The sequence below is a fragment of the Hippopotamus amphibius genome, chromosome 1 (assembly GCF_030028045.1).
Source record: "Hippopotamus amphibius kiboko isolate mHipAmp2 chromosome 1, mHipAmp2.hap2, whole genome shotgun sequence".
Classification (NCBI taxonomy): Eukaryota; Metazoa; Chordata; class Mammalia; order Artiodactyla; family Hippopotamidae; genus Hippopotamus; species Hippopotamus amphibius.
In genome coordinates, this window is record NC_080186.1 from 174,572,771 (window position 1) to 174,861,128 (window position 288,358).

The 288,358-nt window shown below is 40.7% G+C and overlaps 2 protein-coding genes and 1 pseudogene across 4 annotated transcripts; all 3 read left to right on the forward strand.

The window, feature by feature from the left end:
* Nucleotides 1-589, forward strand: part of LOC130832051 (elongation factor 1-alpha 1-like) — a 1,327-nt pseudogene extending 738 nt beyond the window's left edge.
* Nucleotides 590-39,513: 38,924 nt separating this feature from the next.
* Nucleotides 39,514-144,301, forward strand: ZNF608 (zinc finger protein 608). Of its 3 annotated transcripts, none has more exons than XM_057736394.1 (10): nucleotides 39,514-39,763; nucleotides 43,149-44,253; nucleotides 83,006-83,261; nucleotides 132,046-132,133; nucleotides 132,659-135,113; nucleotides 136,767-137,184; nucleotides 137,767-137,939; nucleotides 139,304-139,457; nucleotides 141,260-141,341; nucleotides 141,914-144,301. In XM_057736394.1, the coding sequence occupies exons 2-10, from the start codon at nucleotides 43,342-43,344 to the stop codon at nucleotides 141,918-141,920; spliced, it is 4,545 nt and encodes a 1,514-aa protein (XP_057592377.1). In that variant the 5' UTR covers nucleotides 39,514-39,763; nucleotides 43,149-43,341; the 3' UTR covers nucleotides 141,921-144,301. The 3 variants fall into 3 exon arrangements, with proteins under 3 accessions (XP_057592377.1, XP_057592372.1, XP_057592387.1); XM_057736389.1 differs by lacking the exon at nucleotides 39,514-39,763 and adding an exon at nucleotides 41,558-42,129; XM_057736404.1 differs by lacking the exons at nucleotides 39,514-39,763; nucleotides 141,914-144,301 and adding an exon at nucleotides 41,558-42,129 and having other exon boundaries at nucleotides 141,260-141,345.
* Nucleotides 144,302-169,710: 25,409 nt separating this feature from the next.
* Nucleotides 169,711-170,185, forward strand: LOC130830922 (FAU ubiquitin-like and ribosomal protein S30). The gene has a single exon (XM_057698210.1). It carries the CDS (start codon nucleotides 169,716-169,718, stop codon nucleotides 170,109-170,111), a length of 396 nt encoding a protein of 131 aa, XP_057554193.1. The 5' UTR covers nucleotides 169,711-169,715; the 3' UTR covers nucleotides 170,112-170,185.
* Nucleotides 170,186-288,358: the final 118,173 nt, after the last annotated feature.

Below are 288,358 nucleotides of genomic sequence, written 5' to 3' on the forward strand. Positions count from 1 at the left end.
TCTACAAACTTGGTAGTATTGACCCTGTCCCTGTGGGCTGAGTGGAGACTGGTGTTCTCAGCCCTAGCATGGCGGTCATCTTTGCTCCGGGCAACTGAAGTAAATTCTGTTGAAATGCACCATGAAGCTTTGAGTGAAGCTCTTCCTGGGGACAGTGTGAGCCTCAATGTGAAGAACGGGTCTGTCAAAGATGTACATCACGGCGATGTGGCTGGGAGCACAGCAAAAATTACCCACCAGTGGAAGCAGCTGGCTTCATGGCTTGGGTGATTTACCTGAACCATCCAGGTCAGAGCAGGGCTGGCTACACACCTGTGTTGAATTGTCACACAGCTCACATTGCTTGCAAGTTTGCAGAGCTGAAAGAGAAGTGTGATTGTTGTTCTGGGCCCAAATTCTTGACATCTGCTGCTGCTGCTGTAGTTGATGTGGTTCTTGACAAGCCCACTTGTGTTAGTATCTTCTCTGCCTGTCCTCCTCTGGGCCCTTTTGCTGTTTGTGAGATAAGAGACAACCGGTTGCCATGGGTGTCATCAAAGCAGTGAATAAGAAGGTGGCTGGAGCTGGCAAGGCCACCAAGTCTGCCTAGAAGACTCAGAGGACTAAATGCATATGAACCCTAATACCTGCCAGCCTGCTCTTAATCGTGGTCTCTACCAGCCAGTTAAGTTTAATAGTAATTAAAAGACTGCTTAGTGATAAGAATACATTGTAAAACCTTCAGGAGGAAAGGAGGAATGCCTTGTGAACCATTTCTGTGTGTGTGTGGCAGTTTTAATTTGTTCATTTTAAAAATCAGTACTTTTTAATGGAAACAACTTGACCAAAAATCTGTCATGGAATTTTGAGACCAATTAAAAGAAAGTTTAATGAGGGAAAAAAAAGTAGGGCGTGAAGAATAAGATGAAGAATGGAAACAGGGAAGAGAGGAATCAGCTGGTGCAGAGGCGGCCAGGGATGCCTCCCGACAGAGCTACGTTGTTAATGAAAGCACCATTTCAAACTCACGCCCATAAAGAGTAGAAGTAAAAAGAAGTTTATTTCCAAAGCTTTCTTGCATTGTAGATTTCCCACCTCCACTGGAAATCTAACATGGTCATAGTTTTTACAAATTTATCAGGGAGTATGTATTCTAATTCTATTATAATACATGAAATACACACTATTCCTACAGTGTTACACTTTGAGGGGTTTTTTTTCCCCTCTCTTCCATACTCCCCTCCCTACACAAAATTGAAAATAAACAAAATCATCAGTTAAAGACCTAACCTGAAGTCTTTTCTATTTTATTTTTAAAAACCCGATATGTATTGTAAATATACTCGACTAAAGGAGATATAGTTATTTCTAGTTCTGAAAGGAGAATTTGTGAAAATGCCAATTCAGACCTTTAGCTCAGCAACTAAAATGAAATGTGAAAGAGAAAGAAAAGATGAAATGTGGAGAACTTTGTGGTGGTTCTAGAAAGACTGTGAGAATCTCTAGAGATTGAGAGCTCAGATGGAGGAAAGATGGCTTAGGGTCCGGGCACACTAGCTTCCTATTTAGTAAAGCTTTATAACCTTCCAAGATATTACCCTGGAGTCACTCTTAAAATAAAATTCGAAGAAACGAGGTACCTCTCACACTCAAAGAGGTCAACTCAAAATGGAAGGCAGTATTATCTTAATCCTTTGGGAACTGTGGGTACCAGGTAGGAGGGAAGGCCCGTGGGTTTTTGACATGACATAGTGCAGCTGGGTCAACAGACTCCCAGTTGGCAGGGAGATGAGTGTGTTTGGACCAGGCAAAAAGGGTTAAACCAACCAGCACCATGAAACCAATGAAAGAATGCTACTTGAGCCTCTCTGAAGTTAAAGTTTCATATAAATTGTTTGGTCCTACAGAATAGTTTCTTTCTTTTCATTGCTTTAACCTAAGGGATGAAGAAAAATAAATTGATGTCAGATTTAAAACAAAGAAGAAAGAAAGAAAATCTTCTGGTAGCTCCACACAATATATTTAAAATGAAAATATTCGTTTGCGTGTGGGGAGGAGAGAAAGCCAATAAAACTTAGAGAAGCTTTCTTCTAATAGTACACATTGTTTAAAAGAAATTTTAGAACGGTTATTCCTCTTGTGATCTTCCCCAAAGCTACAAGGTGTACAAACTCTGCCCCTACTGCACTGCTTTCTAGCTGTCATGGTTTAAATAGTATCATACACACACCTTCCAAGTTTTGAAAAGCCCATTTGGTGTTTTATATAAAAGCAAGTTACCAGAAATGGGCAGAGAGCACACTACTAAATATAGCAACATAATTACTGTCATGTAAATTATCTCCTCTCTCTAGCCTTAGAACAATGAGATAAAAGGTTTATCTTGACAAAGTTTGAATAAGTAGAGGTGGAATTGATTCCGAATCTCCATAACTTCTCCATCCACAGGCAGTGGGAAGAGAGAAAGAGCTCCTTTAATTTCAGTATCAGCACGTCCTTCCTGTTCATTTGCATTTGGGGAGTTTTTCCACAGTGTATTCATTTGCTAGTGAGATAATGTGTCCCTGCATGATCAGATAAGAGAGGGATAGAATTACTAATGATGAGAGGAGGCCGCGCAAGGGCAAGAAAGCAAAGCAGCCCTTCCTTTTCTTGCTTAATCTGGAAGGATCTGAATTCCAACCATCTCCTTTTTTTTTTTCTCTCGTGGAGATGGTGGGGCCATTTTCCAAAGCTGGGTTAGGACATTGCAAATTGAGTTCTACAGATTCTTTTTTTTTTTAAAGTGCCATTCAAAGAAAGAATGTGATGTCATTGTGCTGACTGGCTGTTCTATTCCGGCTGTTTGTATGTACTTGTCAGGTAATAAATTGAGGACAATTTAAATCAACTGTCACTCAATAAGCATCAGCTGTTTTCCAGGTACTATGGGAATAACACAGAGGTCTTGTCCTTTAAAAAAGAATTCTAAATAGAAAGAAAGCTTTGATTCACAGAAACGTTTAAATTAACGATTAGAGTAATGGGGTATTACTAGTAGCAGAGCCATTAGAAGACCAAAGATAGAAGTATAGGATAAGTGGAAGGAATGGAGGTGATGTCCTCTCCTGTGTTGTCTTTAGGTAAGTGTAGGGTTTACCCAGAGTGCTCAGTGGACAACAGTTCAATATTCCCTAGGACAAGTCAAAGGTAGAAAGCCAGCAGTAGGTGTTGGAGTTGGGAAGCTGAACAGAGAGTTTTGAGTTCAGGAGTGTCTGGCCTGCAAACTAGACAATTATCCTGGCCCTTGATTTTCTTTAGTGCAAGCTTCCAAACATCTCCAGAATAGGAAAACTGTGTCCTTTTAGGAAAAATGTGAGAAAGCAACAGCATTTCAGTGATATAGATAATATAGAGACCAAGTTCAAACATTCTTACATAATGAAAGGGTGTAGCAACCCACAGTGAGAAAAGATGATTTTGCTTTGACTTACCTAGGAAACTTTTTAAAGGTAGCTTGGAAGCATGAAGCACTGGGTTGACCTGACTTCGGGGAGGCTTAGCTTCCTTTTGTCTATTGCCTGCTGCCGTTTGGGTTGAGTACTTCCCTGGGATAAAGGAGAGCTCTAGAGTGAGTAAAAAGGTGCCAAATTTGAAGTTACTCTGCTCTAGGTCACCCAGAAACACCACAACTCTGAGTTGGCTACCAATCCACTCTTGTTTCCCAGCTCATGGTGGTTAAGCTTGTTTGGTATTGAAATCCGCCAGGCTGAAGAATGATGTCCTGGGCCTTGTCACCCACAGAAAGCAAAAGGAACTAGGAAATAGTCACAGTCTCAGAAAGAAAATAGTGATTCTGGACTTCCTAGGTGGCACAGGCGTTAAGAATCCTCCTGCCAATGCAGGGGACACGGATTTGAGCCCTGCTCTGGGAAGATCCCACATGCCGTGGAGCAACTAAGCCTGTGCGCCACAACTATTGAGCCCGTGTGCCACAACTATTGAAGCCCATGCGCCTAGAGCCTGTGCTCCGCAACAAGAGAAGCCACCACAATGAGGAGCCTGTGCACCACAATGAAGAGTAGCCCCACCCCTCGCAGCAACTAGAGAAAGCCCATGTGCAGCAACAAAGACCCAATGCAGCCAATAAATTAATTAATTAATTTAAAAAAAAAGAAAATAGTGTTTCTTTAGTGGAATATTGCTCTCCACTAAAGAGTTGTTACAAAGGAAATGTAGTTCGTATAATGGGGAATTTTTTCCAGGGCTATTTGTCCAAAGGTGAGTATCACAGCAATAATCCTAAAAATGAGAATGCAGTTATGAAGGAAACCTTCACACTCTACACCCCCATATTTTAAATGTATTCATTTCCCAAAACTATCAGAACATATCCTAAATTAAGACTAGTGCACAAACCAAAGCAGCATTGTACCACCATTTTTCAGCCACAAACCCCCATCCCACTGATGGGATGAACTAGGGCAATAACAGAGGAGATAGAGAAGGGAATGGAGGGAAAACTGGCAAAGGTGGATTGGATGTGGGCAGGAGGGACAGTGATGGAAAACTATATATCAGAGCTAATCCCTAAATTTCTGGATGAAATGATGCTCTTTTTATTGAAATTGAAACTCTGCAGAACTACTAGGTTTGGAGGAGAAAGACCATTGTGGGGAACAACCAAAAAAGAGAAATCCTGAAAAACAGAGAAACAGGGGCAACAGATAAGACCCAGGACCAGAGGAGATAGTTAGGAACCAACTCAGCATAAGGGTTGAAGGATTAACTTTAGAAAGAGGAAAAAGGGACGCTCTTCCTCTAAACTAGGAAACATCTTGCTCTAAGCGAGGAAACTCCTTCCTTTAAACTAGGGAGCTAACATTTACTGATGGCTTTGCGTGTACCTAGCATGAGACTTTGGCACTTTCTCATATGTTCTGATGCTGTTAAAAGAGAGCGGGCTATGCTATGACAGTCTTTATTCTCCCTGTGTGTCTACAGGACAAGGACACTGGCTACAATTTAAAAAAAAAAAAATAGCAATCAGATGAAAAAGATGGATACCTTTGAGGGATACACTGGAGGAGGTGAAAGGAAAATGACTAGGAAAATAAAGGAATGCCAAGTAGTATTGAAAGCTGGATGTACCCAGGTCAAAGTCTTAATTCTTTTAGAGAAACTAAGTGCCATGTGGACGTAATCTAGCGTCTCTAATCCAGCAATTAGAATAGAGAAAAAAAATTGCTTTCTTCATTTTTAAAATTGTTATCTTCTTTAAAGCTAGGCTGAAAAGAATGGGGAAAATCAGAGTCGCTAGCATATTTCTGAGCCAGTGCTTGAAAGTATGGAGGGTTCTTAAATCCATACCCTTCCTTCCCAGGTCAATAGGTTAAACACAAGCCTGTGCTACATGGGTTCAGAGTCCCTTCAGTGTTCCCAAGGGTTTAATCCTACAAATTAGCAACACTGGGAGATAGGATTCTTGCCTAACTCCATGAGCTGTCTTCACAGGTGTTTTGTGAATCTCTGAGAGGTATGGTGCAAATGAATAAGAGGAATCTAGTCAAATTTCCTGAAAATGTTCCATTTTCTAGCAAAAATAATTACAGTAAACTCTTGTAACACCCAGTTGAGGAAACTTCCATGGTGGTCCAATGGTTAAGATGCTGCACTTCCAATGCAGGGGGCACGGGTTTGATATCTGATTGGGGAACTAAGATCCTGCTTGCCACGCAGCAGGAACCCAAAACAAACAGAACAACAACAACACAAAGAAACACCCAGTTGAACAAGTGAGCTCATTCAATTTAACAAATATCTACTAGGCCCCCCTAGGTGTGAAGCACAGTGCTGGGAACTGGGAGGGGGGCAGATACTGTGATGATGAAGATGGTGATGATGGTGGCGATGGCAATGGTGGTGATGATAGGGGCTGATGACGATGCTAAGGTTACTTGATGGGGGGGAGGGGCTTACCGCACACCAAATACTGTTCTAAGCTCCCTGCATGTATCCATCTCAGTAAGTGCTTATAACAGTCTTAAGAGGGTGGGTCTAATCCTTGCAGTATAGAAGTAGAAATCAAGTCATATTGGTCTCTCTATGCCCCCCCTGAGGCTCAGGGTAGTAAAAGTCACAGCTTGAGGAAAGGCCACTTGTCTTTCCCTTGCTTCTCCCACTCTCACTTTAAAAGTATCAACATTAGCGGGGAAGTTGAACTCAGAAGTTACCAGGGAAATAAAGTGGACTTTTACATCAAGTCTAGATGTTGAGAAAAGTGACCAATCCTTTATTATCATATCATATTAAATCATGTCAGATTATCTTGATTGCCATAAAGATATATTTAGAAGTGTGACAAACAGCCTTGAAAAAGATTGTCTTTTGAAGGTTGATTGTATTGGTTAATGGACAACTGTTGAAGCCAGCTGGAGGCAGCCATGTATACAAGACAATCTTTTTTTTTTTTAAATCTTAAAATGTGACAGAAGTATGAGTGTTTCTAATGAGAACATGGAAATGAATGTGTAAAAAAAAGCATGTTTGAAAACATTCTAATATAATTCATATTTTATCTGAGTCTCTTCTAATTTAAAAAGAGGAAATTATGTCTACTGGGAAATATCCGGAAACATTGTATATTTATGTCCTAAGATAGTTTTAGGGACTTCTCTATTATCAAAACATTTTTAAAAATCATTTTCATATTGGAACCGCTCCTTCATTAAAACATCCATCGATCATTCCATTTGGTTTCTTTTAACCCCATCAAACAGGTCACCTACCACTTGCAGCTTCAAAAGTATATACAAATTTGTTATACCATCTTTAGAGAAAAGCTTGTAGATTTTTTATGTGTTTATGCTTAGTTTATTAACATTATTTAAATAGTGACATAACCAGTGTTGATTTGCTGCCACTACCTTGGAAATGTTTAAACATTATTATAACTTAGCTCCACATTCCAGTTTTATCTCTAAAATTAATGCTTTTAGGCTCAATTTATGCCTGTCAACAAGTAGTGATCAGAGATGTGAGCTGGCTCATAATCCAGAGGTACTAGGTTACAATGTGTTACCATGGAAACTGTGTTTTATTGCATTTTCTCTTCTTGATTTAAGGCATTTGACAATCACAGCAACTGTTTGCCAGTCTTCCCACATCATAAAAAATTCAAAAACACAAACAACCAATAGGGAAAAAAAGAAAAATGGCAGGGGGAGCGGATGCTCTACTGTTCTTGGACCTCACTAGAAACATAAAAAAGAAATGACAGCCTTATATTTAACATAGACCTTTTGTGAATAGTTTATCTCTCAGAAAGTCCAGGAGTGTTGGAAAATTCAATCAGTGGTTAGTCATCGAACAGACCTGTCTGCCTGTGGTTCATTTTGTTTATTGCATCATATATCTTTTATGATCACTGGGACTTTAGCCTGAAACAGCATTTTCTTTAACAAGAGCCATGTTTCCGTTAACGTTGTTTATTGCATCTGAAACATTACTCTTTGAAATCATGGTACATTTTCTATCGAGCAAAGGTCTGCAACAGAATCTTGCATGAATGTGTTTATTCAGAATCTAGAGTTTAAAAAAAAAAAAAAGGAAAGAAAAAAAAGAAACTGGTCCAGTTCATGTAACATTAATCACTTTGCCAGTGTTCAGCTGAGGTCATTGCCACATTCCTAGCAGTATTAAGGAAAGTCAAGATTAATCACGTACATTAAACCTTAGAAGGGGAGCACGTGAAAGGGATCTCAAATTAGACATTTCTTAAAAGACAGAAAAGCGACTGTGGCAAAATTCGGCTCTGTGGCAGCTTGACTTTACAAAGTGCTTGTTTTCATTATGTGGGGTCAATACCGCCTCTGTGAATCTGTAGGCATCCTTCTTCCTATTTCTGGGAGTTTATAGGTCAAATTTAAGGTCTTTCTGAGCATTCAAAATGAAGATTCATTCACTAAACAATTTTTTAGTACTTGCTAACCACCAGGTACAGGCTAGGAACTGTCCACACAAAGATGAACCAGACATGGTCCTCCCTTTCCCCCTCCCTCCAAGAACCGCATGATCCACCCAGGGAGATGGGTACCAGATGTGCACAATCTGAGCAGAGTTTTGTGGGAGTACAGAGGAAGGAATGATTCATTGTGATGGGAAGTCAGAAAAGACTTTACTGACGTTAACTTTACAGGGGGAGAAAGGTGAGCAAAGCAGTCCATGCGGAGACCTAGTGAGTGTTCCCAGGCTAATCAGTAATTTGATGGGACTGGCGCAGAAGGCTTTTGTGGAACAGTTGAAGGCAGCAGTAGAAGATGAGATTGTACAGTAAGTTGGAGCCAGATTGCAAAATCTCTGAACACTTTTATCCTAAAAGCAATGAGAAGTCTTTGAAGAATTTTAAGTAGGACAATTTAAAGAATGAGATTAAGTTAGAAACTGAATACAATTTGGAGTGAGGGCAGGTTGATGGCAGGTTCATTGATAAGAAACTAGAATCACTGTCTTCAAAAAGGAGGAGAATTCAGTCATCCATGAAAGTGATAACAGCTTACATTTGGCCACAGAATGGAGAGAGACAAATACTATGCAACCAGATGTGACAGGAATAGTCACCTGAGTTCCTGAAGGGAGCCAAGGGTAGATGATGGAGAAAAAAGAATCCAAGATGGCGCCAAGGGATCTCGCTGCATTGAATATGCAGATAGTAATGCCATTAACCAAAACATCCAAGGTCATGGGAACATTAAAATGGTGATTTCTATTAAGATGTTGGACATACTACATGGCATTGATGAATGATGTTGGGACTGGATACACTGATTTGGGTACCATTAACTTATACCAGGTTAAGTCATAAGGGAAGATGAGACTGTCTAAGGGGAGAAGGTAGAAAAAGAAGGAAAGACAGTCTAAGGAAGAGTTTCTGGGGGAGAAAGTATTTCTCAGTTGTGTGATAGTTTTCACGCTGAGAAAAAAAATTAGAGGCTTGAGAAATTTTTATGTTTTTCTCTAAATAAATAGTAAACTTGGCACACAGAATAATGTCTAAGAGAAAATTTAAGAACAAATATTTGATTAAAAATATTTTACCACTGGATATATATATACATACATAGTGCAATCTGTATTTAAGATGCTAGTGGGCTCATTTTTAGAAAGAAATGTTTCATTATTTTGAACCATTGCAGCTTTAAATGTTTATAATATGCATATTTAAATATGTTCATATATTGTAATGTGACAAATTAGCATACTTCCCATGTCACCATCATACACTTCCATTAAAGATTTATTTTTAAAAATACGTTTTGTGTTCCCATAAAAAGGAAAAATTAAATCATAAAAATACACACAAAGTTAGTGTTTATAGTCTAACTACTACTCTCACAAAAAACCATTAGAGTCGGTGGCTGTCTTTCCCATGTTAAGTAAGGAGAGAAGGCCCAGGTAAGAGTTTAGTTTTTGCTCAGGGAGTTTTGTATTTCAAGGACTAAATTTTCCTAACAACATAGATACAACAAATGTGAAATACAAAAATGTTGCCTTCTAATAGAGGAGAGGGTTGAAACTGTATTCATCTATTCTTGGCCTCACCTTTATTAATATTGAAAATTTAAGAATTGGTTATCATCCAGTATTAAGAAATCACTGGAAAAATCAGTACTATATGTAGAACTCAGAGACACCATGCAGGGGAGGTTTATGCCTTCTAACTAGTTTTCTGTTCATTCATATAATTATTCATTCATTCAGTAAGAACTTGCTGAGCAGCCATTATGTCCCAGACTCTATGAGTGTATGTAGGATGCTAATATAGTCCTTGCATTCAAGGCAGAAAGGTGAGATAAATTCTCAGATTGCTGTTGTGATTGGCTGTGCAGGCTGGGCTCTGTTCAACTCCAGAGGGAGCCATCCTTTGTAGGCCATGGTGTAGCCTTGGAGCAACCCCAACCCTGGCTTAAGCCAGTGGGCACTGGTATTACCCTGGTTGCAGAGATTAGCTCGGAGATAGGCATGTCACCCAATCAGAGCCAATGAGAGGTGAAGAGATGTTTGCTGGAACGTCTAGTGAAAAGAAGTTCCCTCTTTCCTGAGAGCTCCCAAAAGGAGCTGTTTTCTGCTGGATGATGTGGTGTGAGATGTCAGGAATTGCTTCAGGTGTTTTGACCCTGGGAGCTATGAGCCTAAAGTTACTGAGTTCCATCCTGTGGAGCCTAAAGAAGGCAGTGATATGGTGGGCAGGAGAGGGGGACGGAGCCATGGGAGGGGTGGATCAAGCCTCTTACAAGGCCAGGACTAAGTCAGTTGCATAAGCCCATACATTTTCTTTTTTCTTTTTTGGGTTATTTTGTTTGGTTGGTTGGTTGTTTTGTTTTGTTTTGCGTAAGGTAGATTGAATGGGTTTTCTTGTCACAATTACAAGAATCTTGACATAGTCGCCAGTACTAATACTGCTTGCATACCATATAAGTTTTATGCCTATTCAGATTATCTACTGGCCATGTTCTTCCACATACGTATTCCAGCTTAGGGTAAGGTGGATCCCAGTGGAGTCAGAGAGCGGATGGGTAAAGTTCAACCACTCTGAGAGCTTGACCTCTAAGCTCAGAGGTGGAGCCAACTGCTTTCCAATCCAACAATTCTCATTCAACATGATATGGAGATGATGACAAAGAGAATGAATATTTAAAAAAAAAAAAAAGTATTGAACATTCAAAGCTAACCTCCCAAGCTGACTTGACACTATCTTCCTAGATTTGGAGGGGTTTTGTTTTTTATATCCTCAGTGACACATAGGAAAGTGCTTAGCATTTATGCAATGCTTAGCAAAGATTTGCTTTAAATTTTTTATGTTTTCATTGTGGTAAAATATATATAATTTACCATTTTAATCATTTTTAACTCTAACATTTAGTGGCAGTTACATACATTCACAATGTTGTGCAACCATCACCACTATCTGTTTTCAGAACTTTTTCATCATCACCCAAAGAAACTCTGTACTCATTAAACAATAACTCTCCTTCCTCCCTGCAGCCCCATAACCTCTATTCTACTTTGTTTCTATGAGTTTGCCATTTTAGGTACTTCGTATAAGTGGAATCATATAATATTTGTATGAATTTGTGCCTTATTTCAGTTAGCATGATATTTTCAAGGTTCATCCATGTTGTGCAATAAAGATTTGCTTTCAAATATATCCCTCTACCTTTCCCCCAAGATTAATTTCTCCTGTTCAAAACATAATATGTAAATATTGAGTTAATTTTTTAAAAACTTAGACCATACTCAGGAATTGACACATATTTTTGACCAAGAAGGAGCCAGGCAGTATACTAAGCATTGAACAGACATTACAGTATCCAGTGTCCACAATCCTAACAGTTGTGTTACTTTCAAAGACCCAGAGTTGCAATATCACATGGTATTGTAGCCAGGATAAGATCTCAGTTCACTCTGACCCAGAGACCATGCTTTTCCCATTTCTCCACATTGTAAAGTTCCATGGAGTTCAAATCAGAGAATGGTCTAACTATAAGCCTATTTCTAGTTTTTGAACAGCTTTAAGATTTCAGGGACGATGGATTTATCTTTCTAGTTAGGTTTTATTTGTGCTGATAGAAAAAACTAGTTCACACTAGCAGGGTTTACTGAAATCTTTGGCATGAGGTTACCCTCCAGAAACCTACTGAGGGGTAGATAGTGTCATCCAAGGATCAAGCCTTCTGTGTCCAAGCCAGAGTTCACTGCACATCCAGCACACACATACTCAGCTTGCCGTTTGTCTGAATGCCTGCTATGCTTTGCATGTGCTAACCCCTCAATACACTTGCACTGAACACATGGTAACGTTGGCTTCTCAGAGAGGATCTACGCTCCAGCAGACATGTGTACTGATGATTCCATAACCATTCTTCAACAAGCTATAGGTCCAGACAAAATTTTAGGACCAAAATGGAGTTAGCCTCTGCATCTTCTGCCTTATATGGTCCCTTCAAGTTTCCTCTTCTTAGTTTAACCCTATCAAAAATAAATAAATGCGCAAATGCCTGTGATTCTTCAGGATACACTTATCGTGATTATAGAGCTTGCCACTCTCCCTGCTCTGCTGTGCTACCATTCCAGCTACCCCAGAGGAACCCTGCCTAGCTACCCTAGAGCCAAAGGACCAGGGCCCACTCTTCAGTTCATATCTCACATGATTGTCTGGAGGAGTCTTTAAAAGGATGGAAAAAGGCTTCTGAAATAAGGTATTTCATTTTCTAGAGGCTGAAAAAAGTGGGTCAGAGGTTTTTTCCAAATCTAGGGCAAACCTATTTTTTGGCTAAGGACTTTATAAGACATTGCTCAATTTCACAGGCAAACTGCATTGCCACATATCCAGTTACTCTGAGCGAACTGTCTCCCTAAGTTTGGATCATCACTAAGTGTGCGATCGTGCATTCTTCACTCACGTATAGTCTAACCTTGCCGATGGCTCTCTTGGGACACCTTGGGGGAATTAGTGTACACACTGGCAAGCGAATACATAGTGCTGTTAGGAGTTGGAATCCCAGCTCCAACACTACTTCCTGGGAGGTTATGAGCAATTCTCTGAACCTTTCTCTAGCAATCAGTAATTTATTGCTGTGTAACAAAGCAGTCCAAAATTTAGTAGGCTAGAAACAGTACCTTTTTTTTGGGGGGGGTTATTATTATGTGGGTCAGCAATTTGGACTGGGTTCCACTGGGCAGTTCTTCCGGTCTCTATGGGATTACCCATTCAGCTAAGTCAGATGGTGGCTCAAATCGGGCTGCCCGGTCTAAGATGGTCTTATTTACATGTTCGTCTGGGGCCCTGCCTTTCTCTGCTCCATCACCATTCCAGCAGGCTAGCCTAAGCTTGTTCACTCAGTGGTCTCAGGGTTGTAACCACAGCCCAAAGAAAGCAAATCCATGTGCAACGCTTTCAAACCGCTGCTCGTATTTGTCATGTCCCATTGGCCAAAGAAAGACTCATGGCCAAGCCCAGATTCAAAGCGTGGAGAAATAAACTCTACCTCTTGTTGGGAGGAAAGGCAAAGTCACTTTGATAGAAAAGCATGAGTATGGGAATGGGAGAAATTATTGTGGCCATCTTGCAAACAAACTCCCTTTTTTCTCTACAAAATGGAGACAATAATATATGAAATATAACATTATTGTGAAAACTGAACTTATTCCCTCCTCTTTGTGAATTAGATCACTAGGGCATAGAAATGGAAAAAGTGTGGGATAAGGTAAATTCACATCTCATTATGGAGGGTTCTAAATGCTTGATTGATGTATTGGTTGATATTTATCTCAGCCAGCGATGGAGACTTACTGGTACATCATGCACAAGTTGAATGACATGATCTGAATTTGTTTTGGGAATGATCACTATTTAAAATTATCTGCTTCATTTGTTTGTTTTCTTGTTTATGATCTGTTTTCATCTATCCATGAGATTATAAGTACCATGAGACAGAATAAGGATTTTGTCCAGTTTTCTATTCTGTCCCCAGCATGAAGAGCTTTGTCTGGCTCAAGAAATGCTTGCTGTTTGATTAAATGTAGTCCAAGTCACTTCAAAATTCCTCCTATGACATGACTTCCAGACTTTTCACAGCACTTACCCATATCAAGATGCAGGATGTTCTCTAGTCCTCAATGTCCTCTGACACTGTATACAATCCCCCTTTTATATCCAGTGACAGAGAAGGAAGACGTATCTCTTGATCTGTTTACTTCACTTTTGTTAATGCAAGCTAAGATTGAGTTTCTTGGCTCATATGCAACTTTTAGGTAACTAAAATTCCTAAGGTGTTCTCCTACAAACTATTAGTCCAAGTCCTAGTATTCTCTCTTCCCAAAGTTGTCACTAAAAATAGTGTTGCCCGTGTTCAGTTTTATCTTCAGTTTCTGGCTCATCATTCTAATTTGTCACAATTGTTCTGAATCTACATTATGTTATCAAATACATCTGTTTGCCTTCTCAGTTTTGTACCAAATTCAAATTTGATAAGCACACTTCCTCTGTCTTCAGCAAAGTAGACAGTAAAATATCAGACAGGGAAGGCTTTATGGAGACCTGTCACTACTGTACGACTAGGCATCCTTCTCTAGGTTTAATCAGCCACACACCCACTCAACTCTCCTATTCTCCGGTTTTCATTTCTCTATCCTTTCCAAGCATGTCATTGGTGATTTGGCATATGTCTTGCTGAAATTAAGGTATCAAATGTTGATAGCATTCCCTTTTTATATTCCCTTCTATTTAACCATTCCCATTTTTTAAAATAAAAGGAAATTAGTTGGTCATGGCTTGTTTTTACCCTCTCGTTGACGGATCTACATGCAGCCTTACCTGCCACTGGATCCATTTTCTTTACCTTCCTTCTTAGAGGAAGTTTCTAGGGGAAAACTTCCCTAAATCACTTGATGTTCCATCCTTCTACTAGGACTTCTCCTACTATCTGCTTGTATCTTCTTGCAGACTTCAAGCATCCCCTCTCTCCTGTAATGTCAGTCTTCCTTCTTCATTGGATCATAGCCATTACCACTGCAGTATGGATTCTCAAAACCTGATTTTGTGTCAGAATCATCTGAAGGGCTTGTTAAAAACACGGATTGCCACATCTCACCCCCGGAATTTTTCATTCAACAGGTCTGACATTGGAGCTGATTATTTGCATTTCTAGCAAGTTCCCAGCTGCTGCTGCTGGTGTGGGGACCACATTTTGAGAACCTAGTATATCCCATCTCATTAAGCAAACCAAACCAAAACAAAACTTTCCCTTGATTTTATTAATACCTCCAAAAATGGTGCTCCTGTTCCCTCTTTCCTTTCATAGCCAAACTTCCTCAGAACCCTACTTTCTTAGTCTGCATGTTCTCACCTCCTGTTCACTCTGACACCACAGAAACATCTTTTATCAAATTTACCAATTGGTTTTCTTGTTGCCAAATTCAAAGGTCATTTCTCTGACCTACTCTTAATCTCTCTCCCCCACGTTCAGAATGCCTTTCTTAAAATGCTTTTCTTCTTCTCTTAGTTTCCAAGATACCGTGTTCTTTTATGCTTTGCCTCCGAATTCCCTGACTGCCTCTTCTTCTCTTTTGCTAGCTCATTCTACTCTATCCAAATTCTAAATGCTGGAGTGCTTCAGGGCTTGGTCCCAGACCTTCTTCTCTATCTCATTCTCTCCTTAGGTGATCTTACCTAATACCATGGTTTTAAATACCATGACTTCCACATTTATACCTACTAGCCAAGACCTCTCCCCCAAACGTTAGACATATATACAAGTAAAGATCCATCATCCACATTGGATGTCTCTCGATCATCTCAAAGTTAAATCTTTATCAGCTTAAACCTAGTCCTTTCCCAATTATCCCTGTGGTAGAAAGAGTTATGGCTCTCCCAAAGATATCCACATACTAATTCTTAGAACCTGAGCATATGTTACCTTACATGGAAAAAGGAATTTTGCAGTTGTAGTTAAGATTAAGGGCCTAGAAATGGGAAGATTATGCTGGATTATTTGCGTGGAGCCAGTAAAATTACAAGGGTCCTTAAAAGTGGAAGAAGAAGGCAGAAGAGAGGAGAAGTGACAATGGAAAAGAAAACTAGAGATATTGCAGTATGATTATCTATTCTCTCCACCCCTCAACCCCTTAAAACCATCACTTTGTTTTCTGTGTCTGTGAATTTACCTATTTTGGATATTTCATATATTTTATTTATTATTTTTTTGGCTGCATCAGGTCTTAGTTGTGGCACATAGAATCTTCTGTTGCAGCGTATGGACTCTTAATTGTGGCGCATGGGCTTCTCTCTAGTTGTGGCCCACAGGCTCCAGAGCGCGTGGGCTCTGTGGTTTGCAGCACATGGGCTCTCTAGTTGCAGCAATGCGGGCTTAGTTGCCCCATGGCATGTGGGATCTTAGTTCTCCAACCAGGGATCGAACCAGTGTCTCCTGCATTGCAAGGTGGATTCTTTACCACTGGGCCACCAGGGAAGTCCCTGGATATTTCATATAGATGGAGACATATATTATGTAACCTTTTATATCTAGCTTCTTTCATTTAGCATGTTTTCAAGGTTCATCCACGTTAAAGCATTTTAAGAAAGACGTTCTTAATGTGGTGGAGAGAGAAAATAAGAGTAGGTCAGAGAAATAAGCTTTGAATTTGGCAACAAGAAAACCAACTGGTAAATTTGATACAAGATGTTTCCGTGGTGTCAGAGTGAGCATATATCAGTACTTTGTTCTTTATTATAGCTGAATAATATTCCTGTGTGTGAGCATATGTGTGTGTATTTGTTTACCTGTTTATCTGTTGATGGACATTTGGGTTGTTTCCACATTTTGTCTATTGTTAATAGTGCTGCTATGAACATTGGCGCACATTTGTTTTCAATAGGTCACGAATCCCATTTTGGAATTTGGAATGTAGGCAGTGATTTCTAGAGCATTCGCCTTATTTAGTTCTTGCCTGTTTCTGATTTTCTCCATATTTCTCATGCCCCAGGATTTCTCAGTCATTAAGAGTAGCTTAATGATCATATCTACTTAATTATCATAGAATTTTTCATCAAGTTATTTATTCTATGGATTAATACAGTAGGTTCCAAATTTAATAGGGCTAGAGACAGAACTGGGAGTAGGCTGGAAGAGATTAAGGAGAAGAGTGGTAGGTGTAGTTAAAATGATGACTTTTTAAAAACATGCACATTACAAGATAATCAATTTACTCATCCAGTGATAAACTTTATGTTTCTCTCAGAAATGTTACTAGCTACCAATGCTTTCTGAATTAGGTACTTGGAATCCCTTGGTAGTATGTTCAGCGCCATCTCCAGTGTTAAAAAGTTTTAATCTGCAATTAGATATATATTAAGCCATTAAAATATCATTGCATTTTAATGATTTGAATCTATGAAAATATGTAAATTAGTAATGGCTTATTAAACTTTACAGTTTTGGATTATCGAACAAAAAAGATCTGTACATATAAAACGTTAGAGAGAAAAACGCCTTTTGTGTATTTTATTACATCATCCTTCAGCGAGGATGACAACAATGGAAGTGCTCATGCAATTCATAATTTTAAAAAATAAATGTACTCGCTGTTATGAATAGAAACTATTTGCATGAAAGCTTAGTATACACAGTTGTTTGGGTCTAAGCGTGTTATCTTGATCCCTGGCACTCTTTTTTGTGCTTTGGAAGGCTCTACTCAATTCAAAACATAAATTTGGAAAAGTCATCCTCCCTGGAACCCTCTGAGAGCCTGTAGTTATGGTGGTTACTTAAATATTATTTCCATAGCTACGCTGGCTTCTAGCCACAGCTGAAATGCATTATCAACAAGCTTGGTGTGAAAATGGGCAGGGAGGGGAAAAAAAGAGGAGACAGAGGACACTAATTTTCCTTCTTCGGAGTAGGAGGTATAATGTCTTTATAAAGTAATAATTAAAAGAAAAACAATTACTGGAGCCTTATCTGGACCATGCAGCTGTACTTCCTCCTTTTGCATTAGCAGTGTTTCTAAGGTTATGACAAACCATGAAAATTGCATCTTTAGAGGAGTTTTATTCCTTTTCCTATGATTTGATTGAAACAGACAGCTACATTTTGTGTATATATAATTAGGCAGTAAAATAGGCTTTGAAGGCAGGTTTCCATTTAGTATGTGAGTCACACGCACACAGCCTTTCATTCACCAGCCAAAGACTGATCTTTTTAATGCTTCAGCTCGCTCAACATGTTTTCTGAATGCTACATCTTGCACTGAGGGGGGAAAAAAGGGAAAGAAAAAAAAAATCAGCTTTTCGCCCATATTTCTTTCTTTTTTTCATCTTCTTTCTGAAGGGAAAACAATCTGAAAAGCCAATCAAGGAAGTCTTTGGTGATTTAACCTTATGACAAACTGATTTTTATCGTCCTTCTTCCAGATTGTCGTCGGGCACCAGTGAAGGCTGCGCCAGCTCCTGGCGTGTCTAATCCCTCTCATAAAAGGCCATTGTGGCAGTAAAACTGAGACCAATGGCTTTTTCATTCTCCACCTCTCAGCTCTCCAAAATAATGGCACTGGGTCTCCTCCTCGTGTTTTTCTTTTCAGATGCATAGTTTAGTTTCTCCCTTTAACAATGTTAAAAAAAGGCGGGGGGGGGGCGGGGGGAGGGAGGAATCCAATCCCATCTTCTTAGTGCCGGTCCTCATATGTAGCACAAAGTGGTTTTTTTTTTCCTGAGCTTGAATTAGGAAAAGCATTTGAGATACAGCCTATTTTTATGAAAGTGATTTTCCTCTGAGATTTTGAGTACAATGAGAACAACCCTGGGTGTATTTTTTTCTTGTAATAGAAATCAGGTCTATCATCTGTACATCTTCATGCCTTATCTGATCAAAAACCAGTTGCCTATTAATCTCCACCCTTTCATCTCACTGTGCCCCTTTTGCTATCTGCTGTCCTGTCCTGGCAAACCCAAAGATGGAGAGAAATAATATCAAGCTACTTGGCTGATTTAGGCAAGTGATAGTTTGCGTTTGTAGAATGCCTTTCATCTGAAGACCTCAAAGGGCTCCAAGAATATTATCGCATTGACAGGGCCCAGCTCCAACATAAAGGGCACGGAACGGCCATAGTCATGTAAATCTAAGATTCTAGAGTGATTAGTACCCTGGTAACCAAGAGAGATGAACTAGGTTCTCATTTTTGATGTGAATTCGGTGTCCATGCGGGAATTTCACTTTCCAATTCAGGCCCTACCCACAAGATAACCACTCAGTATTCAATTTACCTCCTGGGATGTCCCCCTGGGGAGTCTACTCCCCAAGATGAAGGGCTTTACATGACAGGCAGGTGTATATATTTCTTAAATTGGCCTAATCTAATAAAGCTGGACATGATTTATATGTGCAAAATGTTGCCATATTAAATAATTCAGAATGAAACTGCCTTTTCTAGTTGTGCTACAAATAGATGTCAATCTGCATTTTATGGTTTCTGTATCCCATAGGGACTTTGGCCAGACTGAAAGGGAATACATTCCTTGTGCTTGTTCTGAGGGAAGACACTGGGGACAGCTCACCTGACTGAGCCTGTGTGATTTTGGCCCAAACCAAATGAAATCTTTCAAAGTGGACTCTTTTTGCTTGTTCTGTTTTTGTAATTAGAAGGAGCGGCTTCCATTGAAGACTGTTGTAACTGTCAGGATTTCCATGTAAATCTGATACAGAGACTTCTTTTTTTCTTTTTTTTAATTGATTTTATTGAACTATAGTTGATTTACAATGCTGTGTTAATTTCTGCTGTATAGCAAAAATTATACAGTTATATATATATTTTCGTATTCTTTTCCATTATGGTTTATCACAGGATACCGAATATAGTTCCCTGTGCTATACAGTAGGACCTTGTTTATCCATTCTGTACATAATAGTTTGCATCTTCTAATCCCAAATTTCCAATCCATCCCTCCCCCATCACCCCTCCCCTTAGCAACCACAAGTTGATACAGAGGCTTCTTATTGTAAGAGATGTATGTGTACATGGTCAAGGCCCAGGTTGGAACAATCAGCTTCTCTTCCCAACAGTCTCCTCTTTTTGCTGACTTTCTCCTTCCTCTTCACATTTCTCCCTTCTTTCTACCTCACAATTTCTCTTCCCCCTCCCAATCTTATTCCCCCAAACTGTGGATATTTTTAAAGAATTTTTTTCCCATGAAAACCATTTCTTGAGCCAAATTTTTATTGCAGCTTATCTCAAAGTCATAAAGTTTTCATTCATCATTTCTGTATTAACCATAGAGACACATGGATCTATCTGGTTAGAGCTCCGTGTTTCCCTAGCTTTATGCTTCTGAACTTCAGCGTGATGGTTTGTATTTACATGATAAAGCAGAACAGGCATTATTTCCCAATTGGAGCCGTTTTGCTTATGACAGTGAAATGGCAACATTATGAAAATGATCCCGCCAATGTTGAGAGTTTCCTGGTAACTTCCAAATGCCAGTTCGTATTATCAGCTTAGCCTAATTTTATCGATGGCTATGATAAAACAAAGGAAAGTGATGTCCTTTGCCTTTATTTGTGAACTAGGGAGACTACAGCAGTCAGTTATTTCTTCAGTCTTAAACAGCTGATTGCAAACCCAGCTTTGTGTTACCCTGAAAGAGGCTGAAGCAAATGGCCAGAGATAGAGTGGAAGATGCCAAGTGAGCCCTCCTCCTGTGCATCCCTTGGTCTGATTTTTCTAGGACATGATTTTTCTGGGGCTGGCCCTATTTTAGATGTGCAATGCTTAGTTAATACTCCCTTTAAGGCAACCATATTTTTTGGTGCTTATTTTAAACCCAATTCACAGGAATATTCTACATTTAGGAAAGGAGATCTTCACTGATTTTTTAATGAAGGAGTGGGGGCAGTAAGAGTTAAATTTCCTCCTGCCCCCATCATGTCCCCTCATATTATCCTCTTCCGTTTTCTTCGTAGCATTTCTTACTATCTGAAATTATCATTTTTATTTACCTGTTTACTTATTATTTCTCAATTTCACTAGAATATGAGCTCCATGACAGCAGGGACTTTGGTATTTATAACAGATATACCTGGTGCCTATAACAGAGCTCAGTACACAATGAATGCTCAAGAACTATTTGTTGAAAGAATGAATGAATGAATGAATATTTGTTGATATATGTGGTTAGAAGGAGCTTGATATATGTGGTTAGAAGGAGCTATTTCTAGCTCCTTCTAACCACATATATCAACATTTGATAGATTTTTGACTATAATTCTATGAATATTTAACTAGTATAGAAATGACCTGATCATTTTGATTTTTGTTTGGTGTAAATATCAATCTGCTAGAATTAATTGCAAGCCAATGTCCAATGACTATCTACAACTACTTTATCATATGAAATGAAAAATCATACGCAAATGAGTGACATAGAACCAGTGTAAGATGCTAATGTGAAGTTATAATTTTGAAACAAAATTTAGACGTAGGTTTTGGGTAGTTTATTGTATTCAAATTCATTGATAGTTTGTGGAAGTCATACACTTCACCCCTACCAACCAGTCAATGAATCAAGGACTGGTGTTGCTAAATCTAGTCCTCTTACTGTTCCTGCCTTCTTTGGAGGTCATGGAGCACAGTGGCTGAGCATGTGCACTTTGGACTTGTGTAGGCCAACCTCCACTCTCCTACTATGTCTCCATTTCCTCCTCCCCAAAATGGGATAATGTTCCCATCTCCAATTTTGTGTGAATGAGTGAGATTTTAAGAAGAGAATTACGTGAAACCCCTAGCACCATGCCTGCCATAGAGCACTCAATAAAAGTTAGCTATACATGCTAAGAAATAGAAGTATCATTATTCTCTTCTTACTATTATTCCCAAGCCCCGTTTGGTTAGCTAGTCTTAATTTCTGGAATCTATTTCTTATGTCTACATTGTCTGCAGTTCAAGGTCTCCCTTCATTAGCCTTTAGAATTGGTTTGACCCACTTCTTTGTTTCATTGGAATGGATCATTCAACAAACCTGCCTTTATTCATAAAGTTCCAGGAACTTCATTTAGTCTCCTAACTCAGCAACACCAGCATTATCCATCTTGCCCGTCTGGGGAATCCAGATTTTTACTTAATTCATCCACTACTGTAAGCCAGTTTCTCACTTTGGACTTAAAAAAACGGTTTCAAAGATGGCTCTGAGTAACTAGAACGTTAGAATAATCTTGCTACCATCTCAAATGTGTGGTCTTGGGCAAAACACAGGCAAGCTGAGTTTTCATATTTTCAGCAACAAAATTAAGGGAGTCGGAGGAGAATATTCCATAAGGTCTTTTCCAGCTAAAAACATTTGATTCTAATTATGTAATATTTTCTTTACTTCCATACCTGTTCAGGTTAGATTTTCAAAGAATTTCTACCATAGTGAAACATTCAACCTCACTATTATTTTATCAATTAAATTAACTGATCTAGATTGCACATTTGCTATTATGTCTTTAATCTCAACATCTCCCATAGCTATCAGTTGACAATACCAGTTTCTAACACACTCATATGTATAGAACTGATTTGACTCCTCTATCAACTCATACTGGAAATGCAATTTCAGTGTATAATACTAGTAAATCTATTCTACCTGTTTGTATGATCCGTAGCAGTCAAGATGGAGTATCATCCAACTACAGGCTTATTTGATAGTTTTATTTGTCCACATATAAAATGAAAATGCATTGCATTTACAGAGGGCTTTATGTTTTCAAAGTACATTCATACACATTAACTCCTATGACCCTCACAAACTAATGAGGTAAGTAGAGCAAGCCTTATTGTCCCAGTTTATAACAGGAAAAACTAGGGCACAGCAGAAAATTTAAGTGGCTTGCCCTAGGCACCACAGTTGATTAGTGACATCTAGGACAAGAACTCAGGATTCTAACTCTGAATTCAGGGTTCCTTCCATGGTGCCTGCCCCCATTCGCAGGCAACTTGCTCATCCCCCCAAGTGCAAATCACCAAATCTTCTGCTGCTATAAGAGAGCTCTCCTACCCACAAACCACATTGCTTTATTTGGGCAGAATTAGTCAGGAATTATTTTGTAAACATAGAAAACACACACACAACCATATATATACACACATATATAATGTGAAAAGCTGATAGAGGCATTTCCAGTTTTCAGTTTTAGATGTGATGTGTTGCTACACATAATAAAAAGCTTGGCTATGCTTGGCTTTATTGCTCTATTACGTCCTCTGGTATGGATCTTAGTGTGGCAATCATCATTTAATCAGCTAAAAAAAATAAACTCTAGGATTCTTCTGAAGAATGGGTAGCATTGCTGCTTATGGGAAGCAGAGAAAAATGCTTACCATTTGAACTGTGAAGTTCGTCTGTTTACAACCCCGAATGAACCGTTAGGTTAGCTGTTTACTCCTGCTGACTTCCACTCACCTTCACAGTTTTATTACTGTAACACCAAGGGCATTGATATTAATCTCTTTCAACTTCAGAGAGCCTACCTGTTTTAAAATTTTGCCCCTTCTTCGCTCTTCCTTCACTCACCTCTTTCACACTAGTGAATCCATGTATCATAGTACTTGTCCTTCTATTTCTTTTGATTTGCAAATTTTGTAAAATCAGATTTCATTTGTATATTGTACAGTCAACTACATGTCTAGTCACAGCTTAAACCTTATAAAAGAAACATAAAAGAAATAGAAAGTACCATCTGTCCACTTGAAGTCTTGAAACAAGGTACATTTAAGAAGGAAAACATATATGACAACCTATGGAAAACTAGATTATGTAGTATACAATGCAAAGAAATAACGAAATCACAGAAGTAAAAAATTATTTGGACTAGAAACCATGGTGGGTTTAGACTTACTTTTTAACCTTGGAAGAACTGTGTGCTTTGGATTACAGAAACCAGTGAAAAGAATAGTGGATTACAGGTACAGTCATATGATGTTGGTTTTAGGAAGATAGCATGGAATCACAAAACAAAGAGAGGAGGGTGATTTTGGACTCGTATAGAGTTGGGTTCAGATTCAAGCTTGGTGTCTTTTTAGCTACAATAATAGGAGTTACTATTTGAATGCCTATTTTATACCAAGTATTAGGCTACACTCATTATTTCATTTAATCCTGAATGTAACTTTGCCTGAGTTAGGATGCCTGGCGCATAGTAAGAGCTCAATAGATGTGTATTAAATTATTTAATACTAGGGTATGACCTTTATTTTATTTACAAGGAAGCCAAAGCTCAAAGAAACTATATTACTTGCATAAGATCACACAGCTAACAAAGTTACTTTTCTGGGTTGTTTATGGGTTAAATGAAATACTCTCGTTAAAGGTTTAGTACAATGCCTAGCACACAGAGCGCTTAAATAAATATTAGAATAAAACATCTCACAGAAGTAAACTGATATGGGATGAATAAGGAACAATAAGGAGAGCAGTAGCACAACTATTTTTGAATTTTCAGCAGTTTAAGGCAATGTGCTCAGAGTTGATAGAACTTCAAATGACCCATGTAAAGCAAATATTTGATGAGATGTTTGCTTTCATACCCAGCCATGGCCACTGTTACTTATTTTTTTTCTGTTTCATAATTTGAAACCTAAGCATAAAAGAGATAACTAAATGACTTTTTCTGGAATTGCCTCCATTTTCCATATTTAATAGTGGTTTAAGAATATTTTCTATAGGGATATAAAATTTTACTTGATACTCCCAAATTGTATAATAACTTAACGACTCTTTGAAGTGTTGATATCAAACCATAAGCTTTTTGAAAACAACCTAAATATCCATTCAGTCTGTTCAGGCTTCTATAATAAAAAACCATAGACTGGGAGGCTTCTAAACAAGAGAAATTTATATTCCATGGTTCTGGAGACTAGTAGTCCAAGATCAAGGTGTCACCAGTGGTGAGAGCCCACTTCCTCAAAGAAGCACTTCCTCGATGATGGCCATCTTCTTAATGTAACCTCATGTGACAGGAGGGGTAAGCTGGCTCTTTGGGGTCTCTTTTGTAAGGGCACTAATCCCATTCATGAGGGCTTCCCCCTTCTGACCTAAGCATCTCCCGAAGATCCCATCTCCAAATACCATCACATTGGACATTAGGATTTCAACATATGAATTTGGGTGGGGAAGAACATAAATATTCAGTCCATGCAATTCATCAATTGGAGAATTGACATAATAAATGATAGTGTTTCCATCCTGAGGATATTATGCAGCCATGAAAAGAATGAGATCACTTATATATACCAATCTGAGATGTTTATCTTTTATTCTTAAGTGAAAAAGTAATTGTAGAAAAGTTGTAATAGTGCAATTCCAGGTTTAAAAAGGAAAAAACTCTGCATATCATGTATGTACTTGTAAATGCGGAGAAAGTTATGGAAAGGTGGACTTTCCAGGTGGCGCAGTGGTTAAGAATCCACCTGCCAATACAAAAGACATGGGTTTGATCCCTGATCCAGGAAGATTCCACATGCCACAGAGCAACTAAGCCCGTGCGCCACAACTAATGAGCCCATGTGCCACAACTACTGAAGCCCATGTGCCTAAAGCCTGTGCTCCACAACAAGAGAAGCCACCACACTGAGAAGCCCACACTGCCACGAAGAGTAGCCCCCTCTCCACAACTAGAGAAAGCCCGCACACAGCAATGAAGACCCAATGCAGCCAAAAATAAAATAAATAAATAATAAAGTAAATCTTTAAAACAAAAATTGGAGAGGAACCCTATGTAACACAGAGTCTACTGAGGAGGGGAAATATATGCTGGATTCGACTGTTGTCCTTTCCTTTTATGTAGCATTTGCTACTAGAATAAAACCTTGAATAAGGATCTCCGAAGTGGGAGTCCTTACAGGTGTGCACTGGAGGTGGCACCTCAGGTAGCTTACAAATGCCAAGAGGAACTCCCAACCCAGAAGGTAAGCCAGGAGTGTACTCTTCCTCCCCAGATGGTGAGATAGCACCAGATATTTGAAGGAAAACTTTTTGAAAAAAGGCTTTAAATTCAGGAAGCAGAAAACTTAAGTCTTGAGGGAAGAGTCTCAAATAATAGAATCATGTATTTAAACTAGGAAAAAAAATTATTGTGAAATAGTCAAAAGAATATTTGTGGAAGAATAGGCTGATGTGAAACAGAAATATTAAAATTTTCAGAAATAAAAATTATTATTAAAGAGAAGAGGCACAGATTAGGGGTGTGGGATTAACAGATACAAACTACTATGTATAAAATAGATAAGCAATAAGGATATACTGTGTAACACAGGGAATTATAGCCATTATCTTATAATAATCTATAGTAGAGTATAATCTACAAAAATACTGAATCACTACGCTGTACACCTGAAACGATGTATAATATTGAAAATCAACTATACTTCAATAAAATATAATTATTGAAATAAAAATCCTTGATAGGAGAAGTAGCAGAATGGATTTGCTATGATCCAATCAATGCACAGGAAAATTGAGCCCACTGTCTTTACCAGAATACAGGGCAGAAGGACAACGTGATGGGTAGAATTGTTTCCTCCAGATTCATATGTTGAAGTCCTAACCCCTAGTACTCAGAATGTGACAATGTTTGGAGATGTGGCCTTTAAAGAGGTAACTAAGGTAATATTAGGTTATATGGGTGGGCCCTAATGAAACCTGACTGGTGTCCTTATAACAAGAGGAAGTTTGGGCACACAAAAAGACATACCAGGGATGCACGCCCACAGAGAAAAGGCCATGTCTGGACACAGCAAGAAGGCAACCATCTGCAAGCCAAGGAGAGAGACCTTAATCTTGGATTTCTAATCTCCAGGATTGTGAGAAAATAAATTTCTGTAGTTTAAGTCATCCTGTCTATGGTATTTGGTTATGGCAGCCCTAGCAAGCTAATACAGACAAAAACATGGAATGTATGAGAAAATGGTTAAGAAACACAGAAGCTATACCCAGAAGTTTTAATAATTATTCACTCAGACTTCTAGATAGGTAGAAGACAGATAATGGAAGAAAATATAATCAAGAAAAATTCTCAGAAATGAAGTCAAATAAGAGTCTGCTAATTAAAAGAGTTTCAGGTTTGCTGAGCAAGATTCATTTTTAAAAGATCTGCATCTACACAGAGTTGTGAAATTTAACAAAGCAGAAAAAACGGGGATGCGAGGTTCTCTTCTTTTTTCTTTATTGTTATTATTTCTTTATTGAGGTACAGTTGTTTTACAATGTTGTGTTAGTTTCTACTGTGCAACGAAGTGGCGTTCTCTGTGCTATACAGCAGGTTCTTATTAGTTATCTATTTTATATATATGTGTATATATGTCAATCCCAATCTCCCAATTTATCCCCCCCCGCCCCGCTTTCCCCCCTTGGTGTCCATACATTTGTTCTCTACATCTGTGTCCCTATTTCTGCCTTGCAAATAGTTTATCAGTACCATTTTTCTGGATTCCACATATATGCGTTAATATACGATATTTGTGTTTCTCTTCCTGACTTCACTCTGTATGACAGTCTCTAGGTCCATCCATGTCTCTACAAATGTCCCAATTTCATTCCTTTATGTAACTAATCAGGGAGAGAAACCAAATAGTAATTTGAGCAGGGAAAATTTAATATAAATAATTATTAAGTGTAACAGGGGATTGTAGTAATGAGGGACTGGCTACTAAGAAGTTAAGAGAACTTTAAAAAATGTAAGTATAATATATAATATAATATCAGAAATAATACAATACAGTATAGCCACTATCCCTAGTACTGAAATAAAGCACCCAAGGAGAAGTTCTCTGCTCCCTCACATCCAGAGCTGAGATCCAGACCTTTTGGAGGCCACATAGTCTTGGCTCACTAGATGGCAGAGAAGTTTTTGTGGGGCTGTGCCAGCAGAACTTGCAGGAAATCTGCCCTCTAGAGTGTTGGAGAAAGCTGTACACAGGCAAGTATCTCACAAGGGACATTTAGCAATGGTACTGGCCACCAGGGTGCCAATGGAGGTTGCTGGTCGCCATATACTGCAGGAGCCGTGTTATGCTGCAGAAACTTGGTGCTGCAGGAGCCTAGTGAGTGAATACGCTAGAACCAGGATGCAAAACCCTTCCCTTCTGCAATATCTCTCTAGCGCCCTCACTAACAGAGTTTAACATTGTGCCAGCTGGCAAGGAAAACTATTTAAGGGCTCAGATCTACTTTTACCAAGTGGGCAAAAAGGGTAAATTCAGAGCTGAGTGGCTCAAAAAAGATAACTGTGATAATTATGAAATATATATCAAGATTTCACTTTATCATGTCTTGGCCCTCATATCAAGTTCTGTAAAGGATTATCCAGATGTTTTCAAAATGTGCATATTTTAGATGGTCATAGTCATATGTTGAAATATCAAACTCATTTTCCAATCATAACTTTTATGTGAATACCATTTTGTAGAGTACCAAAACATTAAATGTTGTTTCCAGAATTATTATTAAAAACACCATTAGGACTTCCTAGGTGGCGCAGTGGTTAAGAATCCGCCTGCCAATGCAGAGGTCACGGGTTCGATACCAGCTTCAGGAAGATCCCACATGCCACGGAGCAACTAAGCCCGTGTGCCAAAAAAAAAAAAAAAAAAACACCATTAGCATCAGTAAATAGGCACAAGGTTTTAGGGTGATGGGAATAGTCTGAAATTAGATGTGGTGATGGTTGCAAATTTCTGTAAATGTACTACAATTCATTGAATTTTACACTTAAAATGGGTAAATCTTATGGTATGTAAATTCTCTCAATAAAATCTTTTTTTTAAAGTCAGACACTAATTATATGCTAAACTTTTCAAATGGAAAAAAAGACAATATACATTTAAAGGTCTGAGAAGCGCTAGGTAACCTGTTTTTCCACTGCTAATTCATTTAATAGTTTTAAGACTTAACAGATATTATATGCATATCTAGTGCCTGCATTTTTTTCCTCTTTATAATATTTTTTTCCAGAGCTCCAATATTTCATCACTTTCATAAATCTTTTCTGATTCCTCTTGAGAATGATATACCACTTCCAATTATTTTTTCCATTAGAACATCTTTGAATGTTTGGGGAAATATTTTTAGAATACTTTGTATAATCATCTTTAGTATATAGTTTGATTCTATTGGCAGCAAAATGATTTTTATCATCCTAGAAACTTTCTCCTTTCTTACTCATTATTTATGTTATTGAATTTAAATAATTTTTCTGAGATGGCTACTGAGGTTGCAGATTATTTTTGATTTGGTTTCTAATTGAAACAGTCTCATCTTGGAAGTTTTGTTTGTGACCTGGTATTACCTATGGTTTTGACAACCTTGGTGCTAGGACTGGACATCCTGGGCCCTGTTTTCTGATACTGACCTATGCCTCAGCTAAGGCATGCAGGGAGTTCATTAATTAGTTTCTTATTTCTAGAGTGCAAAGGTTAATGGCTTTGTAGAATTAGGTTCATCCTTAAGTGACCATCCAACTTTAAAAATAAAGAAATTGAAAATAAAAAATGGGTCCTTTTCAAGAATGAACCAATAAAGTTCTTTTTTTGTATCAAGTCTAGGACAGTGTCTGGAATATAGTTGGTATTTGATAAATGATATTTAAGTAAAGGAATAAAATAACAATGTAAAATAAACTAGTGAGATTTTAATGAGGTCAGCTACATTTTATGTTGAGGCAAGGGCCTCAAATGTGAATCAGTGACAAACCTTCACTTTGGGTTTACAAATAGGTGTAAGTACAAAAGCCTTTTAGCTTAGCCACATGTGACCCAGTGGGATGTAAAGTTGGAATAGAAAGTTCCTTCTTATTTTTATTGTCTTAACCCTGTTAAGAAAGGGAGAGACTAATTTAGAACAATATGCTTATTAAAATTTTTATACTTTGACAAGATAAATCTGTTCTGATATCCTAAGTTTCTTTTCCTTTAACTCATCAGCTTCCCAGAAAGTTATAGGATATGCTGAATTATTAAGAGCTCTATGTGCTGAATAAAAAATTCTGATTATCTGGGTTTCTATTCATATTAGCTGTTTCACTTCTATTGCCTGCTAAGACTGTTCTGGGTTCCACTGAGGTCCTTACGCTCCTGCTGTGTGAGGAGCAGTCTCCTTGTTCAAGGAGCTCCCTAAGTCTCCACTTACTTCCTCCACTTTGGATTTTCTGTGCTGGAAATACTTGTTCATGACAGAATGCAGACACAACTGAATGGTCTCCTTCCCTGTCCCTTTTCTCAGCTCAGATCTGTGTTCATCAGTAAATTCTAAAATTTCAACCCGTCTCTCTCTACCAATTCCTTTCTCTCAAAATGGATGTTGAAGTCTGTTTCATATTAACAACAACAATAAAAGTTTCCTCCCAGACTCTCTATTTCAGTCCTGAACCCGTTGGTTTTTGCTACTATTTTGCTTATGTTGCTCTTTCTACGATAACTAAGTCTTTCTCCCAAGTAAAAACCAATGGAGACTTTTCAGTCTTACACTTAAACTGAATTTTTCTGATGCATTTTAAATTGCTGATCACTCTCTCCTTCACAGAGGTATCTCTTCCTTGTTGGTTTTTTGCTTTTCTTTTTATTCTCCTTGCTCACTCATTCATCATTCAAGTGGTTATATTTTCTGCCCCAAATTTAGATGTTGGTGTTCCCCAGGGAGACCATTTTTGACCCCATGTTCTGTTTGCTGACATTAACTTTTGCTTCAGTCAACATGTTTTCACTCATAAAGACCTATCTTTCAACAGGTTTTCATTCATAAAGACCTCTCCCTGTTCTGGTTAGTTTATTTAATTTGGCTGTAGAATATTCTTGTAGAAATTGTACTTTCTAAGTAGAGAGTTTCTAAATTCAGAGTGGTTTACTACAGGTTTATTATTATCATTTGTCCACTGAGTATACTCGTTGGCTTGAATATTGTCTCAATACACTTTGAGCTGCTCTTTAACCATTATGATCCCCTACATTTGGGGAGGAATCCTTTCTACTCTTCTCACATTTAGAAGTTTGATATAAGTTCATTAATTTAACAAACATTTTTTGAACATTATGATTTCTAAGAACTCTGCCAGGCATCACGGATGATATAATTCACTTGCTAATTCATATATATATATATATATATATATATATATAATATATAATAACTGCAAATTAATTTATAAGAGATTTAAGAGTTTTCCATAGGTCTATTAAAACTAGGCCATTTATTGCCTTGTGATAAACTCAAACTTGTCTTCACAGGGGATAAAGGCCATCCTCCAGTCCAGCGCGGCTGAGAGCACCCTTTTACATGTTATAAAAGGCTGCCTTTTCTTAGGCTGACACAGCACAGAGCCAGGGCACATAGCTTGATGAACAGAGCATGAGCTGGATATCAGCTACTATTGTTCCCTCGCCAAAACACCTCTGTGCAGGTTGATAATGGCCCTATCTACAATAAGACTTCAATCCACATCTGAGCACCATTCCTCCCCTTCAGGGTCCCTGTGATCTAGCTAAGCTGAACTGATACTGCTGTTCTCTTCTTTTTTGGCTCTATACCTATGTTTGCTGTGTTTCCTTTTCTTGGAATGACCTTCCCTCCAGCTCCATCCTACTGTGGGACAGCAATTTCACCTACTTCTTTCCTAGGGTCTGTACTGATTCTCTAGATAATGTTAGCTCTTCTTCTTTCCCAAAGTAATACTTTCGTACTTATTATCAAAATTAAATCCTCTCTGGAGTTTGGCAAGTATCTTACATCAACTATGAAATTTGAAGCATCTCTAGAGCAGAGATGATGTCTTAGTACTTTTTGCATCTTCTGTGAACTTGTATAACACAATAGAGGTTGAATGAGTATCTCAAATTTAATCACAAGAAATGAGTTAATATTTATAAAATGCTTAGCATAGTGCCTTTCATAGAGTTAGTGCTATACAGGTGTTTGTTAAGTAAAATGAACAGTTGACAGGACATGAGTTTGGATTTGAGAGGACTATTGTTATTATAATTAATGATAATTGCATCCATAATTTATTAATAGACTCAGAAATACTTTCCTCTTTTATCATTAGACTTTTAGTAATATGGAACCACCGATAGAAACATTGCTTTCTTTTTATATTCTATTCCTTTTTCTAATTACATATCATTTCTCTCACAGTGATAGTTAAATCTCATTATATTTAATGATTTATCCATTTTCTGCTATAACAGTTTTATCAGTGACTCCTTGTGTTATAATCTCATTATTTCACAAAATTATATCCTATTTGTTAAGAATAGTAACTGTTACCATGATTTCATCTTCTTCAATGCTCTTTTTAATCTCAATGTCATAGTCTTCTTTGTGAAAAGATTAAACATTTTTCTCTTCATTTAGCCTAATTCTGTTCAACGTTGCTTATATTATATAGTGTTTTTCACTGTATGTTACTATTTTATTTAAAGAATTTAATTCTGTGTCTGAACTGTTGGTTTCATTTCTACAGCTCTACTTCTTTGAATAAGACAGAAAACATGCACTGAAAAAATCTAAATTAGCAAATAATTTTTTCTTTCTCCCATTGTATACTATACCTGTAATGAAATATTGAATCTTCATTTCTTAATTTCTATTGAATATATTTCTATGTGGGATTGATTATTTTTCCTTCTTGATTGAAATATACTTTATACAGAAAGTTACAAAGTGTTCAAATAGTGCATGTTAAAAATATAAATAGAACATTACACATTTTTACCATATACAGCCCAGCAAGTGAATTTGACCTAAAACAAACAAAAACCTGAGTAAACAAATGGTAGGAAGCAACTATAATCTGCTGCTGTTTGTATACATAGCATTGTCATTTGAGATAATTTTACCCTATTAGGTTAATGCCAAAATTGTTCCAAAGCCAAAGAATAAATTGTATTTCTGAATAGCTCTTCCTTCTTGAAGACCTAGTAGCTTTTCTTCTTTCACTTTTAATATAGAAATTTCCAAATATATATGTGTTTATAACGATAATATTATGATCCCAATGTGTACATCACTAGTCTCAAAATGACCAATCTTAAATGATTTTTAACCTCACTCTGCTGCATAATAACAGGAAACTGATTTTCTTTTTTTTTAATCCTGAGTCTTAGGTGCCATGACTTCTGCTTTGCATAGTATTAATCTTGGGTGGAAAAATGACACAATGGCTTTTCTTTGATTGAAAAGCAGTTGAATTCATTATTCTTTCAGGAAGAGAAGTTGCCAGTCACCTGCTAATGTTTCTGTGCTCAAGAAAATGGGTGGAACTGTTGTCTGGAACCATGTTTTGGGGGTAGTCAAGTGCAGCGATTAAGAAACCAGACTTGGGCTAGGCTTCCTACATGAAATCTTGGCTCCTCTAAGATTTGGCTTCGATACTTGAAAACACTCCTTATCTTTTCTCTGTTTCAGTTTTCTCATCTGATGATGATATTTGGTGGGGCTGCTATGAAGATTGAATGAATCAATACATATGAAGAATTAAGAAGAATTTCTGGAACATGGTAGGTCATACATATATTTCCCATTATTATTCACTGTATTAAATTACAACCTCTTTTAAGTTTGAAAAAGTTGTGCCTCCTTAAGATATTTGTGAGTTTGGGGGGATAACAATGTAAAATATTAAATAATTAAAAAATTCATAGGTAAGATGCCTTAATTATGAAGCAAAATACATTGTCTCCTTTGATCCTAAAAATGATTTGATGTGATTATTTTTCAGTATTAAAATGTTTTAATTTCATGTTTTAAATTTTAAAAAATCTCAGAGAAAGAAATTGTAGTTGGGACAGATAATGTTTAAGATAAAAAAAATTAAAGCATGTGTTAGAACAGTTTGTGCATTTAACTTGTGTGGGAATTCCTCTAAAATTCAAGGAAACGCCATGAGAACCCCAACAAATGGAAAATATTAAAATATGCTTAGAAGAAATGTCCCTGGACGTTAAATTCTATTCTTAGCAGATCCCCAATATGATCATTATGTTTTAAACGTGTTTTAAAAAATACAAGATTCTTCCCTTGGATGATTTTAAGAATCTTGAGAAAAGACAGAAAGGAACAAAAGAAGAGAAAAGAAAGGTGATTAAAATATTTTTGGAAGAAGAGTGTCCACAAAGCAGGCTGGCATGCAGTGTACATTGAGCTGAAGAAACCTTAACATACTGGCCCAGGAATCAGCCAATCAGGAGGCTGAGAACTATATTTCCATAATGATGATTGGCTGGTGGACTGGAGGCTCAGCTGAGCTGAGGATGGGACAGAAATGCTCTGCTGAGAAAATAGCAAAACAACTTTCTGGCTTTCTCTTGTTTATTGCATATCCTCCAAATGATTGTAGTGATTCATCCTTTAGGAAAGCTTGTTTTGAAAACAAAAGAGGCACAGTTGTTCACAACAAAAGTGATACTCAGCAGCCAAGGAGCTGAGTATAATTGTACTCATATTTTTCTTTAAAATAAACTTAAGTCTCCTGATTTTTTTCTAACCAAGTATGTTAAGACTTCCTAGGTAATTCATAAGGGTTTGATTTAAATTATAAATTTGACAGGGGCTACAATTTCTGATAAGCATCATCCTTGCTTTATTAATCTGTCAGCTTTGTGAAATATGCACAGATACAATGTAGTTTGTAAAGTGTGGGAAGATCCTTAAATTCTAGCACCAAAAGCATATGAAATACTCTTGCAATGAAGGGAATTCTGCTACCCTCCAAAAAGAAGCTATATTAGAAAATCTTTTCCATGTATTCATATATGTATGAAAGCAAGAGATACATTTATCCACGTATTTAGTGTTACTCCTACAAATGTTTACACATACATAAAAATCCACTGTCATTAAGTCATAGAGATTTTTGAAAACAACCAAAAGAAGAGCAGAAAAAGGGAGGCAAGGAAGAAAGATGGAGTAGAACACAGCTGTATCCCTGCTGCCGTTTGGCCCTCTTCTGCTTGGTGGTTTGTATTTTGTTGTTGTTTTAGATTCAAAGAGAGCATTGACAACATTTTACCTCCACATTTTTAAACTTGGTTTTACAATCATTTTTTCCACAAACCATCTTTCTTGAAATGAGAATAATTCTATAATGCAGATTAAGCAGAAGTATTTTTCAGTCTCTCCCAGTGACCATTCCTTGGCTAGCTAACAGACCAGCCATTCAGAAGCAATTTTCTTCAGGCTGAAATTATGTGCTGACTGTAGCAGATCACTTCCCATAATAACCCTTCCCCCACCCAATGCTAAATACAATCTGTCTCCTACTCACTGTAATAACGTGCAAATGACTGTAATTTTGCAGACAAGAAACAGCCCAAAGTGAAACGTGTCTAAACAGAGGTCGATTTGAAAAATCAGGGCTATTACCTAAATCTGTAAAATACATATTGTAATAAAACCAGCAACAGCAATCTCCAATAAGTAGTTTTAAAAAAAATGTAACTTGTGTTTTGATCTTCTTTATGCACCCGGTCTCCACTGGCATAAAAGAAAAATCCTTTTCCAGAAATGGTTTCATTACATGCAATGTAAATTGCCTTCCTTTGCTAACTGATCTGCAGACCTTGCTTGGGCACCCGTTCAGATATAGTAGCGCACACCACACCAGAAGGGTTGGGCAAGCGGAGGTAAGATTTCAGATACTTAACACTGACCTACATCACAGTTCTCTCAATGTGAGCAGTATACAAATGTTTTCCTTTAGAAGAATGTGCTGCTTTACAGTATTTTGCTGGGTTCCCTAGGACTGTATGGCATAAAAGGGCCAAGATTTGCTGCCTTTCCTTTTGGATTCTTTTCAGGTTGAGGATTGGGAGAAGGAATGCGGAAATACCTACACATATAGGGAGAAACTCCTCCTTTAACTTTACATTTCTTTACTATTGAAATTCATTGTAGTCGTGGATCTCAGAGCATGGAAAATTTGCTTTTATCATTTCAATTTGTTTAAGCAAAACCGTGTTATAAAGCTTTTTGAAGATAGACATCCTTCTCTTCGATGTAGAGTCCCTTTGTTTTACTCTAAGGAGTTTAAATTGAAGGTGAACTGATAGGGCATAGAAATTAAGAAGTTAACACAGCTGTGTTATACAGTGTGTGTAAATGTCTATATTCACAAAATGTACATCAAAATGTCCACGAATCTCTCATGAGGAGTCTTCCATGGCAGGGTGAACACCGTCTATGTCTTTCTTCCCTAAGCACTTCCCCTCTCCCCCATGGGGATGAAATGAAATGTTTCTGTGCCACGTCCTCTCTCTCCATTAGACATCTGCTTCTTGGCATTTTATTTTAGCCCAGTGATATTTCAGGATATTGCAAAAACATCAAATGTTTGACCAAGAACACTGCTCATCTCTTTTTGGGGACAGCTGTCTAGAGGTGGATATTGTTAAAAATACAGAAATTTGAATTGGATTTAGGAAGCATGTGTGAAAAGACAGTTTTCTCTAAAAGACCTTTCCTAGGTAGGAAGTTAGGATGTTACCCCTAGGTAAAGTGAAGAATGTCTAGTGTTTGTGGGGTGTCTTAATAAATCACCAACTCCATATTCCCTAGAAACCAGGTCACTTGCCCACAGCCTTGAGGCAGGTCTGTTCATAACCAAGCCCAAACAGGTAAGACCCTTTCTCCACAATCTTCCTGGGCAGCCAGAAAGTTTCTCATTATGTCTAAATTAAGTTTATTTTCTCATAAGTCCATTCCCAGGTAGGGTTGTTTTTTTTGTTTGTTTTTTCTTGTTTTTCTTTTTTTTAATAACTTTGCTTTCCACTTTTCCCCCTTGGTCTTGAGTAACTCTCTAGTGTCAAGGTTGGCATAGATTTAGAAAAGTTAGACCCATGTATAGACTCCCTTCCAAATAAACAAAAATCTAAGAAATTATTTCTGATCCTTAATGATATACCACAAAACAGAGGAAATAGGCACCAAAGAAAGACCACTGTGTTTTCCTGTGTTACTGCTTGAAGCCCCCGGCCTCAGCATTGAGCTCTTTGCCCTTAAAAAGGAGGAAAAGTCTTGTGCCAGGGTCTTCTGATCACCTAGTAATGGAAGCAGGGGCAGAGCTGGTAGTGGTGGTTATTGGAGATGAAATAGCACTTTTTAACTGCTCCTTTTACACTATCCTTCAGCTCTTCCCACCTATTCTTTCCTTCTAGACTCTTTTCCAGACAGCTCCTCCCCTCTACCACATCTGAGTAGACAGGTACTAAAATGTAAAATTGCAAAGTATCCATGTTATACAACAGTGTACTGTTATTATCAAGTATATGCATGTGGATATCAGTACACAGACTAGTATGTTCCCTGTTATCTTGATAAGAGATGAAGATAAAATTTTCTTCTCTAAAATACAGTAGAACTTCCCAATTTTGTGAGGGGAATAGCTCTGATTTTCTAAGCCAGTAGTTAATTATCTTAGTTTCATTCATCAATTAGCTGATAGCCCTCTGGTGTCTCTTGATTGGCCCCTTTGTCAAACAAAACAAAACAAACACACACAAAGCCAGCAGAACAACTCTGGTTTATTCAAGTCTCTAGGCAGAACTCGGAGGGCAGGAGGTGGGGGTGGGGTACGAATGGAGTGTGGAGATGTTGGAATGGAAGAAAAATGCTTGAGTTTATCAAAAATGGTTTGGGTTAAATATGTGATTGAATTTGGCATAAGCCTTTATCTTTAACCAAGTGGGGTTTATTAAAAAAAGGTTTAAGAATTAGGATTAGGTATTGAAGTTGGCGTTAGATCAGATTGAGTATTAGGAAGCCTAAACTTTGGTTTTAGTTATACTAAATCTATGCTGCAGAAACTCTGATTTGCTTTTACCAAGGGAGTGTGTTGGAGGAGTGCTTCTACCCTTTTTGAACTTCATCAGGTCTTATTTTCTATGCCTTTTCAAGTCCAGTTGTTTTAAAAGCTAATTATTGATTTTTCCAAGCTGACATACAGGGTAGCCATGAGCTTCCAAAGGCTGAAATACTCCAGGGACACAGGAAGTGCCTGAGTGATCTGGTCCTTTGAGGAACCACTCTTCTAAAAGAAGAAAAGTTAAAAATCAATGTGTATGTTCTATTAGCAGTGGGACGCAAATTGTAAAATCTGTACATTCAAAAATACAAAACAAATATGAAAGTTAAAATAGAGGATTAAGTGGGTATCAGATTATCTAATTTGCCCTATTTGTTAATGTACAGCTTTGCTTTGAAAATAAATCTATTTAGGCAGATCTAAGGACTATTATAGATTGCATTCCTCTAGTTTATGTACCCCAGCAAAGGATGGAAACTGCTGTTTACTACTATTTTAGCATCAAATGGAGTTCATCTTGGGTAGTGAACTAATTTGCATTTTTAAAAAAATGAAATAAATACATTGAAAGCTCAAACACGAGTCAATAGACATTACTTAAAACGTGTGACATAAATATTTTTATTGACCTACAAAGTCACCACTGAATATTTACATCATAAGCAATCTTCTGCTAGCTCTAATTCACTTTATATGTCCACTTGACTCAGTTAAGACACATTCTTAAATTGCGATTGTCATGTGGAAATTACAAACCCGGGTAGTGCTGGATCTTTAAAACTTGGGATCGTGACGCTTGCAATTAAATTCAGTACACCCTTTGACTTTAAAATTTCCATATTACGGCTCCTAAAAGTGCTGGAAAAAAACAATGAAAAATTAAAGCTAAAAGTGCTTTAAAGGCTTAATATATATAAATACATTAGCTTAAGTATATTAGCTGTTACATACAATACTAAACTTGTTATTTCATATTAACCTCTCTTGTCCTGAGACCTGAGTCCCATTAACTTGGTTGTTGGGATTTGTCCTACAATACATTCTAAAATATTTTTGTGTTCTTGGTGGATTGCTCTGTGTTGCATTCAGAGGACTTTGACACCGGCTCTCCTCAAGAGAGGGTTAAATATTTGGGGGAAGGGGAACTCTGACAACCCCTCGGTTTAAAAATAGTACTGGCGCTGTTTACCGGGTTAATCTTCCTAGTATATTTATCTCCCACAAATCGATTTTTTTAAAAGAAGTGAGGCTGGCCCGAGGTGTTAATATGATTGGCTGGGACCTTATTTTTATTTATTTTTTTTATTTATTTTGGAGCTGCCTAGGACCAGGTGGAAAAGCTTTGCTACTAATTCCAGGGAAGAACCTTTCACATAGTGGTGGTTAAATGGTTGCTAGCGTTCACACTTCATTGCTTGTGGACCAGAAGCCTGGGAACAAAAGGGTTACTTGTTTCCCCACCACCGCCTTCACCCCCAAATCGATTTTTCTTATTTAATCAGCGAGTAAAATGAGACACAGGGAAAAAAAAAAATTGGAAGAAGGGCAAAGTGGTGGGGGAGGGTTGAAAGCCAGAAGCTGCAATACTTGGGAAAATCAGTCTTGGGAGTTCGCGCTGCCGAGTCCTTGCAACACGGAAGGGAAGCCAGCAAAACGCTCGCAGTCATTTCCACACAGCCAGCCTCCCTCTTCTCCTCGCTACGCGCTGGTGGCTCATTTGGCTTCCCTCTGCCACCGAGCGATCACATACATTATTTCCCCCAAGATAACACAATCAAACTTGTATTTACCGACATCCTCTCCTCGCAGCCTGTTTGAGATTTGTTTTAATAAATAGTGTTTTATGTGAATGATGTAGTAATTGAAACGGGCGCAGCTTTTTTTTTTTTCATCTTACTGCAGGAGGTTCCTCAACCCCAATCTGGTCGGAAAATAAAACGCTTTGTCTCCACAACCACCCCCCACCGCACCCCCACCCGCTCTCAGTGTGTGTTTTATACGTGTGTATATCTCAACCCCCTACAGTAGCCAAGAGAAAGCAGCTAGCCAATGAGAGAGCCCAGTTTCATAAAAGCTGCTCTCTGATTGGCCCGATGAGAAAGGGCAATGGGAACAAAGAAAAGTCCCTTTCAGGTATAGAGGCTGAGAGCTCCTTTTGCTCCACTCCCCCTGTGTGTGTGTTGTGTTTCAGTCCTGATTTCAGTGTTGCAGAACAAGCTTGTGTGTGTGCAGCAGGGGGATTTTTCTTTTCTTTTTTTTTTAATTTTAATTTTTGCTTTTATAAAAAATACACAGGACGGTCTGTGACATTTGATGGTCCATCTTCTTTAATAATAAATTTGTTGAAGAGATTATAATTTCCAAAATAAAGCGGCTGCAACCAAACACATTCAATGCAGTTAGAAGGAAAAGGTCAACTCGATCCAATACAGACCGTAAGTACGGTTGCGTGGTGTGTCTCTATATAGCACTTAGCGGGGACTTCATGCAGGGGAATGTGCGAGTTTTATGCATTGAAATGAGGAACTAGTTACAGGCTTTGGCTTTTGCATTGAGAACAACAGCCCAAGAAGGGTGAATTTTTATTCAGTGGAGGGTGAAGCATTTGTAACTTCTTCACACAAATTAAGCTTGACTGGGCACTCGGGGTAACTTAGAGTAAATTACCTTTGGGGCTCTAACCCAAGGAGAATAAAAGTGACACAGTTACAAATCCTGATCTGCAGTGTCCATTCTCTAGCGCACCTCACCCCTCCCTCTCCTATCCTAGCTGGGCAGGACCCTCTTACAAACCGAGCCAGGAAAATGGGGGCAAGGGCAGGACAAGCCTATTTCTGTTTCTTGTCACATCTAGTGCCCAATAGTTTAATATTAAACAAGGGAGCCGTCACCCATGAAATGGTTATAATTACCATTTTCCACCTCCTTTAAAAAGCAAGCAGCAAAAACACCATTGAGGGAAAAAAATGCCCCACCCAACCCAAATAAACCCACAAATAGTAACAATGGTGTGTTTATTACAGGACCTGGCTTGTGAGCTAGCATAATGTTTTTCTTTGTTTAAGACATGAGGGGGGGGGGCCCTAAAATCCAAGTAGCGTGGAGCTGCTCTCCCCCTTCGCCGAGTCGTCCCCATCCCTGGCCCCTTGGCAAAGACGACAAATTGGAGATAAGTTGAGGAAAGGTTTATAAGGTGTTTCTTTAAAACATCTGCTTTGCTCTTGTGCTCATTACATTTCACTCCCTTCGAACTTCCGAGAGCCTAGATCTGCGAGAAATGTTTCACATTCATAACTTGTAGCTGCTCCCACTGCAAGGGCGGGGGTGGGGGGAGGCGGCGGGGGGGAGCGTGTGTGCAGGGGGAGGGGAGAGACCTTCAGCTTTTTTTTAAAGACCAGATCAGTATTTTCTTGATACGCTTGTCACCATTTTTGTTCTCACGACAACCAATTGAGCCCTTGATCCTCACGTGATGTGAAAGGCTTGCACTGTAACAAAATCGCTCCTTTTAGATGGTTGGTTGTTGCTAACTCGCCCATCCCCCTCTCACAGCCCCGACATTTCCAGCAAAGCGACTCTCCACTTCCAATCCATCAACAATTCATTACTGCTTTTAGCTTCCAAACGCCAGCTAATTAAAAATACTAAGCCAAGCTCCGGGGCCATCTGACTAAACACAGGAGGGGGTGGGTGAGGGCGGAGGAGGAGAGAAAAATAAATAAAAAGGAGACGCACCGTTTGCTGCGACTATAAACGGGAAAAACTGTCCTGAAAAAGGTCGCCTTAAAAAAAAATCTTTTTTTGACTCTAATTATCGAATTACCACATGACTGATTGGCTTGAGCGACAGCGGATTTTTTTCCCCCTCGGGGACTATACTAGGAACTCGGTTCCTTTTTCTTAAAACAACATAAAACAGGAAAACATCACATCCTTTAGGTTTCGAAGACTGAACCAATTTTAAACGCCGTTATTCTCCCCACCCCGCCGCCCTCCGCCCCGAGCGAATGCTGTTATAACTGGTTTATCAGCTCACTGAATCATCTACTCCCCTCCCCCTCCACACCTTTCTTTTTCTCCTCTGGCTCCGCTTCTCTTCCCACCCTTTCCTCCACCGTCTCCTCCCTCTCCTCCTCCTCCTCTTCCTCCTCTTCCCTCCCTCCCTCCCCCTCCCTCCCCCACCCCCCTTCCCCCTCCTTTCCTCTTAAGTTAGTTCAAGAAATCAAATCTGTCAGGACGGGCGGAAAAATGCCACTTCCCGACTAACAGGCGGAATCCAGCCCAGATTTTCAGTCCTTTCTTCTTATTCTTTCTTCCCTTTCACTAATTTATCCCGATGTTAGCACATTCTGTCTTGTTACTAGCGGACGCCTGTAGGTTTGCTACATGGGATCATTACTTACTGATCACGGTGACTCTGAAGTCTGGAACTGAAGGCGGAATGAGAAGTTGGGAAAACTTTTTTCTCTAAGCTCTCTCTTTTTTAAAAACTATTATTCTCGATGCTTGTTAAGAGGAAAAAAACCCTTTGGTGCTTCTGTTGTGAATGTGAAACATTATCTTCCAGCTGTACAGTGACACATTTTTTTAAGGAGAAAAGGACTGATCCGTTTGCCAAAAGGGGGGTGGGGAGGTGGAATAATGTTATCGAGTGATTATTCTGGCTGAGATGTGTTATTTGGTTCCTTCCTTCTTGATCATTTGGTGTTTAAGTAAAATGAGGCACAGGCTTGTTTGCCGAGTGGAGTGGGAAAGGCATTTTGATTTGCTGGCCTAATTAAAAAATGATAAAGGATTAAAGGTAAGCAATGTCTGTGTGTGTGTGTGTATGTATATTTATTTTTTTTCCTTGACAATCAACTGTTAAAAAGGGGCTGATCCCTTTAAAAACCGTTTTAGCTGATCTTTGTCAAACACACACTCATTTGCGGTCATTGAGGCCACCTTGGCGCAGATCACTTAAAGTCTATGTCTTAATCAGTTTCCCGTACAGTCAGTAGCACCATATTTAACAGATCGAGCCAGTCTGTGACCTAGGAATACAGTAGAATTGTTTAGATGTAATTTTTTTTTCTCAAAAGGCAGATATTTAACCTTTTATTTAACACTGTCTTTTTAAAAATAGAAAAATGCTCTTAAAGACGTGTGTGTATCTTTCAAAAATAAAATTGTATAAACTATTGGGGAAGAGAGAATGAGGGGGTATGTGTATGGGGGGGTGGTGGTTATTCGTTGTTTTTTTCTGTTCCTTACTGGGAACAAAACCCAGATTGCCCAGACAATTTGTAAAAAGAAGTAATAAAATTAGAAATGAGGAAAATTTAGTAACATCATTCTGAAACTAGCCTCAGAGAACTTCCAGGGTCTGGTGTTTTAAATTGCAAGATCTAGGACATGTTTAAGGATGTTTAAAGCTTGTTCCTTCCTCTTGTCTGAGTGTTCAGGCTGTGTTTCTGGGGTTGTTGTCATGTGTATGTGCTAGAAAAAAAAAATCCTAAACTCTTTTTTTTTTCCTCCTTAAACCTTTCTGGAGTTGACTCAGAGCCTTAAGATATATTAATGCTTTTTAAAAAGTGGTTATCTTTGTGTTGTTGATAAAGGGCTTTTCTTTTTTAGCTACTGTAAGATGCTTACTGTCCTGGGTACGTTTTTCGGGTTTGGTTATTTTCCTTTAAACCTGATATTGGACTGTGGAGACAATACATGAGCCACCTTCCTCACCATCCTTCCCTGTACCCCTTACTGACTCCCCAGTATTAATCGTTTTTTTATTCTGGTAACACCCAGACAAGAAATATTCGACTTTTCCCCCCTTCACAGGAAAAGGTGGACCTGGACTGAAGGGTGTAAAACCCCTGGACCCATTCCTGGGGCAGGAAAAAGAAGAGGAAGATTAGAAGATTTTTTTTTTTTTTTTTTTTTTTAAGAGAAAGCCCAGCGGAGCTAAACGAATGTCCCCTCATCTCCAAAGGAAAGTTCATCGAATTTTTATTCTAGAGAGCTCATCTTCAGGATGTCAGTGAACATTTCTACGGCAGGAAAAGGTGTGGATCCAAATACGGTTGATACTTATGACAGTGGCGATGATTGGGAAATCGGGGTTGGAAATTTAATAATTGATTTGGACGCTGATTTGGAGAAGGACAGACAGAAATTTGAAATGAATAATTCCACCAACACCACTAGCAGCAGCAACTCTAAGGATTGTGGAGGTCTGGCCTCCAGTGGGGCCGGTGCTACCGCAGCCTTAGCTGATGGCCTAAAATTTGCTTCTGTTCAGCCCTCTGCTCCCCAGGGGAATTCACACAAAGAGACCAGCAAATCAAAAGTGAAAAGGAGTAAAACTTCTAAGGATGCTAATAAATCTCTGCCTTCTGCTGCCTTGTATGGGATTCCCGAGATCAGCGGCACTGGCAAGAGGCAGGAAGTCCAAGGGCGCCCTGGAGAGGCAACTGGCATGAATTCAGCGCTGGGTCAAAGTGTGAGCTGCGGCGGCGGCGGCGGCGGCAACCCGAACAGCAATAGTACCAGCACCGGCACCTCCGCTGCCACCGCGGGGGCGGCCTCCTGCGGGAAAAGCAAAGAGGAGAAGCCAGGTAAAAGCCAGAGCAGCCGAGGCGCCAAGCGGGATAAGGATGCGGGGAAATCCAGGAAGGACAAGCACGACCTGCTTCAGGGCCACCAGAATGGCAGTGGCAGCCAGGCCCCTTCCGGGGGGCACCTCTATGGCTTTGGGGCCAAGAGCAATGGAGGTGGCGCGAGCCCCTTCCACTGCGGGGGCACTGGGAGTGGCAGCGTCGCGGCTGCTGGGGAAGTTAGCAAAAGTGCCCCGGATTCAGGGCTCATGGGAAACTCTATGTTGGTAAAGAAGGAAGAGGAGGAGGAGGAGAGCCACAGGCGAATCAAGAAACTGAAAACTGAGAAGGTAGGATAAAGTCGCCTTCCTAGATCTCCTACTTTCCTCTTTGTGTGCATTTGTGTGGGGGTGGGGGTGGGGGGGTGTGCCTCTCTGTGCTTTATACTTCTTCGTGCTTTCTGGTTCTTTGTGAGATTTCTCTTCTGTGCATCCTTTCTGTGAACGTTTGATATGGGGCAGCTTACTTGGGTGCAGTGTTTAGCTTTTGCTTCTGCTGCTGCTGCTGCTGCTGCTTGTGTGTTTGGGTCCCCAGGTGGGAGGGTGTAAGTGTTCGAGGTACCTTTTGCCCTGCAGAAGGGCTCTTGGCCGGTAAGCCAGTCGCGGTGAGCTTTTAATAGAAAACCTGCTCCTGTACCCACTTACCTCTTGTCCTGGTTTCTCCCCTAAGGAGCACTGTCTTCTGTTTTAATTTACACATCCTAGTACTTCTGGTAACGTGTCCTTCGGTTCAGGGTTCACGTCCCCCCTCCCCCGCCCCCCAGGTATGTCGAGGTTCGAATTTACACTCTACCCTCCACCGATTTATTTTTTCATGATATTCTCCAAAACAGCCCTGTCAGAGGATATCGTCCTGTTATTGGTCCTGAATGAAACCTTGGTGTCCTAGGGTGCTTGGTTTCATAACTGTGTAGCAAGGATGGAATGGTTTTGGTGGCGGCCAGGACTCTTTCCTTGTTCCCTTGCCGAGTTCTTAGCTGGAGATTGAAGAGTGTTATCGCTTGGATTTCTAGCTTGACCAGGGAGCTGAAAGGTTGGTAAGAAAAGTGAAATAGACTTGGTGGATTGGTGTGCTGAAATGTGGAAAGGGAGCCAAAAGATACCCGAAATATGTGTTGCATTTGAGCAGTGGCGAGTGTTGATTTAGGTAATTTGGACCCTTCTTCCCATCTTTGTCATTGTCTGAAAGTCTAGTGAGACCCTGCCTTTGAAAAATCGCCCCCAGTGTCGTGGGGCTTAGTGCTGGGGGCCTAGGAGGTAATGGTCTGGCAGTGATTTGTGCATTAAGTGATGTCCCAGAGCTGAAGGCGCTCTGTCTGTGGAGCAGGTTGGGAGTGAGCTGGGGGAGTGAGTGCTGTCTCTATGAAATTAACCTTTAATTCTACAGATTGTGCCTTTGCAGAAGCAAAATGCATATCACGTGGTTTGTGGCATGGTTGTTTGGATACATGCTTGTTAAGTAATTCGATTTTTGCACTTTCTCACTTGCTCAGAATTGTGAAGTGTCTTTGGATGATTATTTCTGTGTACAATTACTCACTACTGTCTATTTAAACCTTTTTGTTTTCCTGTGTTCAAGATTTAAATGAGAGTACAGGAATAAAGTTTCGGTTTTATGACTTTAGAAGTTGATGAAGGTACGTTAAGGTGTAGATGATGCCAAAATCTCAAAAAGCCTGACTGCCCGCTTCTTCTATCCAAACCGCCTTGGTCAGACAGTGTTTTGCATTGATGAATTTAAATGCATTAAAAAAGAAATCCAGGCTTTGACTCTTAGGCTGAAATGTAGTTTCAAATAATTTCTGCTAAAAGGCGTTCTGAAGTCTTCTTATTAGTACAGTAGGGCATTTACTTTTGTTGCCAATAGTCTTCAAATTGCAGTTCTAATCTGCTCTAACTATCTAGATGAATTGCCCTAATCCGCTGCTCACAATGGCTGTGGTTAAGGAGTCAGAGCCATTTGATTGGATTCACTGCTGCCTGGAATGTGGGAGGTACTGCCCTTTTGCATTCCCCTTAGCCTTTTAATCTTCCAGCCAAATGTTCACATTCAACAATTTTGTTTAGCTGGCAATCGGAACATTTCAGTATCTCAAAGGCTGCTGTCATGGCAACTGAGATTAGAGCGTGGTGTCAGGGTTCTCCAGTTTTTGTGTTCTTTTCACTTGCCAGTCACAGAGGAAACGATGAGAAATGGAAGAATTAAATTATTCATATACATGCAACTCATCTTCAGTCAGAGCAGTATAAATGTGATAGTAGGAATTACCTAAATAAAGAGCACACAAGTCGTGATGGGCCTGGGGTTGGAGGACGGGAGCAAGCACAGCGCATGTGAATTCACAGCACTGCCAACCACAGCTTCTGGTGTGGGCACAGGGACCCTTCAGGGATGGCTCTGAGCGGCCTGAGTACTGCAGTGTTGGCCGTTCTCTGTCAGGCTCTGGGGCTGGCCCAGGACCTGGAAGCCTGTTCCTTCAGGCTCTCCTCCCCACTCCCACCCCACCCCAGAAGGACTTCTCTTAAGAATGCTTTCCTCCTTGGCACACAGAGATGGCACTGCCATGGACAGTGGCCACCCAGGGAAGTAACTTGAGTCCCACTAACTCTAGGTCGTGTGAAACTCGACTTCAATTTAGAAAATGCTTCCTAATAATGGGAGGAGACCTCTTGAGGAGGGAAAGATTTAATAGGACAGGCTTTACCTGACAAAATAATTCAACACTGAGGCATCCTTTGAGAAAGGTGTTCTGACATTTTTTGTACCAGGTTTTAATTTCAGCCTTGTTGGATTATTTGGATTTGTGAAGAGTAAGTGTCTCCAAAGTGAAGGTGATTAATTTTCAGCAATCGGATGTGGCTCGTGAGGGGGCCAAATGCGAAAACCAAAAGGGGGTGTGATGTGGTTTGTGTGCTGCCCCCTCCCCCATTGGATGGTTCACAGGAGAGTCATAAGACTTGCTGTCACTGGTTAATTTTCACAGCATGCTTCAATGTCTATTTTTGGTCTGTTTATTCTGTTTTTTCACTACACAAAGTCATGTAAAACATGATAAATTGGACCTTATGAAACCTAATTAAATCAATGAGAGTTCTCCTCCTTTATGTGGAAACCACAAGTATGTTGTAAAAGTCGCCACTCCCCTTAATATGTGAACAAAATCAAAACATGCCATAATTCTAAGATGTTTGAGCTGTATTTCTATAGCCCATTTTGTGGTTAAGCCACCGGTGACGTGTCTGAATAAGTAGATTTGACGGGTTGGCTTTTGGTTGTTAAAACCTGCTTCTCCACCTGCCCCCTCCTTTTCTTTGGAAGCATAATAGCCCGTATTGAGGCTCGTCTGCGTGTATCTTCCTTAACCGTCTTACAGTTTTGACTTATCAGACGCAGGCATTTGGCTGGGCTAAATAGTTCCATACAGTACATGGGTTTATTTGATCACTGAGAAATTAAAGAAATACGTAGAAGAATTCTTAAAAACAGCTGAGACTTCAAATACGCATGAAAAGCACAGGAGATCTTATAGTTGGGTCTTAGGGTTCTGACGATTCAGTACACATCCAGAAAAGAGTGATTTCAGTAGTATCATGCTGCTTTCATTAAGCTGGTCCTTAACAGCATAAATGTAGTGTCTACAAATGGACCTGTCTATAAAGGATATCATTCATTTTATTTTATTCTCTTGTAGAAGCCTTTTTACACTTCACTAGGGAATTCTGGCACATTTCCTAAGTGAGTGTGAGTAGTTGAAGAACATTTTCATTAATAAGTTTTGTGGATGATATGCTTCCCCCCAAATATAGTGCCCCCTACAAATTCTGCTTAGAGAGTGCAGTTTATCTACTGTGAAATAAAAGGGCAGAAAGGTCACTTGCTATAATTAAAGAACAAAGTCCATTGTTGTTGGACAGCAAACTGTTTTGAAAGCTACATAAGGGATTTAGCTGTTAAAAACGTTGGTAACTAAGGGTGGCTCCCAATCAGAATTGATTCAGCTCCTTTCCTTTCTATAGGCTTCCTCCGAGGGTGACCGGGCTTTTGAGGTGGGTGCAGAGGGGCTGCCCTTTCCCCAAGTGAGCTTTCTGTGAGAACCCATGGAAGCTTGGAGGATTCGTGTGACCAGGCACATCACTGGGTTCTGAGCACAGTACTTGTAATCCGCTGAGTTTGCTGGAGAAATTTTAAAAAAGTACTCAACAACTGATCAAGATTGTGCTAAAAGAGATAAATAATGTTTAGCAACTTTTAATAACTTTGCAAATAGTCTGTTAAAAAAAAAAGGAGAGGGATTGATTGTCCAAATGTCATGAGGTTAAGAATGCTCTTCAAGTGAAATTGCTTGACTGCAAGATGGTTTTAATTAGAGTGTTATAAAGACTTATTTTTCCTAAGCAGCATTTTATAGTTAGTAAATGAAATCTATGCCGAAAGTGCTAAGCAGAAATCTCCCTAACCACAGAGGTGTTCAATAACCAGATTCAAACAACATGGAAAGAACCATCTGTTCTTCGTTTTCAGCATGAAAAACAAGGATTGAATGGCTGAGATTTGCTCCAATTTTGACTGTCTGTGTGTGCGTGTTTTTTTTAATTTAAAAAAGTTCACCTGGTACTTCATAGAAACTCGAAATTGCAGTAATATGAGCAACACTGTGAAAACACGTGTTCTTACATTTATTTTAACCAGTTCCACTTTTATTTAAAAGATTTCCAGAAGCCCAGCCATTGAACACTTTATAATGGTTGTTCAGTTCCTGCAGGCAATCACAATGAGGGGTCAGTTCTTCAAAGATCTAACTATTTAGTCAGTATCTGAATTATTCTGTCAATTCCCCCCCCCCCCCCGCCCCGCCCCCGGAGGCAAGGGGGCCGGGCGGGCAAAGGCTCTCCCAGGCTAACTCTGGTCAGCGTTCATCAGTTAATCTAATTGTAGGTGGTAGCCTCCCGGACTGGTGTTTGCTCTATATAGACCGTGTTCTGGTTCAGAGCTGTTAGTCTGGGATCGTTGATCGTGAGGAAGCTACTCATTTAATGATGATAACTTTGGAGTCCTTGACTTTTAGATGCTGAGCTTCTGGATGCTGGTTTTAGTAAGAGCCCTGGGTAAAACATTACCCAGCCTTTGTTTGAGGTCTTTTATAGAAGCTAATGACTGGGCTTGTGCCTCCCTGAGATAAGTGACATTATCTCTGAGTGGGCTGACAGGAAACAGACATGCTAATGGTGAGGCTGCGGGGAGGACCTGCCAGGGTTCTGACAAGAGAGTGGAGAAGGGACCCCTGGTTGTGGTCATTAACACATAATGCATTCTTGCTCTTCCTAAGAGGCCCTTGATAATTGGAAAGCTATTTTAGCCACAAGCACTTAAATCATAAATCTACCACTCCTAGTTCCTTTGCATTCTTAAAAGTAGCAACGTAATGTGTTTTTTGTTAACAAGTGTGTGATCTGGTTTTTAAAAATGGTGGCAGTTCTAGGCGGTGTGGTAATGACGTTTGGGCGGGCTGCACATCCCACTGCTTTTATCACATGGGATCTCTCTTTGTCTTTCCCCCATGGCAAGGTCATCCCTCTACTTTAGTAAACGAAGAAGTGGGTCCAAAAAGTAAAAAGAAATCATTTTTATATTTGAAGGGGTCTCATGGGAGAGGGATAAAATCTATTTTTCTAAGTTGGGGAAAAAGATTTTGCTCAGTGATTTGAATGTGATGAAACCTGCCTTTTGAAGTGCATGTTTAAAAAGTCGTGGGTATAATTGAGTTTCAACGCAGTTTACACTCTCTGCTTCTTGAACAGAGATAATTGCCATGTTGAACACACTCTAGAGGTGTAGAAGAGGTGGAAGGATCATGTTATTCTATTCTTTAATATTAAGCACTGTAAGTTTTTCATAGTAATTACTGTAGCACAACATAGTTTTGATTGCTAGCACTCTGAACTTGCCGGTGATCTGAACATCAAGGGTTTTGCTTGAATACTAAACACTTTGTTCCTAAATTACTTGGATCTCATTCTTGTAGACGTGGAAGCCAGAACTAAGGAAATACTGGGCGATCCTCAGCAACAGCGGAGTGGAAATAACCCCTCTTCACTAGAACTGTTGTCAATAAATAATAATACCCTCGAAATCTGTACATTTAAGGTTATAGGGAAAGAGAACAGGTGAAGTTTCTGCCCCAGGAATGACTTCAGTCATCATTATAGGCTCATACAGGGATCAGACTGTTACCCTGTGACTGTATTTATTTCATAGGTGTGTATATAGAAATGTTATAATTGCATACAAAGCTGTTGGGTTGGGAGTGGATTGGGAGTGTTTAGTTAGTGTGGGCTTTATTGTTTTTAAAAAAGTCACCATTGATTTTCTGTTCTACTCTGCTGCAAAGTAATTGGCCCCTCCATATCCATCCAGTTCTCTCTCCCAGCTGAAGTTTCTTTAGTGACTTCTTGCTCTCTGTTGCAAGTTCTTTTTAATTTAAGCTAAAGGTTTTGGCAGTGAGGACGAAGCCTTTGCAACTGAATGAAAGGTTGTTAAATAATTCATAGTAGATTGACCATCAGCTGGGCTGTTTGTAATGTTTTGAGTACGTGAAGGATATTCAAGACACCTTGAATATCCTTGTTCCTAGAGCTGAGTTCTGCATATCTGCTAAATTTTTGTTAGAAATGCCTTTGAGAAAGTATTAAAGTAGATTACGGGTTTTGCCTGAAGCACTGAAGAGATTACAAAGCAAATACTTCTTATGTTTTGATAGGTCAGTGGCCCTTGAACCACATGAATCTCATCTGGTACTCAAGGCTCCCCCCCACCCCCCACCCCCCGCCCCGTGAAGCTAAATGAAAATTTTAAAATCTGTATTTGGGTTGTAATAGAGGACTCAAAGAGAAGGGTGCTTCAGTTCAAACAAATGGGTTGGAAGTGATGAATAAGTACTGCTGCTGGGTTTTCAAAGTTACTCTTCTTTCTCATCCCCACCTCCCATCCCAGTTTGATTATTATTCACTGTGACTATTCTAGCTCAACCACTTAGCTTTTTGCAACTCCTGGGAATCCTCATTCTGAGCTAGCACCTTAAGAAAAATGTGCCTACAGGGACATTTAGGCATATTCCAGTAATGCTATATGAAGGCAGCTTTTGCAGTTTAAAAATATATTGATTATATTTTGTATTGTACATAATGATTTTGGAAAGCAGATATTTAGGTTGTGGAATTGGCTTATTATGTTAACCAGAGAGCAGATGGCATGGTGCCACAGACGTATAATTTTACTTAAAGGGACTTTTAAGGTTTTGATGTGTTTTCTTTTCCTCTTATTTCCCTGATGGCTTCTTTTTATTGAAGGGTAACTTAAGGAGACCTGGTAGCAATTTTACTGCCTTCCCCTGACAGTTTGAAATAATAGCTTGGTCTTTGGTTGCACTGATCTTCTACCAGTCAACTTGATTCTGGTTTTTGTCATGTGGCAGTGAATTAAGGGGGAAAAAAAGTGTTTGTAGTATGTTTTAAGAAATGGACTCTTTTATATGCTTCAATTAGCAACAGACGACAAAGTTCCAATTGGTCACACTTTCAGGAACTCCTAGAAGTCACTGTTCATTCTTTTGATTAAAGAAAACTCCTGGTTTGGTTTTAGGAAAGCACATCTGGTCCTCTCACTGCTTATGATCCACCTTTTTGTCTTTCGCATTAGTCACTGCAGGTTCAAAGGTCCTGTCTAAGTTGTTCCTTGGTAGGTTAGCATGCTTTCCCCTTACTGGAGGGCTGTACTTTTTTTGGTCGCTACACGTACCGCGTGTTTGAAATCACTTGGCATAAAAGTACCATTTGTTTCTATGCCTGGATTTTACAGCTTTACCCATTCTTCACTTAGAACATCATCAGGATGAGCTGGAAAGCACTTCTTAACTTTTTTTTTTTTTTAACAAAGTGCACATAGCCAGACCAGATTACTTTTGGATTTCCTGTCACTTCTTTGGCTGATTTATGGATGGCTCATGTTAAAAGCAACAATAATGTTTGAATTGGAAGGGCTGAATCCTCGGGTTTTCATTCTTCATGGAGAACTGTTTATTTGTGTGTGGTTCACCACAGTACATGGATAATGCTATCAAATCTGTGCTTTATTATAGGCTTATGACTAGCACAGCAGCACTTCAGTTATGTGTTTCTGCGTTTGCCTTCTTTGCCAATTCTTTTGTGATGGAAATGAAATTAGAGCCGAATCTTTGCAGCCAAGGGGAAAATAGGCACAACAAGTAGAAACTGTCCCTTGAGCCAGTTCAGAAGTAAGCAGTGGTGATTTCAGAAACATTTTTCTCAAAGTAAGTGAAATCCATAGGAAAAAAAGGACTCCGATTTAACTTCTCCACGAAGATCAGTGGAAGATGAGCCACACACTTTGACAGATGGAGGCTGTTCCACCAACGAGGCTTTATCCCTTTATATTGTTTCACATCTGAAGTAACTGATTGAAGAGCGGTTCACATTCCCAAACCTTTCAGCTGCTTTGAAGGTGGAATGTGAGTTCAGTAATATTGTTGGCTTATGCTCCCCGAAGGGAACAACATGATTTGAAGACAGAGCAATTGAGCTTTTCCGCATCAAACTCCATTTGGCCAATTGTCTCCATTTACATTCCTTGCCCAAATCCTTCACCAGTCTTTCCCATGATGCCGCAGCAGATGCCAGACACTGAAGTAGAAAGCGAGCAGCTGTTTCCATTACTCCATGGCTGTATTATCCTCCACAATCTGCTTGCTTTTTCGCTCCCCTCCCCCACTGGAAAAAAAAGAAAGAAACCTTCTCTCCCTCTGACGTTTGCCCGCTTGGGTATATCAGCCTGCAGATTTTCTGTCTTATCAGGACCACGGATTTCTCAGGAAGGCGCGGTTTATTGTTTCGAGGGGGAACAGATGGAGGGCCCTGAGCCCCCGGGGGCGCGGCCGGGCAGCGCGCTCCCGATGGCGGGGATGCCGGGGGCCGTGGCGGGGGCGCGCCGCCGGGGCCGCGCCCTCCTTCCCTCCCAGGACCAGTTTATAGCCCTGAGCGCTGTAAATCTGTCAGCTCTTCACGACGCACTCACCTCTTTCTTCATTTGCTCCGGCTTCTAGTTTGACAACGTTCCCCTGAGGCGGAATTCTAATCTGCTTCCAATTAGTTGCAAAATGTGACTGAAATTTCCACATTATGACTGCTGTTTTACTTGCACGCACACATCTAGAAACAAATTAATGCTCTTGAATATTTATTTTTTGAGCCCTTGGATTTACTTGAAGAGGAAGAATTTCCAACTGTTGGGAATGACTTCCAGGATTTGCATTTTTTTTTTCCCTCGAAGCCTTCTCAGTATTTTTTTTTTTTTTAAGAAAAAGCACAATAACCCTGGTGGGGGTCCCTCCCCTTCAATCTCTTAATAAGCCTTTTCCATTTTTTTCAAGAGTTCTCAAAATGTACTGTGTATGTTCAAGTTACACAAGTCAATTTTGTAGTATTTCTAAAATAAACAAAACAAGGATGTTTGCCCAAGTTTAAGGGAGGGGTCCCCCATGTTTTAATAGAATACAAATACACACAGATTTGCTTCTAAGTATAGCTTAAGTGTATTTGGTCTAAACACAAAAGACTTGTTACACACTTTTCAATTCTTTCATTTGGTATTCAGAAAATAAACGAATCGAGCGATTAATTGGCTTAACAAATGCAAGGGGAGCATTAAAGATGTCACTGGGGGCAGTAACATTCTACAAGTTTGTGCCTAGATCCTGAGCACACCTTCTGGAAGCTGTTGGAACTTGTGGGTTGCAGCAGGCACAGTTGATGGCTTTCTGTGACCTTAGTACCCCTGATCATACATAATCCAGTGTTAGGAGAAAGTTTTGGACTCTGGGTTTTGGGGTGGTTCTGCTTCAATTACTCCAACTGTTTCTTCCTTTTTAGTGTTTTTGTTTGCTTTTAAACAAAGATACTGATCCATCTGATTATATGTAAATATTAGAGTGGTCCATCTGATTGTATGTAAATGTTAGGGTGGTTTACCTCTTGATTGCTGAGACCGTCAAATTTAGCTTCATTACTTGCCTGAAAGACTACTTTCTCATGTACTGCAAATTTTAGTACTAAGGCAGTGGGGTCTTGGGTTTAGTATTTGTAGAAAGGTGGTACTCTTAAAGAATGTAAACAGCCACATTTACTGGTGTATTTTATAGTAGTGTTCAGTCTTCAGCATCTTGGCAGATTGATATCAACTGTAATAATAGCCTTTAAAAAGGTGTGAAGAATTTTATTGATGGTAAAGTGGTTATGTTGATCACATTACTCTGTATTAGTTTCTAAATAACACCTTCCCATGTAAATAGATCATTTTTTTCCTAAGACATTGTCACATGTAATCATAAAAGCCCTATATTGATTGATTTATAATGTCCTTTTTTAATGTGCTGTTTTCAGTCTCTGTAACCAGGAAGTGGAGCATTCATTTCACTATGTTTAAAAATAAAATTTATTTAAAATTGTTTATTACATGTAGAGTATAAATTATTCAGATTATTTTATTGAAAAACTTTCAGCGATGCCGGAATTCCACAAAAGAAGTAGGAACGCTCTTTGTTTTGCTTCCTTTCTTCTTACTCTATGACTGGTAGTAGAAAAAATAGTGAGATTGAAATCCTTAAAAATTTCAAATGTGGGCCTTTCAGATTGTAGAGATCTCCTGGGTTTAAAAAAAAAAAAAGACAGAGAAAAGAGTGGCCCCATAGTGAAATGCTCACAATGGGCGCGATTGTGCTGGTCCCTCAAGTCCCGGGGTTCACTAATTACCCTTTAATGAGGTCGGTCTGCCCCAGCCTTTTCCCTACCTTGGGAGGAAAAGCACACAAGACAGTTGGAGTTCAAGTGGATCTTGCTGTATTTGCAACTTAACATAACTGCTTTGAAGGCCCCCAGGGTGCTTAATTGGGGCTGGGCATTTTTGTTTTGGGGGAGACTACACACAGCTCCCCATTGTGTGTGTAGAAGCCACCGTGCGTCTTGGAAACATTACATGCTTTTGTTGATGGTGCATAGTTTTATAAACTCCAAATGAGCTTATTGCCTTTTAACCATTGGGAGCACTAAATAATGGAAGAACCTAGAAGTCTCTGGGTTGAGTAGCCGCCAAGCAGTTAAAAAAAAAAAAAAAAAAAAAGAATGGTTTGATTGTAGAGCAAACCATTTGTTTACAGATTAAGTTTTATTCACTCGCCAAATCCTATGGACCAGGAGGTAGAAGAATGAGGCCTTCAGGTGCAGGAATTGAGTGCCCGATATTATGTTTTGTGATCATGCTTGGCTGTTTTTACCCTTGTTTTTCACGAAAGAAGAATGAATTGTTGAGTGGTGAGAACTGCTCAGCCAAATGCACTTTTTAAGCTGTAAAGAGAGAGGGGAGGAAGGAGGAGGCAGGTTGTCATTTCTTTGCTGCCTGGTCAGGAAGCTGAAAATGTAAAAGTTCTTCCAACAGAGAGGGGGCCACTGGGTGTCACTGAATTTTCCTGTTCAAGTGAGGGGGACCGGTGATGGTGGTGGTAGAGGTAGTGAGTAAAGAGTGGGAAGAAGGTGTGTGGGAAAGCGGGTGGCTGGTGGAGAGCCTTTGTTAAAATGGCCCCAGACAATGCATTCTCTTGAATAATTGGGACCCTTTACAGAAATTCTCCACTATTTCATTAGTTAGTGGGCATGGTACTGAATAGAGGAGAAACTCTCCAGCCAGGGCAGGGAAGTGGTATATAATTTGGGGGTGGGGGGGTGGGGGTGGGGTTCAGAGCTGTTGCCTGGCAGCCAGAATTCCAGGTTGTCTTTTCCTTCCTTCCTCCCTCCCTTCCTTGCATTTGCTCCCATTGTAGTTGTAGTCCTTCTAATGCATTTTTGAACAGTGGGTTTAAGGATATCACTAGATCCCTAGTAAAGTGCTGTTTTCAGAAAGTATCATTTTGAACACTCTGGAATACATTGTTTTTTATTTTTAGGTTAATCTTCTTGGGAGTGAAACCCTTTATCTCAAAGTGTTCTTTTGTGTATTAGCTGTCACCCTAATGATAACTCTGGTTACTTACAAGTATTGTTTCTGCAAGATGTCTTTGTATGCTGTTTGGCCGTGAAAAAGCCCATTCCTTCTGTAACATTAAAATTACTTGTTCCTTGATGCACATTTGATAAATTAAACTTTCAAATATGTTAAATTGGCTTAACATGATCTTGTTTTGTTTTTCTCCTTACTAACTTCTGGTACTTCTATTTTGGTATGATCCTTTTGAAATGGGTTGATTTTTGAGTCTAAATCATGGCTGATAGCTTCATGTTACAAATCTTTCTTTTGGCGGGTGGTGAGCAACAGGAGGCTTATAGGAATGGGGGGAGCAGAGAGGGTGTAAAGATTTAGGTGTAAATGCGTTCCGCCTTGTCAAACTAGTGACTTTAATGTGCTGTTGTTCGTTCTAGATGGTTTTCTATTAACATTTCCTATGTCAGTGAAGAAGGAGACTGGATTTTATTTCTGTGAGCATCCGGCATAATTTTTCAAACCTTTTTAAAAATTTTACTTTATTCAAGTATAGTTGACTTACAATGCTGTGTTAATTTCCACTGTACAGCAAAGTGACTTATACATATATATACACACATATATGTTTATACATAAACATATTTTTCATATTCTTTTTTCCTTTATGGTTTATCACAGGATGTTGATGCTATAAAACTTCAAACTTTTAAATCTCATAAAATTTAACACTATTGTAGTCACTAAAGTAGACTAAATTTGTGTAAATACATTTTTTAGAAATACATTTTTTAGAAATCATGTTTTTCCAAAGAGGTAAATTCCTAAATCTGCTTTCTTTGGGTGTAGTTTGACTGATATGTGCTCGTCCTAGGTTTACTTAGGAAACCAAAACAAAAGTGCAAACATAAAAAACATAGCTCCTGTTAATATTTATGACAGTTTAGAGGCTTTGCAAGATGAAAATCTCTTTGCAGTTTTAATCCCCGCTGGAAAGAACGTCCTCCCACCACCCGCCCTGCCCCACCCCGCCCCCAATAGTTAGTGCCTCCACAATGTGAATGCTTCTGAGGGTTTTAAAAAGCACCTAAAAATACCATGTATTTCAGTGAGTTTGGTCTGTGTTCACCCGTACATAGAGAATGGGGAAGCGGTGCTGAGCTTCCTGCTTTATTAACAAGAGTTCCCCTTATGTCTGGTTCCTGCTCTCTAACCTGTTCTGTATACTGTTTTAATTGCATGCTTCTTGTTGCCCATGTAAAATGTGAAAGGAAACCTGCTGACATTTTGAAGATGCTCTGGAAATGACTTTTATAAACCTGCTTACACCAAAGACAGGTACTTTCTATATTAGCTCACATTAAAGGCTTAAAATTTCCTTTGAGAGGCTAGCATATGAATCCGTAAGCCTGCTATAAATTCATGTACCTTATTTCCATGTAAAAACCAGTGTTTTCTACTTACCTGGAGTTAGTACAGCTGCAGAGTTACTGCCTGCAGATATTCCTGTCCAGTTTCAGGTTGGTGAAAGTTCTGTACCATCTACAGCTGTTTACCTGTGACTGGCTGATGACACAAAATCACTTGCCCGTCTTGGATTTTAGTGTAAAACTTAAGCACATTGAATTTTCCTTTTCTACAAGAATAGTGAAATCTAAAGAGATTTGTAGACTTTCGTACTTGAAAAAAACTAGAAAATGCCCAGTGTATTCAAATCCCATTTTTACTGGCTTTCAACAGATAGATACAGATCTCTTCAAATCATCTCTGAGTTTGGTGAGCAGCCTGTCAGCACACACGAATAGTCGTAGGAAGTTTAATGGTGGAGGAGAAATATACCTATTTATCTTTTGTCTGTAAAATAAATTCTGCAGGGTTTCTGAAGAATTTCATTTTGTCTTGTTTGTAACCCCCTCAAGGCTCTGAAGAATAATACTCACTATACAAATATTCTGTGCAATGAGGTCTAGTTGCCTCCATGTTATTTGAGCCTGCATGTGCGTGCAGAATTGGAGAGATTATTGAAGAGAGAGTGTTTTGCTGTGGTAGATGTGGTTTAAATCCTAGCACTGAGCATAGCATTTACTTTCTCAGCTTACCCACAAAGTCTGTGACTAATTTAGTGAATGTGAAGATTTTAGTCCAGATGGTTAGGTTTAATTGTAAAAACTGGAAAGATTTCAAAGTACCCTTTGGGGGAGTGCGGGAAACAACCACTAAACAACAAAAGAGAAGGAGAAGTCAGTCACTAAATATAGCATATTTGTATATTACACATTTATAAACACACACACCTATATGTCTTCCTATACAGTCAAGGAAAGTCTTAAAGAAGTTACTGTACCAGTCAGCAAGAACAGCTAGGATCAAGAAACATTTTTAATGTTTAATGATGTAGTATATTCTTCAGTTATTTCCTACTATGTGTGTATTTGGCCTTTCCTGGGCTCAAAATAGGTTTCCTCTCAAGTGTGTTAAGAAGATACTACTTTCCTGTCACCCTCTGTTCTTGGTTAAAGAGTGTTGGCAATTACCTCATCAAGCATTTGGGAAATACCATTCTTGCCCAGGCCTGGGCAGGTGCCCCCATGCTGTGGTGCTCTCTTGAGGCTCGGGCCGGCCCATTCTTCTGACACTGCAGCTGTGAAGCTCAGAGAGGGAGTAAGCTTGCAGAAAAGGGTGCTTAGGTGATGATTAGTGAGTGGAGGGACCAGCCTCCTTTTCAGCATCATTTATTCTAAACAGCTCTTGTGCTGGCATGAGTACAGTCATCTGAGCGGATGCTTTCAAAGCCGCTCAAGACCTCCTTCTGGCTGCTTCCTATGCGGATCAGAGCTTAAAGGATAGAAATTGTCCTCTTCTCTTGTTGTAGTTGGGACACTACTGACCTAAAATCTTAGGCCAGTAAATTAGCTTTGAAGTTGGTAAGCTGATAGGGCTCTAGAGTGGACTTGAGCTGTATTACCTGCAATTATAAGGAGAGACAGAGGGAAGGAGAGAAAGTCATCACCGGGCAGGAGGAGGTTAGACCATGGGGCTGTTGATAAGATCTGCTTGGTTCAAGTAGAATGGCTGGGCTTTGTGGAACAGTGATCTACAAGGCAAGCAAATGGAAATATGCCCAAACATACATACATACATACATACATATGTGTGTGTGTGTATATATATATATAAACAGATTTCATAACATTCAGAAAATGTAGAGATGAATTAATTTTGTATGTGTTACATTTACCATGTATCTGGTGCTTTAACATTTGATTATTGAGCCCTCAGCATTTAAAAATTGCACAAGGAACAAGCTTGAGGTTGTCTTTCACGGTAAAGAAGATAAGCAGAAGGCCAGCTGTGTGGGGCTAGTGATTTTCAGATTACGGAAAACTTGTGTAATATAGGCCAAGAGAAGGCGCTTCTTGGGGAGGAGTAAATGTAGATCTTAAAGGCTTTCTCGGGAGCACGGCAGAGGAAGATGCACAGACGGCCAGCCTCCCCAAAGCAGAGGTGGTCTTGGCTTTGCTCCCTTTGCCTACGTTCCTTTTAAAAATATCTTTCTTTTACCTTCTGGTATCTCCCCATCTGCTTAGAGCCTAATTTTTCTCCATTTATCAAGAGCTTTGCCCTACAGCCACCCATTGAATAAGTGATTAAGGTGATTTTAAGATGGTGCCACCACCTTACTGTGAGTAGACTTTTAAAGGCCCAAGAATGGAGCTCAGATGTGGGGACTTTCTGGTAGGAGGAGAGGCCAGGGAGCTTCCCTGGTGTCTTCCTCACACCTTTGGGCCAGTCATCTTTTCTGCCCCTAAAACTTACTTTTTTGTGAAGCTGATTTTGGAGAGAATCTCTTCTGTGGATGTTTTTTAACATTTGCAGCTGACAAGGTGTAAGTGATGAGGCTGAAGCAGAGTCTGACATGGCTCCCCCCCGCCCCCGTCCTGATTTCTTAGTGGATAGTGTAAGGGACTTTTGTAAGGAGTGAGGTTCAATTTGGGACCTGATAGGCAAATGAAATCCTGAGGATTGATACTGCCACTAAGTTATGGGGTGAGTCAGACTCGGTGTTAGTATAATTGTCATGAATTTCTATTTCCCAGATGGGTTAATATATATTTATATATGTGTACATTTATATAAATTGTGTTTTCTGTATACCTGATGAATTTGATTTGAGAAATACAAATAATAGAAATAATGTGCATAAATGAAAAAGATCTATGAGGGCAGCTGTACAAGGTCAGGGCTGCCAGAATTTTAAGGACACAGGTCAGAAAGATAATGGGTAATAAACTCACCAGTGTACCTGTCAACTCACCAGTTCCCCACAGGTTGTGCAAGCAGTGGTACCTCTAATTCCTCTGAGGCCTTGCAGTAGGAAAAGAAGAGGCTTTTCGGGCTGACAAAGCCCACGGTTGTGTATTTTTTCTTTTGGAAACCCTGGCACATCTTAGGACACAGTGGAGAAGAGATGCATTGGAAAAAATGGAGTAGGAGATTGCCTACTTGTTGAGAACCTCTTATCTTGACATTTCTTTAAGACCTCTGACATGAGGAATTGGGTGTACGAGATGAGTGTGAAGCAGGGTCTGATGTAGGTATGGGTTTTTTTTTTTTTTTTTTTTTTTTAAATAGGATTCTCAAGTACTATTTATTTATTTATTTATTGGCTGTGTTAGGCCTTCATTGCTTGGGGGCAGGCTTTCTCTAGTTGTGGCGAGCGGGGACTACTCTTCTTTCTGATGTGCAGGCTTCTCATTGCAGTGGCTTCTCTTGTGGAGCACAGGTTCTAGGCTCGCGGGCTTCAGTAGTTGTGGCATGCAGACTCAGTAGTGGCTCGTGGGCTCTAGAGCGCAGTCTCAGTAGTTGTGGCACATGGGCTTAGTTGCTCCACGACATGTGGGATCTTCCCGGCCCAGGATCAAACCCTTGTTCCCTGCATTGGCAGGTGGATTCTTAACCACTGCACCACCAGGGAAGTCTGGTAGGTATGGTTTTGAAGTCCAGTTACAGGGTAGAGAGCTGTGTCAAGTATGAACCTGAGATGGGAGAGAAAGAATTGAACTGACTTGTTCTCACTTTTTTTTCTGGACACACTTCCTAGTCCTTCTCTTGGTTGACTGCACATGCTGTTAAATCCACCCAGATAAGACACATGACTGTGGTCTGGTCAGACCACATGGTATTGGATTGAGAGTTAGGTGCAGGTCAGATCATGGAGGGCCTTGTAGACCATGGTGAAGAGTTTGGACATTAGTTTGAATATGGTAAGAAACCTTTATGCAGTTTTGAGCAAGGGAGTGACATGATTTGGTTTGTTTCTAAAAACTTACCCTTGACTGCTGTGTGGAGAAGTGACTATAGAGAGAAATAAGAAAACGAGTTAATAAGACTTTTTCATTCATCCCGGCGAGAGAGGATGGACTTTTTCATGGAGGTGGTGCGAAGTGTTCACATTGTGTAAGGTAATGAGGACAGGGCTTGGTTATGGAGTGATGAGAGGATGAGAATTAAGGATAACATCTAGGATTTTGGGGTGGGTGCAGTCTAGAGTTGGGATACTTTTGATATACCCCATGGCTGCCTAGGGATGAGGCCCAAACTGGATGGCCAGTGCTAGAGGCATTGATTGGAAGAAGTGGCAATACAGGTGGGCTTTAAAGTCACAGGACTGGAAGAGGTAACCTAGAAGATATAGTTGGAGAAGATGGGGGCCCGGGGCTGAGCCACGGAGCACTGGAGGAGCCAGCACTGCATTCATTGAGGAGGAAGATAACCAAGATGGCCTGGGTTTCTGGAAAGCAAGTGGAGAAATTCTAGCAAGCAGAGTTTAATCAAGATGCACGAACATGTGTTAAATCATGCCAAGAAGTCAAGTTAAGGTGAGATTCAGAATTGACTCCTGACTTTGGAAAGGGTGGCTGTTGGTGATTGATCTTAACACAAGTGGTCCTGCGTGAGGGGTGGGGAGGAGGGGATTAAAAGTCTGGAGTCCTTGGATTTTGTGAGAAAAAAACAGAAAATAGTGAGTATAGCTTTTATAAAGGGACCTCTGAGGTCAGGGAGTGTGTATCTTTGTCAGTTTTTAAAGTTGGACACCTGTTTATATGCTGATGGGACTGATACAGGGGAGGGAGAAGAAGTGATCATTCCAGAGAGAGGGAGGATAAGGTGCCCTGGAGTAGGCATGGGGTTGAAGTGTGGAAGATCTGGAACATAGGTGCATCTGTGGGCCTCTGGAGCTGGGGCAGGTCCTCCATTGCAATAGGACGAAAGTCAGAAAATAAGAACAGATGTTGGCGGGGAGTCGATGGTAGGTTTTGCGGTAGAAAAATGAGAGCAAGTTTTCATTTTTATCATGTGTGCAGGGTATTGTTGCTCTGTTAAGGAGTTCTTTTTGATGCAGATACTGCTGACACCCGTTAAATATTCGTATCTTCTTTCTCTGCCTCCTCTACAGTTTAGAGAGCTTTGACTGTTTCGTGTTCTGACAGTGGAAGTGTTAGAAAGGGGAGGTGTCCATGCAGGTCTCAGTTTATTCTTTCATTCATTCCTTTATTCATTCCTTCACACAGCACATATTTTTTGAACACAGATTGTCAGACAGAGTCTCTGCTCTCATGACACTTATATTCTAGTTTGCTTGGGACAAATAGAGGTATTTTGCTTGGTGTTAAGTGCTGTAAGGGAAAATGAAGCAGGAGGTGGTGGAGGGGTGTGGGAAAGGAAAGTTAATATTTGTGTTGGGTAGGAACCTGATAGCCAGTGAGGAGGAGCCATTTGATTCCCTGGGGAGAGAACTTTCTAGACCATGGAGACAGCCTGTGCGCGAGCCCTGGAGGAGGGAATGTGTATGGCGTATTCCAGGAGACACTAGGGTTGCTGGAGCTGAGTGGGGGGAGGGCGAGAGGGCAAGGAGGTCAAGTTCAAGTGGGATGGTCAGGCCAGGCTCCAGGGAGCCATGAAGAACCAAGTAAGACTGAGAGGTGGGAAGGGATTGGGGGTTTTGAGCAGGGGCAGGCTGGGCTGTGGCTTAGGCTGCAGAAGGATCTCCGCGTGTGGGGACCTACCCTAAGCTTAACTTCCGTCTCTATTCCTCGAGTCTTTAGATTTCATTCTAGTTTCAAGATGGTTAAGGGAGATGGAGGGGGTTATCTTGTGTGATTTTATCAACCAATTTCAGGTACAGGATTTTTATAAATGTAAAGTTTTTTTTTTTTGCCAGAGAGTGGACAAAATGGTACCTTCCTCAGAAGACGTTAAAAAGAGACTATTACTTTCCCCAGGAGTGAATGTTTACCCGATGTCTCTCACTGTGTGTATACGCGTACGCGTGCGCGCGCGCGCGCACACACACACCGTTGTATTAAATAGTTGATCACTACTAAAATTACAACGGAAGTTTAAAATGATGAAGCCATAGTATACATAGAGACTTAATTTTTTTTGTTTTGTGCACCCCATGGAGTTCTTGTGTACTCCCTGGAGGTTTAACACACCTGCTCTGGAGACTGATCTAGGGTCCTGAGAAACTAGTTGTTAAAATTTAGTAAAGTATTTATTAAAATACTTTTAATTTGACTTAAAATTTAAGAAGCAGTGCTAAATTGATAAGCTGTATGCAAATATTATATAATGGAAAGTAGGTTTTACTTCCCCCTTAGACCTACTCCCCAGAGTCAATTTGAACAGTTTTGTATGTCTTTCTTGAAATAGTCTCCATATGTTCAGGCATGTATATTTATATATCTTGTCTCCTTATACAGATCAGAGCGTAGTAAAGAAATAGATCTGCACCTTGTTCTTATGTGATAACTCTATGTCTTAGATATCATATGTTCCCTTTCTACCTGTGATTCCATAATTCAACTGCTAATAGCATTTAGATGTTTTCCAGTCTTTTTCAGTCACAGAAGGCTCTAGTGAATATCATTTTGAGTGCATTTCAAGATTGTCCCCCAACTTCATCAATTGTGTTCCCACCCACAAGGGAACATGAAATGTGTATTTCTACAATTTAATGCTGAGAATTCTAATTTTGTGGCTTTAATCTGTGATAATAAGATAGTGTTTTTAAAAATCTGTATGTTTCATGTTTACAAGCCACTGTATCTCCAACATATTGAGAGTTTATAACCTCTAATTTTCTAATGAGTTCTTGGTCGTTTCTTATTGATTTTAAAGTATTTGAGTGTTATATTAGTTAAATATACTTTTTTTCATGTTTTACAAATAGTTTTTCATGTGCTTACAGTTTTTGTTTCCCATCTCTTCATTTGTCTTTTGATTCTGTTTATGCTAGGTTTGTTTGTTTGTTTGTTTTTTCCTCTATGTAAATATTTTGAATTGTGTGGTTAGGTTTATAATTCATTTCCTTTTATAGCTTCTGGTCTTTGTACTGATGTAGAAAGATTTTTCTCCAAAATTATTAAAAAAATTTTTTTCTTGTACTGTTTTGATGGTAATTGGCACTCTATAGTTTTCAATTCGAAGGTGAGCATGATTTTCGTCTTACTGGCTTTTGGGGTTTATACTTCAGTGTAAAAAATATTTGATCCAATATCTAAAATCTTTGAGCCCTTGAATCAAAGGTATTGTTTCTTAATCAGAGCCGCACATCTGGGTCACCTGAAGAGTGCTTAATTTTTTTCCTTTCCCCAAATACCCGGTCCCAGGTCCCCTACCCATTTAGGGGGGCTTCTTTGGGTGCATTTAGAAAAAGCTTCAGATAGCACATTTGAAGATGTCTTTTTGGTAGGCAGGAAGGACTCATGATTTGTAGTTCCAGCCCTAGGAATATTTAGAGCTTGGTAAACACCCTAACCAGTGTTTCTTAGAATCCTAGAGCAAAGCCATGCCTGTACAATGAACTACTGAAGTAGTAAAGATGGCCACGGCTTTGCGTAACCATTTGGTTTAGTAGCATGTAGTTAATTGTGGGGGAGGCAGGAGTAAATTACCTCATATGTTTTGGGAGTGTATGAAGCATGCAGTTTGAGTATTACTGCAGTAGGGCTGATCTTTGGAGGTCATCTCTCCTGGTCAGCTGGGCTTCAGAAAATTGCCAGTTTGCTATCGTGCCCTCTTAGTCAGCAGAGCATAGCCAGTGACTCCTGCTGATGTTGGCCCCATTCAGCCTTCAAGTAGACTGTTCCCTGTGGCAGGCCCTTTACTCTGATTCCTGCCTGGGTCGTGATCCAGGGGAGAAGCTCAGGAACTGGGGATTGAGAGACTGGGTTCCACTTGATGCTTTGGGGCTGTCTTCTTTTATGATCTTGGGCATAGTTTCTTCTTGGACTACTGTGTCTTAGTTTCTTCTTGGACTGTGTTTTCTGAGTGTCCTTTTAGTTCCAAATAGAGTTGTCATCGTCCCCACTCCTAGTTCTTGCACTGGAGAAGCGTATTTGACTTGCACCTCTTCTGTTTCCCCGGCCAGCCTGAGACCTTGGAGGGCATGGATGCCATCTTACTTACTTTGATCTCCTCATCATCTAGTACTGTGCCTGATTCTAGTAAACGCTGGGTGACTGCTTGCTGAATTGGCTTCTTTCTGTAGGGTTGCAGAGAGAGGAGGGCCTCGAGCCAGGCTCTGTGGGGTTCATGTCTTCTATCTTTATTCCATGCAGAGATCATATGCAAAAACATTGCTGGGAATTATCTGGATTTTGGTATATCTTGCATTTATGTGGCATTTTTAATTCTCTAAAGTACCATCATCTATATATAATCAGTTATATCACACCTGCTTGCCTGGGTCTGCTAGAGCGTGTCTGTTGTATTTTAAAGAATGAAGATAAAGATGCTTTACCCAGAAGGGTTATGCTGTGTCAGAATAACAGATTGCAGTGGCATCCTGTTTGCTGGCAGAATTTTGTCTGATGATTTCTTTGTCATCTGCAAAACCCTCAGGGCTAAAATGGAAGGCTACTCCTAAAAAAAAGTCATTATTCAAGTGAGACAGAAGCGTCTATTATAACTTACAGCTTAGGTGTGACCTTGGGAAAATTGTTTAAACTGAGTTAACAAGCTAATTTTGGGGGAAAAAAAAATAAAAGCCAGTTCAGGAGTTTGGACTGTAATAAGATCTTTGGAACTCAGGGATGAATTTGGCCTCTTTATCTTTGGTGAAATTTGTCTAAGAACTTGGGGCACAGCCCATTCTGACAGCTTAAGTGTATAATCATTGATTATAATCATAAGTCATTCACAGTCGTAACTGTTATTAAATAGAACAGTGGTTTGATTTTCACCTTGAAGTTGCCTATTAAAACTTACCATGTTATTAAAATATATTTTTAAAGTGAATACACTTGCAAATATACGTCTTTCTCGTGAAAGACTTCTTCTTCTCTTCCAGTGTTGCTGTGTTAGGTGGCCAGGACACAGTTGTGATTCTTCCAGAGTTTCTACTAAGTTACTACTAGTTCTAGAGTTTCTGACAGGAAGGGAGCTTTGGCTGGAAAAGTGCTAGAGAAAAGAATCTCATAATCACAAGTGAAAAAAAAAGATGATGGAAACTGTAACATCTTTTGGAGTGAGCTTCCAATACAGCATCAACAAAGCCAGGGAATAGTTTTTTGCTAAGGGACCCCCCCCACCCAAGTAAGTTTCTCAGATACATTGTTTACTCAGGAGGCTATTTCCTTTCTAATATCAAAAATGCAATCGATAATTATTAGTCTTTGTACAACGCCTAGCATCTAGGTGCTCAAGGAATGTTTGTTGAATTCATTAACACCTTCAGTTATGTTTAAGTACTTCTAAAGCCATATCCTGTAGGTTTTTATGACAGCCTTGGAAGGTCATCAGAAAACATGGTACTGTTCTGGTTTTATAGGTGAAGAAACTAATGCCGTGCCTTTACTTGAGTAAGCATATATTGAGGATGCACTATACTGAAAAAGAAGCACGGGTCTTGCCCTTGACTTTACCCTAGGTCTCTGCTTCTTAGGTCTATCCTAGGTCGTGATTTTATTGAGCATTTATGGACTCTCTCTGTGGGAAAAAAAAAAGTGCACCTATGTGCAAACATAAACCTTTGCTTCTGTAATTACAGAGTTTCTCAGACTCCACAAAATCTTTGAACCTCAGGTAAAGAATCTTTGATTTAACAATTGCGTGTCAGCAAGCCCTTGAATTAAGTGACTGACTTAGGGGCCAAATAGTTTTGACTCCTGAGAAGTGACAGGAGCCCCATGCTTCTTTTTTCCCACCTAATGATTTTTCCTACCACTCCATGCTGATTTTGAAATGATAAGCAGCAAATGAAATATTAGGAAAACACTCTGTAAATATAGAGTGTTTTACAAATGAAAATGCAAACAGATCTCTCAGCGGCAGGGGAAACATGCCATGCATTTTGTAGTGTGGCTTACGTTCATGTATTAGGGAGCCTGCTAGAACCCCACTAAACCCGTAACTGCCAGCTATTTGGTTTAACCTGACCATTTACAAGAATATAGCAGGCCTCACTGGTGTGTATGTTAAAAGCAATATAAGTGAAATAAATGCTGTACCTGCGGCCTGTATTTTTGCAAATGCTTTCTATGTGTGGGTTGTGAGGGCTGTCTTAATTCTAACTGGGGTTTGTATCTGTCTTCCTGAGATAATTGGAAAGAAGGAATTTAAGTACTTTAAAGGAAGACACCACTCATTTTGATTTTTGTCTACATTGGAAAGAACCATGTTGATTTGAAGAAACTCATTAATGTGCACGGTAGTAGTAGTGGTTTCTCTTAGTTAATTAAATTTTGCTGGCTGATGGAAGCAGAAGAATAATGGGAGGTTTTACAAAATTTCTGATTGTTTGGGTAGAGACAAAGTCAATCGATACGTCTCCATGCATATTATTCATAATTTAAAAATAATCCACGTAAGTCCAGAATGACCCCATTTGTTTCATTCCAGTACTTAAAAAGGGGATATGAAGAAGGCTTGCCTGTCTTTCTTCACCAAATAGCAGTTTTGCAGACCCTTACAAGTTCCCATATGTTAGTGAAAAACATTTCCCAAGAAATTGGCAGCATTGCACTTTGTAGCTGTTGCCAGCTACTTCCTTGGGCCAATTCAACGGAGAGGAGAAGGGGGAAAAATGCCTTGTTTTAGTGGCTGAATTACTCTGACAAGCTTTCACATTGCCCCTCCTCTTATTAATATTCTTTTTGATGTGAGCTTGTAAAACAGAGGATTGGCTGTTAATCTCCAAGATCTCAAGGGCTTTTGGCAGTGGCCCATAATTGATGTGTTCACATGGCTGTTGTCTGACTACTAATGATTAGACAGCAGTGTTATCTACCAGCTACATCAGTGTTGCTTATAAATCACAGTTGATAAACTGCAGTTTCATTTCTTCAAAGCGTCCCGACAGTGTCTCCATACTTTGATAGAACTGCCAGAGGCATCTCACCATTCTGTGACAGCTTAGATTAGGTTTATTTTTCATTTCTGTTTGACAAAATATTAGACTTTCTAACTCATGAGAAAGAGAATGTGTTTGTTCCTCTAACCAGGCACTTGGAGGATGATAGGCAGAGAAAGATAACCTGCTGTCAATGGGAAGATGTACAGGTTGGGGGTCCCAGGTTGTGTTTCTGTCTTGGGTACTCACGCCTAGGTGAATGGAGTGGGACCATGCCGTTTGGAGCCATGGCACTCTGAAAGGTGGAGGGAAGAGGCCGCCTGGGAGGAAGTCCTCAGAAGGTGGGCCTGTGCTCAGATTGTGACATGGCTGGGGTCGGCCGTCTAGAACTGTGAGATTGCACTGTCACTGCAGTCATGGTATGTGCTGACCCCACACCTCGTGGTATGACTTCGCTCTGTATAAGGGCAGGAGAAAGCAAGAAGGTTTTATGAGAGAAAGAGGTAACAGCCACAGAAATCCTATCTGTTGTCCTCCTTCAGTGCCCATGTGGCTACACTTTGCTGGCCACCCCCTCCACGTCCCTTCTCTGCCCAGAATCCTGGGCTCTGCAAAGATGAAACCATGTTGCACGTTGCATACACACAAGGGGCTTAGATTGGGAAACTCTGCTGAGTCTTGGGCCTTTATTTTGCTATAAACTCCTGAGCTAACTTTGCTCATTGATGAACTTAAAAAAATAAAACTAATTTCTACCACGGTTTTGCATATCCTTGGGGGGCTGTGTTATTCCAGAGCCCCTTAAAGTCTTTTTGCTAACATTAGTTAATTACTGTTCACTTAAATTTTGAGATCAAATATCAGCTTTCAAAGCAATATTTATAATTATTTGTGATTTTAATAAAACTAGGTTTTTTTTTTAAGAACTTTTATTGAGATACAGTTAGCATACAATAAACTGCATATATTTAGAGTGTACAATTTGGTGTCCCAATCTCCCAGTTCATTCCCCCCCAACCCTCCCCGCTTTCCCCACTTGGTGTCTATATTTGTTCTCTACATCTGTGTCTCTATTAAGAAAACTAGTTTTTAAAAACTGGTTTTAAAAACCACATTGCTTTTAAGAGACATTTATATCAGTTTAAGATGTGTCAGAGGTTAAATATTTCATCAAAGTGTAGAATTTTTATTCAGAATAAAATTATGTGGCAAAGATCAGGAATAGAGTTTTTGTTAATGATTTGTTAGAGTTTAAAGAGTTCCCAGAGTTCTAAAATACAAGCCTGAAGAACACATTTAAAACCAAACCCTACCCCAAACAAATTCCCCCCACCACACCCCACTAAAACAAAAACAAAACGAAACAAAACAAAACAGAAGTCACATAAGATATCAAAGTGCTTTGGAGTTATTGTTAAAGATATTTAAAATTATTGGTTAAAACAACTGCTTGATAGGTGTGCTTTTTTAATATACTATTTGATTTTTTGTATGCTATTTGATATTTTATATACATAAAACTGTTTTCTCCAGTTTAGTTTCTTACTTGAATCCTCACTTTTGAAAAGTATTAGCATTGAAGAACAAAGGTACTTAATAAGCTGCTTATCTTAAAATGATTTGTGGTTGAAGGAAATGCCTTATTTATTTATTTATTTAATATTGGAGTACAAATTGTTAATTCACAATGTTGTGTTAGTTTCAGGTGTACAGCAAAGTGATTCAGTTATATATATATCCTTTTTCAGATTCTTTTCCCGTATAGGTTATTATAGAGTACTGAGTAGAGTTTTCTATGTTTTACAGTAGGTCCTTGTTGATTATCTATTTTCTGGAAATGCCCTTTAAGAAAAATTAAACAAAACAATTTAAGTTGTTTTGGTTATGAGTATTAGATTTTTTTTTTAATTAAAGAGTTTTTTATTTGTTTTGGTTTTTTGTTTGTTTGTTTTTTGTTTTTGGCCATGCTACATGGCGTACAGGATCTTAGTTCCCTGACCAGGGATCGAATCCATGCCCCCTGCGGTGGAAGCGTGGAGTCCTAACCACTGGACTGTCAGGGAATTCCTTACGATTATTAGATTTTAATGCACTGTGGGAAAAATTCATGATCAGCTTAAAGAAGATAGACTTTCAGTGATGTAAATGGATGCTTCATTTAGTTTTGATACATAAAGGAATAGTGTTAGAATTTCTAATGTAGCTATATAATATGAAAAAATCTATTAAGAGGTATTGAGTCTGTTTTTGAGCATGTAAAATATATATGCATATGTAAGAACTGGATGGTAATATTAAAAATAATTGGAATATTTTGAAAGATTTTTATACCATATTTAAATAATGTTTTTTAAAAGTAGTGTATATATATTATCTGTGAGTTTTTATGAAGCTTATTACCATTATGGCAAAAATAAGTATGCATTTTTTAATTTTAAAAAGATACCAGTTCTTCTTGACTGATGATTTAAATCATAATTCAAATCAACTAGATTTAAATTTAGCTTAGTCTAATGCTAACTCTTTGCAGGTGTTGAGCAACTGACTGAAATTTACTATACTATTAAGGGATAGCATACTAGAAATATACATTTTAATATAAATATGGAAAGCTCCATCACCCACAGGGTTTGTGTGTAGAATATGCCTTCCATCATTTGTTTTGTTTGGGGGCTACCTCATACAAGAATTTCTTATTCATTGGTTACATATCCACTGAAAAGTGTAGCTTCCTGTTTATTTTGGAACTGATCTCTTATGGTTCCTTGTGAACAAGATTTAGAGCAGGAGTTCTTTGATAGGTATGAGATTGAGTGAATTGCCACTAAAAATTAGTTTTAGTAACTTGTAGCCATCTAAAATCTATCCTGAAAGAAGACACGTAGTAAAATTAAATATTCTGAAATACAGATGCTAAGATAGTGTGACCCTGTCTCCATTCCTTTTCAACACCAGAGAGTAACTAAACTGGATTAGTCAGTGTGGTGCTATACATAGATAACCATACATTTTACATTTCTATTTGTGCTTTCTTTTGAGACCATTTTCAGTTTATCTTGACTCTCGAAGTTCCCCTGAATAGCTCAGGCAAATGTTCTTAATGCCACTTTCTCCATGACGATCATGACATTAGACCTAAGGTTCCTCCCAGGACTCCAGTTTCTGGAAGAGGAGAAATCATCGTTCCTCCCAGATAAAAATCCAATCACATACCTGATTCTAAGTAACTGTAGATGTTCGACTATAGATTTATCTCCAGATATTTTGAAATTTTTCATTTCATTTGAAAAACCATCCTCTGGTTTCCAGAGACCATAGGAGCATAGTTTTTAATGTGCTGGTTTAGTTATGTGACACACTGAATGAGTCCTGAAAACACTGCTTTTGAGGTTTTAGTGGAGACTATGTGCAGGGATGGCAGGGACCACTCACGTTGTCCTAGACTTACTACAGGATGGGGATGATAAGGGCTTCATTTGGGTGGTCTCATTTCATGTGTCCATTACATGAATACAAATTGGTAACATTAGATACTATGATCCCCCACTTTATAGGTAAGAAACTGAGGCTTAGCAGAGTTAAATGAAATTGTAAGATAATACAGCTAGGATGTAAATGATCTGAGAGTCAAACACAGAGACTTATTGTAACACGCGTGCTCTAATTCAGTTCACAAGCATTAGTGGGACACTTGGCAAGTCAGATGTTGACCTGTCCGTCGTGATACTCTGTGAGAAGTGGCTTCTGGAACTGACGATGCTAGATGTCCCATTTATGATTAGACTTCTGGATGAAAGAACCCAGGTTTCTGGGATCACTTGATTCATTTCTGGCTTGCAACCAAATGTGTTTGAGAACCATAATTTCATCTCATTCATTCACTTAAGTGGGAATTAAGATAAAATATCCTGGTTTTCAAGATTAAAAATGTGACCAAAAACACATTGCAGTTACAAAGGATGCTTAAGATTCCTCTTTTGGAATAGAGAGGTATAATTTAGCAACAATGTTGTTATTTCAGAAAACTTGACTTGTGTGTAAGCTCTGTGCAGGCAGGGATCTTGGCTGTCTTGGTTATCGTTATATTAGTGCCAAGCTGTCATAATAAAGAGCTGTTCAATAAATATTGAGTTTTTAAAGTCATGACTATTCAAGTTAGAATTGAAGTATATCTCCTGTGTCTCTTTTGTGGGTTATGACCCCTGATTTTTGATGGGAGAGCTAAGTGTTTTAGTACATTAAATTTTCTTTTTCTTTTTTCCTCATTGAGAAATTAATCTATGTGCTTTCTTCTTCTTATTCCTATACTTCTTCCTGCTTCTCTTTTTTCCCTTTCTTCCTGCTCTTTTCCAACACGCACCCCCCCCCCCCCCCCCATCTCATCCCTTTCCCCCTCCCTGGTAAGATCCATTAGAGTCCACCAGGGAACCTAAGTGAGCTATTGAAAGGACCAGCATTTCCCACTAACCTGGAGCAGGGGCCAGCAAACTTTTTCTGTAAAGGGCACATAGTACCTATTTTAACCTTGTGGACCCAGATGCAAAATCATGGATAGCAAGTAGGTCCTTACATGACAAGGGAGAGGAAACATTCTTTACAGATTTTTTTTTTTAAATTGATGTAAATTAAAAGCTAATGATAGTAATTGAGGACAATTTTTAATACAGGTCTGCTAATGCGAAGAATGGAGTTCTCTTTTTATGGGCGTGGTGATAACTATATTTCACTTCATATGGGTTCAGAGTTAGTGGTGTTATCATTAAATGGGTTGTAAAAAACATGATTAGCTTGTGGGCGGTACACAATATTGGCAGTGGGCCACATTTGGCACAGTGGCCTTTGTTTGCTGACCCTTGAATTAGACTGTGGACTAAAGACATCCCAAGCAGGGTAAACTGCTCCTGATATTCTTCCTTTGTAAAGGATCGTTTCCCAAAGACAGGAAAGCCAAGGTGTTCACATTGGGGGAACTGGGATCTGCAGACTGGGAGCAGGAACGTAGGGATGAGGGGATGTGTTTTTGAAGGTACCAGAGCAGGAAGATAGAAGGGAAGGCGAGCGAGTTTCTCTCTATTCAGGGGGATGTGCCTTGGGCATCATTCTGAGAAGGGCAGGATCCGGATCAGGTGGGGGCAGTCTGAAAAAGCATATTTAGGACGCCCAGCAGTTTTGTGAGACTGTATAGCCTCGTGAAGTGAAGGCCTCGTCATCCCCTTGTCTGCCAGTGACACAAGAAGGTGGTGGCAGGAGCTGGCATTTGGGGATGAGTCTTAGATCAAGTCATGTGATCTGCAGTCATGGTGGCTGCAGGCATGGTATTGAGTCATTTTTTCTTCACCTGGATTGAAAGAGAAGGTTCCAGAGAGGTACAGGGGCCACACTGTGGGACTGCCAGAGGCTGTTAGGGTGAAGTTAAGGGCTTGCCCTTACAAAGCTACAAGTCTTACTCTTTTGGTACATAGAGGCGGGGGGTGGGGGGGGTGGGGTGGGGTGGGTGGGCACTGCCTCCCCTTGACTGCTCTGTGGTGTTGGTTGGCCATCAGACTTCCCAGACCATGGTGACCTTGGAGCCTCTCTCCTTTGGTGTTGGTCAGTCAACTCTCTCCTGGTTTGCTGTGACCTCAACAGTCACACCTCCTCCTCTCTTTCTGCCCTACCAGTCTTGGGGCCTGCAGGGTTCTGACCCTTCTCTTCATACTTTTCACATTTTCCGTGAGCCATCTCGTCCACTCCGCTGGCTTCACCGCTTTCTCTCTGCCAGGGACTCCCCTCTAGTCCAGATAACTCTCTTGAGCTCCACACCATTGTGTCCATCCGCATCATAGACATCGCCCCAGCACCCTCCGCCCATCCTCCCCACCCCAGGGAACGATGCCCTCACCCACTGAAACGGGAACCTGGGACTGGTCCTCGAGGGTCCCCTCTTCCCCCACTTTGCCGTACAGCCTCTCCCCCCACCACGGCTGCCACTTCCTTTGTGGATGACTCTAGTGGCTTCCTAACTGCCCTCCTTCCTTCCTGCAGTTTCAACCCCCTCACGTCTGTTCTCCTGCCACTTCCTTTTTGCTACGTGAACTATCCATCCTCCTGTGCCCCTGCTTTAATATCCTCACTGCTCTTTTCTAACTTCGCAGTCACCCCCCAAATTCTTCTCCTGACCCAGGCTATTCATGGGCTGTCTTGTTTCTCCAGCCTTCATGTTCCATCTTCTTCCTGACCCCCATAAGCCCCTCAGCTGACTGTGCCGTCCAGCATGGCTCAGCTCTGCCCGTACCTCCCTTGCATTAAGACGGTGATGGCTGTTTTGAATCGGTGTTTGAAAGTTATGGAAGGGTGAGGGATAAGGCGTTGATGCTGAGCTTCTTAGATCTGAATTCATGTGAGCAGCATTTAGGTTTTGCAGGGAGGGAGTGGTACCCAGATAGTATGCTGGGTGGGATGTCCCAACTGTCCCCTTCTGTGGCTGGCCCACCCTGCTGTGGAACGTGGAGCTTTGACCCTTTCCAGAGTGCCATCTTAGTTCCCGTAAGGTGTGACTCAGGCACTTCCTTGTTATTGAACTTGTTATGACCAGTACGTATTGTGTTTATAATTTAAATATCTAAAATGTTCGTTGAAAATACTCCTTTTAGGTGGTTGCAGGTGAGATTCTCTACTATAAGGAAGTGCTGCTAGTTGAGAGAATTAGGTGATCCCCCCCCCGAACAGGCTTTCTTTCCTTCTTTTCTCCTCCTTTTTGCCATCTTTAAATCATGTCTGTGTCCAGAGACAGTTGAGGATGAGAGGCCTCCAACCTTTCCCTAATTTCAAGGAAACTGGGGTCACGCAAAGACAGGCAGAGCACTGATGGCCAGTATCTGTGTAGATACTCAGTAGTCAGGGTTTTTGAAATTGATTTGCTCGCTGATGTAGGTGCACCCCTGTGAAGCAAAATGCAGAGTTAAAAATCCAGAATTTTACCTCTGGGCTTCTTTTTCTTTAAAAGTTTCACACTTAGGATTGGGGACCAGATCTAACTGAAAGAAATGGGATTTGTGTGGAACTTTTCAGGAGTTTAGCTTTATACAAAGTAAAGAGACTCGTGAAAAGGATTAATCCAAGAAGAGAGACTTTTAAAAATATCTTTACCACTGCCTCCTTTGTTTGTGGCTTTTTTTTTTTTTTTTAAAGTGTCTTTGGAAATAGGCAGGATGTGAGGAAATTGGAGGACCCTTATGAACAAGATAGGAAAACACTGATCATTTCCTGCTATTTAAAGCACGGACAGCTTGGTGAGCAGTGAAAGATGTTACCGACACTTTTAAAACAGATGAAGAATCTGTCACTCAGCAATAGGACAGATTTTTTTTTTCTCTTCCAAAGAACACAAATGAGGCTAAGTATGTGACAAATGCTGTGGTCTGGTGGAAAGTGCCCGAGGCTGAGTCCCTGTGTCCCCCCCACCTCCACCAGAGTCAGCTTTCATGTGGAACTTGGCACAGCTTGAGGGAGGGCCTTCTAGGGGAGAATTTGGTTTGGCTTCAGAACAACCCAGGAACTTAAGACATTGCGTCTGGCGTAGTTTAATTATATTGTGTTTTTCCATACTCAGTACCTTCTCTTTTGCTTTGAAACATTGTCACAGCTAGAGAATGAAGTTAAAAATCATCACTGTTAAAATATTTTTTACACCTGTGGCTGGCCCAGGTATGCCTCTGCCTTGTGACCTGCACATACATGGAGTCACTTCTGGAGTGATCCACTAACAGTCTGTGACCTTCCCTTGACCATCCCCCCCCCCCCCCCCCCCCCCCCCCCCACCGGCAGCGCCGCAGAAACCCTGGGTTGGCATTCTGCGATTTCAGCATGGCTGGAGTCCTGGTTGGAAACGAAAGCATCCATCTTGGCCCCGCTAGCCTTGGGGCCAGAGCCCCGTTCAGCCCCAGGCTGAGCCCTACGTATTCAACGGAGAAGCTTTTAAAAACACTTGAGCAGCTACCTTTGGCTTTTTATTTGGTCTTTTTATACCTGGGAATGAGAAAATGAAAATAATGGTATGATTCCCAGTCATGGTACATAGCTGTTGCTTTTGGAGCCAGGTGGTTTAAAACAATAACAACAACAAAACAAAACCTGAGCTTTGGTTTCCACGAGGTTTTTAGTTGAGGTTTCTGAAGGGATTGTGGTTGCAGTATTTGCTTGGACGTGCCTGGAGGTACCGTTCTGAATTTGGTGCTGAGAAAAGTGGTCAGAGGCGTGGCTTCTGACATGCAGAAAAGGGTCAGAAGTTACCTGGGGAGGTAGGTTTCTTTCCGTCTTGTGTTCTTTTTATATTGAGAAGAGTTTCTTTGCTGTTTGATCCATGTGGGTTCAAATTTGAGCTCAGCCACTGACCCTAAGTGACTTTTTAAGTTTGAGCTTCTTATTCCTCATCTGTAAAGCATTTTCAGTTACAGCCTTGTGAAGGCTGAGTGAGAGAATGCACAGTGTAATCCTTCCAGTGTTATGTGTGTTAAACAGTAGCTATTGATGTTGTTGTTGGTTTTACAAGAAAGCCCTTGGACTTTGAAATCAGAGAGGTTTGGCCTTGGATTTCAGCTTTTTGGGTAAATTGCCCATCCTCTGAGATCTTCAGCTTCTGCTTCTATAACATAGGGATGTTATGAGTGTCAAAGGAGATAGAAAGCATATGGGGCCTGGTGCACAGTAGGCCCTTAGTAAGCGTTTGCTGTTGTTTGGCAGCAAGTTGTAGAGCATGCATTGCCCTGATCACAGTTCTAGAAGGAAAAGTCTCCACCACATGTAGGAAAGGTAGACTTAGGAACGACCAAAATACAGTTGTTCCAGTTGTGTCCGACAGGTGCGGAAATCCACCCTTGATGAATCATTTTGGGGAAAAGATCGGTGCCTAAGGAAACCCTTTTTTAAGCTTCCCTTGCTTTGCTAATGAAGCAGTGATGTCAGGCAGAAAGGGTAGTTAAAATGCAAAGTGATAGACTGCACCAGTGGTCACCTTTAAAGAGCTGTGATTTCCCCTACACGAAGTGCAGTCTCTGTCTAATGCTTTTTAAATTAAAGAGGTGACTGTGGGCAATCTCATAAAACAGCCAAATACCAGGATACGGAGCAAACGTGAGCATTAAGTAATCGTGCCCTGGCACGCGCGTGGAATGTAAAAATATTGACTCTGAGCAGAATAAAACACCATTCCCACTCTGGTTGTTGGTGACTCGAGAATCCCAGGATTGCGGGGTTCAGAGCACGATGAGCTTGGAGATTTGTGGCAACAGATGGAAGAAACCCAGGCAGGCTCCCTAGTGGGGGTTCAGACCTGCCCTGGGGTGTGGGAGGGAATCTTTCCTTGAGGCTTGTCTGTCTCCTGGCCGTGAACTTCCCCTCTGCCTGGCTGCGCCAGCCATCCCCGCAGGAGAGCCACCTGACTGTCCTTTTGTTGGGTCTGAGCGGAGCGGGAGTGCCTGCTGGAGCACCTGCCAGCCCTGCCCTGCCCACCTGTCCTCACGTGCTGTCAGTTTCCGGGTGCTGGAGACCGTGCCTGGCGCCACCGTCTGTGTGCGAGTGCTGCAGAGCTGCTGCCGCCCGCACCCCGGCTTTGGAGCCTTCCTTGCTCATCGGCACTCAGGAAGCTCTTGAAATAAGGTGAACAGAGAAAATATTGCCGGAATCTCCCCGCAGATCTTTTTCCCCCAGTCCTCTGATTACATACCCTAAGTGCTGCTATCTGTGTAAATAACCTTTCCTTCCCCACCTCCCCCTCCCCTCTCTGCTCCTCCACTCCCATGCTCTTAGGCTCTCTGGAGTGATAAATAGCCAGGCTACTGCTCAGCGTGCACCAACACCTGGGAATAATCATGCAAAAATAACAGTGAGAGACTGCTGCGCGTCTGTTCTTGACATTAACTTTCCTCAGTTTGACAGGCTGCCACCACCAGCTGTTAGACGTATGGGTCTTTTTTTTCTTTTTTCCACTGGAGATGGCTGCTTTCCTGCTTTCCTCTTTTGGGCTCTAGTCGGTTGCATCAGTGTCCCGTCAAGATAACAGAAAAGAGCTTTGACAAAGGAACCGTGGCTAAAACCGGCCAGTTCTCTCTCCTGCTCTTTTATTCCAGTTATTGGTATTATTCAACTAATAATTCCCCACCAGTTTCTAAATGGAATATCTGATGATTCCTGTTTTAGGGTACTGCCTTCCAGAAAGGTATTTATAAACTGTCTCTCTTGAATTGCCTTTGAACGTAGCAAATCCTAGCATTTGGCTTTAAAGAGCCAAACCACCTATTGCTTCCTTTTCAGTTCAGGGCTCAAGTATATTTGTAATAAGGTAATTATATTGACAATGGCAGTAGCTGTTATTCATTGAGGGGCTGCTCCATACCAGGCCCTGGGCTAACGCTGCTTGAATGATCTTAGGTGTAGTAGTCACCTTAGAAGCCAGGTGTTATTTCCATTTTACAGAGGAAGCCACTGAGTCCCAGAGATCAAGCAACTTGCCAAGGGTTCTGTTGCTAAAGGTTGAGATGGATTCCAGCTCCAGAGACTGATCCCTGCCCCACACTGTCTTCCCCATGCTGTGTTTTGCACTCCGGCCACCATGGACAGCCCCTTGGATGAGGTTCTGCAGCGACACTTGTAACTGTGTTGGATTCGTATGATTATTTGATGACTGCTGCAGTCTTGCCTACTCTTGTTTTGCTAGCAGCACAAGGCACACAGCAGGTGTGTTAGTAATGATTTATTGTGTGGACATGTGATTGAGTGGAGGCAGATAAGAGGAGACTTTGGGGGGAGCAGTGCACAAAAAAAGAGGCACAGCTAGAGATGAGTGGAAGGAGATCTTGTAGAAGTGCAGGACTCATCAGGGCCTGCTATAGAGCGGGGGTGGATTAAGCCGGTGGATGGCTGCCAGATGCCAGTGTATGAAAGGAGCAGTATTTCCTCAGGCTGAGCTTCTCAGGGTTAAGCTCTTTCTCTTATACTTTTAACACACTTTAACTGCACTTAACCATGCATTTGGAGAGGATTATAGATTTATGTTAAACATAGTAGGATATAAAAAGGAGCTTTGTCAGAGTGCATGCAGGGTTAGAGAACTGTAATATCAGACCAGAGACTTTTTTTTTTTCTTTTTCAAAGCCATTGTTTACTGAGCTAAGTGCTATGCCGAGCTTTCACTGGGCATGATGTATCATTGAGTCTTCACTGCGACCCTATGCAGCTAATTGTTATTCTTACTCCCACTTTTTAGATCCAGACCCTGAGACTTAGAGTAGCCAGGTGATTTGCTCAGGGCCCCCCACAAAAGCAAGTACCACCAGGGTCAGTATTTGAACCCAACACAACCCAAGGTTTATCACTACCCAAGTCCAAGTATATGTTGCTTCCTCCCCAGACTCCCTTACGGGAACTGTTGCTGCTCTTTGTCTTAAGGAGCCTCACTGGGTGAAGAAATTATGTTTCAGTGTATGATCAGTGACTGACCTGAGAAATCAGGGTGCAGTGGAGTTGACCTTTTGTATGAGGCAAAAATAACTATGGAAGATCTTTCAAAATCCTGCGTGACATATGGTGTCACATGACTGTGTTAGCCACCATGAGACACACAAGAGAACCAAAACCTTTTAGGGGGGAACTTCTCCCACTGCTCAGATTACTTCCCTTTCACCCCTCTTTTGTCTCTAGTGTATGTTGAACCCAGTCTAAAGGTCCTGCTTGGAGGAGGGTGCTCTTCTGTGCTCACCTGGGCCGCCACCAGAGATAGCTTATTGCCCTTGCACAGATGTGGGCCACGCTTTTCTCCGGCGTGAGTAAGCTGGGTTAGATGACCTTCTAGTGCGAACGTTCTGTGGTTGTCTCGGAAGAGCTGGAAATGCCAACTCAGCTGCTTGTGCCTGGGCAGGTCACTGCAGGCTGAGGGGAGCTCAGCCCTGTCAGTGGACGCCACGAGGAATGTGGGCCTGGCATAGCACGTGAGCCAATTATTATGTGACGAGAGGGTGGAAATTCAGACTTTTCCCTAATTTTCTGTGTTGGCCAAAAAATGAACGTGTGTTTCAAAGTCGCATACCTGCCAAATAAAACACCTCTGAGGGTGGCTGTAGTTCCCCACCCCCTTTCCAGGTGGTGGCCTCTGGAGAAGAGGGACCCGTAGCAGACCACATGGGTGGTCTTTGTTCTCCACTCCAAACCCTGAAATCTCAAGGGAGAGAAGTTCCCTCTTCTACTCTCCCTGATAATGATGATTGGTACCTGTGGGGACGGGATGTATTCCAAATAGTATGTGAGCGTGTGTGTGTCTCTGTGGCAAATATATTCACAAGCAGAGTTACGCTGAAATAGAAACTTGGTCTAGAAATTCTGTCGTGACAGGCTTCGTCATCGCTATTAGAAGGCCTAAGAATACATTTTCCAGCCGAGGAACTTGGGTCTCAGTGAGGGTTAAGTGACGCTCCCAAGTCACACGCTTACTTAGCGTGGGAGGTGGGGGCCAAAGTCCTGGTGTCAGCACGCCCTGTCCCTGTAACTTCTGTTGTACACGTTGCCCCAGGGTGTCCTGATCTTCAAAATTAGAGAGCTGGTACTCTCTGTGACTCCTCACCTCTTTTATTTTATTTCATTTTCTTGTTTATCTAACTGAAGCTATACTTGTTCTTTTGGAATTAATGTGTGCTGTCGATCAAGGAGGTAAAGAATGTTTTGAGAATATTGTTCCATTTTGTCTTTTCCGTTTATGTGTGCAGCACCAAATTACAGTCAGTTTACAACGAACTATGCAAATGAAGAGGGTGTTGGGAATCATGCAAAAAAAAATGTGCTGTAGCTGGTTTACAATTTTCCTTAGTCTTTTTTTTTTTTCTTTTTTAAATTCTAGAAAGTGATTTCAATCTCACTCAATCTTTTCGTTGTAATAAAGACTACAAGGTTGCATTGGCTCTCCCCGCCCCCCTTAAATTTTCTTCCTCAGAACCCGTTTCTTCATTTGTCAGCTCAGTTTTAAAATAGGAACTATCAGTGCGAACTTTGATCCACATTAAGCTGCATTTACACGAAAGCATAAATCACCAGATCTGGGGCTCGGGGCTGTTAAATGCTTTCCTTCCTTGGGCTCTGTGATCAAGAATGAAGAACAATAAAAAGCATGGAGCAAAAGGAGTTTTATGGCAGCTTTGAGAGCAGGAAATGAAGTTTCTTTAGCGAGCAGTTGGATGAAGGGCTGTTCTATTGCATCTTGGATCACTCAGGCATGTGAACGTCGGTGTATCATCTTAGTGAAATGCAAACTGTAGAAATAGTTCCTACAGTCATATGAACAAGGAGCCCACACAGATGACTGCTTCAGCTGTTTAACTAGGAGCACACTTCCTCATATGACTTCTCTTGAAATACACTCTTTTGGTGTGTTGGTGTTTTTTGTTTTTTTTTAAAGAACAAAGACTATATAATATTATGCCTGTAGCCAAACGCTGATTTCTTACAAATGTTAACCGATAATATATAAGCAGACTAAGACGGCATTTTATCAGAATAACCTTCTCTGTGTCCTTTTTACACATCTGATTTGTTAGCCCAACTGATAAAACATATAAGGTGTGCAGCCTGAGGACACAGGTGGTCTGGAATCCTGGTGGAGATGTGGTGTGCGTTTGGCTCTTTCACATTTGATAACCTGTCAGCAGGGCCACAGCTCTTCTGTAGCAGTCATAACAGTGGTTTAAATGGGCGGAAGGAATGAATGAGGCTGTTGATCATCTACCTACTCAGTATATGCATAGCCTTTGGTTTCATTATGGCCTGAATCCTAAACTTCTTGTGGTGAAGGACTCCTTTGCTGCTCTCCTCAGGATGGGGGTGCAAGGGAGCTATTGCACCACAAGATCTTGTTTTGCTGTCCTTTCTCTTTCCTGAATTAGAGAGGGCTGCTGAGTCTTGGTCCAACTCATCAGGGATTTTTACAAGGTGAACCACTAAAGGACTTGTACATTGGAGAAACTCAGATTCTTTGGAGCACGTGCATTTATGTCTTCGTTTGTATGAATTCTGCTAAACTTTGCAGTGGAACACTTAGTTAAAAGTTGATGTCTAATACATACTAATAATATCCAGTTTCTGTGTTTCAGTGTGTATAATCAAGTTTATGTATTTTATATATTTGGTAGAGTAAGTTAATCTGTTTTCATAGTGATTTAATTCATTATGGTTTATAAAATACTTTGAAAACAATTTTAGTCCGTCTCCTGTGCTTGAATGTCCAGTGATGCGTACATGGGTATTTATTAGAGTTTCTTCTTTGGAAAATATTGTAATGTTGAAAATACGATTTCATGACAAGTGGGAAATAGTCTTTATTTTGCAAAGCATATGTCATTCACGGCTCTTGAGGCTAAAGTTTGTCAATTGGTGAATTTAAAAGGACCTTCAAGGCCTGTCTGTAACCCAGGAAGCTAGAGCTCCAATGTTTACCCTGTGTGTCATGAAAAACAAAGTGCTTATTTCTATTCTGTTTTGTATTTTGGCACCATTAAAACACTCAAAGCGTATTATAATTGCAAATGGAATTTGGAATGGTGATGTATTCTGGAAGTGATGTAAACAGATTGCATTGAAAAGAGCTCCGAGCATGCAGCACCACTGCAGTAAGCCTGTCTGTCTTTCAGGTTGACCCCCTGTTTACAGTGCCAGCACCACCACCGCCGATTTCCAGCAGTCTCACGCCTCAGATTCTGCCCTCCTACTTTTCCCCATCTTCATCCAATATTGCAGCACCGGTTGAACAGCTTTTGGTTCGGACTCGTTCCGTGGGTGTCAATACGTGTGAAGTTGGAGTAGTGACAGAGCCAGAGTGTCTTGGGCCCTGTGAACCTGGGACCAGTGTGAATTTGGAAGGGATCGTGTGGCATGAAACAGAAGAAGGTAAATACAATTTATTTTATCTATTCCCCCATGCCCTCTTCCTCATGATGTGTGTATGTCTACCTGTGTGGGGAATTTGCTTTGTGGTACTCAGAGAGGAGAGAAAAGTGGTTTATGCTCTCTCGATTTTTGTTGAAATAAGAGCTACGTTTCTCTTTTTGTTCATGGCTGCTTTTACATTCAGGATCAATCTGGCGTCCCTCAAAGTGCTTCTCTGCTTTAAGTGCGTTAACTTGGAAGGACTGTGGGAAGCAGGTTGAAGGTTACCCTTTCTCCTAGGAGGTATCATAGAAATTAGAATGAGCGATAGATCTCAAGTTCATTTTGTTCTTGGTTTGCCAACAGATCTGTCTTGGTGTGGTTGTCGTTGTGTTGTTGGGGCTTATATTTACCTTCTGAATCGAGCCGGGTTCCTGCATTTAGCAAGGGCCGTTGCTGTGATGTGACTGGCTGGTTGGTGCTCAGAGCTAATGAATGCAAAGGCAGAGGCTTAAGCCCCAGCTGAGCCAGTCAGTTCTTTTCTATGGCTGGAAATACAGCACCTTCCTGGCCCCTGAATCTAGCAAGCCCTCTGGCAAGTGCTATCCATTAGTCACAAGAGAACCAAGGTGCAAGAGCAACGGGTCAGGGTGACTCTCTCAGTGCTACTGGAGATACACCTCCGGTGTATGTCATACTGACAGTGGATCCAGACCATGGTTGGCCACATCTCTTAGCACATAATCATCAAGTGTAGCTTGTTTCAGATGGCCAGTGTCCTTGACAGAGGTCCACAGAGGATTGCAAACTAAACATCAAGGAGACAGCTGTATTGCTCCCCTGGGGAGTGAGTAGAGCGTAACACGTGAGGAGGAAGCATGCCCCAGGGTACACCACGGGACCAAAGGAAAGTAAAGAACACTGGGGAAACTGTTTTCCTCTGAGCCACATTGGTCAAGGATGAGATGACCGTTGTCAATATCACGATCTTTGGGGAGAGGAGTCCACAGCAAGGCTAAGAGTAACAAGAAGCATCTGAAATACACAATCATTGTTTAGGCTCCTCTGTGTCAAGGGAAAAAAATCGAGGGCTGAAACTCAAAGCGGAGGAAGTAAAATATATGCCAGAGAGGTTGAGTGGATGGGAAAGGAGAATATATTGGGGGTCATTGTTGGGAAGAAGTAGTTGGGAGAAAATAGTCGAGAGGAGTGACAACTAGGGAATGAGAATAAAAAAGAAGACCGAAAATCAGGCGACAGGTGGAAGCATCATTTCAGAAGGCAGAAAGCAGCTCAAGCTGTTTTAAGAAAGAAAAACAAAACTCTTAAGGAAAATATTTGAATTCTACATATTACATTGAATATACTCTTCTTGTAGGATGGAGTTCATAATTAGATTAAAAAATTTTGTGGAGAGCATCGGTAAGGAAAAAGCAAGACTGAATGATGTAAGAAGAGCAGAGAAAGGGAGTGAAAGCAGTAGAGGCGGGGAGCTCTCTTATTTGCTCAACTAGAACTGAGTGACAGTTAAAATTTACTCTTGGTTTTAGAAATTTGGGGGGTTTTGGGGCTCCTCCCTCTTTGTACTTTTAACTGGAAAGCCATTTAAAACAGAACTATGCAACCACATTGGGAGGAATTGATGTCAGAGGAGCGGGAATGAAACCTGTCCCGTCTTGCTTGCCTATTCAAGCAAGACACTGTCCAGTGCAAGGGGTCCACGTGGGGAGCCGGTTTCTCTCCCATTGCCTCTGGGCTGTGCACAGTGCGTCTTCCCTCGGATCTTCCCTAGAGCAGAAGTGGTGGATAAGGGCTTCAGACTGGCACCTTGGAGAAAAAAGTGTAGGAAAGGCATCAAGACATTAATAAGGTAAATACGGTTAATAAATGGAGGTGCTGATTTTCAGGAACAAAAAGATTTAGGAAGAGTAAGGATTAATTCCCTTCAACTTGAAAATCAGATTTTCTTGTAACTCCTAAGGGTGGAGCACTGTCTTCCATTTCCTAGCTATGACTTGGTGCCCAACAGTTTAAGGCTTGTCATGATTTTATTTCTTCCAGTGTGTGATAGGAGAAGTGCCTGTGGAGTGACCTTCCTGCATGGTAGATGTTGTAAAATTAAAAATTAAAACTCCAGAAACTTTGTGGTTCTGAAACAGCTATAAGGCTTGGGTTATTTTTCACTTTGCTTAGGAATTTGCTGGGTTTTGACCTTTAACCTTGGCCTCTAATAAAATATGGGATTATGTAGGAAAAAAAAAAATCTGTGTTTAAAAACTATAGCAGTACATGAGTTGATCAGGAATTCTGATACACTGGGCATATGCTTAAAGGGTTTTCATCATCATCATTATTTAGGAGTGATATACATAAAGCCTCCCCATTTTCTTCCTGTGCTCTGAAAATCTGTCTCCTAAGTCCGACGTACCTGCTTGGATCCGCCGTGATGCTTGCATCCCCGTGGATAGCTTCATTCATACAGCAGACTGATAGCTTTAGAAGCTTTTCAGGCACAGTAGTGGAGCCCTCAGCAGCTCTAGCCTCCTTTGAATTATCTCACTTTTTCCAGGATTTGGAATGTGTAGATGTTTACTGTGGTGACAAGAGGAGATGGAGCTGTTAATAGAGTTATTCTTGCTGAATAAACTAAACTTCTGACCTCCATAGAATTTAAGAACTCACTTTAGTAGAGGCCTGGATCGTAAGATGTGTGTTTAATGTGTTACCATTTTCAAGAGCATTCCATTTGCTTTTTTTTTTGGTACAGTGTGTTTAAAGCTTTTGTACCGATTTAAAAATTAAACCCACTTGACCATTAATTTTTCTCTGTGGTGAAAAACAAAGAGAGAAACAGAACAAACAGATTTGGAGCCAGTTACTTGGCAGAGCTAAAAAAAAGATGGATTTGGGAGGAAGTAAAGGGAAAAAGTAAGCTGTGGCTGTTTCTAGTACCAGGTTTCACTAACAAAGAGCTTCAGGTCGAAGTTCTTGTAAAACTGTCAGTTGCCTTTGACTAATGTCCTGTAGATTGAGTTGAATAAAATCTCTTCCTTGGTATTTTCGTTTTGAAGATATTATATAACTGGTAGTGTTTTTCACAAACCCAGTTTAATGTGTGTTCACGCATGGGTGAAGTGTGTGTGTGTGTGTGTGTGTGTGTTTTAAGAGCCTAGAAATTTTAAAAGCTCCTATCTGCAGTCTTTGGGGGAATATTGAGTATTCTTGTGATTTCATTGCAAGGTGGTAGCAACAGCAAAACTGGAATATGAAATCCCCACTAGGCACCTAATTGTTTCTGATGCTTGGAATTCCTCATTTGAGGAGGGGTCTTTTCATTACAAACTTTCCCACTTGTGTTACTGCCAGTCCATGAAGTCCTAGTTGCCTAAGAACCAATCTGTACTCAGGAACAAAGTGTTAGGAGAGAAGTTCCCTCTGGAAATAATTAGTGGGTTTCCGATCATGCTTAATAGGAGAGAAAAGCTATTACCGCATTTGAATGTATAGTTATTGTACTCTGATCTTTCTTCTTTAAGGTGAATGCATTGGAGCAATGACGTATTGTACAAAATTACTCACAGATGTTAGAAAGAATTTGCTTAGCATTTCATTCCTCGCATTTGGGATACACATGCCAGTGTATAGTTATTTGTTTGAAAATTTGCTCTTTTGGGGAGGGAAATACAGAAAGAAAACATGGTGTATACAGCAATGTGTGTAAATACACGTGTTGAAGTTGGCTTTTTAAGCTTTCAAAAATGTATTTTCCTTTTGATTCTCATTGAATCCTATTTCTTCTTCTTCTTCTTTTGTATTGTTTTGCTTCTTTGTTTTTCCGCCCTCCCCGAGAACATACTTGTTTCGGTTGGGCCCATTGTTCATTGTTATGACTGTCATTTACCACAGTCTGCCATTCTCTCCTTAAGTAAAGGCACTGAAGAAAAGGAAGTGAGAGAGAGAAAATCGGTATCTGCCAGTGATGACCTTTTAAACACTGGTAGGTTGTAGATCAGTGGTTCTCGACTTTGTGCCTGTGAGTTACCTGGAGAGCTTTTAAACCGTGCTGATGCCCAGGCACCACTCCCAGGCATCTCCTCGGTCTGGGCTGGCCATTTGGTTTGGTGAGCTGCTGTTGGTTTTTTTTTCCCAATCTACTCAGGGGCTTCTCATGTGCCAGCAAGGATGAGAATCATTGTCATGGGAAAAAAGGAATGTCCTGGCCCTTTGCAAGCTGCTCAGCTTTTTCCCTTTACGGAGGTCACATGTATATTGCCTCATCTTCTCAGGTGGGACGGGGACAGAGACCCCTGCCCTGTTTACCTCACAGGGTAGATACTGTCTGTCAGGATGCTGTAGTGTGACCGGCGAGCATGGCTGTTTAATGACTTGTGCCGTTGAGGAAGAGGGTCCAGCTTTGGTCCTGAACATGAACTCCACAAAGGTTTTGAGGGGCTTAATGAACAGCTAGCTGGTGTACCACTCATCCTAATTTATTCATATGGTGGGGTGAACCTTAGTTGGTTTCTCCAGTAAGCAAGACACTGTGACTTCATTTCTATGTGGTTCGCCGAATTATTTTCGAAAGTAGTTCAGAAACCCAGAGGATTAAGGCAAGTTGTTAAAAGTAGCAAATAAGAGCTTGTAGTCAGAAAACATTGGGAGTTTTCAGAGGGGATGATGGGAATACAGATTATGACTTATGAGAAAACACCTAGTGTGGGAGGAAGAATGCTTGTCCTTCAGCTGATGTTCTGTGTTTTCTGAGGAAAGAAAAGTGATGTTGGGAATTAATGTTTTAATTAGGGAAGTAAATGATTCTCTTTTAAACCATCATAGATGTTCTTAAATTCTTCTGCTTTTTCTGCATCTTCAAAGTCATAAAGAGGATAGTGTTTAAATGTGCAGTAGAGGGGGTTTTAAGCTAATTCATTGGAAAGCAAATGATCCTCTGTAGTTGATGATGGATCTCATGTTGTTGTTCCTATTCTGCAGTATTTACTTACCAATCTGTTTGAAAAGAGAACATTTCTTTTAAAGTTTTCATTCAAGAGATTAAGTATTAATCCAAGGGTACTGTGTATTTTTAGTAATTGAGCACGGAGTTGGTGCAGTACTTTAATGATTGAAACGCTACTATCTGTTGAGATAGTTCCCAGTGATTTTATAAACTTAGCTTTGACTCAGAAGGGGAGTGAGATGCCCACTTTCACTTCTGCCTTTCGTTACCTGCCGTAGCAGTGATGATGACAGCTGTGCAGTGATGGGGAACTTGAAGATGGCTGGTGGGCACGCTCCTCATCAGTGCTGTGCTTGGTGGAGATAAACCAGCCCCCAGGAAGTGCGTTTGGCAGGTGAGCATAGTTGTTTAATCACTGTGCTAACAAGGAAAAGGGTCCAGCCTTGATCCTCAGCATACACTCTGCAGAGGTTTTGAGGGGCTGAAAGAACCACTAGGTACTTCTACCCTGCGTATTGGCCATGAGCTCCCCCCTCACCTTCCTCGGGGCCATCTTGCAGTGGTGGTGGCCGATGAAAGTGTGGATTGTTTCTTGAGATTCGTCACCATTGGTGGTAGAGCTGCTCAGAGGGGGCACCTTCCACAGTGTACAAGTGCCACTCATTTTCACCTGCAAAAGGCAACCCAACTAGAGAATCAGATCCATATATTGCTGGACCATACGTCGTCTTAACTACCTCTGATTATTCTGTGGATGATGGCGAAAATTGTTTTAATAAAATGGAATTGGTTCGATGATGTATATTATAAACAACTACAAAGCTCATATCACAATTTTTTAAAAAAGATTACTGAAACTAATATTACCAGCTTCATAGAAAAATACAGAAGGTAAAAAAAGGAGAAGAGGTCTTCATACAGTAGAAATAAAGGTGTCTTGTCTGAAGTAGAGAGTAAGGAAGGGGGAGCAGGGAAGCCTTGTCTGGGCCATTTTCCTGAGTTTTGCTTTCTGCTTTCTTGGACCTGTTTTTATGCTTTTCTGATGAGGTAATGTGGGCAAAATCTGGATATGGTGAGTGATTTTATGTTGCTTGAAAGCCGTAACATAGACAGTCACTTAACCTCTTGTCATTGTGAAAAATAAGCTGCTGTTAGGTAGGATTCAGCTGAATGTTTTTGGACCAAACGTTTGTTCTTTTGTGTTATTCGTATATGTATTTTGGTGGTGACATTAGGTGTTAAGTAACCAGGCGGTAAGTTTCAAACTCACTGTGTTAAAGACATCTTGTTTCCCCTTTTAGTTGGTTGATATTGTAGCTAAATATAGCCTTGTATGTGATTACAGAATGTAAAACATTTTAAACTAAACTCTTCTTAGGACTGGGGTATATATGTATAGTAAAAGATTTAAGAAGGTGTCTTATAGGATTTGTATGTGTGGTATTGTCCTGTGTGCTTGTGCATGTTTTCCCTGTCAAGGAGTTGGTAAGAAAATCTGAGTCTTAATATTATAGTGACTTGGAACTGAAGATGTTATTTTCTAATTACAGAATTCAGTCAGTCTCATAGGTTGCAAAGAATAGCTGTTGGCCCATCTGGGCACATGGATTAAAATATTCATTGACTTTTTTTTAATACAATTTTTTAAAGCAGTTTCATTGAGATATAATTCACATAACATACAATCTGTCCATTTAAAGTACACAACTTAGTGGGGTTTTTTTTAGTGTATTCAGTGTTGTGTAACCATCAGCACAATTAATTCTAGAACATTTTCATTACCCTCCAAGAAACCCTCTACCCATTAGCATTCACTACCACTACCCCAATCCCTCATTTCATTGACTTTTACATCTTTGTCCTTACCTGATTCTTTGTTGTTTTTACGTATAAATATGTATGTTTTATGGATAAGAGAAAGGTTTATGTGTTGAGCACTTAACTCTGTGCCAGGCAGCATTGCACTGGGCATACTTACCAGGTAATTTTCTTCAGTCCTCAGGACAAAATCCAAAGTGAGCTCACTCTCATATTTTAAAAGAGGAGACTGAGACAGGGATTCCCACACCTGGTGAGGGAATTTGAACCCACAGCCCTTGGACTTCTAAAGCCCTTGCTCTTCACACCTACTCCTGGGTATTCTGCGTTTCTGTCACTGCTCAAAAGTTCCTGTATCTCTCACAAAGTACTCTTTGGAGAGAGGGATTAAATTGGATGTAAACGCTGGAGTTTTTAAGGGTGGAATGATAGGAAATTCTTTATAGGTCTAGCACCTGATTTCGGCAGGAGTCATTGAATCACCTTCAGCTGGGCTGCAGTGTACAGACCATCCCTTTCAGCTCCACTCTGCTGTAAGCTTCCCCCGTGCACAGATGCCGTCTGTTTCGTTCCCTGTTGGATCCCCAGCGCCTGGCACGGAGCAAGAACACCATACATATTTGTTGAATGTTGAATAAATTTGTGGAACGAAGTGATATGGTCTTGATACCTGTTTAAGTTTGAATACTGTCGCTTTCTCCTCAGGAATATGTTACTTTTAAATTAAGTTTGGCCTACGCAGTCTGGAAAGGAGAGTTCCAGAAATCTACTTTGTCACTGATTTTTTAAAGCCATTATAGAATCCGACAATATTTTATTATATTTCAACTTCCAACCTTGCTATTGTTAGACTAAGCTCCACAAAAAAGGAGAAACAAAATATTTGGCGTGCTTCTACCCTTCAATCATTTATATCTTTAATATGGTTTTAATTTTTTGATTATAAAAGAAATACATGGCCATTTTAAGACACTTGGGGGGGGAGAAGAAAAAGTCATCTGATCTCACTGTTCACTTCAATTTGTTGATTTCGTTCTTAGTTTTTTTAATAAGCATTTAAAAAGTGTAATGCAGATCATTTGGTAGTACACTTTTGAATATCCTTTCTCTTTTAATCTTGACATTAAAAGATAAGCATTTTTGATGTTATTAGAACGCTTTCTGAGATGTATTTTTCATTGGTATAAAATATTACATGGAATGGATGCAAAAATTTTTTTAAAATTCCTCTCATGGTGGCTATTTACACTGCCTTCAACTCCTTAGATAACTGTCAACACTACATCTTTTTTTTAAATATTTTTTTTATTGCTTGATTGATTGATGGCTGCGTCGGGTCTTAGTTGCATTATGCGGGAGCTTTCGTAGTGGTGCGCCAGCTCTTCTGTTGTGGCACATGGGCTCCAGATCGCACGGGCTCTATAGTTGTGGCACACGGGCTTAGTTGCCCCTTGGCATGTGGGATCTTACTTCCCCAACCAGGGATCGATCCCATGTCCCCTGCACTGGAAGGCAGATTCTTAACCACTGGACCCCCAGGGAAGTCCCAGCACTACATCTTTATACATGAAATTTTTGTATTGTTTTATGGACTTGCGATTATTATGGTAGCATCAGTTTTCAAGAAGCAAAATTGCTGAGCCAAAGGACACAGACATTTTAATGCACTGGAAAAGATTAACCGCTTTCCCAAAATGCGGTACCGGTTCACACTGCCCGGTGGGGTGCCCTCCGTAGTTACCCTTCCCAGCTGTGGACTCAGTGACATTTTGATGACAAAAGACATGCGGTTGTAAGTCCAATGCATAGCTGTCAGTGCCTATGTCCAGGGTCCTGTCCTAGACAGAAAGGGAATGGGACTTTCCCCTTGTAGTAGCTATCAGAATGGTCCAGTCTGAGAAGGCAGGTGTGCAAGTGAAGTGATGTTTCCCCGGGAGAGCGTGCAGCTAGGGCTCTGCCTGGTGGAGGGCTTTGCTCTGAATGTAGGGAGCTTTACATTTCAGTCCTGCTTGTGTCTAGAATGACATCTTACAGCTTTTTTTCCCACCCCAGTGAAAGAAGTAAAAGAGACTTTTAGATCTGAGGAATTCAGACACCCAGGGGAGAAAATTAGTCTGTCAAGCATCCATTCTGAACTGGGAGGAATCTAAGTCACTCGTGTTTCTGTCTCTGCAAACATCTTGCTTTTGGGTTCTGCTTCTTCAGAATAAGGACGGACGAAGGACAGGATCTTTCTAGGAAAACCTCTGCGTGCCGCATGATTTGTTGATAATATATAGCTTGTCCCTTGCCGTCTCCTGGCAGTGTGCTGATTTCTCTGGCACACCCAAGCCCTGCCCTGTCCCCTACCTCCAGCATCCATTTCCTCCCGTGACCTCTTCCCTTGGCTGCCTCTGTGTGTAGAGGCAGCGGGAGGAAGAACTATCCAGGTAGTTTTTAAAAGTAATACCTACCAAAGCATTCCCTTGCGTACCCAGGCCTTCTGTTCTCAAATAAGTTTGGCTGATATTTCCCTGGCGAAAGCAAAATGAGCTGTAGGGAGAAGAAACAGCATAGGTTGCAAATAAGCCGTTCTCAGCAAAGTTGGGGGAATTAGGTTCATGGGCCCAATTGCAGAGTATCCGGCAGAGTCTGATGTAACAGTTGGGAGACCCAAGACGGGGGTGGATGAAAAGTGATGTGAGGTAGGCAAGACCCTTATTGCTCATTTGATAATTGCTTATAACTGAGTAGTAAACCGAGCAATTGTATACCCACCACACCCATATATACATTCATTTCTTAATGGTGCCCTCTGACTCAAATATATACTTGAGATATCTTCATCGTATTGTAGTCCTTGGGTGTTAGAAGTATGGCTGTTTCCTTTACATGACACAGGACACATTTGGCAGGCCTGAACAATTAAACGCTTTTGCCCAGGGAACTTTACATTGCTCAGCCAACACCATGTAATTAGCATCTCATTTATGTGGAAAACTCCTGTAATTAGCCCTATTATTCTTCTAGAGAAACTGGGGTCCAGACAATCTAAAGAAAGTGGCTGTGTGTCCTTTCTGGGTTTCTAGATTCTACCTAAAATGATCCGCCTTGCCTAGTTTTAAGTCTGTGTTTGTTGATGGATGTGTGGATGAATATAACCAATTATTTAAAAAATATGCTAGAAGGCAAATAAACATTTGCTTGTCAGTTCGAGGTTTTGACTGAAATGTGGGAACTCAGTTCGGCTTATAGAGGGAAATGTTTTTAAAAAATTTAATATTCACCAAATATTTTTACAGAAATACCCCAAATGTCATTTTTGACTCCATATTTCTTAACAAGGAAAGAAAAAGAAAAAAAGCCCAGCACTTCCCGTGCGTCAGAGGCGGTACCACATGTTCTTCTGGCTCAGTGGGCAGCCTGTTCCCGCCAGCCCTTCAGGGGCTCACGCGTACATCTGCACCGTTTGTATGTTGTCATGTTGATGTCTTCTTGACATCCACGTTGACAGACAACTTTTGAAGGAAGTCGAGTTGAAAGAGCTGACTACGGAGAACATTTAATGTGTCTTATTTCGCCTGAGTAGCAGCAGAGGCTGACTTGTTTAAAGAGAGCCAACGGAGATGGCTTTCTACCACTTTCTGCAGCTTTGGGAGAAGACCCAGTAGCTCTTCAGAGTATGAAAAGCCACCCAGTTCCAGCCAGTGCTCTCAGAGAGCTGCTTTTTACTAGCACCTCGAATACATACCTAGGCAATTTTTTCTAGTTCAAACAAACCTGTAGAGGGTGGATGCTGCAAGAGCGGAAGAACCATCATTGGAATCAGGGGCATTGGCTGGGCTCTCCCTGCTCCTGGAACCGGGGTGGCTGCAGTAAGCAAGCCTGTGAGTGGTGCTTTGAGCTCCAGAGGTCTTCGAATTGATGTCTTCGAATACTCAAGGGCAGCCAAGTTAAGAGGCCATAGATCGAAACTGTGACAGTCTTCTTTGCAAAAGCACTAGTGCCATGTTGTTATCTCTTCCTTAAGACCTCTGCTTGGTAGGGTGACTAAAAGGCATTATACATTCACAGGGAGTTCTAAAAAATGTTAGGTTCTAAGTTGGTAGTGGAACAGATGACCAGATTAGGGGGACGGGGATTTAATTTTCAAAGAAGCAGAATGCAGTGAGGTACTTAACATTATGTTGGCTGCACATTCATCTTCAGGGATTCAGAAGCAGACTGTTAACCTCAAACCTTCAGCCAGTTACTAGAGAATCTCTGAAGTGTATACCCTCTAGGACATCTCACTTTATATCTGGCTTTTCAGTTAAATGCCTTCTAAAAGTAAACATCATCAGTCGTACCAGCCGCCGTGCATTTTCTTGCAGTAGCACATTGCCAAGTAGGGCATTTCAACAAAGCATGACATATATTAAGTGTAACTGTTAAGGATTTGAGGCTGTGGTTTCCTCATTTCTCCAAGTGAGGAAAATGGAGTATGGGGAATTTGTGACAGGGGTGGAAATCGAGGCAGGGCCTAAAGGAGAGTCAAGTGCCACAGAGTTCCAGCAGCTTCCGTGATGGCGTGGGAGGAATCTAGCCTTGTGCACATATGCTCACCTCAGGGTTTCAGAAGGATGTGGGCTGGACCGTACTAGGCTCCTCCTCCGAGGAGTCATTCAGCTAACCCAAATTCTCTGGGGTCTGGGCTCTGACTCGTTGATAAGCCCTTTTTTCTTCACGTTTGGCTCCCACCCTGACCACTCGTGATCAGTGATATCAGGCTTTACACTACATTTCACCCAAGGGAGACGCAGATCTCTACCAAGGGGTAGCCACCCTTAACTTGGGTGCATGTACTCAGGGTAAACCTTTGTGTACTTTGGAAAGTAGAAAGAGAAGTCTGGGGTTTCAAAAGGAGTATTAGGGAATTGTCGGGAATCTCCAATGTGCGTTGTTCATTCACCCTGCAACTTCTGACAACTTCAGCTTGTTGTGGTTCGGTGTCTGGTGTCATCGCCCCGTGTGTTTCGTTCTGATTATGAATGAAAAGTGACAAGGGACAGCAGGAGGGCCAGGCCGGTTGGTACGCATAATGTGATTGATGAGCACACCCCAAGGAGGGTCGGCTTTCAAAGAAGGCAGCCAAAGCCCTCCTCCTACTGCACGTGAACTTCTTTCTGTTTCTTGGTTGCTTGAATGGTGGAAAGTATTTTGAGTGACAGTGCCTGAGTAAAGAAAGCATGTCGAGAGGCTATGCCCCTTTATAATCCCCCGTGATCACCAAACACAAGGAACATTTTATACGTCATAGAAAATATTGTGTTTTTTAAGATTTTCTGGAAGGGCACAATTGCATACATCAGGAAACGTGTAATATTTTTATTAAAAACTCTGTTTTATCCTCTTGGCTGCAGTGGTTCTGATACCTCTCCATTGAGCAGATTTTTAAAAATGTGTTTTTGCAGAACCCTCAAGAGTTCTGGGTGCTGCAGCTTGTGTCGGCTACCAGACAAATGGTTTTTGAGAAAAGACGTGTGGCTAAACCACGAGAAAAAAACAGATTAAAACAAAATGGTGTGATTGCTGTAACACTGGGGATGCTAGAATGTATTGGTCTTAAGAGTAAAGGGAGACTAGTTGAAAAGGAAAACTATGTGACTGTAACTAATATTGGTAACTCCCACTTACCACCGTCCCGATTTGTTATAAAAATGTATGTTATATAATGAACTAATGAAGTTCTTTGAGAGTGTTTCTGTTTCTCTCTCAGCTTTTCCTGAAATAGCTCTTGTTCCCTGTGAAAGCTAATGTATTTTACATAAGCTGAATAATATGATGTAGTTCAGAAATGCCTTTGGACTTGTGGGGAAGCTTGACAAGGTCCCAGGGAAAAGCAGAACCCTAGAAAATAGCACTAGACCAGGTATCAAGAGAACCCAGCTGTTGTCTTACTTTCTTCCTGTATGAAAATGGGGTGGGGCGGTTTGGAGTACATCATCTCTTGAAGATACCTGAAGTTTGGAGAGTAAAGGAACATGAATGTCTTAGAGTGTTCTTGCCAGGCTTATAGGGTCTGGAAACAGTTGGCCTTGATGGCATTTCCCTTAAGTCACCCTCTGGTTTAGTGCCAGGTTCTGTTGAATAGGTAGGCATGGCCTGAGTCTCCAGAAATGAATCTATTTCTGGAACTCCTTATTTACTCAAATTGTTTATTGAACTTTTAGCAGTTATGCAGGGAAAGTGGAGTCTGGTCTCAGTTGGCTGACATTTATTTTATGCTCTGATACACTCCAAGGAAGAATGAGCACGTTGAAGACATCTGATAAGATTCCTGAAGGGCAGAATCCTCACAGTTTCATTAGCAGGTTTCAAGCCCCTGGTCTTTTGCCTGCTTAAGGTCCTACGACTTCTAGTGCTGCTCTATCTACAGCTGGTTAAGCACTCCCTAAAATGCCAAGATGACCACTGTGATACAGAGAATTGATTGGATGCGTGAGAGTAAACACATACATGTAGTTTAATTTTTCACTTTTTTAAAAGAATTTTTGAAGTATAGTTGATTTACAATGTTGTGTTAGTTTCTGGTGTACAGCAAAGTGATTCAGTTTTATATATATACATAGATATATACATAAACATCTGTGTATATATACACATATGTATACATTTATACATATGTGTATATATATATACACATATTTATACATTCATTCTTTTTCATTATGGTTTATTACAGGATATTGAATATAGTTCCCTGTGCTATACAGTAGGACCTTGTTTATCGATTTTATATATAGTACTTTATATCTGCTAATCTCAAACTCCTAATTTATTCCTCCCCCACCCCCTTTCCCCTTTGGTAACCATAAGTTTGTTTTCTATGTCTGTGAGTCTGCTTCTGTTTTTTAAATAAGTTCCTTTGCGTCATATTTTAGATTCCACATATAAGTAATATCGTGTGATATTTGTCTTTCTGACTTACTTCACTTAGTATGGTAACTTCCAGGTCCACCCATGTTGCTGCACGTGGCATTATTTCATTCATTTTTATGGCTGAGTAATATTCCATTATATATATATATATATATATATATATATATATATATATATATATGTACCCTACATCTTCTTTATCCATTCCTCTGTTGTTGGACATTTGCTTCCATGTCTTGGCTCTTGTAAATGGTGCTGCTGTGAACACAGGGGTGCATGTATCTTTTTGAATTACAGTAAGTCCCCTGCATACAAACCTCCAAGTTGTGAACCTTGAAAGATGTGAATGTGCGTTCATGTGTCCAATCACGTAAGTTAGTTCATGTGCCTGGTGTCCATTGTCAGGTGAGTACATCCTCTGCAAGTGGTTGTGCTTTTGTGTACTTTACTGTGCAGTGCTGTATAGAGTACAGTAGTACAGTATCTTTATTTCAAGCTCAGGACGTCAGGAAGTAAGCATAAGAGCAGCAGTGATGTAGTTGGTACTGTTGTACTTTTCAACGTACTGTACTGTAAGATTAAAAATGTTTTTTTTTTACTTTTTGTGTTTGTTTTTTATGTATTATTTGTGTGGAAAGTATTATAAACCTGTTACAGTACAGTACTGTATAGCCGATTGTGTTAGTTTAGGCTAGGCTAACTTTGTTGGACTTACGAGCAAATTAGAATGGCGCTCATTCATATGTAGGGGACTTACTGTAGCATTTTCTCCAGATATATGCCCATGAGTGGGATTGCTGGATCATGTGGCAACTCTGTTTTTAGTTTTTTAAGTAACCTCCATACTGTTCTCCAGAGAGGCTGCTTACATTCCCACCAGCTGTATAGGAGGGTTCCCTTTTCTCCACACCCTCTCCAACATTTGTTATTTGTAGACTTTTGATAATGGCCATTCTGACGGGTGTGAGGTAATACCTCACTGTAGTTTTGATTTGCGTTTCTCTACTAATCAACAGTATTGAGCATCTTTTCATGTGCCTGTTAGCCATCTTTATGTCTTTGGAGAAATGTCTGTGTTGGTCTTCTGCCTATTTTTTGTTAGGGTTGTTTGTTTTTTTGTTACTGAGTTGTATGAGCTGTTTGTATATTTTGAAAATTAATCCCTTGTCGGTGGCATCGTTTGCCGAAAATGGGACAAATATTTTCTCCCGTTCTGTAGGTTGTCTTTTTGTTCTGTGTATGGATTCCTTTTCTATGCAAAGCTTATAAGTTTGATTTGGTCCCATTTGTTTATTTTTGCTTTTCTGTTTTTGCCTGGGGAGACTGACCTAAGAAAATCGTTTTAACTTTTAATCTGATTATACTTGTATATCGTTTTAAAAGCCACATAGTTCTCCGAGGTCCATAACAAACCCAGCAGTTTCTTGTTCCACCTTTCCCTCTCCCAGCTTCTCCTTGCCAGAGGCAACTAACTGCTTTCAACTCTTTTCCTTGGTATTTTTCTCTATATTTTGAAAGCAGATGTTTGTGTGGCTATTCCTTATTTTTCAGTTTTAGGGTTGTTTACATTAACTACTTGTTATAGAAGATGATCCAGCTCTCTTACTCCCCTCCCTTCCAACACAAAAGACAGTAAAATATCTTTTTCTGCCTCCCATCCTCCCAGTGCCGTTATGAGTTATCTATTGCTGTGTAACAGATTACTCTAAGACACAGTATGTTAAAACAATGAACATTTATTATCTCGTAGTTTCCATGGGCGAAGAATCTGGGAGCCGCTTCTGGCCCAAGTTGTCTCATGAGGTTGCAGTCAATCTGTGGGACTGGGGCCACAGTAAACTAAAGGCCGGACGCGGGCTGCAGGACCCACCTCTCATATCACTTACGCGGTTGTTGGCAGGTTTTAATTCCTCGCGGGCTGTTGAACAGACCTTAATTGCTTACAGTGCTCCGTGAGCCTCTCCAGAGGGCTGCCTGTAGCTTGGCAGCTAACTTCCCCAGCCAGACTCAGATGGGCTCAGGTCCTTGTATAACTTAAATGTTAGAAATGGCAACCCTTTGCTTCTGCCATTTATTCTAGTCATTCGAACTGAGGACGTCCAGCCCAAACTCAATCTGGGGGAGGGCATCACACAAGGAGGTGAATAGGAAAAAGCAGGGGCCTTTAGGAGCCTGCTTAGAGGCTGCCCTCCACAAGTGATTTCAGGTTAGGGCAATATCCAGTGTTAATGTTATCATGGCTGTGTATATGTTATTCACAGCACAGCCATGTACTGTGAGTACCTTTCTTTCCTCATCCGGCTTTCCTCCTGGAGGTAATAATTGTCTTATTGTTTGTTTGCTTCGTGTTCTATATGCCCATCACTAACTCAACCACAAACCATCATGCCAGAAGTATAAACTGTTCTCAATTTGTTGGAGTACATCAAGCATTTCTAGACATTTTCTCTTTTGGAGTAGTCTCTCTAGAATCTTCTGACCTGTTCCAGTCTGGACTGATAGCTCAGGCCTTATGCAGAGGTATGAAAATCAGAATTTTCTCTCGTATATCCTGAAGGTTCATTGCATTTGCTTCTTACATTGGGTACCTTATTTCCTGGGTCTGTGTACTCTTCTCTCGTTTTTTCCCTTCGTTTTGGAGAGGCACATTTCCCAGTAGCTTCCTAAGAAAGAGTTCATGGGAAGTAAAAGTTTTGAAATCTTGATGTTTAGACATGTTTTCCTCCTACCCTCTCACTTGACTGATATAGTGGCTCAGTGAAGAACTGGTTAAAATCAGTTTCTCTCAAGACTCTTAGAGACATGGCTCCATAGCTCTGAGCTGCCCAGTGTGGTCTTTGACCAGGCCAACACCATCCTGGTTTGAGATCTGTTTGATACCTGTTTGTTCCCCCATCTCCCAAGCCTTCCTCTTTTCCTTGTTCCTGGCATTCTGACATTTTTCAGCGACATCCTTCTTTAGTTTGTTGTACTGCGCTTGGCCCTGTCATTGGAAACTCAGGCCCTGTAGAGTTGGAAGGTTTGTAGATGTATTTCTTTGGAGAGGATGTCAAATGTTTCTCTGTTCTCTGTTTCTGGAGCTCCTTTTGTTTAGAAGTTGAACCTCCCATATCAATCTTCTACTTCTGTAATCTTTTCTCTCCTTTTTCACATCTCTGGCTTAATAGGTTTTTTATATGTTTTCTGATTTGGGGAGATTTTCTTAGCTTTATCTTTTAGTGTTTTCATTGAAAAAGAAGTCCGTTCCCATAAAATTTTCATTTCTAAAAGTTCTTTTTGTTCCTGGAATTGTTTCCTTAAAAGCCTCCTGTTCTAGTTTCATGAATGCAGTGTCTGCTCATTTGCCTGAAGTTACTGATGACTCTCACTCTCTCTTTCCTTCCCTTCTCCCGCTCTCTTTCTTTTTCTCTTAGTATTGTTCCTGATTTCTCTTAAGTTCCTTTTTTTGTTTGTGTTTGTTTTGGCCTCTGTCTTCGGTGTTGGAGATTTTCCTCAGATGCCTGATGTCCCCTAGCTGACAGTGTCTGAATGATATACTGAGAAGCTGGTTTGAGGTTTTACATGCTTGGGTGGACCATTTTGATGGTATAGGGAGATCTGGGTGGAGAGTTTCTCTAGGGGGTCCCCCAGCTGCCTTTTCTCTTGCTTTGAACAGTTTCCCCAGAAAAACCTTCTCTGATTTCCTGGCTACTGCTTTGTGGGGTACCCATTTTGGGGGAACATGGGTGAAAGTTCCACTCTCCATTGTATAAAAAATTTCCTCTTCCTGTTTTTTTAGTAACTATAATATTATCTCCATGATACAGATGAGAAAACTCTTATTAAACAGCCTTAAGTTCCTTTGTTGAGTTTTCCTGGTAGCTACCATTTATTTCATGGCCTGAAAGTGAGAGAATTTCAGTTGATTTGGAGTGTGCCGTCATAATGATTACTTCTACAGAGAGATCAGGTCATTTAATTTATTACTGTCATGGCTTACTTGGCCTATTTCTTCCCCCCAAATGTGGCTTTTGTTATGCTTGGTTTTCAGACAGACTCTTAAGTTTGGGAACTTAAAACTGGCATATAAATGAAACAACAAACTGCCTTTTTTGTTTGGCTATTTGTCATCTAAACAAAAGGAATTCAGTAGCTTTTGGAATGGACAGATTCTCCCCTAACCCCCCGTTCTACCCGCCTGCCTTACGGGTCTCGGCCAGATCATCATTTTGGCCTTGAACTCTGTTCTTCTTATCTTTACTTAGCAGCACAAGTTGTTCACCAAACTGGTTTTTCACAGATTTCTTTCGGTGTGTGTAGCAAAACTCTTACACCCCCGGCTTTGACTAACCCTTTAGCATCTGCACCTCTAAGACGTGGAAGTTTAAGCACTTCCTTCTACAAAGAACAGCTGTGTTGAAGACACCTCATGAAAGCCACCGTCCCTTGGCCATGTCCTGTGGTAGAACCAGGCCACGGGGTTATCTGGAAGCACTCTAACCAACGCACATGCAATTACTTGCATTTTCCAGTTTTTCTTCTCAGCCTTGAACGTAGCTTTTTCCTTTAGTCCACCTACTTTTGTATAATGAGGGGTACCTACCTTCCTTACTGAGTATAAAGACTATAAAAGTTGATTGTAAACATCACATCGATATCTTATTGCGAGGCATTTTTTTGTCTGTCTGGTTTGTGCATGTATCCCTAGTGCCAAGCACGCAGGCAGCAACCAGTTAAATAAGTGCTGTCTGAGGGAATGCATGGTGAGGAGAAAGGAGGTCAAGTTAGCCCATGACTTTATTTTTAGTTTTTAATAAATTAATTTATTTATTTATAATTTTTATTAGAGTATAGTTGATTTACAGTGTTGCATTAGTTTCTGCTGTCAGCAAAGTGAATCAGTTATGCATATTCATATATCCACTCTTTTTTAGATTCATTTCCCATATAGGTCATTACAGAGTACTGAGAAGAGTTTAGCCCATGACTTTAAAAGCACCTCCTGTCTGCCTGTCCCGCTCTCCCTGTTGCTCAAGCCCATGTTGGCTCTCAGGGATCTTGTGTGGGTTTTGCACGGTTCTGCCAGTGCAGTCAATGAGGTTGACAGGCAGTAAGCTGCAAAACATTTTTATATCCATGTAAGTGTTATCTTTGAGGAGCATAGTTTGTAATACTGGAGTGAAAGGAAGCCTCCTTTCAGAGGGTCGGCTTGATGCAGGCAAAGCTGCTAATTTGTTTTCAGCTTGAAGGAGATTTAGAGCCTTGGCCTCCATGGGCAGTAGCTCACCGTGGAATTGTTTTCCTGCTCCTTCATCTAAGTCTCCTGCATGGCAATCGGAAAGGTCGGATGTTTACAGAGCTGGCAGCACCAGATTCTTCTTTTGCAGACAGTCATGGAGATGTGTCGCCCGGGACTTTTCTGACTTAATGGTGTGCTCTTGGGAAAATACACCAATCCGTTTTCATATCTGCGGGCAATCACAGAACCTCCCATGGGAAGGCCAGCTGGCGTCCCGTTACTTACCTGCTGGGAAGGGAAGCATCAGAGCGAAAGTTCTTGCCCACTCACCTGGGTAGAGCTGTTATCAGCCCTGCCGGAAGTAGACAGCGTACAGAAGCACCCACATCCGGCAACCAATGTGCGCCGTCAGCAAATGCAGTCAGGTTCAAACCTGACCAGGTCGCACCCTGCCTTTGCCCACCAGTTGGAGGTAGGAGCGTGAGAACTGAGATGACAGCTTATTGTGATGGGAGGGGCACTTCCAAGATATCTTTTCTGACCCTTGGTTAAGCCCTCAGCCTGTTTAGACTTTTACAGGAACCCACCAGTGGTAGTGATAAGGGGAGCATTGAAAAAGAAACTGTAGTGGGTGGTGATGTTTGTACACTCTTGGTCAGAACTTTCTTTATTATGTGGATTTCTATAGTTGATTCTATTAATTTTAATCTTTCACAGTTCACTGAGATTTTGTCCCAAAGTGGAGACATTCGGGTACTGAAGGTTGGAGTTTTAACATTTCTTGGTAATGCCCGGATCAACATTCTAGGAATTGCTTCATCGACGCCAGCTTTCCTTTTTTGGCAGTGGAAAAACGCGTGAATAATGCCTTCTTTGAAGCTCGAAGGCACACAGTGAGCTCAGAACTCTCTAATTGAACTTTACAAGCTGAGGGGGCCACGTTGGACTTACGGGCTGCATTTGAACAAACTTCTAGCCACCATAATTTAGTAAGAGTTAGCTGCCAAAAGCCATGTGGGGCTTTATTTGATCCATTTATGAATTAAGAGCCTGCAGTAAATTAATTACCGCGAATTGGGGCTAATAAAATCTGCAGGACGAGAAGGCCTTTGGGTTCTTGTGTTGGAGGGGCATCAGGACAGAGCTGCTTCCTGATGTGGGAGCCTTGCCTGGCCCCGGGCCCTCCGCGACGCTGGGGAGGGATGGTGTTCACGCTCCGTGTCCAGCGAGGAGGCGTTGGAGCCACTTTGGGCTCTGCGACTGCGGGAAGGCAGTGCTTTATTGATTATAATAAGCTGTTCTGTCTTATTAAAGTTGCATCATGGAGTCTGGTTTTTAGGAGCCCTATTGAGAATTAGTTGCAGAAGAAGCGATTTGCTTGTATTTTCCGACAGTTAACAGGCCAAGCAGATGGGAGAGCAGACCTGAAATAGTTGGGTTGGCTGCCTGCCACCGGGCCTGTGAATTTTGATTTGCATGGGTATGTAATAGTTTGATTTTCCCTTTTTTGGAAGTTCTTGCCTCTGAGCCTCGGGGAAGTTAATCCTTGGTTTCCTGTGGAAGGCACCCCCCTTGGAAGTGCATGTTGCCAGGGTGGGCCACACGGCCCCTGTGCCGGGTCGGGCGCGTCAGGACACCGGCCTCGTGTTGTCAGGAAAGGGCCAGCCCCGGTGTCCCACGGCTTTTTGGGGACAACTGCTTCCACTCACCATTTGCCTTGCGTGTTCAGGTGTTTTGCTTTCCTTCAGGCTGTGTTCATCAACACATTGAATAACTGAAGAAAGGATGTGCAACTTACACTCCCAAGGAGGCATTTATATACAAATGTGAAATAAGCCAGAGCTGCATTTGGGCAAAGATGATCTGAGTTCTTGCTCAGTCAGTTTTAAAAACTTGTTTTGTTAAATATATGAAATATACTATTTTAAACCTATGTGTAAGGTCTAAAGAACAACATGAAAGTAAACACATATTTTCTGCCACCCAGATGAGGAAATAGAAAATTGTAGTTCTAGGACCTGTGAAACCCTCTGGTGGCCCTTCCTTCATTCCACACTGCTGCTTCTCTCTACAAAACCACTTTTCTGAATATTTTGTTTTTATTCCCATGTCTTACTGCATTCCTCTGAATTCCTAAATAATACATTGTTTTGCATGTTTTTGAACTTCATATAAATGGAATCATATATAGTATATTTTTTCAGCTTACTGTTTTCACTCAGCGTTAAGTTCTAGTTCATTTTCATTGCTGTATCGGGTTGTTTGACTATACCATTATTATTTATTAATTCCTGTGCCCCATGGACTTTTGGATTGTGGCCAGTTCTTTGCTATTTCTAACATTCTCCATGTGAACATTTTTATACATGTCTCCTAGTATCTAAGCCAGTTTTTAAACAAACCAATCTACTTTAAACAGTATGCTGTTTTGTTTTGTTTTTAAAGATTTGTTTTGCTAAGAGGGTATGCCACAAAATATTTCAGGTATTATAGATTATAAAATGACCATTTATTACACACTTCAAAGAAAGGCCTGTATTTACACAACAATATGAAAGAACAGTAGCTTTATTTCTCTGCTCTTAAAAGTGGTCCAGATAAAAGTCCTTATTGCTACAAAATGCGTTTCATTAATGTTTGTTAAAACTGCAGCTTGGAGAGTCCAGTGGAATTTTAAGATCAAAAAGACAAGCGAAAACCAACAGAAAAGAAAACCAACAAGAAATACCTGCTTCATGTACAGGCACTGTCTTTACTTCTCCTTCTTGGGTTCATGGAGTATTTACTGCTTGCACTTGCCACTAGGTCTTCTGGTCATGTTTCTCTAGTGGCACTCACTGAAGGCCTTTGATGGCATCTCTTCAACTTCTACAAAGTTGAGAGCATATTAAGTGCTCCATAAGTATGGACCACTCTTCAAGGATGTCTCCCAAGAGCAGCCATGTGGAATAAGGGGAACTCTGCATGTCTTCTGTAGCCTCATCTTGCTGTCCAGGGGCTTTTGCCTCCCTTTTCTCTCTGCCCAAAGCCTCTTCTCTCAGATCTGCATGGTCAGCTCTTGATGTCTTTCTGGTCTTGGCTTGGTATTTTAGATTATAAATGACCCAAACTAACTTCTCTCCTGTTACTTCTCGACCCCTGCTTTATTTCTTCAGGGACTTAGTACCGAACATTGTAGCTGCTAGCTTGGTTATTAAGTGTCTTGTCCCACTTGGCTTGTAGGCATGGAGCCTATCTTGCTCACTTCTGTTTTCCAGCACAGGGAAAGGGGGGCATAAACATGACTGAGTAAATGAATTTTCCTTAAATAAGAGATAGATTCAAAATATTTCTGAGTAAAGGGTGGGTATACCCTCATGGAGTATATCCTAGTAGAGACTAGAGACTTTTAAGCAAGTCATCAAACTCCTTAGGGCGTATTTTTCTCATCTGTAAAATGGGGTTATGGATGTAGTAAGTATAAAAACATTAATAGATATAAAATCACTTTTTTAAAAATGGGAAAGATGTATTATTATTGTCTGTGTTGTTGACATTATGTAAACTGCCACGGGCATATTAACCCTTAAGTTTGTTGAAGGGAACTTGGTTTGAGAGTGTTTAGATTTTTTTCTATAGGAAAACACTCTTTAAAGATAAAAGGACCAGTCAAATTGGAAGGCTCCAGAAGGCTTTATTTATCTCAAACCCATGACTCCAAATCAGCGTTAGTAATTTTCATCAAGAAATCTGCCTGCTTTTAAATTGTATGGGCACCTAGCTGACGTGACCTGACACTTACTAAGAACATTTTTACTTCCCTCTTCAACATTTAGGTATTCAAAGTTCTATAAATTTTACCCTTACTGATAGTTTGTAATATTCTCTCTTCTCTCTTTTTTTTAAATTTTCACAGTACCGGGTATGGGGGATGTTAGTTTTCCGACCAGGGATTGAACCTACACACCCTTCATTGGAAGCACAGGGTCTTAAACACTGGACCACTAGGGAAGTCCCAATAGTCTCTTGTTCTTTCATTCACTGTATTTATTTGAACAGCTGAGTTGCACTCTTTTTCAGAGGAGACACTGTATTGTTTGGAATTTGTTATTCTCTTGGACAAACATCCTCATGTGCAGAGAAAAGGTGTTTGGATACAAGCTTGTTGTTTAAATACTTTTTATTAACTTTAGAATCTGCTAGACCCGTTTTTCTCAACCCAGACTGCACATTAAAGTCCTCTTAAGAGCTTTGGGAAAATGCCACGGCTCAGGTCTCGTGTCCAAAGTTTCTGACTCGGTTGGTTGAAGATGGCGTCTAGGCATTGCTTGTTTGTTTGTTAGTTTCTTTGTAACTTCCTACGGGTTTTTCTGAACAGGGATCCTGGTTGAGAACCAGTAAACTAGAGTAGATCATTAGTCTACACGCGTGGCTATCCACCGGAGTCACCTGGGAAAATTCGAACATGCTGGCGCTTGGGGCCCAGTCTCAGAGGTTTTAGTTTAAATTGGGGCAGGCGTCAGGGTTTTTAAAAGATAACTCAGGTGATTCTAACGAGCAGCAGTTTGGGAACCTCAGTGCTCAACTGTGGGCTCCTTGAACGCAACACGAGGCCCAGAGTCGGCCTGATGATAAGATTTACCTGGAATGTGTATGAAAATGCAGACCCTGTCCACACAGAATCGCCAAAGGAATGGTTGGGGACCCCAAACTCCTTCAGTGGTTTAATGATCAGGAAAGTTTGGGAAACATGGTCTATGACCATATTATAGTTTTGGGTGGATTTTCTTATCACTGACTTGGTTTGCCTCTGAACAATGAAATCTGCTTTGTTAGGCACCCACTATCTTAGGAATAATGAAAACAAACGTCTTTTAAGATTTAGGAAAAGGTAATAAGCAGGAAAAGGTGTCAGTGTTGTAATTTAATTGAACAATTGCTCTCTTTTTGTACTTAAATAATCAGAAACTAGTTGCTGCATACGTCTGAAATAAAAAGCCTATTCAGAGATGCACGTTTGATCATAGGAATGTGGCAAATTCTCAAATGCTGATTATAATGATTTGGGAAATCATGGATAAATGAAAGCCAAAACCAAGGGAAAAGTCTCGCTGTAGGTAATGGTCCTCTCCCTGTTTCTCCCCCGCGCCCGGCCCCCCCCCCCCCCGTCTTTTTAAAATTTGGGGCTGTTGTCTGGTTTGTGTTTCATTCTATTTCATTTATATAATTTGGTCTTGTGGAGGTAATCGAACATACCATTATATTAAAATCAAAGGAGATAACCAAGCAAAGGTGAAAAGCCAAGAACCTTCGATAGAATTGCCCGAAATGTTACGTGCCTAGCATTGTGTGAGCAGCTAGAAATGAAAACCTCTTGTGGTTGGAAGATAAATATGAATGTTTTGTAGTGTCTGAATAATGTGCAGGCTGTTTAATCTACTAACTGCTTAATCAATTGCATGATAATTAAGAGTGGGAGATATATATAGTACATCTTACTGCCTGGGGTGTTTCTAATAATCTGTAAGAGATTTGCAATCATCTGTAGGAGAAAGATATCCCTTCCCATGTGAGTTAAGAGACAGAGTTTAATAATGACAAGTACGCCCAACTTTGTGTAGAATCCATTTGAAAGATGCACAAACTGTGCTCATGTTGATGGTGGGGTTGGGTGTGTGGCATGGTGTAGAAACTGCAGTTAGATACCCTTCATGGGATGCTGGGGGCTCCAGAAACTTATTCACTGCACGTGTTCAGTCTCTCATGTTACATTTTTTCTACCATTTTAGAAGCCAGTCCATTGTACTTCCCCTATCTTGTTTTTTCTTAGAGAGTCACCTTAATTTAGTAGAACTTTCCTGCTGTCACCATGTACTGACTACAAGCCTATGATAAACGAGTTGGGTTCATGCTTCTCTCTGATGAAAGCACTTTTAGGAGACATATTTGTTTTCTCTGGGTTTCCTCTGAACAATATTAAGATCGGAGATTTTTGCCTTTTAGCATCTGAGATGCTAACATCAAAAGGTTGTTCCTTCAAAGAACTTCATGTTGCTATTTAAATGGTAATTACTGTTCTCCTGGGTTAGCTCTGGGCTTGATAAATTCAACAGGCTTGGTATTTTTATTTTATATTGTTGGTACTGGGAGATGAGTGTCTGAATTAAAAATATTAAATTCTGATTAGGAAGACAATTGAACACCTAGGTTGAGCATCTGCTCCCGTGTTAACTTGGGGAAAAATTGTAAACTATGTTCCAGTAAAAATAAGTGAATGATCATTTTGCTTTTTGTAGTTATTCATTTTGTATGCATTTTTTCTTTACTACTGGAAACAGTTTCACTGTTTTTCCAGTCAGTCTAGCTCACTGCTGTTACTGAGGGCATAGTTTGATGCGTTCTTCTGAGGCTGATTGTTTTCATGGAAGGAAGGATGTTAGAATCATGTTTTTAAAAAAGTGCTAGTCCCGGAACCCAGGTCAACTGAATCATGATATTTAGGGGTCAGAGCACGGTATGGTTATTGTAAAAACGTTTCCCCCATGATTCTAATGGGAACCACTGATACAAACCGATCACACATTTTGTTTAGGCAAGGAAGAATTAAATCAGGTTTATTTAATGAGGTGCTAATTATTAATATTTTATGTTGTATTTCTCAGTATTGTATTTAGGGGAAGAAAGTGTCTTTCTGTTTTTTAATAATTTTTCCTGGTAATTTCTGGAATCACTATTGGTCCTTTCTTTCTATATGTAGAATCGGGCCTTCATGAGTTCTTTTATCTTTTCTGTGTGCTCCATGTCTGTTGTGTAATCACAGAAATAAAACCCAGTTTCTGTTTTCTTATAAAATACTTTTGGGTTAAGGGCAAAGAGATAAATTTGACTCTTGAAGTACTGTGTGAGTGGAGGCATTTAGAAGAGAAGGTTGGGAATTGGATGTGTTGTACTCACTGTGGGCTCGAGTCACTATTAGAAACTTAATAAGGTGGAATGGGATTTGTTTCTGTGGTTTGGAATGACCTTTTGGTTATGGTGAGTTATTTGAAAACCCCAGGTGGTCAGGTGAGTCTTGGCACATCACCAATCTGAGAATTGAGCGGGAGACATATAGACAGAGAAAAGACTTTTCTGGGCTTTGCTTTATTTTGCGTATCTCCGTTTCCTGTCCATTTAGTTAGAGCTTCTTTTGAATATTTTATTATCTACTTGGTTTATAATCAGGACCACCCACCTGATTTTAGCCTGCTGACTTTTTTCCCTGCCTTTTTATTCCCTCAAGCCCACAGTGCATGTGTATTCATGTTTTTGCTTTCCATTCACGGAGATCTCCAGCTGGGAAAATATAGTGTGTACAATACTCTCTGCCTTCAACTGACATTGCTCATAAATTGCAACAGAAACACTGCTATCAGCAGCTTAATAGCAGGTAGAATACAGCTCTACATATCAGGTCTCAGCAGGATACAGAAACTATGGTTACCAAATTTCCAAAGGAGAAGGGGAGGGGGGAGAAAGTTTTCTATCTGAGAATAACTGAAACAACATTGAAAATTGATTCACTGAAAGCAGCTTTTTGGAAAGGACTTATAAGGGTTGCCTCAGTGGTTGCTTTGCTGTCACTTTTTGCCTCAATTGTTATTTTTGAAGACCTCACAAGATGTTTTTTGTGGTGGAGCAGTGTGGAAAAGGCAAGCTTGTTTGCTCCTCCCTTCTCTTCTCGTCTCGTCTCTGTCCCCCCCCTCCCCCCGCCCCCCATCCTTCTGAAAGAAAAGGACTTTGATAAACTTAATGGAAAGGGTACTGGTTAACTCTAATTCTAAGGTAGGGTGAGTAGGTGGACTTAGAAGCTGCCCTCAGCCACACCTACCCTCAGGTAAGCCAGCATCTCTGGCAGAGGCGTCCTGCCTATAATAAGGCTATTGGTGTTGCCTCTAAGCTACAATTTATTTTATCTGCAGAGTGACCTGCCCACTTATTTGACCTCTGGTAAAAGAGCACACAATTATGTAGCATTATCGAGATGCTAATATTTGAGGCTAGGATGTGAAAATGAACACTGTTAATTATAGATCTTTTCCATTAAAAAAAAAAAAAGCAAAAGAAAATAGATAGCTGCTCCAGTGTGAGAATTTCCAGTGCTTTAGCACATCATTTTATCTTAATAAGTGAGATTATATTAATATTTTGAAAAGCCCCAAATTCCCCTCAATGAAGAAAGGATTGCTGGGCTCCATCATCTTTTGTGAGTAGCCAGAGCAGAATTCTGCCTCTTGCCAGAAGAGATTAGTGTGGATGGTGAAATAATTCTTGCTTTAAACCGAGTTAAGCTGTTGTATTAATACTCCTGTCAAAGGGCTCAGGCAGATAAAAAGTTCTCAGCAGCCTCGTTCAAGGCTCCTTGGTGGCTTTTCCCAAAGGAATAGAATAATACCTCCTACCCCAGAATGTCAAAAAGTAATTAATCAAAATCGTCATTCCCCATTTCTTTCCTGATAAAACTCAACATGGTTTATGTATATCTTATTTTGTACAACGAACATTTTTCTTTAAAGTCTGTTAGCTTAGTTTCTCTGGTAAGAATCATGTTATATGCTTGGAGCATGAGTAGAAGTAAGAATCAGTATTTTTAAATTCATTTATTTATTGGCTACATTAGGTCTTTGTTGCTGTGTGCAGGCTTTCTCTAGTTGCAGTGAGTGGGGGCTACTCTTCATTGTGGTGCACAGGCTTCTCAGTGCAGTGGCTTCTCTTGTTATGGAGCATGGGCTCTAGGTGCGTGGGCTTCAGTAGTTGTGGCTTGCGTGCTCTAGAGCGCAGGCTCAGTAGTTGTGGGGCACAGGCTTAGTTGCTCCCTAGCATGTGGGATCTTCCTGGACCAGGGATTGAACTTGTGTCCCCTCCATTGGCAGGCAAATTCTTAACCACTGTGCCCCAAGGGAAGTCCCAGAATCAGTATTTTTAATATGCACTCAAGTGGATTTGTATCATCTTGCAAGTTTGAGAAAACATTAGAGTGTGATAAAGCTGGGTTTGAAGCCCATATATACCATCTTCTAGGTTGTGTGTGTGTGTGTGTGTGTGTGTGTGTGTGTGTGTGTGTGTGTGTGAGTGAAGAGACTGACAGATTTCTCTGTAGTCCAACCAGGAAGCCAGGCTCAGAAGCCTGCCCTATATTTTCTCCAAAATTGGGACTTTGATTCCTTATTTTATTTAACTGAAGTGTAGTTGATTTATAATATTATATGAGTTTCGGGTGGACAGCATAGTGATTCAGTATTTTTACAGATTATACTCCATTAAAAGTTATTACACGATAATGGCTCTAATTGCCTGTGTTATACAGTGTATCCTTGGTGCTTGTCTATTTTCTATGTAGTAGTTGGTATCTCTTAATGCCACACCCCTGTCCTGCTCACCCCCTCCCCTTTAGTAACCACAATTTTCTGTATCTGTGAGTCTGTTTCTGTTTTGCATATATATTCATTAGTATTACTTTTTAGATTCCACATCTAAGTGATATCATGCAGCATTTATCTTTCTCTACCTTATTTCACTAAGCATAACATTCTCTAGGTTCACCTGCATTGCTGCACATGGTGGAATTTTGTTCTTTTTTACGGCTGAGTAATGATATGGGCACTTGGGTTGTTTCTATATCCTGACTATTGTGAAAATAGTGCTGCTCTGCATACTGGGGTGGAAACCTTGATTTTTAACACTCAGCAAAGCCTATGGAGTTTACTGTACCTAACACTCCGTTTGATTTAAGCATTGTGTGTTGCCCACCCATTCTTGCCAGGTGCCTTGGCATGTAGCATGTCTCCATAGGCCAGGAAGGTGTGCTGACTGATTGCCATCCTGAGAACACCTCATCTCCCAAAGTGAAGACAGAGTAACCCCTGGGGATGCAGCCCTGGCCTTTCAGTCCTCTGCAGTTACTTTTGAGCCTTGTGATAAAAATGAAGCAAGTAGAACAAAAGGTTCTCAGTACAAGTGTAGATAAACTCTTATTTTGTAATGTTATTTTTGACATCATTCCATCAGCAAGTACATGTGCACGTGTGTGTCTAGGCTTGGTTAACGGACGGGGGACTCCCTCGTTCTCATGTCACCTGCCACAGGACTTTGGTTATCGCTCACTGCTCTGGCTTTTTCTTTGCCCAGATCTCAGAGAAGCCTTTTCTTGATCACCCCTTCCTCCAAAGCAACTTCTTATCTCATGGATGTGTGTTAGTCTCACTGGAGCAAAATTCTGCTGTGGCTCCTGGCTGGTGGTCAGACCCCTCAGCTGTGTGATGGGCTCTGAAGGGACCCCTTGCTCATTGGAGAAGCACTGAGAGCCTGTCAACTGGCATCTTGGTTGCTACTCACCTTGGGTGCTTGTGTGTGGATGCAGAGGATCGCTAGAAGAGAAGGAAGTCAGAGACCCAGTTATGGTTTTGGCTCTGTTCTCCTTTGTCCTGGGGCCTGGGACCAGACATTTAACGTCTCTGGGCCTCAATTTCCTTCTCTGTAAAGAGAGCAAGTTTGGAAAAAGTGATCGTCAGCATTCTTTTGTGCTTGAAAATTACATGATTTTTTGATTTGTTTATGTTACTGGAATTCAGAACATGATGGGATGAAGCTTATTGTGTAAAACGAATTAGAGCAAAAGGCAAAGCCCTTGAATCAAGGACCCGGAGTGTGCATTCATCCTCTTTCTCCCAGTGTCCATGGGGATACTGGGTCATTGTCACAAACTGGAGCCAGACCCCCTGGGTTCCAGTTCCCAGTGCCACAGCTTACTGCCTGTGTGACCTTGGGCAGTAACTTACTGCCTGCTTTATGCTCCAGTCTGTCATTTGTAACATGGAGATAAATATTGTACGCTTCTCCCCCACACCATGCCCCCAACACACTTTGGGTTGTTAGGAGGATTAAATGAGTAAATACCTGTAAGACATTTTGACTGGGGCCTGAAGCATACTCAGTACAAAATGCACTTGTTAAATTAACAGACACACGAAAGCCCACTCCCTGGCGTTTGCAGTATTTGTTCTAGGCAAAGACAAGAGTGTTCTTCATCCGTCTGCTAGCATGTTCTCTAAAATGTGAGATTCCTTCTAGAAGATAGGAAGATCCTCGTACTTGTAGGTACTCTTACAGTTACCAAGAGCAGTGTGAGTGCTGCCAGTGTGTCCTTTCCGACAGCCGCGTCAGGCTAGCAGGTGCCTTGTCAGCAAGACCTTCTAACACAGGTGGCCGTGAGAGGAGGGAGATGCTGTGGTCAGGGAATGCGTGCCCTTGGGATCCGCAGTGAGGGGACAGCTCGTTCCCCGGAGGCCACTTTGACTGCTTGTCAGACACAGCTTTCCTGTGGGTCGTGGGGAGTGTAACCTGCAGGAAGAGGTGTGGGAGCGGTGTCACTGGGAGCAGAGCTTCATGGGTAAGTATCTGTTGCCCCTTTCCCAGCTCCCAAACCCGTGTCAGTCAATTTCTTTTCTTAGTTTCTTTCATAGGGGATTGTGAATACACCCTAAGTAGAAATGATCTTGAAGGATTGATCGTAAATAACTCATGCATTCAGGGATCAGGCAGTTCACTTTTTATTCTCAGTTGAATTGCTAATTTATATTAAGTAAATGAGAGCTTACGTGTCCCTCATCCCCTCCCCAGGGCACCCTCTGCATCTGCCTTGATTGTATTTACTCATATGTCGCTTACTGGCATTTCTGTTGTTGCAATTACGGCCATTTTATTTTAGAATAGCAATTTTTATACCTTTTTTTTTTAAGTTTTTGTTCTACTTTGTAGAATATATTTGCCTGCACACGCATTTACCAGATTTCTATTTAAAAATTTGCCTTCATATAAAATTAGGCTACTTTAATTAACTAGAATTAAACATGAAATGCCACAATTTGATGGGCAGATTAAAATACACACAGCAAACCTGTTTTGTATTTTGATCATTTGTGTTGTGAAGAGACCAGTCAAAATGAGTGAGCAATCTCCTGTGGGGAAGAGGTGCCTTTACTATACTGGGAAGGCAAGAATGTGGAAGTGGTTGATGTCCATCTCCTTACGTGTGTGATAAATCAGGCACATGAGCCCTAATAGCCGAAAGACATAACATTTTAAAAGAAACTGTATTATTGAGAGAACATGAGCTGTGTTCACTGGGAAAGAAAATCATTCTGCATTTCAGTTAGCACCAAGAAAGTCCCTATTAGAAGTCACAGGCCACTTGTTGAGGACAGGTCATGTCTGTACCACTTCCAGTAATGCTAACCAAAGGGCAGGTGATGTCATCTGTGCCAACAAGGATGATACCTGGAAACATCACTCAAAATATCACCTGAGTCTTCCGCTGGTAAGAATCATAAACGTGTAACCCGGGATTTGCATTGCTGAGCAGTAAGTTAAACCATTGTATATCTCCTTGAAATCAATTTCTGGTGATCACACATGCAGATGGAAAACCATGGCTTTAAAATTTACATTCAGCAAATAAAATTTACGTTCCCTGAAAGGCAAAGAAGGCTGTCGTTTCATGCTTCCTAAGCTTCATTGTCTATTTCCCTTTGGTACACACAAGCCACCTAGGATGCACCAACATACATCCCATTATGGAGAGAGAGCTTTCTGCTCTGTCAACTTTGTTTTATAAAAGCTCTGTTTTCTTTACCTTTATCTATTACATCTGTAAAATTTACTTAAGCAATGACAAATCTCTCTTTGGGGCCCAGAGTCTAGGGGAAGAACCAGTGGCAGGCTATTGGGAGGAGATTTGTTGGGTATGACTGTTCATTAAATTGGCAGGAGCAGGGGGAGAGGCTGGTGGTCTGGATCTGCCGGAGCTGGATGGGCTACGGTCTGTGTTGAGAGTGTCTGCATCACGTGAGCAACAAATGTACCTCATCAGTTGCTTTTGTGATAGTTCACTAAAAGTGGATGGCTTTTGAAATCCCAGAGGAAGGTTCCTGGTTTCTTTAACTTGTAGGAGTACGTAGTTCACAAAAATTTCTAATACAAAACAGAAGATAAATAAAGCCAAATTGTTTATGTCTATATTATCATCAAGTTATTTTAAAAACGGAAAGAAGCAACCGAGATGCGCTCCTTCCCTTAGGAAATAATACCAGAATCAGGTGATAAATAACTCTCAGCTTCATGGTTTTCTCTTTTATATTTTGATTTGTGTATGTAATTATAATACAGGGGTTCCTTTATGCCTTTATTCATTTTTTATTGAAGTATAGTTGATTTACAGTGTTGTGTTAATTTCTGCTGTACAGCAAAGTGATTCCATTACATATATGTATATACACATTTTTTTTTAAGCTCTTTATTGGAATATATTTGCTTTACACTTTTGTACCAGTTTTTGAGGTACACCAAAGTGAATCAGCTGTATTTATACATATATATATATATATCTATATATATATATATCTCCCCATCACATTCTTTTTTTAATATTCTTTTCCATTATGGTTTATCATAAGATATTGAATATATCCTATGATATATACAGTAGGACCTTGTTGTCTATGCATTCTATATGTAATAGTTTACATCTGCTAACCCAACCTCTCACTCCATCCCTGCCCCAACCCTCTCCTCCATGGCAACTACAAGTCTGTTTTCTTTGTGAGTCTATTTCTGTTTTTGTCGATAGGTTCATTTGTGTCATATTTTAGATTCCACATATAAGTGATGTCATTTGGTATTTGTCTTTCTCTGTCTCACTTCACTTAGTATGATAATCTCTAGTTGTATCCACATTGCTGCAAGGGGCATTATTTCGTTCTTTTTATGGCTGAGTAATATTCCATTGTATATATGTACTACATCTTCCTTATCCATTCCTCTGTTGGCGGACATTTAGGTTGCTTTCATGTCTCGGCTATTGTAAATAGTGCTGCAATGAACATGGGGTGCGTGTATCTTTTTGATTTAGTGTTTTGTCTGGGTATATGCCCAGGCATGGGATTGCTAGATCATATGGTATTTCTATTTTTGGTTTTTTGAGGAACCTCCATACTGTTCTCCATAGTGGCTGTACCAGCTTACGTTCCACCAACAGGGTAGGAGGGTTCTTTTATGCTTTTATTCATTTTAATGTTTCTCTTGCCTTAAAAGAAAAACCCACTTATTGAGTACCTGCTCTTTGACAGGCACTTTGAAAGAGATGGTGCCTAGTCTGTCTGAGGTTGGCAGGTAAAAATCAGGCATCCTGAATGTTATGGTAAGTTCTGTGATAGAAATATCCACAGATGGAGTCAGGCAGCCTAAGGGCTTCCTAGAGTTCAGGCACCTGAACTTGGACTCCAAAGATGAAGGCAGGTCCAGGTTCTCCAGGCCAAAGGTAGGAGCAAAGCGTGAAGTGACCTGTTGTGTGCCAGGAACGGTAAAGGCACCTTGAGGTGTGAGGCAGGGGAGAGGTAAGTGGCAAAGGGAAGGGGAACCAAGGCCTGCCTGGACAGTGGTGTGGAAGAAGAGGAGGGCTTGGTGTGGGGAATTGGTTAGGAGTCAAAATAGGCATGACTTGACTGATGAGGTGTGAGTGCTTAAACAGCAGCAGAAGTCTGGGGTGTGAATTGTGATGCCTTTGAAACAACTAAAATCCTAGTAAGTTAGATCTGTAGTCTATAGTGAGTTCTAGAATCATCCCTCGGTTTTATACTATGGATAATACCTACTAAAGAGTTAAACATACGTTGAATATAGAAGTGTTTCCAGATTCTGTGCTTTTCCCAGACAACTGTTTTCTCTGACAAGACACCTTATAGGAGAAAGGAGTAGTAGTTCAACATAATAAAGGGTTTTAAGCATTGGTGTGCTGGTAAATAGTTAAGCACTGGCTCTGGGGTGGGAGTTGGGAGCTGGGAGGAGGGGAGCCCTGATGTGAGCATCTGCTGTTTTCTGTGGTATGTATTCTCACCATGGTCAATGTCAAGTTTTTTCAATGTGGTGTCTCACGTGGATCTGGGAAGAGATAGCATGCACATGCCTCCAAGCTCACCAGTGATCATCACTTACATGGCTGTAACCTTGTGGGTTCCTGTCTGTGCATACATAGTTCCTTCATGACGTTGTGTTGTTAAGAAAATTATCTTTATGTGAACTTATACAGTGCATTTGGGAGCGTGGTATCAGAAGGCAGCCTGCCGGTGTTCAGATATCTCACTGGGGGTAAGTCAGTCAAATGTGGTTATTGTTAATTTCCTCATCAGTAAAAGAGTAATAATAAAAGAACCTGGCACGTAGGCACTGAGAAATAAATGAGATATAATCTGCGTAAAAACGCTTCTTGTGACCTACCTGTAGTAAAGCACTCAATCAATGTTCTTATATTTACTTTCTGTCTTTACCCCCTGGGGACAGTAACACAGATGTTAACTGCCTGTGGTGTAAAACAATGCTGCTGTTATTAGTTTTGGATTGCCATCTTTGAAGCTTCAGAGGGGACTCCAAATTCCACTGTACCAGGATTCAGTGAGCAAATCTCAAGTTCGGTGTGTCCAGAGGCTTAAACATTTTAGTGATCAGTTTGGCCCCCTTGTAGCTTTAATCTTATTGCCTCAAGACTTATAATTTGTAGTAGTTTTGTAGCGCTACTTGAATATTTTAGTTGATTTTTCTCTGAATCTTTCCCTAACTTATTTCTGGACTGTGAGACATAGGACTACCCAAGGAAGACCTTTTATATAAGAACAGGCTACACGTGCAGTTTTGTCTCGAGTACTTTACAAAAGAATTTTTGGCCTTGGTAGCCCAGGATACTTGTGAGTTTAAATGTGCTTTTGACCATGCATTCTTGGTTGAATTAGAAAATTCTAGTTTTCTTTAATATTAAAGTTGAGATGAACTGAGTGGCACCAGAAAATGTAATCTGCAGCACCAAGAGACTTTTATTCTCTTAACTATCACCTCTTGGGAAAGCTTATCAAATCTAGTATTACATTCACATATCTTGGAGTCAGTATACTATCAAACACACAATGAAAAATGGCTCTCTGTTCACCCATTAGGAAAAATATGCACAAATTTCTGTGTACTAATTCATATACTGGGATTTACTAAATAGCATAATCTATCTAGTGGCTAAATGTTGTAGGATTTTGTGACCCCAAATTTCTAAATTAAAAGCTAGGGAAAACACCAAGCCGTTTGGATTTTCTGTTTTTTTTCTGTATCTAAGATATTTGATTTCTACAATGTCAACATGTGATTTTCTCCTTGGCACCATTCAGACTTAAGGCTGTTGATCAGCAGTTTCACCAGGTCTGAGGGGCCTTTCCTGTGTGGCTGGCCTGGTCTGGGCACGCACTGCACTTAAGGGACAGTCCCAGGGGCCCTGGTGTCTATTACCCTCTACCTGCCCCCCCCCCCCCCCCCCCCACTGGGAGGCCCATTTGGATAAGAAGCGCACCGTCTGCTTGGTTTTGCTTGGTTTCTCTTTTAAAGAAAACGAGAAAGCCTTTGGACTAGTAATTCTGCAGCCCCTTTAGGGTGCTGTATTCCTCAAAGGAAATGCGAGTGGAATTTTGTACCCTCACCCTGAGGCCATCCAGTCTGTTGCTAGCTGCTCACAAATCTAACTTCCCGTTTCAGCTGAAAAAGATCTTTAGTTATTTTAAGCAAAGGACATCAGGAGGAAATCATATGTTTCTACTTCATTTCTCCATCAAGCGTTTTCCTGCCCTGTGTACTAATCCCCACATATATTTGCCATGAAAAAAATATTTACGGTTCCATATGCCACCTCCCAAGTGTTAGTATTGTCCCATCAAACATGCTGTGTTTGTGTTGGTGTTAGAATTAGCGACTCAGGGTCTGTGGTAGATACAAATCAGATTTTGGTCCATTGTGTGAGTGTGCATGTGTACACGTGTGTGCGTGTGTATTTCACTCTTGGGAGAATTACGAGGCAACCTGGAAAGATGTTGAAATGTTAAGGCAGGTCTTCCTTCCGTGCAAAGAGGTGTATAAAACACACCCAGACGGTGAGCCGCAATTAACAGTGCGTTACTTTCTGGAAAAGGCTTCAAGCCGGCTGCCCTGCAGGTCACACTCAATAAAGACTGAGTTACTAACAATAGCCTTTCTCTCTGGCTGAAGCCTTGGACTTAACCCTGACTTCATCAGTCGGAGAAGAAGAGAATAATGTGAACAATGGGAGACTTGGAGGTTGACTTGGGCCTAATGCGGGGAGGCCGTAAAAGCTGTCAGAGCGCTTGATGGATTGGCTCTCACGCGGGTGCAAAGCGCCCGCGTTCCAGCCTCTTCGGAGAGGCTTGATGTGCACCTGGGGTCAGAACTTATCAGCCTGCGGGGCTAATGTTTCAGATGAGGGCAAAGTGCAGTCAATAATTTATACGGAAATTTGTGCTCAAGAGTTGCAAGGGTAGCCAGTTTTGACTCGAATTCTTCTCGGTCCAAAAAACAGTCCGGGTCAACTTCAAATCTTGCTGCTAATAACATCATTGTTGCACGTATTAATACCATGTAAGGCAAACTCTAATTGAAGAAGAGAATTCGAGGCATCATGGGAGACTTATTTAGCATTTATAATTGTGTGGAGCTAAATGTCAGAATCAGTAGGTGAGTTGGGGAAGGAAACACTAGCAATTTGGAATTTATTGAAAAGCAAAAGCAAATCACCCCTAGGATGTAATCATATGACTTTGGAAACTAATGAGGTGTCCATGAGGAGTGTCGGTTTACAGGCTCTGGAATTAAGGTCTGTGAGAAAAATGTTAGGCGTGGAGAGAAATGTTAGGTCATTTCAAGGGCTGGGAGAGATACAGATATCGGAGCGGAATTAGGTTTCAGTTAGATGCCTTGACGACTCCGTCTGGTTTGCAGAGAAATGTCACCCAAAGTTAGCTGAGATGGCCGTGTGTGACTGTGTACGTGGCAGTGTGTGTGTCTAGAGCATCTCTGTGTCCACAGAAACACATGTATTTATACACACGGTATATAGAAACAGACAGCCAAGCAGTGACACTGAGCGGGGCTGGTCAATCAATAACCAGCGAAGTTTTGTTCTGCTCCAGCAAAACGATGACTTGCTCCAGTAAGTGCTAACAAAGGCCCTTTTCCCTGCGCTCTGCTCTCGGAGAGCACTATTAGTCACGCTTCATTAGGCTTGTTTACAGAAAAGAGCTGGTCTCTAAGCACGTTATTGAAATACTTGTAACTCTGTGGGGCTGTTTTCTTCCCTGAAAGATAAGAACTTTGGAATGTGGGATGGGGGAGGGTGGGAAGGCAGCCTCTGACCATTGTCATGAAAACTGGCCTGCTCAGCTGGGGTCGGAAAGATGAGTTTGCATTTAAGCTCTATCTGCATCCCTTGTTGAGGTATTGGAGACCTTGAAATTTGCTTTTTGGTAATTTAGACAGATGTGGGGTGTTTAGTTTACTGTTCCTGAAACAAGAACTTGACGTGAGGTTTCCTTACCTCTGGTCCAGAGAGGAGGCTTCAGGGATTCAAAACTGCATATCTCAGTGACTTTACTGTTGAGTGGTGAAAAGAGGAAACGTTTGCTTTAAACAGTGGATGTGGTAGGAAGGATGACTTTTTACTGGTTGAAATTGCTGATAGATATAGAAATAATAAAAGTCCGTTTTTTAAAAATTGAAGTATAGTTGATTTACAATGTTGTGTTAATTTCTGCTGTACAGCAAGTGATTCAGTTTGCATATATATATATATATATATATATACACACACACACACACACACATTCTTTTTTTCATATTTTCCATTATGGTTTATCATAGGATATTGAATATTATTCTCTGTGCTATACAGTAGGACCTTGTTGTTTATCAGAAATAATAAAAGCCCTTAATGTTGGGATTTGCAGCCCCTAAGATTCTAAGAGATAGATACACCACTTGTACAATAAGCTTGGGTACCAGGAATACAGGATGATTCGTACAGATGCCCATATCTGAGGATGCTTTCCCTGGGAGCAACGTAGGAGGCCTTGCTTGCTGCTGGCTATATTTCTGAGTAGGGGCTTCTTAGTATGTTGGCATCTCCCTCCATTCTTCAGCTGGTGGACTTGGGTTATAGGAGAGTCAGAGAGGTGAGGAAGCCAGGGTCCATTTGCTGAGTGACTGTTTTGTGTCAGTGCCCATGGTAATTGCTTTCCATAAATTACACCTTCTTTGATATTCATATTATTCCTACTCTGTCGATGGGGAAACTGAGGCTCAGGGAGGTGTCGTTCAAGGTGAAACCGCTACGAAACAGGCTTTGAGCCTGGTGGGCTGTTTCATTCAATTCCCAGTCACTCTGATCCTTTCTTCTTCCCTTGTCTGGTCCTCAAAGTAAAATTTACTGCACACTGAGCTTGGTTAGACTCAGTTCCTTCCATTTGTTTGTTTGTTTATTTATTTATTTATGTATTTATTTACATTCTGAACCTGAGCCATAATTATGTAGCTTCACTTACTAGAGGGTGTGAATTACCTCCCACGCTGCCTGCTGGGCATGGCCACCCCCAGGTGAGAACAGGGAGGGTCCCCAGTGACAGAAACCTCACTGGTCCCATTGCCATTCACTGTGAGCCTGCTGACTCTGCCTTCTCTGACGTCCGCATTCCTTATTTCCTTTTTAGATATGCAAAGATGGTGAATTTTAGATGACACACAAAATACATCCCTTTGTGTGCCATATACATCAGAGCCTTCCTGTTCACACACACACACACACACACACACACACACACACACACACACACACACACACGATTGAGGGCGGCAGTTCCCTGTTTTTCAGCTGCTGTTGTAAATTGCTATTTTAAATTTCAGCAAGTGGAATAATAGCAGAGTGATCATTTCCAGTAAATGCTGTTGGCCTTTGTAAAGAATGGCTTGTTCAGAGGTTTTATGATTTACAGAGACACAGCTGGTGGCCCGCAGAGCTGTAGGAATGTGTGCTCTCCTGGGCCCAGTAGAGCTGCAGATGAAAAGGGCCCAGAGCTGGCACAAAAGCAAATAAGCGCTCTGGCTTTAAATAAAGCATCATAATTTATATGAAGCTTGGCTCTTCAGTCCCAGGGAGACACATGCATCAGTAGCAGCTTTTTGATGTGAGCGTAATTGTCAGTTGGTTCCCACTGTCTCCTTGTATCTCAAGGACTGGGGATGGTTAAGAAATTACTTTAAAACAGTCCTAAAATCTATAGTTGTGTTCCGCAGATTCTGACAAGCAATTCACTAGCATTTAAAACTGAAGCTGCTAATCACCCACTGAGATTGATCTGTTGCACAAGAGGTTTGTGAGGAAATCAGGTGATCAGAGGTGTTGGGAGAACTGATGCCTTCATAACCCTTTTCTGAGCCTACCCCATTCCCCAAGTATGTGAGGCTTTTCAGTCTTAGGTTTTATTTCCTTTGCATCTTTCAGTTTCATTCATCTCAGTGATTACTTTTCCTCCCGGCTTGCTCCTTCCTCCCTGCTCCTGTCACAGGGGGAGCATTGGGCATGAAACAGACTGCAGCCTGCACCAGGAAATAGGGACAGGGCAGGTATCTTTTCAAATTCATGGCCTCCTGTGCTTTTCTTCCCCCTGTTAGCCCTAAAAATACTCTCTTTTAGGGGCAGTGGTGTAGAGGGGAAGGTTCTGCCTTCAGGATACTTTATTTTTGGTCTGGTTTTGCTGTGCTATTTACCTGTTTTTCAAGTTGCAGAAACAGCATTGTGGAGATCCTGGCTGGAGAAGTCGTTAACTGAAAAGATCCTGTAATTAATATTAAGTGCAGGAAATGACTGGGCCTGATGATTTGAAAGGCCTGCGTTCTTTCAGTCACTTATCTTCAGTGGCCTGCGAGGCTGCAAGTGGGAGTGTGTAGAGGCTGTTTCCCTCTCCTCCTGGGGATCCTGGCTGTATGCTGTCTGCCCAGGGCCCCTAGTACATAGCTGTCTTTTAAAATAACCCTCTTAAAGGAACGATGCTTTAGGAGATAATAAAATAACAACCGTAACGTTATCATGGCTCATTGCAGCCCTGCTTCAATAAATACTTATCAAATAAGTATTATCAAATACTTTCCCAAGCTTTGGAGTGCTTTTATTTAAAGGGAGAAGAAATGATGCCCCCAACTAGCTATTAATTGGATCTTGTGAGACTGGATTGGGGGAGGGGAGTCCATTCTGTTAATGTTGGCACTGAACCCTCGTCTTCCCAGGGAGAAAGGGAAGGGGGGGGTGTGTGTGTGTGGGGGGGGGGGGGATGAGAAATCATTCTTCTACTTTAATGAGGAAATTGTGCCTCCAAAAAGGAGAGGGCCTGAGAAACCCGCCAGCACTAGAAATCATTCATCTAAGTGCATCTGATTTCACATAAACTAATGGCTGCCTGCAGAGAAGCAGGAAAAAAATTCAAGTTTAGAACTTTACTCCAGAAACCAGAGTGGTGCTGTTGCTTCTCAAGCCTCAAGGCATTGCTTACTGAAACGTCCAAAGACAAAAAAAGAAACCTCTTTGTACAACTGTGTACGTATATATGTATATTCCTCACGTGTGCCTGTTCAGTTAATGCATTTAAAAAGCTCCAAATGTCTGTCTCAGAGACTGTGTCTTTTCTGTTCTGCGTCTTTGCCCTTTCTCCCTTCTGCCTCTCTCCCTCCTTCATCTTTTATCTGTTACCTGTTGTGTTTTGGCTGAGCCTCTATGGATCACAATCTGAAAAGCATCTTCTTGGGGGCATGATGGGGAGGTGCTTTTGACACAACCTGGCTAAGTGTCTGTGATTTGCTGCCCTTGTTGAAGCAAGCTCAGGGAGCTTGTCCTCTGCTCCCCGACCCGTCCCCAACAGTATCACCTTAAACCAGTCCTGCTGTCTCTCCCCAAGTGGGGACTTTGCACAAAAATTAGTAGAGAAACTAAGGAGCAAGGGTACGAATTGTGGTGTGAATGGCTGTTATTCATGTGTATTCTTTTTTTTTTTTTTCTTTTTCAAACACTACCTCAAGGCATCAAGGACAGTGTTGCTTTAGGAAGCATGTGTCTGCCTAATTTAAAAGCAATTTATTGTGTGTTACTGATCATGTTTAAAATTACTTTCTAAAGATCTCCATGTGGTATTTTTTCCATAATAGTCTTTGTACCCCCAAATGTCTATAATGACACCTGTGAACTATGAAACTCGCTAAAACATAAGTACTGATTATTTAAAAGAAGGAAAGCATCTCTTAGTAAATATTATTTGAGCTCTAGTGATCTGTTTTGATTTTTTTTTTAATTATAGCTTGGTCTATCAAAGTTTTCATGAATGCTGAAACTTGTGTGATTCTCGGTCACTGAAAATACTGTCACCATCCACATATGCAGTGCAGGCTCCCATGCAAATGTGTGGGACAGCATTTCTGGGTTCCTGGTGGTGCCTTACAAAAGCCTTATTCCTGCTTCCTCTTTTTACCCACAAGACTTCTTCCGAGGCCACTGTATTTTCTAGAAGAGGGGAAGGATAATGTTTCTAGGGAAGTGAGAAAAGAAAAGCAGCGAGAGCTTCTTTGAGAGCTTCTTTGCGCTGACCAGTCAACTGGATATCGACCACCTGTCTTCACGGGAAAGAAATAGATGGCAGTGAATAAGCGAGAGTCTAGTTTTCCAAGAAGCTCAATGATTTTCCCAAATCAATACAGCTCATCAGGCCTCAGAACAAAGGCTGCAGGGGAGGTGACAGTGATGGAAGTGGCTCTGTGTTCTTTTGTGTATTAAACCATAAGACCCACGGGGAAACAAGGTTTCTTTAGCCAGGTTTTTTCCCCCCATTTTAGGGCTTTTCCAATGTATTTAGTGGGGAAAATCCTTTCAGGTTTTTTTTTTTTTTTTTAAGATTTCTATAGATTGTAACCCAGGGATCAAATGTACTTTTTGAAAGAGATAAGCAAGTCAAGTAAGAAAGAATACCATCTTTTAAAATGTAGATTAGAACAGCATTTTGCCATTGCTTTTTGGTATTTGTTTAGCATATTTATTTGAATTAAGGTCTTACATTTTATCTTGTTACTTATGGACAAGCTTTAGAAGAACCAAAAAGAAATGTCTAAGTGTTCACATTAACCTCTGGCAAATAATCAGAACTATCCTCCCATAAATGAACCTTGTTCCTAATGTCCTGAAAATAACACCAAACCGTACTAGGAATGCTGAACTGTCATTGGAGAGGTTATAATTAACCTAGATCGAGTGGGCGCCAGCATCTTCTAGCCACCGACAGAGAACCTCTATCCAAACCAGCCATTTTTAGCCCTTCAATCCTTTAATCTTTAATCTCACTGTGCTTTCATAAAGCAGGACATTAACACCAGAGCAGCGTGTCTCGGGGGTTTACGACTGGGGTGGTGGCACACCAGGGCATGCGGGGTTTCATTCCACATCCCCTTGTTAGCGCTGCCCTATCTCCCAGCTCCATTGCCTACACTATTTGTTCAGATAAAGCCCACTGTTCAGGGTGACTAATCGCAGCACTGTGTTCCAGATGGTTTGATGACAGGATGTGGTTAAAGTGACTCTTCAAACATTCAGCCCAGCAGTAGAGCTCTTTTAAAAAAAAAACAACTGCATTTTCTGGTCACGTGACAGCATTTACTTTCCTCATCCTGGTGTTCCATATATCCTTGGCAGAAGTAATAGGAAAGTCCCTCTGCTCTTTGGTTGTCAGGTACTTCATTGGCAACCCAGTTGTGAATTCAAAATTCCCCCCAATAATTACACTCTCAACTTTGTCCTTTGAAGAAAGACCTATCTGAAGGTTTGAAGCTCTGAAGCCAGAAACATGAACAAGTGTGCTAGACAAGACTCAGCTTTTTAAAAAGTACCAGTGTTGGACACAACAAAACCACAACAACAAAATTTTAGAGGGAGGGAATTCAGTACGGAGGAGTGGTGATAAATCCGACCTTGTACAAGAGTCACATTGTATAAAAATAGAGAGTAATGTGATATCCTAAATATATGAACCTTATCCTGTACTCAGGAAACAGCATATTGTGGCATTTTTATTGTCACTAATGTTTCTACTAGAAAAAAAATGGAAAGAAGGAAAGAAATGTGTAAACTTAAAAACAAAATAAAAAAGGATTGTGGCATAAATGGGTTCCATTTCAGTATAATTGGAGTGAGGTTTCTGTTTTCTGCACAAGTGCACACCAAGGCCGTCCAGATGTGGCAGTCTGAATAACAGGGCCAGAAAATGATGTTAGATTCCAAATTTGGCATTTGCAATGCTTGGCAAAGACTTCTGTCCCAGGGATGAGGCACTTTAAAGACTCTGAAAGAGTCTTTAAACTGTAATATAAACAAGAGTTAGGTTGATCCGCTGGAAAATCAGGCATTTCCCCGTTTCTTGAGGAAACATCTTCACAAATACCAGAAACAGTAATTCATAAACCATATTTAGAACATCTTCGAAGCAAAATCTCTCCACTGAGAATTCCTATCATCTTTAAGCTAGTGGGAGATGATTCTTATTGAAAAAGTATGGTAATCGTGAAAAAAAGACACTGGGTAGCATTCACATTTAGATTTTCTTCAGTCATCATCTAGTAGCCCCTGGGAATCGAATGAACTCCCTCTGTGTGCTGGGCACTGTGCCCACAGGTACGGTAAGTACAGACACTGCTCCTGTTTTCATGGAGTGGAGTCAGGTTGCAAGAGATAGGCCACTTGTGTATATGAGTGGAGTAAGGTTTTAAAGGGACCAGGTAGTCCCTTTAAGACAGTCTCTGCGGTGTTCAAACAGTAAGAGTTTACTTGCTGCTTACCTAATGGACTGAATTCAGTATTCCTGTTGGATGGCGGTTCTCCTTATCGTAGGGTCCCAGCTGAAGGAGACCCTGCCATCTTCTTGTGGCCTTCAAGGTCGCTGCAGTCTCCATCCCAGCCAGCCAGGAAAGTGAAGAGATCTGAGGCACACACACAGGGGATTCTTTTGGGCCAGGCCCTGCAGTGACACTTAGCGGTTCACTTGCCTTTTGTAGAACTGAGGGACAGGGCCACGTCTAACCGGTAGGGAGGCTGAGAAACGGTCTAGCTGTGGACTCAGAGGGAAACCAAGGATTCTAGGCAGCATCCATTGGGGAGAGGATTTAGATGGAGTATAGTCGGGACCCAGGAGGTAGTGGCTGTTTTTTGGTGGTCTGCATCGTCTGTGTGTCTGGAGAGGATCCATAGAAGAGAGAATATTAGACTTGGTCTTCGTTTGGTCCTAATTCATTAGGAACCTGAACTTTTCTTAGGGATTTGGATGAATCCATCTTTAACGTTTTTTTCCCCCAGGCAGTTAAAAGTGTAATATCAAGAATGGTTGAACAAACTTGTTTATTCTGGAGGGGAAAAAAAAGAGGGCAACTGGAAGCAAAGAGAGTATCGACATAGTCATTGTCCTTGTGTGGGTGAAAGGCTGTCAAGTGGACTGTCTGTAGGGTATCAGAAGGCACAGCCAGGACCTAGGTATTCAAAGACAGATTGTAGTTCAAAACCAGGAACAACTTTTTAGAAAGATGACTGGAAAATATTGGGACAGTCCTGGGTACTGGTGAGATCCCACCCCCCACCCCGTCAGCGATGAAGCAGGAGGGAAAAGGGACACACAAATATGAGGGCCTTGCACATCGGCCTCTGTCTCATAGCTATTGTATATCCTTGTATCTATCATAGTCCTCTCTCCCTTTAATACCTTGTGACCTACAGGTTTCTACTCGTACTATCAACTTTCCCTTCTGTATCACTAGCTCAGATTCCCAAAGCAAGTCCTTGTTTAGTTACCTCTGCTTTAGTTGCCCGTCACTGGAAGGGTCAGGTGAGGCCAGGGTTAGGATTACTGGTCTGGGAACCTCCTCGCCTAAGACTGCTCTCTGAGTGGGGTCTGTGGGCAGGGCGGGTACGATGAAAGTCATATCCTGGGTCTAGTTTAATGAGGTGAAATAAGGGGCCTACTCTCTAGGGTGGGCAGTATGCAAACTGTACTTCCAACTTCTGGAATACAGGGTATGCCTATGTTCCGTTGCAGACTCTTAAAAGTATAGAGTTTGGATGGAGTTAAAGGCAAAACATGGTTGATTCTGTAGCACCAAATAGGTTCCTAGTGTTGTATACCCTGTAGATGCGTAATAAATGCTTAATGGGCCTGACCATCTCTCTGGGAACACTTAACTGCTAAGTATTGATGAGAGGAGATAATAGAACACTGTGAATATGAAATCCTTGTGGGATCTCAGGGCTCTTTTAGCTTGTAGAGGTAAGGAAAGGGCTCAGGTTATAGAACACAGACCAGCTTCTTATTAAACGTCCTGTAGGTAAGATGCTTTGTGGGGGGCGACAGCTTAGACTGTATCTAAGACATACCCTTAATACAAAGAAGAAAACCGTCTGTGGGAAGCATACCCAAACCATCCATTGCTCTCTTCAGCTGTATTTTTACTTTATTGGTAATAATCTTAAGATATTTTTCAAATATGAAGCGTTACAGGGCAGGCATTGTTAGCATTTTGAGAAAGACCATGCCCAGTCTGTGGATGGAAAGAGAAGATAATAAATCTGGGGGGATACTTGAGAAGATAAAGATGAAAAGGACTTGTACAGAGTGTCCGCAGCACCTTGCAAATTGTCCAGACGTTTGAAAGAATAAATGTGCAGTAAAATAAATATTAACTTTTTGGGGGAATAAATGTACATTTCTTTTTACCTTATATATGATGAAAAGAATAACCATGCCCAGATTTATAAAATTCAGATTTGGACTTTTAAAGGACTCATTTTCATGTTGGGCGTTTATACCTTTAAAAAGAATAGTCTGCTTTATATCACCATGGGTTACAAAGTGTTCAAGATGTTGTGACTTCAAAATGATAAGCCGGTTATATCTTTTCGAGCTAAACACTGCCTTTGTACTTGGCCCCTCACAATAGGATGTTGTCTAAACATAGACTTCCTGACAAAGAAACAATACACTTTGTAGTTTATATGAGAAGGATTCCTTAAGCCTTCATTCCAATACAGAGCAGATTTGGCTGCATAAACATGTGCGTACGTGTGTTCGCACGTAAATTCTAGGCAGACATAAATATTCCGTGACATTGTGAAGCAGATTGTGCATATAAAGAAAAATAGACCAAGCACAAGTATTTAATTAGAGAAACTGTTTAAAACCTTCCTGGGATTAGAGCATTTATTTTGAGCATTTTTTAAAATATAGAGGGATTCTAGGAAAATTAGGCTGACTTGATTGAGGCTCTTTGAAGTTGAAAATGGATTTTTTTTTTTTTAGGATTTTATTGCCACCAAGTGCTAACAATGATGATTATAATAATGTCACTTGTACTTAGATAAGTGGTCTGCTTGTGTGGCTTCTATAAATAGTATCAGGCAGTGGGAATAGTTTTGCAGCGTGGAAGTTGCAACTTGTGTTTCGCCTATGTGACAGCTTCACCAGATAACCCCACATAACCAGTGATTTACTGCGTGTTGGGGTCCCGTCCTTCTCTCCGGCCCCCACGTTTCTCTTTGTCCTGTTCCAAGACCAGGAATGGCAGGCGGATGCTGGTGAGCGGGCTGGCGTACTGCGTGGCGGTGAGCGGCGTGGGTCGTGGAGGGAAACCCAGCACGGTCACGCGGCCAGTGGCCTTTCATCACACGGACCAGCAGCCTGCGTTGATTTACGGAGCTGGGCAGCCCTCTGTCCCCAAGAGAACCCTGGCTTAGGGAGCGCGCCCCCGCCTCGTGGCCCGCCCTCCACCTCGGCCGCCGCCTCTTCCCCGGGCGATGCTCCTTTATCCTGGGGCGCTGCCGCGCTGCTCCGGGCGGCCGCCCTCGGCTCAGCCAATCAGACGCCGGCGTTCCCAGTAGGCGCCGGCCAATCCGCGGCCAGCATTTGTTGGAAACGCGAAACCCTTAGGGGAAAAGCAATAACAAAAGCCTTTCACTGCAGACAAATGTTAAGTGTCTGTGCAGACTTTTCCTGTTTTTAATTTTATTACTGTAAGAATGGAGGGTTTGTTGTTTCTTTCATGTTTCCTTTCAAGCAATTTTAATTATACATTTGTGCTACATCAGGGACTCTGGAACGCAGTGATTCAGCCTATTGCATCTAAAGCTAAAATGCAGTAACCTTCTGGCAATACAGATATATTCCTGCACTGTAAATATAGCTGACATGCTAAAGAATTTTAAGCAGCTGCAAAGGTCTTTGACACCACACACAGTGCCCCAGAGAGCAGATGATGAGAAAACCAGCTCAGTCTTCCCCTTCGCCTTGTCTCCCACCTCCCCTTCTCCACCCCTTTTCCTGAAGGGATGTGCTCATAAAGAATCCTTTCCTCCAATTGTTCTGTCTTGTGCACATTTTGACCAAATGCCTAATTACCATTGATTCTCATCTCAGTAAGAATTTTTATACTCAATGGCTTTATTTTTTTTTCTTTGAAGGAATTAGAGTGGAATCAACTGTGATTTGAGGAAATGCTTGCTTTGCTTCATGCTAACTCCCCTCCCCCCCCACCATTGAGATAGTGAGTAAATTCAGCTGTCACCCAAGTAATAGTAACACAGACCATATGGGAAACGATTTTTAAATCTCTTTTTGGGACTTTTGAAAGAAATCCTTTCTTCCCCACTGCTTGAGTCCCAACTATTCAGATATTTTACCTGCTGTTAAAGACATTCCCAAGGAAAAAAGTCTTACCTTGTGAGGTGTCCCTTACCACAAAGGAGTTCAGCACAGGTTTTCTGCAGAATTCAGAATGGCAGTAAGCAAGTGAGTTAAACCAGCTAGAAACAGACTTTGAGTACTGTCCCTTGGTGATTCCAAGAAAGAAAGGGGAGTGCTGGTTTATATAAAGTAAGACACACTTAAATATTTTATTTCTTTACCCTAATATTTTATGTCTCTCAAAATCTAGGTCCTTTTAATGTATGCTTTAAAGGGGCAAGTTAAAAAAGATATGGCACTTGTCCTCTAGAGAAATCAAGAGGATGTTATATTTTGTTTCCCTGTGACATTTGGTATACTAAGTGCACTGAAGTTTAGTAATTCACAGATGCAGTGCTAAATTAAATTGTCTGTCTGCAAAGCAGTTGGGAAAAGCAGAATGGCTTGCAGGAAACAAGTGTGTTGGTTTTGAGATTTTTTTTTTTCTTTCTAATCCTCTGTGGCAAATGCTTTACTAAAGTTGATTCTAAAGATAACCCCAAGAGCAAACCTATTGTGCACATTTATTTTCTTAACAGGGCTATTTTAGGAGTCCTTAATTTGAAACAAGACCAAACAGTGAAACAGATACCATACCAAGGCTGATTCTTGTCTCACAAAGCCAGAGAGGGGAGGAGTAGGAAAAAGAAATCATCGCTGATTGTCTGCTATCTGAATTCCAAGCTCCCACTTTCCCCTCCTCTAGACCTATTTTTGTGCATGCATGTCATTTTTTTTCCTAAATAAAAATCACCATTATTTTATATTGTTGAATTGGAAACAAAACCGATTCCTTTCAGTCACCTTCTGGTTTAAACACTGGTAACTGGCACTTAGTTTTTGTTGGCTGCTTGCCAAACGAAAGCAATTATGTGTAATAATAGAAAAATTAAGAGGTGAACGTTGCTGTTTTACAGCAGGACATGGCAAAAACCATTTCCTTCTGTCAGCAGTATCTTGATTACACTCTCACACACAGCCTTACCCTTTTGTACCACACGCATATGCTTGTGAACACACACACACACACACACACACACACACACACACACACACGATTTCCTGTGGGTTTTCGCTTGAGGTCACTGAAACCAGAAAGAGGAAGAATGCAAACCACAGCTTTTGAAAACAAATGAGAATAGAGCTTTGCTGGTAAAAAGAATAGTAATAGAAAATGAACTGGAAATAGGGTAATTTGTGCTAACCTTGGTCCTTCTTCATTCCCCACTCCTGCAGGTGTCCTAGTGGTCAATGTCACGTGGAGGAACAAAACTTACGTAGGGACCTTATTGGACTGCACCAAGCATGACTGGGCCCCTCCCAGGTAGGTACTGGGCCTTTGGTTTAAGGCTTTGTTTTTCTATTCTCCTTCTTCTTCCCTGCTCTTTCCCCCATTCTCTCTTTGCAGGGAAACTAGAGAGAGAGATTAATAATACATAAGAGTCTGTTTGTAATTGAAACCAGGCAAAAGAGCAGTGAGCAGTTCAGGATCGAACACAGTAAAATGCAGATGCTGGGTTCCTTTTTTGTAGGGAAAGCTCTACTTCCTGCCCCTTCTCTTTCTCCTTTGTTTTCTTCTTTTTCTCAACATGGGAATTTGAACTGGATTGGAAACTTAGCTACCTGAGCTGGTTTTCTTTGGTTTTCTGAGGAAGAGCATAAGCCATTGGAAGCCTGTTCTTTTGCAGGTATTGAAATTGTCAGTGAAAGAATTGGGTGTCTTTTCCTTATCCGGGCCCAGCCCTCAAGCTGCTGGGGTATTGACTGCTCTTTGCCGCATTGCATGCCTTGTGATTTCACCTGGCTCCTTTGGGGATATTCATCTGACATCTGTTACTTGCTTCCCTAGGTTCTGCGAGTCACCGACCAGTGATCTGGAGATGAGAGGGGGCCGGGGCCGAGGGAAGAGAGCGAGGTCTACCGTGGCGGCCCCAGGCTCGGAGGCCAGCTTCACAGAGTCCAGAGGGCTGCAGAACAAGAACAGAGGGGGGGCCAATGGGAAAGGGAGGCGGGGCAGCCTCAACGCCAGTGGGCGAAGGACACCCCCAAATTGTGCCGCCGAGGACATCAAAGCCAGCCCCTCCTCCACCAACAAAAGGAAAAACAAGCCTCCAATGGAGCTAGACCTGAACTCCAGCTCCGAGGACAGTAAGCCGGGGAAGCGTGTCCGCACAAATTCGAGAAGCACTCCCACCACCCCTCAAGGGAAACCAGAGACGACTTTTTTGGACCAGGGCTGCTCTTCTCCAGTGTTGATTGATTGCCCTCACCCAAACTGCAACAAGAAGTACAAGCACATCAACGGCCTCAGGTACCACCAGGCTCATGCCCACCTAGACCCGGAGAACAAGCTGGAGTTCGAACCGGACAGCGAGGACAAAATCTCGGACTGCGAGGAGGCCTTGAGCCACGTGGCGCTGGAATGCAGTGAGCCAAGCACAAGCGTACCGACTTATGAGCAGATGAAGGCGCCGGTGTCCCCTGGCTCAGGGAACCCCCCCGGGACCCCCAAGGGGAAGAGAGAGCTGATGAGCAATGGTCCGGGTTCTGTTATTGGATCAAAGGGTGGGAAGAATTCTGGCAAGAAGAAGGGCCTTAACAACGACCTCAACAACCTTCCGGTCATCTCCAACATGACGGCCACCTTAGACAGCTGCTCGGCAGCAGACGGCAGTCTGGCTGCCGAAATGCCCAAACTGGAAGCAGAGGGGTTAATCGACAAGAAAAATTTGGGGGAGAAGGAAAAGGGCAAAAAAGCCAACAATTGCAAAATGGACAAAAACCTCTCTAAACTTAAAACTGCCCGGCCCATTGCGCCCGCCCCGGCCCCCACACCCCCGCAGCTCATCGCCATCCCCACTGCAGCCTTTACAAGCACCACCACGGGGACCATACCCGGACTGCCCTCCCTCACGACCACGGTTGTTCAGGCCACACCAAAGAGTCCTCCGTTAAAACCCATTCAGCCAAAGCCCACAATTATGGGGGAGCCCATCACCGTGAACCCAGCTCTTGTGTCACTCAAAGACAAAAAGAAAAAGGAGAAGCGAAAGCTGAAGGACAAAGAAGGGAAAGAGACAGGGAGCCCGAAAATGGATGCGAAGCTGAGCAAACTAGAGGACGCCAAGGGGGCTGGGAAAGATTTATCCGGGCATTTTTTAAAGGACCATCTCAACAAGAGCGAAGGGCTGGCTAACGGACTGTCCGAGTCCCAGGAGAGTCGCATGGCCAGTATCAAAGCCGAGGCCGATAAGGTTTACACTTTCACCGACAATGCGCCCAGCCCTTCCATCGGGAGTGCCTCGAGGATGGAGTGCAGCACTTTGGTGAACGGGCAGGCGCCCGTGGCCCCGCTGCACGTGCTGACCCAGAACGGGGCTGAGAGTTCTGCGGCCAAGACGAGCAGCCCCGCCTACTCGGACATCTCCGATGCTGCGGATGACGGCGGTTCTGACAGCAGGTCGGAGGGCGTGAGGTCAAAGGCCAGTTCCCCATCAGATATCCTTTCTAGTAAGGACGGTGTTGTGAAAGGGCATCCTTCAACGACAGCACAGTCATCTCAAATGAAGGAGTCCCACTCTCCCTATTACCACGGCTACGATCCTTACTATTCTCCGAGTTACGTGCACCCTGGGCAGCTGGGTGCCCCTGTGGCTGGGAGCGGTGGGAGTACGCAGGGAATGAAGATCAAGAAGGAGTCCGAGGAAGATGCAGAGAAGAAAGACAAGGCAGAGCAGCTCGAGGCTAAGAAAGTGGACCATAATTCTGCATCCTTACAGCCTCAGCACCAGTCGGTGATCACACAGAGACACCCGGCCCTGGCTCAGTCACTGTATTATGGGCAGTATGCCTATGGGCTCTATATGGACCAGAAGTCTCTGATGGCCACCAGCCCTGCCTATAGACAGCAGTATGAGAAGTACTATGAGGACCAGAGGCTGGCGGAGCAGAAAATGGCCCAGACTGGGAGAGGAGACTGTGAAAGGAAAAATGAGCTCCCACTGAAAGAGCTGGGCAAGGAGGACAGTAAACAGAAAAACATGCCCTCGGCCACAATCTCAAAAGCTCCCTCTACTCCGGAGCCTAACAAAAACCATTCTAAACTAGGGCCGTCAGTGCCTAATAAAACTGAGGAGACAGGTAAATCGCAGCTTCTCTCCAATCACCAGCAGCAGCTTCAGGCCGACAGCTTCAAAGCTAAGCAGATGGAAAACCACCAGCTTATTAAGGAGGCTGTAGAAATGAAATCTGTCATGGACTCTATGAAGCAGACAGGTGTAGACCCAACCTCGAGATTTAAACAAGTAAGATTGTGGAGCGTGGCCCCCGCAGGGAGAGAGCAGTCTGAGACTTGCACATGGCTGGGCTTGATCGGGTTAGAGCTCTTCATAGGAAATCCACCAAGGGTTTCTTAGGCTGGATTCCTCTTCTCTTGAAAGATATTTTAAATGATTCTCGCAGGAGTTCTTGTGTACCTCTGAAATGTACATTGCTCCCTGCACATTGTCATGTTGTACAGGAAAAAGAACCTTGGCCGTGTGCTTTGCAGACTCAGTCTTCCCTGCCATTGACGGACGCTGACGAGGTCCCTTAATTTCTTGCTGAGTCCACAGTGAGGGAATTCTACCCCGTAGCAACTGAGTTCCCTTCTAACTCCAAGATTCTGAGTCTGCGCACTCAAAGAATTTGTTCTTTTACATTTCCAAATTCATTTTGGCGTCTTCTAGGAGTATTAAGATGGGGTCCTTAAATTCACATTTCCCACTTGTCTTTTTAATGACACTTGGGGTGTCTTGAGGTGCCTAGAGATGTTTTATGCTCTACATGAAGGGCCCCAAAGCGGAGCTCAGTGCGTCTCCCTTTGTGAGGAGGGCGAGGAGCCTGGGGGAATGGGCCTCAGGCAGTCATCCCAGAGCCCCGTGGTCAGCTAGCCTGAGGTTAAATGTGCCCACGCCTGAAAATCGGTCACTATGAAACCACGCGTGTGCTAGCACTTTCTGTCACGATTCAGACATCCTGACTCAACTGTAGTCCCAAGAGTGTTAATTCTGGCATCTCTCAGCACCCCAGCCCCCGCTTAGAGGGGGGCTTAGAGATCCCTGGTGAATCAGAGCAACAGAAGCCTTTCTTCGTGCTGACTTCTGCCCCAAAATTGGGCCTTAACCCTAAATACCCAGTGGGTTTATATCATGAATGACATTGGGAGGGCGGTCACAAAGGCCTTTGAAGGACCCTCAGTTTTCCCACTTCTGGAGGCTCAAATCAAGCTGTGACTTCACAGGGCTGTATTAGAACTGTACAGTTTGGGGGGTTTATGGATGTCTTTGTTTCCTAGTAGAAAAGCCATAATGTGTGCTGTTAATTTTTAATTTTGTTTTGATTAAGATGTTAGCACATAATGAGAGTGATCCAGTTATATTAAGCCTCAGCTACAGTAGGTGAAGAAAATGTATTAGGAAACCAAGAGTTTTCCCTCTAAATGATGTTAATTGATATAATTACTTAAACTGCAATAAAATTTAAATAGTAAGTAAAACATTGTCATCAGCTCGAGTTTTAAAAATTCTTTTTACCTACCTGAGATGTTAAAGGGAAAATGAGGGTTAGATTGAATATGTCTGAGGATGTTATTTAATGTTAAGAATTAATGTTAACACCCCAGCTCTGAATTCCAGCGGAGCTAAGTTTTGAACCCCAGGTCCACAAACTGGACAGCATTGTGACCCTGATATTACTTGAGCGTTGAAAGCTTTGTTTTTGCCTTCTGTAAAAAGGATTATTAATAATGCCTACCTCAGACATTATTCCTTCATAAATGGAAGCAGTAAACCTCGTTGCACAGTGTGAGCATATAAATAAATGTTAACTTAGTATTAGAGGTAATAGTGCTGTCACGGTGATGAATGAGTTTTTCTTAAAAATTGAAATTTTAAAACAAGTCTTTTTTTCAAAACCAGGATCCGGATTCAAGGACATGGCATCATTATGTATACCAACCCAAATACCTGGATCCACAAAAGTCAGAAGAACTTGATAGAGAAAAGAAATTAAAAGAGGATAGTCCCAGGAAAACCCCCAACAAAGAGAGTGGTGTGCCCAGCCTTCCTGTATCATTAACGAGCATCAAAGAGGAGCCCAAAGAGGCCAAGCGTCCTGATTCTCAATCCTTAGATGAAAGCAAGCTGAAAAATGACGATCGCAAGACTCCCGTGAACTGGAAGGACTCTCGGGGAACCAGAGTGGCTGTCTCCTCGCCCATGAGTCAGCACCAGTCCTACATACAGTACCTGCATGCTTATCCTTACCCGCAGATGTATGACCCCAGCCACCCCGCATACCGGGCTGTTTCTCCCGTCCTAATGCACAGTTACCCTGGTACGTGTCATGGGTTCTCGCTATACTGGAGGGAAGAGGCTGTGTTCCAGTACTAGCTGTTTTAAAACTCAGGATAAATTAGATGCTTTAAGAGTGACGTTTGTTTGGCTTGTTTTTAATGCTACTTAAAGAAGTCCCAAGGATAAAATGGATTTAATGAAAGTTTTTTTTTTTTTTTAGATGAAATGTCAAGAGTCCTTGGCTATGGTTTCCATAGGCTCTGATGGTCTGCTGTAGCTGTGAGACTGACAGATGCTTTATTGCCTAGGAAAATATTCTGAGCACTTACTGTCATAGTCATAACAGTTACTGTTCCTTTGAGTTAAACGGACACATAAACATATGTAATGGCTGTAAGCTCAGTTCTTTTTAGAACCTCTGATCAACAGGATGACTTAACTGGGAGAGGAGAATTGGGGAGCCTAGATACAGTTTAACGACGATGCAGCCCATCCTTAATGAAATATTCCCTATTTTAAGATCTCCGACACTTATCCCAAGTTCGTGTAATCCAAATGGTTTTTGTTTTCTTTTTTAAGATGTCATCCATAACTTGATGTGGCATTTGTTGTGTATCTGCAGGGGCCTATCTCTCTCCAGGATTTCATTATCCTGTTTATGGGAAGATGTCAGGGAGAGAAGAGGCAGAGAAAGTCAATACCAGCCCTAGCATCAACACGAAAGCAACCACTGAATCAAAAGCACTGGATTTGCTCCAGCAGCACGCCAACCAATACCGCAGCAAGTCTCCCGCTGTACGCCTCCTTTTGTTGTCACTTAAAAGTACTATGTTTAAGGGAAAAAAAGGGGACAAGCTAGAGACCAGTCTTGAAATATAAATGGTTTTGGAACCCAGCTGTGATTTTAGGGTGCTCTTTTATTCTAATATGGAAAGAATGGCATGTTCAAAACTAAGATGCTTTCACACGTGAGGGGGAGAATTGTTAAAATGTGCAAGGTAGTAGCCGTCTTTTCTGTTGGAAAATCTATACCTTGCTTACCCAGGAGAATGCTTGTTGGCCGGACGTTTAAATTCATAGGAACCAGCCTTTGGCGCGAAATATTTGTGATGCACTCACGTGCCAGAGTGAGTCACTAGGCTAAGGAATGGTGGCTGCATCTGTTCTGCTTTGACCTTGACTCATTCACAGGTCCCTGTAACTCTGCTGAAGTGATTCAGACTTGTGTGAAAGACAGCTCCGCTCCCACCCAACCCCACCCCACCCTCAGGAAAGGGCAGCTGCTAGTCCTCGAGGCTACTGGGAAGAGAAAAAATACAAAGGATGTGGTCGTTCTTGCCTAGAAAAGAGAAGCTGGGGATAAATTAAAATATAGACATTGTAACTTGCGTCTGAGTATGTCTACCTGAGACTCACAGAAGCTAGGAAAGGTGACTTAGGATTCTTTTCCTAAGAGTACTCCTTCCAGTACAAAGATTTTTTTTTCAAGTAAGAAAAAGAACTTTAGGGAAAGGGTGGTTAAGTTCTAGTGGGTAAAAATGTCTTGGAAACTCACGATCCTTAACCAAAGTATGATTTGAGAGAACTGGGGCTTCTCTGGATATTCAGAGATTGAGAGATTTGGGGATGCTTCTGGAGGCCCAGGGCAGTGATTTCCTATGCTTGGTGTTAACCTATAATATTATTATACTATAATATTAAGGTGTATGTTCTCAATGGAGCCAAATGTAAAGATAGGTTTAAAATTGTGTTATATTCTCACCAAATGTAATTAAAATAGAAGAGTAATCAGAAAACTTGACCTTAAAGAAATCTCTACAGCTCCTTCTCCTCCTTGAGCCCTGTGTGCACGTTGTTTCTAGGGTCGATTCTAAACCTACAATTATGAATGAGATTAGAGAGTCCTCTCATTTCAGTCATTTGAGGAGAACATTGGTGCTGCTTTGGTGTGGAGCAGTACTTTAGTGTTGGCGTAATTCCAGCGGAAAGGAATGCATGTCTTTTGAAATGATCTTCCCTTAATAAAGAATTTTAAGTGTCTGTGTATTTATTTCTTAATCATTAGCTCCTCTTGTTGAAGGGACCGAGGTGGTTTACTGTGCTCCCCCTAATTGTTGTTCAGAGGATTAAGGGGGGTATCTCTCTTTTTTCTGTTGCAGCCTGTGGAAAAGGCTTCAGCTGAGCGGGAGCGGGAAGCGGAGAGGGAGAGGGACCGCCACTCCCCCTTTGGCCAGCGGCACCTGCACACGCACCACCACACCCATGTGGGCATGGGGTACCCACTCATCCCTGGGCAGTATGACCCTTTCCAAGGTCAGCGGCTCTGTCCTACTTGTGCCTTTGTTCATCCTGCTTTGGAAAACAGTTGCCAAAGTTGCCTTTCTTGTCTTCAAATGAAAAGGTTGAGCTTTGAGTTAATTAGCTCTAGGGAGGGTTTTTAACACTTCTTTCCTGGTATTTCCTTAGGACACAACTAAGGCTATTCCCACATCTCTGTGTTCTGTTGAGACGTGAAATGGCTACACTTAATGATTGTCACTTGTTGATGTTATCGGTGGTGGCCCGTGTCTGGCACTGAATGTAACAATCAGGAGATCAGATTGCTGCCCCAGGGAAATTGTGGAAGATGGGGAGGGATGGCAGGAGGCTCTGGTGAAATGACTTGCCCTGATATCTGCAGGCCTTGAAGTTGCTCTTTTCCTCATGGATGTCATGCACCAAGTCACGTAATCAGGCTCAACACTTCTTATAACCTAATCCAGGGACTCTTCCAGCCCTTCACTGCTGGGACTCTGCCTTCAGTGTGTGGTACTTTAGTTGAGCATCTGTCGTAGCTCTCTCACCTCATGTCGGGGGCAGGGGACTGGTACTGTCTTTACCAGCAGGTCATTTGCTAGCATCTTGCTGTCTTAGCTTTGGCTGTCATAACAAAATACCACAGTTTTTATGGCTTTAGACAACAGAAATGTATTTCCTCATAATTCTGGAGGCTTATAGTCTGAGATCAGGGTGCCAGCATGGTTGGTGTCCAATGAGAGCTCTCCTCCTGGCTTGTAGACGGCTGCCATCTTGCTGTGTGCTCCTGTGGGCTCTTTGTGCATGGGGGAAGCCGGGGGGCAGAGGGAAGAGAGTTACTCATGTCTCTTCTTCTAGGGACACTAATCCTGTTGGTTCAGGGTGCTACCTATAGTACCTTATTTAACCTTAATTACTTCCTTATAGGTCCTATCTCCAACTACAGTCGCATTGGGGGTTAAGGCTTCCACATAGGAATTTTGTAAGGATACAACTTGGTCTGTATGCTTGCCAAGCTGCCCTGTACTCTGCTGTCTGAATACAAGATGATATGTTTGAAGGTACTTCCAAAAGTAGGAAGTGCTATCCAGATGTGAAGGGGTCATTTTAATGTATTCAGCTCCTGTTACTTGGTGTCAAATAGTGGTGTTAAAAGAGACCGCTGAAGATATAGAAGGAGAGCGTTACCGTCCCAAAGTTTACATTTGTTTCCTCTATTTTTTTCCAGGTTTGTTTTCTATAGAACGTAAAAGAATTTCCTGTGAGGCAACTTCATGCCATTTGAAGCTATTACATTCTCTTACTGCTCCCTTTCTCTTGCAGGGTAAAAGTTAAGACTATCTCTAAGTTCAGTTCAGTGATTCCATGTACCTTATGGGGGGATGCGCTGTGTTCAATCACTGGGGAAAATGCTGACGTGATAAAAGTTATATGAAAGTATTGTATTCTAAGCAAATAGCGTGTCACCTCTATAATTCACTGTGACTTTTGATTCCTGTTGTTACCTGGTACCTATTATTTCTCCTGAGCTTCCTTTTCAGGAATGTGTGCAAACCATTTAGCACCATGCAGAGCCAGAGAGATGGAATGCTGTATTCTCTTTGAATAGCTATTAAGAAAACCGCAGAGTATTCATTCAAGGGATGGATACTGGTTAGACTGAGCAGTTTGTAGTCTGTCCTTGGCTGCATGAAACATTTCGTGTGTGTGTTTAGAAAGGACATATTGCTGCTCATGTGTCTGCAGCCTTTCACCATTGGGCCTGCATCTACTTTTACCTCTCTAAAAGTCACAGAAACCCTGCCTTTTTTCCCCATTAGGCTTGACCTCTGCTGCCCTCGTTGCCTCTCAGCAGGTGGCTGCACAGGCATCTGCATCAGGAATGTTTCCTGCACAAAGAAGGTAAATAGCCTCTATGTTTTGAATCAGTTTTCTAGATAGAGACTTCTTAATGGGTGGGAGGAAGCAAGTGTAGGCTTTGTACACCAGAAACTTAGCTCCTAAGGGTTTGATATTGTTGTAGTGAATGTGCTTCTTCTGCCACTGTGCTTCACATGCAACTTCTGTTCCATGAACCTGATTTTTATAGGTTAATGTACATTAGTAATTAACTGATCGGTTACTTACACGGTTGAAACTTTCTTAGGTTGTTTTCACCGCTTTGTTAAAATAACTCACCGTGACTCCCTTTATTATGTTTAAAAATAAAGTTGCAAATGGAGGAATGTATTTTCATAGTGCTAAAGGTAGTATTTGTTCTTTGGTATTTTCAGTTACCTCTCAAGTTGTTTTAAAAGGGAAAATAATTTGTTTTTTACATTTTACATCCTTACCCTTGTGTTCATTCGCTTTCTCTGGAATTGAATTCCATGAATTGAATAGAATTAAAATGTCTGTTGGTCTTAACAGTTTTCATATTTTTAGTGTCAAATGTGGATGGAACCCCTACGCTAAGGTTTTCTTTTCTCTTGCAGAGAATAACAAGATTGGAAATGTACGTTGTCATGTGACTGGATCACATGGGGAAGCGCTTTATACAGACATCAGTTCCATGGTGTTAATTTGAAATGCCTTAATGGCAGGCAAAAACCAGTCATTTCATTTTTGTAAATTACAGATTTTATCACAGAGTAACAAATGTTGCTGTAATTAAACTTCTGTTTTATATATATATACGTATACATATATGTATATATACATATATATATATATATATATTCTTTACTTTTTGTATCAGTAACCAGGCTCGCACACACAGGGTCTGCTGCCAAGTCCCAAACCACTCAGTAAAGGAGATAAAAGATGTACTTGTCAAATTGAAAAGTGTTAGCCACGAAAGGCTGCTTACTTTCTTTTCCTTTTGCTTTTCAATTGTAAATAAATAATGTTATGTATCAGTGTGCCTGAACCTTGCATATCCTTCATATATTTCCCGTAAGCCCCTCAGAAAGGCTAACTGTGCTGATGACACTTGGGTACAATTTAGATGTCTATTTGGTGGCTCCTGTTAAGATGCATCAGTGTAAAATGTTCCTGTAGTCACTGTTTGTACTTGTGTATTGTGGAAAAAATACTTTTGGAAGGCATGGGGTTGCCAGTACCACAAAAACTGTGTTGTATATAATGTAAAGATTAAAATGGGGAAATAATGAGCATCTGTGAATAATGAGGTGTCATTTTTGATAATCTTGAATGGCAAATAACCCAATAGCCTGCATACCAGAGACATCTGTGATTGTTCTATTACTTGAATAGTCCTGCAGTCCTTTTTTTTTTTCTTTTTTTCTTTTAAATGTTTACAATTATCCAGTTTTAGAAGAGAAAGACTTTAACGCCATTGCCTGGTTACTTGTTTTATGCTGTAATCTAGTTTATTTTATGTAAAATGTATATTGAATGCTTTCCTTTTTTATACCTGCCTTAAATAATTTGGCAATCAGAATTAAAAAGGTTTTTTTTTATATATATATATAAAATGGCGTCTTGTCTGTCTCATGTTATTTCTAGCTGGCTGATAGAATTTCTAATTTTCAAAGAAAGGTTCCTTAATATTATGTGTCCGTTGCATAAGATACAATACAGAAATATTAACTTTTCCTATACAATACCCAGGTTTCACAGCCAAATAGTGGATTTATTCCAGCTGATGTGTGTATCTTTATTGGATGTATGTATTTTGTTACTCCAAACATGGAGTATAACATCACTACAAGTTGATAGATACAGGTTTCTGCGGTATGGAATGATACTCCAAAGATGTCAGTCTTGTGACGTGTAGGTTAAAATGTGTGAAAAGTTGGTCAGCTAGCCATTTATTTGACTTGTCATTAAATTGTTTTACTGGCATATGTTATGCCGAACTTACAGAATTAACTGCTTCCTCACTTTTTTTCCTTTTCCTTGCTTCCCTCCTTTCCTCCCTTTCTCCCTCCTTCCCAGCAAGTACTTTCTGAACACCTACTTTATCCCAGGCACTGTACAGGTGCTGGGATGTAGCTATTAACAAAGCAGACACAAATTCCTGTCCTCATAGAGTTTGCATTTTCTAGTAGGTGGGGTAAGCATAATAAAATATGTAAGTACTATGCGGAGTATGTTAGATGGTTGATAAATGTTATGGAGAATTAAGTCTGGAAGTGGGAGTGAGGGATGTGTAGGTGTTTGTAGCTATTGGGTTGGCCAAAAGGTTCATTCGGTTTTTTTCCGTAGGATGGTTCTAGTAGTGCTTAGTTGTCTTTAACTTCATTCGAAACAATTTTGTTAGATTGTACTGTGACAGCTGTCATATCAGCGTGCATTTAAAAAAAAATTATCAAAATCGAATTTTTCTGTAGCCATTTTAATATTGAAGATGGAAGGAAAAAAGCAACATTTTCGTCATATTATGCTTTATTATTTCAAGAAAGGTATAAAAAATGCAACTGAAATGCAAAAAAGGATTTGTGCAGTGTATGGAGAAGGTGCTGTGACTGATCAAACGTGTCAAAAGTGGTTTGTGAAGTTTCATGCTGGACATTTCTTGCTGGACAAGGCTCCATGGTAGGGTAGACCAGTTAAAGTTGATAGCAATCAAATCAAGACATTAATTGAGAACAGCCAACGTTATACCACACAGGAGATAGCTGACATACTCAAAATATCCAAATCAGGAGTTGAAAATCATTTGCACCAGTTTGGTTATGTCAGTCCCTTTGTTTGGGTTCCACATAATTTAAGCAAAAAAAACCTTCTTGACCATATTTCCTCATGCGAGTCTCTACTGAAATGTAATGAAAACATTATGTTTTTAAAACAAATTGTGATGGGCAATGAAAAGTGGATACTGTACGATGTGGAATGGACGAGATCGTGGGGCAAGTGAAACGAACCACCACCAACCACACCAAAGGCCGGTCTTCATCCAAAGAAGGTCATGTATGTGGTGGGCTTGGAAGAGTGTCTTCTATGATGAGCTCCTTCCAGAAAACCAAACGATTAATTCCAACAAGTACTGCTCCCAGTTAGACCAACTGAAAGCAGCACTTGATGAAAAGCATCCGGAATTAGTCAACAGGAAACGCATAATTGGCCATCAGGAGGTATCGCAAGATGACCAAGCAAAAACTGTTACAGCTTGGTTGGGAGGTTCTGATTCATCCGCTGTGTTCACCAGACATTGTACCTTCATGTTTGCATTTATTTTGATCTTTACAAAATTCTCTTAATGGAAAAAATTTTAAATCCCTGGAATACTGTAAAAGGCACCTGGAACAGTTCTTTGCTCAAAAAGATAAAAAAGTTTTGGGAAGATGGAATTATGAAGTTGCCTGAAAAATGGCAGAAGGTAATGGAACAAAAGGATGAATACGTTGTATAATAAAGCTCTTGGTGAAAATGAAAAATGTGTCTTTTAATTTTACCTAAAAACTGAAGGAACTTTTTGGCCAACTCAATATAAATAGAGTGATCAGGGAAGGCCTCACTCAAGGAGATGAGGAAGCAGTCATGCCCCTATCTGGGGGAAAAGCATTGCAGTAAGATGCAAAGCCAAAGCCAAAGCCTTACAGTGAGGATGTGCGTCATGTGTTTGGACTGGTTGATGCTTCATCTCAGCTACAAGTTTTGCTATAATTGCTGACAGTTCTACCGTTGGTTTCCTAAGACATTCTTTAAGTTGACAGAATTTGTCTTGGTATAATTCGGTTGGTTCTCCTACTTAGGGGCCTTTGCTTCACAAATGAATAGATATTTACAACCAAAAATATTTCCTCTACTTTTGGCAGCCAGAAGCGGCTTTCACCTATTTTTTCATCGTTTTTTAGTTACCAAATTTTTTCAGTTCTTAGAGCATGTTTGATGTATCCTTTGAAGACCTGATGTAATTTGTCTTATACCAGTTAAACAAGTATATTTCCTCTGTTCAGAATATTGTTTAAAGTATGACGTTTGGTTGCCTGTGTGTTGCTCCAGTTCTAGAATTGACTGAACAATTCAGTGTCGAAACACAGGACCAGAACTGAGGTCAACTTTCATCTTCACCAGCTGTGTTATCCTGTTCCTGGTGGTGGCTGGGGGATACTGTGGATTCCTGATGAACTTCTTGCCTTTAGTAGCAAGTATTTTTAAAAGTCGTAGGGAAGCCAGTCTCGCCTGAGCTGCGCAACGATTAGATATATGCTTGTTACATACCAGGCTTTTCATCACTTCTAGTTAGGTGCCTAAATAGAGTATAAATGTGGGCATCAGACCATGCTTAACTCTGGTACTGTAGTAAACAGAAGTGCTGATAAATACAAAGAGATATAGGACCGAAAGCAGAATGCGGTTTGAATAGGCTCTCCCCGCAGGCTTTTACTGGAACATTATTCATGACTGGTTTCCATTAATCACTGAATGAAGTTTTGTTTCTTCCCCTTACTGTTACAGTGTTGTCTCTGCTGATGACAACATGAATTGCCAAAGGCCAGAGCTTGTTTATATTATGTGTGCCATTTCTCTGGCTGAGTACGTAGTCAGTACTGAATGGTAAATTAAAGATTCCCAAAAGACAAGCCTACTTGGCTCCATTATATTATTGTGATGAATCTGCCATTAATACGGTTCTAATTGTTTTACTTTTATAGACATAAAATCAGTCCCCTTAGTGACTAATAATAGGGTTTATTGATTTTACTAAACATTATTCATTCCAGGCCTGCTCATATCAGCTTGTCCTGAACATATGCAAAAAGCCTGCAGTGCTGACACAGTGCAAATTAACTTCATGGAGAAATGAGACTGAAGAGTTGTTTACAGCTGTGGTTCCAGCAAATACAGAATATTAAAAACAAGGTAATAGGCTCCGTATAGAACCATTTGTTCCTAGATTAGGATCTCAGATGGCTTTTTTCATGGAAACTTGCCATTGATGTTCAGCCCAGGTCATTAGCACTTACAGAGTGAAAAGGCTGGCCTTATATATTCACCCTGGCTGTGACCCTGATTTAGTGTGGTTACAGCCCAAGGGTCTGAGAGTAACCAGAATGAATAGCTCTGATTGATACAGGATAAAACAGCAGTTTAAATGATAATTACTGGTCATTTCATTCCCTCCCTGAGTCTGAAAAAGAGACAAGACAAGCAAAGCCATTTATTACTGTTTTTGTCACTAACCACAGTCATCCATCCCCTGCTTCCTGCAGAAGCTTGAGTCATAAATGTTGTTTGCTTTCAGTTAACTTTAGGAGAGAAAACAGAGCAGAACCCACTATTAGCAGTCATGGTTTCTTTTTTATTTTTCTTAACAAAATCGCTCTCTAAAGCAGGGTTCCCAGCCTTGCACTTGGACATTTTGGACAGGAAAATCTTTGTTGGACGAGGCAGGTAGGGGAGTGTCCTATATATCGTAGCATTTTGAGTCACCTCTACCCACCAGTTGCCAGTAGCAACTTCTAACCACACCTCCCATACCCCAAGCTGTGACAATCATCTGGTCATATGAAATTCAGATCTCCTGCCTAGGCCCTGTCCCCCAGATAGACTGCTGCATTTTCTAGTTATTTGTTGCTTTAGACGATAGTAAAAGCCATCAGTGGTGCCTGGTAATCCCATGAAAATATAACGGGGGACGCTTATTTGACCAACATGGATGAAGTTGGACCAGATCTTCTAGCTTTTTAAAGAGAGTTGGATGATCTAGATTTTAACCTAATAATTAGTAGTTTTTATAGATTGAAAATGAATTCAATTTAAAAACTATATCTGAGGGCTGAATTTGACTCACAGCACATCAATTAGCAAGATACACTTTATGTATGTTGTTAAAAATCCTCACACTAGCTCTCTAAAATACATGTTATTTTTCCCCTGGAGTGAAGCGTTGCTAGTTAGAAAACCTGGAGAAAAGAGTCATTCTTAAGTAGCTGCTGGGATTTTTTTCCTTCCCACAGGGAGTGCCATTCAATTCATGTACAGAAATAAACTTTGAGAGCTTCTCAGATGTACTATTTCAGTGAAGAATTTTTTTTTAACTTAGACACTTAAAATAAAATGAAAGGAAACATGACAGACCTGGAAATTGAGAGGAAATAAAGCTCTCCAGGGCCATCATGAACGCAAGAGGCTGCCGATGCCCATGCATGTAGGCCAGTTCAGAGTCCGCGTGTATGGTCTGATCAGGTTTATGGTCAGGTGTATGGCCCTGGCACATCTGTGGTCATTCTACTCCTCATGGAATTTCGCGTAGGTGCAGGTGGGACCAAACTCCTTACCTGAGTCCATAGCAGAAATGGCTAATCAGTGTGGCTCTTCAGCCACGTGTGGGTGAGACCATACCATAGTCTCAGCCCAGCTCTCCAGTCAGCTACTGAAAGTGGATCAAAGTTAACACACAAAATAAAGCCGGTTTGGCATCCCTCCAAGAAACTGAGCCCTGGAGGGATGGAATCATGACCTTGTATCTTTCAAGGGCATCAGAACCCCCTCATTTTCAAGCCAGGAGACTTAACATGGCACTGTGCTTCCCGTTATTAGAAAATTTGGAAGTTATTTTATTTACCTTCAGTGTTTTAAAGCAACCATTATTTCTTTAGTCAGAAAAGTTGGGGCAGCAGAATCATTGTTTATTGACTTATCTTTCTACTGATTTATGGAGGGTTTTTTTTTCTTTTCTTTTTTGTTTGTTTCTTGTTTTTTTTAACTTTGTCATCACAGTTCTGCTTCCTCTCCTGCTTCCCTCTTATTATTATTATTTTTTATCTACCTCCCTTGACTTCCCCCCCCACCCTCCCTCGAGTCCCCCCCACCCTCCCCGTCCCAGTCCTCTAAGGCATCTTCCATCCTCGAGTTGGACTCCCTTTGTTATACAACAACTTCCCACTGGCTATCTGTTTTACAGTTGGTAGTATATATATGTCTGTGCTACTCTCTCGCTTCGTCTCAGCTTCCCCTTCACCCCCCGCCCCCTCCCATACCTCGAGTACTCCAGTCCATTCTCTGCATCTGCGTCCTTGTTCTTGTCACTGAGTTCATCAGTACCAATTTTAGATTCCGTATATGTGAGTTAGCATACAATATTTGTCTTTCTCTTTCTGACTTCTGCTTCCCTCTTAGAAGGATCCTTGGTTAAATTGGGTCCACCCAGATATCCAGGATAATCTCATCATTTCAAGGTCAGTGGATTAGCAATCTTAATTCTATTTGCCATCGATGAGTTTCCCTTTGCCCCGTAACCCAACACATTCATAGGTTCTCGGGATTAGGAAGCGGACCTCTGCGGGAGGTCCTATTTCTGCCTGCCCTCCACCCAGCATAAATTCCTTTCTGCCTGGGTGTAGTCATCGTTAACACAATGAATAATAATTATACAGGATTTGCTGTGCACTAGACACTGTTCTTAAACATGTCGTATAAAACAATTCCCTTAATGCTCATAACAACCCAACCACTATTCCCATTTAGAGCTGAGAAAACATGAGGCACGGGGTAAAGTACTTTGAGTTCATGCTGCTATGTAAGTGATGGTCCAGCTTCATGACCACGATGCTTCGCTGCTTCAGAAAAGGGACCCTAAACTCCCTAGATAATTAACGAAAGCGAGCCAGCTTTTTCCTTTTCCGAAGTATGTATTAACTTCGGAGGGGCCAGTGAGGGAAACATAGTCTTCGTCTCTAGTTTTCTGTGAAACAAAGCCCTGTGGAGTCTTTCTGGAGGCTGGGGGGCAGCCCAGACCCAGGTTCTGGAAGCCTGGAGGGTCCTCAGCACATCGCCGGCAGAAGTTACCAAAATGTTTACTTTTTTTCTGGCTGTCGTGTGGTCCTTGCCACCTTTAATCCTCTACCACCCGTATCTGATAATTAAAAGTTAGGATACAAGAGTTGGGCTGGGTGGGAATGGGTGCTTGGGTGTCTGGTTGCTGGGGAAAGTTGATGATTTTGTGGTTCTGGAAGAGACCATCATGGAGTCTGACAAGGGATCTCTAATTCAGACCTTTAATCAGCTCCAAATGATGTTATACCTACTGTCCCAGAGGGCTTCTGAAAAGATTAGAAAAGGAAAACCTTCAAACCACAGCTTTAAACTTATTTCCCACAACCAGATATTTTTCTAGTGCATTTTATGTGCACTGAGGTGGCCGGCGGAGATATGTGAAACATTTACATTTGCAGAATGTAAACATTTAAGCTATACTCTAATTTCTTGTATTGGAATTGCTTCTTTATTTTAGTGTAGTGGGAGCCTAAAAAAACTAAATGGCTAAGATTTTTCATGGCCTCAGCAGGCTCCTGTTCCAGATGGTATGTGCTGGGGGCAGGATATGCTGTTTGATTCAAAAGTTCTTCATAATAAGGGTGGCAGGAGGCAGGCACTCAAGGTGTCCTGGGCGCCATACAATCATTAAAGGATTGTAGGCTGGAAACAGAAGGTGGTCCCATCTCCGCATCACTCTCCAGAGGAGGTAGTCCAGCCACCCACCCCCTCCTTCTAGATCACATCCTGAATTTTGCAGGGTCTATTTCTAGGCTGGTTATTGGCAGGTGGAAGAGGGGTACAGTCCCCAGCCTAGCAGGGGTGCCCTCTTAGCACGATCATGGAGAGGAGGGCATCTCTAGCAGGGTGGTTGTAGAGTTGGATATTTTCAGCTGTGTGTACCCAGAAACCATGGCTCAAACTGCCTTAAACCACAAGGAAATGTGTTTTCTTCCATAACATGAAGCAGAGGGCAGGGTGAGCTCCAGGCACAGCCCTCCGTGCTGCTGGTTCTACTTCTCTGCAACACTCTCTGCTTTGTCCTCTTTTATCCTTTTATCCTGTTATGGCCATGAGAGTTCCAGGAGTCCCGTCCCGAGACATCAGTGTCTGGGGACGGGACGAGTCTGTCTCTCTCTTAGGAGGGAAGAAACCTTTCTTGGACGCCTCTGGCACCCATCCCCTCATGTTTCTTTGGCCAGAACTGGGTCACATCCTCACTCCTAAATCATCATGGACAAGGAGATGAGATTGTTAGGACCTTCTCAGGCTGAGAAGGGGCCCCTGCATCATGCATGGGGACAGTGGGGGATCATGGCTTAGAACCAGAGTTCTGTGAGGGGGAAGTAGGAGGAGGGGAATGTTGTGTTGTCTGAGAACAAACCTTTCCTTGAGGCCAGTGGGATTTGCTAAATTCTCCTGGCATCCCCTCCAGCTCTCCCAAGGGGCGGGTCTACATACAGGATGGGGTGTGGAGGGAGGCAGGCAGTTGTTTGCACTTAAGCGGAATTTAGAGGCACATTCAGTAGTTACTGATTCTCCCCTAGAGAGTATGGTGACTGGCAGAATTAGGGTGGTGAGGCACTTAGATCATGGGCTACACTGAACATCCAGAAGGAGGCAAAGGGATGCAGAAACCTGCTGAGGAGCACTCTACTGGTGGAAAAAAATGATGCTCTCCACTGTCACCCCTAACGCGCGCGCGCGCGCGCACACACACACACACACACACACACACACACACACACGCACACACACACACTGAGTTATGTGCCCCTTTTCTTCTGCAGAAGTTCCCTAGAATTTGTAGCCTCTATGAATTAAGAGAGACCTATCTTGTCCCCAAGCAAGTAGGCTGGACCCTGGAGAGAAAAGAGGAGCTTAAGACCATTCCTACTGGAATAGAGTTACATGCAGTTGGGGGTGGCGTGGTGGTAAGGGGACTGGAGGGTTGGGAAAGGCATGCCTCAGGCTCCGGTATTCCAAGGGAAAGCACACGTTCACCCCGACAGAGGGCAACTCTTACCCTTTCAAGAACAAGGAAAGTTCCCTGAGAGAGAATCCAGGCTGGAGCCTGTAGTCATTGACTTAGGGTTACTGAAGACTTTAGGTTGAGAAAGAGCCTTTATCTGGTTCTGAAGAGCGTCTTGTGGTTGCTGGCAGGGCAGGAGTAGGTACTGGAGGGGGCGTGATCCTCTTTGCCTCTGCCCTATTCTCCCCTCACAGAGAGCGGAGAGCTTAGTAAGGAAGAAGACAAAGGAGTGGCCCAGTTTCCCACCCCTTCACCAACCCTTCTCGGCCTCCAGTGTACATGAGCTAACCTGCTTACCCACGGAGGATGGCCTCCCTGACTTGATGGGCTAGTGCTCCACTAGCAGATCTAGTGATGTGAAAAGGATGGGAGGCAGAATTCATTCGGGAAACATCTGAGTGCCTCCTAAGGGCCCAGTGTTTCCCCGGGGGCTGAAAGCTCAGACCCTGGGCTCACAGCCCTTGCAGCAGTGTGGCCAGGGCCTCCCTTCTGTGCACCAGCTGGGTGTCTCTGCAGAGCTGGGCACAGCAGACCCCTACAGATCTTTTGCTGACTGCAAAGATCTGATGCACAGACGAGCACTCTCTCTGAGGACTCTGTGACCAAAGTCTGTAAACCTTCCAGTGATGTGCTCAGCCTCAGAAATCCCCAGGTGCCTTTGTGTCTGCTGCCCGCCCCCAAACCCCCACTGTCCCCTCAGTGATAAGATACAGGAACAGACAATAAATGATGGATTTTATGACAGCAGTTGGGGACCAGTCCAGGACCCTCCAGGCTGGGGCTGAAGCAGGATGAGGCCGGAGAGGTCCCCAGCAGGCAGCTCCAGGAGGCCCTCTGACCGCACTGCCAGATGTGCCCAGAGGTGGGGAGTTTGGGGGACTCATTTCTGCCCCTTGCCTGAAGTCTGTTGGTTGTCTAGTCGGTGAGTGGCCGAGTCAGAGGCAGAACGTGCCCCTCAGCCCAGAGGAGCCCTGGTGCCTATTAGAGGCCAGCCTGTATGTGGTTACGACCTTAAGAGGCCTCATGCTGTGGCAGAACAGCTTCTGGAAACCTGGTGTGACAGTCTCGGGGGCCCGGGAATGTTCCTGTGACTGACTCTGGTGAGTGAAGGGGGCTCAAGTCATGTGGGTGACCAAGCAGCGTCCCCAGGGTCAGCTATAGGGACTTCCCTTTCATTGTCTGGTGGTGGAAACGTCATTGTACTTCATGTGAATGTGACAGCCCCCCAGAAGGCCACATGCTCTAACTTTGTGCCACTCTTTGCAAGCAGCTCCGAGGCCTCTGAGGCTTCCTCTGAATGCTTGGCAGCCTCACCTGGGTACCTCTGCTTGCGAATGCCACCGTGCCTTGGCCAAGGATTTGTAAGCTGTAAATAACACAAACCTATTCAAGCTAACTTAAGCAAAATAGGAAATTTATTGTAGGGCAAAGAGGTCTTCTGGGAGCAAGTGTGGGAGGTGTGTACAAGCGTCAAGGGGGTTGGCACTGGGACGCGGGATGTCTTCAGGCACCTGGGCAGCCTCTCCCTTTCTCTCTCCTCCTGCTCCCACCCCCTCCCCGCTCCCGGTCTGTCTCTCTATCTCTCATCACAACTCTTCCCTCTGCTCTTTCTTTTCCTCTGTCTCGTTCTTTCTCATGCTACCTGTGATTCTCCAAACACATGGCTTGCCTTCCTGGCAGTACTATCTGGCATCTCTGTTCTAATTCCAGGTTCCCAGGTGAGAGGATCAAAGGGGCCCAGCTTGGGTCCAGTGAGCCAGGAGGGTACTGCAGTTAGAATACATGGCCTTGCTGAGGGAGCAGAGGCTGAGGGGTCGGGAGGGGGGGAACACATCGCTAAGCGGACTCCTGGGTTTGGCTCCTTTGGACTAGCCTGACACTCCTACCATCTACGCTCTGCGGCCAAGGAACCCTTGTGGCCAAGAACCATTCAAACCAGCTTAGTTACAAAGAGGGTTTATCGAAAGATGATGAGTCAGTCTCATGATACCCAAGGATAGGAAGGGAAATGGCAGGTCGTAGTGACCGTTTTTAGAAAACCTAAATCTCTCTCCAGTGTCTCATAATCTCTTCCCCTGGTTCTTTTGGTGCAGCTGTCCAATTCTCCTGCCTCTGTTGACAGGCTGACTGTTTCCATCTCCTTGTGGCTTCTCTGCTCCTGTTACTGAATGTGACTTGGGACTGCTACGGACCTCACTGGCCCCTTTTTCACCATCATTTAATGGATATGGCCTTTCAGTTCCCACTCCAAATTCCTATGCCAGGTGCAATGGATTTCTGTCCCTGTCATAGCTGAGTGTGGCTGGCCAGACTCGGGAGAGGTGGGGCAGAGTCATATAGAACCCAGGACTGTCCTTCCCAGCTTTACTGTGGATAAAGCAGATTCTCAAAGGAGGTGAGGTGATGGTATCTCTACTCTATCTTAACATGACATCCATTCGCTCATGTGAGAAATACTTATTGAGTGCCTGTTTTAGCCTAAAACCGTTCTGGATGCTGGAGATAGAACAGTAAAGAAAAAAGATCAAATCCTGCCCTCACAGAGTTTACATTCTAGTGGGAGGACATGATCATATACAAGTACACAAAGGAATGCATCGTATGTCAGGTGTTGGTAAATGAGAAGTAAGGCAATGAAACAGGGAGAAGAAGAAATATCTATTTTTGTGGTATAATAAAAATAGAAGTTTTTCTGTTTTTGTCCCAGTTCCTGGCACAGAGCTCCTAAAACCCTTGGGATTTCCCAAGTGCTAGGAGTGTCTTGTTATTCATAAAGAGCCCCTTTGATTATACCTGAATTTACACTGAGATGACTCTTGGCAGGCCTGAGTTAGCTTCAAGATGCGGGCTGATCACCAGAGGACCCAACTGGGTGATCAGAAGGTTGGAACCTTTAGAGGGGGAAAAGGACCAGAGAGTGCATTCATTCCCAATGGCCAATGATTTGATAAATCATGATTATGTAATAAATTTCAATGAAAACCTCTTTGGCGGGAGGTCCAGGGAGCTTCTGGGCTGGGGATCGCATCGCTGTGCTGGGAGGTGGGAGGTGGCATGCCTGGAGAGGGACTGCAGTCCTGGACCATCCCTCTCCCCCCATATCTTGTTCTTTGCATCTCTTCCATTTGGCTGTTCCTGAGTTCTGTTCTTTATGATAAAACTGTAATCATGAGTATAATGTTCTCCCAAGTTCTGTGAGTCATTCCAGCAAATTATGGAACCTGCTTACGAGGAGGAGGGTTGTAGGAACTCCAAGATTTGTAGTTGACTGGGCAGACTTTCAGGTAGCCTGGGGACCCCATTTGTGGCTGGCATCTGACGTGGGGGCAGTTGTGTAGGACTGAACCTTTAACCTGTTGGGTGTGCACTAACTCCAGGTAGTGTCAGAATTGAATTGTAGGCCCCAGTTGGTATTGGAGAATTATTGCTGGAAGATGATGTGATTTTATATGGGAGACTTAGGGAAGAGACGCCTAAAGAAAATGAGGCAGCACATCTTGTAGCTGTCGGGAGAATAGTGTTTCAGGCAGAGAGAAGAGCAAGTGCAAAGGTCCTGAGGTACAAACATGTTTTGAATATTTAAGGGAAAGCAAGGAGAACAGTGTGGCGAGTGCTCAAGTGAGGAGCAGAGCAGTCAATCACGTGTGTATGGACGCAACCTTGCAATGGTAGCCTCGCAGTACACAGCCAGGCAAGCTATCCCCTAGTCGCGGGACAGAAAGCTCACAGATTTAAGATATGCAAATCACACAGTTTATTGGATCAGTTTAAACCACAGCATATAGTTAGAAGCAAGTGGAAGAAAATGGAGTGGACTGACACACTTAGGCTGGGGTACAGGCAAAGAGAAGGGCCACATCCCCTGAATTCTGTGTTACACAATGTTCCTTTGTCCTGTTTCTCTCTGTCACATCAGTCTCCTCTGCTGATGGTGTGGTTATGAGGACCACAGGTGAGGGTGAGGAAGAGGACGCCTGGAGTTGGCACAGCTTGCTCTATTGGAGAGCCTGGTCAGGAGCTGTAGCGTTAGCCTGAGGAGCACTTATGGGCTTTATTTGCATGTCCAGCACAGAGGGCAGGTGGGGCTTTGCACGGGTGGCACCAACAAGTGGCTAAAGTAGGACCGCATGGATATTGAGTGCCTTGTGTCCTCGTGATATTTAGGATATCATGAATATTCAGTGCTTCCTGTGCCTCATGTATATTTAGTGTGTCATGAATATTTATTATTTACTTGGTTCTTCCATTCCTTTCTATCTAGGTTCACACATATATGCTCTACTTGCTTTATCTAACATAACTCCCAGGTAAATAATTTAATCATCTATGCTTAACACATCAAATGATTTGCATCCATCTCATTTATTTCCTTGTCTTCTGTCACAGAACTGAATAGTCTCAATGTGGCAAATACATATCCCATGAAGTCCAAGAGACGGCTGTGTGTGTTTGAGTGGGGAGGAGGCTTACTATTACGATCTTATAAGCTATTGTCAGGAAATGATTTTTACTCTGAAGAGGATGGAGGAGCTGTCTGTTTAGATGAGCTTACGACTTCATCACATGCATGGAAGATTTTAAGAAAGGCAGGAGGTGGGAAACATAGAAGCAGGGACAGCAGATTCTTTGTAAATGGGTATAGTATAAAAGTGCTGAGAATCGGGTTATTGGGGGGAGGTGTGGATCATAGATATTAATTTTACTTGTTTGTCTACCAGTTATTTCAGTCTTGTCATGGTGGCAAGGGACAAGAATATGCAGGATGAGATAGCCACCACAGGATGTGAAGGGAGGTGCTGGGCACAGAGTGGACAAGAATCGTCCTAGAGAACAGATACAGCCAAGCTGTAGACAGAAATTGAATGGGACAAGTTTGCAAGGTAGGGGGAGATAAAGTAGTACCTTTAGGAATGGAGAGGCATTGCTGCTTTTAACTCATCATTCAGTCTTTGCCATGAGCTTGACTTAACTCCCTAAGATGTCCTACTCCAGTTATTCTTTATGTATTTCCTCCTGCCTGTTTGAATGAATGGGTGGCATGGGTGACATGATATAATGCACTTTAATGATACCATTTCTGTGATTTGGGTTAGCTGGGGCAGAATACTCATATATTTACCACTTGGATAAAAATGTTGCAGCGTTTGTTCATAAAGCAGGAGGATAGCCATTTCAATGGGTATATAACCCTAAAAAGTCAATTTTAGCTCTGCTGAAAAAGTCATTTAAAAATGTTTTTGTGGGATATCATTGGTTTCAGTTTTTAAGGAGTCTCTCTTGCTGAAAAGAATTTGGAGGTTATTCCTTTTTCACATTCATGTAACAATGTACAATTGCATGTTGTTTATTTGTAAATTGCAAAATATGTTTCTTAAAGAAACATATATTATAAAACTTATGAAATTACCATACTATACTATTAGTATTTTTGAAAAGTAATATTAATACATGAAAACATAAAAGTAATTTCATCTTTATTTGTAGTCAAACATTGCTTGACCAGCAAACATGCTATGTTACTGCCTTAAATATACCTCAACACACTGGTTGGCCTTATGGAAAAAATAGCCTGGAATCCAACATAACTTTTTATAACAAAATAAATTCCAGAAGGATCAAACATTTAGTGAATGTATCACGGTACTAGAAGAAAACATGGATAATTTATTTATATTCTCAGAGTGGGAGTGATGCTTCTGTATATAGTATCAAATTCAGAAGCCATAAAGGAAAAGGTTGATAATTTGATTACATTAAAAATTTGTAAGTTGCATTTGGGGAATAACATCATAAAGTCAAATAACAAAAAAGAAACAGGGGGATATATTTGCAATATATAAATACCGCAGTCAAAGGGCCGATTTTTTTATGGTCCTATGGCACTTGATTTTATTTTATTTTTTTAATTTTAGTTTTTGTTTTATATTGGAGTATAGTTGCTTTACAATGTTCTGTTAGTTTCAGGTGTACAGCAAAGTGATTCAGTTGTATATACACATGTATACATTCTTTCCAGATTCTTTTCCCATATAGGTTGTTACAGAATATTGAATAGAATTCCCTGTGCTATACAGTAGGTCCTTCTTGATTATTTTATATATAAAAGGGCTGATTTTTATACTCAGATTATTTTTAAAAGCATTGAACCAGCAACCTCATAGAAAAGATGGAGAAAAGATATAAACAGAAAAGCTGACAGAAAAGGAACACAGTGACGAATAGAAATATTGAAAGATGGTCAGATAGCACATTACAGGGGCAACGGATTGTTTTTTACTATTAGTACAGCAAAGGTTAAAGGTTGGTGAGGGTGTGGGTCGGAGCTTCTATACTGGTAGTGAGAAATATTGTTAGGGGCAAATTTGGCACTGTTTGTCAAAAATGTAAGTGCACATAGTAATTTCCTTTTGGGGAATTTAACCTACAGCCATTCTCACTCGATGGCACGAAGACAGACGTGTTCACTGCATCATTTGAAGCAACCAAGAACTACTTACACATCCATCAACATGGTTTGGTCATGGTAGAGCCACAGTAAGTTCCCTGGAAAAGGATGAAGTAAGTCTGTGTATTCAAATGCTATGATAGGCGCAGCACGTTGTTAAATGAATTTGCTGAATGTTATACATAGGGTGTAGGAGTATAATCTCTTCTGTAAATAAATGAGTACGTATTTATATACGTGTGTTGTATGTGTGTATGTATATGTGCATATTTGTGCAGTGTATTTGCATTTGGCTAGAAAATCTGGAAAGCAAGTCTTTCCCATTGTTAACAGTGGTCACCTGTGATGAATGGGAAATGGGGAATAGTGGCCTAGAGGAGAAAAGGACTGTATTTTTAATTAATATAATTGTGAACCTTGACTTTTTTATTTTAATTTTTTATTTTTATAAATGAATAACTTTTTTTAAAGGTCTATTTATTTATTTTTTGGCTGTGTTGGGTCTTCGTTGCTGCCCACAGGCTTTCTCTAGTTGTGGTGAGCGGGGCTACTCTTCGTTGCGGTGCGAGGCTCCTCACTGTGGTGGCTTCTCTTGTTGTGGAGCAAGGGCTTGAGGCACGTGGGCTTCAGTAGTTGTGGCACGCAGCCTTAGTAGTTGTGGTACACAGGATTAGTTGCTCCTCGGCATATGGGATCTTCCCAGAGCAGGGATCCAACCCCTGTCCCCTGCATTGGCAGGCGGATTCTTAACCATTGTTCCACCAGGAAAGTTCCTGGGACTTTTTAAAATGATGGACATGAATCACTTTAAAAATAAGCTGTCATTTCTCTCACGAAGAATTTGTGGCATGGTATCTGTCTCTTTCTCTATCCTATCTCTATTTCTCTTGCCATGTCTTCACTATCTCTACTTGACTCACCTCTATTTAGTTAATTTAATATATATAACTTTAAGGGAGGAAGGTTATTAACTAGTTATAGAGTATTTCACAGTGATGTTAACGGCTTTGAAATTTATTATATAAAGTTTGTCCTTAGCTATTTGTGTATAATATTTTATTTTAGCATATATGCATCCTCTTACATATTTAATGAGGAAAGTGCTCAAACAAATAAAATGTCTTTATTAATGATAGGTTAAGTACCCTCTTATGGTACTTACTATTTTGGAGTTAAAAATAGAACATATCAATTGTGATATACAGCTCTTTCAATAGAGGTTTTATCTCATTTTGAAATAATAGTTTCATCATTTTAAGAAACTCAGTTGTGATGGGCATTTAGAATTTAAACAATGAACTCATCTGCATTGTGGCTGCCATTTTGCAAGGTAGCTTAGAACCCTTGGAGACAGAGGACACACTGTGGTTTAAATGTTTAGCAAGAAATGAGTTTAGTGAGGATCCAAGGTTAGTTAATGCCCAGAGTAAAAGAAAGGCTTTCTCTTTCTTCCTTCCCTTCCCTTCCCTTCCCTTCCCCTCCCCTCCCTTCCCTTCCCTTCCCTTCCCTTCCCCTCCCCTCCCCTCCCCTCCCTCCCCTCCCCTCCCCTTCCCCTCCCTTCCCTTCCTGACATAGCATCTAGGGACAGGCAAGTACCTGATGGAACCAGAAGCTACAAGCAGGCATAGAATAGCTTTTAAGGTAAAATAATCATGTCATATTTCCATCTCATATACTCGTACATATTTCTATGTCAATAGAGGTAAGCTTGCATTTTTAAAATTTTGCATTTGTCTGGAAAATCTTTGCTTGTCCTTTCATTTCAAGCTCTCTGAATCATTTGTTTTAGATGTATCTCTTTTATGCAGAATAGAGATTAGTTTCTCTATGAAATCCAATATGAAAATCTCTTTCTTTTAGTAGTTAACTTTAGCCCATTTTTATTTATGGCTATGAAAGATATGTTTGTTTCTCTTTTGTCATATTATTTTATGTTTTCTCTTTGCTTATTTTAACATGCTAATTCTGGTATTTGAGAAGGTTTGTATTTTTGACAAATATTTTGTATTTTTGTATAAATATTTTATCTTAACTCTTTCATATTATGTAAAGGCATAGTTATCTCATACAAAGGCTACTTCATACAAAGGCTACCTTATACAGTACAAAGGTATAATCCCAATTACAGTCATCAGTGATAAAATTGGCTATGTTCTCTCCTTTCTCCAGATAGTCTCCCTGTCTCAACTGTAGTGTTGTCTTTTTTGTTATCACTTTTGAGTGCTAATTATGTTTTCACCTTCACCACTTGTTTTGTCAATATTAAAAGATATATTCTTATGTCCTCACCTATTTTCTACCTCCTATGTTCTTCTATCAATTTTTATTTTATTATTTTTAAAAAGCATGTTATATAAAAACATTTTTCATACTTAAAAAAATTGTAAGTGACTGGATCTTTAAATACCCAGAGGATTATTTTTTTCATCTTAAAATTCCCATAGTTTTAATTACAGTATGTCTCAATGTTGGTTGTTCTGGTTTAATTTTTGTAACACATGATATGCCTTTTAAATGTGTAGATACAAGTCTTCATTTATTTCAGGTAAGTTTTGTTACTGATCATTTAAAAATCCTTGCTCTGTTTTATTTTCCCTTCTGGAGAGCTCCAATTATGTATATGTTGGGTATTCTTTGACTTGTGTGTCTATTAGATAAATTTTATCTTTTATAATTATTAATAATAATCATATCTTTCATAGCCATAAATAAAAATGGGCTAAAGTTAACTACTAAAAGAAAGAGATTTTCAAATTGGATTTCATAGAGCAATTAATCTCTATTCTGCATAAAAGAGATACATCTACAACAAATGATTCAGAAAGTTTGAAATGAAAGGACAGGCAAAGATTTTCCAGGCAAACGCAAAATCTTATTATTATAAGATTAATTATAAAATTTTTCTAATTAAGATTTTTTCTTTATTTCTATTTCATTTTATTAGCTTATTTCTGTATTTAATATTCCTTTTGGTTTTCTACAGTTTCTATTTTCCCCTTTGCTCCTTACATTTAAAAAAAGAAAAGCTAAGTTCTTTAATTGTTTTTCTTTGTATTTTTTCCTAAAGTTTTGCCAGCATGTGTTTTACCCTCCCTCCTCTGCTCTGGATTCTTGTATTTTTATTTTGTAGTCTTCCTTTATGGAGATAATCATTTTATTATTTGTTTTAAATATCATGGTAAATTTTGTGATTAAGTTCATCTAGTCTATGGCAATATTTTTCTGAGTGTTTTTTTAAACTGTTGCTAAGTTTTGATGCTTTCAAAAAATTCCTTAAAAAAATATTGTGTTGATTATGCTATGTGTGATTGATTGGGTTTGATTTTCCTGCACCATCTATTTATAGAATGGTTCGTTAGGGGTGGGGAGTAGGGCAAGATAAAATTCTAGACTTTGTCACTCAAGATGCTTTCCTTTGCTGCCGGAGAGACATTTTGCTTCAATATGGTACCTGTGTGCTGTGCAGTCATGGCTTCCTTTGCTTCTCTGACCCAATAGCATGATCTTAGCTCTGTTTCATCTCAGCTGTTCCAGAGTGACACCCTCTTTAATCTTTCAGTTAGTGGATCCCTTTCATTCTAAGAATATTTGTGCTTATACTTGTTGGGACCTGCAGCCCTCTTGGGTCCCTTCAACCCTTCCTGGGCTGCTCTTTGCTGCTTCCAGGCATTTGTAGTGTTCTTGGTATCCAAGTGTTACAAAAAAATTCTTTTTTCCTTGTCATGGCTGCACAGAACAGTTTCCAGGAAGAAAAGAGAAATCTTGAGTCCAACTGTCACAATGTTCATACCAGAAATCCTTATTCTCATGTTTTAGACATTTTTATTTCTGTTACATAAATTTTTCATTGCACAAATCATATATAACTAAATGATTATTTTAAGAATTAATTTAAGCAAAAGGAAAAATAAAAGAAATAAAAGGCTTCCCTCTTAGTCCTCCCCACAACTCCTAAAGAATAACTGTTTCTCATTGGTTGGTGCATATCCTTCCAGATATTTCTCTATGCGTATACATGAAACTTACATTACATATTTTGAAATTTGTATCTATAGTCCTGTCCTTTTTAATGTTCAGGTTTTTTCTGCTTTTGGTGCTCTTAACCTGTCCTACCATTAAGTTTGTTTTTATCCTGCAGCTACAGCACTTGCTGATAAATTGTTATAGGAATTATTGGTCTTAAAATACAGCAGTTCCTTCTATCTTCAAGGACAAAATGTTCAATAAAAGTTGAACATGATGATTGTAGCAATTTTTCCATTTCTTTTGTCTGAGCTTTCATTTAAACCCTTCTCTTTTCCAAAATCCAAATGCAAGAACTGAAGTTATGTTTCCTCCCCCATCTTCCTTTCTTTCTCTCTCTGCCTTTCTTTTTTATTCCTAGCAGATTCTAAGATCCTGTCTTGCAAACACAGGATAAGACCTCTTTCTGTGAAGATTGTTTTAGAGCAATACCTTTTTTTTTTGCTAAAAGTGTCTTTTTCTCCTCTGATGTGTAGTTAACTAATTTTTTAAATTGTGAGAATCATTTTAATTTAGATATTCAGATTCACATTTCTGAGGTGAATTTTATGAAATATTTTGTTTTGAGCAGTCACTTTAATGTTTAAACAATTTCTCTTTCTAATCATAACAATGAAAAAAGTTGCCTTATTATGTATAATTTTTCCTCCTTAGTAGTCACATATAGTCCTACATGATATAAGAAGATGAAAGAACATTTTTATTTTTGGCAGTCTGTGTCTTCATGCTGAGTCCTTAAATTAGACTTACTGCACAGCCTTAGCTCAGAACCCTCATTTTCTTGTGCCAAATAAAGAAGGGCCGCCATCACTCTTGTGGCCACTATGTGAGTCATCTGATTGAAAGCTTGGTCCTTGACAATGTATCATCTGGACAAAATAGTCATTTGGCACAGTTTGGATTTTCAGAGTTTATCCACAACAAAGATAACGAATAGCTGCATAAGGGGAATTCTGCACAAACAGAATTGCTCGGAAAGAAATAAACAACAACAGACTTGGAAGCAAAAGAAAACCTAAAACTGTACTTATCTATGAGATGCAGTTACTTCTCAAAGCGCTGCTTACCTCAGAAAGATGTTCTCCTTTGCATGTTATCAGCTAGGCTCTGGGGATGCGTGAACCCTCCTGAAATAGCTGGCAACATTTTGCGTGACGTGGTCACATAGACATTTTTCTGGAGGAAAAGATCTTTAGTTTTAATTAGATCCCAAAGATATAAATGAACTCATAGTTCACCTACCACTTGCTGTTTCTGCCTGGCATCCATTTCCCGTCCTTTGGTCACTTTACCTCCTGTTGCAGGTGGAGCCCGAGGCTCAGGTGTGGCTGATGAGCGTATTCTGCCCTCCGGCCACAGTGATTGGTTCATTAGCGAGCAAATGACTTACTATGAAATTTAGGTCTGAGAATTTGCTGGAACTACTAGGAAAGAAGCACTTTCTCTTCAGTGGTGTTGCTGAAGAGATAGAGTGTAAATCTGAGTCTAATGGGGGCCTCCGTGTAGTGAGGGTTTTCCTGAAAGTGCGGCTAACAGGAAATAAAGTGGAGCCAAGGGTTGGAGGAAAACAGTCATGATACCTTTTTGAGCCCTTGAATATAGTAGTGTCTAAAGAAGCCTCCTTCTGTACTTCTTCATTTATCTGAACCAATAAACACCCCACCCCCACTCTTTCCTTTGTTTATATAAATCCATTTGAGCTGGGATTTCGTCACCCCGGTGACGGTCTTGGCTGACGTCTCTACTCTGTGGATGTGTATGGTTTTCAAGTATGTGTGGGAATGGCCTCTGTACAATCTGGTGTGTATAGCAATAAACCGAGCATCATTTAAGAAATGGAAGGGGGGGGCTTCCCTGGTGGTGCAGTGGTTAAGAATCTGCCTGCCAATACAGGGGACACAGGTTCAATCCCTGGTCCGGGAAGATCCCACGTGCCTAGGAGCAACTGTGCCACAATTACTGAGCCTGGGCTCTAGAGCCCATGAGCCACAGCTACTGAAGCCCTCGTGCCGCAACTACTGAAGCCCACACGCCTAGAGCCCATGCTCCACAGCAAGAGAAGCCACGGCAGTGAGAAGCCTGCGCACTGCAACTAAGAGTAGTCCCCACTCGCTGCAACTAGAGAAAGGCTGCATGCAGCAAGGAAGACCCAATGCAGCCAATAAATAAATAAATAAATTTATTAAAAAAGAAAAAAGTGGAAGGGACCGTTTTGCATATTTAAGTCTGGTGACATGAAATACTTTTTTAAGGGCTGAGAAGACAAATAACTCTGTTTTTCTAACAGGTATTATAGTTTATATTTTGTTCTTGGCCTACCAAGTTTGCTCCCAAAAAAAAAAAAAAAAAACCTTCCTGCCAAAAATGACTCTCATGTGCATTTAGCTTTGTCTGATATTTGAACTGGGCAATAGGAATGCCCTTGTGGTACCCTGGGACCTGAAGAGGAGAGTAGAAGAAACAAGATGACCTGGAGGGCACCCAACTGTGGCCTCAGGATTTTTCTTATTTTTTCCATTTGGCAATAAGTAAGAAAGAGGGCTTGTTCTCTTTAACTCAGTGAAGTGAGGAGGGAGAACAAAGAAGCATTTTGAAAAATCTGCTCATAGTTTGAACAAAGTGGGTTCTTTTATCTAAGGTTCAGACACAACATAGATAAAAAAATTCTTTCATATACTCAAGTATTTTTTCAGGTTTTGAAAAAAATCAATACCGTATTCACATTAATGTTTGCTTGTATAAAATATTGACTGTAGATCCATGCCTTTTAGTCCTTATGTAAAAACGCCCATCTTAATCGTCAGAGGGGTTCTAATTGGTTCCCCTCCCCTCTCGCAGAAAGAGTAACGAGAGGACAGCTAAAAGCAGAACTATATAGTTATTTTATAACTGGCACTAACAAATTTCGCCAATTACAGAGTCCATTCTGTAAGCAATGAATGTGAGGCTCCCAATTAATCTAGTGCACCTCCAGGCAAGGTCTAAATCAGCTGGATACAGCGAAAGCAATTTGCACACAGCTAAAAGCAAATTGGAAAATAAGTGTTCCACGCTGCTGCCTATCTTTCCAAGCCAAAGACACAATCAGTATTCTGGCAGCAGCCCTCTGTCATGCTATTTGCAGCTATCAATTTTAATTATAACAGTTATTGATTAGTTGGGAAAGTGAATAATCTGAAGCTCAAATAAATGACTCTGCTGCTTGGGGTCTCCTTCCTACCCCTCACGAGGAGGTGTTGTACTGAGTCCTATGTGAAGATTCCGCCTGGATGTCTCTACTGGTCCCTCCTTATTTCTCCCTCCACTCCCCACCAGACACACAGTCTGAGTTTTTCAGACTGAGTTTGCCTTAAAGACTGCTCTGACCTGAAATAAAGCTGGGTCAGCATCTTCAGAGAATTTGGAGACAATTACAGAAAAGATACCTAAATTTTGAAGACTCGGAATTCATTACACTATTTTTCGTTCAGTTGGGTGAAGAAGTGATAGAAGAAATTCTGTAGGAAGAAAAATAGAACCACAAGAACGAAAAGAAAAATGATCACTGTATTGTCAGACTGAGCGAACAGAACAGTGTGGTTTAGTGAAAAAAAAAAAAAAGGAATTTGGGATTAAAAGGCATGAAAGAACCTTTCTTTTAAGCTTATCACCACAGTTGTTAACCCTGTGATCTTGTAGAAGTCAAATAACATCACAGAACCTTTGTCTCCTAATCTGTAAACTAAGGATGAGAGTGACACAATGAGAATAATACTTTCTTCATGAGGTAGTTTTATTTTTTAGGTGGAAAGGGTTAGGAGTGGGGAGGCATCAGATTCAATCCATCAGGACAGTTCTGCAAGATGGTTATAAACATTACACTGAGCTCGCCCCTATAAGTTCTATCATATTTGTTGAATTAACCAGGTTCCCCTCTACTCAGTTTTCTCCTGTCAGATTCTCCTGAAGGAAACCCCAGAGAGTTAAGCAGATATAGAGATGATAGATATGAACATAAATAAAGTCATCTCTCAGTTTATGAAATAGATGCATGCTGGCAAATTTGCCTGTAAAGTGGATTTCTGAAAAGCAAAGCCCATTTCCCTACTGATATCTATTATAAAATCAGATATATGTCCACGGGAAAGAATTTCCCAAGACACTAAGTCAAAAATTGTCACAGAAAAAAAAAATTGTCACCGGACAGCAGTAGTTACTTTGAAGTGTGTTCAGAATTTTGAAGTGTTTGTCATGATTTTCCCAACCCTGGGATTCATCTGCCACCTATCTTTGCAGAAAAGGTTCGTTCACAACTAAAAGAGATCAACAGCTCTTGGAACTAAGCGGCCGTCCTCCTCTGGTCTAGATGTTTACATAGTCCATGGACCTAGGTTATAATAATATGTGTTGCTAATAGATGGTGTAGCTTAGTATGCAAAGCAGTACCATTCCTTAAATTTTGGAGGAGGTAATGACAAGTCGATGGATTCTGTGTTTTATCACTTTCTTAATCTAAAATTTCAGCATATTGAGCTTGTTTATAAAAGGCTAGATAGAGCTGGACACCACCAGTGTGGTTCATTAGGTGGTCCAGTCTGAATGCCACAACCACAGGCCAAAGCACTGATGGTCTATGAGGTTCCAGAGTAGGATTGTGATCCAAGAACTAAAGAAAGGCCACAGCCTTGTTATTCTTAGCAGTTCCTACAGAGGAGCCATTAAAACTGCAAATAACTCATAATTAGCCTCTGCTTGATTCTTCTTGCAGGAAGAATCATACATGTGGAGAAGCATGCTTGTGGGATGCAAACCTCATGGAGAAAATAGACAAATAGTTTCATAAAGTTCAACTTTTTTCTATAGATTTCTTATAGTTTCAAATTGTGTAGGGGTAAAATCTACTTTTATTTTTCACTTACTCTAGTTTAAGGAAAGGCATAGCCTACTTAGTTTGCTCTGGATCAGAGAATATGGCTTTTTAAAAAAGCATATATGATCATATAATTGCTAGCAAGTCTGTCACCATATTTCAAGGGTATCTATTTATTACTTTCATAAACATTTAAGTTAAACACCAGGGTAAAAAAAAAAACGATCTTCAATAGTGACATGAACAGGAATTCTAACTATTCTAGCATTAATATATTTTTTTAAATAGCTAACATTATCTCACTTGATTCTTTTTTTTTTAAATTAATTAATTTATTTTATTGGCTGCGTTGGGTCTTTTTTGCTGCGCGTGGGCTTTCTTTTGTTGCGGTGAGTGGGGGCTACTCTTCGTTGTGGTGCACGGGCTCCTCATTGCTATGGCTTCTCTTGTTGCGGAGCCCAGGCTCTAGGCACGTGGGCTTCAGTAGTTGCAACACATGGGCTCAATGGTTGTGGCTCACGGGCTCTAAAGCGCAGGCTCAATAGTTGCTCACGGGCTTAGTTGCTCTGCGGAATGTGGGATCTTCCTGGAGCAGGGATCGAACCCGTGTTCCCTGCATTGGCAGGCAGCTTCTTAACCACTGTGCCACCTAGGAAGCCCTCTAGCGTTAATATTTTTTTAAGCGTCCTATTTGAATATACAATATTAATTGTATTGGTCATATTTTACAGTATCAAATTCTTTTTGTAAGGACCCCATTGTATTTTTGCTTTTAAATCTGTTTTAACATATATTATAAAACACACAATACTGTATTTCAATATTTGGTACTTAAAATGCTTTAAGGACTTACCACATTTCAATCAATTGAAATCTAGAATGGGCATAAAAATGTCCTTCTTTGATAAAAGATTATTTACCATGGGCTGTACTCAGATCAAGAATGTCCTTGGGTTATAGCTACATTTAAAACTCATGACTTTCACCACTGAACGTGGATGATTTGGTGGAATCAATCAAGAAGTGTCCATAGTTAACTCAGAGTATGAGATAGGCCATAGGCATAGTAGAAAGAACATGAGAAACACTCTGGTTGGACCCTGAATCTGTGCCCTTTGATTTAAGTCCCTGGGCAAGTTATTTAACCTCAATGAGTATCAATTCTCTCATCTATAAGGCAGGGATAACAAAACAAAATGGGTGTGTATTAAAGAGAATTAAATAAAATATTGAACTGCAAAGTGCCGAATAGTTGCATACTAAGCATTATTTTCCTTTTCCATTCCCTCTCCTATCTCAAAATAGCATCAAGTGGTCTATGAGGTAGCCAGGATGCCTCAACTGCTAAATGAAATATATCTACAAACTTTCCGACCTCTCTGTACTCAGAATCCATCAAGAAATAAATTTAAAAACTGAGCTGGGATTCATTATTTAAAAAGTCAAAATCTTTATTGCAAAAGAGTCTTTAACCAAACACCTTTGAAATTCCAAGCTTTAGACAACATACTTTCAGCAGTATTTTATACACTCATAGAATCTTGATATTATTATAGTAGAGATTTTAAGCATCATGTGGTCTGATTGTCCACCTAGTGTTCTAATCCCCTTTATCTTACAACTTGGTCCTATCTGAACAGACACAGAGAGCAGACTGCGGGCAGGAGTCAGGGTAAGGTGTCACCAGACTGGAGTTTCACCTGTGGTACAGCATCAGTTTGTTTTTTCTGGAATGGACCCAATCTACAAGCCTTTGGGGTCCTTGGTAAGTTAAGGAAGCATTCCCCCACTTGTCCTGTGTAGTTAATTTGCTTTACCTGCTCCAGGGGACCAGGCTGGCTGCTCAGGCTCCTTCATCTAGAGAAGATTCCGCCCAGGCTTGCACTCCCCGTTGGCCACTCTCGAGTCTAGACCTTTTGCCGCCCTTGCCTTCCTGTCCTTCATTGTTCTGGACAGGCGGACGGACTTGACACACCAATTTATTGTGTTAATGATTATCTCCTCTCGTGGGATTATTGTCAGCCTAAAGGTGACTTGTAAAACTACAGTGGCCTCATCAGCAGGAATGAAATGGGATGGTCTAGGACCTGAGCACCCCCATGGCGGAAGTATCTTGGGACAGCGTGGCCTTGGGAGCCCCCCGCCCCGTTCGAATCATACAAGGTATTTACCTTCCGCCAGTTAGTAAGCTTAGTGTGGACCAGCATTCATGTTCACCGGAAACAGAATGTGTCTCTTCACGTACGTGATTACCCAATGCAATTGAAATCCTTTAGGCTAAGATTGAAATAACCCAGGAAAGGCTGATTCCTATCACGTTAACTTCTAAATGCCTCAGCTGCTCAGAGTTTCTAGAAAGAAAAAGCCAGTCCAACTGCTTCATGTTTCAATCTGGCACCTTTTTAAGAGGCTGTGAACAGGTAGGGAAGGGCGGCGGGTGAGCCCCTCTGACGGAGGAGCTGGGAATTGTCATCCCTGTCATCACAAAGGCTTTGCTTTTGAGAAGCAAATGCTCAAGTAGCGTGATGGGGCTTCAGTTAGAAATACCAACCACAGCTGTAGAAAATCTGTGAGCTGAAGGGTTCCAGCTGATGCTGTGAGCGTTAGAAGGAGGAATTATCCAGAAAAGCGGATTCCCCAGAAAGACTGTGCTGTTACCTGTGCCGAGACCCTGACTGGGGCCTTTAGGTGTCTGCTCTACCCAGCCATGACTGAGGAGCAGGAAGAGAAATTCAGAAATTGTTAATTCAGTCTGGTCTTTGTTCTACCAGATGCCGTGATTGTCTGTATAACGTTTCTCCAGGTTAAAAACAAACAAACAAACAAACAAAAACAAAACAACAACAAAAAACTGTTTCTGTGTTATTTTCTTTCTGTGGTGAGTCCTCATTTTCACTTTTCATCCTCTCTTCCCCCCCCCCACTCCTGTCTGTAGGAAAGAAAGCCATTTTCCTTTTTGCCAAGTTTGCCCTTTCTTGCCCTCTTACTTCCCTCCTCTCTCTCCACCTCCTTGGGGCCCTTCCCCTTGGGTTTATATTGCCAGCTGTGTTGTCTTTAATGCTGCCTTCCTTTCTCACAGAAACACGATCAGCTAAGAAAATCTCACCTGGGCAGTGACGTGGCACGCAGCAGGCGGAGAGGACATGCGCGCCCTCGCTCCTTCCTGTTTCTCAACTCCATCTTCGCGGTAGCGGCAGCCGTACCCGCGGTTCAGTCGCCAACATGCAGCTCTTTGTCCGCTCTCAGGAGTTACACACACTCGAGGTGACCGATCAGGAGACGGTCGCCCAGATCAAGGCTCATGTAGCTTCGTTGGAGCGCATCGCGCCAGAAGATCAAGTCCTGCTCCTGGCAGGCACGCCCTTAGAGGATGAGGCTACACTGGACCAGTGTGGGGTGGAGGCCCTGAGCACTCTGGAAGTAGCCGGTCGCATGCTCGCAGGTAAAGTCCATGGTTCCCTGGCCCGTGCTGGGAAAGTAAGAGGTCAGACTCCCAAGGTGGCCAAACAAGAGAAAAAGAAGACCGGCCGGGCCAAGAGGCGTATGCAGTACAACCGGCGCTTTGTCAATGTTGTGCCCACCTTTGGCAAGAAGAAGGGCCCCAGTGCCAACTCTTAAGTCTTTTGTAATCTTGGCTTTCTCTAATAAAGCCACTTAGCCCAGTTAAAAAAAAGAAAGAAAGAAAAAAGAAAATCTCACCTGCTCAACCATCTTACCCCCTAAGGCAACATGCTGTCTCCCTCCTCTTTGCCATCAGACTTTTTGAGCTTTCTATTGCCCTGGCCCTTCTTCCTCACCAGATACCCAATCCTTCACATGTTGAATCTTTGCATAGAAGTCAGTCAAAACCCTCACCGCTGAAAGTGCTGCTTGAGCGGAGCCTGGTGATTGACAGATTAAATGACATTTCCTGAAGCATCCGTCCTTGACGGTCTACGACGTCCCCAATTTTCTCCTCCCTTGGAGTCTGAGACCTGTCCCGTTGTAAGCTTATCTTTGTTTTTTGAACTCTTCTATCTCCTTTGTGGCTCTTCTCCCTCCTTTTGCCCTCAAACTTAGATTTTTTTCCCCCTTCAGGTCACTGTTCTCTTTTATCTTTCCTTCACGTTTTTTTCGTCCTCAGAACTTTAACTGCTACTGTCTGCATTACCACTTCCAAACGAGTATTTCTATTAGTGAAATAGAAATATTTCTCTTATATTTCTAACTACCTCCCAATGACCTTCAGGTATCTCCATCTAGATGTCTTTGTCTGTCTTCACCTTAATAAATCAGAAACCTAAACCCCTTTCCTCCCCCTACACCACCTTCTTTTTCGGACTCCCCTGTGTCTTTCCAATCACCACCTACCACTTGCACTCAAACCTTGGAGTCTTGTTAACTCCTCCTAAATGTTCAGGAATTTGTTACTTCTACTCTGTAATTTCTCTTATATATACCTCTTACTTTTTGTCATCACCATCTTTCAGGTTCTCATTCCTTCTTGTTTTTACTAAAATAACTTCCTGAATCATGTCTCTGCTTCTCAGTTCTCTCCTCCAGGGCACTCTCTATACTACAGGAGAAACCTGTATAGTACAGTATATTTCTCTGTATACTATGGTAGAGATCCTGCTATTCAAAATCATCAGGAATTGGTAGCTTGTGGATTTATAAAAAGAACATCAGTTAAAACAGGGAATCAAGAGTGATGATGGACACATATTTTAAACATTTTTTTTAACTTATAGCATATAAATGTGCATTAATCTAACACTTTCTGGGCCAGTGATTCTTGTCCTGCGTAAACTTTTTTGCATGAGTATCTCGACTGCATGTTTTCTTTGTTTTTTTGTTTTGTTTGTTTTTTGTTTTAGAGAAAAAGGAACTTAAATTTTTGAAGAAATCTGAAAACAAAATCCTCCTAAATTTTTGTCATCCCACCAGTCATTTACAATTTTTTCACCTACACCTAATTTGATGACATTAAAAACAACAACAACAACAACAAAAAACTCAGAGTACAAATCTTTCTTTGTGTACTTTTATTTTATCAGTGTGTTTTAAATAAAAAATGACATAATCATAATAACAAAGGCAATTTGTGTAAACCGGTTGACAAGCAAACACAAATTACTCTTGGTTAGTATACAGTACAGCTGATGGGAGCAGAAGTGCTCAGATATTCTGTCTAGAGAGGAGCCCATTAGTGGTGAGTTATGCTGGCCCTCTGTGTGCAGTGCCAAGAATCAGGGCTGGGAAAGATCAGCTCTTCTGGGACTTTGGCTGTTTGGGGGTCTGCTAACAGAACGTGCACTGTATTGTCAAGTTACCTGGAGTGAGATATCTTTGTTTCTGAAATCCTAAAAAATACCAACATTCCATAGAGATACCTGACCTCATGAGAACCTTACTTTGAGGTGGGAGAGTGTTGCTGGAATAACACCCCATCACCCTGTCAGCAACTTCTGCCATTGGCAGAGATGGCTAATGGTCTGCCATCCAGCTAGGGGTCTTCTCAAAGTTTTTTTCAAAGAGACTTAAAAAAATTCACATATGCAACAATAACCAAAAAAAAAAAAAAAAAAAAAAAAAAATCAGAGTGAAGATACGTACACATCTGATTTTAATATAGAATTTCCACAGCAACATATTACTCACTGTTTAATGTTCAGTAACTTAGAGTCCAATTTGCCCATAAAACAATTGGATAGTGTTCAGATCCAGATTATAGGAACCTCATTTGTTTATAAAATATTATGATCTTGAGCCTTTCCGTCTACCATGAGTTAGTCCCTACTCTGGGAATTGATGTCATATTCCCTAACTAGAATCACTTCTGGAGAGCAAAAATAACTTACGAGAAAAAAAAAATCGTAAAAGAAATCGAGTGTACTAATCCATGGATTGAAATATAATTTAGAAAACTCATTCTGACTTTGAGTTCATCTGTGAGATGATTTGACTGAGACTCGCTCTCTGTGAATACTGGCACTGCCCAAACCCAGAATCACTCCCCTTGAACATTTAAAAATGTATCACTAAGCCCAAAAGCCAGCCGAACACCATCTTGAGATTCTTGAAAAAGCGCTCCCTTTCCCATATCAAGCCACTCACTCAGTACATGTTTCCAGAGGTTTATTGACTGTTAGATAATGTGAGGTTCAGATTTCATTGACGTGCGGAGTCGACTCTGTATTTTCTTGTAGGGCCTTCAGACCAGGCCCAGAAAAGCTGGCTTGGCCCTTTCCCTTGGACCTGTGTCACTGTGCTGTCACTGGAACTTCGGAAACATTTGACAATGCAGCCCTGAACTCGGGTGCACGGATGACTTGTTTTTCCGAAAGGGAAGAAGGACGGCATTACTATGTAAGCGGAGGAAGTTGACACGATCTCATTCATGGGCCTTTCTTCTATTTGTGTCAGAGAATCTGCCTCTGCAGAACAGCAAGCCTTTCTCTGGGCCACACATGGTTGTCTGCTTAATTTTCTTCATTCTTAACCTTTGCCTTCTCCATGGAGTGAAGTGTGAAATACTGCCCAGACTCTGCAATCCTTTCCGTGTATCTCCCTCACGATAGTGAGGAGGAGCAGGGTTAAAGATGTTTGTACACCCCAAAAATAACTCCAGCACCCAGGGCCAGATCAGAACAGCCACCTACCAATGGGAAGAGGTTTCATGTAAAACTGGGTGCAGAGAAAAATATTGGTTTCTGTCTTGTACAATATACACGGTAGCAAGCTAGTTAAATGTTGTCTAATTGAATGATAAAAATATCTTGTAAATAATGAAAATCCCCGAAAGCAAAACATTTATTAAATAGCACTAATAGCCTTTGAATCAGTCTTTCTCTTTAAATCTGTTTTAATCCAAGCAACACATTAATTATTGAATAATATTTAAATCCTTGTGAAGCAAGAATTTTATTTTCTTCATTTTATGTGGTGGTGCTCTATTTTTTTTATTCTTTTGGTTGCTGTACATTTTGTAGAATTATGAATAATTCTATAGATGAGATTATTCTGAGAAGTGTAGAGATAAAACATTGACTATTTGTAGCCAGCAATTAAATACACATTCTGTGATGCTACACAAGATGCTTAAGAAGGTCTTTATCGTGGTCTCAGTTGTGAATAGAAACATTCTGTTTTTACTGGTTTACTTAGGAGAATGAAATAGCTCTTTCTAAATGTATGGTGCTAAGATCATCTGGTAAACAGTGACTTTATTCAGGGCATTCTATTTCTGAACTTCCTAGTTCTCATCCCCAGGGGAGGAAAAATAAGGAAACCATACACTATATAAGCATTTGAGAATAGAATATAGAGGGTGTTTGATGATCTATATATTAGAACTACAGCTCAATGAAGTGTCACACATACGTCCTTCTTCCCTTTCCCCATCTTCTTCTTATTGCTCCATCATACAGGAACCAAGGAGGACAAAATCCTCGTGGAACTAACTCATTTTTCACCCTATGCCATATGACTTTGGCAGCCTTGGGTCTCCCGGGAACCTGCACAGCACTCTGAGCCCCCATGGGGTCGGTAAGGCAAGAAGCCACTCAGGGCCACTTGCTGCTTTCTTCACATCTTATCTTAAAGGCACTGCTAGCTTCCTCCTATGGCTCTGTTTTTAATCCTTTTTTTTTCTTTTCTCTTTGTTAATTATAACAACATGACAGCATTTTAGAAGACAAAATAGAGGAAAACCCATCTCCTTTCATAAAATTATCCCAACACAAACTGGTATTGGTTTTTATCTATTGTCATCCAGTCTTTTATATGAATTTTTAAAATAAATGTATGTATGTATGTATGTATTGGCTACATTGGGTCTTCATTGCTGCACCCGGGCTTTCTCTAGTTGCTGTGAGGGGGGCTACTCTTCGTTGTGGTGCGCTTTTCTCATTTCGGTGGCTTCTCTTGTTGCAGAGCATGGGCTCTAGATATGCGGACTTCAGTAGTTGCAGAGCATGGGCTCAAGAGTTGTGGCCCACGGGCTCTAGAGTGCAGGCTTCAGTAGTTGTGGCGCAGAGGCTTAGTTGCTCCGTGGCATGTGGGATCTTCCCGGACCAGGGCTTGAACCCGTGTCCCCAGCATTGGCAGGCAGATTCTTAACCACTGCACCACCATGGAAGCCCTATATGAATTTTTTTCTTACATAGTTTATAATCGTGGTGAATGTGTTGGGTCTAATTTTTTTACACTTAGCAGAGAAACATTGTTGCAGTCTTCACCATTGTGATTTAAAATAGCTGTATAATAGTTCATGAAGGAGATGGTCCATCATTTAAGAATTTCTCCTATTTTTAAAAAATTTGTTTCTGTTTATTTTCTTTCACTTACATTTGTAACACTATAATAATCCTTTATCTTTTAAAATGTCCTTGGACTAGAGACCCAGAATGGGTACACTGGATCAATGGATATGAATTCTATACTCTTAATACACATGCCAAATTGCTCTCCAAAGAAGCTATACCACTTTATTTTTATTTTTTTGTTACTTATTTATTTTTTTGTTGAAGTATAGTTGATTTACAATGCTGTGTTAATGTCTTCTGTACAGCAAAATAACTCAGTTATGCATGTATATACATTCTCTTTCATATTCTTTTCCATTATGGTTTATTACAGGATATTGACTATAGTTCCCTGTGCTATACAGTAGGGCCTTGTTGTCTATCCATTCTGTATGTAGTAGTTTGCATCTACTAACCCCAAATTCCCAGTCCATCCCTCCCCCAAGCTGTGCCAATTTATACTGCAGAAATTATGGGTGAAAATTCCAGTTTTGGTGCAGTCTGTCTCACACTCTGTATGTCTGCTCTATGCTGTAGCCTCAGGAAAGAAACAGACAAATAGTAGTAGTTGGTTTTATGCTTTGTGAAAAAAGAATATTGGTTGCAGGAATCAGCTTCAAGTGATTATTAGGAGAGAAAATTGACATCTTTCACTGATAAGGCAAATTGGAGACCCCATTATGCGTCGATGTTGTACTGTTTAAATTCTTACTCTCTATTGTGTTTCTATTGCTTATTCACATTTTATAAGTATGTGCTATTTTATTCTTAAAGATATTTTGATAGTCATATTTTTATAGAAAAGGTATTCAAGTGTAGAAGTATGTGTCAGATTCCAACTCAGATGATTGTATCGTTCCCTGATCAAAAACCTCTCTAGACTCCATTACTTACAAAATAAATTCTGAATTCTTTATTGTGACATTTCAAGGCCTTCATTCCCTGGCCCCAAACTTCCTTCCACCCTTATCTTTTACTACAAGTTCTCTGCACGCCAGTCAGTCAGTGATACTGATTTGATGCCCACTTATTCTTCATTGCCCTTGCTCATGCTCTGTCCAGCTCCCTCCCCACAACCCCCTGCTTCATCCTCCCCCTGAAATTCTGCTGGGATTTCAAGATGTTGAGAGTGAAGCCTTCCCACAATCTTCCCTGATTCCTGGGCAGACTTCTCCTCCCAAATGCCTGTAATTTCTTCCAACTCTGGATCATGGTCAAACTTTTGTTGTTGCTTTTCAAAATTTATTTCAGCCAATGATTTACTTCACCTACTGAGCTATACGTTTGCAGCTTCCCCCTCCAGCTTTATTGTGGTACAATTGATACATGAAAACTGCATAGATCTAAGGTGTACAATGTGATGATTTGATAGTCATATACATGGTGAAATGATTACCACATTGAAGCTAATTCGCAGAATCCATCACCTCACATAGTTACCTGGGCTGTGGTGCAAGTTTTACTTCTTACTCTTAAAGCATTTGTCATATTCTCTCTCACAGTCCGGGCTTATGAACTTGTCAAATCCCATTAAGTTGTAGTATCTCTGAGAGGAAAACTTTGTATTCATTTGTTAATTCATAATATTTAGCAGTGTGTCTTTATACAGTAGACATCTAGTATCACATAGATATTATTTGTTTATTATTAAACAAATAAATATTTGTTTAATTAAAGCATTACACTGAGCTCATTAGTGCTAACCACCTTTTAGTAGCAGCCATCAGAATACAGACATAAATCTCAAGAGGAAGTACTAGACATCTGTGCTCTTAGGGTAACTGATGTGAGAATTCTGACCCTCAGTGTTTTGAGATCCATAAGTTCCTCCTGAATCATCAGAGATAAAATGATACTGTTAGACTCTTTCAGGTTGAAAATTAACCAACATATATTCAGGTTACTTCAATGAGAGTATTTATTGTAAGGCCTCATAAGGAAATAAAGAATGATTAGAAATAATCTTAGTTACCACACAGTCAGTGGTCCTGGAGAACAAGAATTTTCAGTTCTGTGGCCTAGTTTCCTTGTCTCCTTGGCACAGGCCTCTGTTGCTTCCAACTCCTGAATTTTTCCATTGAGGTCAAAGAATGGTCAGTCCGCTTCTGTTGGTCTTTGCTGCTACTGCTCTCATCCAGAATGACGTGGTCGCGTTGGTGGTATGGTGGTGAGCACAGCTGCCTTATAAGAAGGACTTTTCGTTCAAGTGGAAGATTTGAATGGTCAGCCAGCCCTGACGTGCAGCCTTCTATGGGTTGGACCACAGTCTACAAGGAGGAGACCAAATGCCAGAGGCTACAGACTGTGGTCCTACCTATGTCCAGGGAATGTGGCCCAGCCAGCTGTGTTGGGATGAATGTGACAACTGTGTAAATTCTCACTCCTGTTTCCATAAGGAATTATATGCGTGATTGACACTCACAGCCTTCCCTCTCTTAACCCAGTTTAGTATTTCAACGATAAATTATTTTCTCATTTTGTAAAGTTAACAACCCATATGTAAACTATTCACTTGAGTTTTATGTTGGTCACAACATTTTCTAATCGTGATAGGTGTCAGTGGATATTTTACTTAGTCATTGCTAACTTTATGAAGCATGTACCATTGCAAATATATCTCATCTTCACAAGTACTCCATGAGTAGACTGTGCTTTATCCCCATTTCACAGACAAAGAAACTAAGGCTCAGAAAGGTATTAACTTGTCTGAAGTCACGTGATTGAGTTGTTGAACCAGGATGTGAACTCAGCATGGTCAGATCTCAAAGCCTATACATACACCATGCTCAGTCATGGACAATGTAGAGTTTGAATTATTTAACTGCTGTTTTTCTCTTCAAAAAAAAAAAAAAGTAGAAAACATATCATGGTTTTATGTAACTTTAACTTTTTCACATTTCAGAGTGCGCTTGGATATTTTGCAAGTGAAATCAACAGCAGTGAGGCTGAAGAAGCACAAACTGAATGTCAGCATTGTCAGCATTCCTGCTCGTTCCACCGTGAAAGTCTCTCCCCCAACCCTTCCATGTCTATTCTCAAATATTAGGAAATGACCCAGAACACCTCATCAATGAAAGAGAATGTGCACCATGCTGTGACAGAGCTTTATACTAAAGGGCTTTCAAGAGGTAGTTAAGGGAGTGGTGAAGCAACCTTGCTCCCGTTTAAATAGCTTTCCCAAGCACAGCTCGTGTATTACTGTTGCTTTTATAAATAACACAAAACAATTGAAGCAACAAACTTAAGTTTGCTAAACTTACATCATGTTGCAGAAGAAAGGAAAAAATAGAACAGGACCCAGTTTCTTTTTCTTTTTCTTTCTTTAGAACATGAACTGGGTTCCCCATTGCATTTCTAATTCAATGATAATTTAAAAACTCACTCCAGTTTTTCCTACCATGCTATATTCCTTTTATCTGGAATTCCAGGTTTCTTGCTCCTGTTTGCTAGGATTTGCAAAGCAGCAGAATCAGCCAGTTTACATCTAAGATGTTTTGATTCTTTTCTCAGACTCTTGCCAGTGTACTTAACGCAGAATGATTAAAAGCTGTGTGTTCTGTTAGAACTGTTATAGTGTTTAAACAAGGAAGTCTGTGTTTGTTTAAGAGAATGGGGAAATGGTTATCTTGACAGATTAGACTGAAAAAACAGGACAGCCACAGTCTAGCACAGATGTCCACATTTGCCACTTGGCTGGCTTTTTGAGGTATTCTAAACAAAACTGGCTTGTGTGCTGGTTCCTGCGCTCTGCTTGACACCTGACTGAGGAATGCGATTAAGAGCCACTGCCAGGGCCTGGGTGTCTCTGTGGGCACATGTTCCCAGGTTTGAAATTTCTCAGAATCTGCTTAACTGTGTCATAATTAAACTAATGGAACACAAGAGGAATTTCTCTAACTGGCTCAAAGCCCCCGTTCCAATGTGATTTCATCTCACATCACACGCAGTTCCTGTGGCTTCACTGCAAAGTCGAAGTGCAGCTGAGCAGAAACTGCGGGGGTGACCATGTTCATCAATCTCGTACAAACGTCACCTTCAACTGGATGAAACATTAGGGGCAGCTGTGGTTAAGTGGCAATAGCACGGGATGAAAATTCAGGAAACCTGATTCAAGCCCCAGCTCTCCCGCCTGCTAGCTGTTGATCTTGGTCACGTCCTCATTTACCTCTTCTAGGGTCATGCAGCTGCTCTTGATGAGACTGATGACGTAGCCCACGTTTATCGCGCCCGACCTCCACGCCGGGCACTGCTGTGGGCCGGACACACTGTACCCCATCTTTTCCAAAGAGTCCAGTAAGGTGGGTACAGTGTGCTGTGCTGTTGCCCATGGAATCTCAGAAAAGCTAAGAGCTCTGCTCAAAGTTATTTAGGTAGTGTGTAGCATGCTAGCTAGGATGTTTGAACCCAGGTCTGACTAGTAAACACATTTGGGTTTCAGCTTTCTCAGGCGACCCGATCTTCAAGGTAACTTCTAGCTGTGAAATCAACAATTGTGAAAGCTGAACACATCAGTGTGGCTTTAACTGTGTCTACAAATATATTTAAAAAAAGACTTAGCCTTGGTTGGATGTAATGATGGGTATGCATAGATATCCAAGTCTGTTGCCTGGTTGCATAGTTTGCCATAAATATTAATGTAAAATTCTTTTATCATAGATTTTATGAAAACCTAGGACTCTTTAAATAGTAGTTGCTAAGTCAGATCTTGGGGGCTTGAAACTCTGGCATGTGTGATTTTGACATTTTACTGAAGAGGAACTTCAAACTATCGTGTATAATTTAGGGCTTTGGGACATACTTGTTTATGTTACATAAGCAACTGCCGATTTCACTCGCTTTGTTGTATCTATTACTGTTAATAAGTAGGTTATAATGTGGGTGATATTTGAGTGCAATCTGAATTTAGAATTTATTATAATGCAACTTTATTAGTAACAGGAGCTTTTTGCCGTATCTTAAATAAATAAGATTTTGATTGATTCCTAACATATTCACGTTGGTATGTGAATATATTTTCCAAAAGTCATGAATACACAGGGGTTTTTTTTTTTTTTGAAAATATGAAATGCAAAATGTGAAAGCAGCTGGCAGCAGTCCACTTCTGCTTTGGCTATTTTGTCAATATCACTGGGGTTACCTGCCAGGACTTTGGGAGACCAGACAGGATTCCGACCATAGTTTCTACTGGCCTATTCTTAGAGAACACCTAGAATTCTTTCACTAATGTAAAATCTAAGAGGTTAGTTTAAAGAATTAAATCTGTGCCAATTTCGATACATCTGAACATAGTTATTAGGTAATGAAAATGTTAAATAATCAACTCCTTGTGTGATTAAGTGATTTATGGTATTGTGTCTTAGCTCCTGTAATCTTGACCTGACAACAATCAGCCTAGATGTCTTCCTTCCTAGCCTTTCTGCCATAATCCTCTTCATTTACTTCTTGACCTAACCCTTGTGAATGTCATTAGGAACATTTAGAACAGTCTTTCACTCTACACCTGTTACTTTCTTTCTCCTACCAATTCTGTTTAGAAGAAATCTCTTGGAATTCTGACTTCAACCATCAGTCTCTTCTGGATCCTTATCAAATGATAACAGCACTTACCCAACGGATTATTTTGTTTATCACAAAAATAAGAGCCTGCTTTTCCCCAAATAGGGATCTGTTGTTTTATCTTATCCCTTAGCATGTATGAATGGAAAGCTGAGGGTCACTTGTTTATCTCCATGCTGATAGAGTACCTAGCAATTAATATTAACAGATAACAAGAGAATTTCAGTATAATTATTTCTTGGGTACATTCCTGGGTACATTCTTGGGTATGTAATTTCCCTGGTTTGATTTCTCCTGGAAATCCTAAGATCAGGAATTTAGGTTAGTTTCTGCAAATATTTAAGAGCAAATTGTGGCTGTTATCTCTGTTTTCTTTTTTTTTTTTTAATTTTATTTTTTTATTTTTTAATTTATTATTTTTGGGGGGTACACCAAGTTCAATCATCTGTTTTTGTTTTTTTTTTTTTAATTTTTTTTTTTAATTTTTTTGGGGGTACACCAGGTTCAATCATCTGTTTTTATACACATATCCCCGTATTCCCTCCCTCCCTCGACTCCCCCCCACCCTCCCTCGAGTCCCCCCCATCCTCCCCCTCCCAGTCCTCTAAGGCATCTTCCATCCCCGAGTTGAACACCCTTTCTTATATAACAACTTCCCACTGGCTGTCTATTTTACAGTTGGTAGTATATATATGTCTGTGCTACTCTCTCGCTTCGTCTCAGCTTCTCTACATAGCTCAAAGATAAATAGAAATAACGCTGAGCTTGAACATGTTGAATCATGTTTACAAATGTGAGGTCCAAGTCTTTGGATGGTGTTGGGTCTAGAACAAGTCCTATAACCTGCCCCTTCCACTGAGTATCTTTTCTTGGGAGAAATCAGGTAAGGATCTGAGGCAAGCTATACAAAGGCTGTCTGTGAGGCAAGGGTGTGTGAGGCCTGTCTTGGTATTGGAGGTGATTCATGCAGGACTGTATGTTTGTGAAGCTCGGATGGTATTTTTCTTCAGGCTCAGTATCCAGACCATCTCCTTTCTGGTCCCCACCTCCTCCCAGGACTAGTGCTGATTTGCCCACCTTCCAGCCATTGATTGTGTTCAAAACTCCAGGCCAAAGGCAATCACCAGTGTTTAGAGAAAAAGAATTTCAGCAACAATGGCTTTTAGAGCAGAGTTACCCACACTTGAGTTGTGTGGATCCACATCTCCAAAATTTGCTAAATCTTAAAAAAAAAAAAAAAGAAAGAAAGAAAAGAAAAAAGGTGCTGACTTACCTTTTTATTTAACTAAGTCTCTTATAAAAGGAAACAGGATATCACATGCCAAAAATAGAAGACTCAACACAAAAACTGTGAAGACAAAACAACAGTTCTTAGACTCTCAAGGCTAAAGAGGGATCTGAGTTTGAAGCCTGGTCTGTTTTTCTTAAAAAGGAGATGTTAGTTTTAGGGAGGTGAGAAGGGTACTCTGGTGCCAAAATAAATTTTTTTTCCCTTAATTTCTTTGGAAGGGTTGAGAAAGAATTGAAAATAGAAAAACTTTATCACTCTGCAAGTTAAGTGTTATTTAATGCTGTGTTTGTGAACTATTTCATCTTACACATCTTCACTAGGATGAGTCTTGCACATTGAGAAATATTGTTCTTGGCCATTGTCTGGACCAGCTAGTACCTGGCAGTGGTTTCAAGGGGTCAATACGGATTTATTGAATGTCTATCATGTGTATCATTTATGCAAGGCACTATGGGGAATAGAAATAAAACAGAATAGTCTGAATTGGAGTTAGAAAACATATACGTATGTGTGCATGCATATTTATATTTAGGATTAGAAGACATATCAATGCATAATACGTGTATGTATATGTGTATGTGCATATTTTTTAATAATTTGAGATTCGAGACTAGGACTAAATTACATATGAACCAGTATGATAGAATACTCCTGTTTAGTTGGTGAGTGACCTCAGAGTGTCCCTTCCACCCTAGATGTCCCCACAGACCCAGCAACTAAAGGCAGGATAGAAGCTTCTAGACCCACTCCAGTACTTTAGCCTATGTCCATTCTGTGCAGATGCTACCTTGCCATAGAGATGGCTTAATATTTTGAATATCCTCTCTGTGTATTGGACTTTTGGGGCATTGTATCGACACACGTAGCACAGAGACTGCCATATAGTAGTGCTCAATAAATAGTAGTTACATGTTTAATCAGAAAATTAATTACTAGGGATTCAGGTGGGGGAGGTTAATAGACCAGGTTTCTTGAAGGAAGTAAGATTTTCAGCCAGGTTTTAAAAATCTTAACTGTGATTTTTTTTTTTAAGTATGGAAGAAATCAATGCACATTATTAAATTTTATGAAAATTCCAAAAAGTGTAAAGAAGAAAATAATCAGCTATAATCCTCCCATCCAAAGAGGACCACAGTCAACATTTTGATTTGTTTTCTTTAGGAATTTTCTATGTATGTACTCAGTCGTGTGTGTGTGTGTGTGTGTGTGTGTGTGTGTGTGTGTAGCCTGAAAGAGGGATGTGGTGGTGATAATAGTTTGAAATTGTTGATGTGGTTTCTTTTGTGTTTCTAAGTGCTTGACCTTGGTCTTACTCTGCCCAGGGTATCCACCTATCCATCTACCATGAAAGAAGACAGGAAAAAAAGAGATAGTACTCAACTTTTGACCTTCAAAAATAGGATTTGCAGCACGTCTGTAGTCTTGAAAACCAGGCCATTGCTTTGAGAAAGAAATGTCTAAATCCTTTGTCTCCTTCTTTGAGTATATCAAAGTCCACACTTAATCAGCTAGATGATGAGAATTTCCTAATGAGGGCCAGACCATAAGACCATGACTCTCTTCCACCCCCAGACTGTTTAGGGGAAAGAAGGAAAGAGAAGTAGGGGAGACATCAGATGCGTACCCCGAGGTGAGGTAGAAAAGTGAGGCTGACAGCAACAAAGTTCTTGCCCACCTCTGCCTTCTAATGTCTGCTGGGGGCCATGGGAGGCGGTTGCCAGGCTGGCTACCTCAGATCAGAGGTGAAGACATGGCAAAATCACTGTGGTGCTCAGACAGCATGCTCAGAGAGGGGTCCTGAGGTACACCTCTTTGGAGCTGTCCTTGGTTCCTGTATGGCAAAGCAGGGCCCAGAAATAACTTAACAGTGACTGTGGAGATTGTCAAATGGGCTTACCACAGTGATGGCAGGATGTGTCTGTCACACAAGGTTGAGAGCTCAAGCTGGGGATCAGTGGGAATCATAAGACCTGAGAGGGATTTAGATTGCCAGGCTTGTCTAAGCGTTGAGAGACCAGGTGACCAGCTCCACCAGCTCCAGAGGGATGCTAGGATGGCATTGGGGCAAGTAGCATCCAGTGGTGAGGTCATTGCTCCAGAGGCAAGGAAGGCCAAGCAGCTGGAAGAATATACTCATCTTTTCTGCCCTGAGGTCAGTGAGACTCCCCCTCCCCCATATCCTTACAACCACTTCTATTTTCTGCAGAGAAGTAGAGGGAGTAGGAGGATATTTGAAAGATTAGCATTTTTACAATAACACTTTAAGAAGGAGTTCAATTTGTAAGATCAAACTAAGTGTTAAATCTGACAGTTAACTTAGTTAATGTTTTATTAGCCAATGATGTCTGGATACTAGAGAAGAGGAACAGAGCATCTGTAGACAAAAGAAAGAAATTCCGTATTTTCTCTACATATTCGAGTTGTGTTGCTTAAAATTACTTACATGCACACACACACACACACACACACACACAGACACGCACAATTAAAATTGTGACACTGGGTATAGGATTGTTCCTGTCAAAGTTCATTTGTTAGCAAGGATCAGAAACCCCCTGAGGCTAGCTCAGGCTACAGGGTAAGGGATAATTGAAGGATTTCAGATGGGTCCTATGGGAAATAGAGTGGGAAATTCAAGATCCTCGTTTACACTTCTCACTGCTCAGAGATCACATGATCGCTCTCATTCCTGCTTCTCTGTGTGTTAAGCTTGTCCTTGGTACAACAAGGCAGCCTTCCCCAAATCTGCATCAGAACTGTCCATTTAAAGGTCTTTCAGCAATTGATGGCTGGGCCTCTAAGCTCAAATTCCAATGAGACACTTTTAACATGAAGTAACTAGAAATGGATCATAGCTCTAAAGGTAAAACATAAAACTACGAAACTTTTAGAAAAAAACCATAGGAGGAAATCTTTGTGATCTTGGGTTAGGGTTAGAGTTTCTAGGTATGACACCAAAAGCATAATCCATAAAAGAAAACAAATGGATAAACTGGGACTTTGTCAATATTAAAAATGTTTGCTGTGCAAAAGACTCTGTTAAGAGAATGAAAAGACAAGCCACACTCGGGGAGAAAATATCTGCAAAACCCATACCTACAAAGACTTGTATTGAGAATATATAAAAAAATTCTTATAACTGAAAAATAAGAAAACAAACAACCTAATTTAAATGTGGGCAAAGTTTTGAAGATACGCTACCAACCAATATATACAGATGACAAACACATGAAAAGCTGCTCAGCATTATTAGTTATTAGAGAAATGTAAGTCACAGTGAGATATATCATTATGTACCTAGTAGACTGGTTAAAAAAAAAAGCTGGCAAAGATGTAGAGGAACTGGAACTCTCATACGTTGCCACTGGGTTGCAAAATGGCACAGTTTGTCAGTTTCTTATAAACTTAAATATATATATTTCCCACAGGAAGCAGGAATTTTCCTCCTACATGTTTACCCAAGTGAAATGAAAAAAACTTCTACAAAATTTTTATAGCAGCTTTATTCATAATTTCCTCAAACTGGAAACAACCCAGATGTCCCTCAACTGGGAATGCATAAGCAAATTGTGGTACATCCATACAATGGAATGCTACTTAGTAATACAAAGGAATGAACTACAGATATATATAACAAGAGGAATGAATCTAGAATGCATTATGCTAGGTAAAAAAAGCCAGATTCAAAAGGTGACATACTGCATAATTCCATTTATATAGTATTTTCAGAAAGGCGAAATTGTAGGAGTGGAGAACATATCTGTGATTACCAGGAGTTAGGGGTGACATTGTTTGGCTACCAAGAGGTAGTGTAAGAGAATTTTTTTAGGGTCAGTGGGGGTGATGTTACATATCCTGATTATGGTGGTAGCAACATGGTGCTATGCATTTGTCAAAATGTATAGAATTGTACACTCAAAAGAATGTAAATTTACATACTAAAGTGTATGTAAATTAAAAAAAAATTGAAAAGAAAGTAGAAAAAATATTCCAGTGAGAGAGGAAATATAATTGACACACTGAGATCAGATTCCAACCTTGGGCCAATCATTGATGACCCCTCAGTAAGCAGAGCTCTGAGCTCTTTCTCCTGGTTTTGATGGGGCAGTAACAACAGGGTGGAAAATTGGACTGGTTTGCAAATGAACAGACTTGTCAGGAAATAGTTTTACGTTGTGATATCGAGTAACATTATTTAATGAGTATTTTCCCAAGTCATTAAAATGGCTTTGTATGTGTTGGTTGAAAATACTGCTAGACTCATTCTACATGTGGCTGTCCCTGCTGAGTTTTTAAGAAAAATTTGAAAATAACTAGATAAAGAAGGCAAAGAAGCAGGAAAAGGTCTAAGTGTCATCTGATCCAGAAGTGTCAGAACCAGCATCCACTCAATCCAGAACTTCTGGAGAACTCATTTTGAATATAACATTGAGCTAAACAGTTAATGTGTCATAAAATATATATATTAAGATTCAAACTTGAAGATGCCAAGGAGCTCACTTGTTAGGGAGTAAAACTAACACATAGGAAAATGATAGAGGTATTCCCTATTTTCTGCTTAATATATTTTTTATAGTCTCTGTAAATTTATATTACATTAAGTATAAAAATAGCCCTACCGAAAGAATAAATCTTTGAAGTATCAAGATCTATAAATCTTCTTTGCAATGTGCAAACTTAGCTTAGGTAATCGCTACCTTGTTGATACAAGGCAGATGTTACATTTTACTACTCTATATAGTTTTGGAGTATTTCCTTAATTTTTCTCATCAAGTATCTTTGTGCAATTGCTGGACATCTTGAAAAATACTTCAAAATCAACATAACTAGATATTTGGTACAAGCATCAAAGCAGCAGCAACTAAGCCCAGAGCTGCTAGTTGATATTTAGGGATATCAAGTCACATTTTCCACACTATGAAAAATTGTCCAAGCTTTGGTTTACAACATCAATATGGGTGAATCAGTATTATATCAGAAAACAGAATTAACATACTCCCTGGCTACTCTTCTCAGGCAAAGAGCCACATAACTAATGTCACTAGGCTTAAATCTCTTCCTTCTAGGAATATTTCTAGGTTAAGACTGAGGACAGTGGCAAGGTTGTATGTGTGTGGTAGTGATGGTGGTTTTGGGGGGCAGGCCGGGGGTTGGAAAGTAGTTCAATCTCTTTTTATGAGGCCCTTGAGAGGCAGATATTAGAATGTTCTCATACTTCATTTTCTGAATAGCTAATACAGTAATCATCCAGGAGGCTCTTTAAAAGAAAAACAAGGAGACTTTCAGTAATCTCCTCTTGTCAGACTTTGCATAACAGAAATGTATCAGTGGAAGATGAAAGGCCAACTCATGAAAATAAAATAGAATGACTCGAGGTGATTCAGGGAGAAGGCAACACAGTCATTGTTTGTCAATGAAGGTTAATGATATCTTTGCACCAGTTGCAATTTTGTAACCTGCATATTTTGATGAACCATAGCTAGGCTGTATCATAATTTGTGACCTATATATAGAAGAGTCAAAGTGAAGTAGTTATCTGCATTTTATGGTCACAAGAGATTTTTTTTTTCCTGATTAGAGCCTTCCCCTGCACCCTGTTAAGAAATCACTGGACTTTAAAAGAAATATTCAGAGCTACGGTTCCCCCAGAGACTGTGATAACATTGACCAGCCACAAAGTGACTAAAGAGAAAGAGATAGCTATCTCAATCATCTACACATGCCAATAGGAGCTGAAGGGGAGGGCTTTAACATTTTTTAATTTAGATTTATTTACTTTAAAAATTATTGATAGAAGTTTTTGCATCTCACCTCAAAAGACTGTACAGTATCACTGCTGACAGTTCATTTACCCAGAGACTGACTTTATGCCAACAAATAGGGTGTTCAAATTGTCAGCAAAACTGAAATGAATGAGCTTAGCACGATTCAAGTGGATCTTCAACATATCATCAATCAATTAAGCTCTTCCTGGCACTCTTAGGTTAATGTCAAAGTGTGCAGTACAACATCATCCATTTTATTTAGCATTTCTTGTGGGCAGTTTGTTCCATAAAACCTTCTATGCAGTTTTCCTTATATCTCCTTTCTAGACTAGAATGACTATGACAGTGACAAAGCAAAACCTGAAGAAATGTGACCAGAAATTGTTCCCATAGCTTTATTTGTGGTCTCTGGGTGAAAAGTGAGTGTTTCCAAAACAGCCCAGTTCAAGGATGAAAGCCTGAAAGGCAGTGAGAAATAGAAGAGTGGGAAAATGTCAGAGAGATGGAGTAAACTGCCCAGAAAACTCACCCTCAACTCCAGTGAGTCAGTTGGATTCAATGAGCAGAGAAATGTTGTGGGGTTAATTCCAAGAGCATTTCGGAAGGCTGGAAGGTCATTCTGAAAAAATAATTCCGACATGGATTCTAATTTACCTGATTGGGTTTTCTTCACTCAAATGCATTAAATTCAAATTTCATTCAGGATGAAAGTCAATCTCATTATCATAATTACAGAAATAGCCATTTTTGCCACGCACACTTCTGTTTGGCGGAGAAGAGCCTGGGCTTACATGCCCCACTGGGATAAAAACTTGTGCTTCAGTGGGAGGCAAGAAAGCGTAACAGGAGAATGGTGATTACAAACTCTGCTTTCTGGTGTGATTACCACAGTCTGTAACACTGGAGCAATGAAAAAGGGCATGCAGATTTTAGCGCATTTCTTATTTAAAAGATCCCAAAGGTGAATAAATCCTCCATAACAGTTACTCTTGACAGCCACATACCTCCAGGGGTTGGGTAGGGGAAGCAGAGGTTATTGCTCTTCAAGGGGTCCATATACCCACGTGACCCTAAATATTATTAGTAGGAAGAATAATGTCACATATATGTGTCCTATTTTAAATGCATGTATATGCTATTAAAACAAAATAGCATCAATTTCTTTAAAAATGGGACTGGGTTTATAAAGTTGCCTTTTTAGCAATCAGTTTCCATTTTGTTGCCATATTTGCTTTGGAGTCCTGAGCCATAGTGTAAGAAAAGTTCAAATACCCTGAGGCCACATGGAAAAGCCCTATGTAGGTGCTCAAGTGGACAGCCCCACTGAATTAAGCCTCCGAGCCACCCAAGTTCAGGCACCTAACATATAAGAGAAGATACCTGTAGATCAGGGGTCCCCAATCCCCAGGACCTAATGCCTGATGATCTGAGGTGGAACTGATGTAATAATAATAGAAATAAATTGCACAATAAATATAATGTACTTGAATCATCCCCAAACCATAATCCCCCACACCCCCACCCCTGCCTCGGTCCTTGGAAAAATTGTCTTCCACGAAAATGGTCCCTGGTGCTAAAAAGGTTGGGGACTGCTGCTCTAGATGATTCCAGCCTCCAACTCTTGCGTGACACTCCTACACCGCTCAACCCACCCTGGCATTTGAGTCTTCTGAGCTGAGGTTCCAGACATTTTGGACCAGAGGCAAAACATTCCTCCTATATCCTGACCCATAAGAGTCTATGAACTTAGTAAAGTAGCTATTTTATACTACCAGTTTTTGGAGTGGTTTGTTTTGCAGGAATACAAACAAGAACAAGCTTTAATAACTGTGCAAAACCCAAAGCATTTTTTTAAAATGCACCTTGAAACTCAAGGAATTTGAAAACGAGTGTTAGGGTTCTTTGGCAGCAAGCAACAAAAACCAACGCTGACTCACTTAAGCAGAAGAGAATTTATTGGCAGAATATGGAGCTGGAAAGATCTAAAGGAAATAAAAATAGTCCCACTCAGGAAGGCCCTCTGGGGGCCTTGATAGCAGGAACTAATTATGGGTTTCTTTAAGACTCAGTCACTGCTAAGAATGCGCTTTGAACGTAGTCCCGTCACTCTGATCCAATGACGGACCAGTCAACCCCGACTGGGCCACATGCCCACACCTCATCTAGCAGAACAGGCCCAGTGCTCTGCAGCTTCACCAAGACCAGCACAAACAGGGAAGGAGTATCTCCCAAGGGAAATCAGGGCACCCTTCCTTACAAAAGGAGGCAGAGATGTGGGGCATCCAAACCCACGCTGTACAGAACCAGTGATTCTCTGACGTATCCTAGAGGTTGCTGTCTTCATGTGCTAACCAACTTTATTCCAGTATTCATGTTACTCAAGGATGACTGAGGTGGATGAGGTTTCTGGTGGCTGTTGAGGACTAGGCTGGACTTGAAGCTTTTTCCTGCTTTGGATTTGCGTGCTCCATGTTGTCTTGGGTACTGAGGGTCCGTGGTGAGGAGGTGAGTTCTTGTGCCGTTGATCTATGGTGAGAGTAATAGAGCTGGTCTCTCTCTGAAGCTGACTTTATGCAGTGGTGGTGGTGGTGGTGGTGGTTGTAGTGGTGGTAGCAACAGTAGTAGTAGTAATAGTGGTGGTAGTGGTAGTAGTAATAGTAGTGGTCATAGTAGTGCTAGTAGGAGTGGTGGTAGTAGTAGTAATAGAAGTAAACATTTGCTATGTCACCCAGACGCCCCATCCCCCAGCCACTGTGACCATTAGCTGCTAATGACAACCAGCTTCCCCTTCCCGCGGAGAACTACCCTCGGCTGACGGGTGGCCTCCTTCTCTGCACAATCAGTGACTAAGGAAAGGACGAAACAACGTTTGGCTCCTTGCCTGAAGGGCCGACGATACCTGTCCTGTGGCCTGTGCTCCAGGGCCCTCTTCCTGTGAATCTGGCCGAGACAAGACTTTCCCTGAGCCCGAGCTGCTTGCCTGACTCTTCCCCCTTCCTTGTCTTGCTTCCACCCTTTCTTGAAAGTTTCTCCTGAGAGCATGTTCTTAACATCACTCTCAAAAGACTCTCCCTCGCAGGACCTGCTCTTAGGAAATCCAGCTTATGATCCGAGCCTCGGTCGGCGGTTCTTAAACTTGTGTGTGCGTGAAAACCATCTGCAGGGCTGCTTAAAACACACGTCGCTGGGCCCCAGTCTCAGAATTTCTGATTTAGTGGGTCTGCAGTGGGGCCTGAGAATTTGCATCTTTAACAGATTCCCAAGTGATGCTGATGTGTCTGGTCTGGGCCCTTCACTTGGAGAATTACTGCTCAAGCAACTGCTAAGTTGATACAGTGTTAAGCACTGCGCAGGCCTCTTCCATGGCAAAAATATTCTGCCAAGCAGCCCTGCTGATGAGCCTGAAGTTTGTACTTAACTCCTCTTGGTTAGGAGGTTGGAGACGTCAGTAAAAATGCAAATGCTATCCAGAAAGCATAAACACATTCTGTTCTAACCCCTTGAGAGTTAGCGCTAGTGTGGTGTAGTTTACTCAGTCAATTATTTAGCAGAGCTCCGAGGAAAATGGCAATAAAGACAGGAAAGTTTTGATGAGGTCAGAGTTAAGAAAGTCCAATCACCGTGTTTCCAAGTTATTTTAGTCACCGAATCCTTTCTTCAAACAAAATTCAGAGGAAGCCCACTATATGGAACCAAATGGAAAAGATCCGAAGAAACCATCAGGGCTGGGTTTGAAAATCACTGATCTATACATTGACTATGTTGGCCCAAAGAGATCTTTGGCTATTGTTCAGTTTGATCTGGGGCTGGTTCCATATGGCACATTTATTTTTGAGGAAACAGACCAACCATATGATTTCACTGGGAAACCGGAGCCCCCATATTGCGTTTCAAGATCTGCAGCCTACTGCTGAGAAAACATGCGTTATGAAAGAAAACAGGATTTGGCTCCATTGTTTATATAAACGATGCTTAGAAAAATCCATGTTAGAGGAATACCAATGTCATGGGCCATGTACAGATTTTTGGATGTTTTCCCTCTGGGTGTTTCGTTGTCTTGCTTTTTATTCCAGGAAAAAGGCTATGGCATGTGAAAATGCTTAAGTAACTACACGTTGCCGCCTGTGATGACTTAGTTTTGATGGATGATGTGGGACTGAGCAGCTCATTGCAAAGTAATGCTTTTAACTTAAATCAAATCAGTTTTAAGTGAATATGTTTTACACATTTTTGCTCCAGAGCTAGGAAAAAGCTTTTTTCCTAGAAAACAGCACTTCTTGAGACACTCCCACAGGTTGGGAGGAGGGGGTACTGCCTCCCTGACTCAGACAAGGACAGTGTTTACTTGTATGGACTTCAAACTGCTGCAAGTTTAGGGCCCACAGGCTGCTGTCTTAATGAAGCAGTTAATGATGTGTGAATTACAGATCCTGACAACCCCTCTAATAAAAACAACAGGACTGCATCCGCAGTATTCTGTGACCGCTAAGTAATGACAGACCGTCTGCTTAACATAATGCAGTATCTTTAAGTAAAGCCCCATTCTTGCAGGGCAGCAGAGAAAATTCCTAATCAACACAGAAAGAAATGAGAGTCCTGAATGTGGACGCACCAGACACTTCGTTTCCACCCAGCTAAGGTTTGGAGTGCGAGAGCCAGAGGGTTTTTAGAGATGCTGCAGGATCCTGAATGGGCAGGAGTTGTTTATACCCTTTGCTTCACATTCCTGGGAGATGCCCATTATAGCAGAGGACTGTGTGATGGATGTTTTAATAGCCCAAAATTTGCCCTCTTCTCTCTCCCCACCTCCTTCTCCCCGCTGGAGGCACAGGAATGCTAGCTTCCCAGTGGATTTTCAAAGAGCCAATTGTCTGATCTGAATGCTGACTGCTGTTTGGAAGCGGGTCACGCGCAGGCCTGCGTTCAGCCAGAAGAGCAACGCCGGAGCCCAGCTGTGGAGCGGGGCTCTTTCTGGTCGCTGACCTGGACCATCAGAATGCATGAAAGCGAGGCTTGTGAGGGGCTAAAAGATAAACCTCAACCTCCATGGAGCCTTTTTTCCATTTAATTTGGTGGCCACTTTTGAGGAAAAGTGAATTCACTTTCAGTCTCTCAATAGACCCTGAATTTGAGATTCACAGGCCAAGGTCCAATCTCTTTATCATTAAGCCCTGGGATGAGAAGATCCACATCTGCCTTGTTTGGGCAGGGGTAGTTTTCCTTTAACCAGTTCAAGGAATTGTTTGTCTAACCCTCACCATTCGAGGGGACAGCAAAGTGAATAGCATGCATTCACCAGCAACACAAACCTTTCTGTTAGTTCTCAGAGCAACTCGACCAGCCAAGCAGCAAAATCAAGGCAAAATGAAAGGGCATTAACATGCAAATGAGGCCCTGCACACTGCCGGGCTGCAGAAAAGCGTGCCTCCCCTGCTGGGAAAGGCTGCCCGACCGGGCGGGGTCTAAGTGGGCCAGGCCTGCCTTCTCCTGGGAAAAGCACCTGGGGAGAAGGGCTCAAATTAGCCCAGGGAAGCTGGGTTTTGGGGGAGACGAGCCTGGGAGGGTGAGGCAAGTCAGCAGAGTTGTAGGGTGACCAGCTGTCCTGTTTGCCTGTGCTTTGAGGGGCTTCTGGGTGTACTGGGACCTCAGTGCTCAAGCCAGGGCGAGTTGGTCATCCTAATTAGAATGATGCTACCCTTAGCTTTCTCAGCTAGAAAGCAAACAGGACCATTGTCATTGTGGAAACATTGAAATCCACTTGATGAAAAATTAATCAGTCAACCTAAAAAGAATTGGAAAATTTTATTCAAGCCAAATTTGAGGATTATAACCCAGGAAGAGCATCTCAGAAAGCTCTGAAAACTGTTCCACCCTTTAGAAGTCAAGACGGTTTTTTAGGGACTTCCTTGGTGGGGCAGTGGTTAAGAATCCACCTGCCAATGCAGGGGACATGGGTTCGATCCCTGGGCTGGGAAGATCCTACATGCTGCAGCGCAACTAAGCCCGTGTGCCACAACCACTAAGCCTGTGCTCCAGGGCCCGTGAGCCAAAACTGCTGAGCCCACGTGTCACAACTACTGAAGCCCATGCACCTAGAGCCTGTGCTCTGCAACGAGAGAAGCCACAGCAATAAGAAGCCCACGCACCACAACTAGAGAAAGCCTGCACAGCAACCAAGACCCAATGCAGCCAATAATAAATAAATAAATACATAAATTTATTTTAAAAAACAGTTTATATGAGTATTTTGAGACAGAGGGCTATACATTAAGTGATGTATTGACAGTTTGCATAGTCCAGATTTAAGCATCATCGTGATGGGTCATGTGACCCGTCAACCACCGCTGGCACTTGCCAGCTACCTCTACAAAGATTACATCCTGTGCTGCTGCAGCTGCCGACTGTCAGTGCCCCTGAAAGGTGTTCAGGGTGGAGAGCTGAAATGAGGCACTCTGTGCTCTGGGAAAAACTGGCAGGACAGGTCTTTAGAGAGTTAGATATTTTCAGGAGCCAACTTTACGGGCCCAATTCTTGTGTCTCCTCATATCTAGAAAAACACTAAAATCCTTCATGTTGACGACTGTTCCTTGTGACTAGCAGTAACCTTCTGCAAACAATATGTGTTGATTGCATGTTTTTCACCAAAACCACATTTATACTGAGCTTCCCCCCTGCCTCTTTGGAACGGTTTTTCAGAGCTATCCGGGATGCTGTCTCCCGGACTGCAGTCCTCATTTTGCCCCAAATAAGTCTTAACTCGCAACTCTCATGTTGTACAGTTTTTTTAAGTTGACAGACCCTTTACAAGATCAAGAAGGAATGTTATCCTTTAAGGAGTTGTCTTGTTAATGCTGGGAGAATGTTGCTGTTTATGATTAAGCAGGTATTCCTACTGATGGGGGAGGTTTGGTCAATGCATAATGTAGACACACAATGCACAGTGGCGGTGGGGGGGCAGGGAGAGGGAAGGGCACAGGGCAGAGAAAAATTTTTATGTTTAAATTTTTCTTGTCTTGCCATAAATATGAATTTTATTTCTCAGTTGTGAACCCCAGAAGCTCCTTATAACTTACTTCTTTGCCTTTCTCCATTGAGCTCCATGTCTTCTCTGTAGTCTAAGTGGCAAAATTGGTGAAATTTTCCTTGCTTTTCTCAGTCTCCAGGTTCCCACCGGTGGGGAGAAGGGTCATAAATGTTGACGTGACTGTCTGTGGGAGAAGAAGAGGATGGGAAATCTAATGATTAAGGGCCTACTATGTGCCAGGTGCTAAGTTACTTGTTTCACGCTTAGTATTTATTGATGCCCTCAGTGTCCTATGAGATAGGTGGAATTTTGCCTGTTTTGTAGATGATGAAATAAGGATCTGATAGGTTAGGTGTAATTTTCATAACTTCATTTTAAGTAGTAGCTCTGACAACAAAATACCACACTGCCTTTTAAAAAGTTATAGGTGAATGGGGCAGGGAATAGACATTTCCTAAGCCAGATACTTTATAGACTTTAAGAAATAATGTCATTCATTGAATTCCACATAATTTTACATAATTATTATAAAAATATACAGGACTGTAATATCGTTTGCATATTGATAAATATGAAATGAAAAGAAAAAGTTTCCTACTTAGTCCCCCTTACGTCTCTACTCCTCAGAGGCAAACACTGTAACCGGTTTCTTGTATATCTTTTTAGGTATTTCCGTATGTGTGGATATCTTTCTACTTTAGTACACATAGGTCTTTGTTTTTTTTTTTTTAAGCAATTGGGCTGCCCCTTATTCAGATATATGGTATTCTGAATGTATGAATGTATCACATCATTTAAAGTCTCCTATTAAGGACATTAAGAAAGTTTTCATTTTTTTCCCATTGCAAACAATACCATGATACACATTCTTGTACACTTCTATTTGTTCCCCTTTGTGGGTATATCTGAAGGACAAATGTCTAGAAGAGGAGTGTACACTTAAACTTTTGGTGGATAGGTTCAAAATGGTACTATTTTAACACCATCCAACACAATATAAGAGTCCTTGTTTTAACTCCATCCTAGAAAACACAGTGTTAGAAAATGTTCTCATATTTTTAGCTACAAGTCAAGCTGGTAGCTAAAAAAATGAAATTTCATTGTTGCTTTAATTTACATTTCTTTATGCAAGCATTTGAGTATCTTTATATTTGTTTATTGGGCAATAGTAATATCTTGCAATAAATGTGCCCCTGTGACAGGTATGGGGTAGGTGCCACAAATACAAAGATGAACAGGGCAAGACACCTGTCTCCAGGTAGCTTGCAGTCTATCAGACACATAAACAAAAACTGCGGTAAAGAGTTATAGATACTGTGGAAGAAGCTCATATAGAAAATTGTGGGAGTCCAAAGAGCCACGTAGGCAATTCTCCCAGGATGGGTCAAGGCTGTAGGTCAAGGGTGTGGAGGAGCTAATCTTGAATGTGGCCTAGTAGAATAAAACGAGTTTTGAAGGTAGGCAGATGGGAATGCTGACTCTGTTACCTACTGTGCTATCTTGGGCAATTTCTTTGACCTCCCTGAGTTTCAGTTTCATTACCTGTAAAATGGGGGTTATTCTGCTGCTGCTGCTGCTGCTTCTGGGGCTGCTGTCCTCCCTCCCCTCCCCTCCCCCACTCCCCTCCCCTCCCCTCCCCTCCCCCACTCCCCTCCCCTCCCCTCCCCCACTCCCCTCCCCTTTCCCCTTCCCTTCCCCCTTCCCTTTCTCCTCCTCCTCCCCCTCCCCCTCCTCCTTCATCTTTTCAAGGAAAGGGAAACATTTTTTGAGCCCCCAGGACCATGGAGTTCAGTTGGAGGCTGCCCTGCAGGAGAAGGAGGAGGTGGTGGAGGCAGCATGGGGTTGCAGGTCAGCGTAGCCCTTGCTCATCTTGTCGCAGTTTTATTTTTGGCTGAGGTGGCGATGGGAAGAGTTGACGATGCTATCTGTAGGCAAGGCACCAAGGGCAGGGTGGACTCTTTCTGGATGCTGTTGTCTGAGAGTTCTACCATCGTCCCATTGTTTGCCCACAAAAATCAGATGCTGCTGATCAGGCAGAATGCGCTCCTTGTCTTGGATTTTGGCTTTGACATTCTTGATGGCATCACTGGGCTCCACCTCAAGGGTAATGGTCTTGCCTGACAGGGTCTTCACACAGATCTGCACCTCTGCGTCCTTGTTGAAAGAAAAAGTGGAATGATACTTCTTAAACCACATTGTTAGGAGGATTACATGAGGGAATGCTGACGTGCAAGTAACTACTCCATTTGAATTTCCTTGTTAAGAAAAAAATCTTCCTGTTCAATAACCCGCTTCCCTTATATCTGAGTTAGAGCACTTCCAAACTCATCCGATTTTGAGTTTTCAAATGTGAAAATAAGAATAGTGACTACAGAGCCTGGCCTTGCTCATTTGTGATAATGTCTTTGAATATCATAATGCTCTTATCGTTATGTGGTATAGCTGATGAACATTTACATTGTCAAGGACAGTAATTTCTGAAAAAAAGTTTATAAAACTATTGGGAAAGAAATACTTTAATGCCAATATAATTGGAAGATGAAAGAAGACTGAACACAAATTGTGATTTGGAGAGGCATGTGATTGAAGCTATGTCTGTGCCTTGGCAACTGGGAAATGCTAGAGCATCTTCAGTGACAGCAGTGGCCTGATGGTCTTCACCAAAGATACCAAGTTGATTTCTCAATACCAAGTGAAGTGTTCAGATACCCTGAAAACAGACTTAGCATATTCCAAATACCTCTACTCTTTCAGTTTCCATTTAATTTACACATATTTACTGAACTGCCCACTGAGATGAATAGTCACCCCTTGCGGCGGAGCTCCTGTGAGACATCAGGCTGTGAGCACTTTGCTTTTATAGCTTTGGAAGGCAACGGGTTTAATTCTCTCTTGCACGGAAGTTTGTTTATTCTGTTTGCCTTGAGAGGGACCATCTGAACAACTCCCAGTGGGTTTTGGTCCTTGGGGAATGTCTACTTGGTCATTTGCTGATCTGTGAGTGTGTTTGCAAATGAACCATTTTCCCAGATGGGCTGCCAGAAAGACCTGAGGATCACAAAGAGCCCACATCCAGGAGTGAGTTCACATTACACTGTAGGAGGTCAGCTCTGAGTTTGCATGTGGGAGGCCAGGGCTACACTCACCACTAGCGTGACCAAATAAAGGGCGTATTCCAGGCACTGTGTGGTTTGCCCTAAATATAACCAAGTTCTTTTTCATGATGTTCAAGAACAGTTTTAGAAATTGCAGGGAATGTAGGAGCTTTTCTTAGAAGTCAGCTATCCGAAGCCTCCAACCTAGAGATCAAGGTGGGCTGAAAGTGGCAGAGTAACTTCCCTGTAAAGACCAAGGCCCAAAGGAATGTCAAGGTTAGAGCATCGTATAATTCAACAACTAAAAAACAAACAACCCAATCAAAAAATGGGCAGAAGACCTAAAGAGAGATTTCTTCAGAGAAGACATACAGATGGCCCGTAGGTGCGTGAAAAGATGCTCAACATCACTAATCATTAGAGAAATGCAAATCAGAAGTACAATGAGGTACCACTTCACTCCAGTCAGAATGGCCATCATTAAAAAGTCTATAAATAACAAATGCTGGAGAGGGTGTGGAGAAAAGGGAACCCTCCTACACTATTGGTGGGAATGTAAGCTGCTGCAGCCACTGTGGAAAACAGCACGGTGGTTCCTCAAAAAACTAAAAATAGAATTAACATATGATCTAGCAATCCCACTCCTGGGCATATATCCGGACAAACTCTAATTAAAAAAGATACATGCACCCCTATGTTCATAGCAGCACTATTCACAATAGCTAAGACATGGAAACAACCTAAATGTCCATTGACAAATGAATGGATAAAGAAGATGTGGTGCATATATACAATGGAATACAACTCAGCCATAACAGAGAACAAAATAATGTCATTTGCAGCAACATGGATGCAACTAGGGATTATCATACTAAGTGAAGTAAGTCAGAAAGAGAAAGACAAATACCATATGATATCATTTATATGTGAAATATAAAATATGACATAAATGACTATCTATGAAACAGAAACAGCCTCACCAACATAGAGGACAGACTTGTGGTTTTTCCAAGGGGGGAGGGGGAGAGGGGGTGGGATGGGTTGGGAGTTTGCGGTTAGCAGATGCAAACTATTACATATAGAATGGATAAACAACAAGGTCCTACTATATGGCACAGGGAACTATACTCAATATCCTGAGATAAACCATAATGGAAAAGAATATAAAGAAGAATATATATGTGTGTGTGTATAAAAAACTGAATCACTGTGCTCTGCAGCAGAAATCAACACATTGTAAATCAACTATACTTCAGTTAAAAAAAAACAAAAAACACTTGTTAAAATGCCTGATACCACCATCATGCTAATCAAAGGGCAATTCATTCTTTCTCCTCTTTTCACTGGTATAGCTGCTGACTCAGTTTTTCTGTAGCATTCTAACACTTTAACAAGTAAAACCATATATAAACAAAACAAAACAAAAAGATTAGAGTGACTCTTTCTGAGGTCATTTTAATCGAAGTAGAGCCTGCATACATTTTAATCGAAGTAGAGCCTGCACAAATCTTGAGTACAGATTGAATTGTTACCTATCTCCCATGTAATTTGCAATGAAAATTGAAGGCAAACCTGTGAAACACAATACTTGCATGTATTTTGAAATTGAAAGAGCTTCTTTTTAGAGGTTCTGATTGCTAATTCTGGGTAAATTAACCAAAGCTTAACTTTTCTCTCTTTCTTGCTCTCTTTGCTTTGCTTTTAGTGCTCTTATTTTGCTGGTGTTTTGAGCACCTGGTTGATCTGATTATACTGAATCCAGCCCTACCTAACAACAAGAGAGGTAATTGTCTTCCCTTAGTGGTGCCAGAGAGTATGCTCTGGGACCCAGGAGAGCTCACGGGAGAGAATCAGGCTGAAACATCCCTGGAAATCTCTTCAATGTGTTGGACGTGTTCTTAGGTAGTGCTTATTGGAAGCTACAGAAATTGTGACTCTGGGCTCGAAGCAATCAATAAATCAAATGTAACATCTGAGGTAGTTTCAGAGCATTCCCCGGGAAACTTGGCTTCTTTGGTTCCTGCTCTATCACTTTAAACAGAGCTCTTTGTCTTTGGGGTTGATGAGTAGGTATAAAAGCAATTCCAGAGCCAACTGTCAGATAAAGCAAACACAATTCGTGCCCTATAATGACCAGGTCATGTACCACATAGAACAGCTTTTAGATGAGCTGTGAGTAAACTCAGATGAAGAAAATCTTGTATCAAAAAAAAAAAAGAGAGAGAGAGAGAAACCCCACCTCACCTGAGAATACACAGGGATCAAAAGGAGTCCCGCTCTGTTGGGGACACCAGCAAGTCGCCCTGTTTCCATGATGACTTCTTTCTGTGATTGACTACAATGACAACTTTAAGGGCAGCTGCAATAACAGTTTCTCATGAAAAATTAACAAAGAATTTATGGAAATGTAGGAAAGTCCCAAAGCAATTAGCTTAGATTTCTCTAGAGTCTGAGAAAAGCCTGGATAATTGCATGCAGAAACTGCATAAAGGAGCTATTTTCATTATCGCTGGATACAGAGAGTCCATTTTCATCACAATGGGATATAATGATGTTAAAGCTAACAGGGAGATATGTTTAAAAAGGTTACAACGCAGTTTATGAAGTGGTTTGATTTATGTAACTTTGGAGATATACACTTAAGATTACAGTTAAGGGGACTGGAGAGGTTACCCTTGAAATTTCCAAACGCTCCTCTTACAGGGTAGGAAAATATATAAGCGTTTCTGAAAGCTAATTGTACATTACCACTAGGATGCACAGGGATGAATTTAATTTGTCTCAGGATTGAGAGCTGAACTGTACTACAAGCTGGCACATGAATATCCATTCTGACTTGACTCTGCTGTAAGTTGGCTATTATGAATGTTTATAGGTGCACGTAGGGCTCTCCCTGGATGTCTTAGAAACTCCGAGGTCCTGGCACCTTATGGAAGCAGAGGCAACATTTGGAAAACCCACAGAGCCCTTACCAGGCCTACAAAGAGATTGTATGTCATTATGTAAATGTCACGATTTTCAGTAAAATAAAATGAAAAGCATCGTCTTTTTTTTTTCTGATAGTCATTCACGAGCACTGGCAGTTTAATGACTCTTCCCAAGTCCGAGAAAGCCAGCTTCTCCTAGACCATCTGTAAAGAAATGGGAAAAGAGACACAGTACAGTGAGTTTTTATCAACCTCCAGTGTCCTCTGCAATGTCACATACACACAGATCTGGATATCCTTTGCTCTCTATAAAAAGCTGTAGTTAAGGCTGTGCCTGGGATTCGAATGACTTCTGAAAGCATTAGATTCTTGCTATGGAGCCCACAGAATGTTAATAACTTTTGTTAGCTACAGTGTCAAAAGGATCATACAGTCTTGATCTTATTTGGTAAACATTCTTTGTTTAAAGAAAATAAAAAAACCAAAAAGAACGCGATTATTTAAGTGTTTCCAACAAAAGCCTTAGCAGAGATCCTATTCTGAATGGACACTGCTGCCTGGGGACAAATGTCAACACAGTTCAAGCTTTGTTAAAAGGACTGAAAAGATCGGTGAGCCCGCACGTGGGCCCGCTTATGGCCAGCATTAAGAAAATCAATCTAAAATAACAAAACCACATTCACATCACAACCTGGCCAGTACACTTCCAGCAGATGTGACAATCATATTTTGACAGTTCAGATAGCTGATAACGGATGGCAAAAGCAATTTCTCTTTGACGTGGGACCTGGGTTTATGCAATTACAACTCCTCTGTTTGGGCCACATTAGGGATGCAAAAAGCGGAGCGAATAAACAGAAGCCAGTATCTTGGTATAATCAATGCAAAATGATGCAAGTCCCATCAGTATCATTCTAGTCTACTTTTAATTTTTATTTGCTGCTGCATTTAATAATAGCCCCAAGAATAAATTAAAATGCCTGCGGTCCCTTTTGCTTCCCAGCTTGCCATCTTTTGCCAGCCTCTTTGTCATCCCCAACGCGTTTTTTTCTTTAGCACATTATTTACCTGGTTAATGAAAGAAAGGAAGGAGGAATGAATAGAAAGCTTTGTTGTAAATGGAACTGGCGTTTCACTCAAGCATTCTGAGTAGCTCTGACATTCAGCACCCTTGTACCTGAAACTTCTGGACATCTCCCATTCTGACAGGCCAAATAGAGCTGTTCCTTGGGGGATAGTTTAAAAGTACTTGTAACATGTTTTGATTTACAGATTATCAATTCTGCTGAGCAACAGAGAGACATATTTGGGAGTCGCATAAACAAATACATGCAACTGTGCTGTGGATTAACCTAAAGTGACACATTTATTTAAAAATCTGCCTACTACTTGTCCTCATTGATTAAATGCCCTTAAGAAAGTAAGTCTGATGAAATGAAAGCCATTAAGATGCAGCACACCTCCTCCACTCCTTTTGATGGTTGACACATTCCCTAGAGTGGGAGATTGGACGGCTGATAAGCTAACACTGAATTATAAGCACTTTGTGGAATGTCACTGGCAAATGAAAGATCTACTGTTTTGCTTGCAAAGCAACCTTACGCCTTAACAGCACAAAAATGGACACGGTGCAGAATTATTTCATCCTCTGTGCTCAGCATACAAACGAATGTGTACCCTGTGCGTGCATGTTCACAGCCGAGACCAGCTCAGCGCCAGCAAGGCTTATCCTGGCTGTGGTCCCATTGGTCACGAATAGAGAAGGTCCTGCCAAGGACTTTGTCAGCATTGTCAGAACTCCAGCAAGCGTCGGCTAATCTTGCTGTGGCTTGTTACCTGAGCTTTTGCACTTTTGGAGGGGAGAGTGTATGGGAGAATGGCAGCCGTGGTGCTGCAGGGTAGGGAGGTGAAATGGAAGACTCTTTTCTGTTTGGAATTAGAAGCATAAACCACATTTGAGGTGAAGTATAAAGGGTGCCAAATATGGAGTTCAAGTTGTGTCTTTCCTTACCGTCTGATGGCCTTGAGAAAAATCACTTCAATTTGCGGAACCTCCAGTTTCTTTGGCTGAAAAATGGGGCTAATAATGTTCGCTTTTTATTGGGTTGTTGAGAGGATAGTGTGGAATAATGTACAAGAATGTGCTCTGTAAACTGTATAGCAACATACAAAGGCCAGGGGTCACCACCAGTGGCAGTAAATGAGAACAGGTGTGTGGGCAGGTGTATGGGGTCCCACTCTGGCCTCTGCTGTTCCTGGTTCTCCTTTCTGGTTTCAGGCAGCATCAGTGTGAACCCTCTTTGTGAGCTGTTCCAGGTTGTAACAGAAAAACCTAGAAAATCTGGAGTATTGAGTATTTAGCCCTCCATCTAAATAGCATAATGGACGTTTAAGAAGATTAAAGATCAATCATACTGTCTAAAATAAAAACAGTAAAGGGCACCCTAAAGTGCAGTGAAATACTAGTACGTTTTGGAATTGCTTTGACATCAAATCAGAGAGCAGGCCTGAGGATATTCAAACTCTTTTTTGTTGTTTCTTTTTATGAGCAACCAAAAAAAAAATCTTTAAATCTCCAATGGGCAGTCAATTTTAGGTCTGACATCTACATAAATATTATTTTTCCTTCAAATCTTTGTCTCTGGCTCTGCCCACCAGAAACAGATATTATTTTTCCCAGATACTTTTAAATAGTGTTATTTGTTCCAAAATAATGGGAACTTTATTTGGGTTGGATGGGGAAGTGTTTGGGGCTGTGCAGACCCATGTCCACCTCTGTAGAGATCTCGCAGAGTTTTCTCTCTGAGGCTGATTCTAGAGTGGGCTCTGGATGCCCTGTTCCATTCTGAAATTCTTGAAGGTAGGCGGTGTGGACTGTCCTGTTTACCCCTCGCAATATGGTGGCCACACAACCAACTTGATTCTGGTTTTGGTTTAGCCAACTGCTAGCTGTGTTGCTGTATTTTCCAGGATTCATCTCTTAACTTTTAAAATAATAATAATGATAGTAACAATAATGATGATAACTCCTAGTTACTGAGTACTTATTCATACCAAGCATTTTTATAAGGGTTAATATGTTGTATCTGCTATAATTCTCATAGGAATTTGACATACTGGGTTTTATTACCATGTGTGCAGTACAGGTTAAACCTCTTGCTCCAAATCAACAGCTGATAGATGGGAAAAGAGGGATCACAACCCAAGTCTGAGTGACCCCAAGTCCTGAGCCACATCCACTCTGCTCAGCTCACTGGGCTGTTGAGAAGATTAAGTGTGATCATGCCCATGAAAACATCTTTCTTTCTTTTCTTTAGAAGCGTATTTATTTAAAAACTATAGGAGTTGGGCTTCCTAGGTGGCGCAGTGGTTAAGAATCTGCCTGCCAATGCAGAGGTCACGGGTTCGATCCCAGCTCCAGGAAGATCCCACATGCCGCGGAGCAACTAAACCCATGTGCCAAAAAAAAATAAATAAATAAATAAATAAAATACATGTCTATTTAGATATGTATATATAAAAACTATAGGAGCAAATCATTTCTTAGGGAAAATATGGAAAGCACAAAAGGAAGCAAAAACGACTTATTACCCTAGCACTTTTTACAAAAAAGTACACGGTAAAAAGTCCAAGTCCCTCCCTTCCAACTCCCACCCCATCCCTCAGAAGATAAACTCTTGTTAAGTTTTTATGTGTGTACTTCCGAATCCGTCCCCCGCCCTTTCTTTTTTTTTTTTTGGTGAGAGTTATTTGAAAAGTAGAAAACTCCAAGATGAACGTGTGAGTCTGATTTTCTTGTTGCCATGGCATGAAGGACACAGACTGACCTTGAGCGTGCAGGATGTCCGTTCCAGGCTGCCTTTGGCTGTACAACACTTCTGCACGACCATCTGCGTGTGTGTCAGGAGCCATTGTGGGATGAGCAGTGGTCCCAGCTGGCCCAAGTGATGGGAAACCTGTGTCGACCCATCTAGGCTTTTTGTCCTGGACTGTGTCTGTTTGCCGCCTCCCTTCTCTGCTCTCATTGTCCCTTTCCTGCTTTAATTCCTGAGCCTCTTCTTGACTATCCTTCATCTTGATTTCAATGGAAAACATGCTGAAGTGAAAGTGACTATTGGGGGGTGGTTGGGGGAGTGTTGAGAAAAAAACCCCACAATGCTATTTTTAAGCAGCTGAGATTTTGTTCCTCTGATTTAGCTAAGTGCTTTGGGGTAGAACCGACCAGTACACTCAGTTGCTTCAGCAGATGTCCTATTGCCCCCAAGGGAATAAATCAGATATGTGGGAGCTGGAGGGGACTTGGGAGGCATCTTGGAATCTGGTGAATAAGTGGAAGGGGAGCTCTTGTTTATTGTCCAGGACAGTGGAGATGCCCCTGGCCAAGTCACATCCCAGGCATGGGCTGTAGCTGGAGCCGAAGCCCTGATGACAGAGGAACGAATAGCAGCAAGGCTAGTTTTCAAAAGAGAATTGGAGCGAATGCTCTTGATCAGATGGGGAGAACCACTCAGGAATATTTCTGCCGTGAGGGCCATTTTACGATGACGTTTGGAAAGCTGTTTGGTAGAGCTCAGAGCAGCCCGTCGTGCTTGCCCAGACACCTGAGCGGCATTACCTAAACTCTGGCTCCCTGGGGGAGGCACTTCCTCTTTCAGAATGAGTGGGGCTCCAAGTCAGCATGTTACCAAAGGCAAGTTCGTGTGTGCCCAATGCACAGTGAGGCCAAACAAACCAAAACATCAAAGTCTGGAGCAGAGGAAGGTTTACTGCAGGGCCATGCAAGGCGATGGGTGGTTCGTGCCACAAACTCCCAGAGGGTTTCAGCAAGGCATTTTTACAGTTGAGGTGAGAGAGGGATGTGCTTAGTTGTTGCAGACTTCTTGGTGCAGGAATCCTTTGTTCTTGCAGCTGTCCACATAGGTCAGATCAGATCAGGATGTTCCTGTAAACCTCCACCAAGTCAAATGTTATTCTCTCTTCTGAAACTTTTTATCTCTATATAAATTGAAAAGTGTTATACCCTTAAGGCCAGAGCCTTGAGAATGGGCTATCCTGTATATTTCAGGCTATAGGCAACATTCTTAACTGGAAGCAAAAGCAATAGAATACAAAGGTTAAACTGAAACAAACAGATCTGATATGGAGTCAGACTGTTCTTCCCTGTTACAAGCACTGAACGATGGAAAATTGCAGCTCTAGGACCTGGATGCTTGGCTTCTGACATCTTGTGCTCTTTGCTTGTCTTTTACATTTGACTGAATGTCTAGATGTCACCCAGAACCCAGAAACTATTCCCGTCCCAACTGCCCCTCTGTGCCACATTTACAGGTATATTTTCATCTCTCATAACTGGCTAAACACAATTTTAAGCAAAATCTGGGCTTGCCCAGTTCGTGCCATATGACTCTCATCTCCTGTTTTTCGCACATGCAGAAGAACAGCTTTTACATTATAATAATAAGGTAGAAATTCCTTGGAGGGGGTTAGTTACTCGTGGCATCAGAAACCATGAGAGGGAGGATTTGAGTGGTTGTTTTATCAATGTCAGAAGAAGCCAGAAATCGAATTACAACTTAATATGCACAGTTGGGTATGCTTTATTATTTATAACACATACTTCATTTTTAACCCTCCTCTGAATGCTATATCATTCTTCTGATGTGTCTCCCATCCTGCTCATCCCCCTTGCCCAACCTCCATCATTTCAAGTATTGCGAACTGCTGCTGCCAGGCAGGCAGGTGCACATGGGCGAGGCCATGCTTTCTCTTCAGCATCCTTCTGAGAAGTCAAATCCAGGTTTTTTAGCCCGGTGTTCCAGAGCCAAGTAAATTGAAAACAAAAAGGGAAAACAAGCTATTTTGGTGTTAATGTGTCAAAAATGGAGCTTGTACCCACAGAGGAAGTTCAGAAAATCAAAAATAGCAGACTCAATCATCAAATATCTCTCAGTGGCTGGCCCTGTGCTAGGTACTGGGGATACAACGAGGATCTCCTGTGCTTGTGGAGCTTACAGACTTGTTAGGAAGACAGACAACAAACAAGAGTATTCCAGGATGGAATTTATGCTATAAAGGATGTGGTAGAGAATAAGGGGTGACGTAGAGGAGAGACATGCTGTCCAGTGATGCTCTCCACGAGGAGGGGCCAATTAGGCTGGTCAGGTATGTCAATTCCGAGGCCACTGATGAACCATTTTAAAACCCTGTGGGGGCTTCCTAGGTGGTGCAGTGGTTGAGAATCTGCCTGCCAGAGCAGGGGACACGGGTTCGATCCCTGTTCCAGGAAGATCCCACATGCCGCGGAGCAACTAAGCCCGTGTGCCACAACTACTGAGCCTGCGCTTTAGAGCCCGTGAGCCACAACTATTGAGCCCATGTACTGCAGCTACTGAAGCCCACACACCTAGAGCCCGTGCTCTGCAACAAGAGAAGCCACGGCAATGAGGAGCCCACGCACCACAACGAAGATTAGCCCCCACTCACCTCAACTAAAAAGAAAGCCTGTGCACAGCAAAAAAAAGACCCAACACAGCCAATTAAATAAATAAAACAAAACAAAACAACAAACAAAAAACCCCCCTTTGGCAAGTCTCCAGCAGCTCATCATTATAATATTGATAATAAGGCAGAATGTATGGAGTTCATATAGAGTTTTCTTGGGAGATGTATTGATTGCCTAGAGCTTCTATAGCAAAGTACCACAGTCTGAGTGGCTTAAACAACAGAAATTTATAGTTCTGTTTCTGGAAGCTAGACGTCTAAGATCAAGATGTTGGCAGGATTGGTTCTTTCTGAGCCTCTCTCCTTGGATTGTAGATTGCTGTCCTCTTCGCCTGTCTTGACATGGTCTCCCCCTGTGTGTGCACATGTCTGTCCTAATCTCCTCTTTCGATAAGGACACCAGTCATGTCGGATTTGGATCCATTCGAGTGACCTCATTTTAACTTAATTATATCTTTAAAGACCTTATTTCCAGATACAGTCACACTCTGAGATACTGGGGGTTGGAAGTTCATCATATGAATTTTGAAGGGAAACAATTCAGCCCATAAGGCAGGGACGAGAACATCTGATTGTAGACCTTTGTATGGATGCAATATGGGAAGCATTGTCTTATATTCTGGGTACCTTGCAGTGTGCCGCACCTGGTACCTAGGAAAAGGACATCAGATGACACGCTGAGGCATCATTTTGCCTTCTTTGGATGAACTGGGCTCCAGTGGTGTGGCTCCTGTTCTGAGTGAGCCTTCTGAGAACATTGGACTGGGCTAGAGATTCTTTTTTAAGAAGTTTTACATCTATTACCTCAACATTGGGAGGTAGATTTGACTACCATTTCTGAAAAGGGGCAGCCAAACATTCCATATCTAACTGAGTATGTATTAAGGTAAAGTAATCAAGCTAAATATTAGAAAGACAACACCTAGTTTTAGGAAAATCTATTGGTACTTTCATAATTTTGTACCACAGAAGGAAATCAATTGATAATTTATTGAAAACTACATGCTCTGCACTCTGCTAAGGGGAATTTAGAAGCACGATAATTGATTTATTCTTCCGTATACTCAACAAATATTTATTGAGTCTTGACCGTGGGTTTTATTTACAATGTTCATTCTTGGAAACAAATCTGGCTGAGTGTAACTCCAGCATGATCTATGCAGCGCTTCTTGTAGAAGACCTTTTCAAGGCACTGTGCTGCTTGCTGGGGGTGTGATGGTGATAAGACAGAAATCTGGGGCTCCACAGGACTCAGAGGAGGCTTCCTGGAAGATGAGCCCTAGAGCATGGGGTTGGAGGGACATGTAGTTAGAATCTATATAGAGCAAAGGTGGTAAGGAGGATGGAGTGCTGGTTGTAAATATCTGGGAAAGGAACTAGGAGGAGAAGGGAGGCTCCTGGAGGGATGCTGGCTCCCACAGAATTATTAGGTAAAACCTGTGAGTCTTCATGGACCTGATTAATAACATGGGTATCAGAGAAAAAGTCCTGGGTTTTGTTTTGTTTCACACACACACACACACACACACTCTCTCTCTCTCTCTCTCTCTCTCTCTCTCTCTCTTTCTCCAGTTGATACTCCCTTTGCCCCTGCACTTACTTTACTTAAGTGTTACATTATCTTGTTTACTTATCTACTTCCTGTATTGAGTCTGTGCGTTTCTGGAGCACCAGAAATAGAGCACGTTGGCTACTCAATAAATATTTGTTGGATGAGAGAATTTATCAATTTGGGGGTACTTGGAAAGATTTTTCATGAATAGGTTCTTTCAGAATTTGTAGTAATGATAATTTTGGGGAATCAGAAAATGCATCAGTAAATTCTGGTTCATGGTGATAGTATCTAGATACCGTTCTAAAGTCTATTTGGATGCGTGCATCACAAAACATGACCCATGAGAGGGGCTATGGAAGGTATCTTTTATGCATTGCTTAAATGGAAAATTACTAAAAATGCATGAGAGAGTGAATGAGAGAGCAAGAGAGAGTGATAAAAGAATCATTCTTCTCACAGAATTGAATTTAGCATTAAAGAAAAATGAGCACCTGGACCATTCACCAAGTGTACCAAAACAGTGCTTTCAAAGCTGCTCTCATCTGCAACAGTGGTGTCGTGGGATCAGATTGGTCCAATACAGAAGCTCAGGCCTTGCAGAGATGGGAGAGCAGGGCACAGCAGGCTCTTAGCATCCCCAGGGGCCAAAGGTTCTTGATGTGCCTCTCCCTCGTGCTTGTGGCTCCTACTGAACTGTGAGACTCACACAAATCAATGGAATTTCCGCAAGAGTCAGGAAAACATGCAGCAAGAACTTCTGAGTCTTAGGAGATTTCAGCTGATTCTCAGAAAATTGGTCCAAAGACTTTGAGACAGATACCACCTGGATGGGAACACTAGGAAACAAAAACTCTTGGGAAAACGAAAATCAGTTCTGCAATGAATTCTAACTAGAAATGAATGAGGATACCAGTAATTATTTTTACCTGCAAATGAATAATATTGAGACAAAGTAACAGAAGATAAAATATGCACATTTAAAAATAAAATTTATTTAAAATTTCTTATGTTCAACAATAGGAGTTAAATTATAATACATCCTTATGAGAGATTACAGGGTAGTCATTAAATGTTATATTTTAAAAGAATTTTAAAAGACATGGGAAATGCTTATGACACAATAAATTACAAAGCAGGTTACAAGCTATGTAAGAATCAAAGACATGACTGAGTTAAAATATGTATAGGAGAAAGACTGAAATAGCTGTCAAAATGTTAATGCTGTTATTTTAATGTTTTAATGTGTGTTTAATGTATATGGATATGGATATGTAGGTGGAGAACTATGGCCAACTTTGTTGTGTTTCTTTATTTTCTATGCTTTCCTTAAAGCATTTGAAATCATGAAAATTTCAGAGAATCAGAGACGTTAAGAAAATCATAGAACTGACACTTAACGTACCCATCACAAAGATTAAGCGGATATTAACGTGTCATATTTGCTTCCAATCTCTCTTGAAAACGTACAAGAAATTCCACGTCACAGATTACAGCTTCAGTCCCACCCCTGTCTCTTCCCCCACCCTCCTTTGCCAAAGTAGCCCTTGATTTTTAGTTTGATACCTGTTGCCTGGAATAGACACTACATTTGCCAGGTATTCCCATGTGACCAGATTCTGGCCAGTAGAATTTAAAGCAGAAGTTATATATACAACTTCTTGGGGAGATTCCTTAAAGGAAGGGGTTGGGGGATTGTCCTCCCTTCCTTTCCCCCTTTGCGCTAGCTGGTCTGTGGTTTTCCTGGTAGGAGGTCTTGGGCCACGAGGCAGAAGATATGTGTTAAGAATGGTGGAGCTAAAGGACAGAAGAATCCTGGTGGTCATGTTTGCAGGATTGCCATTACAACCCTAAGTTGCTTATTCAGACTTTAATTTCACAAAGAATGAAACTGTAATTTATTTAAGCCACTATTATTTTAGATTTCTTGTTTCTAGCAGCCTAAACAAACCCATTTAGTATACTATGTACAATTCTCATGTGTGTCTTGTATTTTTACCACATATATGTGTATCCTAGCCAGTTTTCACATTGTGTTACTATTATAACTTGATGGTATCATACTGTACATATCCTTTTGTAACTTGCTTTCTAAGATATTTGACAAGCTTTTTGTGATATTTGTCCATGTTGATATTTGTAGATATAGTTCATTAATTTTGACTGCTATATATTGGTCCTCAATTTATTTCTGTCCCTACTGAAGAACAGATTGTTTTTGCTATTTTACTATTGCAAAAATTCTACAACAAACACCTTCTTACGTGTTTAGTAGTGTAAAAGTGTGAAAATTTCTATAGGGTGGATAGCTAGTGGTAGAATTCCTGGATTACAAGTTCATACATCTCTAGCTTTTCTAGGTCTTGCCAAAGTGGTTGTTCTAAGCGGTGTATAAGTTTCTATTCCTCTGCATCCTGACCAATATTTGATGTTATTAGGTTTTTACAGTTTTTTCCTACTTGATGAATGAGAAATGATATTTTATTATCATTTTCAACTTCTCCATTTTCCATGATGAAAATGTATCACTTTTGTAATTAGGAAAGATAAATACTCAAACAGCTCTCTGCTTGAATCTCAGGATATACATTAAGTGGCTTCAGGGAGTCTAGACATGTATTAAGTATCAGTGGGGAATCTTTCTCATCCATATGGCTCTCTCTCTCTCAGCTCTTAGAGGTATCTCATTTATTTTTCTAGAAATACTGTGTGCATTAATAGATGACAATAAAGTGTTCTGCTTTAACACTTCTTTTTTTGGTGAGAGCTTCAAAATCACGGTGCTGAAGCCAGCTGAATCAGTGACCTATGACTGTGTTTCTGGGTCCCTTGCCAAAAAATTATCTTGTTCTGCTGCCCCTTTAGGCAAATCTAACTCCTTTGTATCACGTACTCCTCCAAAATATTATAAAGTGGGAGCAGCGTGGTTTTGCTTGGTCTCTCTTCTCCCCAAAGTGACTCTCCTATAAGTGAATTCGTGTCCCTCTTCTGTTGCCAGGGACATCCCCAGCCCATCTGTCTTCCCTTATCCTTCCCCCAACTGAAGGCCCTATATCTTGAATCAATTTCCCTCAGAACATGGACTTGAGCCCAGCTGACAGCTTATCATGCTAAATTGCTGTCTTGAGGTGGTTGCTTTCTGAAGGGCATTTGTACTTTAATAAGGAGCTCTGGAAGACAGAACTGCCTTTGAGAAGGACTGGATCATTTTGGGTGGAACTTAAGACACCTTGACAAGTGAAAGAGGTAAAGGTTTGGAGCTTACAGAATCTTTTGGAGGTGCTCAAATGACAACATGAAATTTATTAATATGAATTAACCTGAGAATATTTGGCCTGGTACTTAAAAAAAAAAAACACATGAATGTGAAAAGAATGTGGTAGCCAAGTCTTTCTAAGACAGTATTTTACAAAGCCTGTATTTCCAGATCTGCAAGGTAAAATTCTAACAAAGATGGAAAAAGCCACTGCCGTGCAAAATGTCTATCTGAACATCCTTGTGGTCAAACAAATGTATGCAATGGAGAAATTTACACAGGTGAAGACAGACAGCGGTGTAGTTGTACAGACTGCTCAGCACAACACGAGCCAGAGGGATTAGATCAGCTGAAGGCCAGGCAACTAGGTCAAAGGAAGCTCAATGGTTCCATGGATGGATGCATTTTGGGGCAAAAAAAATAATAAGATGGAATAATAATTAGACCAAATCTCAGCAGTAGGAAAGGGTTCTAGAGACATTGAGCCAAATCTGTTAGATGGTGTGGAAAGATTGAAGATTAAGAATTGGAAGGCTTAGTTGCTAGATCCACTTCTGCAGCAAACTGGCCATATGTTCTTGGGTCTTTCTAGGTCCAAGGACTCTAAAATGGAAGGTTAGACCTTCTAGAACTCTATGATGTCTCCCAGTTCTAACATTTATTTAGAATTAGGTCTGGGTCACATTTTTGCCAGCTTGGAACAGGAACCAGGTAATCATAAGTGTTAGCAAGGTATTATAAAAATAACATTGATTCTAGAAGCTGCTTAATAATAATAGCTAACATATAGCATGTATTACATGACAGCATCATTTGCATATATTAACATTCAATTTGCATAGCAACCCCCTGTGAGATAGGTACGATTCTTATATCCATTTTTCAGATGAGAAAATCAAGGCTCTGTGACGTTTAATAAAATCTCCCAGGTTTTATTAAATCCTTGTGAGTTAGTTCAAGTCTCTGTGACTTAATGTCATCTGTAAAATGGAAATAACCAAATCTCCCCTTTACATCTCATAGGGTTCTGGTAGATATCAAATGGATCCATGCTTGTAAATGATATTTGAAATGGCTTTTTATATAGATGTGAGACATAATGCTTTAGAAGAGGGATCCCCATATGGTTAAGCCCTCAGATAAGGAGTGGCAGTGAATGAGTGGAGCCTGCTGCTTTGTCTCAGGAAATTTATTCCTTTACCTTTACTATTGCTGGAGGTGGAGAGGTGTTGTACTATATATATATTCTTCCTCCTGCTCCCAGAGATGGAAAAATATATGATTTTGTTTATATAACCAAGGCATCTATGTATGTATGTATGTATGTATGTATGTATGTATGTATGTATGTATCTACCTGGAAGAACTATACCACAGGTACATTGTTCTTCTAAATGGATGTGGTTGAGGTGAGTGGGCTCTTATGTGGAATCCTTTAGAAGAAACATTTCTGATTGTTTCTGGATGTACAAATCAAAGATACAAAGAGTGACATAATTTAAAACCAGTTTGGTCTAATACAATTTAGATGTAATAATTCTCACTATCGCAATTTTATTTTTTCTGTGAAATAATAGAATTTTCTTTGTGAAAATGGAAAAGAAAAGAGCAAACATTTTAGAATTTATAGCTGAACTTTGGCCAGATTAGTATAGTCCTATTTTCCATGCCTTAAGGCCACCTGTGAAAATCTTAAATAAAAGTTATAGGCATGTACTTATTTTTTCTAGTCCAGTGGAAATATTCATATAGAGAGATTTTATATAAATCAGCTTTGATTTAAAATGCTTCCAAGGGTGAAGCAGTGATAAAAGTGTCCTGTGGTCTGTTGTACTCTTAAAGTGTATTTAGACCGTTTCATTAAAAGGGAAAAACTTATAAACTACAGGCTTTTAGTGTTACAATTTATTTCACTTTGTTCATACAAATTTAATTATTCCAGAAATCAAAATTCTAGTGAGGGTCACTACTATAGTTACAGTTTTTCTTATGTGAATTCCTGGAAGCTTGTTTGTTTTATTCATTGCATTTTTATTTGTGTAATATTTGACACACATGAAAACCCCCCCACACACATGTATACACTTAGAAGCCTGAATGAAACTATAAGAAACATCTGTGAAATTACCTGTATTCTCCTGATTCCCTCATTCTGTTATCAAAGGTAGCCACTCTCCTGAACTTTTTTTTTATTCATTCCTTTGATTTTTCCTTTCAACAGCTTTACAGAGATATAATTCATATACCATACCATTCACCCACTTAAAGTATACAATTTAAAGTTTTTAGGACATTCACAGTAGTGCAACCATCACCACAATCAATTTTCGAACATTTTCATCATCTCCCAAAGAAACACAGTACCCATTAGCAGTTCCTACCCTTTCTTCCCCAACTCCCCACCCCTCCCCTTTAAAATACAGTTGTCTCTTGTATCTGCCAGGGATTGGTTCCAGGAGTTTCCATAGTTACAAACATTTGTGGAAGCTCAGGTCCCATATGAGCCTGGTATTGATACCCCCCAGTTCCATATCTGTGGATTCAACCAATTGTGGTTGGTAACATAGTACAAGATTCCTTGGCTGGTGGAATCTAGAGAGGCACAACCTGCAGACGGGGAAGGCTGACTATATCTTTTTAGCAAAGATGTACTTACATATATGCTTTTACCACAATATATATTTAGCTTTGATTTTATTAATGTAATTTTTGTAATGAGCTTAAGGTAATTTTTCTTATACTTGATGTACTCTTCTTTTCACACAGCATAATATTTATAAATATCCATGTCCTTGTACATAGTTACAGTTAATTCATTTTGAAAGCAGTGTAATTCCACTATTTAGATAAACCACAATTTATTTATCCATATCCTCAACAGAAATTTGATTTCCTGCTCTCTTTTGGCTACAATCCCTCTGTTCTGAATGATTTTATCCATGTCTCCAGGTGTACACATGTAAGGGGTTCTCTAGCATCTAGCTGGCACTGTAAATTACAAGTTCAACTTTACAAAATAATGCAAAACTTTATCACAAAGTAGTTATAATTCATACTTTCATTAGTTGACATTCTTGCCAGCAGTTAGTGTTATTAGGTCTCTTGTTTTTTGCTTATGTGATGGAGGCAAAATGGTATCTCGTGCTTCAGTGTTTTCCTGACTGAGAATGAGGTTGAACTTTTCATACGTATATTTGCGATTCTTATTTCCTCTTCTGTAAAACGCCTGTTAGTATCTTTGCCTGTTTTTTTTTTTTCCCCCATTTGGCTGTTTGTCTTACTGATTAGCAGCACTTTATACATTTCAAATAGCAATCCGTTTGGGGTTATATATGTGGCAAATCCTCCTCCAAGTTTCAAGTTTATGTCTCTGTTTTTCTTCTTGTGCTTGCCTCCCATGAATTATCATTTACTTTTATGTATTCAAAAATTTCTATTATAGTGTTTTTGACCCATGAGCTATTTAGAAGCCTGTTTTTTGTTTGAATTAAGAAAACCTAACTTATAATAATTTATTCAATTGTAACTTGATTGTATAATGGTTAAAATTGGAAATTTGTTGATGCTTCTCTTAAAGTATCTGTGTGGTCCCAATTTTGATAAATGTGCCATGTATGGTTGGGAGAACCATATATTCTCTAATTGTTGGGTACACATCCTGTTTATGTTCCTGAAGTCAAGTATGTAATTTTAAATTTTATATATTTACCAAGTTTTTGGCAGTTTGAGCTATCAATAGCTGTAATATATGTATTGAGATGTTCCATTATAGTGATGGATTTGCTAATTTTTATCTGTAGTCTTACCATTTTGTTGTTTTATGTATTTTGAATCTTTATTTGGTGTAGTAATTTTTAAATTTTTACGTTTCTGTTGAGATGAATCTTCTATCATAATTACATACTTTGTTTCAAAATATCTATTTCTTAAGTCCATTTTTTTCTGAATTAATATATTTCTGCTTTCTATGGTTCATGTTCAGCTTGTATTTTTTCTCCTTTTACTTTCAGCTTTCATCCTTTTACTTTCAGCCTTACCATGTCCTCATTTTAAAACTTTGTTTTGTGAATAGCATATCATCGGTCTGATTATCTATATTCCTTAGCTGAAAAATTTAATTCATTTACATTTATTTTTACCACTAATAAATTTGGATTTATTTCTATCATATTACTTTGTAGTTTTTCTCTATCTTGACTTTTTGTGTTGCTCTTTCTCCAAATCGAGTTTGTTTTATTTTCTTATTCTACTTTTTCTTCCACTTGTTTGGAAGATATAGACTATGTTTATTTTTTCAGGGTGACACTTAAAATTCTACTATGTATTTTTATCCTAACAAAGTCCAAAGTCATTCTTATCTAAATGCTTTTCCAAACCATAAAAGAAATTAAAAATACTTGACATCCTGATAACCTACCTCCAAATTACCTTCTATTTTTGTCCATTATTTTAGACATGAGCATCATTATTATTTTATATAATTTTTTTAGATTTACATACATGTTTTCCAGTTTCTTTTTCTCCCCCCATTTTCTTTTTGCATCTTAGATAGTCTATACTGAGCAGTTTCTTTATTTGAGAAAATGAGGAAACAAATGTTCCACAAGTAAAAGTCTGCTGAGTAAGCTTTGTAGTATTTGTTTATTTAAGCATATCTTAATTTCATCCTCATTCTTAAAGGAAAATTTGCTGGATATTTTGTTTTAGGTTCATATTTATATCCCTTAACATCTTGATGACATTCTTCCACTGTCTTCTAGCTTTCATCACTGCTATCGAGAATCTTGCTGTCCATCTCACTGTTTCTCTCAGGTGATAGACCTTTTTCTTTATATACTTTATAATCCTGTATTTTGGTGTTCGGTCATTGGTATTTTGCTGTTTTGCTACTATATGTCTAGGTGTGGATTCACTTTTATTTATGCTGTTTGATAAAAGTTTCACATACTATATGTGAAGAATCTTGCCCTTCATCAGTTACAGAATGTTGGTAGATATTCTCTTCTTGAGTATGACCTTGCCTCCATTCTTCTCATTCTCTTCTTCTGAGAATAGTTTCTTAACCTTCTCATTTTATTTTCCATGCTTCATTCTCTCTGTGCTACACTGTAACTTTTAAATATATGTCACTCAGTTCTCTAATTTTTTCTTCAGCTATATATAATCTGCTGTCCAGTATTTCAGTTGAATTTTAAATATAAATGCTCATATTTTTTATTTCCAAAAGTTTGATTTGATTCTTATTCAAATCTTCCTGATAATTTTGTAAAGATTCTGTTGCTTGCTAATTTTTTTTAAAATTACATATTATAAAAAACATTTCATACATATTTTATCTTCTCTATCTTAGAATTATTTTAATATTGAAATTATCAGAACACTAAAGCTATGAATTTTTGTTTCTGCTGAATTCACTTATAGCTACTTTTTCCCTTGTATATTTACTGAGTTTTGCTATTTTTGTTATGAGCTCCTATTTAGTTCAACTTAATTTCTAGGAATCACATTGAAAATGTGCACCTCAGATTAAGACTTGAACCCACTTGGCCAGGACTCAAACCTGGCCAAAACCCTGATTGGGACTTGAACCCACGCATCCAGGACTCAAACCTGGCCAAAACCCAATATCTTCCAACTGAGATCACACACCTGTTTTCAGGACTTAATGACACTCAGGTTCTTGATGTCTCATCACAGAAAGAATTCAGTGAGAGACAAAGTGATAAGTAAGAAGTTTATTTAGAGATATATTTAGAGAGAAACACACTCTGCAGACAGATTGTGGGCCATCTCAGAAGGTGAGAAAGGCACCAGGGTATGGGGGTTGTCAGTTTTTGTAAGGGTGGGTAATTTCCTAGGCTAATGAGTGGGTGGACTATTCCAGCTATTTCAGGAAGGGGTGGGGATTTCTGGGAATTGGGCCACTGCCCACTTTTTGACCATCATGGTCAGCATTGGAACTGTCATGGTGCCTGGAAGTCAACTTGTCCACCATCTTGGGCCCATTTGGTTCTAATCAGTTTATGTTATGTCCTTGGGCTATGTCATTCTTTCAAAGGTTGTGCCCTGCTCCCTTCTCTCCTGTTTCAATGTGAGCCTAAAGTGGGGATGGTTTCTTTCAGGGAGGATTTACGTTTGCTATTCCTTAGAGCTAAGAGTGGAGTGCTACTGACCTGGGACCTCTTTAGCTTATTTGGAGGATCCATGCTAATGCATATCTCCCAGATTCAGCTCCCTCAACTTGCAGCATTCACAAAACTCAGCCGCTCAAACCCTGTACTAATGTTGGAGTTTACCCTCAGGTTGATTCCAGATTTTGTGTTCTTATCATGCACCCTTCCAGCTTTGGTATCATCTTGCTATTCCTTTTCTATTTCTTTTCATCTTCATTTTAAGATTTTCCTTGCTTTCCCATGTTCTCTGTCTTGCTTTAAAAACGTTGTTAAAGTTAATCTAGGATCGGTGTGTTCTTAGTCCTCTTTATTGCCAAAATCTGATATATCCCAGGTCTTTTTCACTTACAGCAATAAACACAGCTCTCAAGATCTTTATTTTCACAGATACTTTTTGAGCACTCACCATGTGCCAGGCTCTGTGTTAAGTGCTATAGGGAAAATATTCTTGTTCTTGAGAGCTTGGAATCTGGTAGAAAAAATGGGCATGTATACCAAAGATTATTCTACAAGGCAGCGTGAAATATGTGCTGAAATAGAGGCACGACTATGGTGCACAACAAAGGCTAAGGAGTGAGGGCTTGACTACCACTGGGAAAAGCTGTGAATTGTAAGGTTCTCAGGATCAAGCTCATGCATTGAATATAAGCTTCCATTTCATAACAGTCCAAGGGCGTGCAGCTGGGCAGGAGTTAAATCAAGTCTCTTTCATGTTAAGAGTGACTGATGTAAAGGGCACAAGCTTCCTGCAGAAATCTAAGGAAACATTCCAGACAGCCCATGCTGCCCTTCTAGTCACAAACCTCCACTTGTACTAGGAAATTATTTAGAAGGTGCATGCTTGAGAGAAGGGGGAACACTTAGGTATTTCAAATATTTCTCGGAAAAAAAAATAGCCAGTGCTTATCTGCTCTAAAAGGGAACTTCTAAGGTGACTACTGTTTGTTTACTGCTGTTTTCCATTATAACCCATTTAAGAGGGTTGTAACTTAACTGTAAAAATTTCCTCTAGGTGAAAACTTGGCATGCCAGAGTGCTCCCTTTGGATAATGCCTGTCTTAAAGAACAAACAAAACAAACAGATTGGGTTTATGTTAGCCAAGCTCTTTGAAAGTCAGAAGACAACAAAGGCCTTAGTATTGGAGATACAGATGTTTGCATTCTTTACTGCATGAAAGATAAAACAAACAAACAAACAACAAGAATCAAGCTTATTTCTCTTCTTAATGTGCAAACAAATATCCAATTTTAGGTAAGAAGTCTTCATGTGGTGTGCCAAAAAGTATGATACCAAAGCTATTTGATGTCTACTAAAGGGAAGAATGTGTTTAAAAAAATTTAAGAACAGTTGTAAGAAGCCAGATGGCTAAAGTATAACCCAATGTATGGGACTAGCAAGACGCAGGCAGCAGTTTTGTTATTTCTGCTGCATTAAGTGAACTCTACCAAGGCAGTGAATTACGTGGTAAAAACCCCAGTGATGATCAGAGAAAAATCAATATATTTAATACTAAGCAATTACGCTTGGCATTAAAGAACTTAAAAGGAGACACTGAGGGATAGAGAAGGTTGTTCTACTCAAAGGCAATCACATGCTGTATAAGACACTTGAGACAAAGCCGGAGCTTTTGTTTACTTGGTAACCTCAGTTTCCACATGCCTCTTTTCTTGAGATGCTGAATATAATTCTAGTGACTAAAGCTACATAATCCCGGATATGAATAATTGACTTGAGAAAGCCATCTGGTCCAGCACTGAAGTGTGTGTCAGCTCTTTTGTAAGTGGAGGGAGTTGGTATATGTATCTACAAAGTGGTGCCTTTCTAAGAATTGTGAGCGATACATTTGATTATATGTGGTCCGTTTTCAACTTACTGACTAGCTGCAGAATCTAACTGTGGAGTGAGATATGACTCTCTGAGCTGTGATAATAGCAACAGGAAGTAGAAGAAAATTTTATTTTTAACCTTTAAAGTTACAGAGTTAAAGAGGAAATCAGAGAAATGGAGAACAGATTAGTGCTTGCCAGGGGTTAAGGAGGAGGCCAGGGGTTAAGGAGGAGGCCTGGGGCAGAAAGTGGGTGTGACTATAAAAGGGCAACCTGAAGGATTCTTGTGGTGATGGAAATGTTTTACATTTTGACTGTATTGATGTCGATATTTTGGTGGTGATATGGTACTCTACTTTTTTAAGATATTACTATGGCGAGGGAACTGGGTAAAAGATGCATAGAAATTCTATTGTTTCTTTTTTAGAAAAATTAATTTTTTCCAGCTTTATTGAGATATAGTTACCATGTAGCTGTTTAATTAAACAAGGAGGCCATTAGACTGAGGTGGTACTAATACCTTAGCAGTCTGTATAAGCAAAGCAAAACCTAAGCCCATAATGCCTTAAGGTGAAGAAATCAAAACCTAAAGACAACCAATCACAAACAGCCATCTTGGCTTTCCCAAATAAGGCAACCACATAAGCCGTAGCCCATCAGATAATTTCCTTACTTCGCTTCCATCTATTTTCTGTAAAAGTCTTTCCCAGCTCCTGTCAATGGAGTATTCCTAACCACTTCCAGTTTGTCGCTGCCCAATTTGAATCGTGTTTTGATCAAATATATTTTTAAAAGTTTAATATACCTCAGTTCATCTTTTAACATAACACTGTGTAAGTTTGAGGGGTACAATGTGATGGTTTGATATACCTGTATATTGCTAAATGATAACACAACCAGCACCTCACATAGTTCATACATAGAATTTGTGTGTGTGTGTGTGTGTGTGTGTGTGTGTGTGTGTGTGTGTGTGTGAAAACTTAAGATTTACTCTCTGAGCAACTTTCAAATATATGAAACAGTATCGTTAACTATAGTCACCATGCTGTACATTACATCCCCAGGGCTTATTCATCTTATTACTGGATGTTTGTATGCTTCTGTTTCCCCTCCCTCCCACCTTTTGTATTGTTTCTTACAACTTCATGTGAATCTATAATTATACCAAAATTGAAAGTTTAATTGCAAATAATATTAGGTTTACTTGAACAATATGTATTATAAAAAGCAAAAGTGGGAACAACATGGCATCTAATAGAACAGGGATCAGTAAACTGTTGGCCGGCAGGCTGTGGCCCACTGCTTGTTTTTGTAAATAGCCTTTTCTTGGAACACAGCCTTGCTGGCTAACTTATCTATTGTCTGTGGCTGTGTTTTGCTGCAGTGGCAAAACTGAGTAGTTGCAATGGAGACTATAGGATCCACCCACAAAGCCTAAAGTATTTACTCTCTTGCCTTTTGCAGCAAAAAAATTTGCTGACCCCCTAATCTAGAATATAATCTCTATAAGAGCAAGTAAAGCATCTGATCAGCTTGTTTACCACTGTATGCCTGGCACACTGCCTAGCGCACTGTGGGTGCAAAATCATCATTTGCTGAATTAAGGAAGCTGTGTATTATGAAATGTGAGTTTGCCATGGAGAGAATAATTGAAAGAATTTAAAATAATCTCTTGGGATCACAACTGTATGTTTTCCGAAGGTGATGACAATTGGAAAACTGTGATGTGATGCCTGCCTTTTGTAGACTGATAAAGGAAGAGGATTTCAGGTCTTATGTAGCCTGCAGTACCTACATGAGACCAGTGAAATGGAAAGAGTTTTTAAAGGCACGAATTAACAGTGTTGAGCATCTAATGTAATTCTAACTCACTATTAGTCAGGCATATTATTTCCTTTTAGGTTCATAACATGTAGTAATAGTTCAGTCTTGAGGTGTGCTTTTAGTTGTCACTAAAACTGATGAATTAGATCAGAATATTTATACCTGTTTATAAAGGAGGCACCTTATTATCTCATTATTCTGATATCTCACTTGTTCAAGAGGAGAATTGTTGAAAACAGGAGTCAGAAAATTCAAACATTTAAGTTGGCCATAATTTTGAAATTTTGATGACACCAATGAAGCTTTCCATTTAAATGGAGCCTTTAGCAAATATTCCTCAAGGTGAAACTGTCCTTTGATAATATAAGCTTCTAAATTGTTAGCTAAAATTTGACTTTCTCCAAGGGAGGGATAATTTTTTCATACTAGAGTCTCAAGAATAATTTCCAGGGAATATGGTTGCTGTTGGGAAGATGAGAAGAAGTAATGAAAGCAGAGTTTGGAGCCAGACAAAACTGGATTTGAATCTCTGGGCCAGGAACAATTTAATTATTTTTGCTGGGGCTCATCTGAAATGAGAAAATGATTCCTGTCTCAGAAGGATGTTCTGAGGATTAAATAAGAATGAAGCATGCTTAGGACATAGTACCTACTCACAGACACTCATCAAATGGTAGTGCCCTTTCTTTGGACCAAAAGACAAAAGAAATAGAGGTGAGAGGAAGGAGGGTCTTCCAGGTGATTGCTGAAAGGAATACTGTCTCTTGAGTGACACCATCTCTTCGATGTTTCCCTGGGGGATGTTAGGACTGTTATTTGTATTGTGCCTGAAGCATTGCTGTGCAGTCTAGCTAAATGGTGGGTCTGCACTATGTTTCTGAAAGATCATTTTATTTGTGGAATGTAACATAGGGGTCTAAACAAAGCAAACACAAAACCCTCTCCTTGGTGTGGTGCATTGACTGGGCTAAAGAGAAGTTTCCAATGAAACTCTTGTTTGCAGATGCTGGCCTAACATGAAGTAGCATGGCTGAACAGGCTGGAATTCATTCATTTTGCTCCTTGGTGCATCCCAACCCCTCCATTTTTGGCATTTTGTCTCAACCCATGAGCATATGGTTGCCCAAATTATTTGATTAAAATGTGTGTGTTTTTTAAAAGTATCTTTTTTTGCTGTACAACAGAAATAACACATTATGAATCAATGTATACCCCAGTAAAAATTAAAAAAAGAGTAAATAACAGTTGACTTTTACACAATTGGATTACTTTCTATACTAGTAAAAGTGAACTATAATAAATTCCTATCCCTAAACCAAACAACAAACAAACCAAAAAAGCCCCTTTTTGTTACAAGTCTATATTGTGATCGGAGTCCTTTTCTTTGATCAAGTTAAACATGAAACAGTGAGAAACAAATTTCTCCAAGAGACAGTGTTTTGTCCTTTCCAACCCCGAGGGTTTGACCTTGAGTTAGTTCCTGCAGCAACCCTGTGGTTGCTGTTAGTTTTGCAGGCTGCCTGTCAATGACAGTGGCCATTTTACACATTCAGCATGAGGCGAAATTATGATGAAGCACGTTTACCATGGATAGCAATTTATTATTGTACTAAAACATATTTAAGGAGAAAATGTGACAAGAAGAAAGGTGGACAGAGGTACTGTGACTATCTAGGGATTATTACCTTACCTACGCTAGGGAAAAATAATAAAGCAAATTCCAGGCTGTAGACCGTGTCGCTGCTGGATAAATAGCTAATGTAAGAACACAAGTTCACCCAATGACAAAACTACGTAGCAGCCACCAGGCATGGCCAGTACGTTGCACATACCAGCTTTGCGTGTTTAGGAAATCTTTTTAAATCATTAAATGAAGCCAACACTTTTTTTTCATTTCCTTTTGTAACTCTATTTGTCATGTTTGTAATTTGCAAGACCCAAAGCCACATCGCTAGAAAAAGAATCCACCACCGAACTCCTGCTTTCTCTTCCCCACATCACCATAAGTTTCACTCTGAATTATTTGATTCACTTTACAAATGTTGAATATTATAGGGAAAAATAGAACTGAGGAGTGGTGGGCTTCCAGCTGGCATGTTAATTGGACACTGTTAATTCAACAGCAGCATCAAGAATATAAAAACTTCATCTTTGCATATGATAGCACTTATATAAAACTTAAGGCCTGCATGTTCCTTGTTTATGTGTAACATAGTATTAACATATTAAAATCATTAGTAAACAGTACTAGAATATGTGTGTGGAAGTCTGTCAAAGTGCTAATGGTAGTAGTCTTGGAAACCACATCTGCCACTGGATTAATTACTTACATAAAACATTATCATTTCCCCACATCTCCTCTGAGAAGGAGCGGCTGCTGGAGTGATTAACGGCCCTGAGTGATATACAAAGGAATAAATGGGAATGGTACCCAGTGGATTGAGAGATTTGCTCTTGATTCATATTAGAACAAGTTGAAGGACTTGGTGGTGTAACATTTATTTCTTGAGGCCCATAGGTAATTAAAAAGAAATGTCTGGTACAAACTCTGGGAAACTTACTATTTAAATGGCCACAACTGCCTTGCCCCAGAGGCCTTTGCGTGGGAGGAGGTGAGGGTGGTGGTAAAGCTAGGTCACAGTGAACCTGGCTGCCAGCATTGATGAACTGGCTGCTATTTATTGATGCCAGGTTTTCTAGGTCCTCCCACCTGTAGTTTTCGTTTGTTGAAGTACAGCTCAGAGGTGGCTTCCAAGGTCTGCCCTGGCTTCTCTCCCTCTTACTGTTCTACTTTCTGCTTGATGTCAGGCCGATGTGGACTCCATTTTCAGAGGATGGAGGCAAAGAAGTGAAAGAATTTGAAAGACAGTTTATTGTTTACAATTAAAACTAGGAGATGACAGTTCAAAGATGAGAACCCAGCCTGCCATTAAGACTGGTGAGAAGACTTAAGCTATTATATGACAATTAGTACAAATGGGAACAGGAGGTAATCTGTTGATGTTCTCTGAGCATCCCGCACGTGGTCCATCATTCCAGTCAAGCATCTTTGTCAATCCCTAAACCATTTTACAGTAAATTGTACAGCCTGTTTTTGGTTCTTCTGTGTTTCAGATGAGAGTGAAATGGACTTCCCAAATAAAATGAATCCTTGGGTTTAGAAAATTCATCCATTTCTTTGTTTCTACTTTCCATTTTTTTTTTTCCCCCAAAGGCCTCTTTTGTGGGGGACAGATTTCCACAATTGGGACTTGGGAGGTTAAAGCTATGGCATGTACTAAAGAAACCAAGACAATTTTCAAAGTCTTACAGCATCATTACAATTAGAGAAGCAATTACAATGAAGTTAGTGGTAATTTAAATTGATCAGCTGGATATCAGATGATGAGTTGTTTGGAACTGGCACATCTAATGAATATCTACTTGGTGAGCAGACTTGCCTTTCAGTAAACAAAGGTAAAACCTGGCCACCTGATTGGCCAAGTTCATGAGCCTGTGAACCTGTGGGAATACTATTTATGCATGTAACACAAGGTTTAGCCCTGTGGGTTTTTTAGGAAGAATAACATTGGCGGTACATCCTGTTGAGTCTGTGCTCCTCCCCCCACCCCCACCAATTAAACTTCTGCTGCATTGATTAAGTATTTAAATACTACTCTTTTCACAGAAGATCTTGGGAGAACCTACTAGACACTTACATTGTTTCTTAAAGTAGCCACATTTTTATCTTACTTAAGTATTTGTCCTTTTTCATTAGATACAGGGTAGCCCAGTGGCATGCTGATTTTCCAAGGACTTACACAAGCCTATGCAGAATCACCTTGGCCCTAAGGATGCAGGTAACGAAGGGGGGTGGGGGGAGGGGGATGGAGAGAGGTAGGAGGTGGCAGAGAGAGGGAGAAATATGAGTGACTGACTATTTTGTTGAGAAATTATGAATTGTTATGAATTGAATCTTGAGGTTTGAGTTGTTTTATAAAAGATTTTTTAAAATATATATTTATTGATTGATTTTGGCTACACTGGGTCTTCGTTGAGGCATGTGGGATCTTTTTTGTGGCATGCAGGATCTTTTCGTTGCAGCATGCAGGCTCATAGTTGTAGCATGTGGGCTTCTTAGTTGTGGCATGCATCCGGGATCTAGTTCCCCAACCAGGGATCGAACCTGGGCCCCTTGCATTGGGAATGTGTCGTCTTATCCTCTGGACCACAAGGGAAGTCCTTGTTTGTTGTTACTGGGATCCCAAGAGCTATGTTGAAACTTGAATTTTGTGGTTAAATCTTGGAATTTTATAGAATTCAACAGAATTTCTTGGACCTATCGTCCATACATCATAACATCACTGACCTTTTAAGGTATTAACGCTATTATTTAAGACATTGAAATTTTGTCTTATTATGTGCCCTTTGATATAAGAAATCTACATCCTGGGTGATTTAATATTGTCCCTTTTTGGCTTTAAGGCTAAGAAAGCAATAGATCTAGTGAATGTAATTTCTCATGCCTTGAATAAAAATATTGAAGAAAAAAAAAAAAAAGACCTAGCAAGAATTGTGGCTCCCTTTCCTTCTCTCCTTTTACATTCCAGTTATAGAGCTTATTATAATAAGTAAAAATCCTCTGAAGTTTACATCTTCTATTACATACTCCCAGTACTTCAAAATCCATGTATGTATTTTCACCAGAAGTGCTAAACCTTTGAGAGAAGCAGGTCTGACGATTGAGTGTCTGGCTGGAAATCATTTACTATTGATGGTTACTCAGCTCAAGATTGTATCACTGAAATGACTTAGGAAGAAAAATCAATAATACTCACGTATTGTGCAGTCCTCTTAGAGGATCATCTGTTTTACCTCACAAAAGTATTCCTTGTGCCAGGTCATTCTTTTGAAATAAAAGAAGAAAAAAAGGCAACCTAAATCATAGTTCATTTTCTCTTATGCCCTTATTTTATTTCAAGCTCTTTTTTTTAGCAGGGAGAGGGAAAAACCAAGAAGCAAGTTCTTTTTTTGGGGGGGTGGGGAGGAAGTAGATAGGAGCAGATACACGTAAGACGGAAGGCAAATGTGGGTGTACTTGTGTTTTAATTTCAATTGCTCATGTCCTCAACTCAGAAAAAAATTCACCTGGTGAATATTTAATAATATCTCAGTTTCAAAATTGTTGGACAAAGGGGGATGGTTTTATCCCCATAGAATGTCTTTCATGAGTGGAGGACCAACTACACGCACATACACACATGGTCATGTGTAGAGCTTAGTGGGTCGTCTACCTGGGAAAATCCTTTCAGAGAGACATTTACACTTCCATTGTTCCCTAAATTTAATTCTCACATATTTGTCCCCTATCGTGGATCTGGAACAAATTCTGGAACAGGGTTCTGGTGAAATGAGATGGGACTGGGCCTGTCTGATCTGGGAGAGAAACAAAATAACATTGGAGTGAGAAATTGGACAGCTCTGGAGCACGCATAAACCAAAAACTGGGTGAAGGAGTCAGCTGGACCAGATTTCCCTCAGTTGCACAAAAGGAAAAACCTAGGAAGAACGGCCTAATCTTGCAACTGACATGGAACTCTCCTTCGTGCTGAGATAGCACCTGAGGCAGTGTTCTCCACATGTTGCTATCTAAGTGTGTTTGGTGGGTTATGGTAGGACGGTAATTCCCGCAGTATGTTGTGTACCATGGGGTTACAGGAGGAAGGTGTTTTACAAGGAGAAAGGACACAATATTAAATAAGTTTGAACTCATGGTGAGAATGTTATTCCTTTTGAAAGTCCGGATCTCCACTCCTCCCTATCAGTGTTCATGTGACTGTTAGAACCCAGATGATCCCGTCTCCCTCCCCTCCCCGCCCCTGCCTCCTTGTCTTCTTTATTTTAATGAGGTGAAAGATGTAGGTGTGTTTGTTATTTTATCTGAATTTTACTTGTGTCTCTGATGGTTAGCTTTGGAGGATTTCAGCTCTGGTTTTCATTTGAGAGACCTAACGCATCTCCTGATAGAAAGCACCAAAGGATGATTCCATTCTACTCTCTTGCTTTATTTTTGATACTTTCATTGGGCACGTGCTTCAGTTGAACAATTCATCTCAGTAATACCAAACTCAGCTCATAGAAAGCCAGGGCTGACTTTGACTTTCTTACATATGCTTTCAGCTATTGATTATTATCTCCACTTTGTGGTTCTATTTCCAACTGATAACAGAAATGCCAACATGTTGGTGACAATGGTGCTGTTCTAATAGATTCCACTGTCCTAGAAATAGAATGATTAAAACTACAGCCTATTCCTTTGCAGTGCATGTTTATTTAATGTAAATTGGCTAAAACACAACTGGTAAATAGGGAATGGTGTAGTGCACAAGTCATGTTGATTTGCACAGGATTTTCCCAGGTACATTCAGGTCCTGAAATCATTGGAAGCAAGTTCCCTCGTAATTAAAGAGAAAGCTTTGGCCATATATGAAGACTTCAAGGAAAAAGCTGAAAATCCTGAGGAGCTGATCTCCTTTAGTGCTAGTTATGGTTGGTTTAGTGGCTTCAAGAATGACTACATTTTTCAATGTGTTAGGCTTGCTGAAGGAAGCCAAGAGTACAGATAAAGAGGCTAAAAAGATACTTCCTCCTGTATGAAAACAAAAGGTCTGATTTTCAATTTTGATGAAACTGGTTTTTAATAGAAGCACATGCCTTCAAGGACTTATATCTGAAAAGATGAAGCTGGGGCCTCAGGTTGAAGACTACAAATGACCAACTGATTGTGGTGTCACATGCCATTGGAAAGTTAACTGTGTCAGTATATTTATGAGAGATGTTATTCTTTTCGTTAGGGCTTTAATAACAAAGTTCTGTAGCTTTTGCCTCAATTTCCCTGACGTTATTTTCCCCCAAAGTCCTGTTATTTTTCACATGCAGTTTTACAGAATGCAAGGTTTTGGGGGTATGTGTACATAAAGTTGTCAAAGAAATGCCTATAAAACATCTTAAATAGTTCAAGTTCATATCCTTGGGCCTGAATGTAACCAATGTTTCATCAGCACAGGAAACACAACTCAAGACAGCACTGCGTAGGAGATGTTGCAATGAGAGGTGCTTGGCAAAGGAAGGGTTCCCAGCATTCAGCCTCTGGTGTCACAAATGCACTTGGGCACCTACACTAGTAATTGTGGTGGCCTCTGTATTCTCCTTCCTATCCTGTGGAAGAGAGATGCTGCTGACTGGGTTTTAGATGATTAAGGAAGCTTCCACTCCAGGAGAGTTAGCCTTTGTTCCCCAACACACTCTCTGTTGCATTTGAGATACAAGTAATCTCTCTCTTGAGTGTTGTGTCTACTGCATGGTCATTGCTGCTGTGTTTCTATCTGGATACACCAAAAAAAAATTGGGGAATTTTGGCAATTTGGAAAGTGGTGTTCATGCCCCTCAATTTATTTATTTTTCAAAAATTTTATTATAGTTGATTTACAATGTTATGTTAATTTCTGCTGTACAGCAAAGTGATTCAGTTATATGTATACATATATTATTTTTCATATTCTTTTCCATTATGGCTTATTACAAGATATTGAATATAGTTCCCTGTGCTATACAATAGTACCTTGTTGTTTACCTGTCCTGTGTATAACAGTTTGCATCTGCTAATCCCAGACTCCTAATCCCTCTCTCCCCTTTGGCAACCATCCGTCTGTTCTGTACGTCTGTGAGTCTGTTTCTGTTTCATAGATAAGTTCATTTGTGTCCCCTCAATTTATTTATTTATTTATTATTTTTAAAACTCTGTATTGTTATTCACACCAAACGATAGCCATTAAAATTATGAACATCTCTACATATATTTCATATTTTGTATCTCAACTTCTACAATATGAAGAGAACCAGATCCCCATTCCAACTCAGATGCTAAGGAGTTGTGTGACATCAGACAGATGCCTTCTCCTCTGGGCTTTGGTTCTCAGAAATTGAAAATGAGGATAGCTTTTCAATCTCCATGTCCTTTCTTGGCCTGGCATGTAAAACACCTGCCAGTTACCCTGCCTCTTTTTGTGAGGTCTCCAGAATAACTGCCGTACCCACCATCCCTCCTCTGTGTTTGGCATCACTAGATCTGGCTAGTGATTGGTGCCCTATTTAATGGCAGCCTACTCATAGGCTGGCCTGTGGCCCCAGAGGGATGTGGCCTGAGAGCTCAGCCCAGCCCCTCCACACGAGGTGACCAGTCAGCCCTGTCACTTATGTAGCTTGAACTCCAAACACTCAAAATTTGTTGGTAACATCAGAAGCTGGTGAACAGCTACAGGAAGAACAGCTGCATCATCTCCTGCCACCTGCCCCGCCCCGCCCTCGCCCCCCCCCCCCCCCCGCCATGGACCACTGGAGTGGGGAACAGCAGAAGTCAGCTGCTGAGAGGACAAGATGCTTGATGCATTGTCTTGAATGGTACTCTGGCCTCTGTGAGACTTGATTGGCCTGAATTAGGATGATTTCTTGACTGCCTCACTTTCTAGTGAATTCTTATCAATTGGTGTGTTTTACCACTTTCTGGCTCAGGGCTGAGGGTGGGGAGGGGTGGGGTTTGGGCAAGTTTGAGCCCAGCTGTGTCCGCTTACTGGTGCAGGGACTTTTTTTTGCCATACCACCAGCTTTTCATGGGGAATCCAGGTTCCCGGCCTTCTTTGAGGGTTCATGGGTGTTCAGGGTTATTGAAGCTTGGATTAGGTTATTGGGAATGAAAAATCTAGGGCTCTGGTTCTCCCAGAGGGTCACCAAGGTTGTGCTATCTGCTGTCCTGACAAGGCCTTTGCCGGAGCAGTGGGAAGGAGACTCAGGACAGCTCTTTGGAACTGGGAGGTGCATTGCTCAAGGTGGGGACTGGACAGTCTGCAGAGTCTGACAGGTTCCCAGGGGCTGCAGTAACCCTCATGCAATCCCTGCTGGTGACAGAGGGCATATTTGAGGAGAAGAGGCCAGACAGCCCGGGGACCATGATGTCACTCCTGCCTCATGGTCACTCCAAGCCCCTCCTCACGGCAGGCCTGCTCGTGTCCCCTCCTTTTGGTTCTCTCCTCATCACCTCTTTCTCCCCAAGCCTTGGGAAGCCCAAGGATATCTTGGTGCCTACATGGGGGAAGGGTGGTAGTTCTTATTATTCTTGCTTTTTATATGTTTTGAGTCCTGCCTATTCTTCTTGCTTTAGGATACTAGAACCTTGAGGTCCAACCCAGTCATAGACTTCCTTTTTCTTTGCATTTTGCTGCAGCAACATTCCCTGGAGGCAGTGAATCCATGGGCCTAGCTGCTTGAATGGAGGATGAGGCAGGGGAGTGAGGTTAACAGGAGAGCCTGGACCGTAATCAAGAAAGGATAAAAAAAACTCTGGTTAATTAACATGTGCAACGGATCCCATGACCTTTTGGAAGTAACCTGAGCACATGTCTCTTTTGTGCATCCTGAAAAAGCCTAATATACTCTTTGAATTTCTGTTGAGCAATAAGTTTCCAAACCTCAATGAGTGGGCCCTCTATTTTAGGTAATATGATAAGTTATAGTATATCTAAGTTACTTGGGAGGCCTTTGAAGTTTGTTAAGATATAACCTGTAATACTGAAATGGAGGAAGATAAATGGAGAGCAATAAAGCCCTAAGATATTGATCAAATAATACCTTGGCTATTGAACTTCTATTTAGGAGGGATCCAAGTCTAACAATTTATTCAAGAGCAAAACCAAAGAAAAAATTGGGAATGAACAAAATCAACAGAATAGAATCTCGGACTTGAAGCATGAAAGCAACTGCATGTTGTGTTAAATCACCCACCAAGCTTTTTCTTGAATACGCTCAATTATAGGTGAAGTTCCTAATGAAGATGAACAATTGCAATCAAATGGAATGAGCTAGAGAGGACCTCAAGGCCAGGGGCCATATTTGCCAAAGAGGCTTTGAAAAATAACAAAAATAGATAATGATAAAATCTTCCAGTTTTTGAGAAGGGCAATTTTGATCATCTAGTATATGTGTCGCTGCTTTTGTAAATAGTCGCTAGCAAATACACATCTTTTCTGTCCTGCAATATGAGTCAATTAAATGTTTTGTACAAGGAATAGTAAGAAGCATTGTGTCAGAACACAGTGCACCATCAGTACCCACCCTCTCTCTGCGAAGAGCTCAGTCTGTAACAGCTCAGGACACCACATAGCCCAGGATGGTAGAATTATTTAAGTAGCTTCTGATGCTGAGGGCAAAGGACAAAGAAGAAAGGTCACTTACATTCTACAGTTACTCACCAGGTAAAAATGTAAAGAAATAGGAGGCGTTATTACAATGAAACGTATCTAAAATGTGTAGAATGTCTTATTTGTGGTTCAATCAACCATCACAATGAAATCTCTACCAACATTCTTGAATAACTATAAAGATACATTAACTCTCTGTTGATCAGCGTTTTGTCTTATATATTTTCTTTTAAGAAATGAATGTCCATAGTCATATTTCACCCTGAGCTTACACATCCAATTGGCTGTCACTGTAGTTATAAATATATCTATGGACATACTATCGCATCTATGAGATTGTAAGCGATGAAGTATAAGGGCCACCACTGGTTCATCTTTGAGTTTCCCATAGTGCCTCCTCCATAAGGGATCAGTAAATATTTACTGAATCAAACATATTTTGTTAAGTCTCATGCAATCCCTGCCTTGTCTCCTAAAGCTCTGTAATATATATAATTTATTTAGTCTTTATTTATTGAACAGCTACTACATGCTGTGGCAAGGACTGTTTAATACATGTGGTGATCAAGCTAGATTGATGCATCTTCTTTTGGAGCTTAAGTTCATGTGGAGGGAGGCAGACAGGCAGCACCTCCACGATCTAGGTGATCTGGCCCCTGCAGTAGGCTTTGTATTATTTGGGGCCCTGGTCTAGTCATGGACAAGAAATCCCAGGGCCAATGAAATAATTTACACCTAAAGCCCACTGCTTCTACCCCTTCTCCAGGTGTCCAAGGTGGGAATTCCTGCCTAAATAATTGCAGCAGCTTCCTAGGCATGGATTGCCTAGATCCACCTCTCTGGAGCAGACAACAGTGACCCTGTAAGCTCTGCGAGGCCCATGGATTGGCTGGGGGCAGTAGTGTAAGAAAGGGCTTGTGGGTAGAGCTTGGGTGTATGAACTGCAGTGTCCAAGTGCAGGCGTGGCTCCTCTCAGTCATGATAGAACTGTGAATGGGAGCAAAGGAGAAAGCAAACCACAGTCCAGGTGTTTCCATTTGTAATCTTGTCCCAACCCCACATCTGTCAGGAGTGGGTCTGCACATAGGTAAATAAATAAGCACAATGAAGGGAGGAAATATTAGGTATTAACAATAGTCCCCAAACTAGGTTGCTCAGGGAAAGCTTCCCAGAGGAACTGACTTGTAAAGTACGTACTGAATAATAAGTAGGAGGAAGAGTATTCTAGGGATAGGGAACAGTGAGATGAAAGGAAAGCGTATGGCCCACTGAAAGACCTGCATATTCAATAAGGCTGAATCATATATGTATGTATCTTCGTGTATGCGCAGGGAGTGGGAGGGGAGTAGGGGAAGCTGAGGTGGGCAAGGATGAAGTTCAAAAGATAAGGAGATGAGGTTGGAAAGGCTGGTAAGAGCTAGACCATGAAGACCTTGCTGGACTGAGTTAAGAGTTTATCCTAAGGGCAATCAATGAGAAGGCATTGATGGGTTTTAATCTGGGGGAGTATGATATTTCCAAATGTATCTCTCTAAGCTTGCGGAGAATGGGCTGGAGTTGACGGTGGGCTAAGCTGAGGGGGAGACATAGGTAAAGAGAGAAATGGACAGAGTCAAGAGATATTTAGGAGGTGAATTTGATAGGATTTTGTGATAAATTGAATGGGAGATGATAATAACAGAGACAGAGGGGTTAAGGATGACTTGAGTTTTCTGGATTAGACGACGGAGATGTTGGTGGTGGCATTAATTGAGTTGTGAGGCATAGCAGGAGAGAGAGTTGAAGGGATATGATCAGTTACTATCTTAGTCTTTAGCTTCTTTTTCCTAGATGGAGCGTCTCACCTAGATTCAGAAGGCATGGGGCCAAAGGACCCTCAAGAGAAGCCATTTGGTGTTCCTTTTCCAACAAATCACCTTAATATGGTGTGTCATGAGAAGTGAGAAAAATTCCTTCTTTATGCTTCAGTAATTCAGTTCCCAGGAGAAAACCCTAATTAAAACAGCTTTTGGGCTGCCCTGTTGTCTCCAATATGGGATCCTAGGTCATTCCCATGAGGATAACCCAGGGACTGCTCTCCAGCCCCAACTGTGACTCAGACATAGCTGTACGGTTTCTTTAAGGTCAAATCCCTGGAGAACCCAGTCTACTGGCTGAACTTGGCATATTGGCAAAGTTGGTCCCCCACTTTTTCCTCTTTCATTGATGAAATAAAGATTGTCTCATTAAAATTTTTTCTCTGATTTTCAAAGAGCTGTAAGTTCAAGGCTGGAACTCTACAAAAACATCCTTCTGGGTCCCAGATTGATTCAGCCTCTCTCCATCAGTCCCTTTATAGCCCTTTTCCAGTGCCTTTACTCTCTCAAAGGACAGAAATGTTGGTTTTACTTGTCTTCAAGTAGATCCTGGGATATATTGATTCCTACTTGGTCCTTTCCCTGCACAGCTGGTGGCAAAGCATATTTGCTCAGTGACTGTTGATGTGAATTCATGCCTTGGAGAAGAACAATGGGGGAAGGAAGGTGTGATGGAGAAGGAGAGCTGCATAGGGAAGGAAGCTAGGCCATGTGCAGCCCTGAAAGGAGCAGATTCAAGTTGGTGTGATGTGTAAGAGGGCTTGGAAGTAGAGTAGGGGGACTGTAGACGCTGCTCAGGGAAGAACAGAAGTGAGGAGTAGTGAGAACTTTTGTAGGTCTCAGTGACACACTGTTTACCTTGGAAGACAGGTATGCCATAGGTAGGAGTTAGAATTTGCTAGAAACTATAGCCCAAAAGGTGTCAACTGATTCTGTCAGGAATAGGCAGTCCCTACCAGGAAGGGTAGAATCAAATGGTATTGTTCCAAAATTTATGAGAACATGGTCATTGCTACCCCAGAAAAACATCTGTTTTCTATGTAGGACCTTGGAGAGCAGAACTATTGGGAAAATGATGGGTAGAAATCTATGATATGAGTGTCTGACCCCACATAGTCATTGGAGTAACCAGTCCTGCCCCATAATGCAGTTATTTTCCACTTTTCAGTGTCATCAGTATACCTTCCAGTCCCTTAGAGAGTCTCTTGGAATTAATTTTCATTCTTCTCTTTAGCTGAACTTCCACATAATTTGTATGCTTCTCAGCTGAGCATGAACTTCACATTTATTTTTAGTCTCTCAATTTGTTGATTAAATGCTTTCCTATGTGCATTTTCATGCAATAAAAACATAGAAACCTCTACTGAGGAGGTACTTTTGGAATTGTCCTACCAGCAGCTCTTAGTAACCTTTAAAACCAAATCCCCATCTTCTGAAACCTAACCTACTGACATTTTGAATGTGTCATATAGTCTGTGGGGAAAAAAATAAGTTCAGATCCATGCACACATGTTCAGAATATGGAACATTTATCTCAGAAGTAACACATTTATCAAAACAGAGATGGGGAATTTTAAGTGACAGGCCTACTTATCCAGCACCATAAGTTTTTATAATTCCTAGGTCAGGAATCCCCAGAAGGATTTGGGAGGAGAAAGTTACTATTTCAAGGGAGCACAGGAGGTGGGTAGAGGGTAGGGAGGGTGTAGCCAGTGATAATGAAGTTTAATTCTGGAGAGGGCTACTCAGAACAAATTTGTTGGAGTTACTTGCTTCCTGCTGCAAGTCCTGGTAAATCTCAAAAGCCACATGGACTTGGCCATTGGCTAAATCTTTAACCAAAAAGGCTTCTTGACTTATCTGCAATTTCTACTGTAATCTCCAGGACTGCCAACTGTAGGCAAATGCCAATATGCTAACTTACATGATTGCTCTGAAGGGATTTTGTTTGGAATGCTTCTTTTGGAAGGGACCACATAGTATCTGATGAGAAATTACCTGTGGGTTAAAATTAATTCCTCCTTAACAATCTGGAGACGTAGTCATCCTAGGATGGTCTAATTGCTGTAGTTGTTTATTTAAGGGGGTTGCAGATTCAAGAGATCCTATCAGACTGAAAGCAAGGGAAAACCACAACCTGCCAACAGCAATTTTTTTTGCTTTATAATTTACAATACAGTTTTACAAATACATTTAGCATAAAAAATAAGAATAGCGGTTGGATTAATTCTCTGTTGTTTGTGCCTGAGAGGCATCAGGGTAAGATATTAGTGTGGCAAATACAGACTTCCCCCGACCCACCTTCTGGTTCCTATTTCCTTGGTTCTCAAATTTTTGTTCATTTTCTTCTTGTGTCACAAATACTACTTGTCTCCTCATCCATCTGGTCAACCTCCACTCACCTATGGAGCTTAGCTGATTCTTTACCTTCTCAGTGGAACAGTCTCTGGTCAGATTCCTCTGCACAGAGTCGGGTGCTATCCTTTTGGCTCTCAGGGTGCCTCTAGGTTGGTGTACCCTACATCATATTGTGGAAATATCTCAAGTGTTAGACTGTGCACTTTGCTTGGGTGGGGACTGGATTTTATGATTATATTCATTTTTTGTAGCTACCCTGCATGCAGCACAGCACCTGGAAACTGGTAAGAGTTTTTTTCGGATAAGTAAGCAAATATTTACTGCAAGGCAGTAAATAAACAATGCAAGGCAACAAGTGATAAAAGGCGAGAAGGGTGACTCCAGGGCCACAAATACTAATGAAATAGAGGTTGGCATTCCCCCTAGGCTGGCATAACAAGCACATCTTTGAAGCAGTCTCTCCAGAGAGAAGTCATCTGTCTCTTTCTTTTGAATTAGAAAATTAGTTTATATATCTTTCATGACACTCATCACATTTTACATTGTCATACAGATATTTGTGTCATGTGTCATCTTCTCTTCCTTGCTAGAGTAAATTTTATTCATTTTTAAAAATACCCTGCAGTGCAGGGTTTAGCATTATGTTACAGATAGAGTAGGCACTCAAGTGCACTCTGTTGAATGAATAAAATACTTACCCTGGATGATAAGTGCTACATAAATTCAAGGTAGGAAAGTTCATGACCTGCTCTTTTGATCACTGAATGCTTGGAACAAGGGAAGGAAATGAGCTGTATTTTTAAGTAAAGAATAGATTTGTATAGATAGACTCAGGGAAGGAGTTCTATAAAGAGAGAAAGGTAGGAGCAAAGGATTGGAAAGAGGGCTTCAAAGACACATGTGGGGGGAAAAGTGGATAGAAAGAAGAGCATGGATGATGTGGGAAAAGTGGAGTCTGCTTTTTCCATGGTTGGTGAAGCCAGCCTCTCTCTGTCTCACTTTCCAGACTAGCTCTTAATTCCTGTTGTTACCACAATGGGGGTCACAGCTTCTGCCCACCATCACTACTGCTTTGTGGCAGGAGGAGAAGGATGGAAAGGAAGAGGAGGAAGCAGAGGAGAGAACAATGGTATGGGAGGAGGGGAATAAAGAAATAAATAAACATGGAAAAGGTCTGGTGTAAAGAATGAATGCATCCTGGAGAGTTCTTGAGCTAGTCTGACAGCAGTAATGGCCTGGTGCTTCCAAGGTTAATTGAAAGCTGATGGAGTTGCTGAGCTAAATAATTTCCAAAATTATGAGTGTTTTTTCTTGTTTGCATAGATCTAGGATAACATCAAATTTATATCCTCTTTTTTCTGTGTAAAGCGATTGCTACAGCAGAAAGACTCATTTGTAAAGATCTTGCCATGGTGAGTTGTTTGTAAAATTGTTGGTTTCTGCTCTGGTGTTTTTACAAAGAATAAAAGGGATTCAGTGCGTCCCATTCTTTGATTACCTTAACACAAGTGTAGTGTGAGCTGGTGAAGTTCAACATGTGACTGTGTAAGACATGGGCAGGTGAATTTAATGCCCATAAAGTAAGAGTGGGGGTTTCTCTGTAGGTGAAACTGTGGTAATTGTATCCATCACTTGAAGGGCAGAAAGTGATTGTACACAGGGGTCAGGAGAGCAGTCTGCTGGCCACACACTTCGTGGCATCATTGGGAGGTGCATTCATGTTAAGCCTGTTTCCCCTCCTTTGAAGCCGGAAGTTATTGGCTACTGCCAGAGGCCTGCTATGACCACGTGAGGATCAAAAGCCCAACCAGGGGTGGGAAATCCTTTGTTCCTGGCTCTCTCATAATAGCTTTTTCCTTTTCTTTGACTGAGAGAAGCAAGTCGAATAGGATTATCGTAATGGAACAGAAGTGTTTTATATAAAAAAGTTCAAAAAAGAAATCCAAACAAAATCCAATGTCTTTCATTTACTGAATACTTTTTATTACTGAGCCAAAATGGAAAATATACTGGTGGCAAGTGGGCCATTTTCTGAGGCTCTAAAGAGACCATCCTTTCTCAAATTATGACTGATTTACAAGCAAATATAATGGTCCTTTTAACCACAGTAAATAAGTAAAACAAATGTTGCTCTTGGTTTTCTTTTGTTTTTTCCCCTTCTAATTCAAAGCCTTTAAAAGTCCGAGCTTCAAAGACTGGCCTCTTCTCAAATTACTTTACTACAACTCCAACTTGTTTCAATTGTTGCAAAACTGCAAACCATATGCCCTAAAATGAGAATAAAAATACACTTAAATGACACCTGCAGGGTATAATAAAGCATGACAGAGGTGCAAAAAGCACAATGCAGTCATTTAAAAAAGAGAGGTCCAACAGTAAAGTCATAAAATGACGTGGTTGGAGTTTTACGGTGGAACTGTTGTCTCCCAGTTAACATTAACTTCCTGATCTTCAGGCACTTTGTTGACGTGGAATCCGGGCATGAGAGGGCCTCCCAACAATCCCTCTTGTCTGCTTGCTTATGGAGACCACTTCGGTGGAGACGGGAAGTTTAAGTGGTTCTGTGAATATGTGAGGCTTAATTCTGGCAAAAGGAATGGTGTTCTTAGAAACTTAACATATTGCACATCAGGGCAAGCGAGGAAGCTGGGGAAAAAAAAAAAAACAAATGATTCCGTGGTGGCATTTTAGTATTTTGTCCTGTGAAATCTAGCTTGGGTGTTTTTAAGCAGAGGACAGATCTGGCGTGCTGTGGGGTGAAGGTGGGCTTCCTTCAGCATGGGCTTCAGCAATGTGCTTAGTTGAAATCTTGCCGAGGGTCTGGAGTTTCTTGTGCTTCCAAAGAACAGGTTTGCAAGGCAGAAGAGTAATTGCAGCAATTTACCCTTTCAATTAAAATTTGCCTGGGTAGCTGGCTGCTGGTTTCAATCTTTTTTCAGTAATTTAGGGAGAAAGTAAGGAATGGGTGGATCGTGAGATGGACTGAGTCAATACAGAAGCAGTAGATGGGGAGTTGGAGGGAGGGGCCTGGGATGTGCTGATGGGTAAGATTAATACAGGGACATGTTAACAAGAGGCTGTGTCCCTTTCTGCTCTGGAGAGAACATATACACTGGTCATCCACTGCTGACTCCTGATTGGGTCATGTGATGATTTAGAAGTTAAATTAATTGGCAACATGAAAAATCAGACTTTTCATGTAAGAACTTGCATTTTGATTTTCTCGAATCACTGGAAGATAAGACAAAATGGGACGCTCATTGTCTCTGAAACTTAGTGACAGCTGCCCCTTAGATGAGGTGTGTGTTTTCTCCAAACATTTGGATGGTCCCTGTAAACATCTGAGCTTTGAAGTTGTCTTTAGGACTCTGTTTCTTCTGCTAGAAATAAAAATAGCTAATATTATTTGGTGCCAGGTTTTGTCCTAGTTGCATCACACATGTTATTTAACCCTCACAACAATCTCATAGGGAGGTGCTACTGCCAGTAAAGTAGCTTTGCCAAGCTCCTACATTCAGAGCCTGTACTTTTAGTCATCTCAGTGTAAGGAAGCATCTGTGAATTATCCAAGAGGGAAATCTGAGCTTGGCCAGCTGCTTTATCAGTTCTCATTTTAATACAGTTTTTACTTTAAACCCTCAATCCTACGATTAGTTGACAATTTAAATGTCACAAGAGCCAAGTAAAGTGGTGGTGTGAAATTTTACTTGTAACTGTCAGTGGGACCTCTGCCTTGGTGACTTAGTTTTATTCTGTTCATAGCTGGGTGATACAGGAGCAGGGGAGGAAAAGCACCCCAGGTAGAGGCAACAGCACTGGCCAAGACATGGGGGCAGGAAAGAGCCTTGGGCACAACTGGAGCCTGCAGCACAAAGAGGACATGGGCACCAATGACAAGGGAGGTAGCAAAGGCCACAAATGTGCTCGGAGTTGGGTGGAGGTCAGCGGGGGACGTTGGGTAATGGGGAGATGGGCAACTTTACCCAAGGGTGATAGGGCCCAAGTCATGAATATCATGGACTCGTGACTTATAAAGGCTTGGCTTTTATCTTGTAAGCGTTATTGCGTATGTCAGATATAGTGGGTTGAATTACATTCCCCCAAACATATGTCTAAATCCTAACCCCTGCTACCTGTGAATGTGACCTTATTTGGAAAGAGGGTCTTTGCAGATGTAATTAAATTAAGGATGGAGAGGGCATCATCTTGGATTAACTGGACCCTAAATCCAGTGACTTCTGCCCTTATAAGAAAAGGGAAAGGGAGATGAGAGACCCTAAGGGAAAACAGGAGAAAAGGCAGAGACCTGCCTTGGTGACACGTGTACACAGCAGGAGCATCGAGGCTTGCTGGAGCCTCCAGAAGCTGGGCAAGAGGCAGGGAAGGGTGCTTGCTCAGAGCCTCCACAAGGAACCAGCCCTGCCGACACTGTGATTTAGGATTCTGGCTTCCAGAACTGTGAGGATTTCTGTTGTTTCCAGTCGCCACGTTTGTGATAATTTGTCACAGCAGCCCTAGGAAACGGGGTACATTGGGCTTCCCTGTAAGATTTCATTGGCCAACCAGGGGAGGGTGACGGAGAACCTTTGAAAGGCTGTACAGCAGGGAATGACGAAGGTTTGAGGGGCAATTCTTCCAGCAACTGCTCAGGAGAGAAGCAAGCCCAGGTCCAGAAAAGCCACTTAGAACCACCATGGGACTCCGCACCAGATAATGAGGCCCCTGATGGTGGGACTAGAGTTAGCACCGAGGGGGTGCCTTTGACAAGTGTCACATCTAGGAGGGAGAATTGACAGGGCCTGGTGATCACTGTGAGGTGGCATCAAGGTGGGGCATGGTGAGAGAGCAGGAGGAGGTGGGGTTGGTGACTTTGAGGTCACCAAGAAGATGGCAATGGCGGTGGCACTTCTTGAACTAGAGACTCTGGGAGAAGCAACAGCTTCAAGAGGAAATACAATGAGTTCAGCTTTGGACAAGTTCAGGCTGAAGTGCCTGTGCAGCATGCGGGTGGACGTAACAGGTGGAAGCTAAGCCTTTTTCCCTCTTCCTGGGAGATTTGGGTGTGGGGAGCTGTAGGAGGAAGGGCTCTGTGGTGAAATGGTCAGAGTGGTTGAGCTATGAGCCCAGGAGATTGGATTTGTTGAGAAAAACAGTGTGCTCCCTACCTTTGCTTTCATTTTTTGTTCTTCTGTCTTTTAATTGTGTAGGACACAGCTACGTACATATCTTAGGGGTGGAAAGTGTGCCTCCATTTTACGAGAAATATTTTTTTGTTTTTGCTTTCTCAGCTTTCCTTTCCTTCCCCTGGCCACACATCCCAATTTTTTGTTGGGGAATTACCTTCTTCATTCTCATTACCCCCTGGCTCTGGGAGCCCCCAGGTGACCTCAGCCTGTCAGCCAGAGTATTGAACCTCGCTGGCTCCAGAGATGAGTTTGTGGAGGTTGAGTGATCTAAGATAGAACAGTGATGGATCTGCCTGGGACCTTGTCCTGGAGTTAATATGAAAGGGATCTATGTGGTATGGTAGATGGGTGGTTTAGCTGAGAACCTATAAACCTGGAGCTCTAGGTGGGCATCTGTGTCAGGACACGGGAGATCCTACTGGATGATGCAGAGGGAAGGGAAGCAGCCTTGAGAGATGAACAGGAGATCCCTGATGGCTTTGGACCACCAAATCCCCTTTTGCTATAAGCCAGCATGAGGAGGCATTTTTATTTCTTTTGCAACTAAAAAGGGTGCCGATTAACACATCCGTAATAGCTTTCCACTGACTGCTAGCACCGGGAGTAGATGTCTTCAGCAGCAGCTGTGCTGGATGTGAGCACACTCAGGATTATGTACTGAAGACAGGAGCATCAAACCAGGGTTTCAGGACCATGATGTGAGGAAGGTCAGCATCTTTTTCAGAGAAAAGGAAGGCTGTCACAGCAGAGGAAAAAAAAATGTTATCTGTTTTTTCCCCCTTTGTTATGTTTGGCAGTATTTCCCTTGACAGAAAGTTACAAAATGATTCTTTTCAAGGCTACAATTACTAATTGGTCTGCCTGGGAAAAAAGTGTATCAAGTGCCTCTGCAATTTCATCACTGTCAGGCTCTCCTTATTTGTGGCAAAAACAGCCAGTTGGAAATGTGTGGGTGCACCTCAAAAACAGTTTGATGCTTGTATGTGTATTATTCCATTATGCTTCAAGATATATCCTCCAGACCTGGCTAATTAATGTTAATTTCTCTGCTGTGACACTGCTCTGCCGTTAGCCATTTGACTTTAAAAAAAATTTTTTTGAAGATTTATTTATTTATTGGCTGCATTGGGTCTTCGTTGCTGTGTGTGGGCTTTCTTTAGTTGTGGCGAGTAGGGGGCTACTCTTTGTTGCGGCACATGGCTCAGTAGTTGTGGCTTGCAGGCTCTAGAGTGCAGGCTTGGTAGTTGTGGCACATGGGCTTATTTGCTCCATGGCATGTGGGATCTTCCCAGACCAGGGCTTGAACCTATGTCCCCTGCATTGGCAGGCAGATTCTTTACCACTGTGCCACCAGGGAAGTCTGCAGCCATTCAACTTTGAAAGTGGCCACTATCTAGGATCCCTTTTAGTTTCACCATGTCACCTATTGTGGAGGATTAAGCATTACAAATGTGATGTCAATGATATGTTTTTCTTATCTCAGTAAAATGGGAACTGTAAAATTAAGAAGGTGTCATTAACTTTGGAGTCTTTTGAAATGAATTCTCTTTTTTTGTGAAAATAAGAATTCTTTGGACTGATTCCAGTATTGCTGTGTGATTTTTGCTCTGTTCCTGTATGTATGAATGTGTGTAATTAACGATGTCTTTTCCCCCATTAAATTAATCTGCTTTGATGGGGGGAAAAAAGGCATTAGAGATAGGGGAGCAATGCCAAGATCTAAATTTATTAACCAAAGTGAAAGATATAAAAAATATTCCATTCATTCATACATTACTTTTTTGGAAGGATGCTGTATTCATTAGCAGGGGATGGCATAGGTAGCTTGACATTTAAGGAAAATAGAGGCCACAGGTGGTGTTAGACTGGTGTTTACAACTTTAGGAGTCATCCTTGAAGAAAGAAATGTTATTAGCATTGTAGAATTTTATTTCGAAGCTGGAAAGAAACTCAGCCCATCTGACCAAATATTCCCATAACTCTGTTCTTAAAGATTTGGGGCGGGCTTCCCTGGTGGCGCAGTGGTTAAGAATCCGCCTGCCAATGCAGGGGACACGGGTTCGAGCCCTGGTCTGGGAAGATCCCACATGCCATGGAGCAACTAAGCTCGTGAGCCACAACTGCTGAGCCCATGTGCCACAGCTACTGAAGCCCATGCACCCAGAGCCCATGCTCCTCAACAAGAGAACCAATGCAATAAGAAGCCTGGGCACTGAAATAAAGAGTAGCCCCCGCTCACCACAACTACAAGAAAGCCCGTGGGCAGCAATGAAGACCCAACACAGCCAATAAAACTAACTAACTAACTAAATATTTTTTTTTAAAAAAAAAGAAAGATTTGGGGCCTCAGTGAGGTTGAGTTGGAAGTTGCAATGGTGAGAACAGGTGCCTGGTCCCTTGGCTCCTGGTGTAGTGAAGATTTCTGTAGACATTTAAGCCATTGATATGTCAATATTTGGGGGGTTATTGTTTTATGCCAGACACTGTACTATGCAGATTGTATCAATGGTATCATAGTCTCTGTCCTGGAGGGGATCACAGAGTAGTGGGGAGACAGACATCCCAATGAACAAGTCAGGTGTATGGAGACAAGTGTTCAAAAAGAGACACATATGAGGATGTAAAGGGATTTCTTAGGGGAGGTGACATTTGAAGTGAATCTTGAATTCTGCCAGGTGGACAAAGCAGAGAAGTTCTTTTCTCCTAAGAGGGAAGAGTGGGAGTGAAAGCTGAGGCATAATCACAGAGCTGAGAGGCAGGCTGGCCAGAGGGAACATGCACGTGGAAGTTATAGGACAGACGATTAGGAAGGAGGCATGGGTCAGACTACTTTGTATGCAGTATAAGGACTTTGCACTTTGTTCTGGAGGCGATGCAAAGCCAGGTAAAAATGAGAAGCAGAGGCCTGATCGGGTTTGTGATTTAGAAAGATCACAGTGCAGTAACCGTGGACTGTGAGTTGAAAGGATGAGAGATGAGGAGTAGGAAGACTCATTAAGAGGAGTCCCAATGGCCCATTTTAACACATGACAGAAGTCTCAATGAGCATGGCGGCCCTGAGGGGTGGGGTAGAATAGGATATCATAACTGGAAAGATATTTAGGCCGGAGAACGAAACAGGACATGGTGGCTGATTGGATGGAGGTGCTGAGAGAGATCAGGAGTATGAGGCATGCTGAGTTTTGTAGCTTGAGAAATTGTTACCCGAAAACTAAGTTCGCCTCTTGTGTTGAGTCAAAAGATACAACCAAGTCAAAGATCAGGAGAAGGAAGGATTTATTAATTGCGACAAGTAAGGAGAATACTGGGGATCTTTCCCAAAGCAGTGTCTCCCTGAACAGCAAAATCGGGAAGTTTTAAGCTAAGGGTAGTTGCATGTTCATGAAGGGGCTGGAGCAGAGGAGAATTCCACGTAGAACTGGAGCCAGTGTCGACAGAGTCCAAGCTTTAGTTGATTGAAATCACGAGGGTCAATGTCATCATTCTATCCTCCACCTGGGTGGGGGCCTTAGTTCCTGCAGAACTCAAAGATGTGTATCAGATTACTACATCCCTTGAGGAGGAACTAGGACTCTTTTATCACTGAACTACTGTTTCTTGACTGCTTTTCCTTTGTTCCTGCCTTCCCTCACTTCCCTTATGATCATTGACGACTGAGACCTCTTCAAGGGCAAGCGTTGTGGCCAGGATCACAAAATGGCTTAGGCCAAAATGGTTTCTCTTACATCAAGAAAGCTATGTCTGGTTCTCTTTCTCTTGGGACCCGCTAACCTATCTGCTTTCAAAATGTGGGGGTTGATGGAGCTATCTCTCAGGTCGCAGGGTAGATGAGGAAGGGCCCATGCAATCTGAGAGGGTTCTGAGGAATTCTGCAGGCTGGGGACGTCGCCTTCCCATGGTACCCAAGACAATGTATCCAGGAAGGGACTGCCGCTTTCCAGCACACCTTTCAGGCTCAGCTGATGCTAAAGTCTAAACAGCTTACTCTTTTCACTTTGTACTTTTTTGAGATAATCAGGAAGCTCAGGCTTCTGTACACCAAACTTGTACAACCTCTTTTCCCTTCTTATGCTTGGATGAAACCTCACAGAAGAGCCTGACATTATTGGCAAAAATAAACAAGTACTAGATTTCATGCAGGTGATTGTATTTTATGAGCAAATTTGTTTCATGACATATAGAAAGCAGAGTGCAGCGTGGCTAAAACAGAGTATTTAACCTCTGTGTAGTATAGATAGTACCTTAGGTGTTTCCAGTGTCTTGTTCTTGCTTATTAAATAAGAATGATGAAAACCAGCATTTAAATCTTTCCCCTTTAATCTCTGTTCGGCAGGCAGATGGGATTCTCCTCTTTTCCAAGCTTTTGTACACTCGGGAGATAAATGTACATAACACATTTGATTCTCACTAAATTGGTGTACGTTCCACTCTCCTGCTGTCAAAGCATCTTGTGGATTTTCAAACAAACAGTATTTCATTCTAGATGAAATCCTTATTACTGTTTGACATTTGGGTGTGAAACTAGAATGGCAATCTGTAGGCAAGTAAAAATGAACTGAGTTTAGCTGAAAGTGTTAATGCCTTTTAGTGTGAACATACCTGAAACCACACACCTCAGACTGAGGCTCAAACCCAGTAAAAACTCAGATTGGGACATGAACTCACTGTCTTTTAATTAAAATCACTTGCCTGGTGTCAGGACTTACAGAGGCTTAGGTTCTTTATGTCTCAGCACAGAGGGAATTCAGTGAGAGGCAAAGTGATAGACAAGAAGTAGATTTATTATCATAGGAAGGCTTGTGAAGGATACAAGTACGTAGGCAAGAGGGCTCTGCCCCGAGAACTAAGTGGGAAGGCAGGTTTATTTAGGGAGATACACACTCCACAGACAGAGATGGGCCATCTCAGTAGGCGAGAAGCCCCAAAACATGGGATGGTTAGTCTTTATGGGCTGGGTAATTTCATAGGCTAACCAGGAGGAGGATTATTCCAACTGTTTTGGAGAAGGGGCAGAGATTTCCAGGAATTGGGCCATCCCCCACTTTTGGGCCTTTTATGGTTGGCCTCGGAACTGTCACCGCATCTGTGGTTGTGTCATTTAGCTAATGGATTACAATGAGCATATAACGAGACTCAAGTTCCACTGGAAGTCAAGTCTCCCACCATCTTGGGCCTAGTTGGTTCTAACCAGTTTATAGCATATCCTCAATGGCTGTGTCCTTCTTTTAAAGGTTGCGCCCTACCCGCTTCCCTCCTGTCTCACACCTGCTTGGCAGGCTCAGAAGTGCTTGTCTAGTTGTTACCCAAAAACTGGGTTCACCTCTTGATAGGTGTCGAGCCGATAGACACAACCAAACTGAAGATCAGGAGGAGGAAGGATTTATTACTTGCAGCAAGTAAGGAGAATACTGGGGATCTTTCCCAAAGCAATGTCTCCCTGAACAGCAAAAGTGGGGACGTTTTAAGCTAAGGGTTCATGCATGTTCCTGAAGGGGCTCAAGCAGAGGAGAGTTCACATAGAATTGGGGCAAAGGTCAACAGAGTTCAAGCTTTAGTTGACTGAAATCAGGAGGGTTAACATCATGATTCCATCTCCCAGCTGCAGAACTCAAAGATACGTTATTATGTATATCCTTTGAGGAGGAACTAGGCCTCTGCTTTATCACTGCACTATTGTTTGACTGCCTTTTCTCTGTTCCTCTGTTTCTTTGCACCCTTGAGATCATTAATTACTGAGACCTGTTCAAAGGCAACCGTTGTGGCCAGGCTTAGATCACAAAGTGGCTTAGGCCAAAATGGTTTCTCTTATGTCAAGAAAGCCATGTCTAGTTCTCTTTCTCTGGGGACCCCCGACTTGTCTGCTTACATAGTGACTTGGTATATCATTCTTTGGGCCACTATAGATGAGAGGGTTGGGAAGAAACTTTAAAAACAAAAATCAAAAGACAACAGTCTCTAAAAGTACTTTATAATCCTGTTTGAGCAACAGAACTTTTCTCCAAATGAAACCACATGAACCACATACTCTAGTCAGAATCCAACTGAGAAGAGCAGGGCTGTGACACTTGCAGCCTGGATAGAAAGGAAGAGTGAAGCTGTGGGTCCCCATCCAAGCCCCCAGCACCCTCTCCAAGGCAACCGGTAGCATGCCTAGGACTCCTCAGAGAACAATTTGAAATTCATTGATGAGGAAGAGCAAAGATGGCCACCACCTACCACATCTTATAAGATATACATTTTAATCTGGAATTGACAATTCATTTGGTACTACTTGTTTGGATGTATGTTTTAAAATTTGCCTTTGTTCACTTTAGAAGGTAATGTGCTCTCTCAGGATAGCCACAGTTCTTTCACTGTCTTACTTGGTGTATTCAGGCAAATTCTTTTGCCTACAGCCAAATGGCCAAGTTGCTTTGAAATTTTGAAAATCTGAAAGTGTTATGTAAATGCAAGGCAAAGGGAGCTGTTAAGGAGGAAGAAACTTTCCTCTACCCTTCTAGGTTCTTCTGGCTGGTCTAAGAATTAAGTTGACACGAGAGAGATTAACAGGAGAAAAATCAAAGTTTAATTACATGTGTACATGGGAGAGACCCGGGAAAACTGAGGAACTCACCAAAATGACAGATGCCTACACTGTAAATACCATCCCCAGCTAAAGACAAAAGAGGATGTTGAGGGTGGGTTATGTGAGGTTACCAGGAAAAGCACAGGAAAAGAAGGGTGATTATGAGGCAGGGTTAAGTCACTGCCTTCTCCATTGATAAGAGTTTCTAGAAACTTGGTCCTCTTCTTCCTCCAGGTACAGAAGGGAAGACACCCTTACAAATGGAGATTTCCCTTACCAATGTAAATATTTCTTACGAAAGGGCAATTCCTACTTGGTTTTCAGGGCCCTCCCCAGGTCTGCTTTTTCTCAGAAAACAAAAACAAAACTTAAAACAATTAATACAGTGAAGAAACATTTTAGGGTGGCAAATTCTGCCTCCCCGCCCCCCCCCCCCCCCCCCAAAGCTCATGAAGATACCAATGCTATTATACTGTTTGGTTTCTATCTTAGTAGTTATGAATCTTCCTTCTAACCAGGCATATGTAAGAGAATTCATGCTAATTTGCTTTCCTAAATTAAGCAAAATCTATCTCTGAGCTCTTATCCCATTGGGCCAGCAGCAAATTCAGTACCAGCTATTGCTTATGCTCCAATCCAGCACTGTCCTAAGGTCATGAGAAATTTCTGGGGGTTTTGAGATGAGCAGTTCATGTAACAGTCATCTTGGTTACAGGTGAATTGCTAATAGTCTAGAAACTATATTTTAAAATAAAATATTCTTGAATTTGTAACGTTGCTTCTGAAACTTTCTGGGGGCAAGAATGCTGCATGTTCCCAAATTTGACTCATCTCAGGATGGTTTTTCAGGGTGTTTATGAATTGATCACATCAACATTTTGCTGGCCTGCCACACGGCAAAGCCAGTTTACTGACACCAGGTGGTGGTGAAGGAAAGTATGGAATTTATTGCAGGTGCCAAGCAAGGACAATGGGTGGCTTATGCTCAAAAGACCCAAATTCCTGATGGTCTTCAAGGAACCTTTTTTAAAAAAAAAAAATTATTTATTTATTTATTTAATTTGTTTATTGGCTGCATTTGGTCTTCATTGCTGCACACGGACTTTCTCTAGTTGCAGTGAGGGCCAGGGCTACTCTTCATTGTGGTACACGGGCTCCTCATTGCAGTGCCTTCTCTTGTTGTGGAGCACAGACTCTAGGCACGTGGGCTTCAGTAGTTGCGGCACATGGGCTCAGTAGTTGTGGATCACAGGCTCTAGAGCACAGGCTCAATACTTGTGGCACACAGGCTTATTTGCTCTGCAGAATGTGGGGTCCTCCCAGAGCAGGGCTTGAACCCGGGTCCCCTGCATTGGCAGGTGGATTCTTAACCACTGTTCCACCTAGGAATTCCCCAAGAAAGCATTTTTAAAGGCCACTTTTGGGGAGAGGGCTGCAGGGTACATGAGTTTCTTCTGACTGGTTAGTGGTGAGGTAACAGGGTGATGATTCAGGAGTCTCAATCATGAACCTCCGGGTTCCAACCAGTCTGGGGTCTATGTGCTTATGCTCAGAACGTAGTCACCATCCTTCACCTGGGTGGAGGCCTTAGTTCCTGCAAAAGAACTCAAATATATGCCTCAGATTGTTATATATGTCCCTTGAGGAAATACTAGGACTCTATTTTATCACTGCACTATTGTTTCTTGACTACTTTTCCTTCGTTTCTGCATTCCCTCATGTCCTTAATTAGTAACTGTTTGAATCTACTCTTTGGAACTCAGGGAAGACCTACAAACAAGAAATGGGGGACACAAAATGGGTTTTGCACCTGAAAAGGCCCCATAGCGCCCTGCTCAGTTTCAAGCATTTCCCTGAAATTTTGTAACAGGTTGTTTGGGTCTTTACCAAAAGATCATCAGACCATTTTTGCCCCAGCAATTCCTCCATTCCCAGCTTATTTCTGAATGCTGCTGCTTTTACCTAAATATCAATATTACTCCTTTTCTATTGGTACAAGAGCACTGTGTATCAGATGGAGCTATTTAAAATATTGGCAGTGTCTCAGTTCCTCCCCACCTCATCTCTCTTCCAGGATTTGTTTTCTGTAATAGATGTGCTGGCTCTTTTTTTTTTTTTTACTGGCACATTTGATATAAGCTGCCTGGCAGTAAATACTGCATGGTGCTACAGATTGCCTCCAACCTGATTTCTTAATCCTAAGCTTGTTCCAATACTTGACGGCTGAGTTAGCACATGGGATGCTGTAAAACACTGGAGCTGGTCTGAGATAGAAAGACAAAAAAGCCTTCCTGATTCTCCAGATTTCCTTTCAGAAGACTTTATTTTTAGAGTTAGAGATAAAACATACTAAATTCTATATGCAGAAGATGAACTTGGACGTTTAGTTTGCTGAGACTCAGTTGAGCTTTAGATGTTGAATGTAATCAACACTGTTTGCATTAAGTTTGGGTTGCCATTTTGTAAGTTGCCTTCTTATGTGTCAAAATGAAATGGAAGGCTTTAAAAAATCTTACTGCCTGTGGGCCACCCTGAAATTACACTGGTTCAACAGCCATTTTTTAATGGAAAATGTGAGGCCATCTAACATCTCCAAATTCCATTAGTGAGAGAAAAAAAATGGGCCAGTATCAAAAAAATTTTAAATCCTATCAATTACACAAAAAGGATTTATAATTTGTGACCCTGTGAAAGACATCTATGTTAAGTCAGAATTACTGATGTATTTGGTACCAAGTAGTTAACAAGTTGTGGAGGAGACAGCTGGCTGTCCACTAAAATCACTTTTGTATTTCTCTCATAGTACTGAAAAGCTGCACAATTGCTTCCCAGGTACATTATACTCCCCAGCTCTCCTTGCACTTAGGTGAGGGAAGGTGATGTAAAGGAGGATGCAGTCTCATGCCTAGACCTCAGAATGGATTTTTCTATTTTGGTACTAGAATAAACAAGGAAGGGTAATTTGAAGTCTTATCATTTCCTTAAATCACTAAATCTTTAAAGCACAAGTGTTCTTAGAGGTGCATCTTATCTATCAAAAAATAATAGCATGTGTGACTGTGGTGAGCATCTAGCTACAGCTCTATTTCATTTTACTTGTATTCATCACCAGGTGCTCAGTGCAGAACAGTATAAAGTCTTTTAAAGGAATGATCCTATCCTCAAGTCAGTGAAAAATGTGTAGTTTAAGCTAGATGAAAAGCCACTTAGAGAAATATTGAACATAGATGGGGATTTTAGTTCACATGGAGAGACCAAGGCCTGGACACTCTGGCCTGGCAGGGGTTGGAGGGTTGCCATGGAAGTAGAATACTTAGGGTTGAGCTGGAAATGGAGGAGAACACTTATAGGCAAAACAGAACTGGAGAGCCAGGGGCCAGGGGCCAGGTGAGAAGGTAAGAGTATAAATTGACAGCAAGGCTTAGAACAAAGGTCTCTGGAAAGAACCTAGGAGGTTGGCATTGGGAGGAAGTAGATGTCAAAGGGAAAGCAATGCAGGGGGTTGCAAAGTCTGAGCAGATGATCCATTACACGGAAAGCCATAGAAAGTGAAGAGCTAAGATGAGGAAGGCAAAACTGATGCACAGTCAAAACCCTCAGGAGAGGTTCTGAGAGGGTGGCCATGCTGGCCCCAACCAGAGACATCCTCAGTTCCAGAGAGGATGGTGCCAGCCCTGCAAAGGCTGCTATTTCATCTTTGTGGAAGGAGTTATGGCAGGAGTGAAAATCAAAGAGTTCCTGGTGGTCAGAAGGGGATCATCCCAGCATTCCTGTAATGGGGAAAGGGTGTGCACTGCCTCAGAAGGTACAATAGTGATGGACCTGATGCACTTCGGTCCCAATCCATGGCAAAGTTCTGGTGCTTTTCCTGAATAGAGTAGTCACACTGAGGATAAATGAGACACAAGAGAAGTGAACCTTGACAGCCCTTGGGGAACCCACCTATACCAAATCTTTTGTTAAAGTTCCTTGAGTTTTTAGATGAATCAAACTCCGGAAAGAGATGATTACAATGTGCAATAGATTATTCCCATTTGCAAACTGCAGTTGTATTCTTGGAATCTTCCTGAGAACAAGAGAACTCACCCTTTCAAACAGGAAATAAGCTTTCTTCTGATCATTCTTAACAAAAAGTAGGCTGAAGGTTTTTCTAGGATGGCAATGTCATTTTGAATTTCATGGTTACACACAGCAGCTTCCAGTGGAGGCTTGATTTATATCGGGATTCTCATGATTTTCAAGATGAAGGCAGCTCTCATTTAGGATTCTAATTTCCAATTAACAAACATATTACTTGATGATAACTCTGGTTTAATGACTAACAACCGTGATTAGCAGAGGGTCAACTGTATCTGAAAGGGCAGGGCAATGCTCAGAGTCACGTGTTCCACTTCCCTTAGAGATAACAATATTCCAATGTTGTTATGAATTTTCATGAGAATTAATACTGGGATTTGTGTCTTTGCTGAGGTCTTTGATGATGGAACTAAAATAAGCAAGCAAACAAATAGCTCTTCAAGCTTCATGTGGGAAAGCCCTTAATGTATTACTTATGTCTTGTTAATCGCAGGAAAATTGGAGCAAGCGAAATGGGGGAACCAAAGTATAATAACCAGTGACTTGTGGATCTATACAGTGGTGTGCTGGCTGTGTATCTTGAAAACTACCTCAGACAGAGTAGAAGCCAAATATCTGAGTCTAGATTAGGAAAGAAACACCTAAACTCAGCTTCTTGCCTTCCTAGTCGTATTGCTCCCCTGACACCACGTTTTTCTCCCACTGGCAATCCTGGATAATCCACATACACTTTAAGGGACTTAGAAGGAATCTTGCCAATCAGTTGGGGTTTTGTTACTGAACTCTTAGAACACCTAGTTAAAAGTCTTGCCTCTGGGATCAAGGCTTTGGCTGTGCCTTGAAAGTGTAACAGAACTGTTTATGAACTTGAGGATTTTTCTGTTCTTCTCTTTGTGCCAATCCACATTTCCAGAAAATTCGGAAGGGCAGTTCCTTGACCAGGCTTCCTGTTTTCTTCCAGAGACAATTTTTCTTGCCAATTTTCCTGATGATCTTTGCCTGAAGAGGGAAGGGGTTCTAGTGGGAGCTTGATTTATGTGTTTAAGATGAAATCTGTATTGTAATTTCTTAAGAACAAGCATATTACTTTAAGACAAGCAAATACTCATGTAGCCTTGCCTTTGGTTTAGAGACCAATGAGCATGAATAACAGAGGTCAGTGTAGCAGATCCTGCTCATTGTCTCCCTGAGACCTAGTCCTTCTAGCATGTCCTCCTAGACACGCTAGCCCAGAAAGCTGGAAACTGCATCCGACAGATTCCTTTTCAGTTTGTTGTGCCTCTAACCTCCCTTCTCCAAGTAGACACACTCACATGAAATTTAGAAGGAGAAAAAGAGCAAGAAGTGGGGTCTCTGTGCATGAGATCTAACCAAGTAGGACAGAGGCAGTGTGATTCTGGTGCTGGCAGCTGCAGAGGCAGCTTCTCAGTTCAGCATTTCCTAATGTGACAGAGGCCCACGCTATAAATTCTTTTTTTTTTTTTGGGATAAAGACTTTTTATTTATTTATTTATTTATTTATTTTTTGGGGGGTACATCAGGTTCAATCATCCGTTTTTATACACATATCCCCATCTTCCCTCCCTTCCTTGACGCCCCCCCCACCCTCCCCGCCCCAGTCCTCAAAGGCATCTTCCATCCTCTAGTTGGACTCCCTTTGTTATACAACAACTTCCCACTGACTATTTTACAGTTGGTAGTATATATATGTCTGTGTTACTCTCTCGCTTCGTCTCAGTTTCCCCTTCACCCCCCGCCCCCTCCCATACCTCGAGTTCTCCAGTCCATTCTCTGTATCTGCATCCTTGTTCTGGTCACTGAGTCCAACAGTACCATTTTTAGATTCCGTATATGTGAGTTAGCATACAATATTTGTCCTTCTCTTTCTGACTTACTTCACTCTGTATGACAGACTGTAGTTCTATCCACCTCATTACATATAGCTCCATCTCATCCCTTTTTATAGCTGAGTAATATTCCATATATGCCACATCTTCTGTATCCATTCATTTGTTGATGGGCATTTAGGTTGCTTCCATGTCCTGGCTATTGTAAATAGTGCTGCAATAAACATTATGGTACAAGTTTCTTTTGGGATTATGGTTTTCTTTGGGTATATGCCCAGTAGTGGGATTACTGGATCATATGGTAGTTCTATTTGTAGTTTTTTAAGGAACCTCCAAATTGTTTTCCATAGTGGCTGTACCAATTTACAGTCCCACCAACAGTGCAGGAGAGTTCCTTTTTCTCCACACCCTCTCCAACATTTGTTGTTTCCAGACTTTGTGATGATGGCCATTCTGACTGGTGTGAGGTGATATCTCATTGTGGCTTTGACTTGCATTTCTCTGATGATTAGTGATGTGGAGCATCTTTTCATGTGTTTGTTGGCCATCTGTATGTCTTCTTTGGAGAAATGTCTATTTAGGTCTTCTGCCCATTTGTGGATTGGGTTATTTGCTTTTTTGGTATTAAGCTTCATGAGCTGCTTGTATATTTTGGAGGTTAATCCTTTGTCTGTTGTTTCATAGGCAATTATTTTTTCCCACTCTGAGGGTTGCCTTTTAGTCTTGTTTATGGTTTCTTTTGCTGTGCAAAAGCTTTTAAGTTTCATGAGGTCCCATTCATTTATTCTTGATTTTATTTCCATGATTCTAGGAGGTGGGTCAAAAAGGATGGCGCTTTGATGGATGTCATATAGTGTTCTGCCTATGTTTTCCTCTAGGAGTTTGATAGTGTCTGGCCTTACATGTAGGTCTTTAATCCATTTGGAGTTTACTTTTGTGTATGGTGTTAGGAAGTGTTCTAATTTCATTCTTTTGCATGTTGCTGCCCAGTTCTCCCAGCACCACTTATGGAAGAGGCTGTCTTTTTTCCATTGTATATTCTTGCCTCCTTTGTCAAAGATAAGGTGCCCATATGTGTTTGGGCTTACTTCTGAGTTCTCTATTCTATTCCATTGGTCTTCCTTTCTGTTTTTGTGCCAGTACCATACTGTCTTGATCACTATGGCCTTGTAGTATAGTTTGAAGTCAGGAAGCCTGATTCCACCAACTCCATTTTTCCTTCTCAAGATTGCTTTGGCTATTCGGGGTCTTTTGCGTTTCCATACAAATCGTAAGATTTCTTGCTCTAGTTCTGTGAAAAATGCCATTGGTAATTTGATTGGGATTGCATTGAATCTGTAAATTGCTTTGGGTAGTACAGACATTTTCACGATGTTGATTCTTCCAATCCAGGAACATGGTATGTCCCTCCATCTGTTTGTGTCGTCTTTGATTTCTTTCATCAATGTCTTAAAGTTTTCTGCATACAGATCTTTTGCCTCCTTAGGCAGGTTTATTCCTAGGTATTTTATTCTTTTGGTTGCAATGGTGAATGGGAGAGTTTCCTTAATTTCTCTTTCTGCTCTTCCGTTGTTAGTGTATAGGAATGCAAGAGATTTCTGTGCATTAATTTTGTATCCTGCTACTTTACTAAACTCATCAATGAGTGCTAGCAGTTTTCTGGTAGAGTCTTTAGGGTTTTCGATATATAATATCATGTCATCTGCAAAGAGGGACAATTTTACTTCTTCTTTTCCAATTTGGATTCCTTTTATTTCTTTTTCTTCTCTGATTGCTGTGGCTAAAACTTCCAAAACTATGTTGAATAATAGTGGTGAGAGTGGACACCCTTGTCTTGTTCCTGTTTTTAGGGGGAATTCTTCCTGTTTTTCTCCATTGAGAACAATGTTGGCTTTTGGTTTTTCATATATGGCTTTTATTATGTTGAGGTAATTTCCTTCTATGCCCATTTTCTGGAGAGCTTTTATCATAAATGGATGTTGAATTTTGTCAAAAGCTTTTTCTGCATCTATTGAAATGATCATATGGTTTTTATCCTTCAAGTTGTTGATATGATGTATCACATTGATTGATTTGCGTATATTGAAGAATCCTTGCATCCCAGGGATAAACCCCACTTGATCATGGTGTATGATTTTTTTAATGCGCTGTTGCAGTCTGTTAGCTAGTATTTTGTTGAGGATTTTTGCATCTATATTCATCAGTGATATTGGTCTATAGTTTTCTTTTTTTGTGACATCTTTGCCTGGTTTTGGTATCAGGGTGATGGTAGCCTCGTAGAATGAGTTTGGGAGTGCTCCGCCTTCTGCAATATTTTGGAAGAGTTTGAGAAGGATAGGTGTTAACTCTTCTCGAAATGTTTGATAGAATTCGCCTGTGAACCCATCTGGTCCTGGGCTTTTGTGTGTTGGGAGATTTTTAATCACTGCCTCAATTTCCGTACTTGTGATTGGTCTGTTCATGGTTTCTATTTCTTCCTGGTTCAGTCTTGGAAGATTGTATTTTTCTAAGAATGTATCCATTTCTTCCAGGTTATCCAATTTATTGGCATATAGTTGCTTGTAGTAGTCTCTCATGATGTTTTGTATTTCTGAGGTGTCCGTTGTGACTTCTCCTTTTTCATTTCTAATTCTGTTGATTTGCATCTTCTCCCTTTTTTTCTTGATGAGTCTGGCTAATGGTTTATCAATTTTGTTAATCTTCTCAAAGAACCAGCTTTTAGTTTTATTTATTTTTCTTATGGTTTCTTTCCTTTCTTTTTCATTTATTTCTGCTCTGATCTTTATGATTTCTTTTCTTCTGCTCACTTTAGGGTTTCTTTGTTCTTCTTTCTCTAGTTGTTTGAGGTGTAAGGTTAGGTTGTTTATTCGATCATTTTCTTGTTTCTTAAGGTAGGACTGTATTGCTATAAACTTCCCCCTTAGAACTGCTTTTGCTGCATCCCATAGGTTTTGGGTTGTTGTGTTTTCGTTGTCATTTGTTTCTAGATACTTTTTGATTTCCTCTTTGATTTCTTTAGTGATTCCTTGGTTGTTTAAGAGTGAATTGTTTAGCCTCCATGTGTTTGTCTTTTTTGCAGTTTTTTTCCTGTAATTGATATCTAGTCTCATGGCGTTGTGGTCTGAGAAGATGCTTGATATGATTTCAATTTTCTTGAATTTGCTGAGGTTTGATTTGTGACCCAAGATGTGATCTATCCTGGAAAATGTTCCGTGTGCACTTGAGAAGAACGTGTATTCTGTCATTTTTGGATGGAATGTCCTATAAATATCAATGAAGTCGAGATGGTCTAATGTGTCATTTAAAGCTTGTGTGTCTTTATTTATTTTCTGTTTGGATGATCTGTCCATTGATGTAAGTGGGGTGTTCAAGTCTCCCACTATAATTGTGTTCCTGTCGATGTCCCCTTTTATAGCTGTTAGCATTTGCCTTATGTATTGAGGTGCTCCTATATTGGGGGCATAGATATTTACCATTGTGATATGTTCTTCTTGGATGGATCCCTTGATCATTATGTAGTGTCCTTCCTTGTCTCTTTTAATAGTCTTTACTTTCAAGTCTAATTTGTCTGATATGAGTATTGCTACTCCAGCTTTCTTTTGACTTCCATTTGCATGAAATATCTTTTTCCATCCCTTTACTTTCAGTCTATATGTATCCCTTGGTCTGAAGTGGGTTTCTTGTAGGCAGCATATAGAAGGGTCTTGTGTTTGTATCCATTCAGCCAGTCTGTGTCTTTTGGTTGGAGCATTTAATCCATTTACATTTAAGGTGATTATTGACATGTGTGTTCCAATTACCATTTTCTGAATTGTTTTGAGTTTGTATTTGTAGGTGTTTTCCTTTTTCTTGTGTTTCCTACTTAGAGAAGTTCCTTTAGCACTTGTTGTAAGGCTGGTTTGGTGGTGCTGAATTCTCTGAACTTTTGCTTGTCTGGAAAGCTTTTGATTTCTCCCTCAAATCTGAATGAGATTCTTGCTGGGTAGAGTATTCTTGGCTGTAGGTTTCTCTCTTTCAGGACTTTCAGGATATCCTGCCATTCCCTTCTGGCCTGCAGAGTTTCTGTGGAAAGGTCAGCTGTTATCCTGATGGGTTTTCCCTTATATGTTGTTTGTTGCTTTTCTCTTGCTGCTTTTAATATTTTTTCTTTGTGTTTAGTTGTCGTTAGTTTGATTAATATGTGTCTCGGTGTATTTCTCCTTGGGTTTATTCTGTATGGGACTCTCTGTGCTTCTTGGACTTGGTGAATTATTTCCTTTCCCATGTTGGGGAAGTTTTCCACTATAACCTCTTCAAATATTTTCTCAGACCCTTTCTTGTTTTCTTCTTCTTCTGGGATGCCTATAATTCGAATGTTGGTACGCTTAATGTTATCAGTGAGGTCTCTGAGACTGTCTTCTAATCTTTTTGTTATTTTTTCTTTTTCCTGCTCTGTGGCAGTTATTTCCCCCATTCTATCTTCCAACTCACTTATTCGTTCTTCTGCCTCAGTCATTCTGCTGGTTAGAGCATCTAGAGTATTTTTAATTTCAGTTATTTTGTTATCCATTGCTGTTTGTTTTTCTGAGTTCTTATGAACTGTTTCTTGTACTTTCTCTATTTTGTTATCGAGATTTTGTATCATTTTTACTATCATTACTCTAAATTCCTTTTCAGGCATTTTTCCTATTTCCTCCTCATTTATTTGGTCTTGTGGGTTTTTTTCTTGCTCCTTTGCCTGCATGGGGTTTCTTTGTTTCCTCATGGTTGTCCAAGCTTTTGGGGTTGCTTGTCCTTGGGTTTTTTTGCGTTATTCTGTGACCAGCAGAGGTTCCTTTATTGTTCGTCTGTAAGCGTCGGTGTGTGGGGAGGGAGAGGGTACAACAGTGGCTCCTTCTCCTGGGAGGGAGTGAGCAGTGGCGCACTGATGTCTCAGTCAGGCTTGGAGGTGCCTGTTGCAGAGGGACGCCGGTGGCTCAGGCGTAAACAGAAAGTCTTAGAGTTGGGCCTCTCTCGGGGGTTTTGTTCTTTTCTTTTCTTTTCTTTTTTTTTCTCTCGGCAGCCTCCCTGCTGCTGGCATTGCAAGGGGTTTTAATCTAGCCCCACCCGAGTGCCTGAGGGTACTTGTTATCCCTGAGCGCCTTAGGTGGCCCGCAGGGCGTCTCTCCACTGCCTGTTGCAGAGGCGCGGAAAGAGAGAGAGAGAGGCTATGCGCGTGGCTCCTCCCAGCCGCCAGTGAGCCTGCAGCCTCCAGCCGCCATCATGGCCGGGCAGCTCTCAGGAACGGGCACTCCTCTCCGCGGGCCTCCTCCCTCCTGTCCTCTCGGTCCGTCACCCTACCGGCAACAATGTTTCCCACACTGAACCAGCTCTCCTGCTCCCACACTCCCGCTCCTGGACCCTCCGTTCAGCCGCGGATCGATGTCTTGGTCCGGGAACGCTGAGCTGCGCTGCGGACCCTCCGAATGTTTCTCACTCCCTCCCGTCTGCCACAGCTCTGCCGCTTCACCCTCTTTGAGCCCTCATAGATGCCTCCCTACCGGCTATGTCGGGCTCCCCGCAGTCCCATCCGGTGTCCGAGGCCGTCTGCTGGTGTTCAGCTGGTTCTCTGTGAGAATTACTGCGTCCTTCCGTGCATTCCCAATGCATCTGTGGGGAGGGATGCACTCCACGTCTCTCTACTTCGCCGCCATCTTTTCCTTCCTCTGGGATAAAGACTTAAATGTAAGACCTAAAACTGTAAAATTCCTCACGTAAAAGGTTATGAGGCGTTCCCGCTCAGACGGCGACACAGAAAGATCCTGAACTCGGCCCCTCCCACAAACTGAGTCTACAGCTACACGGGGAACAATTTTCTCTGAAAATAAAAAACCAAAACTAGTGGAGCCGCTCTTGCACATCAGACGAACAGACAGAGGGGAACCACATCAACGCTGGTGGAAAAGGCGGAGACACCGTCTTTCCACGGTGACCCACAATCTGAGGGAAGCCCAAAACCTGAAGCGTCTCCCTGAGGAGTCAAGGGTTGCTACTGCATGCTGGGCAAGTTTAGGATTCTAAAGAAAGGTTTAGTGGCCTGAAAGACGGGTTCATAGAAAATATCAGATCAAAGCATGAAGATTAAAAGAATGGAAATACAGAAAAAGAACATAAAACACATATGAATATGGTGAAAAGCTCTCAACTACATGTAATTGGAGTCCTACAAGGGTAGGAGAGAGAACAAGACAGAGTCTATAAATTCTTTAACATACCAGTTCTCAAGAGTAGTTCTGGAAGCTGTTCCTTGAAACTTCAGTTTGGAACCTGTTCTTTCAAATCATGCAATGATTTTGTGAGTTCTCTTCTGTAATAATTCCTTTTATATTATCTGTAATGGATTCTGTTGTCTGCAACACAAAACATTGACTGATAGAGTGAATCTTTATGGAAAGTCTTGATGGAAGAATCCCTTCAGGCTTCTTAAAGGTCACAGTTCCTCCCTCTGTTTCTCTTCCATTCTTACTGCTGGCCCTGGAGGTGTGGCCTGCACACCTTCTTTTCTTTCTAGCTGTCATTATTTTTATTTTTTGTGATCTAATTCTTTTAACATTGTCTGTAAGAAAAGAATGTGAATGTTTATACCTCCTTGATCTGCTAAACCCATATCCAGTTTAAATTACTTGTCACTAGCCATGATGGGAAGCAAAGTGGGGCTGCTCACAAAACCCAGTGGATGGCAGGCATTTAGGTTTCCTTCATGAAGTTTCATAAGAGCTGTTTCCTGCCCACCGGGAACTTTAACAAGGACTAGAGTTGCACACTGCTAGTCCTTTCTTTCACATACTTCTTAGGTAACCCTCACACTGTCATGCTCTCTTTAATCCCCAGGGATGGTCTTCCTTAAGGTTACACCTTCTAATGAGTGAAGCACCCTAGTAATTGCACCTATGCTTTCAGATTCTAGTGGCTCAATTACATATCAAGAGAAACAGAAATATACAAGTAATCCTGGTGTCATGTTGCTACTCTTGCCCCCTTCATCTCACCTTATAACCACAGCCACCTTAAGCCATCCTGATACTCCTTTACTATCTCAATCAACCCTCCCAGTCACTCACAAACTGCTTGCAGTTGGAGCACTGGCTTTTTAACTGATTCCTTAGAGTTGCATAGTTTATATAACTACTTTTCTCTACTTTCTCTTTGCCAAGACATCAGAGTTTTCAGGTCTGTTCATTCTTTTAAGAAGCAAGGTTCCAAACAGGTGTTTATAATAGAAGTGTAAAGAGCAGATTCAGACAGGTGGGAATTTAGAAAACAGATAAGACTCATTGATTGCATTTTGAAAAATGTATACTCCTAGAAAAAGGAGACCTCCTGCATTGTTCATGGGAATGTAAATTGGTGCAGCAACTATGGAGAACAGTATGGAGGTTCCTTAAAAAAAGTAAAAATAGAGTTACCATATGATCCAGCAATCCCACTCCTGTGCATATATCTGGAGAAAACTCTAATTTGAAAAGATTTCCAATGTTCATAGCAGCACTATTTACAATAGCCAAGACATAGAAACAACCTAAATGTCCATGAACAGATGAATGGATAAAGAAAACACACACACACATAATGGAATAAAAAAGAGTGAAATAATCCCATTTATAGCAACACTGATGGACCTAGATATTATCATATTAAGTGAAATAAGCCAGACAGAGAAAGATAAATATCATGTGATATCACGTGTGGGATCTAAAAAAAATGATACAAATGAACTCACAAAACAGAAGTAGACTCACAACATCCAAAAACAAAATAAAACTAAACTTATGGTTGCCAAAGGGGATGATGGGGGGAGATAAATTAGGAGTTTGGGATTAACATATGCACAGAACTGTATATAAAATAGATAAACAACAAGGACCTACTGTAAAGCACAAAGAATTATATTCAATACCTTGTAGTAACCTGTAATGAAAAAGGATCTGAAAAAGAATATATATGTGTGTGTGTGTGTATATATATATATATATATATATATATATATATATATATATGCACTGAATCACTTTGCTATACACCTGAAACTAACACAACATTGTAAATTAACTACACTTCAGTTTTTAAAAAATGGTTAAAAAAAGAATTTATACCCCTAGAATTCATACCCCATACAGAGATAAGAGAAGTCAAAACAGGGGGAAAAGGAAGAGGTACAATGTCAAAGAAGTTATGAGCTGAAATACAGAAGGGGAAGTTTCACATCTCCTTAAGCTGGCAAAATCAGTGTATCCACTTGGTTTCTTTGGCTACATCACAGATACTCTATTGATTATCATGAATTTAGTTTTCTTCAGTGGGTCTATTTATAATTTGCCAGAAAACCAGTGACACTGAGTTGTGGCAATGTGACAGAACTTAGAATTGAATAAGGCTATGGTTACCTATGTCCATAAAAGCAGGGGACTATGCTTTGGGGGATATTTCAGGGGCATTCCTGTCTGCCTGCTAGTGAAAAATCTCTTCTGTGTTGAGTTGTTGCAGATAATGCAGCTCCTTTGAAGGAGGGCAGGGTGGAACAGTAAAAAAGGCCTGGATTTGGAATGATTAATTCTGGTTATGAACCCTTACCTGCTATTTAACTTTGTGCTGACCTTGGTCAAATCAATTACTTTCTTAGAACCTTAATTCAACACCCTTCAGTTGGAAATATTCATATTTTTACATATTGTGCCCTTCTAAGGTTAATCGGAGGATCAAATGAGATAATCTATTTGTTGACACTATGTAAACACCACATTGTTTTAACATATTAGTGGTCAAACCAGGCAATCTCTATTAAATAACAATTAGAGTAGAAAACAAACTCATTATCAGCCATAGCTTCTGCATCATTTAGCCTTGTAAGTCTTGAAGTTTGGTAGTATTAGTCCTACATCTTTGTTCCCCTTCAATATTGTGTTGGCTGTTCTGGGTCTTTTGCCTCTCCATATATATTTTAGAATTAGTTTGTTAATATCTACAAAATAACTTACTGGGGTTTGATCACAATTACATTGAATCTATAGATCAAGATGGGAAGAACTGACATCCTGACAATATTGATTCTTCCTATCCAGGAGCATGGAATTTCTCTCCATTTATTTCATTACTTTATTTTTTCATCAGAGTTTTATAGTTTTCCCCATATTGATATTATAGATATTTTGTCAGATTTGTACATAATTAGTCAATTTTGGGGGTGCTAATGTAAATGGTATTGTGTTTTAATTTCAAATTTTACTTGTTCATTGCTGGTATAAAGGAAAGCAATCAACTTTTGTAGATTAATCTTATATTCTGCAACCTTGCTATAATGCTATAATTGCTTATTAATTCCAGAAGTTTTGTTGTTGTTGTTGATGATGATTCTTTTGGATTTTCTACATAGATATATCATCTGTGAACAAAGACAATTTTATTCCTTCCTTTCCAATCTGTCTGTATACCTTTTATTTCCTTTTCTTGCATAATTGCATTAGCAAGGACTTCTAGTAGGATGTTAGAAGGAAATGGGGGCAGGAAACATCCTTGCCTTATTCTTGGTCACTCTGAATCAGTTAAGAATCTTTCAGTTGTAAGAAACAAAAATGGTCTCCAGTGGTCTTACGCAAACAGAAGAATTTCTTGCAAAGCTCCCGGAAGGTTTTGATAGATCAGGCTTGGGAAAGTGGACAAAAGCCAAGAGGGTCAAGAATCAGGAAACACTGCAGTCATGTTTTAGCAGAAGCAGTGTGACCAGAATGTTACTACCACCAGTACTGTAGGATAGGACCTCTGCTACTGAAAGGACAGTTGTCTCCCCCATTCTCAATTAGTGAGGATGGTTCTATCATTTCTACTGATGTAAGTGAATCTAAGCAATTCTTGCACTTTTGTGTTACAAAGCAAAGATTCAAAGCCCTGAACAGGAGCATCTTATTGGCTGACTCTGGGTTGCATATCCAATAGGCTTACTATCAACATTTAGTAGGAGAGATCTGGTGCCTTCAGCTTCCAATGGAGGATGCAGTGAATTGGTATCATTAAGTCTCCAGATAATTGAGGATTACAAGTTTTTGGTCAAATTTATTTATTCAGAACTTAGCTAATTCTGCATCAAAAGAAAATGGGAACAATGAGTTTTGGAGTGAATTCAGAATAGTAAATTTCAGCTAAACATGAATGGGGGAGGAAGGGATGCTGAATAACCAAGGGTCACAATGAACAGTGTACTAAAATGAAAAAAGGACTTAGGAAGGAGTGGTAAGAGGATGCTAAAAATTACTTTATTTCACAAACACTGTCAGGAAAATTTCTGAAAAAATTAACTAAAAATTCCTTCAAGTTGCACGATCCTTAGAGGACAGGATGTGTGAATTGGAAAGGACTTCAGAGCTCCAAATCCATCACTCTTCACATATGTGAAGAAACTCAGGCTGAGTGAGTTGATATGAATATACAAGTTAAGGGCAGAGTCAGAACAAAACTCAATTTTCTACAATCAAGTCCAGTGCTATCTTCATAGCACTGCGTGGTGTCTCTCTCCTAAAACTGTCATTTTTTTTCTGGCAAAAAAAGAAGAAATGTGAACTATCTTAACTATAAAATACTCTCAGTGCTATTTACTAATGCAGTCCTGCTCAGCCACTGAATTCTGCACTTACCCATAACTTCTGTGTCCAGGCATTGGATAATTTTCTAAGGTTGTGGCCTGATATCTGGACCAAGAAATTGCATAGAAACTTTCGTGATTATTTTAGAAAGTGTAGCTTAATTTAATTAGATCAATATTTATAGCATACCCACTATATGCAAAGTCAGTTGGGCATAAAAATTAGCAAAATGTGTTTCTTAACCTCAAAGATCTCACAAGCCACTGAAGGTAAAATAGGCAAGCCTACAAATATAATATAAAATGAATTTTGAATGTAGTAGGCAAGGTACTAATTATAAGCTATGGATTTCTAAGGAGAACAATTACATCTAATATTTACATCTAACAATTACATCTAATATCTCCAACATTTTTCCATGTTGGAGACTTCCACTGCTTACTCATATCTGGTTCTCCAGGCCCTCTGAGCACGTGGGAGGGTTACATCTTGCTCTTGTTGCCATATGACTACCTCTGGCCAATGGGCTACAAGTAGAAATGGCGTGTATCACTTCCAAGCCCCTGTGTTTCAGTGCAGTTGTAGGTCTTTTCTCCCACTGAGGTGACAGAGAAACCATAGCCTCAGACAGTACAGCTATAATAAAGCGAATCATCCATGAGACTGGATGACTGAATCACTGCATGGAGATCAGTTGCCCTGGAAAGTCTCCTGGCCCCACAGTGGATATTTTGTGAATAAGAATAAACCTTTGTTGGGTTATATTACTGAGAATTTTGGACTTCTTTGTTATGGCATTACCCAGTTTTTTCTGACTAGTATATCTTCATCCTGGCCTATTCTTTATAGAAAACATATTATGTAAGTAAAAAAATACATATATATGCAAATATATATTTAATAACAAACATTTAATAATTTAAACAATATTTTAATAAAGTAATTATTAAATCTAATAGCTTAAATATGTTAATAATTTAAATCTTTCTCTTGTCTCTATGCATATTGCCGCATATATTATTTATTACAGTAGACAATGCTTGAAGAATTAGGAGTCTGTTCAAAGTCTAGGTTGTCTCTATTTCTCTCCTTCCCCTAAACTTAACTGTTTGTGTATATTTAGAAAAAAAACTTACATTTTTTTTCCCCCTTCACTATTAACTACCTGGTATTCTTGCATAGAGCCAAGTCTTTTACAGAATCGTTTGACTCTGTTTATAGTCTAAGAGTTTGAAATTGATGGGCACAAAGCATGCAAATATAGACAGTTCAGGTTAAGTGAGTGGAGAAGTAGGGAATAGTCTCAGGATTTCTAATGCTGCAAAGAACAAAGCTAACTAAACAAGATAATAAGAACGAGAGAATTGCTATCAAAAAGGAATAGTCACGTAAATGGTAAACATTTTGCTGTGGGAAAAAAAACTCATAAAGTTAATTTTTGCAAAGTTTTAAAAAAATTTTTCTGTTATTCTTTTTTTTCCTTTTGGCAATGTGGTGATGGGGGTTGGGGAGATTATTGGACTATATGCATCCAAGGAAATCAGAAGTGATGATTCCAGCCAGTTGTACTCTCCAAGAAATGTGAAATCAGTCCAAGTTAAGGAGCACATAATACTGCCTGAAGTCTACTGAAATCCTTCCAAAATATGTCCAAATGAAGTCTTCCAAGTTTCATTGCTCTATTGGTGCTGTCAAACAGAGCAATTGCAAATCATGAAACCTACAAGAATACTGAAGGGTTTTTTTCAAAAATGACAACATGTGTCACAAATAGATTTATTCATTTGGAAATGTATGACACGAACAGATCATTTTTTCCCTCCATACACCATTACCAGCCCTTTGGCCTTGTTACTTTGTAACTTCCTTGGTTTCTTGTCAAATCCTTTGATTGCATCCAAGGGAAACTTGGAGAAGTACTTAAAATAGAAATAACTGGGAAACTCTAGGCCATTCTACTTTTCTTAATGCCAGCACTTAACCTTTGTTGATATAACGTTTTCTCTGCAAATAGTGAAAATTGGAAATTTCCCTAAGATCACAATCCAGCCCTCCCCAGAGCCAAATTCAGCCTCAAAGTTGCTGTTCTCAAGTATAAGGATATTTATTCAGTCCCAGCTCATTTCCTACTTTTCTGTTGAAACATTAGCCCCCACAGCATTATTTAACAATTGAGTCATTTGGACAATGAACTGTTTGGTTCCAAATTTTGGATTTCTGAAGGAAGTTTAAATATTTGTCCCTGGTTGATATTTTGGGCATTGATCAAGGGCCTGGTCTGTGCAACCAATTTGACCTTTTGTTTGCCCTAGAGACGTGTGTAAATTTCTTCCAAAGTCATTCATTTTGTGTCACCTGCTGGGAATCATGTTTACATACAACAATACTTTAAGAACCTATTGAGAAATCCTCTAGCTGTCGTTAACGTGTTTTCATTTACATGCAGAGGAGGCTTTTATTGTGTAGCCCTCCACTGACACCCTATTCATGCTTTCTATTATCCCTCTAGCTTTGTCTGCAGCTAAACACATTCTCTTTTTCCTTCCCTCCTCCAAGTGATTATTTGCATGAAGATTTGCATTTAAATGGATGTGGAGAGTACATTAACAACACCTATACCAACCATGTAAAGGCTGCACAGTATTTGTTGCTGCCAGACATGAATGGAGAAAAATATTCAATGAATGTTTTGTAAGGAGAGTCCTCAGGTAACTGCATTTTAGACACAAAGACACTTCATTAGATTATATTTAATAGTGATTATGCATGCAGAAGTATATGAATACAAATGCCCTATTTCCAAAAGGGATGATGTGAAATCCAACAATACATGTGTGTTCACTGCAGGAAGCAAACATACATGTTAGCATTTGAGTTGAATTCAAAGGTCCCTAATTGGGTTGAGGGGATATTCCTGGGTTGGTCCATTTTGAGTTTTATGTACTTGCTAATAGAATAGGAAGGAAAATGAGACAGAATTAAAATACACTGCATTTTCTGTCTGCATCTTAGGGCTGTTTGTAAAAAGGCTGCATAGCAAAGAGTGTAAAAGAAAAAAGGAGGAAAGAAAGGGACCGGAGAGCAGTGTGGGAAGGAAGAGCAGTGTGTTTAGTGAGATTTTAGGTGCTTACCCAGTTTTTAATTAAAAAAAAAAAAGGAGAAAAAGAGAGAGAGAGACAAAAAGTAAGAAAAATGGAAAGAGAAGGAAAAGACATATTAAAAGAATATATAAGTCAGAAAATAAGTCTGCTTGCAGAGGAGGAAGAAAGGGAGGGAGGGGAAGAAAGAGAGAGAGAGAGAGAAAAGAGAACTGAAGAAAGATTGTAAGAAAATCTCTGTGCTTTATATACAAAGCAGAGACCCCGGGTTATCATTCAGTATTATGAGAGAGAAAATTAAATAGGTCTTGGCAAAAGGATTCTATTAAGGGATAATATCTTCCCTTTTATTGTTAATTATTTTATGTTTACAATAGTCAATGTAAATGTATATTATTTTTACAGTAACACATGGCTTAGCATAAATAATTTACCCAGGATATATGGCTAATTTCTAATTAATTTCTAGCTCTGTTAGTTTGCTTTAGATTAAAGCTCTTTCTCTTTCTAACAAGTCCTTGAAGGAGAGCAGATAACCTAATTACAGACATTCATTGTGGAATATTTATATTTAGCAATTTAAAAAGGTAATATCAATCGAGAAGTGTAGTGGAAAATAAAGTGGAAGAGGAAAAGGTTGCAGTGGAGGGAGGAAAATTTATTGTTTGTCTTTGTATTTTTATGTCTGCATAAGAAAAAAAAAATAGGCCAGAGAAATTTATCAGCAGACTGAATGCAATACAGCACTAGTACCTCTGTGTCCCCAAATACAATTATTGTTTATTGCTTAAAAACAATTTTCCATAGGCTGTATGCACTAAAGAGAAATCCATAAACATCAGAAACAAGTCTCTAACAAGTTCTCATTGTTTATATGGATGAAAAAAATCCATATTTCCCTTCCCGTTAATCCAGAATGGACCCAAATAAAGCAAATTCACTGCATCCAATGAGATTTGTAATGCAACAGTAGAAGAATCTGATTTCACACATTATAGTTAGGGTCCTCCATATCCCGGCCATAACAAGGGTAATAAATAAAGTCTACTCTAAAACCAGGCATATAGCCTCAGTAATTGACTCGCTGTCTGCATGAGACACAATGATTTCTGAATGCGAGGGGCTCACCCGCGTCTGAGGGCTTGCAGAAATTCACCATGGGAATGTACTGGCATAAACACGCCTTTGTGCATGCAGCCTCATTCTAGATGCTGGGGCTTCTTTAAAAAGCAACAAAATGGGATCAGGTTCTTGCTTTATACTTGTATCATTGTAATTGACACAACAGAGGGAAGCCCTCTCCCCCAGGGTCTTATTTCTTGAACTAATCTGAGTCACCTTTGTACTACTGATACCACAGCCCTGAATTCACTGAGGTTTAGATAAGTGTGGTGTATTAGTGTTAATGTGCATTTACAATACATGGTGTAATTGGTCCTTTGGAGCTGTTAATGCATTTTTATGGCCAAAAAACAATTTCCCGTATACTGGATGTATTAAGGAGAAATGTCTGCCTGAAGATTTATGTTGAGAAGGCACAAAAACAAAGCAAAACATCCTAGCGAGTGCATTCATCTTGTTAAAGACCATACACTTGGGTGCATTTGTTCTTCAGAGAGTGTGAGGAACATCACACATTTAGAGTTCTTTGTCATTTCCAACCCTGCCTTTAGAGCTTCCGCGGTCCTTTTCTATTTTTCTGTATCTTCAGTATGTAAGGCTATCTAGGGAACAAGCAAGAACATGTAGAGCAAAAAGGTTCATGTGGAAATGGTAAGAGAGAGAATGATATACTCTAAATTTTAAAATCATTTCAGAAGAGATGGTACAGATTCCTGTGAACAAAAGAAGGAAATTTTGGAAAGTGAATATTGTAGTGTAGGGTCACAAACAAATTGTTTTCTCCCCTTATCCTAGTGATTTTTAAAGGGCATTTTATAATATTATCAAAACACTATGTGGGTAGGTTTCCAGATTTTTCCATTTTGTCTTAATCCGGATTCTTTGTGTGCACTACTCTCTGTTTTATTTATTTTATTTTATTTTATTTTTTATAAATTTATTTTTTTATTTTTTTATTGTCTGTGTTGGGTCTTTGTTGCTACTTGTGGGCTTTATCTAGTTGCAGAGAGCGGGGGCTACTCTTTGTTTTGGTGTGCTGGCTCCTTGTTGCGGTGGCTTCTCTTGTTGCAGAGCACAGGCTCTAGGCGCACGGGCTTCAGTAGTTGGGGCACATGGGCTCAATAGTTGTGGCTCACAGGCTCTAAAGCGCGGGCTCAATAGTTGTGGCACACGGGCTTAGTTGCTCCATGGCATGTGGGATCTTCCTGGAGCAGGGATCAAACCCGTGTCCCCTGCATTGGCAGGGAGATTCTCAACCACTGTGCCACCTAGGAAGCCCTACTCTCTGTTTTATGTCTGCATCTTTGGGCCCTGTGTCCAGCTGGCTTTCAGTTGGGTTTAGTCAGTAAGAGGCACTGGTAGGAGATCAGAGGGCAGAAAGAGAGGGGGTTGGGTGGGTTTTCCTTATTTCCTCTCTGCCATGGGGCCGTGTCTCTTGCAAGCATCCTTCCATGATCACAGCCCTAGAGGACTCCAGCTCTCTCTGAGCACTGGTAACACAGGGGTTGTAAAGCCTTCTCAATTGTTACTAGTCTCTGCACGCCCCATCCCTTGTTAATCCTGCTTCTCCCTCTGTAAATAATCCTTTTATTAAAATATATTTATAGAAACCATATGGGTTGGGTCTTGGGACCCAGGACTGTGGACCCTGACTGATAGAGAGGGTGCATAGGCAGGAGAAAGAGACTCCTAAATGTCCAAACCAGTTTACCCATGAGGTAGCTGAAATGCTCCAATAGCTCTGCTGACTGTAGGGTTTTGGCAAACTCATTCCTGTGGTAGTGCCAAAATGATGGATCCTTCTCGGTCTTTGCTGATTGTCCTGTTATGTAAGTGGGATGCTTTGGTTTGGTTTGACCTAATGCCATTGTATATTAGTCAGGACTTTATAGCTACAAATGACAGAAACCCAAATTAAAATTGCTAAAAAAGTAGGGGGGAGGGGAATTTATTGGGTCATGTAATTGGAAAGTCTGGTGGTATAGTGGCTTTAGACACGGCTAGAAGCAGAGGTTCAAATGATGTCACAAAACTCTACCTCTTTCCATCTGGATCTCAACACTACTTTTCTCTATGTTGGCTTCTTTCTTTGGCTGGAGTATTCCACATGTGGCAGAGATGCCCCTGGGAGCTCCTAGCTTACACTGCCCTGATGAGAGAGATCTCCTTTCCCCAAGAATCCGTATAGATTCTGGAAAAGAAATCTAATTCTCCCAGAGTAATTCTGAGGCTAGCTTCTTTATGGCTAGGGGATAGAATATGCTCTTTGATTTGCCTGTGTTATATGCCTGAGTTCAAGAATGCAGGAACAGTTCCACTAAATCCAAAAGGGGCCGTTTCTCAAAGGAGAAGATGCATCTGGACAGGGAATTCCCTGGGGGTCCAATGGTTAGGACTCAGTTCTTTCACTGCCGTGGCCAGAGCTCAATCCCTAGATGGGGAATTAAGATCTTGCAAGCCATGCAGCACAGCCAAAAAAAGAAAAAGAAAAAAAAAAAAAAAAAAAAAAGAAGATGCCACTGGACAGAAAGAGGTAATGTGAAGTAATAGATGCACACTTTATATGTTCTAAACCGTTCTCAGAAGTATTCTGTCACTGTGCAGAAATGATACACAAGGACCATGAGTGGATGAGACTGAAGAAATGTATGAGCAGTGTACACTAAACACATTTGTGACCTTCCTAACTGCCTTTTAACACCTACTTGTGGTCCATAAATAAACACCAGAGGAGACAACTGTGTATTTCTAGTCCCTGCTTTATGGCAAAAAGAAGATAAGAGATTTTTGGAAACAGCACTGAATCCATTACTTTATGTTCAGTAGATGCTTAATCAGTTTTAATTATCCCACTTATGAATGCAAGAGAAAGATAAGGGATGCAAAATCATTGCTGGAAAAGAAAACATCTGGCTTGGCAACGTGACTCAGAGTCTGAATCCAGTCCAGGCCCTAACTGTGAGCCCTCAGGCACGCTCATAAAAATCTGTGGCTCTTGGTTTGTTTCTCTGGGAAGTGGGGAGGAGTCTAGAAGAATGAAAAGAGAGGGGGGTCCTGTTTTTTCCTTTTTTTATGAGACTTCTTTTACAAATAGTTTAAAAAAGCTTATTATTAAAAAGAGGGCATCAGTAATCATTGGGCTTATTTCTTGGTTTTACTTGATTATTCAGGAAACACATACACACTTCTGCACAGTCTGCCATCCAAACATTTCTTTCAGAGAAAACATTTAGAAAGAAATGAGCATTTTGATGTCCAAACTCTGTTTACCTAAGACCAGGGGAAGCAGGTGAGGTAATGGCTCCTTTGAATTTCTTACCTGTCATTATTGTTTCATATCTTCTCCAGCCTTAGAACATCTTTTGTTCCAGTTGTGAATTTCCACTTTCTTCCTTCTTAATACACAATTTTGTCCAAAAGATTTTGAAGGCTGAATTAACACAGAGGCTTTTACATGTTTTTTTTTTTGTTGTTGTTTGTTTGTTTGCAAGCAAATAAGAAAAGAGTTTATTTGGGGTCTTTAGAATTTCAGTTTGGGAAACACAATTTCGGGTAGTCTCGAACAACTGTTCTGAGGCAGAGATTTGGGGCTTATAAAGACAAAAAGGCGTGAGGTTAAAAGTTGCTTGGCAGAAATTGTGATGGACTCTGGTGCAAGTCGGAAAGTATTTGTCCTTAAGGCATCAAGAGGTACTTTAAGTTAGGTACCGATAAGTAGATAGGCTGTCACAAGTTATTTTCAGGGAAAGGGTCCGATAAGTATCTCGAGAATCTGGCAGATGTTCTGCATGAGTTTATTAGGTCCAAAGGTCAGATTCCATCCAGGCTGAGACATGGATACATCATACTTCCTTAGTGGCTCCCTGGTTCCATTTTGGAGCACTCTCTTACCAATACCAAGAAGATTTTGGTTCTCCTTCCAAATACAAAATGCAGAAAATGCTGTGTTGTTGAAACCCTAATATAAGACCATCAGGGATGTAGCCCAGAATATGATTTTTGTGTTGGTGAACAACAAAATGTGTTTTTTGATTCGTTGTTTTCTCACCTGATCTTGGCAGGAGGCAGTGTTGGCAAAAGATGGACTGTCTTGTCCCTGCTTCCCTGTGCATAGGTAGATAGGACTTACCTGAGATGCTTTTGGGTTTCCCTCCCCAATGAAGCAAAACCCTCTAGAATTGAGCCCTTGTTTTGTCCCTGCCCCCTTGAATCTGGGCTGGCCAGTGGAACAAGGCAAAAGTGCCACTGCTTGACTTTAGAAATGCATTGAGAACACTTGTAGATTTTGCCTGGCTCTCTTGAATGCTTGCTATGGGGAAGCCTGCTGCCAGGTAAGAAGTCAGACCACCCTGAGATCACATCTTGTGAGGAAATCTGAGCTAGCCATGTGGAAAAGTTGTAGGGAAAGAAAGGTCCCTGAGCATGCTGTAGTTATTCCAGCCACCTGAGGCACCAGACATGTGAGTGATGAAGCCATCTTAGTTGGCCAGCTCATCTCAAGTCTGGATGACTCCAGCCTCAGCTGCCATCTGACAGCAAATGCAGGAGAGCACCCAAGTGGGGAACTCCTTGGCTGAGTCCAGTCAACTCAAGAACTACAAGAGATAATAATGAACTGTCATTTAAAGCCACTGAGTTTGGGAATGCTCTGTTGTGTAGTAGTAAAGAACTGAAACGGGTCTTATAAGCAGAGGAGTGGCTGGCTCCATGGGGGCTGAAGTGGTCCATGAAGGTGGGGGTGACTTGGGATCATTTTTAATCTCCTCAGTTGGTTATGAGTGTGAAGATGAAGCGATGGCCTGCGGACTGGGCTATGTTTCATCTGTTGGACCCTTGAACTAGGGTGAGGATCCTCTCCCCTGCCCTGGGATCACCCTACCTCTCTTCCCTTGTAAGTCTGGGCTGTTTGCCGCCATAGATATTTATTACTTAGTATTACAGATAGTCCTTTTCTGGGTGCTGTCTCTGACTTCTATTCATCCTTACTCTGTTTGGCTAACACTCACTACTATACACAGTTAGAAGAAGTGAACTTAGGCCAGAAATGTATTTTTAAAATAATATAAAGAAATTCATTGTTTTTATTTTTACATATAATAATATGTACTGATCACAATATATCACACTTCCACAAGTGGGCAAAGCAGGATGGGAGGGTTCTTATAAATAGGAAACTACCTATTGAAGGTCCTTGTAGAAAAATATTGTTCAGCTTAAAAGAAATGCAAAAACCACCCAACAAAATCAACATCAACCCCTCCACATCCTCTCAGCACTATAAAGAGAGATTGCACGACAAGTTCTGAGGATTCAGTGAGATATAAAACACAGTCTCTAACCATAATACATTTAGACTCTAGCTGGAGAGAAATGATAATGACGAGAACAACCAGTGTTTATTGAGCATTTGTTATGTGCCAGGCACTATGATAAGCATTTTATATGCATTTATTCATTTAATCCTCACAACAACCTATCAAACAGGTCATAGGATTATTTTGAGGTTATAGATGGGAAGAATTGCGGAAAAGAGATTATGTAACTCATCCAAGGTCATGCAACCAGTGGATGGTGGTTGTAAGCAGTTAACTGCTCTGCAGTATTGCCATATATACTATAAAAGGTATGTTATCATTACTGTTTTGTGTAAGCATTACACATGCTCTGTGCATAGGATACCTTGTCACTCAAAGTGTGGTCCCTAGACCAGCAACAACAGCATCCCCTGAGAACTTGCTAGAAATGCGGGATCTTGACCCTTACCCCAGACTTACTGAATCAGATTGTGTTTTAACAAGATCCCCAGGTGATTCAAATACATATTAAAGTTTGAGAAGCACTGATCTAGAAAAGTAAATGCTAAAGGACTACCAAGGAAGAAGTTATCACCATGACCTTCAAAGGGTGATTGCTGATGGCCTGCCTGGGGACATGGGTGGCATGATCATGTGAGGGGGGTTGTTTCATCAGTAAGATCTCATGGAGTGGTGATGCAAAGGGAAGATGAGAAAAATAGTTTTTTAAGCTATGTATTTGCATTTTTAAAATCGGAAAAATATGGTTAGGACAGAGATATGCTAATTCATAAAGTGGGCAGACTCTCAGGCGCCAGGTCATAGTTTATTCCATCCCCTAAACCCCTGCAGTGCCTGCGCTCACCAACCCTGGGACGTATAATGTGTCAGCTTGGCCCAGGAAGATGGATAGTCAGCCACAAGGTTATTTGGCTGTATTTGGTGAGCTGAGAATAGTTGCCACAATTCTTGGGAAATATGTTCTATCGCTTCTAAAAAGAAAAAAAAAAAATCATTTCAATCCCTCAAGAAATTTGGCTAGGTCATAAGTTTGAAAGAGATGCAAAAGCATTACATATGACATTACTGATCAAGGCATAAGATCAGTAAGTCTTTGGGATGTGGGAACAGGTAATAGAAAAAGGGAGAGAAATAGAGGGTGTGAGAAAAGTTACATGACATAACTTGCTGTCTTAATTTGGTGTATGGTTTTGAAATACCCCCAAAGAACTGAGAGTGTTGAGATAGTTTTAGTAGAATGGGGGAGAAAGCATAAGAAGCTAAGGCCAGGGAGTGAAGGGGATATTTATTTTCACTGGTGCCAAAAAAAAAAAAAAAAAGCACAGCAGTGGACAGTTGCTACAGAAAAGGAATTTTGTCTAGCCAACTAGGGAGGAAGAAGAATAAGGTAACTGTACAAAGCACAGTGGCAAAAAGAATTCTGATTATCCTTTGTAAAGCCAATAGAGGCACCTTGGTGGTGGTGGTTTTTCATTTTTTTTATGAAGTAGCAGAACGAAGATGTCATAGGCTTTATCTTGCCTGTTGGAGGAGGAGGGTAATAATAAGGGTAGGTTCTGTGGGCAGAAGCTAGGAATAGAGAACTAAGAAGACTGATAAAGCAAGAGGAAGTTCACATGTATGTGGGTGATAGTGTATGAGGTCATGTTCTGCTTCCCATGAGGCATGTTCTGTGGAAGAAAACAGGGACTCCTAATTCAGAGTTGGGTTGGAAATCTGACTTTCGTCTTTTACTTTTATACTTTTTTGAGTCTTTGCTTTTGTGTTTGTAAAGACAATCAGCTGGTCAACCTCACAGGGCTGTCCTGGAAATTCTCTTAGAGGGTGGATATAAAAGATCTCAGTTCTGCCTGTTCAGTTCATCACCATGTCCTGCGTACTTACCTTCTTGAGATCTCTTGAATCCATTTACTTTTCCCCAAGGTTATCACTTCTCCTGTAGTCCAAAATACCAACTACCATGCCCTCCCTTCCTGAACTACTGGATAGGCTCTGAAATGGTCTCCCCGAATCTACACTTGACTCCTTCCACAGTGCTCATGCTCTTCACAGTGCAGGCAGGGGTCTTTTCAAAGTGCATATCTGGTCATGTTACACATATCACCTTCCTGCCCCCTACACGCAGCACACACAATCCTTAAGTAGCTTAGGATAATGATAAAACATGGCCTGGCCCTTGCCCACCACTTAAATACTGTCTTTCATAGCTCTTTGCCTTCTTTCAGTTCTTTGAAACTAATTTATGTGTGTGTGTGTGTGTGTGCTTGTTTCATGTTGTTTCGATCACTAGAAGTTGAGCTCTGTGACCCTGGGATCTGTGTCTCTTTTGTTCACTGCATCTCCAATATCCAGATATAACTAGGACTCATCCACTGTTCTCAAATGAATGACAATGCCTATTTAGGAAAATCTACTCCTGTTCCCTGCTGGGAAAAAGCCTACCTCAGAACCTTGTAGGGATTAATAGTATATGCTTGGTTTCTGATCCACCATCACTGGACCAACTGACCACATATTTGAAGGATGGGTGTGGTGGCCATGTCAGTGCTCTGCCTTTGAAAACTTGCCAAGCCTTGTTATAGAATGGCCTTCTCAGTCTTGACACAGAATATGAAACCAAGAATATGAATCCAAGAAAAATAAGCCAATTGAAGAATTTGGAAAGATATGGGATGCCTTATGTTGCAGTAAAATTTCCTGAGTAAATAGAATTGTTTCATTTTATACTTCATTTTTCATAACATCAGAATATTCTCCCAGCATTCATTTATTTCTTCTTTCATGGAGTTCTTAAAGTAGAAGATAAAAACAACAGCACAAACTTTTATTAAATAAAATATTACATTTTCAAATACATAGAGACATTCAAATGAAGGAACATCTTAATTGCCTTACCCATTCTTAATTTTTATTCTCTGCCTTATGTCTTATTATTCCCACTTGAAAATAGCCTTCTGTCACTTTAATATTGGCTTGCTCACATTTTAAAATTATCCTATGTAATCTAATCTCTGGAAGTTTAGCTTTTGCAGTTGTTAATAATAATACGATATGATTAATTTCTAAAGACCCTCATTAGTAAGACTATTCATTTCAAATCCTCATTAACCTGTCAGATAAGAGCTTTGGATTCTCCACTGCTAGAATCAAGCAGGTCCCAATAAGCTTTAATTATTTGGAAGGAGGTATTGCATGTTATCTTTCACAGTGTTTGTATGTTTAGGGATTGATGGCCCTTGGCTCAAGTTTCATCTTAGATATATATTTTCTGGAATCTGTTGGGCTGTGACACTATTGACAGAGAAGATGAAAATATGACTATAACACAAGAAAAACAATCTGAATTTTTCTGAATGCTCTGCCTTGCCCATTCTGTTGGGTAGAAATCTCTACACACGTCATGACTGTCCTGATTGTCATAAATGTGTAGTTGTAGATATTAGAAACATGGCACCTTCAGCCCCTTGGTTGGTCAGATTTTAAGTCTGCGTCTGGGATGTGTGAGAGCTTCCTGGAGCACTAGACTACAGGAACAGTGCAAAATTATCTCCATTGGTTTTACTCTTGACTCTGGAACAGTGTTAACTATGTGCCTGTTTAGGACTGTTTGCCTCAGTCTGTTGTGTCTGGTGGAATCCTTTGAGAATGCTCAGAGTGCAGTCATTTCTTCCAGATATTTCTTTTAGCAAAGAGAATTTCTTGAAGATGCATGGCCAGGTAGTGTCTAGTGGGAGACTGCATTTAGACAAAGCTCGATAGTTTGGGGGACAATAAACTGCAGCAAGATAAATGGAGATATAGGCTATTGCCGCACTTGCCTGAGCTGAGCGAACGTGGCTTCAAAGCTTCATTTCTATGTCAAAGGTTATATGTGGTCATTTGCAGGTCAGGGGTCCCAGGTAAGCCAGAGGAATGGACCTTCTGTCCTTGCTGCTTTGCAGAATGCATCAGGCAGAAGTTTGGATGGTTATCTAAAGTATAAAGAGAGATACAAGAAGCAGTGTATTCTCATCAATTTATTTTTAAAAATAATTCTTTTTATAGAGGAAATTACATAACATTAAAAGTAGGTTTATTATTACTAAATTTAGAAAATATAAGTCAGAAGAAAGAAAAAACTTTTCCATAAACCCACTATCCAGAAAGAATCACTTCTAATTTTGGTCATTCTCTAATCAGTCTCCTTTTCTCTTTCTTTATGTTACTATGCGTGTGTACATGTATGTGTAATGTGCACACAGACACATGAAGAGAAAAATCACAAAATTACATACACACAGATTATTCAGAGAAAATGTATCTTCATTTTTCTCTAACTGATCTGATCATCGCCTCAAGACCCCACACACTGCCTGCAGAAAAAACCCCCACATTTTAGTGTAGTCAGATAAACTTAGTCTGATCTGATGCAGACATTTAAAAAAAAAGAGAAAAAAAAGACATCCATTCTCTTTGGATAACTCAGTCCCTTTCTCTCTGATTTGGGTACAATTCAGGCTTTCAGAGTTGAGTGCCCTTCCCTCATTATTCTAGGAGAGGCCATCTGGATGATACACATGACCTCATGGCATTTGGAAGGAGGGGTCTCTGGATCCCTGCTGGAGGTCCTGCTCCCTGAGTTGGTGATCTCTGAGGTGCTAGGGGTCCCAGGTGGCATTTCTAGGTCATGTACAGCTGTCGCCTCTGTGCCTATTGGCTCACTGTGGAAGGTTTCTTCATCCGTACTGTAGCCCTTTTGTCCTTCAGAGAGCTGTCATCCCTCATGTCCCATCATCACTAACACGGGCTCCCTTGCACTTCATGCCTGGACCTTGGGGAGCCAGGACTCTGCCCTCCCCGCCCCCCCCCCCCCCATAGTGGACATCTTGCTAAGAGGGGTTGTATCTCTATGCCCATTGAGCGTGAGTGGGGGAAGCGCAGCCACATGTAAATAGTATCGTACCTCAGGCTGGGATTTAGAACTGCTTTGAGTATTACCCAGAGTGAGAAATGAGGGGTCTAATAATTGAACACAGTTAGTGTCTTCTTCTGGATAGGCTTCATTCTGCTTTGTAAATTTCACCTTACTTGCCTTACCTCTCATCTGGGTCAAGTTTTGTTCTTATCAGATGTTGCCAGGGCAACAATGCCTGTGGCTTTTTAAGGTATTACAGGAGTGGCTGAGGAGCTCTCTCCATCTGCCCGTGAAGCTACTTGGGGATGAGAGAGGCCTTATGTCAATTTGTTTCTTATTAAGATCACATTAATAAGCATTACTCATGTAAATCTCACAGGCAAGCAGTAATTCTCGGGCTGTGCTTCTGTGTTTCCAAACACAGAATTCTCCCTCTCTATGCTCATGCAGTACACCAGCTCAACTCTCAAAAGACAAATAGGTTTATTCACTTTACTTGCTCCCTGTCCTCTGAAAGCACAGTCCAGTTTGGTTTAAGTGGCTGTTGAAGACAGTCTGGAGAAGAGTGAATCCACCAGGAATCCAGAGCGGGAGCGCAGACTGTGCCTCTAGTTGTATGTGGATTGTTAGCTGGGATCATGAAAGGGGATATTGTTTAACAGGCACCCGCGAGACCCTGGGTTGACATCAGGAAGTGGCCCCTGGGTTGGGGTGGGGAACCAGGTGATGAGAGAAACGGGAGATGGCCCTGTGCTCTCTACCCAGCCTGGAAGGGAACAAACCACAGGAGTCCAGTTCTGTCTTGAGTCCAGCTAACCATGGAGTAGAGTGTAATGGAGGCCTGTGACTTAAGATGGAGGGTTGGGTAGATTGAGTGTATAGAGTTGAAAGGCTCTAGCAATCTCTCTCTGTGGGAAGCAGATTTGCTCTGACTCGTGCAGTGTTTGCATTTGAGGCAAAAATGTCTTCATTCAGCCTTCTCTGTTTTGTATTTTGTGAGTAAAATGACTTTTGTGCCATCCCCTTGAGGAAACAAATCTCTATTAACGTGCTTACAAAATATAACCTATAGCCGTGAGCCAGGCTGAGCTTGAGAACAGACATGCCAGACAGCAGAGGGAAACTTGTGGCTTTCTGACTTTGACTTTAATTGGCTTGTCTTGATTACACAGCACAAGCAATGAGAAGCTTGATTAAATGACTTTAGTTCATTGATGTCTTTAAAGAACCGAATATGTAATTTGCGATTTTACCAACTCAGTTACCTATGGGTTACCATGGTAATAAAGCATATGCTGAAATGGCATTTGACATTAATTTTATTATTTTAATTTACAATCACTGAAACACAATAGCACATCCCTAACAATGTATTTCATCTTAAGGTAACCGAGGAAGACGTACTCACATTTTCAAAGTAGCTATGAATTATGGTATATTAAAGAGAAAAGATTAGGACCAATTCATCCATCCTTCAAATTAAGCCTTAAATTGATGTGGGTGATAGGGTTAAATGGATTCTCTTGAAACAGGTATCTATCTGGCCTTCTAACCTATGGATGAGTGGTATTTGGTACTGAGACAAGTTACATCCAAATTCATACTGTAAAATGTGTTATAATGAGATAATACTACGCTAGTTGCTGGAGCTTAGCGTTTAATATAAGATTGAGGTACACTTTGTCAGCAATCTATGGCTGTGAAAAACAGGTGTTGGTTCAACTTTGATGGTTTAGTTAATGTTCTAGGAATAATTACTCAGGCATAATAGAAATATTGGGAACTTTGGACAGTTTTTTTAAATTTTTATCCAATGGCACATGTGTGACAAAAGGGTGAAATAATGAGCTAATATGAAAACATTTAAAAAAATTAGTTCAATTAATAATATAGATGACAAAAGTTTGGCATGAAAGAGCACCTAGAACTTGATCTTCATTTGGAAATGATTCTGCATGGATTCACCATCTCCCAAAGATTGTGGCTGCCATGAACTTTGTCTACGTCTTATGAAGAGAGTCCCGAATCTTGGCCCCTATTCTTGGTTCCACTCTGGACCACATCTGACTCTAAGGATGTCCATGTTGCTTCTCTTTGTCTCAGCTCCCATTCACATTTGATGAGAACTTAACTTTTTATTTTTGAAGTTATTTTGGTTGGAGGGATTATTATTATGAGAGTGCATTTTGGAGTACTTCTTTTATTTTTGGCTAGTAAGGGAATCTAATGTCCTATCAGAGGCAGTTGAATGTCCTCACCTTGTTCTGTAGTGGCACATATTTTCTTTTAATTTGGAAATAAAGATGCATAAGGAATATTTAAGTCTAGCTAATACATTGTCAGACAGCCATCGCAGAAATACTCTTAAAAATAGATTTCTGTATTTTAATGGTAAATGTAATTCCTCTCAGTTATGAGTAGTGATAGAAAACATACAATCCAACTCTCTTTACTTAAATGAAGCATTCATCGAGAAGCCAACCCAAAAGAAAATTGAACTCAGCACACCCCAACTATCCTTTAATTATTTATTAAGTTAATTCAAATTTTTGCTACCAAGTCATCTCATTGTTATTTTTTCATCTAACCACTCATGATGAATAAGCAAGCCCAAAGAAATAAACCAAAAACAAAAAAAAACAACAAAAACAAAAAACCCACAAAAACCTGGAAGTTGTAGGGAGAATATGATACTAACAAATAGAAAATAAGTGTATCCATCAGCTAATGGAAATAAAACCAATAAGCACCAAAAACAGTAAAGAAAACATTAATTCAGGCAGCGCCCTTTCAGTTTGCCTTAGGAATCATGAGTAGCAATTTGAAACCCTGTTTTTCTCTTGGGAAGAAGTGCTGCCTAGAATATGATATAAACTCTACTGATCAAATAAAGAGGAGAGCCTCAGGCTAAAACAGAAAGAAAGACGTTACAACAAAGAAAAACAGCTAGTTGTATGAAATGACACATTTATACACCAGCAAAGTAAAATTAGAAATCTCTCCCCACATAAATGTTGTATCAGTGGCAGAAGAAAAATAGCTACATCACAGAGACCAGACTTGAGAAAGAGGATAACATAAAATAGATTATCTCAAATAGTTCTCAGAGCATGCGGTATATATGTTTTGATCACGATATCAGTTTAATTTTGCTAAGTGATGCACAGAGTTACTCAAAATAAGTTGATTTGTCTTGGGAAAAATAAAACAATAAATAATACTTAAAAGTACCTATTATTGGGAGATTGGGACTGATATACACACTACTTATATAAGATATATTACTAACAAGAACCTGCTGTATAGCACAGGGAACTCCACTTAATGCTCTGTAATGACCTATATAGGAAAAGAATCTTAAAAAAAAAAAGAAAGGGTGGATATATGTATATGTATAACTGATTCACTTTGCTGTATACCTGAAACTAATACAACATAGTAACTCAACTATATTCCATTAAAAATGTTTAAAAAAAAATATATATATATATATAAACTCTAAATATATATATACATATATGTACCTATTAGAACAAAAAATGTGATGGGTATTGATTATTAAGTTTAAACAGGCACTTGACATTCTCTTTTTTATTTGGATACTAGCTCTTGATTCAGGCAGAATGGTGTCCTTTGGCTTTTGCAAGCATCATCGAGCTTAGCAAAGTGTAACTGATGCCAAAGTGAAATATTGTAGGGGCAGGGTTTGGATGTGATGAATTTGTTCTTGCAGAAGTTCGCATTAGAAATTCAATGTCATCTATTAGGAAGGCCTCTGTGCCTCGATTTATGCAGCAGACGGATTTTGAAAGGCAACAGATATGTAAAATTTTTGTAAATTAAATCAGTGTGCTTGTCATTTGTGGTTCATCATTTTGTAAAACCAAGAGTCCATTTGTAATGTCAATGATTAGGCCTAAAATATCTGATTAGATTTTCGAAATCAGATTTGATTCAAGTAAAGCATTAAAAATATTGTTGAAAGCAACTTAAATGTCTGTAAAAATACTAGAATGACCAAGAGAAAAGACAACTGTAGGAAATCATGAATGATTCACATCATAGTCAATAAAACCTAAACAAGATTTTATGAGTGTTTCATTTTTGCAACTACTGGCAACCACTTAACTTTTCTCTCTTCCTCATGCCAAGCTTCCTAGACGCCCAGTTCATATTTTGACTGATTCGTAGCATTTTTTTTACAGTTATCACTTCTTCCTGCTTGAAATATTCTTAAGACACCACTCTCTCCTAGAATTCCTCAGGTCTCGTCGACTGCTCCCTTTCCATTTCCTTTTCTGGTTACATCTCAGCATTGGAGTGTGTAGGGCTTAGGCCTTGGACTACTAATCCTCTATTTGACCTCATGCACTGATGATCTTGTTTACTTACTGACCGTCATAACTTTAAATACCATGTATATGTGAATTATGTTGACTTCACCCTTGCGCTCCAGACTCATACATGCAACTACATACTCAACATCTCCATTTGGGTTGTAATGAGCGTTTCAAGCTTAATACATGTAAAACTAAATGCCTGCTTTCCCCTTGCTGTTTCCTAGATACTTTCTATTTCAGTAAATAAAACCTCTATCCTTTCATTTGCTTAAGCTCCAGACCCTGATAATAATCCTTTCTTAGTCTGGTACCACATCTAGTCCACTAGAAAAACCCCACCCCCGCTTCCATCAAACTGATCTAAACCATGAACTTGACTCTATTATTCAATGGCCTCCTAACCTATCTCCCTGCTTCCTCTCTTACACGCTACAGTTTATTCCCCTTAAAGCAATCAAAGTGATTCATTTAAAAGGAAGATCAGGGCACTCCTCTCTGCCCAACCCTCCAGTCATTTGCCATGTCACTCAAAGCAGAAAACAAAGTCCTTACATTGACCTTCAAGGCCCTGCATGAGCTGACTGCATTACCTCCCTGGCTTCATCCCTTATTGCTCTCATCCTCCTCTCGGACTCTTTCCCAGCCACAGCCCTGTTGCTGTCATTCAGATGTGCTAGCCTCACCTCCACCTTGGAGCCTTGGCATCCTTGGCCTTGACCACATGTTCCCCAGATACCCACATGGCTATTTCCCATCACTATTGAAATGTCATCTTCTCCATGAGACTTTCTCCAAGCACCCAATCTAAAATGCAGTCCCCACACCTCCACTCCTTGTCTTTTCCTTGCCATTCTCCATTGCACTTACCACAGTCTGATATGCAATATGGTGCCCTTTTTTTTTTTATACTTAATGCCTGTCACTTCCTGCTCTAATAGACATTCCCCAGAAGAAAAAATTATTGTCTTTTTACTCACTGCTATACCTCAGCACCCAAAGAAGTGCTTAGCATGTAAGAGGGGTTTAATTGGTTTTGGTGGAATGTGTACAAATGGCACTGGGGCCACTCTGAATATTTAAAAAATCTAACACAGATGTACATTCTATTGTAAGATCTTTTCTTTGTGACTAGCTAAATTTATAATCTAGAATTGGGATCAAGGTTTTTATAGTGGAACATACCATAAATGTAGGTGGAACAGCGGTTGTTCACGGGAAATAAATACAAAGTCAGAATGTGGCCAAGAGCAATTGATTGTTCACCCAGCAGCTATTTCCCCTTCTTTCTTAGTGTAAGACTTCTGATTTTATGACTGCTCTAATAAATCCCATCCAGCCCCCAAATGGGTCATGATTAATTTAAAGCAATCATAGAAATCTCATTCCTCTTTGCCCAGTGACTAAACTAGGGCAGTTCTAGTCAATGATGTAAGAAGTCTTCTGGGAAAAATTTTCTACCCTCATAAAATAGTGCATGGTCAGGGCAGAAATAAAGGTACAGTTGTAGAGAACAGACTTGAGGACATGGGGTGGAGGTTGAAGGCGAAGCTGGGATGAAGCGACAGAGTAGTTTTGACATATATATACTACCAAATGTGAAACAGATAGCTAGTGGGAAACTGCTGCATAACACAGGGAGATCAACTTGATGATGGGTGATGACTTGGAGGGATGGGATAGGGAAGGTGGGAGGGAGTCGTGGGAGGGAGGGGATATGGAGATATATGTGTAAATATAGCTGATTCACTTTGTTGTAGAGCAAAACCTGGCACAACAGTGTAAAGCAATTATATTCCAATAAAGAGCTTTAAAATGTGAAAAAAAAATAGTGGGTGGTACTGGGGAAAGCTCTTTATTTGCCTTCCTCCTTGCTTCTCGTTTTAGATATTGCTTATTGGTGATGTGATGCTTGAGGCTCAAAGCGCCACCTTGTAACCATGAAGGAAGCATCGCCAGCTTCTGAGGATGTCTGAGCAGAAACACAGGAATGGTTGACATCCTTGCTGACAGTGTTGGCACTTGCCAACCTCCAAACAACCTGCCTGTAGACTTCCCAATGAGTGAGATGATAAACCTTTGTATCTTGATAAATTCTTCATTAGCTAAAATTATTGCCACTGATTCAGAGGGCTTGAAAAGTCATAGCCATGATTCATATAAGACATAGCCATGATTCAAATAAGCCTCAGTTGTAACCATTTCTTCAGGGAAAAATGAACACATAGCTATTCTTGAGAAGGAAGCCTGGGAGCATTTAAAATCTCCAAGTCTAAAGAGTGATTCTCTTGTTCTCCACAGTCTTCATTGGTTTTATTTATTTATTTAAAATTTTTTTTTTAATTAAAAAAAATTTTTTTTTAAATTTTTATTTTTGGTTGCGTTAGGTCTGCGTTGCTGCACATGGGCTTTCTCTAGTTGTGGCCAGTGGGGGCTACTCTTCGTTGTGGTGCATGGGTTTCTCATTGCAGTGGCTTCTCTTGTGGAGCATGGGCTCTAGTGCATGGGCTTCAGTAGTTGCAGCATGTGGGCTCAGTAGTTGTGGCCCGAGGGCTCTAGAGTGCAGGCTCAGTAGCTGTGGTGCATGGGCTTTGTTTCTCCTTGGCATGTGGGATCTTCCTGGACCTGGGCTCGAACCCGGGTCCCCTGCATTGGCAGACAATTTCTTAACCACTGCGCCACCAGGGGAGCCCCCTCTTCACCGGTTTTAGATCTCTGCATAGAATATAAAATATCATGAAGCAGCATGTAGTGCTGCCCCCTCACACATAATGCCAAAGAGTATGCTCCTTTGGCATGGGCTGTTCCTGGCCAGGGATTGACCTCATAGTCCTTCTACAGTCAGGACTGAATGAGCTTTCCTCATCTGCACAGGGAAGGTCTGCCTTCCATAGAGTGATAACGGTGGCCACTTTATCCTTGGTAGAATTTCTCTTTCTCATTATTCTCCCTCTTTAATTCAGCTCCAGATCATCTGGCTTCAATAAAATGACTCTCTTCTAAAGTTTCCTTTACAGTGTTGAGCCATTGTTCATGCTCAATTAAGCCTGATGACGAATAATGCAACTAGCAGTAATTAGTAGCCTGAAAGAAAACGATGGCTGAAGAAACAGTAGGGAGCTTCCCTAGGGAATTTTATCCCTAATTCGACTAGCCAGATGAAAAATGTAGCGGAAGCATCGTCCACCTGGGATAGAACAAGGCTGGACAAGTAGCAAGAATAGATGACAGTGGGGAATTCTGCAATAGTGAGCTAATGAGCTGAAAGACCCAATCGTTTTTTTATTCTATTTAATTTCAAAGGTTTAATCTTCACCAAATGGTGATTATTACTTCCCCTTGCGAACACAGCATTGACCTAAATACTACCGCCTAGAAGCATATTATGCCAGCATGCATTTTGAATTTCCCTTGGTTATATTCGTAGGGAAACAGTACCTGATGAAATGTTTGTAATAGGGAATTATCCTGCTTCTCTGCCTTTTGCTATTGCTGTTTCCTGTGACTGGAATGCCCTCCCCTCTTCTGCCAATTCTGCTCCTCCAATCTTTCCTGCTCAGGACCCTGCCCTCCTGGCAGCCTTCAAGGATCCTTCATCTCCCACAAGAATTCTTTCTTCCTCTCAGTTCCACAAGTACCTTATTTGTTCCCCCATTCAAGCCAACAATTTCTAAAAAGTGTTGAATGACTTCCATACACTAAAAGTCACATAGCTTAAGTGTACAGTTTGATGAATTTTAAATATAGCCTCCATGCAAGTCAAGATCTAGAATATTTCCAGAAGGCTCTCTCATGCCCTCAACTCAAGTTTCTACCCTTCCCCTCAGGGTAAGCACTATTCTAACCCCTAACACCATAGACTAGCTTTGCCTTTTTGATTTCCATATAAATCAGTGGCTCTCACCTGAGGGTAATTTTGTCTCCCAGAGGACATCCGGTAATATTTGGAAGCATTTTTGGTTGTCACAATGGGCGAGGGGTAGGGATGGGAGGATGTACTGGTGCTATTGGTATATGATAGGTGAAGACTAGGGATGCTTCTGAATATCTTGCAATGCACAGGATAATGCTTCACATCAAAGGATTATCTGGCTTAAGATGTCAATACTGCTGAGGTTGAGAAGCCCTGATATATTAAAAAAAAAATTGTAAAGTACATACTCTTTGTACCTGACTTCTTTTACTCAATGTTATGTCTTTGAGACTGGTCCACATTGCTGTATATATCAGTAGTTAGTTCTCATTTATTCCAGTGTAGTGTTCTGCTCTATAGATATAGTATTTATTTACTCATTCTACTGTTGGTGGATAACCCAATGTCATTTTAAAAAATTGAAATATAGTTAATTTACAATGTTACATTAGCTTCAGATGTACAAGATAGTGATTCAATATTTTTATAGATTATACTCCATTTAAAGTTATTATAAAATATTGGGTCTCTTCCCTTGTGCTATATGTTACATCCTTGTATCTTATTTATTTTATACCCAGCAATTTGTACCTCTTAATACCCTTCCCTTATTTTATCCCTCCACCACCCCACCCCCCTCCCCACCACCCAATGTCATTTTTTAGTAACATACTTAGAATATTTATTTCATTGGTTGGTATTTGTATCCAATTTGTTTAAAGAAAGACACTATGAAAAAGTGATTAAGAGGTCAGGTTTGGATGCCAGGCTACCTAGATTCAACCCTTGGCTTTATGTCATCCTTGTCATAGGACCTTGGCAGTAAGTCACTTAACCTCTCTGTGCCTCAAGTTCCTAGACAGTAAAATGAAGATAAGGAGATAATAGTACCATTTATAGGGTTGTTGAAAGGATTAAATAAGTCAGTACATTTAAAGTCCTCATAATAGTGCTGAATGTATTGTAAGTGCTAAAATATGTTGAGCTGTGTGCCCAATCTAGTTCATTGGGCTTAGTTACTGGCCAAAATTATTTTGTGTAATAAACAATTACTAGTGAGAAGGGAGAAAAAGAAAGAATTAGTTATTTGGACATTTGTTAAGGCTGCAAAAGAATCTGGTATTTAGCAAAGGGTCTCATAAAATATACCTTTTCCAAACTGGGGCTATCTCTGATAATCAAAAGATCCATAGATATATCAATTTTATATCCATCTTAAGATAACAAGTTTCAGGAACTTAAAAAAAAAAAACTTAATGAGAAGGAGAATTCAATGTCAAGATTTTACATCTATTTCCAATTAATCTAGAACTTTAATTATGATCTTTAAGAAACTTTCTGCAGGTTGAACAGAGATAATCAAAAGCAAATGTTCCAATCCTTTTTAATCATGAGAA

Bases quoted from the DNA above. Each gene is read 5' to 3' on its own strand.
- ZNF608 (XM_057736394.1), top strand. From the start codon at position 43,342: ATGTCAGTGAACATTTCTACGGCAGGAAAAGGTGTGGATCCAAATACG. The intron at 44,254-83,005 runs GTAGGATAAAGT...TCTGTCTTTCAG, and splicing joins AGAAACTGAAAACTGAGAAG to GTTGACCCCCTGTTTACAGT. The intron at 137,185-137,766 runs GTACGTGTCATG...GTGTATCTGCAG, and splicing joins CCTAATGCACAGTTACCCTG to GGGCCTATCTCTCTCCAGGA.
- LOC130830922 (XM_057698210.1), top strand. From the start codon at position 169,716: ATGCAGCTCTTTGTCCGCTCTCAGGAGTTACACACACTCGAGGTGACC.